At 38.5% G+C, this 288,358-nt stretch overlaps 15 protein-coding genes, 1 long non-coding RNA gene and 1 other non-coding gene across 27 annotated transcripts; 11 read left to right on the plus strand and 6 right to left on the minus strand.

Moving 5' to 3' along the window:
• Positions 1-14,197: 14,197 nt before the first annotated feature.
• Positions 14,198-19,342, minus strand: LOC134823938 (uncharacterized). Its single transcript, XM_063835535.1, has 2 exons — positions 17,443-19,342; positions 14,198-14,304 (listed from the first exon to the last, which is right to left on the minus strand). The coding sequence occupies exons 1-2, from the start codon at positions 19,340-19,342 to the stop codon at positions 14,198-14,200; spliced, it is 2,007 nt and encodes a 668-aa protein (XP_063691605.1).
• A 4,979-nt stretch (positions 19,343-24,321) lies between these two features.
• Positions 24,322-52,496, plus strand: LOC134823939 (WD repeat-containing protein 53-like). The gene is made up of 9 exons (XM_063835536.1): positions 24,322-24,362; positions 24,678-24,745; positions 24,995-25,068; positions 25,289-25,399; positions 26,109-26,167; positions 26,589-26,702; positions 27,063-27,172; positions 51,577-51,694; positions 51,992-52,496. The coding sequence occupies exons 1-9, from the start codon at positions 24,322-24,324 to the stop codon at positions 52,146-52,148; spliced, it is 852 nt and encodes a 283-aa protein (XP_063691606.1). The 3' UTR covers positions 52,149-52,496.
• Positions 52,497-60,844: 8,348 nt separating this feature from the next.
• LOC134824564 (forkhead box protein G1-like) lies at positions 60,845-63,699 on the minus strand. Its single transcript, XM_063836475.1, has 2 exons — positions 63,439-63,699; positions 60,845-61,784 (listed from the first exon to the last, which is right to left on the minus strand). Exons 1-2 carry the CDS (start codon positions 63,697-63,699, stop codon positions 61,041-61,043), a joined length of 1,005 nt encoding a protein of 334 aa, XP_063692545.1. The 3' UTR covers positions 60,845-61,040.
• Positions 63,700-77,404: 13,705 nt separating this feature from the next.
• Positions 77,405-100,228, plus strand: LOC134824378 (phagosome assembly factor 1-like). The gene is made up of 10 exons (XM_063836276.1): positions 77,405-77,419; positions 94,038-94,119; positions 95,936-96,094; positions 96,424-96,580; positions 97,236-97,367; positions 97,510-97,635; positions 98,014-98,177; positions 98,414-98,562; positions 98,950-99,048; positions 99,375-100,228. Exons 2-10 carry the CDS (start codon positions 94,039-94,041, stop codon positions 99,514-99,516), a joined length of 1,209 nt encoding a protein of 402 aa, XP_063692346.1. The 5' UTR covers positions 77,405-77,419; position 94,038; the 3' UTR covers positions 99,517-100,228.
• Positions 100,229-101,383: 1,155 nt separating this feature from the next.
• On the plus strand, positions 101,384-108,413 carry LOC134824380 (uncharacterized). The gene is made up of 4 exons (XR_010161397.1): positions 101,384-101,550; positions 101,955-102,038; positions 102,190-102,236; positions 108,131-108,413. It is a non-coding gene; the product is annotated as an uncharacterized LOC134824380 (long non-coding RNA).
• A 2,265-nt stretch (positions 108,414-110,678) lies between these two features.
• Positions 110,679-197,925, plus strand: LOC134824379 (uncharacterized). Of its 5 annotated transcripts, none has more exons than XR_010161395.1 (10): positions 110,679-110,702; positions 191,778-191,858; positions 192,796-192,866; positions 193,060-193,226; positions 193,556-193,689; positions 194,068-194,186; positions 194,373-194,494; positions 196,350-196,443; positions 196,824-196,946; positions 197,690-197,925. XR_010161395.1 is itself a non-coding variant. In XM_063836277.1 (9 exons), the coding sequence occupies exons 4-8, from the start codon at positions 193,631-193,633 to the stop codon at positions 196,904-196,906; spliced, it is 477 nt and encodes a 158-aa protein (XP_063692347.1). In that variant the 5' UTR covers positions 191,778-191,858; positions 192,796-192,866; positions 193,060-193,226; positions 193,556-193,630; the 3' UTR covers positions 196,907-196,946; positions 197,690-197,925. The 5 variants fall into 5 exon arrangements, 2 of the variants coding, with proteins under 2 accessions (XP_063692347.1, XP_063692349.1); XR_010161394.1 differs by lacking the exon at positions 110,679-110,702 and adding an exon at positions 120,443-120,464; XM_063836277.1 differs by lacking the exon at positions 110,679-110,702.
• On the plus strand, positions 114,864-123,332 carry LOC134824374 (uncharacterized). Of its 2 annotated transcripts, XM_063836272.1 has the most exons (20): positions 114,897-115,007; positions 115,233-115,343; positions 115,922-116,018; positions 116,411-116,519; positions 116,789-116,918; positions 117,057-117,292; positions 117,588-117,714; positions 117,936-118,102; positions 118,255-118,392; positions 118,673-118,909; positions 119,301-119,411; positions 119,810-119,913; positions 120,117-120,200; positions 120,639-120,712; positions 121,069-121,115; positions 121,605-121,715; positions 122,162-122,276; positions 122,570-122,649; positions 122,763-122,890; positions 122,990-123,332. In XM_063836272.1, the coding sequence occupies exons 2-20, from the start codon at positions 115,247-115,249 to the stop codon at positions 123,090-123,092; spliced, it is 2,295 nt and encodes a 764-aa protein (XP_063692342.1). In that variant the 5' UTR covers positions 114,897-115,007; positions 115,233-115,246; the 3' UTR covers positions 123,093-123,332. The 2 variants fall into 2 exon arrangements, with proteins under 2 accessions (XP_063692343.1, XP_063692342.1); XM_063836273.1 differs by lacking the exon at positions 119,301-119,411 and having other exon boundaries at positions 114,864-115,007.
• Positions 120,428-204,817, plus strand: LOC134824377 (uncharacterized). Of its 2 annotated transcripts, XM_063836275.1 has the most exons (5): positions 120,428-120,467; positions 202,172-202,516; positions 202,667-202,678; positions 203,266-204,062; positions 204,399-204,773. In XM_063836275.1, the coding sequence occupies exons 2-5, from the start codon at positions 202,185-202,187 to the stop codon at positions 204,545-204,547; spliced, it is 1,290 nt and encodes a 429-aa protein (XP_063692345.1). In that variant the 5' UTR covers positions 120,428-120,467; positions 202,172-202,184; the 3' UTR covers positions 204,548-204,773. The 2 variants fall into 2 exon arrangements, 1 of the variants encoding a protein (XP_063692345.1); XR_010161393.1 differs by lacking the exons at positions 120,428-120,467; positions 202,667-202,678 and having other exon boundaries at positions 202,174-202,516; positions 203,260-204,062; positions 204,399-204,817.
• LOC134823941 (cystine/glutamate transporter-like) lies at positions 129,057-145,330 on the plus strand. The gene is made up of 15 exons (XM_063835537.1): positions 129,057-129,179; positions 129,332-129,500; positions 129,793-129,887; positions 130,102-130,197; positions 130,600-130,731; positions 132,245-132,355; positions 132,814-132,939; positions 133,525-133,624; positions 135,585-135,629; positions 135,865-135,988; positions 136,247-136,374; positions 136,792-136,900; positions 137,436-137,585; positions 143,248-143,752; positions 144,364-145,330. Exons 2-15 carry the CDS (start codon positions 129,364-129,366, stop codon positions 144,417-144,419), a joined length of 1,914 nt encoding a protein of 637 aa, XP_063691607.1. The 5' UTR covers positions 129,057-129,179; positions 129,332-129,363; the 3' UTR covers positions 144,420-145,330.
• LOC134824424 (uncharacterized) lies at positions 146,507-148,480 on the plus strand. Its single transcript, XM_063836328.1, has 3 exons — positions 146,507-147,586; positions 147,765-148,196; positions 148,439-148,480. The coding sequence occupies exons 1-3, from the start codon at positions 147,254-147,256 to the stop codon at positions 148,472-148,474; spliced, it is 801 nt and encodes a 266-aa protein (XP_063692398.1). The 5' UTR covers positions 146,507-147,253; the 3' UTR covers positions 148,475-148,480.
• LOC134824586 (D-xylose transporter-like) lies at positions 165,697-167,629 on the minus strand. The gene is made up of 3 exons (XM_063836492.1): positions 167,483-167,629; positions 167,264-167,387; positions 165,697-166,956 (listed from the first exon to the last, which is right to left on the minus strand). Exons 1-3 carry the CDS (start codon positions 167,532-167,534, stop codon positions 165,951-165,953), a joined length of 1,182 nt encoding a protein of 393 aa, XP_063692562.1. The 5' UTR covers positions 167,535-167,629; the 3' UTR covers positions 165,697-165,950.
• Positions 199,553-233,830, minus strand: LOC134824375 (uncharacterized). The gene is made up of 11 exons (XM_063836274.1): positions 233,697-233,830; positions 233,257-233,404; positions 211,195-211,363; positions 209,436-209,593; positions 209,204-209,320; positions 207,128-207,282; positions 205,679-205,811; positions 205,399-205,492; positions 204,975-205,132; positions 200,741-200,901; positions 199,553-200,491 (listed from the first exon to the last, which is right to left on the minus strand). Exons 1-11 carry the CDS (start codon positions 233,811-233,813, stop codon positions 200,411-200,413), a joined length of 1,491 nt encoding a protein of 496 aa, XP_063692344.1. The 5' UTR covers positions 233,814-233,830; the 3' UTR covers positions 199,553-200,410.
• LOC134824112 (matrix metalloproteinase-16-like) lies at positions 226,411-228,900 on the plus strand. The gene has a single exon (XM_063835839.1). It carries the CDS (start codon positions 226,412-226,414, stop codon positions 228,377-228,379), a length of 1,968 nt encoding a protein of 655 aa, XP_063691909.1. The 5' UTR covers position 226,411; the 3' UTR covers positions 228,380-228,900.
• A 4,888-nt stretch (positions 233,831-238,718) lies between the features above and the next one.
• On the minus strand, positions 238,719-255,899 carry LOC134824225 (opsin-VA-like). Of its 4 annotated transcripts, XM_063836004.1 has the most exons (13): positions 255,753-255,899; positions 255,372-255,525; positions 255,017-255,142; positions 254,138-254,223; positions 253,571-253,696; positions 253,381-253,458; positions 245,321-245,475; positions 244,934-245,086; positions 242,808-242,948; positions 241,549-241,649; positions 241,259-241,347; positions 240,430-240,593; positions 238,719-238,959 (listed from the first exon to the last, which is right to left on the minus strand). In XM_063836004.1, exons 1-13 carry the CDS (start codon positions 255,892-255,894, stop codon positions 238,933-238,935), a joined length of 1,542 nt encoding a protein of 513 aa, XP_063692074.1. In that variant the 5' UTR covers positions 255,895-255,899; the 3' UTR covers positions 238,719-238,932. The 4 variants fall into 4 exon arrangements, with proteins under 4 accessions (XP_063692074.1, XP_063692073.1, XP_063692072.1 ...); XM_063836003.1 differs by lacking the exon at positions 238,719-238,959 and having other exon boundaries at positions 240,170-240,593; positions 242,832-242,948; XM_063836002.1 differs by lacking the exon at positions 238,719-238,959 and having other exon boundaries at positions 240,170-240,590.
• Positions 246,099-246,170, minus strand: Trnam-cau (transfer RNA methionine (anticodon CAU)). The gene has a single exon. It is a non-coding gene; the product is annotated as a tRNA-Met (tRNA).
• LOC134824223 (uncharacterized) lies at positions 246,626-253,483 on the plus strand. Its single transcript, XM_063836000.1, has 9 exons — positions 246,626-246,919; positions 247,106-247,343; positions 247,916-248,083; positions 248,285-248,592; positions 248,765-248,886; positions 249,085-249,318; positions 250,025-250,151; positions 250,984-252,000; positions 252,204-253,483. The coding sequence occupies exons 3-9, from the start codon at positions 247,949-247,951 to the stop codon at positions 253,012-253,014; spliced, it is 2,754 nt and encodes a 917-aa protein (XP_063692070.1). The 5' UTR covers positions 246,626-246,919; positions 247,106-247,343; positions 247,916-247,948; the 3' UTR covers positions 253,015-253,483.
• Positions 255,900-263,546: 7,647 nt separating the features above from the next.
• LOC134824226 (uncharacterized) lies at positions 263,547-272,517 on the plus strand. Of its 2 annotated transcripts, XM_063836006.1 has the most exons (7): positions 263,547-263,930; positions 264,835-264,970; positions 266,042-266,146; positions 266,559-266,692; positions 269,688-269,839; positions 270,999-271,127; positions 272,233-272,517. In XM_063836006.1, exons 1-7 carry the CDS (start codon positions 263,772-263,774, stop codon positions 272,444-272,446), a joined length of 1,029 nt encoding a protein of 342 aa, XP_063692076.1. In that variant the 5' UTR covers positions 263,547-263,771; the 3' UTR covers positions 272,447-272,517. The 2 variants fall into 2 exon arrangements, with proteins under 2 accessions (XP_063692076.1, XP_063692077.1); XM_063836007.1 differs by lacking the exon at positions 270,999-271,127.
• The last annotated feature ends 15,841 nt before the right edge of the window (positions 272,518-288,358 follow it).

The raw sequence follows: 288,358 nt of genomic DNA on the forward strand, positions 1-288,358 counted from the left end.
GGAACACAAGAAAGTGACTGCACATGGAGTAAGTTGTTGTTTCCTACAAATTGGAGGGACCGAAGTGGTTCATCCTGAAATTTATGTTAATCATAGAAATGCAATAATGTATGCGAATAAATATAGACTGAAATACTGACGTCAACAAGCAAAACGTTCTTAAAACGTTGGTTAAATAAGGTTCCCTTTTTTTACGTTTCGAAACTTTTATGCCTTTACGTTAAATTGAGGTTATTACTTATTTTATATATATAGTCTATATAAAAGTAATAAGCGCCATGAGTTGGCACAGAATAATTGTTTCCTCCGATTTTAATAAATTTGGTACCAAACGTTGTCTAAAAATGTGAATAAAATAATTTTACCGTGTAGCAATTTTCGCTAAAAATGCTGCACGGCGCTTGTTCGATCCAGCGTTCAATTAATGTCCGTTCAAATAAAGTCCGATAAGGTAGCTATAAACGTTGGTTATTGGTTTTCTTTTTAACGTTGCGAAACGTTTATGCTTTAACGTTAATAAATGATTGTAATATTTTTATTGAGGCACATGCCACCCCATCGCGGGTTTACTACTACTACTTAGATCAAGATTACTTTATTCAACGTTGAAAATTAAACTGCGTTTTAACGTTGTATTTAGACTGTAAATAAAACGTTTTGGAACGTTTAATGGTCAACGTTGGTTAAAGGTAACATCTTCAACGTTGGTGATGTAAGGTTTACCTAACTTTAAACAACGTTCAAACCCAACGTTGGAAAGTGTACCTTCCAACCTTTATATTCCAACGTTTATCCAACAAACTTTGCCGAGAATTTTGGGGAGCATTTTAACCCTATGTCATGGGGGGTGATTCGGAATCAGCGTCCGAAAATACATCGATTGAAGTTGGTTTCAACTGTCGGGGGCCCTGTAGAGTGATTTATAGCACGCTCGAACTTTGCCGGCTCATAGGTTACTTTATTCACAACAATTCTTCTTCATTAAGCTGCAGTTAACACAAACCAATCTCAGTGAGCTGCACTGGACTAAAAAATGAGTGGAAAAGTACGATTGAGACCTCAACACAGTTCCCAGTAGTCCCAGGAACTGTGGTGGAAGTGACTTGTTCTCACTCTGGAGCTCTAAATAAAGGGAGCAGTGAAGTGACCTGCATCTCAGAAACAGAATTTAATTTCAAATTTAATGAGCCCAAGTGTATATATCAAGGTATTAAAACAGTAAACAATAACTAAATCACCTCCACGAAAGGATAAACCAAATTCTTCATACACCCAGGGTAAAAGTATCGATCGGGACCAAGGAAAGGGGGCCAGGGGGGTTAAATAATAAAATAATGGGAAGAGTTGGCTACTAAACACTAATTCAATAAAATCCTACAACAGCTCAGATGATTCTGTAATCTATAACGTAGATATTTAAATAATTAAAAATAAGTTCAAATTTCCCTAAATGGAAAGTTACGACAACAGAAACCCAGTCCCCAGAAGTCCAGGAAGAGCAGCGAAGATTACTTTTCTTTGATCTCCACTCAGGGAACAGCATGCAGGAACCTAAATACTGTGGTGCATCTAACAAGGTATTTAACATAAAATATCTAAAATCAATTCAAAGATTTAACAAAGTTTTAATGCCTTGTTATTATGTTATATTATTATTATTCTGTTATTATGTTATACGATTAGTATTACAACACTTTATTACAGACCCTTGCTCAGCTACAAGGATGATAAGAAGCTGCATTCACTCTAACTCTAGGAGGAGTTCAAGTTTAACTTTAATTAAAGTGATGCACTATTAACTACGAACCAAGTTAGTTGAAGATTTAATAGTGTAAATAATCGCATCAAATAACACAAAAAAGATTCTCTTTGTACGACCGCCCACGTGCAAATTATATCAAAAATAAGCAGTTTCAAAGTAACCATGATAACGAGGGTTGTTACACGCACGTGCCCGTGCAAAGATGTACGAGCGACATTTTAATCGGTTTTGTGGTATAACTGTATATATATAAATATATATACAGTTATACGCTGTGTTCAGTGCGAGCTACATTTTAATCGGCTGTATCTTTGGTTGTGGCGGATATTTTTTGATGCAATAAAAACTAATATTATCTTCCTCCCTGTTATCACGGGCTTTAGAAGACCCCGGTTTAAATCTCTTACTTATACAAGCTCCTATAAAATATATGGAATTATATTGATCCCCCGCCGTTCACATAATTACTATTTCTTTCAGTTTATCCTAGCGAGGAAAGCACCGGCCTTGAAATGTACGTCAAATATGATACGGAATCTTCAGTTACAGCTGCAGTTGATGATGGATATAGCCACAGACCTTATAGTATCTATATACAGGATCAATTTTTATTTCCATCCATATTTTCCATTAAAATGATGAAAATGATACAATACACATGCAATGAGAGCTTGATTTGTTTTATTGGTAAGCCGACCGAATACCGCCTAAAAACTTTCAGTAGGGATAGTGTTATAATGTAAGGGTTAAGGGTAACATATATGTAGGACTAAAACGAGGGTGAGGGACGGGTTATAGCGGTATGGAACTAGTCCTCTAGGGATTAGTTCCGCCTGAACATTTTATATTGCAGCTTGATTGATATATCCGAATATTTTCAGTCGACTATACAGCTACTAAAGAGAAGAACTACCTGAGCAATGTTTTCCTCGGAATTTCAGTGGTGGTCTTCTCCTGATTTTCAGCAAATTCGGGGTTATCCGGTATATATCCATCCTCCAAATCCGGGGGTATATATCTACCCCTAAATTCGGGGGTATATATCTACCCCTAAATTCGGGGGTATATATCTACCCCTAAATTCGGGGGTATATATCTACCCCTAAATTCGGGGGTATATATCTACCCCTAAATTCGGGGGTATATATCTACCCCTAAATTCGGGGGTATATATCTACCCCTAAATTCGGGGGTATATATCTACCCCTAAATTCGGGGGTATATATCTACCCCTAAATTCGGGGGTATATATCTACCCCTAAATTCGGGGGTATATATCTACCCCTAAATTCGGGGGTATATATCTACCCCTAAATTCGGGGGTATATATCTACCCCTAAATTCGGGGGTATATATCTACCCCTAAATTCGGGGGTATATATCTACCCCCTAAATTCGGGGGTATATATCTACCCCTAAATTCGGGGGTATATATCTACCCCTAAATTCGGGGGTGTATTATATCTATCCCCTAAATTCGGGGGTATGTATAATTAATAATTATCATCCCCCCTCCTCCGAATTAGCAATAAAAATTAGGAGGATACCCAAAGATCTTGACCCATCCTCCCCATGAATATGATTATGCTCTCATTAAATTTGACCCACAAAAATTGTTTATCCATCCCTTTCTAAAACCTTGCTCCAACCTCGCTGCTAGAATTCGTTTCCCAAAATTCCCGGAATTCGTAGTTTGACCCCTAAAATTTGGCACAACAATTTTTTAACGACTTATCATTTTACATTCCCGGTTTAAAATTCGACTGAAAACAAATTTCCTTTGAGACTATTAAAACCTATTTTAAGCAGCACTGATGAAATCTGAATATGGATTCCCCTGTGAAAGAAAACTCATGGCTACAAAGAAAATAATTAGATACTGCAGAATTACTGAATTATGTGAGATTCTTGGAAATTTTCAAATTATCACAGAACATTGAATAACAAATTTAAATGTTTATCCTAAAATAAACCCCACCCCTTTCCCCAAATGAGCATCACTGAGATCTCGAGTTTCATAGTTCCGGTCCACGAATTCCGATCAACTCGGTATTGTGCTTTTTCTCCGCCCACCAGAATTGGCTTCTTCTATTTCCCGGATCCAGAATGCAAGGACACGTAACACATCCAACAGGTCAGTTTTGGTAATCCTCGTTGCTTTGAGCAAACGGTCATTTTGATTTGGTTACCAGTTATTTTTTAATTGTTGGAAAATCACTGATCACAAGGTCTAATACTTGATTTTTTCGCAGATTGAGTAGTGTATGCCATAAGTTTCGCTGATATTGTTCGGTTGGACGGTTGTCTAGGGAACATAATAAAGTACAACCTCGCAAATTGTGGTATGTTGGCATCTGAATACTGAATACAAATTCATTAAAACTTTTACTTTCCTATTTTGATGACTTAATGTTATTTCGTTAGAACTATTTTTTGTGCTGAACTCATTTATTCCTCGGATTGCTCTTGTTAATGTTTAAAGGAACGAATATTTCAGGAATTCCGCTCCCGCGGATGCCATTCATTGGCTACTTTGTCTTGCCAGGGTGAATTCTTCCTTTTCACTGAACACGGATACCTAGCCGAAACGATGAGTGTTATCCGACCTGAGATTATTCCCTTCTACACGCGCTAAAGTCATCATGGGGACGAAATCTGCGGGAAAAACTGATCTGATCAGGAATCAACAGCGAAATCTGGTGAGTTTGATGCTATATTTTGAATAATATCTAGCTAGTACGAATAGTGCGTTAATTGTTTCAGAGCAAACTCACACTATCTTGCGTCCCAGTGTTCAGCTGCCTCCAATATTATAATCACAGCACAAGCAGGAACCCGTCTAACCCTTGTTTTAAGTGCGAACACTTGTCTTAAGTAGTTTACTTGATTTGACTTTTAGTTTGTAAGACAGCTATATAATATGGACCTTTACCGATATTTGAAAGGCGCAGGTTAGATCTCCGCCGAAAGCGCACTCCCCAAATTGTGCGCATTATATAGCGTCATCTAGCGTCATCTAGCGTCATCTAGCGTCATCTAGCGTCATCTAGCGTCATCTAGCGTCTTCTAGCGTCATCTAGCGTCATCTAGCGTCATCTAGCGTCATCTAGCGTCATCTAGCGTCATCTAGCGTCATCTAGCGTCATCTTGAGTCATCTAGCGTCATCTAGCGTCATCTAGCGTCATCTAGCGTCATCTAGCGTCATCTAGCGTCATCTAGCGTAATCTTGCGTCATCTAGCGTCATCTAGCGTCATCTAGCGTCATTTAGCGTCATCTAGCGTCATCTAGCGTCATCTAGCGTCATCTAGCGTCATCTAGCGTAATCTTGCGTCATCTAGCGTCATCTATAAGCGTCATTTAGCGTCATCTAGTCTAGCGTGAGTGCACAGTGATTACTGTTGCGACGTCCGTTGCTATATCAAAATAAATATGCTAACGATAGCATACTAAACAAAATAACAGTGGTTTTTAATTGATCGTGAATCTACCTAGATCCTTTAAAACTTCGACTGAATAATAATGTATAGATGTATCTTACTTTTTGCTCTTCCCCTTTTTACTTTGAATCTTAACTTTTGGAAGATTCTCTTTCTTTTTGGTAGAGCTCTTAGAAGGTGATACTAGTAAAAAGCCGAACTGCTTTGGTTTAGCTGGCTTTTGACGTAATGACTATGTTGTTTCGTTCCTTTTCTTTGGTTTCGACTCCTCATTCTCCGGTTCACTGAGTGCAACAACACGTGAACTCCCTGCACTACATTATGTATAAGATTGGCTTGAGGAGACCTCAGTTTAAATCTCTTACTTACGAGCTCCTATAAAATATATGGAATTTTATTGATCCCCCACTGTTCACATAATTACTATTTATTTCAGTTTATCCTATATAGCGAGGAAAGCACCCTTAAAATTTACGTAAAACATGATACGGAATCTTCAGTTACAGCTGCAGTTGATGATGGATATAGCCACAGACCTTATATCTGTATACAGGATCAATTTTTATTTTTATCGATATTTTCCATTAAAATGATGAAAATGATACAATACACATGCAATGAGAGCTTGATTTGTTTTATTGGTAAGCCGACCGAATACCGCCTAAAAACTTTCAGTAGGGATAGTGTTATAATGTAAGGGTTAAGGGTAACATATATGTAGGACTAAAACGAGGGTGAGGGACGGGTTATACTTATAGCGGTATGGAACTAGTCCTCTAGGGATTAGTTCCGCCTGAACATTTTATTGCAAGCTTCATTGATATATCCGAATATTTTCAGTCGATTAAACAGCTACTAAAGTACTAAAGAGAAGAAATACCTGAGCAATGTTTTCCTCGGAATTTCAGTGGTGGTCTTCTCCTGATTTTCAGCAAATTCGGAGTTATCCGGTATATATCCATCCTTCAAATCCGGGGGTATATATCTACCCCCTAAATTCGGGGGTATATATCTACCCCTAAATTCGGGGGTATATATCTACCCCCTAAATTCGGGGGTATATATCTACCCCTAAATTCGGGGGTATATATCTACCCCCTAAATTCGGGGTATATATCTACCCCTAAATTCGGGGGTATATATCTACCCCTAAATTCGGGGGTATATATCTACCCCTAAATTCGGGGGTATATATCTACCCCTAAATTCGGGGGTATATATCTACCCCTAAATTCGGGGGTATATATCTACCCCTAAATTCGGGGGTATATATCTACCCCTAAATTCGGGGGTATATATCTACCCCTAAATTCGGGGGTGTATTATATCTATCCCTTAAATTCGGGGGTATGTATTATCATCCCCCCTCCTCCGAATTAGCAATAAAAATTAGGAGGATACCCAAAGATCTTGACCCATCCTCCCCATGAATATGATTATGCTCTCATTAAATTTGACCCACAAAAATTGTTTATCCATCTCTAAATAAAACCTTGCTCCAACCTCGCTGCTAGAATTCGTTTCCCAAAATTCCCGGAATTCGTACTTTGACCCCTAAAATTTGGCACAACAATTTTTTAACGACTTATCATTTTACATTCCCGGTTTAAAATCCGACTCAAAACAAATTTCTGTTGAGACTATTAAAACTTATTTTAAGCAGCACTTTTTGCAAGAGCTGATGAAATCTGAATATGGATTCCCCTGTGAAAGAAAACTCATGGCTACAAAGAAAATAATTAGATACTGCAGAATTACTGAATTATGTGAGATTCTTGGAAATTTTCAAATTATCACAGAACATTGAATAACAAATTTAAATGTTTATCCTAAAATAAACCCCACCCCTTTCCCCCAATGAGCATCATTGAGATCTCGAGTTTCATAGTTTCGGTCCACGAATTCCGATCAACTCGGTATTGTGCTTTTCTCCGCCCTCCAGAATTGGCTTCTTCCATTTTCCTGATCCAGAATGCGAGGACACTTGACACATCAAACAGGTCAGTTCTGGTAATCCTCGTTGCTTTGAGCAAACGGTCATTTTGATTTGGTTACCAGTTCCTTTTTTAGTTGTTGGATAATCACAAAGTCTAATACTTGGTTTTCAGCAGATTGAGTAGTGTATGCCATGAGTTTCGCTGATATTTTTCGGTCGGACCGGGACGGTTGTCGAAGGAGTTCCGATCTCCAAGAACATGATAAAGTACAACCTAGCAAATGGTGGTATGTTGGCATCTGAATACTGAATTCAAGTTCATTAAAACTTTTACGTCTTTTACCACTTAGTACTATATCCAGCTGAATTAAGTAGTCATTACACTGATTTTTATAATAATTTGTAATAATTTTATTTAATATTCTTCAGGTGGAAACACCAACAGGGGCAGGGTTCTAATTAGGCGGTATAATACTGGGGACAGCCTCTTTTAACTACGTTTCCAAGAAAAGGTTGAGTTATAAGCAAAAATATTGATTGAAAAGAAGATAGTAGATATGAACATTTAACTATTTAATAATGTTTTCATGATTGTGATTTGGATGATGTATGTCATATTATTATAACGTCTCAACAACACGTGGTCACCATAATATCACGTGGTAACCATGACATCACGTGGTAAGTGGTAACCATGACATCACGTGGTAACCATGACATCACGTGGTAACCATGACATCACGTGGTTACCATAGTAACCCTATTAACCATACCTTCTTCTCCGCAGCACATACCAATGGGACACGTGTGGACCGCACGCTATAATCCGGGCTATGGGAGGGGAAGTAGTGCACATAGCCACCCCGACACAGCTATCTTCTACAACGACAGCATGGAGCCTAACGAGGGGTTTGTAGCTTACTTAGACAGGCAGGGGCGGAGAAACTGCTGGAGTCGTTCAAATAATGTTTAATCAAGTAGATAATATTCAATTAAACGATGTTTAACTTTATATTAATCGTTGTTTTAACGATTGCTGATTGGCGTACGTTTTGAAATACTATTTCATGTTAAGTTGGTTAGTTGTTAATTGTTAAATGTTACTGGTGGATTGATGTGATATTTGAGCTGTGATGATTCATTGATTCAAGAATTATGAAAATGATATTCCACTGTTTTGTCTAATAAAAAAATATAAATACAGCTTTTATTTGTGTGAGAGGTCGTTCACATATTACGTAATCACTGAGGGGGAATGAGGGGGCTTCTAAATGATTATGCTGGTGTAATTTTAACACAATAGCTATATTTAAAACTTATTGTGGAGGGGGGGGGGGGTTAAAATGGGCCAAAAAGTGATTACATAATATTTGAACGACCCCTTTATTATATGTGTGTCAACACACACGTTATTTTGTAAATGGGGACATCTTGATATTGATCGGAGTTGGGGCTTTTCATTCACGTTTTCGACATATTACGACGATTTTAGTTTTATCAACCGCTTTTAGTTTTAACATGTATATTTATTTAGTTTGTGCTTCAAGAGCCGCACTGTCACGACGCGACTATGTAAATAATTTCATGGCGCTATCTGAAGACCTGCGGATTAATATTTGATTGCCGATTGGGCACACAAAAATATCGTGCAATTTGATTGGATACTACTACTATGTACTAGTTGTCACGTGTTAAATAAAAACCCGCGTGCTGCGAGTGTACTTCGCATATCCTTGGAAATGGATCGAATGGCTCCATTTAGTTATCTATTTGTGCTGATAGATTAATTATTTAAGTGCTATTTGAATTATTTATTGGCAAGTTACAATTAAATCTGTCAATTTTCAATTATGTTATGTAGTTAGATTTTTTAAACAAAACTGACACGTGCTGATGAACAAAATTAAATAATGATTAATGATCTAAAGTCAGTAAAGTAATACATTTGTCAAGCTACGTTGCTGGTAGAATAGCTTATTAAATCACTTCCGGTTCAGCTAATATAGTAAAATATTACGAGTATAAAATCTTTAAAGTAATTATTATTATTTTGTATTCTTGTGGCAATCTCGGTTTTTCCTCACCGAATGATGAATGAATAAGTATAACGAAAGCATTAATGACACGTGACTGAAATTCAAATAACGTTTCTGTTTAAATATATAACTATAATAAGTAAGTGTACATAATATATATCTTGGCTGTTTAAATTTATTCAAATACATTTATACATACATTATAACATTGTAAAGCTGTACAATAAGTCATTCAATTCAATTTTAAAACGTGTATCTCTATTTTTAACCCAATAAATATAAATCAACCGATGCACTACTGCCACTGGGTCGCGCCGCGCATTGAATAATGTTTCTCGCAACCACATCTCAGTAGATCGGCAAAATGCACCAGCACTGGGCCACGTCGAGCTGCGAAGGATTGACATCGTGAATCACAGTATATTTCAACTGGTAGTTTTAGTGGGGCGGCGTAAAAGCAGGAAATGACTGTAACGGATATGTTACTCTAGATGGAGATCTGGTAACGGGTAGACATGTCTGTTGTCATAGTGACATCACGTGGTGTTGTGATGTCATCACGTGGTCCCAGCAAACCCTACCGACTGGTGTATATCTCCAAAAGTAAAATAGATAGAACCTTCCGGTTTTCAACAAAATTTCCGTCTCGTAAATTTAAAATTAAAGTTAGCTCCCCAGGAGCCAAATTTGGGACAACTTAGATTCTGAATTAAACCGAAAAGTTTGATTTTGGGCTAAATAAAAGATCACAGCTTTTAAACTTTGCAAAGTGATGTCGTTGTCATGACTACTAGGCCAAATGCAGCGTGCGAAAGGTAAACTTGACGTTACGCCCGACGACAAACGTGCTGTTGAAAATCTATCACCTCTACATCTAGCGAGCCCAGCGCCCCAGCACTAGCAGGCGGTACGTTTTTCTGCAGCTGTTTACATCGATTTGAGTTAGCATAGGATATCATGATATTATATTATATTTGATACATGTTTCGTATCCCAAATTTAACCGAGCTAGAGAGCTTCGCGCGCGAAAAGTGGCATGCAACGTATGTCAATATTATATATGGCGCGCTTTGTAATATATCTTCACATTTAATTTGACCCATGAAATTTTTCTGGCTGGCCGGCCGTGTTACTAGAGGTGATTATGTTCAATAGCATGATTGTCGTCGCGCGTAACGTAAAGCTGCGCTCGCTGCTTGCACGCGTTTTACAATCTGAATTCAGCCATGCACCATGAAGTCATAACAACCACATTAATTTGCAAAGTTAAAAAGCTGCGACCTTTTATTCGGCCCAAAATCATACTTTTCGAAATAGCTCAAAATCTACAATATCCATAGTTTTCCTCCTGGGGAGGAAACGTTATTTTTATGAGGCGAGCATTTTGCAAAAAACCGAAAGTTTCAATTTTTAAACTTTCGGAGTTGCAGGTCCCCAGCCAGTAAGGTTTTCTGGGGATACGTATACAATATTGAATATGTTTAATTTTGCACTAATTTGATGTTCGCCTACCAAAATTGAACGGAAAATTTTTTTAAAACAATTTTAAGGCACATTGACTGCAAAATTTATTTACGTTATTTTGCTTTTAACGGAGAAATATATAAGACAATAGAATTTTTAATTTGTTATTCTATTCCAACCATATTTTAAATAATTTGTATTAGTGCATACAATGTATGCACATTGATTGTGAAATGTGAATATATTTGATATTATATTTATATTGCAAAAGATTTGAAGTACTCAATTCATGAAGTTTGAAAGTTAAGTTGCATGTTGCAATGCGCGCAATTTGGGGATCGGAGTGCAATTCAAGCGCAAGCTGTACTTTTGGTAGAAGTATATTTAACCTGCTCCTTCATCCTTTTGATATTCAATATTCCCATCAGAATCTCATCCGCGCATTGTCAAGTGTTTTGATGACGCGTATCACGTGACACAGCAGCAGTTAGCAGTTACTGTTAGCAGTAGTTAGCAGCAGTGAGCAGCAGTGAGCAGCAGTTAGCATGCAGTAGTTAGCAGCAGTGAGCAGCAGTGAGCAGTGCAGTTAGCAGCATGGTTTCTTTGCACTTTGCCCTCCTGTGTTCATAATTAAGAGGAAGCCGGCAATTTAAAAAATATTACAGGTCACTAAACAAGTTATAATGTAATTTTCTATTTTGGTACTTTATCAGTCCCTACCGGAGGCGGCAGGATTTTCAAACAAATTCTCTTGTCAGGCTTACACAATACAAATCATTGATTTACTATAGCAAAATACAAAAAACAATGAAAAATCAATTGTTAAAGACTTAAATTTTTGCTTTACGCTTGTTATTTGATTGGTAGCATTTGCTTTTGATAGTTGGTGGAATTTCCAATTAAACTCTGAAGGTGAACTTTCCATAGATTACAAAATCAGTGAAATGAAGCGGTTACTAAAATAGGAAACTTGACATGCCCGATACTTGTGATGCAGGCCATCTTCACTCACAAGTCTGCGTGGGGAAAATATTGAACGTTTTGGTGACATCACATTTGACCATAAAAGAGCGACCTGTGATTCATGAAATAACCAGTTCAGATGATCATCTATCAATACTGGCTAGTTGTTCTCATTACACAAATAAAACATTTGTTGAGGCAATTCAATCTGTTGTGATAAACGGGAGTGTTTCTGTTACTGTGGAATCAATGTTGGAACCTCCTGTTAGCGCAGATAGTAACAAGTTGTTTGTGTCTCGTTATACCACCGAGACGAACTCAGCCACAACTTATCCGCAAGAAAGTGTTCATACCCTTCAGACGATATCAGATGTCTCCATTATAGCTGCCTCAAACAGAATAATTAAGGTAAAGAACATAAAAGATATCATCATTGTGTCTGAACCAGGTCCAGACAGAAAACCATTGAGACCACCCAAAAAGCCAAAACGTGGTTTATTCAGGACTAAAGCTACTGAACCAGAAAGTGGAAGACCATATATTGACGATGAAACTCCTGTTCAGCGTTCACGGAGTTTGACAGTCGTTAAACAACAGCCCAGGTTCCTTAAACGTTCAAAGTCATTTCCATTGTACCCTACTGTTATTAAAGTTTCGTTGATCAATAAAACACATTTGGCTATCAAATAATGTTCCTTGCCAGAATCCTTAGCGACGTTTTCGCGTAATAGTTAATACTTTAATTTAATTTCATCGAAAGTTGAATAATAACGTCTACTAAAGTTGAAAATTCGTCTCGATTCAAAGTCAAGCTCAAATAACTCTTTCAGAGTTTGTGAACAGCAAGCAAGCGCCTCAAGTGGTACAACTTTTACATCCCGAACAGATTCAGAAATCCCGAAATACAAACTTTCAGCTGAAGGAAAACCGCCTAAAACATATCCTAACTCAAAAAAACAGTTAAAACGAACCATTTCTCTAAAATCACCTTCATCTCAATTTAAACCAACGTTAGCATTTTGGGCAAGCAACAGAAAACGTTATCATACCAAGGAGAGACAATCTGCTGTTTCAACTGAAAAATTGTCTAAAATGAAAGAAATTGCATCTCCTCTATTATATTCTTCTTTAATGCGTCCTTCGGAGCTTGCTCAAGATTTTCCAAAAAAGTCGCTCTCGTTACCTCGTAATCTTTCTTTAAAGGCAAAGCAATATTGCTCTCTAAGATCGAACAGTGTTTATTCAAGGCCCTCACTTAAGATTCCGGTGCAGATCAGCTTCAATAACAAAAATAACAGTCAGATGACAAGCACTTCTAAAAGTATGCAACCTGCTATACTTCCTGAATTAGATGTCGTGTACAAATTTTCAGAAAGAGTTAACAAAAATGTCAAATTTGACGTATACGATGAATTTGATCCAGAGACTTCTTTCGTGGATCTGTCTTGTATGCCTGAAAGAAATGCTTTGGTATTCACCAGAGATGATTCTAGATTCTTGGATCCAGCGCTTCGAGATGAACTAAAAGATTTGGAACTATTTCATGATTCAGGGGATGATTTCATGAAAGAGAAACCCATCAATCCCAAGGACTCATTAAGTTTAACAACCTTTAATTTTGCAAACGTTGAAAGAGAAAAGTTGTTTCAAGATAGTCTGACACCCAATACTGACACCTCTTTACATAGTCAAACACCCAATACCTCTTTACATTCTGATGTAACAATTGTTGACAGCGGTTATCGAAAGAAGCAAATTGATCTGCCTCAGTACGTTAGAGCAGATAACTTCCCTAAACTGGACATTGTTTATGATAATAATAAGGATTTAGAATTTGATAAGGATGATGTATGCTTAACGGAGTATGTTCTTCTATCACAAAGTCAAAATGTTCTTCTTCATGAGTGTGAAACACGAGAAAGACTTATTAAAGCTACTAAGGAAAGCAATTCAAACAAGGGTTGTAAATCAAAACCCTTGATTTCTCGCCAAACTTCTATTGTTTCACCGATAAATACTTGTAAGGGCCAGCTGAAAAAGCAATCGAATGCTGTGGATGTATCAGTATCATCATCAAAAGATCTAACGACTAAAGCTTATCGCAAAACAAAATTGATAGTTGGTTCTATAAAGATTCTTAAGTTGTCAAAATTAATCAATCAAAAGAAAAGAGGAAAAAATCCTGTAGGAGAACAGAACGCACAAAGAGGCCTAGAACACACAAATGTTGACCCAAATGTGGAAATGATGAAAGAAGTCTCAACAGAAAGTTTTACCATTGTCAATATGGACGTTAACGATTCAAAAATTATCAGCAAATCATCGGTAAACTCAACTTCAATTGGAGCTAAACTTGAACAAGTACCAATAATAAACAGTAAAACATATAAATCTTCTCATCGATCAGCTGGGTCGTCATCTTCACGTGGATATGTAGCTAAACCTCAACTCCGGGAAATACCGATCAGTATAGCTAGTGGGTCCTCTTGTAGGGTGCACAATCCATACTCCTTAAGCGATACTGTAGCTAAACCTCACCTTGAAGAAATGTCTGTTATTATTAGCAGTAAAATAGAGGAATATTCTAACCGGATAAATTACTCGTCATCTTCAAGTTTAGATGAACTTGCAGAGAGACAGCACACTGTTATCAGTATAATTGAAGAGGAATCTAATCTTTCATCAAGGTTACTCTCCTTGTCATCTGTAAGTTTAGCTGTAAGTGATACTAATGCTCAGCTTGAAGAGAGATCACTTGAAAACATATTCGGAGAACAATCATTTGAAGACTTACTCTTAGTACCTGAGGAACGATCTCTTAGACTTAGAGGCAAATCTCGTGCAGGAAGACCACAGAATCTAGACAATTATGAAGAATTTACCTCAATCGGCAGCAAAAGTTCCAAGAAACTCCGACCTAAAAAGGAGTCAGTGGCATCATTCATCAATACCAAATTCTGTTCAATTGTTGGAGAGCCGGAAAAATCAGTAAAATCAGAAACGACTGTATATCCAGAATCAGAAGTTGATAAGAAAACCAGCGATATTTTTTACTCTCAGCCAGAAAATGAATTACGAGACTCGATGAAACCCGAAAGAAAGTCAAATATCCATCAAAAATCATATACTTCACCAAACGATCCGAATTCCTCAATAAACCAGCAAAACATTTTATTAAAAGGAGACTGGGCTGATGAGCCAAAAAAAGAAGAGAGAAAAAAACAAAAAGAAGAAAGTAAAAAAGAAGAAGAAAAAGAAAAGTATTCGGAGAGTGACAGTTATAAGATATGTTGATGAGTTTGGTAACCATATAACCAGTGAAACTAAAGAGTGCACTGACCAGCTGGCTCCCACCTTGCTAACAGAGGAACCTGCTATCTCAAACCTTACATTACCAATACACACAGAGAAGAATGAACGAGAGGGACGAATAACTTGGCATGTTAATGAACTGGGAGAGAAAATAAAAGGAAAAATATTGGAACCAAAGCACGATTTTCAGCCTTCCGATAAAAAGTCAAAACACTTTGAAACTGTTGGCCCTTGTGACGGAGTATCGAGTAAGTTGACATGTTCAGGTGATAGGAAGTTAGCTGCTCAGAGTAGAAATGTTTTAAACAATTGTTTGGAAAGTTCAGAAAGTTTACACAATGTAGCCAGAAGTTCTAAAAGTAATAAATACTTTATGAGCGATCGAACAAGAATTGCATCTTCCGATGCAGTAGCTTTTGTAGATTGGAAGAATAATTTCCAAAAAACTGAAGTGATGGAGTTTCCGAAATATTCTGGGACGTGGGATTCTGAGTGAAATTATATTAAGTAGTATAATTAAAATGAAATGAAATGAAATGGGAGGGGAATGGATTTCAACCAACAGAATTAATAAGTTGGTCATCCACTGCCTTCAATGTCAGTTGCTTGACTGCCTTCGACACTATATTTAAATCAGATAACCTACTATTGTACATTTCTTTGTTTTCAGCATGATAATTTTATGATTTTGACAATCCTAGACGGACAAAATATCATTAACTAGAGAAATATTGCCTCTTCTCAAAAAGGAATGTTCAAATTTTCTGTTGCCCAAACAAGTCCGAATTTCCTGCCAAAATTTTTGGTACTCAAATTTACTGAGCTGAAAGTTTTGACACAAAAATTGTTTGGAACTTAGGTATACAATAATACAAAATTTGAGCATATACTACATATTTGAGAGCTATAGATTTGCAGCAAGAAGTATCTTTGACAGGTAAAAAATGTTGGCAGAAATACATTTAAAATAAGGCTCTTCGATTTGTCGCGTTTCGAGTTTTAAAACCTTGTTTGCCCACATTTACGGATTATCTACTAATCATACTTATTTAATAAGTATGAGTGGCAAGGAAATTAACGGCTAAAAAGTAATACATATAGAATATAATACGAACGACCCCTTGTTGTATAGTAACAGCATGCAACCCAGCTTTATATTTTTATATGTTTTAATTCAACTGAATTTCGCGATCATTCCGGTTAATTGCCGTATAATTTGACGCCATTGCACTTAATTTACAAGTTTAATTGCAACACTTCCTCTAGATCTAGAGAGCTATTTTCAATTTTGAGCCGTCTTTTTATTTCTGTAATCATGGTAGTTGCACATCTGCTTCTGGGGAAACGCTGCCAAATTGTATCTTATATCACAGTGCTCAGTGCTGGCTAGCACGACCGTCAGCCTTTATACCCACTATTTGTTATTTGTATTTTCATTTAGACTCATTAGAAGTCGTTCACCAGGTTTAATTTTAGTTCAAACTATTCTAATTCAATGTTATTGTTAAAGATGTTACATGTTACATGTTACATGGTAAGGTCTCCTCCTAGTCGTTGGAGTGGCCTGCATCACACACATCGCGTTGGCGGCGTAACATATGTCTCCACTGTACTCAGTTGGTAGCCAAAGCTTCTGTTGTGTCGTTGTCGATGTTTTCAACACCTGTAAACTTAGCAGCATCTTCGAGTACGCAGGACTTCCAGTTCTTACGGGGTCTGCCCCTTGACCTCTTTCCATAATTTGGCTTCCAGTTCAACAGAAACCTCGGTAGTCTAGAGTCTGGCATTCTAACTACATGTCCATACCAACGTAGCCTGGCAGCACTGATGAAAGTCTCAACTGACTTGATGCCAGCCCTCCTAAGAACTTCGTCGTTGGTCACATGAAAGAACCACTTAATCCTAAGTATCCTTCTCAAGGAGGTTTGATGGAAAACCTCGAAGCGTTTCATCTGCTATTTGGTGGTGTTCCAGACTTCAGCTCCATACAACAAGATGGTGAGAACAGCAGCCCTATAGATCCTGATCTTGGTTGGAGTCTTTATAGTTCTGCTATTCCAAATGTTCCAGAGCTGATGAAAGGCGCCATTAGCCTTCTGGATACGGACATCCAGGTCTCTGTTGATTGTCCCATCCCCACTGATAGTTGCACCCAGGTAGACAAAGTTGCTAACCTGCTCGACGGGTTCACCCTCAACCGACAGCTCAATACAATCATCCTTGATGAAAGGTCGCTGGGAGGCGCACTTGCTTACAGCCATGCATTGGGTCTTCTTTGTATTTATTCTGAGCCCAGCGTAGGAGCTGTAATGAACTAATAGATCAGTTGATTCCTGTAGGCCTTCCCCTGAGTTGTCCATAATAGCCATGTCATCAGCATAATCGGTGTCCAGAATGACCTTTTCCTCGACCGTCTTCATCTTTTTCTGCAGCACTGCGCCTTGACTGATGATCTTGTTGGTCTCAGCCAGAAATGCAGAAAAGTTTAGGCAGAAATTAAAGACAGGAGGTGCTTGAATGTCACCCTGACCTGTGCCTGAATTAACATCAAACCAGTCTGTCAGCTCCCCATTAACCCTCACGGCACTCATGGTACCCCCAAAAAATGACTGAAATATTCTGACATATTTTTCAGGCAGCCCATAGTGTCTCATACTGCACCAAATAAAGTCCCTTCTGATAGAATCGAACGCTGCCTTGAAATCCACAAAATTAATGTAAAGAGGAATGTTAAACTCAAGACAGTTATGAATAATAGTTCGGAGAGAATAAATCTGATCAATGCATGAGCGGTTCTGTCTAAATCCGCACTGATTCTCCCTGAGGAGACACTCCATACCAGCATGTAACCGCTTAAGAAGAATCATCTGAAAAAGCTTGGATGCTGTAGACCTTAAGGTGATCCCTCTGTTGTTCCCGCAGACTGAAGTGTCTCCTTTCTTCCCAATAACAATGATCACACCCTTTAACCAATCTTCAGGAACAGTCTCTTCTTCCCACACTTTCTTGAATAGACACTCTAGTTGATCAACTAGAGCACTCGCACCATACTTCAGTTGCTCGTTAGTTATCCCGTCCACTCCTGGGCTTTTGTTGTTCTTAAGCTTTGTCAGGGAATAACTAATCTCGTCTCTGGTGGGTGGTCCATCCGAACAAGAGAGAGAGTTAAAGTGGGGTTGGGGTGGTACTGTATCAAGGTCGGCAAGGTCGACACTTGATAATGGAGGGTTCAGAAGTTCAGTAAAGTGCTCCTTCCACCTATCCCTCTGCTGTTGGGGATCCGTGATCTTCCTACCGTCCTTGTCCCGGACACAAGATGCTTGAGGCTTCTTGTTCTTACCAGAGATCTTCTTGATCTTTGCCCATACCTCACGCTGCTGACCTTTGCTCGCTGCTTCCTCAAAATCAGTAGCTACTCTAACTGCCCAGTTATTGTCGTCTAGCTTGCTGCTTTTCTTGACTAACTTATTAAGTTTAGAATACTCTGACCTGTTAGCGTCTGAGTTTGGGTCTTTACGCTTAAACTGTGCCCGCTGAATCAATAAATCCTTGGTATTCCGTGACAGGTGTTGCTCCTTTGCCTTCCGGGGTCTTTTGCCTAGTACCTCCAGTGAGACATCAGTGACGGTCTGACTGAGATTACGCCACATATCCTCGAGGTTGACCTCATTATCCAGACTTGCAAATCGGTTTTGAAGAGCCACATTGTACTCTGTAACCGTAGTACTATCCCTCAGGCGCTCAATGGCAGGCACATTGGGCCTGTTAGCGTTGATCTTTGTCACTGACTGAAGTTTGATTTTCAGCAGTCCTAGAACCAGATAATGATCGGAGCCGATGTCTGCCCCGCGACATACCCTAACATCAAAAAGTGACTGACGAAACCGCTTTCCAATGCAGATATGATCTATCTGATTGACGGTGAGCCCGTTGGGGGACCGCCATGTTCCCTTGTGAATGTTCTTGTGCTCGAAGAGAGTTCCCCCGATGACAAGCTGGTTCGTCGCACAGAAATCCACAAGTCTTGTCCCGTTGTCATTTGATGAGCTATGGAGTGATTCCCCACCGATGACCGCTTCACTTCCATATCTGCCTGATGTTACTTTTGCATTAAAATCGCCGAGCAGTAACTTGATATCGTGACGAGGTAGCCCATCAAATGTATCTGTGAGTGTCCTATAAAACTTATCTTTCTCACTCTCCTCTGCACCCTCAGTTGGAGCATAGGCCACAACAACAGAGATGTTGATTTGCTTACTATGCAGCCTAGCAGTTAGAACCCGCTCCGATGTGGGAGTGAACGATATCAGGGAGTTTATGATTCGTTTTGAAAGACTGAGACCGACTCCCTGTCTCTTGATCCCGTCGACTCTACCGGAATGGATGAGTAGACTGCCATTGTCCAGTAGAGTGGTGCCAGATCCAGGCATGTGAGTCTCGGTGATCTCGGTGTTAAAGATGACAGGAATAAAAAATAGTCATGTTTAGATTTTTTTGAAATTTATCTCAAGTACTTTTAATAAGAGTCTTATACCGAAATACATATAAATATACGAAATTTTGTAAAAAAACTCCAAAATCGCTATATTCAGATTTCTCAAGAACTGCATGTTAATACTGAAGTAAAGTAAAACTTCAAGCATCAAGAAGTGGGTTTTCTGGAAACCCTGTTGTTGATAATGATGTTAGGTTTATGGATAAATTACACTTTCATCTTAGGGTGTAAATGTCCACGGTCGTGCTTGCCAGCACTGTGGTGTATGTATTTAGAGATAGACGCTTTGCCTCTCGATTGTAGTTTAAACGTCCGAAAATTTGTAATCAAAATTTGTTCGATGACTCAATATTTACAGAGCACACATTCTTTGGAATAAACTCCCTTATTATGAATTAAGGGAAATCTCAAGGCCATCTGTGTTTAAAACTTATAACATCTTCTGACAATTGAACAATTTATGTCGTCCTCGTTTCACTCAGGTAAAACAATATGCATATACGTTACTTCTCTACCAATGACCAGGATTCCTAATACCAACCTAAAACCATGATGCCTTATATCCTAAACTTTCACGATGATCCGACACACAAACTTTGATAACAATAACGAAACAATACTTTACTATCAAGACGAATTATGATTAACCTCGAGCGGTTTTACAATGCTAAACACCTTTGCACAATTTCACTGTCATTTTACTGATTAGGGATCTGTGCGCATTCCTGGCATTAATCTCACGAATTATATATTTTTTATTTGTACTCTACAACCCCGTACAAATGCCACAAATCCTTATTCCTTAATCAGTAATTATAATCTTTTGTTATAGGTCCGTGTAGGCCTTACACTGTGCTTTCAGCAATACTCATAGATAAAGATATTATATATTTTTATAATTGAAAAGTTTTGTTATCTTTAAATTAACTATAATATCTAAATATCAAATTAATAAAATATGTAATTAATAAAATATGTTTTATAAATTGTATTTATAATTATGGTACATTGTTATTATATTTATATTTTAGGCTGTAACCTTATTTATAGTCCATTGGAATAAACATAGCATGCCTTGGTTGCAGCATCGCTTCACTTATAGGTGCATGTAGGGCCCGATGTAATTGCTATGACCAGTTTACTGGTCAACTGGTGTTTTTGTGTCCCTAATTTTGTTTACACTCGGTCACTTGTCAAGGCATGTAAGGTCATTCGGCGAATTTTCTTTGAAATAAAATGATGTATTTGTAAACATTTTGAAAGTTTATTCATTAAAAAAATAGAAAAAAAAAGGATGCGCACGCAACTTTCGCCTAAAGTTCGCACGTGCGAAAGGTGCGAATTTTACTCATTCGTGATTTCGATGAATGTGAAAAGCGAGTGACCGATTTCATTCTCGGCATCACTTTGCATGCAATAGAGAACGGTAATTTAAATTGATATCTGCATTTATTTTTGTTTTGGAAAAAGGATACACTGGTGACGGTCTAATCTACACAGTTTCTGGTTTTAGTTTGAAAAAATTGTACCATCAATAATTTTTAGAACAAACGCATTAATAATTTGCCGTAAAGAAGTTAAAGCAGTTTGTTGAACCCGAAAAAAGGCAAATTCCAGTTTGCTGTAACAGCCAGCTTCCTTACATTTACAACACACCCTTCGATGATTGCCGGAGAAACACTAGCCAAAACAAAAGTTTCTTTACCTGCATATTACCATACAGTTACTGTGACTGACAGTAGACTAACAAAGGTCTAGATGCTTTGTTGGAATGGGTAGAAGGGAAATGTTCCGATATTGTTTACAAAGCCTCAAAAGAGTATAGAGACTATTCTCATACAATTCCAGAAGCCATTATAGATGAAATTTCACAGAAAAATTGTGTGAAGATAAGTGTCTCATTTCAACGAAACGATCTGGAGCCTAGACCAACTCTAAGTTATAATAGGACAGAGTGCCAGCACCTGGTGAAATATCAGACAGGGGAGTGTGGGTCGTTTTAGCAGAGCACTAATGATCATGAAAGTTTATAATGAACAAAATTTAAAATAGATAACTTTCTTTTTGCTTGTTTCTAACTTTTATACGGTGACTTTAAGTTGCATTACGTACGTGATAAATTTGTAAATCTGTCGTTTGTAACTATAAACGTTGTTTGTTGTTATATTATATTAAGTTATTTTAGCTTTTATTTGTAGATAATTGTATGGCTGTGCTTTAAATTTAATAGGTTTTACAATTAAAGGGAACTAATATACTGACGAGGAGGACTAATATATATAAAGATATATTCACGCTCTGAATTAACTATTATGTGTATAAGTTTATTGTATTATAATCATATCGCACTTAAAATACCTGATCTTGACACAAGGTCACATAAATGACCTATAGCTGTGTAAGTGGCTCGGATCCTGCAACAAGCGTTAAGTTCCACGTAGTTACCAGTTTCACTTGAAATCACCCCACCCCACATGGAATAAGTTACAGTGTTCCACCGCAAAGCTGTTTATAATGCATAATGCTAGGTATAATGCTAGGTATAATGCTAGGCATAATGCTAGGTATAATGTGTATAATTACGTGTTCTTACTCATACGTTTAGTTTAATGTCCGCATTATGTTAGCGCGTGAACGGGAAACCTAACTTTGTTGTTCGGATGAGGTCTCCGCCCGGACAAACTACCGGACATTGTGCTGCCTTCCCTGTATGAGAATGGCGATGTCATTGTAGCTGACGTTCCCCCTCTAACTGGCCGATATATCTATCTCGTGATGTTTAAACTTATAACGGTGAGATGTTAACGCGGGTTACAGGATTAAACCCGCTCATTTGCGGTGGAAGCCACGGACAGTTTGTGTGGGGACAAGTGCATGATGCTTTTTGGAATGTGTTGGTAGTTAACACCAGGGAGAAACAAAAGAAGGATACAGAAGAAGAGGAGAGATGGTGTTACGGTGATGATGCGTATTAGATACCTTGGTTGGGGGACTGCTCATTGTTTGGGGTGATCATTTTCCTGATGCATACTTTACAAAATGAACCACGATAATCCTGACTAAAACTACTCTTGATTCCTGATCATAACTTTACAAAATGGGAACCACAATAATCCTGACTAAAACTACTCTTATTCCTGATACATAACTTTTACAAAATGAACCACAATAATCCTGACTAAAACTACTCTTATTCTGATCATACTTTACAAAAATGAACCACAATAATCCAGACTAAAACTCCCATTAATTCTGACGCTGCTATTAAGCTTACCAAAAAGTCTGGATGCAATAAATCAAAAGAATATTGCTGATGTTTTAATGTCACGTATCTGTGTTGGATACTTTTACAGTTTTACGTTATACAATAGTCAGAAAAAATATTAATTTACAGTGAAGCTAAGGCGATTCTTACGGTAACTTTTACATAACTTGACTTTTACCTTAGAGAAATTGGGTCCAGGACCCATATAGAAGTTCTCACGCCCCTAGATAAAGTTCGGACACGAGTCACGACCTCTACTGGCCTAGCTGATTTCTTAGATTTGAAGTTCAGTTATTTTCGTTGCTAGTTTAATTTTCTGTCAATAGTTGTGTGTAAAGTGTGCGTAGCAGAGAGGGGAGGGTCTTAAATAATAAATATGGCAAAAGTAATATTTGAACGGTACTGTTAATAAAATGCGTACACGTAGTATATCAGACCTGGGGTTTACCAACCTAAGACAGAATATGGGAATGTTTTAACATGCAGTTAACAGTGCACAAATTAGGATTACAGTTACACCCACTGGCCAGCACTACACGGTAGTATTGACTCCATAATAATTACAAAATCAGGTACCCGCTATTATACCCGTACGACGCGCGCGCGCGCCGTCGCCCAATTTTCCTTACAATACTGTGTGAGTATTTTGCTCATATTATTTCAATTCGGCGTTCGCGACAGCCGTTTATTTGCGACTGGAGAATGTGGATAATTATAGCTTTCAACAGCTATCGTGTTTGAATACTCAACTATAATTAATCACTGCACTCGAAAGCAAGCCGCAAGGCTACAGAAAACACAGAGAGCAACCACAGAGACAAATGCATCCCCAATTTACTTACCGGCAGAGGAAATATTTTTTAACTAAAACGAAGAGATAATTCCAGAACCACGGCAGTGTAAATGCAACATTGTTGAAATTCAAATGCCTTCAACTACTTTTTTAGCTACGTGGAAGAAAAGATTTATAAAATAAATAGAGGTTCTAAACGTGAATAGTTTAAAAAACAACGGCCCCAAGTCTATCTTTAACCCTGAACCAAATAACTAAATATCAAAACTTTATATGAATTTTCTACCAATATCTCTTATCATAAACTAAATTACGAAGATAAAGATACCAGATAAAAACCTGGAAAACATCCCCCAATTAATTATAAGAATAAAATCAAGTATTGCTCTTGTATTTTAATGATGGTTCTGTTATCTTATTATTTACACTAGATTGCAAGGAAAATGCTATATATAATGTTGTTACTCATTTTTATCAAGCATCGGATAGAAGTAGTTGCCATATACTTGTGTCTCATTCCTGGAAATTAACTGGATCAATTAAAGAATTAAAGATAATCAGCAACTTTGAAATTCACCGCTTACAAGAATGTTTAATTAACTATGTACGTGTTGAATTCTAAGTAATCGCCGCAATAATGCATCTCATGATCAAGTCTGCCGTCCAAATATCCCGAAGAAATCCAAAATAGTATTATGCAAACTATTGTTTGGCCTGAATACCTATCCATTATGCAGACTATTAATAAAAGTTTAACATATCCCGCTATTAAAAAACGGCCGGTATATAAGTATCTTTATAAAAACACCTGTATGTTTATGCATGTCTTTATGAGTTTTATTGTAACACCAGTATAATGGCAATTCTCAGCTCAACAATTGCAATATGCCACAAAAGGTTTAAATAGTTTAACATAACCTCACAAATAATTGTGGTGACAAGAATAATTCGTAATAATATGAATTGTCTGGCAAGTATAACACCGTGGATATTTTGACAAACTTTGGCTTTTTTAAAAACGAATTCATTTAAGATAATGAACTGGCGATTGGACGATATCAAATTTTCGTTGAATGCTGGACAACTAAGATTTTTTAAAGCTAATATTTTTCTCTAATTCAAGTTTAGATCTATAAGTTTAGATCTTTAATCGTAATTATATCGTGTGCAATTTGTAAATTAATTTAAAATTAATTTTCAAAAATGTCCTAGGGAAACTGCTAAATTTTACTGCGTTTTTGGGGAGAAGATCTTTGTTTACGATAAAAGACAACTGAACGGTTTGCCCCTTTTTTGCCCTTCAGTTTATCCATGAAACATATTAGTTGTTATTTAAATGATTTTCGGAGAAGTGGCGTATAATAATCTCTTACATTGTCGTATCTACTAAATTATGAAAATCCCTAAAGTACCACATAATTATTCACATAATAACTACATAATTATTCACATAATTACCACATAATTACCACATAATTACTACATAATTACCACATAATTATCCACATAATTACCACATAATTACCCAGATGTGTGTGACACATATGCGTATCACGAGGAAGAGATTAACCAAGTAGCTGTAGATGAAAAAGGGCAGTACATGGTGAGTTCCACCTTAGTTCCACCGTCCCTTGTAGGAGCCGATCAGATATCCGGCTGAATTCGATCCGGAAATCAAAACCCCAGCCCCAGTCGGTTTCATAGAAACCGACTGGGCTGGGGTTTTGAAACCGGGTTATATTCCACACCAGTCGTTATCATATTGAGTCACTTTTTGTCACTTTTTGTCACATAACACTTGTAACGAGTTATTGTTTGTCCAGGTATCTTGTGACGATGACGGTACAGTGATATGTTTAGACCTCACAAAGTCAGAAGGAAAGAGTGTCAGTAAACACACTTTACACGACAATATATGTGCTTCTGTGCAATGGGTATGTAATGTTTTAGTAAACACACTTTACACGACAATATATGTGCTTCTGTGCAATGGGTATGTAGTGTCAGTAAACACACTTTACACGACAATATATGTGCTTCTGTGCAATGGGTATGTAGTGTCAGTAAACACACTTTACACGACAATATATGTGCTTCTGTGCAATGGGTATGTAGTGTTTTAGTTTAGTAGTTACACGACAATATATGTGCTTCTGTGCAATGGGTATGTAGTGTTTTAGTTTAGTAGTTACACGACAATATATGTGCTTCTGTGCAATGGGTATGTAGTGTTTAGTAGGGAGCATCGTGGCTCTTGACAGACGAAGTGGAACAAGGCTTATAATTATTAATTGGTGAAAACTATATGAAAATAATGGACGTTTTGGCACTCATTGGCCTTTCACTAAGATGCAATGGGTATGATAATATCAGTATATTGTTCCTCTTAGTAGCTGAGAGTTTAATTAGGTGATTCTTTCAAGAAAATTTCTGTTAAAAAAAGAAAGAATCTGAAAGTGAAACTTTAGTTCTACTTTCCTATCATCTCTAGATATTTCATAACATAATATGTTGACATTTTATGTCAAGGTCTCAGTAATGTCACACAGTACCTGAATACTGTTTAAATAGAAACTGAAGTACTCTGTTCAAATAATTAGATAATTAACCACTAATTACTCTCTTGTAATGACAATGTTGCAGGTACCAGGCAGGAGCTCGGAGATAGTGTCAGGTGGTATGGACTGTAAAATACACCACAGGTCAGCAACTAACACGTGTCACTTTCACTTTCACTTTCACTTTCACTTTACTTTATGGACTGTAAAATACACCACAGGTCAGCAACTAACACGTGTCACTTTCACTTTCACTTTCACTTTCACTTTCACTTTCACTTTCACTTTCACTTTCACTTTCACTTTCACTTTCACTTTCACTTTCACTTTACTTTACTTTATGGACTGTAAAATACACCACAGGTCAGCAACTAACACGTTATTCTCACTGCTTAAAACTTGTTTAGACTTATGATTAGACTTATTTTAATTTTATGGTTGCTAATCATTTGACCAGCATGCTCCAATTAATCTAAGTTAGTCATAAAGTATCAAGTTGCTAATAACAAGATAATTAACCACTAATTACCTAATTAGCCTAATTAACCACTAATAACCTGCCTAGAGACGTGTACAAGAGCCGTCCCCTGAAGACCCTGACAGAGAAGACGGAACAGCAGGGGATACACATTATAAACCCACCTTTTGTCAACTGTGTTTCTACTTATTGGGGCTCCAGGTTTGTTTTATATTCAGATTTATTTAAAAACAATGTATTTCTAATTTTAAAAAGGACTTTTTAAGGTGCTGAGTGCACGTACCTCCTTAGATTATTACGTGGGCGTATCACGTGGAGTATCACGTGGGCGTTATCTGACTATGTAGTCGATATGTACCAATACATGATCATTTTTATAGGTTTTATAGTCAGATTACCGCTTGTATTTATTCTGCAAGGTTTTAATTTTATTACTGTCCACTCAAAAGCGAATTCTTCTTTTATCCTTATATGCACTAATAGCTGAAGTCGCTGATTGAAGAGATTTCCTTGTCCTTGATTTTGTGACCCTTAAAAACATAACCTTAACTAATTCATCAGGTATATGGTAGCGGGGTACGGTAGCGGAACTGTTAAAGTCTGGCGACTAGGATCCAAGAAAGTCGGCTACGTTCCTTTTAAATCTTTACCACGTCACAACGCCGGAGCAGGTACGAATTTAATATCTTCACAAAACTTATAAATTTTGAATTTACGATCATTCGTTAAAGGACCAGTTAACTGAAAAATTTGTAGTCTCCAATTTGGCTAAGATTTAAATCAGCTGTGACAAACTGGTAAAGAATCGTATCGCCGAAAGAACCAACTCTCTAGCGTACGTGTAACGCGTGTTATTGTAATAATAAGCTGTGGCCTCGTGACGTCATAAAGTCCCTCAGTGCGCGCTTGCATAGCGTAATTTACATTATAAATGTTTATCATCGTCAATAAAACACGTGTAACTCACTCAAATTTTAGAATTATGACTATTACCCTAGTTCTCCAAAATCCTTATAGTTTTGGCTATCATCCTAACTAAAGGAATAGCTGATTGGATGTACAGTGCTCACGTCATGATTTTAAACAGTGATATAGGTTCTTGAACAGTGGCGGGTGAATGTACGGTTAGAAAGTTTCTGCTATTACAACTTATGTCATATGTGATAATTTTGGATTGTTTTCATTGCTTAATTACACAAGCAGGGAGACTGTACCGATTATTTTTCCCCAGTCCATGAAACTCTAACGAATTTAGAAAGGATACAGATAAGTAGGAGTTTGTTCAATTCCGAGAGCAATTATATTTATAGCATAGCGAAATTTCTAACTTTAATCTGCAAGTGTCTGCCAGTACAGGAGACAAGAAGTCTGGCTACTTTACGGCCGTTCCTCTGGGACCATTAGTAGAAGTAGCTTCTATCAGAACAGTGCCGTGGGAACAGAATTCCCGCCAAAATACCCGGTCTACCAAATAGTAAAATTACTGATTGGAGGTGTGTACGGTGTGAGGTGTGTTTTGAATTAGACTTCCGGCTTACCTATAGTTGTTATCCTAATTGCATTATCATTGGTGCATAACATAAATAAACTACTGGTAAGTTTAAATACCAAGTCCAAACGTGTTCAGTCGATCGACCCACTGAACAACTATAGAAGATCCAAGACCCTATTATTCTCTGGCCATATATTACGGCACGATCGATTGTTAGATGGCTAAATGACCAACGTTAATCTATACAATTCTAAAACTATGAGCTAGCACTTTAATCTAAAAATACCTTTTTTATATTACTCCTGATTTTTACATTTCACGTAGAACATTGTCGCCAGAGGTTGATCATGGACACTAACAGCTTAATTTGAGATAAATGACTTATGAGTTTCTCTAAAGTTAACTCTAAAGTTGTGTAGTCCAGTCATTTATGGACATTTATGGAAATGAACCTGCAAATGTTCTAATACTCACGAAACTTTGCACAGACCTTCCCGAAGTTATGATTAAACGATTTTCGTTTGGAGACATTTTTTTGACCGTGGAGAAAACCCAGGAGGGCCACGCCCATATTGACCCAATAACGTAACCGACCCCTTGCTTCTGAAGGTCGTAGAGACTTCAAAATAGGCTTGAACGAAGCCGCATATGCATGTTTATATAGGAGTTATTGAGCAACACATGGCCTAAAATCCTTACTTTTCGATAAATTCGCCAAAAACCATTTTGGGCGTGGTGCTAAGCCCATTTTCGATATGATCGTGATGGAGTCTTCAGACAGGATGCAAAAGAACCGCAATTAGCATATTAATATATGACTTACGAACAAACATATGCCTTAAAGTGCTTACTTTTTCAGTTATTGGCGAAAAACTGATTTTCGGTTCCAGAAATCATGCAAAACTATGGGTATCTGGTTAATTGGGCTATGAAGGCCCTAAAGGTTTTTGAATGTGTGCAAATTGTGCAGAATGGCCATGTTTATATACAACTTATGAAGCAACATGTACCCTAAATTACTTACTTTTCGAGTTATTCGGGGGAAAAGATTGTATTATGTCCATTTTTTACCTGTAAAATACAGTCTCACGAGCTACTCTGCGCGCAAGAGGGACTTTATGACGTCATCGCCAAAATAATACAAACGCTATTTACACGCGTTAGAGAGCAGTTAGAGATTTAGGAATTTCGACTCGTTGCTTAGTTAGCTATTTGTCACAATCTGTCAAAATATGAGGATAACTTTTTTTTCAGTTAACTGGTCCTTTAAATCCTTTTTCGTTTGATTTAAATTTCCTTCCAGTTTACCAAACAAATCTAGAAAACACACAGAATTTTAGGTTGAACAATACAAGACTCAAGAATTGAACACAAAAGATTATAAAAGACAGTTACACGTTTAAAAATAATTAAATTTATTCTGCTACCATATTAAAGTGGAACGATTTAGAATTGACTGTTGAGATCTCTGATGATAATATTGCAGGGCCTCACTCGAAACGCTAGGACTTTCAACAGACTCTAATAAACTTATCTTTAACCAAAACAACGTGGCACTATAGTAGTTTATTGTTCATCGATAGAGGCCTATTTAGGGTTTAGCTCATGATATTCTACTGGATTACTTGTTATTGTTCATCAATAGAGGCTCTATTTAGGGTTTAGCTCATGATATTCTACTGGATTGCTTGTTATTGTTCATCAATAGAGGCTATTTAGGGTTTAGCTCATGATATTCTACTGGATTGCTTGTTATTGTTCATCAATAGAGGCCTATTTAGGGTTTAGCTCATGATATTCTACTGGATTGCTTGTTATTGTTCATCAATAGAGGCCTATTTAGGGTTTAGCTCATGATATTCTACTGGATTGCTTGTTATTGTTCATCAATAGAGGCCTATTTAGGGTTAGCTCATGATATTCTACTGATTATAGAGTCACAATTAGAGGCCTATTTAGGGTTTAGCTCATGATATTCTACTGGATTACTTGTTATTGTTCATCAATAGAGGCCTATTTAGGGTTTAGCTCATGATATTCTACCTGGATTTGCTTGTTATTGTTCATCAATAGAGGCCTATTTAGGGTTTAGCCTCATGATATTCTACTGGATTACTTGTTATTGTTCATCAATAGAGGCCTATTTAGGGTTTAGCTCATGATATTCTACTGGATTGCTTGTTATTGTTCATCAATAGAGGCCTATTTAGGGTTTAGCTCATGATATTCTACTGGATTGCTTGTTATTGTTCATCAATAGAGGCCTATTTAGGGTTTAGCTCATGATATTCTACTGGATTGCTTGTTATTGTTCATCAATAGAGGCCTATTTAGGGTTTAGCTCATGATATTCTACTGGATTGCTTGTTATTGTTCATCAATAGAGGCCTATTTAGGGTTTAGCTCATGATATTCTACTGGATTGCTTGTTATTGTTCATCAATAGAGGCCTATTTAGGGTTTAGCTCATGATATTCTACTGGATTGCTTGTTATTGTTCATCAATAGAGGCCTATTTAGGGTTTAGCTCATGATATTCTACTGGATTGCTTGTTATTGTTCATCAATAGAGGCCTATTTAGGGTTTAGCTCATGATATTCTACTGGATTGCTTGTTATTGTTCATCAATAGAGGCCTATTTAGGGTTTAGCTCATGATATTCTACTGGATTGCTTGTTATTGTTCATCAATAGAGGCCTATTTAGGGTTTAGCTCATGATATTCTACTGGATTGCTTGTTATTGTTCATCAATAGAGGCCTATTTAGGGTTTAGCTCATGATATTCTACTGGATTGCTTGTTATTGTTCATCAATAGAGGCCTATTTAGGGTTTAGCTCATGATATTCTACTGGATTGCTTGTTATTGTTCATCAATAGAGGCCTATTTAGGGTTTAGCTCATGATATTCTACTGGATTGCTTGTTATTGTTCATCAATAGAGGCCTATTTAGGGTTTAGCTCATGATATTCTACTGGATTGCTTGTTATTGTTCATCAATAGAGGCCTATTTAGGGTTTAGCTCATGATATTCTACTGGATTGCTTGTTATTGTTCATCAATAGAGGCCTATTTAGGGTTTAGCTCATGATATTCTACTGGATTGCTTGTTATTGTTCATCAATAGAGGCCTATTTAGGGTTTAGCTCATGATATTCTACTGGATTGCTTGTTATTGTTCATCAATAGAGGCCTATTTAGGGTTTAGCTCATGATATTCTACTGGATTGCTTGTTATTGTTCATCAATAGAGGCCTATTTAGGGTTTAGCTCATGATATTCTACTGGATTGCTTGTTATTGTTCATCAATAGAGGCCTATTTAGGGTTTAGCTCATGATATTCTACTGGATTGCTTGTTATTGTTCATCAATAGAGGCCTATTTAGGGTTTAGCTCATGATATTCTACTGGATTGCTTGTTATTGTTCATCAATAGAGGCCTATTTAGGGTTTAGCTCATGATATTCTACTGGATTGCTTGTTATTGTTCATCAATAGAGGCCTATTTAGGGTTTAGCTCATGATATTCTACTGGATTGCTTGTTATTGTTCATCAATAGAGGCCTATTTAGGGTTTAGCTCATGATATTCTACTGGATTGCTTGTTATTGTTCATCAATAGAGGCCTATTTAGGGTTTAGCTCATGATATTCTACTGGATTGCTTGTTATTGTTCATCAATAGAGGCCTATTTAGGGTTTAGCTCATGATATTCTACTGGATTGCTTGTTATTGTTCATCAATAGAGGCCTATTTAGGGTTTAGCTCATGATATTCTACTGGATTGCTTGTTATTGTTCATCAATAGAGGCCTATTTAGGGTTTAGCTCATGATATTCTACTGGATTGCTTGTTATTGTTCATCAATAGAGGCCTATTTAGGGTTTAGCTCATGATATTCTACTGGATTGCTTGTTATTGTTCATCAATAGAGGCCTATTTAGGGTTTAGCTCATGATATTCTACTGGATTGCTTGTTATTGTTCATCAATAGAGGCCTATTTAGGGTTTAGCTCATGATATTCTACTGGATTACTTGTTATTGTTCATCAATAGAGGCCTATTTAGGGTTTAGCTCATGATATTCTACTGGATTACTTGTTATTGTTCATCAATAGAGGCCTATTTAGGGTTTAGCTCATGATATTCTACTGGATTGCTTGTTATTGTTCATCAATAGAGGCCTATTTAGGGTTTAGCTCATGATATTCTACTGGATTGCTTGTTATTGTTCATCAATAGAGGCCTATTTAGGGTTTAGCTCATGATATTCTACTGGATTTCTTGTTATTGTTCATCAATAGAGGCCTATTTAGGGTTTAGCTCATGATATTCTACTGGATTACTTGTTATTGTTCATCAATAGAGGCCTATTTAGGGTTTAGCTCATGATATTCTACTGGATTGCTTGTTATTGTTCATCAATAGAGGCCTATTTAGGGTTTAGCTCATGATATTCTACTGGATTGCTTGTTATTGTTCATCAATAGAGGCCTATTTAGGGTTTAGCTCATGATATTCTACTGGATTACTTGTTATTGTTCATCAATAGAGGCCTATTTAGGGTTTAGCTCATGATATTCTACTGGATTGCTTGTTATTGTTCATCAATAGAGGCCTATTTAGGGTTTAGCTCATGATATTCTACTGGATTACTTGTTATTGTTCATCAATAGAGGCCTATTTAGGGTTTAGCTCATGATATTCTACTGGATTGCTTGTTATTGTTCATCAATAGAGGCCTATTTAGGGTTTAGCTCATGATATTCTACTGGATTACTTGTTATTGTTCATCAATAGAGGCCTATTTAGGGTTTAGCTCATGATATTCTACTGGTGTGCTTGTTATTGTTCATCAATAGAGGCTTATTTAGGGTTTAGCTCATGATATTCTACTGGATTGCTTGTTATTGTTCATTAATAGAGGCCTATTTAGGGTTTAGCTCATGATATTCTACTGGATTGCTTGTTATTGTTCATTAATAGAGGCCTATTTAGGGTTTAGCTCATGATATTCTACTGGATTACTTGTTATTGTTCATTAATAGAGGCCTATTTAGGGTTTAGCTCATGATATTCTACTGGATTGCTTGTTATTGTTCATTAATAGAGGCCTATTTAGGGTTTAGCTCATGATATTCTACTGGATTACTTGTTATTGTTCATCAATAGAGGCCTATTTAGGGTTTAGCTCATGATATTCTACTGGATTGCTTTTTATTGTTCATCAATAGAGGCCTATTTAGGGTTTAGCTCATGATATTCTACTGTTCATCAATAGAGGCCTATTTAGGGTTTAGCTCATGATATTCTACTGTATTACTTGTTATTGTCCATCAATAGAGGCCTATTTAGGGTTTAGCTCATGATATTCTACTGTATTGCTTGTTATTGTTCATCAATAGAGGCCTATTTAGGGTTTAGCTCATGATATTCTACTGGATTACTTGTTATTGTTCATCAATAGAGGCCTATTTAGGGTTTAACTGATGATATTCTACTGTATTACTTGTTATTGTTCATCAATAGAGGCCTATTTAGGGTTTAGCTCATGATATTCTACTGTTCATCAATAGAGGCCTATTTAGGGTTTAGCTCATGATATTCTACTGTATTACTTGTTACTGTTCATCAATAGAGGCCTATTTAGGGTTTAGCTCATGATATTCTACTGTATTGCTTGTTATTGTTCATCAATAGAGGCCTATTTAGGGTTTAGCTCATGATATTCTACTGGATTACTTGTTATTGTTCATCAATAGAGGCCTATTTAGGGTTTAGCTCATGATATTCTACTGGATTACTTGTTATTGTTCATCAATAGAGGCCTATTTAGGGTTTAGCTCATTCTACTGGATTGCTTGTTATTGTTCATCAATAGAGGCCTATTTAGGGTTTAGCTCATGATATTCTACTGTTCATCAATAGAGGCCTATTTAGGGTTTAGCTCATGATATTCTACTGTTCATCAATAGAGGCCTATTTAGGGTTTAGCTCATGATATTCTACTGTATTACTTGTTATTGTCCATCAATAGAGGCCTATTTAGGGTTTAGCTCATGATATTCTACTGGATTGCTTGTTATTGTTCATCAATAGAGGCCTATTTAGGGTTTAGCTCATGATATTCTACTGTATTGCTTGTTATTGTTCATCAATAGAGGCCTATTTAGGGTTTAGCTCATGATATTCTACTGTATTACTTGTTATTGTCCATCAATAGAGGCCTATTTAGGGTTTAGCTCATGATATTCTACTGGATTACTTGTTATTGTTCATCAATAGAGGCCTATTTAGGGTTTAGCTCATTCTACTGGATTGCTTGTTATTGTTCATCAATAGAGGCCTATTTAGGGTTTAGCTCATGATATTCTACTGTTCATCAATAGAGGCCTATTTAGGGTTTAGCTCATGATATTCTACTGTATTACTTGTTATTGTCCATCAATAGAGGCCTATTTAGGGTTTAGCTCATGATATTCTACTGGATTGCTTGTTATTGTTCATCAATAGAGGCCTATTTAGGGTTTAGCTCATGATATTCTACTGGATTACTTGTTATTGTTCATCAATAGAGGCCTATTTAGGGTTTAGCTCATGATATTCTACTGGATTACTTGTTATTGTTCATCAATAGAGGCCTATTTAGGGTTTAGCTCATGATATTCTACTGGATTACTTGTTATTGTTCATCAATAGAGGCCTACTTAGGGTTTAGCTCATGATATTCTACTGGATTGCTTGTTATTGTTCATCAATAGAGGCCTATTTAGGGTTTAGCTCATGATATTCTACTGGATTACTTGTTATTGTTCATCAATAGAGGCCTATTTAGGGTTTAGCTCATGATATTCTACTGGATTAGGGGGGGGTCCACGTTAAAAAAGTTAAATTCTAAGATCGAGATTTTGGAATTTAACATTAATTACTTTAACTTTTTTAACTTTTTTAACATAAATTAAAAATCAGATTTTGGCTGACTAATCGGTTCAAATTTTAACATAATTACCCAAATTAAACTCAATTATGAGTGTTGACCTTTAGTACTAGTAGTACCTCGCTCTTGCAATTGTTTTCTGTAGTTGTAACTGATTTGATAACTCTACAAAAAAAAACACCTTGTATCTTCAGTTGCGTGTGGGTAGTCACTTTTGGGCCACCCTGTATATATACACATAATTGTATAATTTAGTATTTACTAATATAATCATTCATATAATACGAAAAAAGAATATGGCTTGGCGGTGTAAGTGCGGAAGGGTTATGGAAAGTCTCACATACGACAGATGTTTACGTTGCAATTTAGCGAAGGCATCAGGAGAGTCGCTCATTCGCTTGAAGGGTTCCTGTAGCTGTAATCCCTGTACCCGAACCATCTACTGAGGACACATCATCAGGTATTGATACTCCGGAGCTTCCTCCAGCTGTAATCCCTGTACCCGAACCATCTACTGAGGACGTATCAGTTGTTGTCAACACTTCAAAAAGGGCTGCTGATTCATCAAAACCTAGAACTCAATATGATTCTGAAGACGAATCATCTGCTGATGTTATCACTACTGCGATAATAACAAGCAACTCATTCAAGAGGAGAGCTGTCCCTACTTTTAGGATTCCAAAGATTAAGAAACCGACGGTGCAAAGCAAATTGACGATTATGGATAAATCTTCATCGACGGGTCTGAAGAAGAAGGAGCAGGCTAACACTGATAATTTAACCACGAGAACTCCCACAGTAGACAATTCTAAATTCACAATTGGACGACCAATTGATGTTGATAAGATAAACAGCAGCAAGAAAGTGTTAAATTCAAAGAAGGAAACAGCACTTAACAAGTTGTCTACACGACTCATTGAAGGTGGAACTGCAATCAAGAATGAGAATCAGCAGGGAAATCGGGACAAATTGAACTCTAGAAATACTCCTCCAACAAGTTCTCTGAGTACAATTAGACTGCCAGTACACGATGGAAAAGGTGATAAGCCTGTGATTGCGAAGAAAGAGACTGTTTTAAACAAACTTTCTACAAGATTCGCCACAGAAGATGGCACTTCCACGCCGAAAAACAAACTTTGTAAGGAGAAATCCGGAAGAAAGGCGCTCGATGCCGAAACGATTAAAGATAGATGCACGGTCAGGACGAATTTTGAAATTGAATTGTGGAAGTGTAACGACATGGTACCTGGCCAGATTATCAAGGCCAAAGCAATTCAACGGGTTTTATTCAGACTTGGGTGTTCTTTAGAGGAAGCTTGCCTACAGAATATATACAATATTTTCGGAGGAAAAAAATCCAGGTGTCCTACGTTATCAATTGTGCGATCCATGGAGCGGGTATTAAGACTAAAATCTAAGAAAAGACGTCGTCGGATGATGAGTATTTTACCTACCCCGGAATGTCAGAATGGAACAAAGAGTACAGATGATGTGGTGCAGAATACTGTGCATCAGCCATGCCCAATAGCTAGAGTGAAACCAATCTTGTCATCGGAAACTATTCAATCTATTCCAAAAATACAAGGAAAGCTGTCTACTAATTATGTCCATGCAAATGTGACAGGGAAGCATTCTTTTGCCTTTATTTCCCACATTGCGGTAATGCTAGAGTTAACTAGATCACTAGGTCCAAGCAATTTGAAAAGTTGTGACGATGAGGAACTTGTGCATAGATCGTTGAATGAAATAAAAAATAATCAGGATTCAAAGAAATATATAAATGTAATTGATAGCGCGGAAGATATTAAAAATGAAGTCCCTGAAGTCTTAAAGCAGGTAAAGAACCTATTGGGGTGTGTGAAAGTGAAACAACCAGATCGAAGTTCTGTTTCAAAACATAGATGCTCTCATAATCTAAAGAGCCATTTAGCCAGTTATATAATATAATAACATCTATAAACAAAAGAGCACCTAAAGAGGCTCAGCAAAGTGCTGGCCTATTTACGCTTACGAAGACTCATTCGTTCAATATGTCTCAATCCTACTCTATCTCTTGCTAAGTTCACTAAGTTGGTAAAATCATCTTCATTTTTTAAATAAATTTGTCTCTTAAATAGGTCCTTTTTCACAATAATATCATACAAATTAGTCCTGTGTCTACCCACTCGTCCCTTTAGTGTTTGACATCCTAGTGTAGCAAATAACAGAGACTGGTAGGCAGGTGTGTCGTTGTCACTGCGTAGAACATGACCTAGCATTGTCCACCGTGCCTTTTCCACTCTCTCGGAAAGGGGCCTGGTCTGGGTACGAGCGTAGAGGGCCTTGTTAGATATTGAGCTAGGCCAATATATGTGTAGGATGCGCTTGAGGTGCTTCCTCTGAAGAACATCTACATACTCTAGAACATGCTGAGGTACGGCCCAGCAGCAGCAGTTGTACAGGAGCACTGATACTACTAGTGAGTCGTAGAGTTTGATCTTTCTCTTCTCAGTTATCTGACTCCTTTCTGATCCCTGGCACCACAGCTTGTCAAATGACCAGAAGGCAGAGTTAGCTTTATTTATTCTATTAGTAACATCCTGCTCTGATCCAAGCTTAGTACCAAGAAGCGTCTCGTTTCTCCACTCCTCTTTTCCTCATAGTTCATTATCCCACTCGTCACAGGCACCAACTTCTTCTAAATACACTCTGGTAAACTTTGTCTTTGTGTCATTGACAAAGAGACTCCATTCACTGAGAATATTCTTGGAGATCTGAAAGATATCCTGTAACTCCTCTATATCTTCACCAATCTCCTCTAAATCGTCTGAATAGCCGGACTCAAGAGGCATGTGGTTATCGGCTATCGGAGGGTTGGGTCTTGAGGGGAGGACTGCTCTTATGTGCACTACAGCTCCAGCTAGATTGAGGGTAAACAATTTACCAGCTGTGCTGTCTCCTTGGGAGGCTCCTATGTTGAAAGAGAACATCTCTGAGTCAGTAGAACACACTCTGACTACTAGAGTGGTGTTAGCCATGAGGTATTGTACAAGCCTCAGGTTGTCTCTGGAGCATCCTGCAGCTTCTAGTAGTCTGATTGTTGTACCTCTGCGGATGGTATTGAAGGCAGCTGACATGTCGATACTCACTTTGTTCCATTCAAACTCCTTCTTCATTACTACAGATATGAGCATGCTCTGTGCCCAAACTAGGTCGGCACAGCTCCTGCCAGCTTTGTAGGCAGCTTGGAACGGTCCGGTGAAGTTGTCCACAGCTCTCTCTATTCTGTTTAGCACTATCAGTGACAGGATCTTTCTAGAAACATTCAGCAGGGTCAATTGCAATGGTCGTATCGACTTAACTGGGCCACGAGTTTTACCAGGCTTAGCCAGTGGTGTGAGGATGCCTGCTCATATTGCTTCAATGTGAATGTTTTTCTCGAAAGACTCGTTGAACACATTAGCCAGCTCTTCATGAAGGAGGGGGTTGTTCAGGGCTTTCATGACCTCGCCAGGAACTTTATCAATACCCACTGCTTTACCAGACTTGAGTTTACTGATGGCTCTCTCTATCTCTGCAACGGTGATGGGACTGTTAAGGCTAGATGAGGGGTCAAGGAAGGCAGGAAGGGTAGGCTCATCAGCGTCGTTGAACTCAGCTTCAAAGTACTCCTTAATAATCCTCGCTTTCTCCTCATTAGTACCTGCGATATTCCCAGCAGGGTTGTGGACGGTTAGAGCTGGTCTAACATATCCTTTGGCGAGTATCTTAGAGGCTCCAAAGTATCTCCGGGCGTCGTCTGTGTTGTTTACCTCTTCGACGAGTGTGTCAGCACTGCGGTTGTTGATATCTCTGAGTCTCTTTGTAATCTTACGTCTCAGCTGGTTGATGTTGGTCTTGACATGCTTCCTGTTGGTCGGGAATTTGTTCTGCATATTCGCAATCATCAGCTGCTTGCGTTCAAGTGACAGTTCAGCGATCTCAGGATCAGTACTGAAGGATTTGTGCTTTTTTTAGCCAGTTGTTTGGCCATAAGAGGTAGCCTCCCTAGTTTTGGGACATCAGGAATGTCCGAGGAAGAGATTATTGAGGAACATCTATTTTCATTACTGAATAATGATGTATGTCGTGATATGAAGATTCCTCAACCGTATGATGTTAATCGTATTACAAGTGAAGTTCTAAAATATATGAACGACGATAAGGACTCGGCTGCACTATAGTGAAAATTATTTTAATGATAGACTTTTATATTCAGGTTAAATGATATAAGTTACTTCAAATAAGAACCTCAAGTTCTTTTATTTACGTTATTACAGTAACACCTGTAAAATTTTTACTTCATTGACACTGTTTTTTAATTTTGTAATATAATATATTGACAAATTGTTTGAGCGATAACTTTTACATTGAAACATCATTAGACGTGACTCTTTTTAACTTTGTAATATAATATCGTGACAAATTGACTCATTGTTTGAGCGATAACTTTTATGAAATATCATTAGACACTATTTTAAATTTTGTAATATAATATCGTGACACAGTGACTCTTTGTTTAAGCGATAACTTTTATGAAACATCATTAGAATTTTATTCAGTTATTAATTCATTACGATTAGTATCACTAGATTTAATGATATAGATTATCATAGCCCTATTTTCAGTGTTGACACTGTGAATGGAATCTGTTGTTTAAAAAAAATTATTTATGAATCAGCTGTTTATATTTCTATGAATTATAATTTATTATTGTAATGATCAAATGTATCAATTATTTATCGGTTGTACCTATGTTATATGACTGTTTTACTCTTGTCATGGGCATTCCTATATTCCTACATGTAATGACTAATGAACAAAAATACCAACGCATGACCTAAAAGTAAACTAGTCTAGAATATTCACTCCATTGCAATTTCAACCCAAATTTGAATTTATGTTAAAAAAGTTAAACTTTCTAAGCCTGAATTTTGAAATTTAACATTAATTAGTTTAACTTTTTTAACTTTTTTTAACGTGGACCCCCCCCTGGATTACTTGTTATTGTTCATCAATAGAGGCCTATTTAGGGTTTAGCTCATGATATTCTACTGGATTACTTGTTATTGTTCATTAATAGAGGCCTATTTAGGGTTTAGCTCATGATATTCTACTGGATTGCTTGTTATTGTTCATCAATAGAGGCCTATTTAGGGTTTAGCTCATGATATTCTACTGGATTACTTGTTATTGTTCATTAATAGAGGCCTATTTAGGGTTTAGCTCGTGATATTCTACTGGTGTGCTTGTTATTGTTCATCAATAGAGGCCTATTTAGGGTTTAGCTCATGATATTCTACTGGATTACTTGTTATTGTTCATTAATAGAGGCCTATTTAGGGTTTAGCTCATGATATTCTACTGGTGTGCTTGTTATTGTTCATCAATAGAGGCTTATTTAGGGTTTAGCTCATGATATTCTACTGGATTGCTTTTTATTGTTCATCAATAGAGGCCTATTTAGGGTTTAGCTCATGATATTCTACTGGTGTGCTTGTTATTGTTCATTAATAGAGGCCTATTTAGGGTTTAGCTCATGATATTCTACTGGTGTGCTTGTTATTGTTCATCAATAGAGGCTTATTTAGGGTTTAGCTCATGATATTCTACTGGATTGCTTTTTATTGTTCATCAATAGAGGCCTATTTAGGGTTTAGCTCATGATATTCTACTGGATTGCTTGTTATTGTTCATTAATAGAGGCCTATTTAGGGTTTAGCTCATGATATTCTACTGGATTACTTGTTATTGTTCATCAATAGAGGCTTATTTAGGGTTTAGCTCATGATATTCTACTGGATTGCTTTTTATTGTTCATCAATAGAGGCCTATTTAGGGTTTAGCTCATGATATTCTACTGGTGTGCTTGTTATTGTTCATTAATAGAGGCCTATTTAGGGTTTAGCTCATGATATTCTACTGGATTGCTTGTTATTGTTCATTAATAGAGGCCTATTTAGGGTTTAGCTCATGATATTCTACTGGTGTGCTTGTTATTGTTCATCAATAGAGGCCTATTTAGGGTTTAGCTCATGATATTCTACTGGTGTGCTTGTTATTGTTCATCAATAGAGGCTTATTTAGGGTTTAGCTCATGATATTCTACTGGATTGCTTGTTATTGTTCATTAATAGAGGCCTATTTAGGGTTTAGCTCATGATATTCTACTGGATTGCTTGTTATTGTTCATTAATAGAGGCCTATTTAGGGTTTAGCTCATGATATTCTACTGGTGTGCTTGTTATTGTTCATCAATAGAGGCCTATTTAGGGTTTAGCTCATGATATTCTACTGGATTACTTGTTATTGTTCATTAATAGAGGCCTATTTAGGGTTTAGCTCATGATATTCTACTGGTGTGCTTGTTATTGTTCATCAATAGAGGCTTATTTAGGGTTTAGCTCATGATATTCTACTGGATTGCTTGTTATTGTTCATTAATAGAGGCCTATTTAGGGTTTAGCTCATGATATTCTACTGGATTGCTTGTTATTGTTCATTAATAGAGGCCTATTTAGGGTTTAGCTCATGATATTCTACTGGATTGCTTGTTATTGTTCATTAATAGAGGCCTATTTAGGGTTTAGCTCATGATATTCTACTGGTGTGCTTGTTATTGTTCATCAATAGAGGCTTATTTAGGGTTTAGCTCACGTTATTCTACTGGATTGCTTGTTATTGTTCATTAATAGAGGCCTATTTAGGGTTTAGCTCATGATATTCTACTGGATTGCTTGTTATTGTTCATTAATAGAGGCCTATTTAGGGTTTAGCTCATGATATTCTACTGGATTACTTGTTATTGTTCATCAATAGAGGCCTATTTAGGGTTTAGCTCATGATATTCTACTGGTGTGCTTGTTATTGTTCATCAATAGAGGCTTATTTAGGGTTTAGCTCATGATATTCTACTGGATTGCTTGTTATTGTTCATTAATAGAGGCCTATTTAGGGTTTAGCTCATGATATTCTACTGGATTGCTTGTTATTGTTCATTAATAGAGGCCTATTTAGGGTTTAGCTCATGATATTCTACTGGATTACTTGTTATTGTTCATTAATAGAGGCCTATTTAGGGTTTAGCTCATGATATTCTACTGGATTGCTTGTTATTGTTCATTAATAGAGGCCTATTTAGGGTTTAGCTCATGATATTCTACTGGATTACTTGTTATTGTTCATCAATAGAGGCCTATTTAGGGTTTAGCTCATGATATTCTACTGGATTGCTTGTTATTGTTCATCAATAGAGGCCTATTTAGGGTTTAGCTCATGATATTCTACTGGATTACTTGTTATTGTTCATTAATAGAGGCCTATTTAGGGTTTAACTGATGATATTCTACTGGATTACTTGTTATTGTTCATTAATAGAGGCCTATTTAGGGTTTAACTCATGATATTCTACTGTTCATCAATAGAGGCCTATTTAGGGTTTAGCTCATGATATTCTACTGGATTACTTGTTATTGTTCATTAATAGAGGCCTATTTAGGGTTTAGCTCATGATATTCTACTGGATTGCTTGTTATTGTTCATTAATAGAGGCCTATTTAGGGTTTAGCTCATGATATTCTACTGGATTACTTGTTATTGTTCATTAATAGAGGCCTATTTAGGGTTTAGCTCATGATATTCTACTGGATTGCTTGTTATTGTTCATTAATAGAGGCCTATTTAGGGTTTAGCTCATGATATTCTACTGGATTACTTGTTATTGTTCATCAATAGAGGCCTATTTAGGGTTTAGCTCATGATATTCTACTGGATTGCTTGTTATTGTTCATCAATAGAGGCCTATTTAGGGTTTAGCTCATGATATTCTACTGGATTACTTGTTATTGTTCATTAATAGAGGCCTATTTAGGGTTTAACTGATGATATTCTACTGGATTACTTGTTATTGTTCATTAATAGAGGCCTATTTAGGGTTTAACTCATGATATTCTACTGTTCATCAATAGAGGCCTATTTAGGGTTTAGCTCATGATATTCTACTGGATTACTTGTTATTGTTCATTAATAGAGGCCTATTTAGGGTTTAGCTCATGTTATTCTACTGGATTGCTTGTTATTGTTCATTAATAGAGGCCTATTTAGGGTTTAGCTCATGATATTCTACTGGATTGCTTGTTATTGTTCATTAATAGAGGCCTATTTAGGGTTTAGCTCATGATATTCTACTGGATTACTTGTTATTGTTCATCAATAGAGGCCTATTTAGGGTTTAGCTCATGATATTCTACTGGTGTGCTTGTTATTGTTCATCAATAGAGGCTTATTTAGGGTTTAGCTCATGATATTCTACTGGATTGCTTGTTATTGTTCATTAATAGAGGCCTATTTAGGGTTTAGCTCATGATATTCTACTGGATTGCTTGTTATTGTTCATTAATAGAGGCCTATTTAGGGTTTAGCTCATGATATTCTACTGGATTACTTGTTATTGTTCATTAATAGAGGCCTATTTAGGGTTTAGCTCATGATATTCTACTGGATTGCTTGTTATTGTTCATTAATAGAGGCCTATTTAGGGTTTAGCTCATGATATTCTACTGGATTACTTGTTATTGTTCATCAATAGAGGCCTATTTGGGGTTTAGCTCATGATATTCTACTGGATTGCTTGTTATTGTTCATCAATAGAGGCCTATTTAGGGTTTAGCTCATGATATTCTACTGGATTACTTGTTATTGTTCATTAATAGAGGCCTATTTAGGGTTTAACTGATGATATTCTACTGGTGTGCTTGTTATTGTTCATCAATAGAGGCCTATTTAGGGTTTAGCTCATGATATTCTACTGGTGTGCTTGTTATTGTTCATCAATAGAGGCCTATTTAGGGTTTAGCTCATGATATTCTACTGGATTACTTGTTATTGTTCATTAATAGAGGCCTATTTAGGGTTTAACTCATGATATTCTACTGTTCATCAATAGAGGCCTATTTAGGGTTTAGCTCATGATATTCTACTGGATTACTTGTTATTGTTCATTAATAGAGGCCTATTTAGGGTTTAGCTCATGATATTCTACTGGATTGCTTGTTATTGTTCATTAATAGAGGCCTATTTAGGGTTTAGCTCATGATATTCTACTGGATTACTTGTTATTGTTCATTAATAGAGGCCTATTTAGGGTTTAGCTCATGATATTCTACTGGATTACTTGTTATTGTTCATTAATAGAGGCCTATTTAGGGTTTAACTGATGATATTCTACTGGATTACTTGTTATTGTTCATTAATAGAGGCCTATTTAGGGTTTAACTCATGATATTCTACTGTTCATCAATAGAGGCCTATTTAGGGTTTAGCTCATGATATTCTACTGGATTACTTGTTATTGTTCATTAATAGAGGCCTATTTAGGGTTTAGCTCATGATATTCTACTGGATTGCTTGTTATTGTTCATTAATAGAGGCCTATTTAGGGTTTAACTGATGATATTCTACTGGATTACTTGTTATTGTTCATTAATAGAGGCCTATTTAGGGTTTAACTCATGATATTCTACTGTTCATCAATAGAGGCCTATTTAGGGTTTAGCTCATGATATTCTACTGGATTACTTGTTATTGTTCATTAATAGAGGCCTATTTAGGGTTTAGCTCATGATATTCTACTGGATTGCTTGTTATTGTTCATTAATAGAGGCCTATTTAGGGTTTAGCTCATGATATTCTACTGGATTACTTGTTATTGTTCATTAATAGAGGCCTATTTAGGGTTTAACTGATGATATTCTACTGGATTACTTGTTATTGTTCATTAATAGAGGCCTATTTAGGGTTTAGCTCATGATATTCTACTGTTCATCAATAGAGGCCTATTTAGGGTTTAGCTCATTCTACTGGATTGCTTGTTATTGTTCATCAATAGAGGCCTATTTAGGGTTAAGCTCATGATATTCTACTGTTCATTAATAGAGGCCTATTTAGGGTTTAGCTCATGATATTCTACTGGATTGCTTGTTATTGTTCATCAATAGAGGCCTATTTAGGGTTTAGCTCATGATATTCTACTGGATTGCTTGTTATTGTTCATTAATAGAGGCCTATTTAGGGTTTAGCTCATGATATTCTACTGGATTACTTGTTATTGTTCATCAATAGAGGCCTATTTAGGGTTTAGCTCATGATATTCTACTGGATTGCTTGTTATTGTTCATCAATAGAGGCCTATTTAGGGTTTAGCTCATGATATTCTACTGTTCATTAATAGAGGCCTATTTAGGGTTTAGCTCATGATATTCTACTGGATTGCTTGTTATTGTTCATCAATAGAGGCCTATTTAGGGTTTAGCTCATGATATTATACTGTATTACTTGTTATTGTTCATCAATAGAGGCCTATTTAGGGTTTAGCTCATGATATTCTACTGGATTACTTGTTATTGTTCATCAATAGAGGCCTATTTAGGGTTTAGCTCATGATATTCTACTGGATTACTTGTTATTGTTCATCAATAGAGGCCTATTTAGGGTTTAGCTCATGATATTCTACTGGATTACTTGTTATTGTTCATCAATAGAGGCCTATTTAGGGTTTAGCTCATGATATTCTACTGTATTGCTTGTTATTGTCCATCAATAGAGGCCTATTTAGGGTTTAGCTCATGATATTCTACTGGATTACTTGTTATTGTTCATCAATAGAGGCCTATTTAGGGTTTAGCTCATGATATTCTACTGGATTACTTGTTATTGTTCATCAATAGAGGCCTATTTAGGGTTTAGCTCATGATATTCTACTGTATTGCTTGTTATTGTCCATCAATAGAGGCCTATTTAGGGTTTAGCTCATGATATTCTACTGGATTACTTGTTATTGTTCATTAATAGAGGCCTATTTAGGGTTTAGCTCATGATATTCTACTGGATTACTTGTTATTGTTCATTAATAGAGGCCTATTTAGGGTTTAGCTCATGATATTCTACTGGATTGCTTGTTATTGTTCATTAATAGAGGCCTATTTAGGGTTTAGCTCATGATATTCTACTGGATTACTTGTTATTGTTCATCAATAGAGGCCTATTTAGGGTTTAGCTCATGATATTCTACTGTATTGCTTGTTATTGTTCATCAATAGAGGCCTATTTAGGGTTTAGCTCATGATATTCTACTGGATTACTTGTTATTGTTCATCAATAGAGGCCTATTTAGGGTTTAGCTCATGATATTCTACTGGATTACTTGTTATTGTTCATCAATAGAGGCCTATTTAGGGTTTAGCTCATGATATTCTACTGTATTGCTTGTTATTGTTCATCAATAGAGGCCTATTTAGGGTTTAGCTCATGATATTCTACTGGATTGCTTGTTATTGTTCATCAATAGAGGCCTATTTAGGGTTTAGCTCATGATATTCTACTGTATTGCTTGTTATTGTTCATCAATAGAGGCCTATTTAGGGTTTAGCTCATGATATTCTACTGGATTACTTGTTATTGTTCATCAATAGAGGCCTATTTAGGGTTTAGCTCATGATATTCTACTGGATTGCTTGTTATTGTTCATCAATAGAGGCCTATTTAGGGTTTAGCTCATGATATTCTACTGTATTGCTTGTTATTGTTCATCAATAGAGGCCTATTTAGGGTTTAGCTCATGATATTCTACTGGATTGCTTGTTATTGTTCATCAATAGAGGCCTATTTAGGGTTTAGCTCATGATATTCTACTGGATTACTTGTTATTGTTCATCAATAGAGGCCTATTTAGGGTTTAGCTCATGATATTCTACTGGATTGCTTGTTATTGTTCATCAATAGATTATAGAGGCCTATTTAGGGTTTAGCTCATGATATTCTACTGGATTGCTTGTTATTGTTCATCAATAGAGGCCTATTTAGGGTTTAGCTCATGATATTCTACTGGATTACTTGTTATTGTTCATCAATAGAGGCCTATTTAGGGTTTAGCTCATGATATTCTACTGGATTGCTTGTTATATTGTTCATCAATAGAGGCCTATTTAGGGTTTAGCTCATGATATTCTACTGGATTGCTTGTTATTGTTCATCAATAGAGGCCTATTTAGGGTTTAGCTCATGATATTCTACTGGATTACTTGTTATTGTTCATCAATAGAGGCCTATTTAGGGTTTAGCTCATGATATTCTACTGGATTGCTTGTTATTGTTCATCAATAGAGGCCTATTTAGGGTTTAGCTCATGATATTCTACTGGATTGCTTGTTATTGTTCATCAATAGAGGCCTATTTAGGGTTTAGCTCATGATATTCTACTGGATTGCTTGTTATTGTTCATCAATAGAGGCCTATTTAGGGTTTAGCTCATGATATTCTACTGGATTACTTGTTATTGTTCATCAATAGAGGCCTATTTAGGGTTTAGCTCATGATATTCTACTGGATTGTTTGATGTAGGTTCGCTTCTCAGTTGATCTTCTTTCTTTAAACTCCGTAGTTCGTTGGCTTGTCTCTGTGCTGCGGCGTGCTTCTTTCTGTTTCTTATCTCCTGAGTGGGGGTAGGTTCAGGTTAGTATTTTCAAGGCAACCATTATCATGTCAAATATTATGATATCGTGTAAGGTCTCCTGATATTTCTTGAATCATTAGCTCATTAGGAAACTGACATGATATTGGGCTGTGAACATGTCCATTGGTCAAGACTGTTCGTTATATGTATGTTAACTCTGTAGCCTAATTAAAATTCAACTTGTTTAAAATGATGAATATTAAAATTGAAAACATCAAGTTGATAAGCTTACGAATCTGCACCTTGTAAAGAAGCAAAGCTCCCCTTCCTTTGGGAACTCTATACCGAAACATAGCCTTTGTAAGAACACACAGAGCTTTTCCGTTGAACCCAAACATATGAGGGTCAACATTAGGGATTCCGTAGGTACTAGAACACCAACGTAGCCATAACATCACCTCCGGTACACTCCAGCTGTACGGGTCTGGGATAACGTGTTTATTTAATTAATTAATTAATTAATTGATTAATTGATTAATTGATTAATTGATTGATTGATTAATTGATTAATTGATTAATTCAATTATTGAATAATTTAATTATTGATTAATTGATTAATTATTTGTTTAATTAATATGTCAGGCGCGGCTGGGTCTGCCATTCTGGCTAACTCAGAGACTTGGGAACTTGTATTGCAAATTCAAGTAGCAAATGTTTTACTGGGTTAGTGGGTTTAAGATGCAAAGTTCTGAGTAAAGAATGTTCCATTTGTTAAGTGAATCGAAAGGCTTTTTTAATCTTTTCTTAAATTTCTATTTAAATTTCTATTCAAATTTCTATTGATTTCTGTCAAGACTAAATTATTAGATCGAGACTCTAGTGCTATAAAGACGAGTACCTATTGGAAGTATAGGAGGGGTGGCTGGAGCGTTGTAAAATATCTGAGCTGCCTCTGTATTTGGTCTCTCCAGGGGAGAAAAGGGTATCATTCCCGACAGGAGCACTGAAATAATACTATCAGTTTTACTTGTATTTATACAAGTACAACTGTAAAACTGTAAAATAATAGTTTATACTAAGTTAAATAATAGTTTATTATTTATAGTTTATTATTTAACTTAGTTACTAGGCGGGAAACAGTATCGGATTTTAAATCATATTATTATATGCCACGAACTGGTAAATACAATGCGGCCTTTTACAGCTAACATGAACATCCATAATTCCTGTTGACAACTTCAAACTTTCTCAAATAATAAACGAGAAACAGAAACAGAAACAGAAACACTTTAAATTAGATAAACTTACGGTCTGCCATGCTCGTTTTATTATCCTGCGAAGGTGACTGTGAAGAGCTGGAAGGCTGATTAACCTGTTCTTTGCACTGATTAACCTGTTCTTTGCACTGATATGGACCAGGTCTCTGGCAGCAGCCGACTGGGGCTAGGTCGTTGGCCGTTATCGAGGATGAACCCCTCGCTCGTCGCCGAGATTTACCAGTACCGGTAATTTTAGTTTCATAGCTGAGGTCAGTATTCACCGCCGGAAATTGAAAGTAACCCTCTCCCTGTGGCGGGAATTCCTGTCGCTGCAACTCCTGGTTGTGAACGGCCACTGGTTTGGGGCCCAGTACACTACCCTGAGGGACACAGTAATCTCTCATCAGGATGTGCGCCTCCTCTATTGTGGTGGGAAGGGTGTGGTTTCTGATTTCATCTTGTAGAGGGGTAGTTGTGTGGTTGTTATCGAGTGCAAGGTCATTCATCTTGCAGCTACTTCTTTGCGGTTCTGCCACCTGCTAAAACGAGCACAATTAAAGTTTGATATCTTTGAGTTCTGAGACCTACATTGCTATAATGTACATTGTACATTGTACATTGTACATGACGTATGATTTGGTAACTCTTGATTGAAATGGTCGTTACCGGAAAATAATATGTATCATTTAAATTAAGATTCAAAAATAAGTTCATACCTGGCGACCAACCAGCTGGTTATAGAAATCAATATTGTAGAGGAAAGGGTTTGTTGCCAGCAGTTGATCCTGACTGATATAAGGGAATTGATCCAAATCTGTAAAGCGACAGGGGTTGTTGAAAGTATCATACGACATATGCGTTAAGCTTATCGCGTCGAAACAAAATCTAATAACAAAAACTAATATCCGAGCAAAGGTAAGGTAAAATTGTTGAAATGAGTTAAGTTTATATAGTGTAGCAGTTTATTTAAAGAGCACGCTAAATGGTTTTATCCTGGTCACCATTTTTAGACAAATTTCTTGACTTCGCCTTGACGATCATGATTAGCTCCTTATTTGGTGCTTTGCGACATCATCCCTTAAATTCAAATCGGTTTGACCACTGTAATGTAATATCGTTTATAATCTTCATTATCCGTTGAATTTTTGCCCTAATATCTGAGATTACTTTGCTCTCCTGGTTGTAATTTGTAATTTGTAATTTAATCTGCATATCCCCCACTCCTTTGGTATCCACTGTCCCCGATGGTTATGTCCTTATGAAATAACTATTACTCTCAATCTCCCAAATGTCGAGACTATATTTTACAAGTCTGCGTCACGTCTTATAATTTGCGGTGCGTCAGTAAAGACGAGTAAAGACTCACTAGATTATGATATGGTGTCCAGTGCTCCAAATCTACTTTATAAGGTCTTGGAAGTTAGCTATATGTTCTGTGAAAGTAGAAACGATGCGGTTGCAACTTTTTCTGTTAGCATGAGACGTGGGGAACTGGGCGTTAATCGAATATTATTCTGAATTTTTAAGTGGCAGTTTAAAAATTTGCAAAGGAATCGTTTACCTTTTACGTAAGTCAGCCTAGGGAAGGGTTTGGAAATGTCATTTCTACTGAACAGCTGTTTGTCAAGTGGCTTTGCGTAGGGTGAGGGAGTGGGTGGGGGCCTTAAATTGCCATAATATTATGGGTCATGTATATCATCCCACAGCTGCAGACATTTACACATTTATTTTGAAAGCTCCTGCTACACAAACTTTTCGTATCACTTATACATCTTTCACCCCCAAAGAAAGCTTTGTTAAACGGAAAATCATCACCTTAACTGCAGTGGTACACAACCAGGTGCCAGCAAAAGGTTGTGGTGTCTGGAGGGTGATTATTTAAAACAAACAGGGTGGCCCATAAGCAACTACCCACACGCAACCCTTTAATAACTCACGTAATTCGTATCAGAATTGCTTAAAAATTTCAGAGAATACAGATATGGGTCAAACTTAGATTTCCTGAAACTTTCGTAAAATTTAATCAATTACAGAGGGTGTGGCACGCCACTTCCTCTTTTTCTCTATTGGCATTGCCACCATAAAGTGAGAACGTTTTGGGTTAGGAACTTCAAAATTTCCAGACACGTTTGGTTTGATAATTGAAGTGCTTTCCTAAAATTTCAACTAAGCCGAGTTGTGACCCTTTTAAGATCTTGCGGATACGTGATCTCGGCACTTAATCAGTGATTTCGTCACCCAGTCAGTGATATTCACTAGTGGGCAACAATGAGACTCATTAGGTGGTACCGAGCATGTTGGGGGATTACGATCTGATCACTTTAATACTGATTGTGACTTTCCTTAAAATCAAAGAAATTTGCGCTTCGGTTACTGTCCTACCGGTAGGACATATTCAAAATTTTCATTGCATCAAAGTTTTTTCTGGAGATTTTGCTTCCAGTACCTTGATGCTGACTTTTGTCACTCTCACCGACCTTACTGATTGAAATTTCGGTCAAGGGGATAGCAGGAAAGCTCCTCTTCAACAATCTTTCAAAACCTCTTTTTATATTCTGATGATTTTCGGTCTATCAAAGCCTTCTTTGTGAATAGAACATTGAGTACCTCAATCGTGTCTTGTGCCAAATTCAGTGACCTTGTAAGATGGTCATTGAAGAAAAATTTAGTCAAATCAGTAAAATTTGGGTCACTCTTTCCGACCTCACTGATTGGTCACTAGTAAAAATTTCAGTCAAAACCGCGACCGCGAAATTTCGGTCAAGGGGACGGCAGGACATAATATTCAAAATTTTTATTGCATCAAAGTTTTCTCCGGATATACTGCTTCTAGCACCTTGACGGTTACTAGTGTCACTCTGTTTTCTGTTTTATAATTTATTTTAAAAGTAAAATGTTATTTACAATTATTGTGTGCAGGTTGTGTGTGTCTGGTAGACGGTACGACTGTTGTATCTGGTGGTAACGATGGTTTTATTCACATATCTGAACTTGAGAGAGGTCACACTAACGGACATTGTAACGGACATTCTGACATGTATGTTTCATATTTCGTTACTTATTATAATAAGTACTATTATATACTATTTTAATATTCTAATATTTCTATCGAGATCTTTGTAACCTTCTAAACACCTCGCTTTGCCCCATGGTGGGGCTACTTCTGTACAAGTACTGCCCCATCTTGTCTTTTTAAGGGTGACTTCAACCAAATTGATTGGAAAATTGTCTTTATCTTTATAAAAATAAATGTGTATCAGCCAGCGCCGTTACTTTAACGTCTTTTTCACGTCTTTTTCACGTCCTTTTATGTTTTAACGTCCTTTTTCCTCAGAGCGAGTGACGATGACGCTGATATAGACGACACGTGCACCTTCAAACTCCTTCACGGCCACAAGATTAACTGGTTATCCGGCTTCAGGGACACTTCGTGTATCATCCTGTACGCATGTGATGAAAGTAACGTGGTTACTAAGTACTCTATCAGGTGACCTGGTCACGTGGGATGAAAGTAACTAGGGAGTTTAGTAACCAAGTCGTTTGGTGACGAGCTTTCGTAGTTACTTACATGAAATTTGTGTAACACGCGTGTCAAGCCGCGTGGTAATTTTTAAATTTGGTTACTCGGTGACTTACATATGTTACTAGGTTAAAAATGCCTTGGTTACTAAGTGCCTTGGTTACTAATTAACATGGTTACTAATTAACATGGTTACTAAGAGGTATTGTTACTAAGCAATATTTTATGCAGCAGAGTGACCATAATCAGTAGCTTAACAAATCACGTGTTAACAATGTTAAACACTGTTAAACACTGTTAAACGTGCTGTTAAACAATGTTAAACGTGTTGTTAAACAATGTTAAACAATGTTTAAAGAACATTACCGTTTATCGCTAATCAGCTAAAATCATTTATTTTCTTATCATCATAAACGTGAGTTGCACAGCATGGTGGGTGCCACAATCTCGCTACAAATATTGGAGTAACTCTGAACAAGTATTTGTGAGGGACGGTACACTTTTATGAAATATTTGTAATTTGCTTTTAAGGGCTGTACATATATATCTGTGGGTTTGCCAAAGTATTTTATCTTAAACGGATGAATTTATTTCATTTATCAATCAACGCTTCTTTAATTGGTAAACTGCAAGATCTTCGTCATGAGACATAATCATGTTAATAATTAAAGTACAGAGTCCAGAAATTTGGATAATCATCCAAAAAGATTTTAAAGTTCACCCCTCACATCACTACTACTGATAATGGCTGACGGACAACTGGGAACCTGTCAATTTTACCTAGTTAACTAATTAACATGTAAGCTTGAGAAATCCAATCAGCTCCAACAACCATGGGAACCAATCATTACATATCCCGGACAACTGATAACCTCTGGAGATACTTCAAATCAGGTGTCCACTGATTTCACAGCAGTGCTGTATATATTTCTGCGCTAATTAAGACAACGATTTTTTTAGTTTAGATGCAGAGTGAACACATGCCGAACCCTACTCAGGTTCTTGGTTGTCCGGCTGTTAGGATGGATATAATATAAATCACATCACAAATGATACGTCACTGATTGGGCCATGGATTAAACAGGATTAAACAGGATTAAACATGAAATTACCAGAGAGAACACTAACGGACTCGTCTTGGCTATACAAGAATGAATAAATGAATAAATGAATAAATGAATAAATGAATAAATGAATAAATGAATAAATGAATAAATGAATAAATGAATAAATGAATAAATGAATAAATGAATAAATGAATAAATGAATAAATGAATAAATAAAATTATCAAAACTGAATCATTTAAAAATAGTAAAATTTAACCGTTTACAATTTCACGAAAATAAAAGAAGATCGTCTATAATAATTTAAGGTAATACAGTAAATAAAGTTCGAGTACTACATCTGTTTGCGAGGGTTAAGGGACGTTTTAGGAGGATTACGTAGATTTGAGGAGTCTGTAAGGTACTTCCCGAACTCTTTTATATGGGGTGAGTTCATTATTGCTCCATATTCTTTTAGCATCAACAGGCTTTTGAGGTTGTCAGAGAGGTTGGACCTGAGTTGATGGTAGTAGGGGCACTCAGTTAGGACGTGGTCTTCGGTTTCTAGAATAGGAGTTTCAAAGAAGGGGAGCTCTTCTAAAAAACGTATGACATCCGTTTCTGAGGAGCAGCAGAAGCGACACGTTTTAAGAGCTGTGTTGAGTTGATCTTTGGTGTAGCGACCTTTTTCTATCCTAAGATCGTGACTGCTAGATCGGAGTTTAGCAATATTGACCCTTTTAAGCCGGCAGGGGAGCTGTAAATAGGGTTCTTCGCCAAACTCGAATTTAACCGCTGTGTAGAAAGACATTTTGGGCTGGTTGAGGAGATCTCTCTTCCAATGGTCAACAAATGTCTCATGTATGTACTCACAAGCGTCTAGGGTGGGTGATAACTGCGGCTTGGAGACTGTACTCATCTTGGCAATAGTTGACCACGCATCATACCAGGTTAGATTCAGTAGCTTTTGCTCTTGAAAGGTGTGGTGAAAAAGAGTGTTCACGTTACCTTCTACCGCCAGGGATGCCCGATGGAAGTAAGCTAAACATTGGGGAATGACGGTAACTGTCCAGGGGGTCCTACCAGTGTCACCATAGCAGAAGTTGTTATTAGCTTTCTTGTGAACGCCTAGTATCCATTTGAGAATCTTCAGATGAGTTGTTTCGAGCGGATCTTTAGCTGCAGATTTAGGCAGGCTCACTTCTTCTTTTTTCGACAGGATAGCCTTTACGATGTTTGTTGATGAGAGCCAGACGGGACATGCATAGGTCGCTACAGGCTTTACTAGACTATCGATGAGTTTAAGCATCGTGCTGGTAGTGAGCGCTTTCGTGTTGATAATTCGCCTCATTGAGAAGAATGAGCGTAGAGCTTTCTTCCTAAGTTCGTCGATAGCTTGCTTAAACGATCCATTCAGAGAGAATTGGATTCCGAGATAGCAGTATCTTTTTACTGGTATAATGTCCAGGCTTCCTAGTTTAAAGCCATAAGAACATTTAAGTGTTCGTGAGCTTGTATTGAAGACCATCACACTGGTTTTGTCGATGTTAACTGATAACTCCCATTTTTCTGCATAGTCGTGCAAGCAATTCAGCAACGATTGTAGGCTGAACGCGTCAAGTGCTAGGAGGACTAAGTCGTCAGCCCATAGGAGGTGGCTTACTTTGATGCCGTTTAAAATTGGGACATTCAACTCTTCGATTTGTTCCAGTCTGATGGAAAGCTCGTGGATATAAACTTTGAAGAGCTCAGGGGACATCGGGTGCCCTTGTTCTGTGCCGATGGTAACGTCGATAGCAGCGGAGAGCTTTTGGATCAGCTTAACTCGGGTTGACGAGTTGTTATACATGTGGCTGATGCAAGTGAAGAAATTGCCTGAGAGACCCATGTTGCCCAGTTTGAACAGAAGTGCATCCCTGCATACACTGTCAAACGCCTTCCGATAATCGACGAAGCAGCCAAATAGTCGCTTCTTCTCTTTTTTGACATATTTCTCTATGATAGTGTTCAGGGTGAGCAAGTGGTCATTACATTGTGCTCCACTCCTGAATCCCAGTTGATACGGTCGGTCGGGACAAGCTATTTCCCTAAATTCTATCAGCCGTTTAAGGAGCAAGTTCGAAAATAGCTTGCCAAGACAGCTGCCAATGGTAATGGCCCGATAGTTATCGGGGTTCTGACGGTCACCCTTTTTATGGAGTGGAGTGGTGATAGAGTTGTTCCAAGGGTAGGTTCCGCACTGAAGACAGGCATTAAAAAGCTTAACTAGAACAAGTTGGAGTTGCTCGTTGGAGTTTTTCAGCATCTCGTTTGATATCAGGTCATCGGACACACTCTTGTTGTTCTTCAGTTTCTTGATCGCATCTTTTGTCTCCTGTAAGGTGAAGTCTCGATTCAAACTGTCGACTAGGTTTTTAGTGTTCTGCAGCTCGTCGGTTGTGGGAGTAGAGACGACGTCATCATCTGCGTGGTGATTCTTACTACACTTACGGTTGTAAAGGTCGTTAAAAAATTTATGAAAGAGGAGAAGATCATAAATGTCAAATGGCTCTTCATCTTTGTGTTGTTCGGACAGTTGCTTGAGCGCCGCCCAGTTAACATTACCACTTTCGTTTATCTTTTGATTCATCTCGAACAGATATTTCCCCTTTTTCGTGCTCTTAATAGCCCGGTACTCCTTTTTTTTGAGAAAGTGCTGATTGCGAAGGAAATTGCTGTGTGGGTTGCGATTTGCATTCCTGTCAGCTCTACTAGCCGCACTTTTCGCACGCCTGCAGTTAAGATCAAACCATTTTTTCTTGTTAGTACGTGTTCCACGTTTGGTTGTAGTAACCGAATTCGCAAGGTTGTGGTATGTTGCGACCAAATCTCTATTGAGCCGTGTTGCTTCGTCTGCTGTGTTCGCTGGTTGGTTAAGGAGGTGTTCTATTTTGTCCTTAAATGTCTGATCATTCTGTGCCGAGCGAAACTGGGTTGCTGAGTCGGCATAGAGATTCTCTGATCTGTTCCATTTGAAGGATTTGGGTGCATCCTGGATGTCTTTAGTGTCATTACTGGTAGAGATCCTCTTTAGGTGATTGGTAGAGATAGTCATAGAGAGTGGCCTGTGATCGGAGTACTGGGATATGCTCTCGATTTTGAGTTGGCGAATTTTATCGTGGAGACTCGTGGATACGCAGATATAGTCAACAGTGCTAACACCGTGGCGTTGAATACAAGTGGGTGCACCAAAAATGTCACCCAGGGTCCTACCATTGAGAATGACTAGACCAGTTGTTTGCAGGAGTTCGATGAAGGGTCGCCCGTTTGTGTTCAGCTTAAGGTCCGAGTTGTTGCGTTTCGTCAGCTGTTTGCAGTAATGGGCGTTAAGTTCGTAGTCTTTCAGGTGTCTATTGTCATCCATTGTGCCAGTTCTAGCGTTATAAAGTCACCGAGAAGAATGACATCCTCGATGAGCGGTATATCTGCCAGGAATTCTTGGAGGTGTTCTAGAGTTGAGTTGCTGACATCAGTTTCTATATCTCTTCTCCGCTTCTTGAAAGAACCATTGGTTGGAGAGTCGTATACATTAACTAAATAGGTGTTCCTCTCAAGATCAAAATAGTTGGCTTTCAGCTTAACTACAACGATGTCCTCCGAGGCGTTCATCTGGACATGAGTTACACCGGCTTGTTGGCTTTTATGGACTCCAATACAGACACCACCAGAATTTGACCCCTTTCGGTTTGAGTTAAAGCAGCAGTAGTTACTAAAGTTAATCTCCCCTTTAGTTTCTTGCAGTGCAAAGATATCGTGGCTTTTGAAGAGATCTTGGATTTCGGGTATGTCGACTTTAGGTCCTTCAGTTTTGTCCCGAGAGTGGTTGATGTTCCAACACAGGAACCTAAGGGAGTGCCGGGACCTCTTTGATGTAGATTTAGTCATCGCTATACCTGTTAGTGCTGCGTCTTGCTTTGTTGCCCTCGTGGTAACTTAATCGGGGGAGGCGTAATGTCTTCCTCAGACCTTCCCTGAGGCGAAGCCAGAGCATGTTTTGGCCTCTCTGACTGAGTTTGAAGCCTGTGCTGGGCGAATAAGTGCTTTGGTCGCCAATCTTCTCATTTGTGAAGGTGAAGATCCTATCTTTGACTTCCGGCTTGTGGTTGTGGAGCCAAGTTATATGGTTTCTGATCTCCTCGTTGATGATACGTAACCTGTCATTGATATAAGAGTCATTAGAGGAGGGTATCAGCGCTGAGAAGCATATCTGTGCTGCTGTGGTGTTAAGCAGATGTGAGTAAAGTTCCTTCACGTGGCCTACAAGACCCGTTTTCTTGTAGAGAAAGTCATTAATCCCCGTGTGTGATGTGATACAGCTGTGGGAGGTCAGAATGAGAGGTTCCCAGTTGTCTACAAAAACTGAAAATGGGACAGAGTATGGGACTGGGGACAGAATGATTTTGACTTCCAGTACCCCAATTTGGTTTCATACCATCATCAGTTACCTGACTAATTGGTTTGTGGGCAAAAATTTCATCCAATCTGTCAAATGTGCGTTCAGAAATTTTCACATCTGAAAATGGGACAGAGTTTTGAAAATACAACTTTTTGTTTTCTTAACATTTCTGCTGTGAGCTTCCTCCGACCCGAATCAAACTTCCAGCACCTCAATCGTGTCATTTGGCATCTATAGTTGACTGACTAATTGGTTGCGGGTCAGAAATTCGGCCAAAACTGTAAAATTTCGGCCCTGGAAGTTTCAGCTTCAAAAACTGAAAATGGGACAGAGTATGGGACAGTATGATTTTCCAATTTTTTCCGAGATTTTGACTTCCAGTACCCCAATTTAGTTTCATACCATCACCAATTAACTGACTAATTGGTTTGTGGGCAAAAATTTCATCCAATCTGTCAAATGTGCGTTCAGAAATTTTCACATCTGAAAATGTGACAGAGTTTTGAAAATACAACTTTTTGTTTTCTTAACATTTCTGCTGTGAGCTTCCTCCGACCCGAATCAAACTTCCAGTACCTCAATCGTGTCATTTGGCATCTATAGTTGACTGACTTATTGGTTGCGGGTCAGAAATTCGGCCAAAACTGTAAAATTTCGGCCCTGGAAGTTTCAGCTTCAAAAACTGAAAATGGGACAGAGTATGGGACAGTATGATTTTCCAATTTTTTCCGAGATTTTGACTTCCAGTACCCCAATTTGGTTTCATACCATCATCAATTAACTGACTAATTGGTTTAACACTTCTTATCATCATAAACGTGAGTTGCACAGCAGGGTGGGTGCCACAATCTCGCTACAAATATTGGAGTAACTCTGAATAAGTATTTGTGAGGGACGGTACACTTTTATGAAATATTTGTAATTTGCTTTTAATTAAGGGCCGTACATATATTTCTGTGGGTTTGCCAAAGTATTTTATCTTGAACGGATGAATTTATTTCATTTATCAATCAACGCTTCTTTAATTGGTAAACTGCAAGATCTTCGTCATGAGACATAATCATGTTGATAATTAAAGTACAGAGTCCTGAAATTTGGATTATCATCCAAAAAGATTTTAAAGTTCACCACTCACATCACCACTACACAGAACACTTTCCAGTCCAGTTATCTCTACCAACACATAGACAGTCTGCTACTGTGGTCACACCTCACATAGAGTGATAGGGAGATAGAGGACTACCACTACTACTACAGGTTCTACTACTACAGGTTCTGCTACTACAGGTTCTACTACTACAGGTTCTACTACTACTACTACTACTACTACTACAGGTTCTACTACTACTACTACTACTACTACTACTACTACTACTACTACTACTACTACTACTACTACTACTACTACTACTACTACTACTACTACTACTACTACTACTACTACTACTACTACTACTACTACTACTACTACTACTACTACTACTACTACTACTACTACTACTACTACTACTACTACTACTACTACTACTACTACTACTACTACTACTACTACTACTACTACTACTACTACTACTACTACTACTACTACTACTACTACTACTACTACTACTACTACTACTACTACTACTACTACTACTACTACTACTACTACTACTACTACTACTACTACTACTACTACTACTACTACTACTACTACTAGTACTACTACTACTACTACTACTACTACTACTACTACTACTACTACTACTACTACTACTACTACTACTACTACTACTACTACTACTACTACTACTACTACTACTACTACTACTACTACTACTACTACTACTACTACTACTACTACTACTACTACTACTACTACTACTACTACTATAGTAGTAGTATACTACTAATACTACTACAGGTTCTGCTACTACTACTACTATTAATCTGAACCAAGTCCTATCTACGCCAGATAACCCCCTCCTTCCCTGTCCCGTCATCAGAGTTTACAGTTCCTCTTATTAGAGTTTGTCCCAACTTCCTTCAGTAACACAGACAAATAGCTTTGTAGTGGACTACCCCCTATTTGTCATCATTTCCTCGTTAAGTCTCCCAACTCACCAACAATAGGGGGACAGTAGTAGCTACATAGAGCCGTCACAGTTATAAAGAGGCGGACACCGTGACAGTAACACTACAATAGTCTGACACGCATACTGCAGTATATTGCTCCCTCATTACCATTACCTAATTAAATAATTAGCCCCCAATGACTGGGACTGGGTCACTGAGACGCTCTGTAATGCTTGTTTACAGTAGGTATAGTCCCCTGTATGTGTTACTATTGTTTAGGTGGGCGCTACCAATTTATCAGAATCAGGCTGCAGCTAGGGTAGGTTCAGGATTTGTGGAGATACTTACCGTATTTCCGGGGGACTTGTCTCGACCCTTCCGTTACCATGTAGCCCTCACGTGTGTGTGTTTTTTAAAAATTTTTAAAAGAGAGGCTGGGTCAAGATAGCCCACGAGAGGATAGCATTGAGATGCTCTGCCTACCTCTTGGGTGTGGCAACCCTGGGGAAGGTTGCCGGTGAAATAAAAGTGAATGGTGGAGGATGGTGTAATAAGTGGTATGAGTCAAAATGATACGCTTAAATGCCAGCTGGGTTTGGAAAAGTAAAACGAGACGAGACAGCATATGAGATAATACTTTAACTCACCACGTGTGTGTGTGAAGGGACTGGAGTGAAACACTCAACTCTGAGTCCGGTAATCCTGAAAAATGGAACGTGTTTTTTTGACACGTGACAGCAATCAACCAATCAGCTTCCCTGTTGACCAGGTGCATCACCAAGTAATTAATAAGGGTGAACCTTTTTTAAAATGTATTTCCGTAAAATTTTTCAGTTGGATGGAGCTACAACGCCACAACCGTTAACATGGCAGTGATTTATACTTGGTTTAAAAAAAGAAATATGACATTTGAATTAAGGTTCTGTAAAATATTGAAAGCAAATTTACAAATATAACGTCTGAAAGATTTTGCCTCAGTCAAATGATTCTGAAATACAAACGTTCAAACCCGTTCAAAACGTTATCTTCAAGAGTAAGGTATGTTTGGGAGGTGAAAATAATTTAGAAATAATGATTTCACGTAGATCTGAACTTAATATTGCTTTGAACAGGGCTTTTTATTTAAAATCAATAAAATTACTAAAATATTAACCACTAAGCTGCCTTTAACAGTATCATAAAACTGATAAATCTACACCCAAAACGAACATAATTCATAAAATTACGTCAAACTAAGGACAAGCTTAGACTTACAGTATACTGGAAATTTTCAAGCTTCAAACAGCAGCTACCAGCATAAAAGCTTATCAAACGCGAATCAATAGAATATTACAAAGATTTTCTTGGAATTGGCTGATAGATAAGTCCTCTTGGCTCAGCGACCGAAAAATGTCCAGATTTTTGCACTTGTTCCCTGATTCTTATCATGTGTTCTAGAAAGTTCTGGGAGCTGTACTCGACGTTGTGTCTCAGGAAAGGTGACATGAGCACATCGGAACTGCTCAGCGGAGGCGAGGGTAAGTTGGTGGAGAGAGATGAGAGGGGAGGGGACGAGAGGTTGTTCTGCAGGGAGGTAGGTGAGGTTAGGAGAGGTAGAGATGATGTGTTGGGAGATCTGTGTGAGGTTAGAAGAGGTAGCGAGGATGAAGGGATCATTGTCTGTCGGGGTGAGGTGATCTGGTTGTTTCCTGTTAACCTCACTGGACTTAGGTTGGGAGACATAGTCTGGATATAACTTTGCGGAGGGAAGGTCAGTGTGTTGGAGGAGCTGTGTGAGGGTAACGTGGTTCTGGTCAGAGAATTAGGGGAACTGGAGGGTGGTGCTGACTGGTAAAACTGGCAGTTTGCCACGGAATTTCCACTGTTAGCGAGGTAAACTATCCTGTCCCGTTTACAAACTGTTTCCGATCTCTGGTAGGGTGATGTCCGGGTTTTTAAGTGCATATAACTTTCCAAACTCCCCCCGTTCTGTCCTGGGCGCCTTCTCAGCTTTCCTCCGATGAAAACTTCGTCCGAGTTGGGGTTGAGCATCCAGTAGTTACCTTTACCAGGGTCGTTATAATGTCTGGGAACCTGGAGAGAAAGTTACTATTAGTGGGGGGATTATCGTGAAGTTATTGTTAGAGCTAAAATTGCTCCTTACTTAAGGGGAGATACACCAAAAACGTTTTTGCTCCGAACATCGATTTTATTTTATATTATGGTTAAATAGACAAAAAGAATAAGATTGCACACCTTTAAAATTTTCTAAAAATATTCCCTCATCGAGAAAAAAATTATTTTTCTTTTTCGAAAATTTTTAAAATTTTGAGAAGTCTGTCACTGTAATACCGATAGTTCGGCCATTTTAAAAGTTTTTTAGCTGATTGTTTTACTAAACATTACTTACAATCCGTACAAGATGTCATTGAAAGGATTATATAATTGAACGATAAATGACGAAGTTACAGACCAAACAAGGTCAGAAAAATAAAAATTGAAATTTTTCCCACTTCTAAAGTTGTACATTTCACCAATCACCCGGGTCAGCAGATATCGCTTCAAAAATTCTTGTGAGTGTAGCTGATGATCATATCAAACTTTTTGGAGTAGGATTTCTCTCAGATTTGAGTTTTAAGCTATGCAATGTGGACTCAAACGACTTAGTAAAATTCATCGTAAAAAAGGGCAAAAAAGGCAGATTTAAGGCTTAAAATGCCTATAACTCAAAAAGAATCAGTTTTTTTGAAATAATTTTTACAGAATCGTAATCAGCTTGGTAAGACGAATCTTTTAGTACCAAATAGGTGCTTTTAGAAGACAAATTGTCTTAAATAATTTTCTAGCTCGAACACAAGTATAAATTTTGTACAAATTGTACACATTTTTTTACAAATTTTGTGTCTTTAAATATTATAAATGTCGTACTAAAAGATTCGTCTTACCAAGCTGATTACGATCCTGTAAAAATTATTTCAAAAAAACTGATTCTTTTTGAGTTATAGGCATTTTAGGCCTTAAATCTGCCTTTTTTGCCCTTTTTTACGATGAATTTTACTAAGTCGTTTGAGGCCACATTGCATAGCTTAAAACTCAAATCTGAGAGAAATCCTACTCCAAAAAGTTTGATATGATCATCAGCTACACTCACAAGAATTTTTGAAGCGATATCTGCTGACCCGGGTGATTGGTGAAATGTACAACTTTAGAAGTGGGAAAAATTTCAATTTTTATTTTTCTGACCTTGTTTGGTCTGTAACTTCGTCATTTATCGTTCAATTATATAATCCTTTCAATGACATCTTGTACGGATTGTAAGTAATGTTTAGTAAAACAATCAGCTAAAAAACTTTTAAAATGGCCGAACTATCGGTATTACAGTGACAGACTTCTCAAAATTTTAAAAATTTTCGAAAAAGAAAAATCATTTTTTTCTCGATGAGGGAATATTTTTAGAAAATTTTAAAGGTGTGCAATCTTATTCTTTTTGTCTATTTAACCATAATATAAAATAAAATCGATGTTCGGAGCAAAAACGTTTTTGGTGTATTTCCCCTTAAATCTAGTAAGCAGCTATGTACTTTTAATCGTAAATTTGTAGGCTAATGAACGATTTAACAAAGCTCGCAAAATAGCACTTAGATAATTTTATCATTATTTTGTTGAGGTGCTCTCATCTTGACCGTCCAGATTTCCTCTCATAAATATAAAGTAAATTGTAGCTAACGAAACAAGAAGCAAGACGAACCTTAACAAAGCACTTGTTGAGACTGAGATTATGTCGGATACTGTTCTGCCATCCCTTCTTATTATCCCTGTAGTACGGGAAAGTCTGTATAATGAACTCGTATATCTCCGATAAGGTCAGCTTCTTCTGGGGGCTTTGTGAGATAGCCATAGCAATAAGAGCGTTGTAGGAGAAGAGGGGTTTCTGGGGTTTGGGAGAGGCTGATTTCAGGATGTTTTCTATCGAGAAAGGGTGAGGTTTTGCCGCGGTGGTGATGACCATGATATCGCTAACTTGGGTAATTGGCTGCAAATAACAAACGATCGGAACAATGGGACGAACTGAATTAATGATGTAACGAAGTGGGCCCGGTTTAAGTAAGGTAGGTACTCGAGTAACGTTAGGGTTGTGGTCACGTGCTTCTCACGTGATATGATGCCGTCACGTGATACCCGATACTGGTCTAGAATGGCGAGTGTTACACAAGAACACGTGATATGAGTCGGGCACGTGACTGCGCCGCGCGCGGTCCTGGTGCTATCTCCCACGGATTGCGTGCTGAAAGTGAGATTTGAGGCAGAGTCCTCCTATTCGGTCAATTAGATGTGAGTATATTTTGAGAAGCAACCTCTGAGGACTTAATTAGGAATGGTGCTTGTTGCGCAAACAAGGCGTGATGAGGAAACAACCTCACATTGTTTTGTTGCTTGTTTTAACTACGAGTGCACCACCAAGGTGATACGGATCCTCAGATAGGTCTGTCTGGAGTTCAAGGTGCTGGTCTGTTGATTGGATGTCAACAGACTGATTGGATGTCAACAGACTGATTGGTAGGTTGAATGGGTTTCCATGCTTGACAGTTCCCTTTTTCCCGGGCATATGCGGGATTAGAGATGGCAGATTATCTAAAATACCCGTTATAATTAATATAATTGTAAAATTGGTTAATGGGCACACAATGTTGAGAATTTCTCCCGTCACAACTTATCAGGAATTACTCGAGATAATCGGTACCACTTGCCCCCCGGAATTTGTGTGCCCAAAACACTGAGGAGTTACAGAGGATCGTCTATATTTACTCCCAGTATTGTTAACACCTTTAAACCTTCTTCAGCATCTCGGGTCAATAAATTCTTTTAGTGTGTTATATATCATATAAAATGTTCAGGAGGACTAATTTTTGTGCTCGTTCACGGTTCCGCAAAGGGCGGGTTTTCAGGTAGCTTGGCCTCTAAGTCTTGAGCGGGCAATCAGAGCCAGGATTAAGTGGCTTTAAATTTGACAAAACATTTTGATGAAATGTAAATTATTCATGGCGGAATTATGTTTAGGATAATGCTTAATATATATAAGTATAAGGTCAATCGAATTATCAATCAAATTATTGTGGTCAATCAAATTATTTTGAGTACTGTACGCGCTTTTGTAGTTGTCATAATATCCTTTCGAATAAACCATGCCTTTTTAAGATACCCACCGATTTTGAATTACTGATGTCTGATTCAGCAGAAAAGGGTGATATTTGGGAACAAAACATGATGTTCCTCACTGCAGCTGCTTTATAACAAAATGTTTAAAACCACAATGTTAAAAATGTACTGTTTACAGTACTGAATATTGGTTATCGTTCTGCAATCTAGACGAGTACTAGACAGCAAGATTCATGACTGTCTGTATTGTTAAGGTGGCCGGGTCTTTATCAAAATTCTCTCGAAATCGATTTTATGAAGACCCCCCGGCCCCTTAATAGGTCAATACTTAATATATGGTGGGTTCTCATTTTAAATGTTTTAACATTATTGAGAAAAGTTTAGTGTGCAGAGTGCACACCACATATAATTTAGTGCAGATATGATCAGTTTGTTCACCAAAAACTATGCAGTTAGAATTGCTCTTGTGTAGGCAACAGGGTTACCACTTACCAGGTGAAGGTTTTTTCAACCCTTCTAGTAACAGCTGGTTATAACAATGGGTGGTTTTTTGAAGTCAATTGTGGATTAAAGATGGGGTTGTAGTGTGTAGAGTTAAATTAATATCAAGATCTTGCCATGATCTTAGATGAACGCTTTACTACAGTTAACATCTGAATTTGAATATCGCCACAAATCTTTCAGCCGAAAGATGACAGCTTTTCAATGTCAGTGATTTAAGCAGGGATGATGAACTGCGAACAATATCGCGTATTGTTGATTTTGTAGACTAAGGTTCTAACTTTGATGTGGTTGTCTACAAGTTGTAGAAACAAAATGCAGAAAGTAGGAAATGTCAACTTCATAATCCGCGACGTTACGTAATTACGTGGGGATCCGCTAATTATTGTTATGGGGAACCGAGCTTCTAAACCTCGATTATAGTCAGTGACTGTGACTATATTGAACTACTGGGAGTCGAGCTTGCTCATTAAACATCGTGTGTTAATGGTAAGTTCACAATACATTCACAGTAGTACTGTCACAGTACGGTCACAGTACGTTCACAGTACATTAACAATACAGTACACAGTACAGTACACTCACAGTACAGTACTTCACAACGATAATCCGCCTCCTACTAGGCACTAGACTGAGACATATAATACATTGTATTGAACTACTGTTCAAATAACTGTTCGAATTAGAGGCACATTAGTAGCACAGTGTTAATGAGAAATCTTTAAATTTGTTGCAGTTTTTGGATGGCTGCAAATTTAGCAGTTCCCTCTGGAATTTCCTGCTTATCACCAGTAAATTGTTTAACTTTAACCCATTTATTCGCACGAGTAATCAATCAGTAATCAGTTTCACCGGAAATTCCAAATATCCAGTCAACCAAAACAAAAACTGCACTTAAATTTGATAAACATTCTCACACCCTCCACAGGCGACATTAAAACTCACAGCTTTCAAACAAATTCTCGTGTTTTAATCCATAACCTACCAAACAATGCACTCTATTAATATTATATTAACCAAACAATGCCCTCTATTATATATAAATATAAGGAGTAATTCGTGGGCTAAACGAAGTGTTTGTGAGCAGAAGCACGTGCTAAATTATTGGTTTACTTATTGAATAATAAGATAATAGATGCTAAGAATGATTAGATTACTGATGGTATCAGATACAAAGCCCCGGTTACTCCTGCTCTCCTGTATGGATAAGATGGTATCAGATACAAAGCCCCGGTTACTCCTGCTCTCCTGTATGGATAAGATGGTATCTTTTTATATCCTTTTATTCTCTAGAACTTGCACCCGTGCCAGTATCTACGCTGGTTTGATCACCACAGGCAGGGCAAACAATTCTTATAACTGAGTTTTGGGGTGCGGATTGTGGGTTGCACAGGCAGGGCAAACAATTCTTATAACTGAGTTTTGGGGTGCGGATTGTGGGTTGATAACGATCAATCCAGGGTAGAATCAGACACTATAAACGTCAACAAGCTATGATCTGTATAACTCCTGATATGATTACTGATCCATGCCAATTCATCAATATGCCGCAATCTATGTCACTTTTCTTGTGGTATCTCCTTTGTCTAGAAGTGCTGGGTTACAAACAATACGCTATACAAGAATTGGTGATCATAGCTGGCATTTGTATCGTGCAAATTGTTGGTGCCGGTATCTTCATTAGGTAATTGTATAATTGATTTAATGGGTCGCCAATAAGCCGAGTTTCGGCACGAGCAAAGTCTTAAGAAGTTCCGGTGTGTATGTGAATTGTGATTGTAAATTTGATTTGATCTGATGAAGCCGTATCCTGTCGGTGTTTGAACTTTAGTTTTGAGTAATGGTCAGGCTGGTACGGGTTATTTTAACAATGACCGTCAAAAACGTTTCTACCTCCCGTCACGCTTGGTTATCTTTAGCTGATCACTGTATTTTAGGTACAAGATAATTCAAGCTTTGTGTAGATAAGGATTTAACCATTAAATAGAATTTTCGTGAAGTATGATGTAAAGGTTTTTATCTTGGATGTGAATTTAATTAAGACTAATTTTTTGTTTCGAATCTGGGTAAAATACTTCAGTTCAGTGAAATTTGGAAAGGCAAAACTTATTTAGTCAGCTGATAGAACTTGCAGTGATAAAAATTTTATTTCATGGTACATGAAATATTAAAACTATTTTTAAAAGTTAGAAAATGGGAGGCGGTATATTAACAAAAATCTAAGCCGAAATTCTTTGTTTTCCCGAATACCCTCCCACATGTATTATTGGTTAATTAAGTTTAATTACGAACGATCTCCTTGGTTAAAGTTAAGGGGGTTCTGTCAAAAGCAGACACGTTAACTTTGCAATAGGGGGAGATACAAATCTTACCTAACTTTGTTGACCTGTTTTATAACTGCAGACCCCCTGTTTTATAACTGACCCCCTGTTTTATAACTGGCCCCCTGTTTTATAACTGACCCCCTGTTTTATAACTGACCCCCTGTTAAGATCCTGTTGACTGACCACGAGAACTCTTGATCACGCTATTTGTCTGCCAGGTGCCTGGGGGCGAGAACATTAGCATCTTCCCCATGCTAAACTAACACATTGTTGTCATTGTCTCACTAATTCTAATAACAATTAACAGTTATAATTCTGAACCAACTTGACAGTTGATCTAGTCTCATGTGTTTTGTGTGTGGTTTGAGCAGGAAGATCCGTCTCAGGACACTGTCTTGAACAAGTTGCTGACAAATTTCACTCCGTTTGGTTCTTTCTGCACGTGTGAGGACGACACGCGCGTGTTGAAGTCCCGGCCATGGCAATATCCTGAGCTCACGCTGGATATTTTAAATCCCGGGTCGATAATTCGACAAAGTAAGAAAAATACCGATTTAAGATTCTTATCGAGTTAGCATTTGTCCTTAGCATTTGGTAATAGAAGGAGCATGACCCGAAGTTTTAGTACACTGGGGCCTTATCAGCGGTGGTGTACTGGTAGTCCGTAAACCATGAGGTCAGCCACAAATAACTGCGGCAAATTCTCCGAATTTATTGGTTCCTCAAGGTCAAAACACTTAATGTAATTTGGTAAATGCTTGTTGATGCTCCCCTGATCTTATCAGAACAAACAAACCATGCGTTTCCGATGAAGTACCGAGTCGAGAAGTTGCAAGGTGACCGTACTATCAGTGTTATTAATAACACAAAATATGTACGACCTACTGGGAGTCAGCAGTACAGAAGTGTTAATGGAAATGCATTATCTGAACGGATCGGCGCAAAGCCGTACCACTTATAATTAAAATGACAATTCAACCACCAGCAACCCTTCAGCATCTGTCAGTCTAGCCCGATTGTGCAGCGCAGTTTCATCAACTTTATCTCATTCTCGCGATTGAAAATTGCAATTACTGAATTATGCACAATTATATCAATTTTGGGAGTATGGGAAATACCGATTTAACAATCACCCGAGTGAATTGACATGTTGTCTGGACTCCAATCCGGCAAGATCGCCCGGTGACTTGTGAAGCTAGCAAATCTTTTAATCTCTATTATGTATGAATACGTTGTAGATTAATTGCTGATTAATGTAATGAGCTATACCACAAAGAATAAACTACTTAACAAATAATTGTTTTTGATTTCAGTTTCCTCTCATCGCAACTTTACTGAAAGTGGAACAATCAGCTTTAATGGTACTCCGTACTAGCTAATTAATAATAAGATCGCAATACTATGAAGATAGAAACAGTTTTAGTCCGTAAATAAATAGTACAATTAGGTACCTACTACTTATTGCAAGTACTACTTACTACTTATAATACGATTCGCTTATAATTATCCTTTGAAATTTTGATTGACCTCCATTGCATTTCTTATAATAGGTTACTTCCCCCTCCCCCCCCCCCCCCCCCCCCCCCGCTACATCAACAAGTGGTTTTTTGGCCGATCAACTTTCATCCTCAAATCCAAATTTTTATTTTCTTGTTGTACCCAATTTCATTGCCAATTGCGGCATCAGCTGTAATTGAAGTTTCCCGGCGCGAGTAGTAACTTCCCTCACCCAGCACTCAACTCTACCGGCCCACACATTTGGACTCTTTCCAACTCTCCTCTTCCCCCATTGGCTACCAACTGTAGATCCTCTGCTGTGATTGGCTACCAACTGTAGATCCTCTGCTGTGATTGGTTAGCGACCCCAGGTTCTCTGCTGTGATTGGCTGTCAGCCTGAAGTCACCTGTCAGCTCGTCTAGTAATGTTTGCACTACATCTCATGCTGTTGTCCCAGTTCGTTTCCTGTCTACAGCTTGCGGGGGGCACGCGTCGAGTAACAGAGCGGGGGCGGGTTACCATGGTAACGTGGTGTTTTTAATGCTGGCACGTGCCAATGTGTCACATTCATTGTGACAGGTCCCTAGTTTGAGTGACTGGTTTGCAGATTATTGATACTTTATTTATTTCGTGGGCTAGGTTAATAAAACACCCCCTTATATACTATTACAGTATTACTAGACAAACAATGGTTACATGTATGACACTGAAGCACTGACAGTGACAGTAGCACAACATCTCTTCAGACAATGATATTGATGGTTATCCTCAAAACCAGGCAATTCTCACACTAAAATTAAGGGGAAATGGCCCTACCTCTAACTTTAGAGTCAGCAGACAGATTCAGGCACAATTTACCACTAAAAGTGTCAAGATTGCGTCATCGGGCGGTTATTTGCGGTGAAATCCTCCAACTACACTCTAACAGTACCTCAATTTACCACTAAAAGTGTTAAGATTGCGTCATCGGGCGGTTATTTGCGGTGAAATCCGCCAACTACACTCTAACAATAAAGTGGAATTAACACATATACAGTAAATTGTCCTGTTTCAAATCTCAAGTCACCCCTGCACGGTTGAGATGCCATCGCGGCGCGAGCTTGACACTAAATATACAATTCCTTAACAACCGGTGACTGGTACAGGTTCAGAAGGCGAAGATACTGCCCCATTAGCGATATTAACCGGTTAAACAATGAGTTATCACCTATAGAATCACGTGACCATCTATTGAGTTATCACCTATTTGGAGACCTGAGTTAATCTTTTCAGCATCTACTAAAAGTGTGCTCAAAAGGTCGAAGTACACCTCTCGTTATAGCTGATTTAGGGAAAGTCTTTTTGAAAGCTTCGACTGTTTACTGTATACTTATAGTTCTAGTGACTGGGAGAGAAGTTTTAAAGTTTGAACAATTAACAACTAGTTGAATCTCACCAAAGTAACCTTTACCAAAGTAACCGTTACCAAGGCTGAACTTGTAGACGTCACCAAAGTAACCGTTTCCAAAGTAACCGTTACAAAGATTATACTTATAGTCACAAATGTAGCATTTATAAGTTTAACTTAGTAATAATCACTCTAAGTCTAACCAGGGTAACCAGGGTAACCAGGGTAACCAGGGTAACCAGGGTAACCAGGGTAACCAGGGTAACCAGGGTAACCAGGGTAACCAGGGTAACCAGGGTAACCAGGGTAACCAGGGTAACAGCTATAATAAAGTACCTGGGTTTTAATCCACCATAGAGTTTTTATTTATGGAAACTGTCTATTATCATGGAACTGTAAATTTAAGTAGAATATAATGAAATAACGCATTACCGAAATAAACACTTCAGCATATTCTCATCTTCTTATTACCAAACATATGATATCGTAATAACGATAAAAATTAAAACGTGTGGCCCATTTTTAGTTACCATGATACCTTTTCTGCCGTTATAACGTCATGATTAAACGCCCAACATGCAGCAATGACCTGCTTTACGTTGATCTAATGTTTGACGACAATGATTAATATTTAATAACCAATTTTAAATAAGCATTGAGATTACAATAATGACTTAATGAAGGGAGGTTATTTGTTTAGACAAATTGTGGGATATAAGAGAAGGCCGGCCCAATTCGAGGACTTAATGGTGTCTGCAGACACAGCTAGAGCCCTTTTCCTGATTATCGATTGGCGTAAATTGGCACAAATTTGCAGCTATAATCGAGGAAAAATTGGGAAATTGACCCACTTTTAATTCGATTTGCCTGATAAAATATATTGAGGATAAATATTACGAATCTAAAGTATTGTCCTTAATCTCCGAAGATTATCTTGACGAGGAGCGGGCCGCTCGGTAATGGTATTGTTCATTGTTTACCGTGCGTATTATCAAATACTACCCCCACGGTGCCCCGTTCTATTTTGGAGTGTTACAGTTCTTAGTAGCGGGGGAGGGTGTGATTGGTTGGTATTGTACCACGTGGGCTGGGGAGAGGGTCGGGGTTGGGTGGTGTGGTTGGTTTGAGTGCGGCAATACTAAAATCAGTACTAATCGAATCATTTCTTATCTAGACAAATTTCAAATAATTCAGACAAAACTCGGCAATTTGTCTAATATTTAAATTTCATTTGGGTTATTTGTTGCTGATAAAGCATTCAAACAGGTCAATTTTGCTCGATTTGTGTGGGTGCAACACATGAAAAGCCACGACACTGGATTCACAATTTCATTACAGTGACCTCCTAGGAAGGGGCAATGCAGAACTGCACGTCATCGCGATCAGGAGACATCGTGCCGACATAGGCCCACGTGCAGCGTCAGTATAATCACGTGACCAGGTTTGGTCCCATGAGCCGAGTGGAGAGGGGTGGTACTGATCTTAATTTGGCAGGAAAACATCAACCCACTATCAATTATTGATCCTTCAATAATATGTTATCAACCGATTGGTGATTAAAATTACTCAAGTCGCAATAATTTATAAAGACTTATGTTCAATTGCCTGCTAATTAATTATCACAGGTAATTAATTATCAGCAGCGAAAAGTCGAATGTCATGGCACAAATGGTTTCACGGGCTGTTAGAGTAGCTCCTTAGTCTGATGTCTAAACTTCTTCTTCCGGCCCTTCCACCATTGTCAATTATCATAAGCAATAGAATTCTGATTTATAATTGGTTTCCTATTGTTCACAAACACACCTTCTGTATTTCACATTGCACATGGACTCAGAATTTCAAGGCCACGTTGGACAAATGTGACATCTGGCATCTTCTCAGTATATTATAAAATTCTACTTCTTAGCTGGACGAAATCTGTTTTGTATTTTGAAGTTGAAATTGGACAAATAAAGTTTATCGGGCAATATAGCTAATGATATGTTAATGATATGCTAATGATATGGAGTAGGATATGTAAATTGAAAATATATCTTTTAATTTTATTCCATAGGCATAATGATCTATTCTTGATCTTGTAATATGTAACACTAACAGTAATACGATTTTTATAATAAATTGAATTTTAATCTAGGAGCAAATAAATAAAGAGGCCAATTCACTTTTGAATTTACACGCACAGTGCACAGTAATGAGTAAGGATACAAGGATACAACAAGGATACAAAAGTGATAATTACTTTATTGAGTACACAATAGTTGTAATAATTCTGAAATAATTTATGCTATAGCATTATGCACTTGCCAGTATTTGAGTGGGAGTCTGGGCTCTTATAATAGGATGTATATTGTTCGTTCACAGAGAGAATTGAATGGATTGCTCTTGCAGTGGCAGTGAGTATGGTAGGATTTAGAGTTTTGTTGGAGAGCAAACCGGCTAAGAGTAAGTCAGTAATGTTTTGGGGATGGAAATTGAATTTTTCCTTAACTGAGGAGTAGAGCAAACAGTCAATCAATACGTGACTTTCGTCCTCAATAGGCTTGAGCCATTTGCAGAAAAAGCAGTAGGTGCACCAACGTTCTTCTCTTGGTACAAGGGGGGTTTCGTATCTGCCCCTTTCGATGTAGAGGTTGTGGCAGCTGATACGAAATCTTGTCAGACTTTTTCGAACATCAGGTATTTTGATAATTCGTAGATATGCCTTTGGTTCGAAATCATGTTTAATTAAGTTATAGAATTCTAGTTTTGGCGAGGCGGCCTTGGCAGCTTTCCAGGTATTCACGAATGCTTCCCTCGTGTTATGACTGATTTGGGTGGATCGAGAGCTTAGACTTTGAGGAAGATGAGGGGGTGAAGTTGTATTTGGTGAGAAGCTTTGAGATGTTGGTATACCAAGGAAGTCCCAACATGATTTGTTCTTGAAATGCAGCACAGAGTAGTTCGTCTTCATGCAGTGTTTATGTTTTTAAGGCGACTATAGTAATCTATTGCAAGTTTGCAGGCTTCAAAGAATAGGGGGTGGCGCCTGCTTTCGCCCCAGCAACCTATATTTGATGCTTTTGAGTAATGAAAATAAGTATGATTCGGTTCGGTTTTGATGAATTACGCTTTTTTACTTAAAGCTATGGCAATTGGCAGTTCCAGAAAAAATGAAAGATATTGTACTAACGAGTAACGTCTGCGTTTAGATTGATCAAAGATCTTATTTGTGGGTTTGGACATTGGAGGAATGTTAAAAATCCTAACCCTCTGATCTGATCGCAGCCGCGCGGTATAGTAGCCCTAACCACTTATATTGTATATATAGTTTAAGATAATGGTTGTAGCGCGATGCACTACTGGGTCGCGCGCGCATCAAATAATGCTTCTCGCAACCAGATCGGCGAGATGCGAAGGATTGACATCGTCAATCAAAGATAATGGGTGACACTCGTCTTGTAGTAGAGGCTCTTACGGGCAAATAATGCACTTGTCTGCTGGAGCCCCTAGGCTCCTTGGATGATTGTTTTATGGACTAGTAATTAGTGCCGCATCGATAGCCGATCTCAGATGCCACTATGAAGGCTGTATGGCCATGTGCTGACGGTTATTTGCTTTTTCCCGCGCACCTCGCTAAATCACAAAATAAACGCTCGAATTTGATTTCAAAATATACACACAACTTCTTGATACCTACTTGATAATATTACGTAGCCAGATTTACCTCTGTTGCCTATCTTTTGGTGTTATGACCATTCAAAGTTTCAGATTATCACGTGACACATTATGTTGGTACTGGTAGGTTATAAAACTACAAATACTGCGTACGACGCGACGCGCTTGTTTCGGCGGTCGCGCGCTACTAGACTGCACGCGAGAGGGCTCTGGTTAGAGAAACTGCAAACCACTTAGCAAATTTGCTAAAACCATTACACATTACAATACCCATGACGAAAGATTTGACCTACTTCCTTCATACGTATGAGTATGACCATTGCTCTATCCAGAGCCCTTGTGCTTGTGAAACAAGCGCGCCCGCATTGGCGCGAAAGCACATGGTTAGGTGAAGTATGACCATGTCACGTGATCCGAGATAGACATAACAGTTTTTCGCCGATAAACTGGCATGGTTACCTAGCTTGCTAATTTATTGCTTTTCCCTCTTATCTGCTCAAGTCCAATGCGAGAAACTAAAAGCTCGAAAAGAGCCCCGCGCATTGTATTGGGGCTGGCGTGCCAGGTAAATATAATAAGGGGTTACCTGGGGACCTCAGGCTATCATGTTCATAAACAGAATAGAGATTAGGCGGAATGACAGGCTGAGCGCGGCCCAGTAAAATAAGGGGTCGTTCATATAGTATGTTGCTACACGTTGTATACCTCTCGTGCACGCCGGCCGGCCGGCGCGCGCTCAAAGGGGTTACAGCGTGTGTCAAATAGTACCATGTAATCACTTTTTGGACAATTACTGTTAACAATTACACATTAACCGTACCCCCTCTCCGTAATCAGTTTTACACATACTTATACGCTATAATGTGTTAAAATTACATTTACACTCAACAGTAAGTTACACTAGCGTAATCATTTGGAAACCCCCTCGGCCCGGCTGATTACGTAATATGTGAACGCGACCTGTCGACCCTTAATAACTGGTCAAGTTAACATTTTATTTTAACTCTTTCATCAATATCCTCATCATGTATGTAGGGCCGGACGTATGACGTAGGTTACTGGTTGTATCACGTTGCGGCGCGACCCCCACGGTCGTTTCACTATGACGATACATGAGGAGAGCCGCGCACTCGTGCGCGGCGGGTCATACAACGTATAACAAAATTACTGGTAGGCGCTCAGCCTGTCATTCCGCCGAATCTATTCATATGTTTGTAGCGCGATGCGTTACTGTGCCGCGCCGCGCACTCAATAAGGCTTCTCACAGCTAGATCGGCGAGATGCGCTACTGTGCCGCGCCGAGCTGCCATGAATTGACATCGTCAATTAATTCATATGTTTATGAACACAATAGCATGGGTTCCCAGGTATAATACGTTGTGTGTTTCTTTTTGTGTTTCGTGTCCGAAAGCATTATAATAAATTTCTTAATTGAATTACAGAGAGAGAGAGATCAGAAAACTACAAAGAAAAAAAAACATTTTTGTTTAATTATTAATTTAATCACAGTTGTCTAAAATAAATTAATCAAATTAATGCATAATTGATAATGGATTTCAAAAACTACTGAAAAATTTAGTTTTAATTATATTCGATTTATTGCATACTGAAGGTAAATTGGTTAATTGAATCCCAAATTAAATGACACGCAAATTAATTAAATTTTACTTTAAATAAATCCACAAATGGAAAAATAATTGAACGGTCGAATTATGACATGAAATTGGTAATTTTTTTCATTACATTACCTTGATTGACGATGTCAATCCTTCGCATCTCGCAACTGTGGTTGTAGGTAGTGCGCCATCGACAATAAGACGCGCGCGCTGACCATTGAATGGTTTTTTAGCTCTTATTTCGGCCAGCACATTATTTAGGAAACAATCGAAAAGTTATAATATTTCCCATATAACAATTTTGTTGAAATTTGGTCAGCTTACGTAAACATTTATGTTCTACTGAACCTAATTTAGTTTGAGCAATTTCGATGCTCAGAATTTGAGTTATCAACGAATTTATACCTATTTTGTCATTTTTAGACCTCTTAATCAAGGCTAATCTCTCCCAACTAAATTAGGTTCGGTAGATAAGTATGATTGGAAGGTTCTGACAAATTTTCAGCATGATTCATGTTCAGGAACCGAAAATATGACAGAATAATACGACAAAAATCAACGAATTTCGTCAAATTACGCGACTTTTACACCTAATTTTGCTCCAAAAGCCGCGCACCATCAAATATGGCACCTAGACGAAACTCACTGATCATTCCAAAAAGGTATAATAAATTTGGTACTGTGAAAATTCTCACAGTCTCTAGAAAACGATGGTAAAAAAATTTTGAAAATCCGAGCAAGTTTATTTTTATCGTGCACCGCCTAGTGGTTGCGAGAAGCATTATTTGATGCGCGCGCGACCCAGTAGTGCATCGCGCTACAATACATTACCTTACCTGGGGGCCGATCAGGCTATCATGTTCAAAAACATTTAACATATATAGAATAGAGATTAGGCGGAATGATCACATGCTGAGCGCGGCACAGTAATACATTACCTGGCACATTGCATGCACTTCGGCGGTCGCGCGATACTGCAAGCGAGATGGCTCTGGTTAGAGCAACGTTGTATGACCCGCCGCGCATGAGTGCGCGGCTCCCCATGTATCCCCAGGAACCCTGACCGGATGGGGCTTAACTTTGAAAGTAAAAGAGTTGGAGACTTCCGGTTTTTTGTAACATGTTACTTTTTTAAAAGTAACGTTACCTCTCCAGGAGGAAAATTCAAGACAACGTAATCAGTAATTGTTGAGTTATCTCAAAATCTCCAGAAAAGTCCCCTTTCGGGCCGATCAAAAATTTGCAACTTTAACTTTGCGGATTCCTGTACTCTGGTTGGCTGAATTGTGTCACGTGGTAGCTGCTTGAATGTTGAACATTGGACTGCGCCACGCGTGCAAATCATGCTTGTTGTCGCGCGCGAGGTCGAGCCGTTTGTTTAAATTAAACCAACTCTAGTACCACCACCAGCCGGTAACTTTTCCTGGGTACGAAGTAACCAATTAGGGCTACTAAATGCCGAACACAAGGATATTTCGTATTCGGATCATATGCCTGCAGGCTGTCTGTCGCTTAAGACCATGGTCGCTCTTAACTGAGCGATAAGTGACGTTTTAATACTTTCGGCGCTGCTATATAACAAATAATTTGAGGTATGTGTAATGTTAAACGATAATGTCAAACGATAACTGATACTGTTAAACGATAACTGACACAGCACAGACCCGAGAAGTCCTGCTTCTCCTTCCACTCTACACAAATCTATAAAGGGAGTCAGACCCAAAAGTCTGAACATTTCCGGTTGGTGATTAAGTTTTTTAGAAGATACAAACTCCTTTTTTCCTTTTGTGAATGTCTGGTAATAGTAGTATACCAAGAAGTGGGAGAGGAGGTTCCATGGATACACTCAGTCCTCACCTCAACAAGAGGAATAAAGCTAAGTCAGAAAGCGATACTAGCTCGCCCTTAATTAAGGTGAGCAGAGTAGCTGAAAGTGCTGCCAAGACGAAACACTGGGACCTTGATAAGTGCCCGTGTAACGGCTCGTCTGGCGGCAAAGTCTATTTGATCGACTGTTCGCGTTGTAAACAGCAGTGGCATGTTGATTGTCTTAGTATGCGGGGGATCTCAAGGCAGGCCATCAACGCCATGGTTGACTACCTATGTCCCTTTTGCTATGTTGCCCCAGTAAGCACTGCCAGGAATAAGAGATCAGACACATGCTTCTCCTGCAGAAACACAACAGTCTTACGACAGGCTAACAGTGAATTTGAAGCCTCAGCTGCTGCAGACAATCTTAATAACATAGGCCTAATCTCAGCATCGCTTGCCTCGGTAGACAGTGAGAAACTCTGCGAGCAAATAGCCAGTCTCAACAGCAACATGGAACGTCTTCAGACTTTTGATCTCCATCTACAACATCTCCTGATTAAAGAAGACGGGTTGAAGTCCCATCAGGCTCAAATGAAAAAGTTAGAAGCAGCACTGTCCTCATCATCCAGCTCTGCCACAGACCCTCTAGCCAACAGCATCGAGCAGCTGAACCAGCAACTTGCACAGCTTCAATCACATCAAACTGCAGCATCTGAAACACCTGCTTGCACTGCCACTCATGAGCTACTTGAGAGAGTCTCACTAGAACTGAGTGAGCATTCCACCCAACTTAACAACTTAAGCAGTCAAATACAGGATTCTAAAGCATCTCCTCAATCTAAAGCACCACCTGTAGCCCAGTACCCCTCTCCTCCAGTGCAGGCTCCCCTACAACCTGAACAACCTACCCCTCACTTACCACATGATCAGGTGCCAGTAACTGAAACCAGGCCAGATTTCATTCTGGCTACTGAATCTGAGAAAATTATTGCCTTTCTTCAGTCATGTTCTTTCAAACAAGAGAACGGTCACTCCGTCACTTCATTTGGCACCCCCTACCACTACATGGGATCTAAATCTTCAGAAAATGTGCCACCAATTCCTGAGGAACTCAAACCATTATTTGATGAAATGAATAAAGTACAAACTGAACTTTTTAACAAGAGCTACCCGGATCAGCCCCACCTGACGGCCCCGGTTATCAATTCATGTCTCATCAACAGATATGATGGCTCTGATAGTCACCTGCCTAACCATTCAGACCGTGAAGTGACCATCCATCCAGAATCATCAATACTTACCTTGTCTCTCGGCCAGATCTGCAACATCAAGTTCACTGAATGTGACTCTAGAACTGAATCCTCTCTTGAATGTCATGATCGCTCCCTGTACATAATGAGCCGTAGATCACAAGAAGTTTACAGCCATATGATTGAGCGTGGCTCAATATCAGATGGTATTAGGTATTCGCTGACCTTTCGTGCTGTTAGCTGGACAAATAAAAATTGCACAAGCTTACATGGTGATTCAAACACAGGCTTCTTGCGTTTTGGGTCTGACAAGAGGGGTACCTTTGGCGAACTCATGCCAGGTCAAAAGTTCTGGGCTCCCAGAATTGAAGATATCAACCCTGTGTCCTGCATGGGTTACGCCAATGTGGTGCTCCACTGTGGGATCAATGACGTGAGACAGCCTGATATTAGTTGTGAGAATGATGTTGCTGATTGTTATAATAAACTCAAGCTGAAAATTAAACAAATTAAGAATCTTAGCCCCAGCACTAGAGCTGTTTTTGTTTGTAAACTGCTGCCTACTAAGGACTTAGAGCTGAATGTAAAAGTTAATGCATTTAATAGACTGATTCATTTCGACCTGCTCCCTACATGTAAGGATGTCGTATGTGTTAAGGGTTTCGAAAAGTTTGCCTGCAACTATGGTCTTGCGGACGAACTGTCGAAACAATTCGACAGACATGGTCGACTTGATACACTTCATCTCAACAAGTTAGGGGCAAGAGTCCTTGCTGGACTCATTAAACAATCTGTATTTATTAGGTTAAATGGCGGAGAAGACAGAAGAAAACACATCGGCAAAGTCAATGGACGGCTATACAGCAACGTGGCTAGTGACCCGCCTGCACCGCAGCGGAGGGGACGGAACGGTTAACAGGTATGGTTAATCGTGTTCAAAAGGAAATTTGTAGTCACTGTCTGAAGAATATTGGATTAGGGCTTCCCCACTTTGAATGTTTTAACTGCAATAGTATTCTCCATGCCAAATGTTTTAATCCTTCCAAAGCGCAAGTTATCAATGAAAACTTTTACTGCAACGAGTGTAAACATTCCATATCTAAAAAATACAATCCTTTTAAAGTAATGACCGATCCTGAAGTTAATGACTGTGACCCATGTATCCAAAAGATGTCCGATGCTTTGGAAAACTGTAGATCCTATACAATTAAGGACTTTAACACACATATCAAACCTTGTTTTGCAAGCAACTGCTCCATGATTTTCCAGAACATAGATGGCAATAAAACAAATTTTGATGCCTTTAGCATGGAACTAAACCGATTAGCCGAAAAATTTAAAATTATTGGACTTGCTGAAACCAATATTGGAATAGAGGAAAGCACTGTTTACCATCTTGAGGGGTACAATTGTTTCTATCAGGATAAACATATCAATAAAGCGAAGGGAAGTGGAGTAGCATTGTACTTAAAGGACGAACTTAATGGAGTTGTAAACGAAGAATTATCATGGGTAACCAAAAATCTTGAAACCCTATTTATTACTATTCAACATGATGAACCTGTACATGTAGGAGTACTGTACCGTCCTCCTAGTGGGGACTCCTCAGAGGCACTAAATGAACTTAGAAAAATTATTGAATCATGCCCAAAAAAGAATGCTTACATACTAGGTGACTTTAACATTAATCTCCATGATGAAAACAGTAAACTTGTTCAAGACTTTGAAAACCTTATTCTAGGTCTAGGTTTATCACCACTTATTTCTACTTCCACGCATCATAAACCAGGATGTAACGAATCGTGTATTGACAACATACTCACCAACAACATAGAAAACTCTATCTGCTCTGGAACAATTAGTACCTGCATCAGTCACCATCATGCTGTATTCCATATATTCAACTCACCCCTAGTCAGTACTGAGGTTCATGAACAAAACTATTTCCAGTACTATGACTACTGTGCAAAAAATGTGGACAAATTTGTGGAAGTACTAGACAATGAATTAACTAGTGATCCACCAGAAGACTTCAGTAATTTTTTCACTGTATTTAATCATCAACTAGACAGTGCATGTAAACTAAGCCAGCCTAAGTGTTCTAAACGTACTGCTAAGAATAATCCATGGATTACATCTGGCCTGATTGCCTCTATAAATAGAAAACATGAGCTTTATGACCTGTGGAAAAAGGCAGTTAAGAAGAAATGCCTCAACGCCTCTTCAACCAACCATGCAGACTGTCTTACCCTTTGTTTTAATTGTACAAATAAAGTAACACGTCATGAAGAATTTAAGGCACACCGGAAGTTATTAAACCACCTTATTAATTCTGCAAAACGTAAGTATCATGGTGTTAAGATTACAGAATGCGCTGGAGATAGTAAGAAAACTTGGCAGATAATTAATGAACTGCGTGGTAAGAAGAGACGTGAGATTAAACCTAACTTTGTGATAAATAACGAGCGTGTGAATAATCGGCGTGTAATTGCAAATGAGTTCAATAAATACTTTGCCTCTATTGCAGCTAACTTGAACGAAGCATACTCTGGTGACTTCTTAAGAATAAATTCCCTGCCGTCATTTACTGATTACCTGCCCACATCAGTTACGTCCAGTATTTTTCTTTGTGATTGTGACTGTATTGAGATTAAAGAGATCATAAACGAACTAAAAAACGGGAAATCTAGTGACATACCTATTCATGTGATCAAGAAGTCGTGTCAAATTACTGCACCGTACTTAGCTAGATACTTTAATAAATGCATGCAAGAAGGCCACTTTCCCGATGAATTAAAAACTGGGAGAATCAGCCCCATTTACAAAAAAGAAGATGAACAGCTTTTAGAAAACTATAGACCAGTATCAACTCTACCTGTATTCGGGAAAATTCTAGAAAAGTTAATATATAAGCGGCTCTATAGTTTCCTTACTTCCAAGGGTATAATACATGAAAACCAGTTCGGCTTTAGAAAAGGACACTCCACCAGCCATGCACTGAACTACTCTGTAGAACATATAGAATCGTTAATTAGTAAAAAGCAACATGTCCTAGGGGTCTTTATCGATCTCTCAAAAGCCTTTGACACTCTAGACCACTGTAAACTAACTACAAAATTAAACAACTATGGCATAAGAGGAAATGCTCTGAATCTTATCTCTAGTTATTTGTCTAATAGGAAACAATTTGTAAACGTTTTGGATACCAAATCTGATGAATTACCGGTTGAATTCGGGGTCCCTCAGGGTAGTGTATTAGGACCTCTACTTTTCCTACTGTACATCAATGACATATGCAATATAACTAAAAAGGGTAAATTTGTCTTATTTGCAGACGATACTAATATATTTGTCGCTGCCGATTCGAGAAATAAAGCATATGAATTGGCTAATGAAGTACTACAGGCCGTAAACAAGTATATGGGAGTTAACCTACTGCACATTAATGTAAAGAAGTGTTGTTACATGTATTTTTCTCCCTCTAAACGTAATAATAACGAATTAGATGCCGATATAGATAGCCAAAACTTGTCCATTAATAACAAAATAATTAAACGTGTAAGTCAGACAAAGTTTCTCGGAGTAATCATGGATGATAAATTGAGCTGGAAACCACATATATCATCCCTCAACAAGAAACTAAGAAGTGCTTGTGGACGTATCTACCGTATTAAGAAATGCTTACCAGAATCACTATATAAACAAATATATCATTCTCTCTTTGAATCACACCTAGGTTATGCTATTTCTGTCTGGGGAGGTATTCCCAATAATCAGTTAAAACCACTATTTATTACTCAAAAGAAGTGTATCAGGATTCTATTTGGAGACTATGAAGCTTATGTAGACAAATTCAAGACATGTGCTAGAGCAAGACCAATTAATTCTCAACGTCTAGGATCTGAATTCTATGTTAAAGAGTCCACTAAGCCTCTATTCACAAAACATGAATTACTTGTTACTGAGAACCTGTACCGATACCGTTGTTTAATGGAACTTTTTAAGATCATTAAGTCACGAGTACCAATTTCGTTATACTACTTATTCAACATATCAAATAGGAAAGATAATCTGTTCATTACACCCTCTCCAACTAATCAATTTATTTATAAATCTGCATGGCTGTGGAACGAATTCCGTAAAGTTGGCCCGTTAAATTTCACCTCCACATGCGGATCTGTCAAGAATTTACTTAAACAGTCACTTCTAAGAGCTCAAAACCGGTATGGAACTGAGTGGTGTGACAGAAATTTCACTGAATTCTGATTATGAAGTGATATTCATTTGCCTGTTATTCCCACTTAAGCACTTACTGACTGACAAGCTTATCTATGAATACCATGCTTGAATTTAGGTAAACAACATACAACTCATTTCCAAGTTACGCTGAGCGCAACCGCCGAATGACTCAGCAATATTGAAACGCGCGCGCATAGCATTGCGCGCCGATGCTATGCGCGCGCGTTGTCGGCCGAAACTTGGGAAGTTCCCGCTCTAATATTCAGACGACAGTGATGACTCATTAAGAGCACTAATTTCGACCACTTTCCCGGTCGAACCATACCAAATCAAACTAATTGACCCACGTGTATAGCCAATGTCCTGGCGGTGCTGAGCCGATGTAAAACTCTTCTGTAAACTCTTTTGTCTCTTGTAACTTGTTTATATTTCATATTTTAGTTATACTGTGTACTGTGTACAATAGTTATAGCGTATAGTGTGTGTAGTGTGTAGTGGTTATTTTGTTGTGACGTGTCACTTTATACTTTGCTACCAACGTCAGCCTTGACTTACCATTTATTGTAATTGGTACAGCATATATCAAAACTAAAACACTGTTTTCGATCTGACGGGTGATGGGCTCTCTCTGATGGGACACAGTTCTAGGGGGTACCCGGGGTACGAGTTAACGAATAGTGTTCGTGTCCTTCCACAATCCCCTCTCATTGTGTTTTTGACGGAGGAGAAGCCTAGTTCATCCGTCTGCATCGCTTAATCGAGTTGAAAATTTAGCCAATAACAAACTAAATTACATGTTAGACTGATAGCAGGTGTAGAGTTTATAACATACAAATTCTAAATTTTTGACGGCTGACGATGGTAAGTCGCTACGTTTAATTCGGGACTTTTATAGTCTTAAGTCTTGGAGCTCAAAATGTCTCGTGCTGTGGGCCGTATAAACGGCGCACACCACCGCCCCGCCTTGACATACGTTGCATGCCACTTTTCGCGCGCCTTACTTCACGGTTGCGGGGCGGAGCTGGTGCCGTTTGTCTCGGCCTCAAGTGGCGAGTGCTTGCCCATCGAATACACGATTGAAACACTAATTATTTATTGGAATTCTACAGTTTCCAAAACGAAGTACGAAGATATATTAACTTTGAGCTTTGTTTTGGCGACTGCTTCATCGATGGGCGAGTAGGTATTTGTTGTTTAGCAGTGTTGAATATTGGAGCAATTATATAATGTATATCTCCATCATAATATAGGCTAGTGTAAAGATATATAATCAAGAATACAAACAAACGCGAACGGTATTAGTAACTCGCTAGATTATAGATGTTATTTAAACACATATGTTTACGTCAATTATTATTAAAATTAATATTCTTTTTGCTTTAATATAATTACATTGTACATGTCACATGGATTAATGGATTAGTTGAATGAAACGTGTGCTACAAATGTCTACGCCTCACGCAGAACTGCGTACCGCTCAGTACTAATTCATGCTTGAGCGGTACTGCTGTTCACAGTGGCGCGCACTCAATTTAGTCACAATAAATAACGAGCGCGCGGTTTTTTGGAATCTCTCCATTATTATATTAATTAGATCGCAGTGCTCACGGCCTGTACTGAGTAAACGACAGAAATATCTTTTAAATTATTTTGCTTCTGAAATTTTGGCTCTAGTAATTAAGAAATGTGACATGTAATTGTAAGTTAACAATTAAATAGATCCTGTGCGCGGCGCCTACAGCTGACCTACGAATTTCTGAACAATTTTAAATTTTGGCTGTGTGCGCGGCGTACTGTATATGGGTTTGAAATTGAAATTTGAATTTATTTATGAATATAACATTATGTATTGATTATTTGTGGTAAATAAAAATTTTTCTTTCCTAAAAAAAAATTTTTCTTTCCTAAGTGAGACCGTGAGCACCACTTCTTGCCAATTTGCTTTTGAATTACGGCCCAATCATAAAGTGAAACAGTACAAGTTGTGTTTTAACGGCAAAATACAGCGAATTCTAGCCCTTGAAAGTTGTAGGTTTGGTAGATCAATACGGCTGCTTTAATTCTTAAAAGTCTTAAGTTAGAACGGCCAAAACACCCTACTCGGCATCAGCCAGCTGCACCCAGGAACCCTGACAGGATGGGGCTTAACTTTGAAAGTAAAAGAGTTGGAGACTTCCGGTTTTTTGTAACATGTTCCTCTTTTAAAAGTAACGTTACCTCTCCAGGAGGAAAATTCAAGACAACGTAATTGTTGAGTTATCTCAAAATCTCCAGAAAAGTCCCCTTTCGGGCCGATCAAAAGTTTGCAACTTTAACTTTGCGGATTCCTGTACTCTGGTTGGCTGAATTGTGTCACGTGGTAGCTGCTTGAACATTGGACTGCGCCACGCGTGCAAATCATGCTTGTTGTCGCGCGCGAGGTCGAGCCGTCTGTTTAAATTAAACCAATTCTAGTACCACCACCAGCCGGTAACTTTTCCTGGGTCGTAAGAACGATTAAGTGAAACAATAAAGTGAAACGAATGTGGGGGTCACGACCAACGACGTAATACAATGCATTTAATTATGTAATTCAAATTAAAAAACCAGCCCGTGATTTACCGTGTAGTTTTGGAAAAAACATTTTTTCATTTGCAGTAAATCAAAGTTTGTAATAACTTCCGATATATTGTTATTCGTTTACTTAAACTTTACCAGGCGCGCGTCTATATATTATGCAAATCACAAATGCAAAGGATTGGGGTTCATTTTGATTTTAGTTGTGAAATTTGATTTTGAGATAGCAATTGACCAGCAAACTAGGCCAGGGCATGTAACCAAACTTATTAGGAAGTTCCAAACTTTGGGTGCCCGGTGCCCATGGGTGCCCATGGGCGCCCACGTACTTTTCCATTGTCAATGGAATAGCCCTGCGGGCACTATATACTTCATACTTCGTAGCACTTGCTTTCGAGAAAAAAGCGGCGCGCGCTAATATACTTCGAAGAAATTTAGATGAGTAACATCCGTCAACAGTCAACTACCTCAAGCCACGTACGTACCGGTGCCCGCAGGACAGCAACCCCCATATTTGATCCAAATTATGCAAAATCACCTTAACATATTTAAAAAAACATACTTTAGGTGCTTCAATTCACTTCAGTAGCTATTAATCTTTTACTGGGCCGCACTCAGGCTGTCATTCCGCCTAATCTCTATTGTTTATGAACATGATAGCCTGAGGTCCCCAGGTAATTAATCTTTTGATCACAGTTGTAAAGTTTTATTAAAATTGGATACAAATTGCATTGACTGAGTTATAAGCAAAAAACTTTATGACCTTATTTGGGCATGTGCACTAATTTTTATATAATAGTTGAGTGTGCTTAATCATTTTAAATGCGAACCTCGAAATTTAAAAAAAAGTTGAACCTTACCTCAATCATTGAATTTTTGAGTATATCCCTGCCCTCAAATCGAAAAGACCCTACATTTTAGTATACTTTAATATACCCAGAATTAGTCGAGCTATATTCTTCGTTTAGATTTGCAAGATCCGGCAATACAAGCCTTTTTTAGTCCCCAGAACTCATACACGAATTAACATATATTTTGGACAAAAAATGGCCGTGTTATGAGCCCAAAACCCAGTTACTCTACCCTACCTAGTATAGTGCTAGAAAACAAGATTCACACTTTAAAATATTCAATAAAAACATTTTGTATCACTAATATGTTTCGAACAACCCCCTTCCATAAAGTTGCTTGGAGCATTAGCATATATAATGTTATGATACTCCCCAAGCATTTATTGAAATATTAAGGTGACAATTGGATGTCTTTTCCAAACCATAATATATTGTTTAAATGTAACCAAACAGTATGAACTAATCATAATGTAACCATATACTTTAGGAACGGATGTGACTAGGAAAGTAGATGTTGGCACACTTGTTCTTCCAGATAACACTAGTTACACTGTATGTAGTTAATGGTTCCTGGCAACCTAGTAAACCTACACCAGGATACCCCGATTCAGACTATCTGGCCCACACAGCTTTACAGAGAGTTCCGGTCGAACACCTGGGTGAAGATGTTCAGTTGAGGTGTACTAAAATAATTGAGATGTCACAATCTGACTATATTGAGACTTCCCGTCAATGTAGCCCATCCTGGCAGGACAGCTGTTTCCACATGTGGTTGAAAGATGGTGAAAAGATTGATACAGAAAATTGGAAATATGATACAAAGTCTATCATCACGTACGACTACTGTGAAAACTTTGAATGGACAACAGATTTAATAAAAGGATTCGGCCCCATCGTTGACATAAACTCAGGCAAAAAAAATTACTATGCTAGCAGAGAAATGGCTTGTTATGCATCATCCCTAACCATCAAAAGTGTGGTAGCAGCTGACTTTGGGAAATACACATGTAACTTTTCACATCATACAGTAGACGAGGATGACTACTACAACAATGGAGGCAGTTCACTGCAAAACATAACCCTTTACAATGTAAACGACACAAGCATCCAACAGAACACAAAAGTAGAGTACTTTGAGAAGTTTTACACGAAAGGGCTGAAAGATAAGATGTTGTTGCAGTGTGTTGCTACCGGTGGGGAGCTACAGTGGTATGTTAATCCCTTTGAAAACGACACGTGTTCTGGTACTTACTGTGAGAGTGGTTCTGGTGTGCCCTTGGCGGAGTTGAACTCTCAAGATTTTTGGCGATGTTTCAACTATTCGGAGAATCGGCACTCTCCACATAAGGGAATCACAGAGTCCTTTGTATATGTTGACCATATATGTGCATTGGATTATGGTCGAATATCGTGCATTGTTGGTGGCACCGGACTTGGAAAAGTGAAAGGAAATGTAGCTTACATACGCGAGAAGTCCGATTATTATTTTGATGATTATTATCGGTATAGCTGGGAACGTGAAACATTTATGGCAATTGCTGGTTTTACAGTTGTCCCAGTGGTTGTTGCTCTACTTATCGCATCTCTCATATTTGCCGCGGTAAGAGCCAAGTTATGTGAGTGTTGCAGCCGTAACTCTGTTAACCCAAGAATGGTACAGTTTCAGCCACAAGTTCCTTACCCTGCTCAACCAAACCATGTTTACCCAGCACAACCGGTTCAAGCTCAGGTGCCTTACCCAGCACAACTGGTTCAAGCTCAGGTACCTTACCCAGCACAACAAGTTCAACTCTAGGTTCCTTACTCTGTTAGTTTATGATGGACACGGTTGTGTATTTGATGGTTTTAAAGCCCTGTTTACCTGCGACTCACAGTTTATGTATAACAGGCTACAAAGTGGGCCAAAATTAACGCAATGTTAACAAGTATCATTAGGAACGCTCTGTATCGTACTCAATGGTTTCTACTCTCGTGTCCAGTACTCTGATTTCAAAAGCTAATTATTTGCCCACATTAAGTGAACCAAGATAATAAGCTGTTACTTTATTATCTTATTGAATATATCAGATAGAGTAGTTTCTACTTAGTTTAAATCTTCTTATTATTGTAAATATTGTTTTGTTGATAATCTTCAGCTAGTTTAGAAATTATGGAATTGAATTTGTTCTGCTACGACTCCAGATTTTCTACTGTTATGATGGGGGATGCTCGAGAAAAATTATGGTATTATATACATGTTACAGTTCTGAGGTTATTTCAAATTCAGCTGTTTTTTTAGTTTGCTGTTTAAGTTTTAAAGTCAATGATTTTATATTCAAATTTGTTCATATTTTCAGTGGTATTGTATTTGCATTATATTGATAAAATAGAAGTTCTCATTTTCATTCTTGCTGATAAATTTGCGTTTTACTGTTAATTAATATTATGATCAAAATCCTTGTAATTGTCCAAGTGCAGTTACTATAGTTAACTACAATTAAATAAATTTATTGACGTGGATCCCTTGTGATGATCATCAATTAACATACCCATATAATGGAGCATGCTTAATCATAGCATTTATAATTAACTTAGTAATATTTTAAACCAGCATCAACCTTTCCATATCCCAGTTCTTACTTGTACTTGATTAGGTCTCCTCAATCATTCGAGTGGCCTGCACCAATGAACTCCCGTTTGTGACGTATCATCTCCCTCCAAAGTTTGCGGTCACTAGCCATCTCGCTCGCTCCTTCTAGGTCTATGTCAGTGTTTCCTGTAAACGATGCAGCATCTTCCAGCAAACATTTCCTCCAGTTCTTTCTTGGACGGCCCCTAGATCTTCTCCCATGGGCAGGGGTCCAGTTAAGCAGGTACTTAGGAAGCCTTGTGTCTGGCATTCTGGTGACATGGCCAAACCAACGCAGGCGGTTTGCTCCTATGTACGTCTCTACTGGATTTATCTTTGCACGCTCAAGCACTTCAGTGTTTCTAACCCGATCGAGCCATCTTATCCTAAGTATTCTCCTCAAGCAACGCTGATGGAACACCTCAAAGCGATGTAGCTGCTTTTTGGTTGTGTTCCAAACCTCACTACCATATAACAATATTGTCAAAACCGCTGCCTTATAAATCCTGATCTTTGTATAAGACTGTATGTTGCGGTTTTTCCATATATTACTCAGTTGATTGAAGGCTCCGGAAGCTTTCTGAATCCTAGCTGACAGCTCACGGTCGATAGTACCGTCGCTGGAAATAATTGTACCTAAGTACGTAAAGTCACTAACTTGCTGCACTGGCGTGTCTTCAACAGTGATGTTCACTGTGGCTTCTTTCGTGTATGGCCGTTGAGAGGTTGCTTTACCAATGACCATAGCCTCAGTCTTTTTACCATTGATTCTAAGACCTCCCTGGGCACCATACATACACAAAAGGTCAGTAGTTTCTTGAAGACCTTCCTCGCTGTTATCCAGTACAGCCATGTCATCTGCATAATCTGTATCTAACACAGTGATATCATCAACAAGCGGACTGATAGATCTTTGAAGAACCGCTCCGTGGGACACCACTTTGTTGCTTTCTGTTCTCTCAGCAGCCACATTGAGGCAGACATTAAAAAGTGGGGGACCCTGAATGTCTCCTTGGCCACTGCCTGAACTTACTTCAAACCATTCTGATAGTTCACCATATCCCAGTACATTAAAGTATTTCCCTGCCCTCAAATCGAAAAAAAACCCTACATTTCAATATACATACTTTTATATAATACACATAATTTAAGAATTAGTCGAGCTATATTCTTCGTTTAGATTTCCAAGGTCAGCCTTTTTTTAGTCCCCTGAACTCATACACGAATTTACATCCAGTTTTGAGAAAAAATGGCCGTGTTATGAGCCAAAAACCCAGTTACTCTCCCCTACCTAGTATAGAAAACAAGATTCACACTTTAAAATATTCAATAAAAACATTTTGTATCACTAATATGTTTTAAACAACCCCCTTCCATAAAGTTGCTTGGAGCATTAGAATATATATAATGTTATGATACTCCCCAAGCATGTATTGAAATATTAAGGTGACAATTGGATGTCCTTTCCAAACCATAATATATTGTTTAAATGTAACCAAACAGTATGAACTAATCATAATGTAACCTATATTTTAGGAACGGATGTGACTAGGAAAGTAGATGTTGGCACACTTGTTCTTCCAGATAATACTAGTTACACTGTATGTAGTTAATGGTTCCTGGCAACCTAGTACCTACCCCGATTCAGACGATCTGGCCCACACAGCTTTACAGAGAGTTCCGGTCGAACACCCGGGTGAAGATGTTCAGTTGAGATGTACAAAAATATTTGAGAGGTCAGAATCTGACATGGAAATGATTTCCCGTCAATGTAACCCATTCTGGAGTGACGGCTGTTTCCACATGTGGTTGAAAGATGGTGAAAAGATTGATACAAGAAATTGGAAATATGATACAAAGTCTATCATCACGTACGACTACTGTGAAAACTTTGAATGGACAACAGATTTAATAAAAGGATTCGGCCCCATAGTTGACATGAACTCAGGCGACAAAAATTACTATGCTAGCAGAGAAATGGCTTGTTATGCATCATCCCTAACAATCAAAAGTGTGGTAGCAGCTGATTTTGGGAAATACACATGTAACTTTTCACATCACACAGTAGCCGAGGACGGCTACTACAACAATGGAGGCAGTTCACTGCAATACATAACCCTTTACAATGTAAACGACACAAGCATCAAACAGGACACAAAAATAGAGTACTTTCAGAAGTTTTACACGAAAGGGCTGAAAGATAAGATGTTGTTGCAGTGTGTTGCTACCGGTGGGGAGCTACAGTGGTCTACTGGTATTTACCCTGAGAGTGGTTCTGGTGTGCCCTTGGCGGAGTTGAATTCTCAAGATTTTTGGCGATGTTTCAACTATTCGGAGAATCGGCACTCTCCACACAAGGGAATCACAGAGTCCTTTGTATATGTTGACCGTATATGTGCTTTGGATTCTGGTCGAACAATATCGTGCATTGTTGGTGGCAACGGACTTGGACAGGTGAAAGGAAATGTAGCTTACATACGCAAAAAGTCCGGTTATGATGATTTTTATTATGAATATCCCTACTGGGTACGTGAATCATCTATGGCACATGCTGGTGTTACAGTTGTCCCAGTGGTTGTTGCTCTACTGATCGCATCTCTCATATTTGCTGCGGTAAGAGCCAAGTTATGTGAGTGTTGCAGCCGTAGCTCTGTTAACCCAAGAATGGTACAGTTTCAGCCACAAGTTCCTTACCCTGCTCAACCAAACCAACCAGCACAACCGGTTCAACCTCAGGTACCTTACCCAGCACAACCGGTTCAAGCTCAGGTACCTTACCCAGCACAACCGGTTCAAGCTCAGGTACCTTACCCAGCACAACCGGTTCAAGCTCAGGTACCTTACCCAGCACAACCGGTTCAACTCTAGGCTACTTACTCTGTTAATTTATAATGGACACAGTTGTGTCTTTGATGGTTTTAAAGCCCTGTTTACCAGGCGACTCACAGTTTATGTATAACAGGCTACAAAGTGGGCCAAAATTAACGCAATATTAACTTATCATTACGAACGCTCTGTACCGTACTCAATGGTTTCTACTCTCGTGTCCAGTACTCTGATATTAAAAGCTAATTATTGCACACATTAAGTGTACCAAGATAATAAGCTTGCAGCCTTGTATGGGGTTTTGCTGCCAAGTCTCATATTGAATCACTTTTTGTAAAACAGAAAATGGGCCTTCGAGCAGTATTACCTGGTTTCGTCAATTACTGGTACAAGGACGGTATCCCCCCAGCAAGTACCAAGTCTTGCTTTTATTCACATAAAATATTGACAGTACACAGTATCATTGTAAAGAACGCACTCATTTTAATGCATACACTGAAAAACTTTCCTAATCTAGTACCATTGTCTCTCAAGAAAACAATTAACAATTCCCAAAAGCGCACTATTATTTAATACTAACCCGGATTCTATTCTCACTACACAATGGTCAGAAAAGTATGGTCAACACCCTTACAACAACTCAGTATTTTTTAAAGGTCCATTATTAGCAATAACCGATATAATGTTGCAGCAACTTCCCCGCCTAGTCTATTTAACCTGAACATTTACAAAACTTGTATAAAAACTATGCTCATCGATCAGCAAAATGAAAACATCGAAGACAAATGGCCTAATTTCATGTTATTTTGTATAACAGGACTAAGAAAATCAAAGCGTAACATAAACCAAAATGCCGATAATAACCTTGTCTCTACATCTTAGATTATATGCACACACTTATGCATCACTCAATAAACATCGCATATCTCATCAATTACACTGCCAACATAGGACATTCTTTTTTTATCGCCGCGTATTTCAAATCAAGTTACAAATTCTACAAATTTTGAAGTGCTCAGTCTTGTTTTACTTTTCTTATCTTTACCTATTAATCATTGGAAAATAAAACTTTAAGTTATAAACCTTTATTGCATACTTTACCAGTAGAGTCTAAATTGAATAGTTTGAGATTTCCTTTACATTTTATATTTATGCATGTGCCCCACGGGGATGAATTTCTTATTACCATTGATATTATATATATTTTTTGAGTAAACATTGGCTGGTACCACGGGCCAGTCCCCAACAAAAAGCTGTTACTTTATTATCTTATTGAATATATCAGATAGAGTAGTTTCTACTTAGTTTAAATCTTCTTATTATTGTATTTATATTGTTTTGTTGATAATCTTCAGCTAGTTTAGGAATTATGGAATTGAATTTGTTCTGCTACGACTTCAGATTTTCTACTTTATGATGGGGGATGCTCGATAAAAATTATGGTATATATACATGTTACAGTTCTGAGGTTATTTTAAATTCAGCTGTTTTTTTAGTTTGCTGTTTAAGTTTTAAAGTCAATGATTTTATATTCAAATTTGTTCATTTTTTCAGTGGTATTGTACACATTATATTGATAAAATAGAAGTTCTCATTTTCATTCTTGCTGATAAATTTGCGTTTTACTGTTAATTAATATTATGATAAAAATCCTTGTAATTGTCAAAGTGCAGTAACAATAGTTAACTACAATTAAACAAATTTATTGACGTGGATCCCTTGTGATGGCCGTAAAAAGCCGTAAAAAGCCTAGTCTAGTCGATTCACAGGCAGGTTGTCTCGAGATACGTCGTTTTCGTTTCTTCATGATGATTAATTAACATACCCAAATAATGGAGAATGCTTAATCATAGCATTTATAATTAACTTAGTAATATTTTAAACTAGCATTTACCTCTCCATAACCTATTTAAAAGTTTAAATATTATGTGGAAATAGAGAAGAGAAACATAACTCAACATTTTAACAAAATTGTTTATATTTTGTTGTTTTTATTTGTTTATTACTCTACATACGGAAATAGAAAAGATAAATGCTAACATTCCTCTAACATTCCTGTACATTGTAGGATGTTAGATCTAGAGGTTGTACCAGAACGCAATTTGGGAAATGAACAGTGGGAACTTGTTTTAGGAATGCCTATCTCCCAGGTATGTAGTGTTATTAATCTCTTCTTTAATGTTACTGTTAATGAATGGCAAGAAATGGGGGAGGGGGGGGTGGGAGTGGGGGGGGGGGGGGAGGGGGGGGAGGGGGAAGGGGGGAGGGGGAGGGGGGGGGGCCGGGGGGCAACCCCATGCCCATTTACTCCTCAGATTTTGGTCAAATGGGCATTGTTGTTATAACTTTATAACATTTGGCGATTCACTGCAAGGCACATCCTCATCTACCCGAAGATGTATTATTGCTATGTATATGTAACGAATTTGTATTATTGCTATGTATATGTAACGAATTTGTATTATTGCTATGTATATGCAACGAATTTGTATTATTGCTATGTAATTGTACTTTATACCTTTTATGAATAAGTTTATATTCCTCTGAATTTGGGGTCAAAATTTTCGTGTTGTGTCAGACGGCAGACCTGTAGTCTCGACACATTCCAATTGAGAACTTGAGAAATTAATAATCATCCTCGTAAAATTTCTCAATATAGTTGATTTCTCTGAACGTTATTAATGGCAACAGATAACACGTAAGACTTGAGAGGATTACCATTTACCGATCATACTAGGTAGGGAAAATTATAGAAAAGGTTCCATACTTGTTCATTATAGCCCTTGACTATTGCATGAGACAAGCCTTAAGCAAGCACCCTGAAATAGGATTTACCATTAAGCCTTATAGGAGTAGGAGAGTTAAGGCGGAGAAGATATCAGACACTGGTTTTGCAGATGACATTGCTCTGATAGCAGATACTGTAAAGGAGGCAGAGACGCTGATGCTAGAGAGTAGAGGTAGAAAGGGTTGCTGCTACAGTTGGACTTAGAATGGATGAAGGGAAAACCAAATTCATTACTCAGAACATCGAGAAACCTGATACCATCAAGTCCCTGGGTAACATGAACAGTACAATAGAGCATGTGGAAGACTTTACCTATCTTGGTTCTAGAATCAGAGACAGTGAGAGTGATATCAGGGTTAGGAAAGGAAGAGCATGGGGAGCATGCCACACACTCAAAAAACTTTGGAATTCTAAGCTTAGAAAGTCTATCAAGATCAGAGTGTTTACAGCACTAGTGGAGTCTGTGCTACTGTACGGTTCTGAGACCTGGACTATGACGAAAAGGCTAGAGAAGATGGTTGATGGTTGCTATACGCGAATGTTAAGAATGGCCCTTAACATCAATCAATATCGAGACCATGTCAGCAACCACAGCCTGTACGGTGATCTTCCCAAAGTCAGCTCCAAGATAACCCAACGAAGGCTCAGACTTGCAGGTCATGCTCACCGACATCTGAAGCTGACACTGAACAAACTGATCCTCTGGAAGCCGAGTCATGGGCATACTAACAGGGGGCGACCTCACTTAACACTACTAGATAACCTAAAAGCAGATACTGGGCTGAAGTCAGTAGATGAGATAGCTAGACTGATGGAGGACAGAAAGCTGTGGAGAACTGTTGTCAATGGATCTCGGGAATACCACCCGCCTTAAAGCGAAAGCGAAAGCGAAGAAGGTTCAGACATGTTCGCGCCTTCCGTACAAGTCAGCTTTAGTACTAGCAAAATTTAACATTTTTGCGTAGAAAGCGTTTTCTGTTACTTATGACAATAACATAGCCGCGCGCGGTCGTCAGGCGCGGCGCACATTTCACTCACGTCCAAAAACCAAATTATAGTCTTCAGCGATCTACTGCAGCTTATTTACAATAACACTGATACACTGCTACATAAACATTTAACATACTCAACATATCAAAGATGATTCCCGAAAATCAATAACAGTTGATTATTTCCAGGCTATATCAATACTCCGAGGTCAGTGTCGGGAGATTAAAGATATTCATCTTTGTTACTGTGACTATGATCCCTTGGCAATGGACGTTATCTTGAACATGACTGAAGATGGAATACGTCTTGTATTCGATCCTATATCTCAGAGGCTGAAAATCATCGAGGTTATTAAAATCCATTAACAACGTTTATATTTTTACTATTTCGCACGTCCTGGGCGCAGTGGCGTAACGTTGCCTGTTGACGCCCCCCCCCCCCCCCCCCCCGAAAAGGCGCCCCTCCCCTTTTGGTGCCTCTCCTTAGAATTAAAAAAAAAATCTCTAAAAAAGTGTGTTTCTAGAGCAATTAATTTTATCAAGATGCGTATACTTGATATCAAATAACTAACAAAAAACTAAATATTGATAAGATATGACTAAAATATTGTTTTTTAGTCATATCTTATAAATATTCAGTTCTTACCCCAAGTTCTTATCGCATTGTTCTCTCACAGGTTTATAACATGGAGAGGGTAAAGCTGAAGTACTGCGGAGTACACTTCAACTCCCCCACCGTCTCCCCCACAAATGATCAGATAGAGATGAGCTTCGGGGCCACTCACCCGGGGGTGTTCGATCCGGCTAATCAACAGTTCATTCTTAACTTCAGAGGTTTGTTATTAATTATTGTTTATTTAATCAGCAGTTCATTCTTAACTTCAGAGGTTTGTTATTAATTATTGTTTATTTAATCAGCAGTTCATTCTTAACTTCAGAGGTTTGTTATTAATTATTGTTTATTTAATCAGCAGTTCATTCTTAACTTCAGAGGTTTGTTATTAATTATTGTTTATTTAATCAGCAGTTCATTCTTAACTTCAGAGGTTTGTTATTAATTATTGTTTATTTAATCAGCAGTTCATTCTTAACTTCAGAGGTTTGTTATTAATTATTGTTTATTTAATCAGCAGTTCATTCTTAACTTCAGAGGTTTGTTATTAATTATTGTTTATTTAATCAGCAGTTCATTCTTAACTTCAGAGGTTTGTTATTAATTATTGTTTATTTAATCAGCAGTCCATTCTTAACTTCAGAGGTTTGTTATTAATTATTGTTTATTTAATCAGCAGTTCATTCTTAACTTCAGAGGTTTGTTATTAATTATTGTTTATTTAATCAGCAGTTCATTCTTAACTTCAGAGGTTTGTTATTAATTATTGTTTAATTATGTTGAAGAATTTACCTCTTTACTCACGGTTACATTTTTTTCTGATTTTGCGTACACCATCTTCGTTGTATCACTGGTTCCTATCAGATCTTTTTTCAGGGTTGTCGTTTTTCTTCCCGAGTAACGACAAGTTAGAACACAACTATTCCCACGGACTGGGAAGTCTGCAGTTCAGTAATGGCCCTCCTGTGGTTAGCAAGCTTTGTATCTACATGGGAAATACTTTATCCGGTTAGTTTTACCGCTTTTTTGACCAATTTTCTATTTTATCTCTAATCTCATTACATTTTTAAGTTATAACATTTAAAAGTTATAACAGTGTCTATCTTCTCGTCTGATTATATGTTTCTAGCAATTTCTAAAATATCATCAGAAACCAAGGCACCATCCCTGCCTATATCTTGTTACCAGTCCAAATGTTATTGCGAAAAAGTGGAACTTGTTAAAGATGACAGCGGCCAAATCAGTGGTGTTAAAGTTGAGCTCTACGGCGAATCAGGTGCCAATTAATTAATTAATTAATTGATGAATTGATAATTAATTTTTACCAGGACAGTGCCCACTCCCCTACTTTGTAAGTCCGCCCCCCCCCCCCTACTTTGTAAGTTCCGCCCCCCCCCCCCCCCCTACTTTGTAAGTTCCCCTGCCTCGCTCTAACCGATAACTAATTGCTTGTAAGGTAGCCCGAACAAACAGAACGATGTCAGACAAGGCTCGCTCTAACCGATAACTAATTGCTTGTAAGGTAGCCCGAACAAACAGAACGATGTCAGACAAGGCTCGCTCTAACCGATAACTAATTGCTTGTAAGGTAGCCCGAACAAGCAGAACGATGTCAGACAAGGCTCGCTCTAACCGATAACTAATTGCTTGTAAGGTAGCCCGAACAAGCAGAACGATGTCAGACAAGGCTCGCTGGTCCAGGAGATCAAGTTTGGTGAGAGTTGTCAGGATGTTATGAGCAGTTTGGGAGCTCCCTGTAAGATATACTACAAGGACGAGGATAAGATGAAGATACACTCGAAATCTCCTGAAAAGCAGGTTAATTTACAAATTATTAGTTAATTAGTTAATTAGTTTATAGCTTAGTTAGGATTTAAATCGTCACTCATTCAATCAACGTGATATTGAGAAGAAATTAAACTAGCAGGGTTGCTAAACCCCAGAGGCAGGCAGAGCATCCTCGTGCTATCGTGGACCATTCAGGACCAGCCTCTATTTAAAAAAAAAGTCTTCCATTTTCGACAACTGCGGCTATTTCAACGACAACTTTTCAGCTGGAGAAAGAAGAGTCGGACTATTTTTACAACTATTTCACCCTTGGAATAGACATTCTGTTTGATGGTAAAACACACACCGTTACAAAGCTTGTTTTACACAACAACTACCCGGGACACTACGACTTCAACATCTACTACAGAGCTTAGTGAGTTATTAATATTACCACCACGTGGTTTTTCAAGATCACGTGGTTTTTCAAGATCACGTGGTTTTTCAAGATCACGTGGTTTTTTAAGATCACGTGGTTTTTCAAGATCACGTGGTTTTTCAAGATCACGTGGTTTTTCAAGATCACGTGGTTTTTTAAGATCACGTGGTTTTTCAAGATCATGTGTTTTTTCAAGATCACGTGGTATAATGACCTGATTTTTTCTTAATTTCTAAAAGTAAAAGTTGACTTTCTTAGTTTTTTTTCGCAGCCTCAATTCTCATCTCTAATTTATTTTACAACTCTATAATTTTAATTAATTAATTTTACAACCCTATAACAAATGCTGTATTATTTTGACATACTATTATCTTATTCTTGTAGTTTTGAGTTGGAGTTGGAGCTAGATGCTAATACGAAATGCTGCGTCACCTCTACTACCAAATGGGACAAAGTGGAAGAAATAATTGGAGAACATTACAGGTTGGTTATGATTTTATTATCGGCAATTCGGTGGAAACATAGCGCACGAGTAACGCACGTCGCGGTTATTATATACCGTGACAATTCGTTAATTCGGTAGAAACATAGCGCACGAGTAACGCAAGTCACGGTTATTATTTACCGTGACAATTCGTTAATTCGGTAGAAACATAGCGCACAAGTAACGCACGTCACGGTTATTATTTACTGCGGACAATAGACCATTGTTCAATATGGTTTTACCCTGGCCATTCACAAAATGTCTATCCTGCAACTTTCACCAACAACTCAACGGATAATTTCCAAACACAACTAAATATTTTCAGTAAACCTGTAGTACTAAACCGGAGGAGTTCTACCAATGCTACAAACCCTTTTGGTCCTACTTTCTGCTACGGTTTCAACAGTGTGATAGTTGAAGTGATGCCCAACAATAATTACATCGCCTCAGTAACGATTTACAAATAAACGTGACATCATCATCATGTCACGTGATTTCATCATCATGTCACGTGAACCAATTAAACTCAATGGAACGCAGTTGAGAGTATTGTGATAGAAGTGGTGTCGTTTCAAGGGTGTGAATTATCAGAAAGTTAACGAAGGTAAAGCAAAAAAAGAAATAGACTCAAAGTTGATTACTTTATCGGACCTTATTTGGGCGGCGTTGCGCAGACAGACACAATTTTGGGCGGACATTGTGGACAATTATGGGGACAATTATTTCTCTGCTCGTACAAGACAGTCGGACTCCAATTAAAGTGAACATTACGTGGACGCTGACCTACTAAATAATGTCCGAAAAGATAAATTAGTTGATATTTGTTGTACAATTTCGGGGTTTGAGATTTATTGTTGGTAATTTTTGCATTTCATACTAACAAAATATTTGATAAGTTAAATGAAATTTCAATGGTAGATAATGACGAACAATTAGTTTTTACGTTCTCCAAACCTTCATTGTGTAGCTTTAGATACGGTAACCACAAAGTTTGTAATTGTAGTTTTGCTTGCACGGATTTTTACATTGATAGAGCCATTTCTGTGAATTGTAACACATTTATATACGTTAAAGTTAAACAAAAGAAATGATATTTAGAATTACATTTTAAAACTTTGGTTATTTGTATGCATTGAGAATTGAACGTTGAAGAGATGTCTAGATTATTGTGCAAGACTGTTATTAAAAACGAGCATTTTCATTTGTCGCAAAACGGAATTATTAGCAATTTTGAATCAGCATCATCAATTTCATTAATCATATCCATCCATCCATCCATCCATCCATCCATCCATCCATCCATCCATCCATCCATCCATCCATCCATCCATCCATCCATCCATCCATCCATCCATCCATCCATCCATCCATCCATCCATCCATCCATCCATCCATCCATCCATCCATCCATCCATCCATCCATCCATCCATCCATCCATCCATCCATCCATCCATCACTTGTCGCAAAACAGAATTATTAGCAATTTTGAATCAGCATCATCAATTTCATTAATCATATCCCTCCATCCATCCATCCATCCATCCATCCATCCATCCATCCATCCATCCATCCATCCCTCCCTCCCTCCCTCCCTCCCTCCCTCCCTCCCTCCCTCCCTCCCTCCCTCCCTCTCTCCCTCTCTCCCTCCCTCCCTCCCTCCCTCCCTCCCTCCCTCCCTCCCTCCCTCCCTCCCTCCCTCCCTCCCCCTCCCTCCCTCCCTCCCTCCCTCCCTCCCTCCCTCCCTCCCTCCCTCCCTCCCTCCCTCCCTCCCTCCCTCCCTCCCTCCCTCCCTCCCTCCCTCCCTCCCTCCCTCCCTCCCTCCCTCCCTCCCTCTCTCCCTCCCTCCCTCCCTCCCTCCCTCCCTCCCTCCCTCCCTCCCTCCCTCCCTCCCTCCCTCCCTCCCTCCCTCCCTCCCTCCCTCCCTCCCTCCCTCCCTCCCTCCCTCCCTCCCTCCCTCCCTCCTTCCTACCCTCCCTCCCTCCTTCCTACCCTCCCTCCCTCCCTCCCTCCCTCCCTCCCTCCCTCCCTCCCTCCCTCCCTCCCTCCCTCCCTCCCTCCCTCCCTCCCTCCCACCCTGCCTCCCTCCCTCACTCCCTCCTTCCAGCTCCCTCCCCCCCTTCCTCTCTCCCTCCCTCCCTCCCTTCCTCTCTCCCTCCCTTCTTCCCTCTTTCCTTTCTCCCCGAAAGTATCTCAGTATCATTACCAGCTATTAGTATAATCTCACACATTGTTAGAAAATAGCGAAATTAATAACTCAATATGTAATAACAGCACGAAAAGATGTCGCTGATAGGCAATAGCCACGTCTCGCGACTAACACCTCCCTCGCTCCCTCTCTAACTCGCTTGGATTAGTAAGTTGCAATACACTGAGTATCAATCAGTACGTTGCTTTTCGTTTCTTGTATCTTAGCTTTGTATTCTAATTTAACACCACTAAATGATGTTGCGTCTGGCTTGTCTAGCTTTTTTTGTCCTTTTTCTAGCTATTGTGACAGCAGGTTGGTTTTGTGTATAACACGTTGAACGATTTTAAAAGGCTAAATGTCAGAAAATTAAAAAAAATGTGACCTAAAAGTTTTGCAATTTACGATTTCCATTCAACGATGTGATCCTATGCTAAGGACCCGGACTGTAGCCTTTTTAGATCAGATCTCTTTAGCTTTCATGGGTCTCGAGATCAGAGAACCCAAAACTCTAAATCAAATTTCCAACCAATACAATTTTTGAAATTTCCGACTGATATTCGACCATCGCCTTCCAAATCGAACCGGATTCAGCCGGCTGTATCCGGCTAGTCGGGTATTACTGTATTAGTGATTAGGTCGGCTCCTAACTAAGACTTTACTTATTACTTTGTAATTATCACTATTCATTTCATACTAATCATAATATGATATTGCAGAAGTTGAAGAAGTTGAGGATACATATAGCCAAGAATTAAATGAACTTGCCGAAAGGGAGTTAGCTGAAATTGTAAAACGACAAGGTAATTATCACATAACTTCCACATTGGTGAATAAATTTGGCGTAACATAAATTGTACTTTCAATGCAATATGAATATAATAGTAGTGACATTTCCATATTATAACAATGCAATATTCTTATTGCATTGTGCAAATAAATGTAAACTGACAGGATGGAATAGAAAGCATAGAAAAAGTAAGAAAGACAAAGGCAGCAAGGTAATAAAATTAAATAACATAACTATGTACTAGTTTGTAGTTGGTTTGATGAATGAAAGTATTTAATCTAGATATCTTTATTCGTTATACAATAACAAACTAACATCTCGCAGTTGCATCTTAAAGATATACATAAGGGGCAAGTTTCCATAAACGATATTTTATGATCGGCGCCGATAATCGCTTATTGAGCGCTTTCTCGGCGCTTTTTTTAAAAAAAACCGTTTATAATCGATTTTTTTACGATTATAAACGGTTCAAAAAAAATCGCTTATAATCGACTATAATTGATGTCATAATTCAAAAAAGCGCTTTTTTGAATTTAAAAGCGCTTATAAGCGCTTTTAAGCGCTTACTAGCGTCGCTGAGCGATTTGAAAGCGGTTTTTCAGTAGGATTGGCGCCAAAAACGGGTGGATAAGCGGTTGGCCGGATAAGCGATTCGTAGGCGCTTTTTTGAACCATTTATAAGCGATTATAAGCGCTTATAAGTGGGGTGCAATTTAGCTGTTTGTAAAGCGCAAATAAAGCGCTTATAAGCGCTTTTAAAATTGAGTCAGGAAAACGCTATATTACATCTTATAACCGCTTATAATCGATTATAATCGCTTTTTTAGAAATCGCTTATAACGGCTAATTCATCGCTATTTTACCGCTTTTACCACTTTTCCTATCATCCATGGCCAGGTGAGCAGGAATTAAAAAGCGCTTATAAGCGCTTTTTCGATGCTGCCCCTAACCTGGTCGGAACGGGGTAGTGCCCGGAATTTAAAAGCGCTTATAATCGCTTTTTCAATGCTGCCCCTAACCTGGTCGGAACGGGGGAGGGCCCGGAATTTAAAAACCCTTATAAGCGCTTTTCGATGCTGCCCCTAACCTGGTCGGAACGGGGGAGTGCCCGGAATTAAAAAGCGCTTATAAGCGATTTCTCAATTCCCCTTAACCTGGTCGGAACTGGAGAGTGCCTGGAATTAATAAGCGCTTATAAGCAATTTCTCAATTCCCCTTAACCTGGTCGGAACTGGAAATCAGGGTGCCCGCTTATATGTTATAAGTGCTTTTCTGTGCAACCTGGGGTGCACCGGCAGAGTCAGGATTTAAAAGCGCTTATAGGCGCTTATGATTGCTTTTCTACCGCTTTCCTATCGCCCATGGCCTGGTTGGCAGGAATTAGAAAGCGCTTATAAGCGCTTTTTCAATGCTGCCACTAACCTGGTCGGAACGGGGTAGTGCCCGGAATTAAAAAGCGCTTATAAGCACTTTTTCAATGCTGCCCCTAACCTGGTCGGAACGGGGGAGTGCCCGGAATTAAAAAGCGCTTATAAGCGATTTCTCAATTCCCCTCAACCTGGTCGGAACTGGAGAGTGCCCATTCGTATGTGCTTTTCTGAGCAACCTGGGGTGCACCGGCAGAGTCAGGATTTAAAAGCGCTTATAGGCGCTTATGATCGCTTATCTACCGCTTTTCCCATCACCCATGGGCTGGTTGGCAGGAATTAGAAAGCGCTTATAAGCGCTTATTCAATGCTGCACCTAACCTGGTCGGAACGGGGGAGTACCCGAAATTAGAAAGCGCTTATAAGGGAGAGCGCCAGGAATTAGAAAGCGCTTATAAGCTTAACGGGCGATACTCGTAAAATATTTGTTTCAAATATTACGTTGAGTCCAACTCGGCGTGCGTCCTGGTAAGTTATAAACTTACAATTATAAGCACAAATCTGAACATCCGTTCACCTGGAGTGCACGAAATTTAAATGCACTTATAAGCGCTTTTCTCGATGCCCCTAAACCTGTCATGCACAGGCGGGAGTCAGGATTTGAAAAGCGGTTAAGCGATTACAATCACTTTTTATTACTGGTTTTTACCGCTTTATCTATCATTTATCAACATGGATTTAAACATAGTTGTTTGACTGGCGATCTAGAAGCCAAGCAAGAAGGCTAAGTGCACGGCGCGGCAAAGTTCTCCGACAATAATTGTCAGAAATTGTAAAGCGCTTGCAAGCGTTTATTTATATGTTGTTAATGGTGACGGTTGTCCTGGTGGCGGTCGATGCCCGCTGCGTCATCAGTCATACACACTTCACATCCAGAACTTGCAAAAGAAAAGTATAGTATATGAAATTAAATTATTGCGCTGGGCCACGCTCAGTCTGTCAACGAGTATGACAGGCCTGTTCATGTTATTCCAAAGAATCTCTAGTCGGGCTGAGCGAATCACGACGTCTGAAAAAGTGCGGTGACGTCATTGAAAGTTAGTGTATGCGTGACCAGCATTTACGTACTTGTTCATAATCAATCGCAAATCGTGGACATAAAAAACACGTGCACGCTGATTGACCATTGTTAGGGGGTGCACGATAAAAATAAACTTGCTCGGATTTTCAAAATTTTTGTACCATTGTTTTCTAGAGACTGTGAGAATTTTCACAGTACCAAATTTGTCATATTTTTTTGGGATGATCAGTGAGTTTTGCCTAGGTGCCATATTTGATGGTGCGCGGCTTTTGGAGCAAAATTAGGTGTAAAACTTGCGTAATTTGACCAAATTCGTTGATTTTTGTCGTATTATTTTATCATATCTTCGGTTCCTGAACATGAATCATGCTGAAAATTTGTCAGAACCTTCCAATCATACTTAACTACCGAACCTAATTTAGTTGTGAGAGATTGGCCTTGATTAAGAGGTCTAAAACTGACAAAATAGGTATAAATTCGTTGATAACTCAAATTCTGACCATCGAAATTGCTCAAACTAATTTAGGTTCAGTAGAACATAAGTGTTTACGTACGCTGACCAAATTTCAACAAAATTGTTATATGAGAAGTATTATAACTTTTTGATTGTTTCCGAAATAATGTGCTGGCCGAAATACGAGCTAAAAAACCATTCAATGGTCAGCGCGCGCGTCTTACGGTCGATGGCGCACTGCCTACCATTGTTAATGGTCTGGCCCGAAGCGCGCTACTTCGTAGCAATTGCCATCGGGCATTGCGGGCAAGTGATATTTCGAGAAGAAAGTTGATACATGTTTCGTATCCCTACTTCGAAGAAATTTAGACGAGTAACATCCGTCAAGCACGCTGAGTACCAATAGGAAAAAAAGTAATGTATACGCTAGAAAAGCCGCGCGCGTGCTGAGATAGCTTGTAAAATTTGGTTATTAGATAGTAAAACTGCAACAAATAAACCGCGCCAGCTTGCGCGTTTGATTCGCTCCTACGAAATCGCTCGCCCAAATTTTAAGAAAATTCTTGTGAAAACAGAAAAGGCCTTTGGGTATGAATGATATTGATCTGAATCGGTGTATTTTTTGGACGCTGATCCCGAATCACCCGCCATGAAGTAGGGTAAAAAACCGTTTTAGTCACGTGACAGGCTAGTAAAACATGATTTCGATTGTTTAGGGCTCATGTTAGGGTTAGGGTTGTGGTACGCGGGTTATGGATAGCTTCGGGGTTATGGTTATGGTTAGGTTAGGGTTGGGATTAGGGTTTATGTAAAACTGTTTTGTACGGCTGCAAAACCATAAAAACCAAGGTCACGTGAAATTTTTGGGCGAGCGAATTAGCAAGATCCGGTTTTTATATAAAAATAAGCGTACACATGATATACAATGCAATAAACCTAAGAGTTTCTGCATGTTCGATTATTTTGCACCTAACCATGTGCCTTCGTGCTGCCGTTGCTTTATCCAGATATGTATTGATTCACAATGTCAATCCTTCGCAGCTCGGTGAGGCACAGTGGTGCATCTCGCCGATCTACCGGTTGCGAGGAGCATTATTTGATGCGCGCGCGACCCAGTAGTGCATCGCGCTACAAGATATGTAGTGCGCCATCGACAGTGAGCCGCGCGTGCCGACTGTATAGTAGTATGGTTTTTTAGCGCTAATTTCGGCCAGCACAATTTTCTTCAAACAAATAGATATTGAGTATCCTTCCCGACCTCCGATTGCAACAAAAATTGGTGAGCTTACTCATAGACTTACAAGAAAAGTGTCCGAAATAATACGACAAAAATCAACGAATTTGGTCAAATTACGCGACTTTAACCAGGTTAAGGGGCATTGAGAAAGCGCTTATAAGCGCTCTTTAATTCCGGGCACTCCCCCGTTCCGACCAGGCTAGGGCCTAGGGGCAGCATTGAAAAAGTGCTTATAAGCGCTTTCTAATTCCTGCCAACCAGCCCATGGGTGATGGGAAAAGCGGTAGAAAAGAGATCATAAGCGCCTATAAGCGCTTTTAAATCCTGACTCTGCCGGTGACCCCAGCTTGCACAGAAAAGCAATTATAAGCAATAAGCGGGCACTCTGATTTCCAGTTCCGACCAGGTTAAGGGTAATTGAGAAATCGCTTATAAGCGCTTTTTAATTCCGGGCACTCCCCCGTTCCGACCGGGTTAGGTGCAGCATTGAAAAAGTGCTTATAAGCGCTTTCTAATTCCTGCCAACCAGGCCATGGGTGATAGGAAAAGCGGTAGAAAAGCGATCATAAGTGCCTATAAGCGCCTTTAACTCCCCCGTTCCGACCAGGTTAGGGCCTAGGGGCAGCATTGAAAAAGTGCTTATAAGCGCTTTCTAATTCCTGCCAACCAGGCCATGGGCGATAGGAAAAGCGGTAGAAAAGACTAAGAGATCATAAGCGCCTATAAGCGCTTTTAAATCCTGACTCTGCCGGTGCACCCCAGATTGCACAGAAAAGCACTTATAAGCGGGCACTCTGATTTCCAGTTCCGACCAGGTTAAGGGTAATTGAGAAATCGCTTATAAGCGCTTTTTAATTCCGGGCACTCCCCCGTTCCGACCGGGTTAGGTGCAGCATTGAAAAAGTGCTTATAAGCGCTTTCTAATTCCTGCCAACCAGGCCATGGGTGATAGGAAAAGCGGTAGAAAAGCGATCATAAGCGCTTTTAAATCCTGACGCTGCCGGTGCACCCCAGGTTGCACAGAAAAGCACTTATAAGCGGGCACTCTGATTTCCAGTTCCGACCAGGTTAAGGGTAATTGAGAAATCGCTTATAAGCGCTTTTTAATTCCGGGCACTCCCCTGTTCCGACCAGGTAAGGGGCAGCATTGAAAAAGCGCTTACAAGCGCTTTTAAATTCCGGGCACTACCCCGTTCCGACCAGGTTAGGTGCAGCATCGAAAAAGCGCTTATAAGCACTTTTTAATTCCTGCTCACCTGGCCATGGATGATAGGAAAAGTGGTAAAAGCGGTAAAATAGCGATGAATTAGCCGTTATAAGCGATTTCTAAAAAAGCGATTATAATCGATTATAAGCGGTTATAAGATGTAATATAGCGTTTTCCTGACTCAATTTTAAAAGCGCTTATAAGCGCTTTATTTGCGCTTTACAAACAGCTAAATTGCACCCCACTTATAAGCGCTTATAATCGCTTATAAATGGTTCAAAAAAGCGCCTACGAATCGCTTATCCGGCCAACCGCTTATCCACCCGTTTTTGGCGCTAATCCTACTGAAAAACCGCTTTCAAATCGCTCAGCGACGCTAGTAAGCGCTTAAAAGCGCTTATAAGCGCTTTTAAATTCAAAAAAGCGCTTTTTTGAATTATGACATCAATTATAGTCGATTATAAGCGATTTTTTTTGAACCGTTTATAATCGTAAAAAAATCGATTATAAACGGTTTTTAAAAAAAAAAGCGCCGAGAAAGCGCTCAATAAGCGATTATCGGCGCCGATCATAAAATATCGTTTATGGAAACTTGCCCAAAATACAACTTTTTGTATAGCTCCAGTTCCAATTCAAAGTTTAACTTTGAGAATCATTACCCTTTCATCATGAGTCAGAGTATGAACTTATTACTAATAAAGTTGATTAATATTGATTGCTTAGTTACAGTGAAACTTTTACTTACTGTCGCTGCTCCAGGTAATCGTGGAGTTAAAAGATCGTCAATGAATTGAAGACAGCAGATTCGAGCAGCTCATGTTATGCTGCATGGAATGTTATAACATTTAAATAAAACGAATAAAATTCTCAAATTAATTTTTGTCACATAATTGCATTATAGCATTATACATTAACGTGTAATCCCTTTGGTTGCATAAGAAAATCAGGTAAAACTATCGTTCAGATCATTTTTATTCTTCAAATCAGTATATGGATAATATTTTAGATTATTTCGTGGACCAACATTTATTTATATTTATAAATATAATCATGTTCCATGTTTTATTTCGACGGTATAAAATATAATTATAAGCTTGTTTATATCATATCTTGAAATCGCATAACAATTTTTTCGTGACTGGTGACTACTATTCGCCGTTTTCTTACAATATCTTAAGGCCAGAGGGGGGGGTAAATGGCACTTTTCTAGTTTTCACATATTTGATAATAGCTGCTGGAGACGAACAAGAAGAAAAAAACCGGATCAAAATCTGACCTTGCGTTCCTGAGATATCGCGCGCTAAATTTTGAGGTTTACCTGTAATCACATGTTAAACTGGATATTTAAACGGCTGTAACTTTTTTGACCTTTCGATTCCTTAGTTGAGAAAACTGGCCACTCCCTGATCTTGAGGTTTGGTACAGTGGTTCCTTGGACAATTATCCTCATTTATGATGCAGCGATTTTTTTTATTTGACTCGGTTCTTGAATTATGAGGTTAACCATGTCAAAAATTCGACAAATTTAGCTGGTTAACCTCATAATTCGAGAAACGAGTCGAATAAAAAAAATCGCTGCATCTAATGTCTAGATACTTGTCCAAGGAACCACTGTACCAAATCTCAATATCAGAGGGTGGTTGGTTTTCTCAACTAAGGAACTGGAAGTCACAGAATGTGTTTTGAGATAGATGCAATTTAGTGTTTTCAAAATTTTGAATATTCACTGGAACGTATCACAGTTCGTTAGTTAGGACTTTTTATACACTTAATAACGTTTGCTTGATCAGACCTGGCCGTCCCCTGAATGATTTTAGCCACTTTCAGTAGTTAATGTCCTTGTATTGTAAAAAATGAGGTTAACCAAGACTTCCTGTAAACACTAACTGCTTAAAATTTGGTTGTTAACCTCGCTTTAGACCATATAACACTGGGATTGGTTTATCAATATGTTATTATATATGTAGTAAAACATTTGCACAGTATAACGATTAAGTTTTTGAGGTTAACATGTAATTGACTGGTCAGATATTCAAAAAATGAGAGGTTAACCTCATTTTTAAGCCATTTACGGGCAAAATCTTCTACTAAAATATGGTCAGTTCAAATCACCTTTGTCACGTGATTATAGTTGTAGGCATTGTGATACCAATAGATACCTCACTTCGATATTGTGGTACATTACAAAAGTAAGAATCGTATGTATATTCCCTACGGTACCAAAATGTGATGGTTAACCTCATTTTTTTCATTTTCCAAGATAAAAGAAAGTCATTCAACACGTCATCTATTTGGAAATGTGTATACCGTAAACTTACGATGAAAATAATAACTCTATCATGTGATCTATTCTCGCTATATCTAAAAGAAGAGGTTAACCTCATTTAATCACGTTTGGATATTAATTTTTCTGATAATTATGAACCTAAAGTTTAGAGTTTACATTTGCTGACCGAAATAACAAAAAATTATGGCGTGTAATAAAATTTTAACCTCAATTTTATTAACCTCAATGTTGTATAGTCAATTTTGTGAAAATCGGTTAACCTCAATTATAAAATAAAGTTAATCAGCTACAAATATGTGAATAGCAGCAATGTTTTTGTCATCCAAAATTAAATCGATTTAGAAAATAATATTTTGGTAGAAATTTTTGACCCCTTACCCCCCCCTCTGGCCTTAAATGATATAGTAAAATTTGATCAAATTGTTAGACTTAGAGTTAACCATTTCTATTTTTCCGAATAGTGTTGGCCGCAGAACAATTTACTCTAAGGGCGCACCAAAAGTCAACCTTAGACAGGACCCTTAACCATGAACCAGAGCCCTCAATTGTGCCAAACGTATTATATTTATATGGTATAATAGTTTACCTGGGGACCTCAGGCTATCATGTTCATTAACATAGAGATTTGGCAGAATGACAGACTGAGCGCGGCCCAGTAAATAATAGTACGCGTAGGCTCATGGTATTGGTTAGGTGAACAGAATAATTACAAATACTAATACTAATAGAACGAAAACTTAAAGTCCAACTCCGGCCAAGCTGCGATTCAAAATACATATTTTTTCCTTGTATTGCAGCTTGCCCATTTATTTGAATATAGTAATTAATATTTATTGAGTTTTTCCATATAATTTCAACAAAGCTGTGCGGAATTGTAAAATGCTGTTGAAGTTTTGTTCGCTCAGAACAGAATCTCATTAAAAAATTTAATATTTAGAATTATATCTATCAAAGATTCTCGCTCCTCTGGCCTCAGCAAGTTTATATATAATATATATATAGTTTAAATACTTTAATAAACACTACTATATAACAAATAATTTGAGGATGACTGTAAGTGTAAAGGTATATTTTACCGACATTTGAAGTCAACGCGTACCGAGTTGTTTTACTGACAGTTGTGGCTGACTAACAATATACATATATATAATAAATTAAAATAGTTGTTGCTTGGTTTCCCTAAGAGAGTGCTCGACTGCAGTTAAGCAGGAGATCTAGAAGAGCTGAGACTGAAAAGAAGAACTAGAAGAGAGCTGAGAGCTATACAGAACCTGAAAAAGTTCATGCAATTAAGAACAATATATTATGATATAATTATGGTCAGCCCTTTTTATTTATATTTAGAAAATGTAAACCGACTCAAGGAATTAGCTTATTAGGTAGCAAAAATTGAGATTGTTGTGTCACAACTCACATATAATTTCATATTTGATCTATGACTATATTTAAAAGGACCGTGTTTTTGCAGCACGGCATTCAGTAAAATTTTACGTTTTTTGGTAAACCACTTTACTTTAGAAACGAAAGCAAATCTTAGTAGTGCAGTGCTTTAATAATCTAATAATGATTGTTTTACTATAATAACTCGCAATGAGCAACCTCTCGAGCCTTTTGAGGGTCTACCACGTGCTCTCAATGTCCCTTTTACTGGAGTTGAAATACATGCAGCCACCTCTAGCTTGAAAAATGGGAGGGCAAATGGTCCCGATGGAATACCCAACGAGCTAATTAAGTACTCTAATAGTACAGTCCATGAACATTATGCTGGAATCATCAACAGTTGTTTCGAGACACATACTTTCCCCATTTCCATTGGAGAGGCTACTATAACACCCTTACAGAAGCCAAAAAAACCTATTGGTCCTCTGAAGAATTTACGTCCACTCACCTTGTCCAATGCAGCCAGAAAAATTCTGTCTATGGCTACTCTTAAAAGGATAGAAGAAAAAGTGAACGCCTTCACTGGTCCATGGCAGTGTGCATATAAACGCGCTTGTTCTTGTGCTGATATTGTTTGGTGTCAGCGAGTTCTACTGTCAGTTGTCCAAAGGAAGAAATGGGAGTATCAATATCATCGCATGGGCATTGATATGTCTAGTGCGTTTGACACGATCAAACGCACTACGATTCTTGAACTCCTGAAACTGTGTGGCTGTACTCAGTACTGAGGATGAGCTGAGGATTGTCCGGTTGTTGTTGTCCAACACAAAGCTACGGGTGAAGGTAAATGGAGTTCTTTCAGCTGAGTTTTTAAGTCTCCTTGGAGCTTTCCAAGGTGACTGTCTATCCGGCTGTCTGTTCACCCTTGTCTTGGCTGGTGCTTTGAATGAACTTAGATGGACTATAACAATCAGTTTAGATAGGCCGATCCCCCGATTACTATTGCTGGCCTTCCACTTGACACTGAATATGCTGATGATGTTGACTTCAATGATGAAGAGGAAGACAACTTGAGAGCTATTTTGCCCCAGGCAACAGCTATACTCGAGAAATGGAACCTCTTTGTCAATGAAGACAAAACGGACTTCACTCATGTTTATTTAGCTAGTACGGGTGAAGTCGACAGTGATGGAAAATTAGTGTCGGGGAATGAAGCATGGAGGAAAAGTATCACTCTAGGGTCCGTCTTGTGTAGCAAAGCTGATATTCAGCGTCGCATAAACCTGGGATATGCTGCCTTTAACAATTACAAGAAGGCCTGGAGTGATAAACTGCCCCTAAACAAACGTCTAATACTGTATAATACTTTAGTCGTATCGGTTCTTATGTACAACTCATCCTGTTGGGCCGTCCCCAAAATATTCCTTGAAAAACTAGATGTTGTTTTTATTTGAATAATATCTTTGACCTGCATTATCTCCGTAATTTGAGTTACCTTACTCGGGAATATTATAACTGGGATAAAGTGGTGGGTTTTGGAAGATTTCGCCATATTTTTCCCGGTCAAAAATTTTACCAGTCATAAAAAAACCCGCCGACTCAGATTATGGGGTTCCAAGGGGGTGGTGATCATCATATTTTACCTGAAGTCTCATATGTGCTAGAGAAGACTTTTGAAGCAGTGGATGGAGGGCTGTAACTTTATTTATATTAATTCAAATTGGCTGTTGCTACCATAATTTCGTTATAAAAATCACAATTTGGTTATAGAAATCAAATTTCAGGGTGGACCTTGATTCTCATTTCTCTTGCCCATGAATCAGTGAATCGTAGAGAAGAAAACAATTTATATGTGTAGACTAAAGAAAGAGGGAGTTTTTCCCGTTAAAGTAACTTGTGGCCACATCCCGTTAGAAGTGAGTAAACTGTGCCACTATTTCATGGTCCACGGTGGATTGATTACTGGAGCAGTTGAAGATGCAAAGCCAAGATGTTCCCCAATACCAAGCGGTGGGCAGGAAATTAAGCTCCGGCTGACCTTCAGAGCAGTAGCCCCATTAGCGGACAAATGAAAGTGTTGTTAAGACAACAATACAACTTCGAATTTGACGGTCAGCAGCAGGGGTATATCAATAATGATAATGGAGGGGACATTAGCGATAATGAGAATGAGAATACGCTTTAATGAAGATTTGACTTATTATTGCTTAGATTTATTTTCCTTTAAATAGACGTGTCTTTTTTTCTATTTCTGAGTAATATCAATAACTGTAAATTGAAATAACTTCTTTAACAAGCAACAAAAACAGAAATTTCGGTTGAAAATTTGTTGACCTCTGAAAAAAAACTTGAAAGGTCGGCCACCGGTAAATACATGACCGGGATAATTTGGCGGGTTTTGGGAAAATCCGCCATATTTTTCCCGGTCATTAATTTTCCCAGTCATAAATTAACCCGCTATAATATTCCCGAGTAAGGTATGACAAGAGATATTGGCGGAAATTGCAATGAAGTTTTTAATTTTTAGTTTTTGTTTTAGGGAAAGATTAGACTTGGGCGTTGTTTTTTAACTATCCCTTGTTTAGAACTTTGAATTAATAATTACTATAATATGAAAGATATCATGACGGAAGATTCGCGTTCGACAAACTTGTAACAGAACATTTACCCACTAAATTTCTACATGCCATTGATGCCTTACATTGAATTAAGTTTTATACTATAGTGGAAAGATATATATTAGATTAGTGGTAGAGATTTCTGATGATAATAAAAGAGGGTCTCAAAGTGTTTCCATTGGAAACACTAGGAACTCAGAACTAAAGTATACTAATTCTAAACGTATGTTGACGGTTGCGTTAGTCCGGTAATGATTTTATTGATTTTCATTAAATATAGTATTTTTATGACTATGAGTATTTTGATTGTGACCTTACTGACAAATTCTAAAAACCCCAAAATTCTAAATCGATTACTTTTAAAAGTCACAGTCGTGTCAAATGGAGTATGTAGTCATGTGTAGCCAGTCCACACTCTGATTCCATAATTATATGATCATGAAGGACTTAACCAAAAAGCTCGAATAAGTTCGGTTGATTTCCCCACCTAAAGATTACAAATACAATCATGAACACCACAGCTACCAGCAGCGTATTAGTTTTAATATTAACACTTTGTCTTATTGCGAAACACGAGATTTCCGTTTTCTAGCCAACTCCTTTGTACGTCTAATTGCAGGTTCTTTCTCAACAAGGGCTTATACTGTGACATGAGCCGTTCTTAGCTTGTTTTGATTGGGTTATGAATAAACTTAAACGTGTTGTTTAATTCATGGAACTAAAGCTGGCCAAAAATAGATGTATATCTATTGTTTTTATATTTTCTTTGAGTTTAAACCAATTACTTTCCTTTTGTATGCATTGTATCAATTAAATTGGTGATCTTTTATACGCAAATCTATTCATTATCTCCTTTACGAACACGGTTCATTTCGCAAGAATTCCCTCCCTTAGCTTGTGGTCTTAGAACTGCTATTTCAATTCTATTGTAGCGCAAGCTGAGCACAATAGATTGCAAATCAAAACAGGTATAATTGTATATCTTGTGCGGTTTCGTCCTGACATCTTAGTTATTGGCAACATAATGAGCGAACAAAGCGTCAGATTAAACCATTAATTCAATCTTCTCAACTTCACAAAGCAAAGATTAAACGCCCTGTCAGCCACGTGACAGGCGCTTGGCTCAGGACCAATCACGGAGAGCCGGGACCTGTCACGTGGTATACCTCTTGTGACCATGGTTATATTGAACTCTGCGTTGAGGTGTGCACGTGCTAGACGCAACGAGATTAGAAACTCGGCTGAGGGAATTATTTAAGAACTGATCGTGAGGAGGGCTTCAGCTCATTTCTGGTTTAACTCTTTTCATACGCCCCTTGACTCACAGAACCCTTTTCAGTGAAGAACTTTGGTGAGTTGTTATAGTTCTTAGAATTGATTCTTAGTTGTTACAATTCTTAGAATTTATTCAATACGTTATCCTGATCCATTCGATAGCTCATATGAAATTAAATTATAAGCAGATTCATGACCATATAGTACCCCATATATTGGATTTATTCGAGCTTCATAACTAATATTAAGTTTAACAGCTTAACAACTTTAGAAAAGTGGGTTTTAACGCCATGTATTTCAGGAAGAGTAGCCTATATGAAGGTTTTAATCCCAATATTTGCCTTGTTGGCCGTGTGCATCGCACGAGAAGGAACAAGCGACGATGAAGCCGACATCAAAGTTTTATTTGACAGTAAGTAACGATAAAAGTTTGTTTTTTTAGTAACTTATTTTTAGCTACAAAGTATAACACATGCTTTAATGTTAAACTTTTTTTTCCGACTTCAATAGCCCTCTTAAGGTTTTATTTTGATCGAGTAAAATTTCCCTACTAGTACTATGCTTATAATAACTATAGTAACAATAGTAACTAAACTTATAGCAACTAAAGTAACTATAGCAACTAAAGTAACTATAGCAACTAAAGTAACTATAGCAACTAAAGTAACTATAGCAACTAAAGTAACTATAGCAACTAAAGTAACTATATAGTAACTATAGTAACTAAAGTAACTATAGCAACTATGGCAACTAAAGTAACTAAAGTAACTATAGCAACTATAGAACTATAGTAACTAAAGTAACTAAAGTAAATAAAGTAACTATAGCAACTAAAGTAACTAAAGTAACTAAAGTAACTAAAGTAACTAAAGTAACTAAAGTAACTATAGTAACTATAGTAACTAAAGTAACTATAGCAACTAAAGTAACTATAGCAACTAAAGTAACTATAGCAACTAAAGTAACTTTAGTAACCCACTCCAACTACAGATGCGCTGGCTGAGGATGACGTCACGTTAACCCCTGATGATTATGAAGAGAGGCTCGCTATATTCGTTCTTAACTTCCTTTCTGGAGACGATGACGAGTAAGTTATTTCTTTAAAATTTTAATTTTTGATATTTTTAAAGCCACTTAAACATTTGCTGTATAGATTTTTTTCGTTCATCATGTACAATGCAAACAAAATAGTAAACAGTTGCTTCCGCCAAAATTAAAACAAATGTCCGTTTGTCATGTCGAATACAGTTATTTCAAAAGATAGCTGTGTCCAAGCACAAGGATTTATATTTTTTTGTGAGGCAACATTTTGCCCCTTGATCGCTAAACTTGTGAACGTACAAACAAATATTCTTATATTAGTACCCTTCACATATTTGACATTACTATTAGTATCATACCTTCACACATCAGCTATTAGTATTATTCTCTCATACCTTCACAATATTAGTCTATATAGTTTCATTATTATAATTTCAGTGATATCGATTTGGACTTGATGTTCACCGCAGAGGAACTTACAGCTATGAACGGAGCAAAATTGGTACCCGGACTCAAATCAAAACTTCAAGAGGAACTTGCGAAAAGGGTAATTAAGATCATTGTACTCGTAACATATTTAAGCATTTAAAACTACTCAACGATTTAATAAATCTGCACAGTTGAGATATCTTCAAATATCAAAGTACTGATTACCAGAGTCAATGATTAATTAGTTGTTCAATTTTTTCTCAGTCTTTGATCGATCATAGAATAATTTTTGGATTTTAAAATTAATAGCACTATAATATATTTGCACATCATACAATTTCCAAATTCAGATATAGCTTTACAAATCTCACCAAACAAATCCCCCAGGGAATTGACCCTTTTGAGGAGCTCAACAAGAGGTCGGTAGCTTATTACGACGGACGAAGAAGTGGAGGAAGAACTATTGTCAACACAGCCGTCCATCAGGGAGTCTGTGGAAACTGTTATCTTCACACTTGTAAGTTCAAATAAAGTCCGATAAGGCAGTTAAATCAAATACCGATAATAAATGCCTTCGAGCGTTCAAAATCATGTCCGTTCAAAATTGTGTGTAAAACAAATTCCGATAAGGTAATACTTATTGTGCACTCCTCAGTTATTGCCGCTTTGGAAATCGCCTACGCTAAAGCAACCGGACAGGTCATCAAATTCAGTGAACAGGAAATGACAGATTGCTACAACAATGGTTGCGAGGGTGGAGATTACAAGATGGTTACTATTACTATGGGTTATTTGGACAAGCTGAGCTCAAAAGTTGGATATGGAGATTATCTGTCTAAACAGCTAACTTGCAGAATGGACACTACTCCCGATGCTCTCAAGGCTATCAAAGTAAATTTCACTTTCACTTTCAAATTCACTTTCTCTTTAACTTTCACTTTCTCGCCATCAAGGTCACACACTTGTTCGTTATATTTTATTTTATTTTCACTTTATGGTTCAATTTGATGTGCAATAGAGATATACCAATATTTCATTATTGACATGGGAAATTAGAGGTTTCTGAAAGTAAACTTACACGAGAATTATCCTCTTGTCAGGTTGTAGATTTCGTGAAACGTTGTAAATAATTTGTAAATAACTTGTAAATAACTTGAAATAATTTGTAACTCCAGCTTCTGGTCAGGTTGTAGATTTCGTAGATGTGACCCCTGCCAACGTTGAAGTTGCCATCAGGAAGTACGGAAGTGTTATGACGTGCATGAAGTGGGGTGGACCTGGACAAGCTTGTGACATGTCCAACTACCGCAGGGGTTAGTCAATTAGTCGATTAGTTAATTACAAGGAAATTATAAGTCTGTTACAAGTCAATAAAAAGTCAATAAAAAGTCAATTACAAGTCAAGAACCAGAAGCTATAATTAAAGGTGGTTAAATAATAAATTTCGCCATATACGGTATTATTCACGAGCAGGATGATTACAAGACTAACACATTTATCTAATCCCCATTACTAACGCATTTATCTGCCCCAGGAGCTGTTGTAAACTACCCTGCATACCCCAAGGGCTGTGACCACGCTGTCCTGATTGTTGGATACACCCCTCATTATTACCTGATCAGGAACTCTCACGGTGCCAACTGGGGAGACCGGGGATACTTCAAGATCCGACGAGGAACCAACTCGTGTGGTGTTGAACAGGTTTGTTTGTTGTCAAAATCAATTTTAAATCTCAAATACTTTCAGTCTTGCAAGGAAAATAAAATGTTTTTCAGCTGAGTGATTCTAACATTACAGTAACCGAGTTCTGCAGTAAATGTAAACAAAATCATTTCTCATAAACAAAAATACAGGACATGGCAGCTGTGGTAACGGAGGTGCGAGGTAACAAGGGTGGTATCACTTCAAGTGGATGTCCTGCTGATAAGCCTTATCTTTGCGCAAAGATCAACACTTGCTCCGCTGTCCGATCTTGTACTTCTGCTATCTCCGTGAGTTTATATTAATTATTGAACTAATTAATTAATTGAACTAATCAAATTTTTTTGGATATTATATAAATTTGTAATGTCAAATGTGAAAGTTAAGATTGTCCAGAATTTTGATCAGTCTAAGATATACAATTCAACAAATTTACAAACGTTTGATATTAAATGATTGCTTTAGAGATTATTGTTATTGTATAGTATAAGAGTATAGTAGGTATACTTAGGTATAGTATCCAGAATCATATAATTACTTGTTTAAATTCTCTAATACATTAACAAACAGGAAAGAGAGGAGGAAGTAATCGTCGCCGAAGAAGAGGTTATCGAACAGATGCTTGCTGAAGAAGTTGAAGAAGAGGTTATGGCCGAAGAAGAAGAAGTTGTTGAGGTTGAGGTTGAAGAAAGAGAAGCTAGCGATGAGGAGGAGGTTCAGCTTGAAAAGAGAGAAGTCAGAATTCCTGGAGAAAAGAAGAAGAGAGAAGTTAGAGTACCTGGAAAACTGCAGAGAATACTAAAAAAGGTAACCGAAAGTTGATTAATCTGAAATAGTTAAATGAAAGGAATCCCGAAATAAAATTAGTGGGGGGGGGGGGGGGGGGAAAGGGGCATGTTAATGTTGTATTATCTTTTAGTTCATATTTCAAATTTAATGTCTAAACTTTTTATACGACCGAAGTTTTTGTTTGCATCACAAATAATTGTTAACGGCCGTTTTAAAATTTTGGACTTAGCCTTTTGGTCGAAGACTTTGCAGCCGATAATGCTTCCAGCTGAAAAAACTGTTCACATCAGGCCGAAAGGGTTAACTTTGATTTAACGCTGCCAAAATTAAAATGGGTGCAAAGTTTGCCGGATTTTCAGACTGTTTCGTAGGCCAATCCTAAGTACTAAAGTATGGCCACTGAGAGTAGGAAGAGCTCAATGCTGAAGAAGAAAACTTTGAGGAGAGAGAGGACGGAAAAAGGAAGAAGAACAAAAATAGTGTCCGAATACCCGGAAAATTGCAAAGAATGCTCAAAAAGGTACCTTGTCGCCCCAGGTTGTTTTAAAGGCCAGAAACGCTACAGAAGCTGGATAAACTTTTGTTCCAGACATTTTGTTGCTACTCTAAAAGTCTGAAAAATGATGGTTGACCCTATTATGGCATTATGCATGCTAAAAGATGTTTTGAAAGCCTGATCTTTGCCGGCCTAAAGTCAACCGAAAAATCGAAGAATTGACCGGACCTTTGTTCACCGACTAAAGGACATCTAAAATTTATGTCGCTGAACCTTGTCCCGAATCGAATGCAAAAACCAAATTCTATTGTTGGTAATTGGTATATTTAAAAAAGTAAACATAAAAGTAAAAAAACATCTGTTTCAAATGCTCAGAATTTGCAAGGTTGTTTTTGCTATAAGTTAATTTGAAAACTTTTCAGAGAGGAGCATCCGAGGAGGCTCTTGCTGAATACTTTGCTGAAAGAGAGGCTGACGAAGAGTTGGCCGAGGAACTGGAAAAGAGATGTGCTGATCGATCCAGCGTGTAAGTCATGCTATTTTTACTTTACTTTGTTATATTCCTGTTACACTTTTCATCAAACAATTGGGGTTAGCAGATTATTTTTATTTGCTGCTTACAATTCATCAGCGGATACTTGCACAATTAAGTAACACATTGATCGTAATAAAAAGAAATCAATTTTAAATAAATAAATAAATCAATTAATAGATATTCTAAAATTTCAGATGTGCGAGAATGAAGGCTTCTGGTCAACTCAAATGTGCTGGTAGATATTTGGCTTTCTGTTCTAAAACATGTGGAGCCTGCGGGTATGGTTAATTATCTTATTTATGCTAAAAATATGTTAAACATTCCTTATTTATGCTAAAAATATGTTAAACATTCCTACCAAATGTAATGAGTGGTACGTAGCCAGTATCAACAGGCAAAACTGCCTGGTTTATACTCGGTACTTACAGCCACAGTTAATCAAACAATCCTCATATATGAGATTTTAGAGAGGTTCGCTGTTTATCAGTCTCATGATAAGATAATTTTAATACTTTCAACGCTACTATATAACAAATAATTTGAGCCTGATGAAAGTGTAGCACACTAAAAGCTCGCGTTTTCTCCTAAACAGTAGTTTCAGTTGTCCTATCCAGTCTCTACTACCGGATATTATCCCTAAAATCATAATCCTCATATATAGTCATTAGTCATTTATTCCATTTTTGTTCTCAGAAATCACATTTTTAAATTTTCAGTTCGGCCCCCGCTCCTAAGGTTAAACCTACTGGAGAAAAGCAAGGAAAATGTATCAAACCAACTATTGCCAACGGTAAGTTATTAATACTCCTGCAACTAATTAACTTAAAATAACTTAAAATAACTTAGAATAACTTAAAATAACTTAAAATAACTTAAAATAACTTAAAATAACTTAAAATAACTTAAAATAACTTAAAATAACTTAAAATAACTTAAAATAACTTAAAATAACTTAAAATAACTTAAAATAACTTAAAATAACTTAAAATAACTTAAAATAACTTAAAATAACTTAAAATAACTTAAAATAACTTAAAATAACTTAAAATAACTTAAAATAACTTAAAATAACTTAAAATAACTTAAAATAACTTAAATAAAATCAACTTTAAAATAAATTAAAACTGACACTAATGTTTTGTTCAGGTCGTGTAGGTAACGGCAATATCATGCAGCCCGGTGAAGCCTTAAACGTAAGTATTTAACTTAAATTTAACTTCAACTTTAATATATACTACTACTACTACTACTATGTCGGAGCTAAGTCCGATCTACGCCAGAAAACCCCCTCCATATATCCCTGTCCCGCATCAGGGTTCGCAGTTCCTCTTTAGAGTTTGTCCCAACTTCCTTCAGTAACATAGACAAGTAGCTTTGTCTTGGTCGGCCTTGCTGTGCTCTACCGTGCGTAGGTTCCCATAAGACTAAATCACTGGCAAGTAGCTCAGGATATATGTACTTTTCTTTAAGCATGGAAATGTATCACTATTAAAATCAATAATGAAATTAATAGCTTATCATCACTCTGCACATTTGAATGAAATAAATTTCTTGACCTCCATTTTGCCATGGAATACAAGTTTCTGTAATACTTACAGTTTACATGATATTAAGCTTCTGTAATTCAGATCTAATTCGGATATGATTCTTATAAAATTCTGATCTAATTGTGATCTGTTCAGATAAGATGTAACCCCGGTTACACTTTGGTTGGAGGCAAAGCCACTTGTCTGATCCAGAACATTTTTACTAACGCAGAAAAAGATGGCCGTCTTCACCCTGAGTGTGTCAAGGTACGTGTTTTATAATGACTACTCACATATTCACATATTCACATATTCACATATTCACATATTCACATATTGTGTCAAGGTACGTGTTTTATAATGACTACTCACATATTCACATATTCACATAGTGTGTCAAGGTACGTGTTTTATAATGACTACTCACATATTCACATATTCACATATTCACATAGTGTGTCAAGGTACGTGTTCTATAATGACTACTCACATATTCACATATTCACATATTCACATAGTGTGTCAAGGTAGGTGTTTTATAATGACTACTCACATACTCACATATTCACATATTTGTATTTTATTTATCATATTCTGATTCAAGGTCCTTCAGATCTTAGTCCTTGGTGAAATGATGATAAATTAATAATTAATTAATGATAATGTATGACTAATTATCTCTAATTATCACTAAACAATCGCAAATTCCACAGTTGGGAGGAAATAGTTTGTCTGGTAACGGTGCCAGCTACACTGGAAACCAGAACACTTACACTGTCGGACCCATGACTTACGAGTGTGACAGCTGGAACAAAGACGTTTTGAGAGGTTAGTTCTTGTTGTTATAGTAACTATGGGGTTTTGAGAGGTTAGTTCTTGTTGTTATGGAGTTATGGTAACTAGGGGGTTTTGAGAGGTTAGTTCTTGTTGTTATAGTAACTAGGGGGTTTTGAGAGGTTAGTTCTTATTGTTATGAGGTTATGGTAACTAGGGGGGTTTGAGAGGTTAGTTCTTGTTGTTATAGTAACACTAACTATGGGGTATTGAGAGGTAAGTTCTTGTTATCATATTTATAGTAAATCGTAAACAATTTATATATTTTTAATACTCCCTTGTTTCAGGAATTTTGATGAACGAGAAACACGCCATGGCCCTCGCCATCGGAAATCACAATTACTGCAGAAACCCCGGTGGTGTTGAGGTATTTAAAAAACTTAATTAACTTAATTTGGTTAAAATAATTTATAAATAAAGAAACTTCTGGAAATAATCTTATTTAAATCTAAATTTAGTGCTTATTTCACTCCTTTTCAGCCAGTACCATTCTGTTTGGGAGCCGCTACCGGAATTGGTAAAATAAATTATTGTTTCGGACACCCCGGATGTGATACTTGCGCTGGAGCTGCTGACAAATACGGAGCTGATTATTGTGGTGACGCAAGGTAAAACTTAATGGAAACAAACTATTATTACTTACTTAGGGTTCAGATTCGTTACTCTTAACGAACGTGCTTTAACAACTAAAACTAAAACTCTTTCAGAAACCTGAGGTTCTGCCTGTACACTGACAAGGCTTCAGCCAACAGAGTTGCAGCTATCCAAGGGAACTGTGCTGCTACTTGCTGTGCTATTGCTGGGTGTTAAACAACGATGATGTCACCACGCAGTGACGTCATCACGCGATGACGTCGTCGTGTTATGACGTGGTCTCGTAAGAACAGCTGAGAGTATTGCTATGCAATATTGGCTGATTAACGGAAATGGACATGAATTTATCACGGACAATGGACATTTTCAATTGATTTCATATTTTCATAAAATTTGTACTTTGAATATAATGAAATTTTGTTAATAAGTGTGATGAATATAACGAATTGCAATGAATTTCGGTATTTTATTTCTACTAAACAGTAAAATTGCGCCCACTCCCTGGACGGAAAAAATAAGCTTATTCATTAAATTATAATATGCATTATGCCTCACTGCTCCAGCCTCCAATTGTAAAAGTAAAATATATTGCCGCCACGGGTGCTACACTACACTACTAGCACAGGTGCTACACTACACTACTAGCACGGGTGCTACACTACACTACTAGCACGGGTGCTACACTACACTACTAGCACAGTAGCACGGGTGCTATGACCACTTTAATTAGTTCAGGTGGTCAAAAATCGCATTATTAACTGTAATTAGGCTATCCATTATCGGTATGAAATCTTTTATCTAGATAAACAGATAACGATTTAGGTTTTATCTAGATAAAACCGATAAATTTTCTGCTGAAGTTAAAAGCCAAAATTTCACTAGATCTAATTGGCGACTGTTATCATTGTTTACCAGTAAACTTGGTACAGCACCATTTCCTTTCTTTTGAAAATATCAGAGCACCAGTTTCCTTCTCCTGACAATAGGGGTGCACATTCTCCAGAATCCAGATAACAGTAAAGCATCAGATTTCTTCTCCTGAGAACAGTAGATTATCGGTGAATCGTTTTCTTCTCCTATGGAAGATTTGGACCAACAGATCCGTCTCCTAGGGAAAATGTATTGCCCCAGAACACTTCTAGAATTTAATTGAGTGCTATGCCGGTATTCCTGACTCCTGTTAACAGTAACATTCTGGTGCCTGATTCCATAATGATTGTAAGCTAAAATGCCAACACACTCGTTAAGAGAACAATGTCAATAGCATTAAGCTCACAACCAAGTAAACTGCCTCTCTTATCAGTTATCATACTAGAAGACGTTTGGGGCTGTTTCTTGGATAACTTGGGAAAAAGGAAAACCAAACCACTCAAATTTCCTTGAAAAGTCACTAAGATATTTTTTAAATTTAACTGTATTGCGGCAGTATTTTCGGTAATTTGAAGTAAATTTTTATACCGATAAAAATACATTTTATCTAGATGAACAGATAACTTTTATTGGCGAATTATCAGAGATAATTGTCGGTTACGATTATCGGAGTGTAATGGTACACCTTAAGCTTTTAAGCCTCCAATTTTTCATTCACCAATGGTAGTGGTACCAGCTGTATAGTACAACTACAGTAGCGTGTAGTCATTGGGAAGTGTTGTTGAGTTATTTGTGAATTGTGACTCTATACTCACTGATGTCATCAGTAATGATGAAGTGGATTCTTATTTCATCTTTACTTGCAGTAGGTACATGAAAGACATGAATAACTATATAATATGTCCGACAGTCATGGACAAAATGAAATAGTACGTGATAAAATAGACCTGAAGTGTAAACCATAAAGACCGCTATCTTCACTCTACGGTAATCCTAACAAATAACAACATGAGCTGGACATCTCACCTCATCTTCTTCATAGGAAGCGTTACTTCCCGCGTGTGAAACCCCATTAAAATTCATAATGTGATAACTTTAAGATCACGTATTTACTAGACTAGATGAATTTAACTCTCGTGTTATACGTTGTGAAGGTTGTTGTTTCGGATGTTGGGTACTTTAACCTTGATGGGTGTTAGAACATTGTTGTTGTTGTTGTTAGAATGTCTCTATATTTTGTAAATATTGTTATAATTATAATGAACTCCGAGGTTTTTTTAGTGTGCACAACATTATGAGCATATTACTGTATTACTGTGTTCTTCGCATGTATAATGAAAACGTACGCGGTGTCCCTTGTTAGTGAGATGTCTCCATGACGATTAACCAACACTAGAGCTATCATGGAGACCGGCCACAGTTCAGTCCGGCCACAGTTCAGTAACGAGACGTCCTGTGCTGTGATAAATATTTAAATAGCATTCCCCAAAAACTGTAAACGTAAAGCGAGTACTGGGTTTTAGCGACATGGTGGAACAATTATCGGGGGTTTCTAGAATTTTTGCTAATAAAGTAGAATTAAACACTGGAACATATATAATTGTTTCGAAAATTCTCCTGATTTTTGTCTAATTATCACAATACTTCGAATAAATTTTTTTTCCAGAAAAGAACGTTTTGAACAATCGTTCCTTTTGTAGCAGAACATGGTATTACAAAGGTTTTCATTATCAGGAAATAATTATCTATAAAAATAATAAAATTTAAATCTTGTTAAAAACAAAACGTTTGAAGCTTTGCATAAGACAATCACCAAACAATTTACCAACGCTAAGAACCCTACATTTAGCAGAACAGAAAATACCGGTTTTCACTGATAGCCGTAATTAATAATTATATCAAATTAATTCCTGATTACAAAAACCTTTGTAATATACCTACGGCCTTTGTTCTCAAACGCTCCATTACTCTGCAAAAACATTTTGCTCGTATTACAATTTATAATTTAAGTCAATCGTCTCTGCACACTTATAAGATAAGAAAATATTGAAGGTCTGAAATTAAAACGTTATCTAAAATCACTTATTCTCCGATATCTGAACCATTCACTGGTGAATGGCCACAACAAATACAGGGTGGGCCAAAAGTCAGTACCCATACGTTGGCCTTAATAGCTCCGCCGTGTTTTATATTTGAGAGCTGTTGCTTTGCAGATGGCATACTGTACTTACTGGTTCGAGGATTCCGTCGTCAAAATTTGAAAATTCGAATATTTTAGACCACGCCCATTCAATATTAAAACACCTATATTGTTTTCTCTGAACATGCTGAACGCCTAATTTTTTCAGAGACGGTAGATTATTAAATGTTGCATATGATCTAAAAACATGAGGCAAAACGGATTAGAAATGACGAAGTTATCAAGCATTTTCTGTAACTCGTTAACAAAATTGACTGGGTGATTATGTGACACCGTGACACGACACCATAATTGGGCACCCTTAACAATTCCCATAAAGTTTAACGGGGTAGTTAACGGGGGCACCTTATCACATGATTAGGTAAACCAATCACCTGATCACACGTAATGAATAAACTCGTTATGCTTCATATCTCGGTCATCTGAGAAGCTACAGTTCTAATTCTTTCAGGACAAACGTAATTCGAATAGCCAAACACAATTCAATAACATTTAGTTTGATCCGACTATCCAAACTATCAAATAAATGTGAAAATGAACCTCCATTTGAAAAAAATGAACGCGAATATTTTTCGAGTTGACAAATTCCTCGAACCAGTGGTGGTACTAAGTCATACCAGAAAGAAGTATTTAAATTGGGCACTCAGTGACTGAGCTATAAAGGCCAACGTATGGGTACTGACTTTTGGCCCACCCTGTATAATTATTGTTTAATTAAAGTAATTATTCACAGATCAGGGACGGTCGAGCCTACAACTTTATTATCATTCACAGTAAAATACCGAGACTGGGTAATGGGTCGGTACCGCGCTTTTTTGACCGGGACCGGTACGGCGGTACCGGGACTGGAAGTGTTGGTACCATGCATGAAGCCTTATCGGTACTTTTGATATTCAGAATCAATTATTTGATTTACTTACAATTACGGTGAAAATAATTGATTAAAAAACAAAACGTACCTAAATAATTCTTGAAACCTCTGAAGTATCATTGAAACGCGGATCAAAGAAATAACACTCACTTTACACAGTCCATATAAACAGAGGTAGTCTACACAATGGTATTGTTCACACAATGGTCACACAGAGGTCACACAGTGGTCACACAGTGGTCACACAGAGGTCACACAGAGGTCACACAGTGGTCACACAGTGGTCACACAGTGGTCACACAGTGGTCACACAGTGGTCACACAGTGGTCACACAGAGGTCACACAGTGGTCACACAGAGGTCACACAGTGGTCACACAGTGGTCACACAGTGGTCACACAGTGGTCACACAGTGGTCACACAGTGGTCACACAGAGGTCACACAGTGGTCACACAGTGGTCACACAGTGGTCACACAGTGGTCACACAGTGGTCACACAGAGGTCACACAGTGGTCACACAGAGGTCACACAGAGGTCACACAGTGGTCACACAGAGGTCACACAGTGGTCACACAGTGGTCACACAGTGGTCACACAGAGGTCACACAGAGGTCACACAGTGGTCACACAGAGGTCACACAGTGGTCACACAGTGGTCACACAGTGGTCACACAGAGGTCACACAGAGGTCACACAGAGGTCAATAAGTGGTCACACAGTGGTCACACAGAGGTCACACAGAGGTCAATAAGTGGTCACACAGTGCTCACACAGAGGTCACACAGGGGTCACACAGGGGTCACACAGTGGTCACACAGTGGTCACACAGTGGTCACACAGAGGTCACACAGTGGTCACACAGAGGTCACACAGTGGTCACACAGAGGTCACACAGTGGTCACACAGTGGTCACACAGTGGTCACACAGAGGTCACACAGAGGTCACACAGAGGTCAATAAGTGGTCACACAGTGGTCACACAGAGGTCACACAGAGGTCAATAAGTGGTCACACAGTGCTCACACAGAGGTCACACAGGGGTCACACAGGGGTCACACAGTGGTCACACAGTGGTCACACAGTGGTCACACAGAGGTCACACAGTGGTCACACAGAGGTCACACAGTGGTCACACAGAGGTCACACAGTGGTCACACAGTGGTCACACAGTGGTCACACAGAGGTCACACAGAGGTCACACAGAGGTCAATAAGTGGTCACACAGTGGTCACACAGAGGTCACACAGAGGTCAATAAGTGGTCACACAGTGGTCAAACAGAGGTCACACAGAGGTCACACAGTGGTCTATAACACGGCCTCAATCCTCATCTGTCCTTGTTCATGTTTAAAAACTGGTCGGTTTGCGTTATCAGTTACTCATTCAGCTCCTGAAATTCTGTAATCCAAATCTAAATTAGCTGATAATTTGATATATTTGTGCCGATACAAAACGTGCTCCCGGAGTCTGAATCTGATGACTGGCCGATGTGTGCACGTGACCTTATATGGGCATCACGTGGTACACGTGACCTTATATGGGCATCACGTGGTACAATGTGACATTTCTTTGTTATCTGGCGCGTCACTGCAATTATCATCATTTATTAGGGTGGTATTTTCGAGTATAAACTTATTAATATTATTATTTTATTTTCATTCGAAGGAATGGAACGTTTTTTGGGCTGATTTAAGAGTTGTGATGACATTAAGATTCGTTCTTATGTATATATCACAAAATTGGACTGTAAGTTACCAGTTGCGAGATTGACTGATGAATTGAGCACTTATTTCGAAGAGACTTATTTCAAGTGTTTCACTGCCCGACCATGCGTGGTCAAGTGGGCGGGCTTTGATTACTTTACTTTCGCGGCCTCTCATTATTTTTCATAGCTTTATCTTACAAAGTGAGGCCAGTTAAAAATGATAAGGTGTGTGCACATATTAAATTACACCGTACTTCATTTTATCTAGAATGGAAGTGATCGAACATCCAAAAATATACCGCTGTCCAATCAACTTTGCCACTTTAACTGTAGGAATGATAACGGTTTTAGAATTCAGATTTCAGTTCCCATACATTTTCTTTCTTGTAATTGTGCTTTTTTGTTCGGTTGCCCGATTTGTGTTTAAATCAATTTTTGGTTGATTATCTAATTTCTATTAGAACAACTGTGGCACAATTTTAAATATTCTTTCAGTAAAACGTTTAGTTAAACTTAACACAGAATCTATTTTAGGACGCAGTTTTTGACTGCCGTAGCGCCAGTCATTCAGAACAATAACCCGACTACAGAAAATCTCTCACAAAAATTGATTTCGCCTTGAACAAGGCGCTCACTCCACTCGCTAACATTCAGATGTGAGTATTGTGAAACACAAGGAAATGTTTTTAAAGGAATTAAGAAAATATTTGATACCCCTTTGAAAATACCATTTCCATAATTTGGCAAACACAAAAAATCAGTTCGTTGAAACATCATTTGAATAACAAAATTTACGATTCATTTTCAGTTTAAAACAATCTGTAAACATCAATCGACGAAATGACAAAACCAACAATAATTGAACCAATCGCAAATCCTGCTGTCGTGGCAAATTTTAACGGTTTGGAGAGACAAGGGAGCTACGGATCTATTAAAACTGACTTTGAGGGAAATGGGGTCAAGTCGTTTGCTTTAGAGTAAGTTAAGTGTAGTTGTTGTATTATTGAGCTATTGATTAATCAAATAATTATAATTCAATTTTGACCATCTTCTATGTCTTAAGGACTGATAAAATTGTTTAAAATGAAAAGGAGCCATAAAAATGAGTTCAAAAGAAAGATATCAAACACGGTATTTACTGCATGATCCCCGGTCAGTCATTCCTAACTGTGTGCAACAATCTCGAAATGATGAATTTAAAAATATTATAACTGATTAGTGATAAAAATGGTTGTTAAAAGTAAAAATCTATTGCATTGACAACTTCAGGACCTCCCATGTGGAAATAGCTGTGCCGGACCTTGAAAGAACACTGACTCTGTTTCATACTGTCTCTATCGCTGTCGGACAAATCATCGGGTCAGGTAAGATTGTAAATGTAAATGTTCCCTTGTGTTTTACTTCTGTCATAGGATGACTATAGTGAGCAGCAGTGAGCAGCAGTTAGCAGCAGTGAGCAGCAGTGAGCAGCAGTTTCTTTGCACTATAGTCCTCCTGTGCTGTGCATTTTACAAATATATTATTAACGAAAACTTATGATTTATTACTAATCGGTATCAAGCATAGCATCTTCTTCAGGTATCTTTATCTCTCCAAATGTTATCCTTAAAGGGGTCGGATCTATGGGGCTATCGTTAATCATCTGGACTCTTGGCGGGCTACTTTCACTCTGCGGTAATACAATTTCTAAGATATGTGTGCCTGTAAATTCCTCGCAATACTATAACTACTTAACTGTAATTACCATATGTTTTAGTCACCTAGTGGTTAGCAATTTGATTTGCTTAGTTAAAAAAATGCAAATGCATGAGATTTTATCAAATCATCGAACGTGTACTTCTTTTTTCATCATCTCTGTGAGTTGCGTAAAGACATGGTATAGATACAATTAAAAATCAAAAATTGTATCTATACCATTTTAAAATGTAGTAGTAGTAGTAGTAGTAAACCCGCGATGGGGTGGCATGTGCCTCAATAAAAATATTACAATCATTTATTATTATATCAATTTATCATTAAATATTTCAACAATAAAGAAAATAAATGAATGTGATTATAAAACCGTTGTGCGCGCAGGAGCACTGTGTTTCGGAGAACTGGGAGCTATTTGTCCTAAAGCCGGTGGGGAGTATCAGTACATTAAGATGACTTACGGGAGAATGGCTTCTTTTGCTAACCTCTGGGTTTTGCTTATTGTGAACTCCATGGGTAGGTGCCTGTGTTATTCAATCATTAATTATCATTAATTATCATTATGGGTAGGTGCCTGTGTTATTCAATCATTAATTATCATTAATTATCATTATGGGTAGGTGCCTGTGTTATTCAATCATTAATTATCATTATAGGTAGGTGACTGTGTTATTCAATCATTAATTATCATTATAGGTAGGTGACTGTGTTATTCAATCATTAATTATCATTAATTATCATTATGGGTAGGTGCCTGTGTTATTCAATCATTAATTATCATTATAGGTAGGTGACTGTGTTATTCAATCATTAATTATCATTATAGGTAGGTGACTGTGTTATTCAATCATTAATTATCATTAATTATCATTATGGGTAGGTGCCTGTGTTATTCAATCATTAATTATCATTAATTATCATTATGGGTAGGTGCCTGTGTTATTCAATCATTAATTATCATTAATTATCACTATGGGTAGGTGCCTGTGTTATTCAATCATTAATTATCATTAATTATCATTATGGGTAGGTGCCTGTGTTATTCAATCATTATCATTAATTATCATTAATTATCATTAATTATCACTATGGGTAGGTGCCTGTGTTATTCAATCATTATCATTAATTATCATTAATTATCATTAATTATCATTAATTATCATTAATTATCACTATGGGTAGGTGCCTGTGTTATTCAATCATTATCATTAATTATCATTAATTATCATTAATTATCATTAATTATCACTATGGGTAGGTGCCTGTGTTATTCAATCATTATCATTAATTATCATTAATTATCATTAATTATCACTATGGGTAGGTGCCTGTGTTATTCAATCATTATCATTAATTATCATTAATTATCATTAATTATCACTATGGGTAGGTGCCTGTGATATTCAATCAATAATTATCATTAATTATCACTATGGGTAGGTGCAGCTGTGTTATTCAATCATTAATTATCATTAATTATCATTATGGGTAGGTGCAGCTGTGTTATTCAATCATTAATTATCATTAATTATCATTATGGGTAGGTGCAGCTGTGTTATTCAATCATTAATTATCATTAATTATCATTATGGGTAGGTGCAGCTGTGTTATTCAATCATTAATTATCATTAATTATCATTATGGGTAGGTGCAGCTGTGTTATTCAATCATTAATTATCATTAATTATCATTATAGGTAGGTGCAGCTGTGTTATTCAATCATTAATTATCATTAATTATCATTATGGGTAGGTGCCTGTGTTATTCAATCATTAATTATCATTAATTATCATTATGGGTAGGTGCCTGTGTTATTCAATTAATTATCATTAATTATGTGCATTATTTCCTTCCAATAATAAAACTATGATATTGTAACTTTGTAAGGAGTCTTAGGATTAGAAATTATTGCTATGGCATCTTATGCACCATTTGCTAATTATTTGTTAATAAATCGTTAATTGCAGCAGTTATTTTCTAATTAATCTTTAATTGCAGCAGTTATTTTATAATTAACTGTTAATTGCAGCAGTGGCAGTGATTTCTCTCACTTTCTCAACCTACTTCCTATCCCTATTCATGGACCCGGGCTATGCTCACTTTGAATTCATCAAGAAAGTCGTCTCTGCACTAGCCATATGTGAGTGTCTAACTTTCAAGGTCTGAAGTTGAAGTGAAGTTCAAGTTTGAAGTTCAAGTTTTTATTAGATTACAAAAATCAATAACGATCCACCACCAAGATAACATTGGACGATAAACAGATGGCATTTTGGATAATCTTCTGTAATTAATTATAATCACGCCCTGCTGCAGACCTTAAACATGAACAGTCTCATATTTCATACTTCAAACACGCTTCTTATTCAAACGGTACTCCTAAGGTATTCCTAAGGTATTCCTAAGGTATTCCTAAGGTATTCCTAATGTATTCCTAATGTATTCCTAAGGTATTCCTAAGGTATTCCTAAGGTATTCCTAAGGTATTCCTAAGGTATTCCTAAGGTATTCCTAAGGTATTCCTAAGGTATTCCTAAGGTATTCCTAAGGTATTCCTAAGGTATTCCTGAAGTATTCCTGAAGTGACCCTTATTTTTTCAGTGACAGTGGTTTCTATCTGTATGTACGGGACCAAGGCTGGTGTATGGGTACAGAATGGGTTCACGATAACGAAGTTTGTGGCCCTTATTTTCCTGGTTTTTCTGGCCATCGCCTATCTGTGCCAAGGTCAGTCGTGTTTACCTTATATGGACATTGAGCATCACGTGTTTACCTTATATGGGCATTACGTGGTACAGCGTGCATGTGGCGTTTACTGTTACCTGGTAGTTAATTTAGTCTTGCAATTATCCAAAACTAGCGAGTGGTGGATTCTGGATGATAATTTGTATAATTACAATCGGGAAACGTTTATGTTTGTGTTAGGAAGGTTACTGATTAGTTCAATTTGAAGTAAATTAGTAGAATTTGTAAACTAATGAATTCTAAAAAGGATGAATTATTATCATTATCTCAGTAATACGACTGAAACTAAATATCAACTTGCAGATACTTCTGTAAGTCTACATAAAACTTCAATTTCATAAGTAGTCATCAAATCCAAAATTTACGACCAATTTCGCTAACATCTTTTGTTAATAAATATTAGATTCCACTTGAAACATATTTCAGTTAATCTTAAACCGTTGATTTGATGTATCTGCACGTAAATCAAAAAAGGAGAAATACAAATTCAGTAAATAAGGAACATTTACAGACTATAAAAATAATATTTTTAATTTTATATTTTATAAATTTAAACATCTCTCCCAGGACACACCGAGAATATTACGGCAGGATTTAAAGGTTCTAATTTGAATGTTAGCGAATGGAGTGGAGCGTTACTGACCTCGCTGTGGGCTTATAACGGCTGGTAGGTACCACTTGTAACGGCTGGTAGGTACCACTTGTAACGGCTGGTAGGTACCACTTGTAACGGCTGGTAGGTACCACTTGTAACGGCTGGTAGGTACCACTTGTAACGGCTGGTAAGTACCACTTGTAACGGCTGGTAGGTACCACTTGTAACGGCTGGTAGGTACCACTTGTAACGGCTGGTAGGTACCACTTGTAACGGCTGGTAGGTACCACTTGTAACGGCTGGTAGGTACCACTTGTAACGGCTGGTAGGTACCACTTGTAACGGCTGGTAGGTACCACTTGTAACGGCTGGTAGGTACCACTTGTAACGGCTGGTAGGTACCACTTGTAACGGCTGGTAGGTACCACTTGTAACGGCTGGTAGGTACCACTTGTAACGGCTGGTAGGTACCACTTGTAACGGCTGGTAGGTACCACTTGTAACGGCTGGTAGGTACCACTTGTAACGGCTGGTAGGTACCACTTATAACGGCTGGTAGGTACCACTTATAACGGCTGGTAGGTACCACTTGTAACTGCTGGTAGGTACCACTTATAACGGCTGGTAGGTACCACTTATAACGGCTGGTAGGTACCACTTGTAACGGCTGGTAAGTACCACTTGTAACGGCTGGTAGGTACCACTTATAACGGCTGGTAGGTACCACTTGTAACGGCTGGTAGGTACCACTTGTAACGGCTGGTAGCTACCACTTGTAACGGCTGGTAGGTACCACTTGTAACGGCTGGTAGGTACCACTTGTAACGGCTGGTAGGTACCACTTGTAACGGCCGGTAGGTACCACTTGTAACGGCTGGTAGGTACCACTTGTAACGGCTGGTAGGTTCCAATGAAGGTACGGTTCCCAGTTGGAACCAGCCGAGTCTTATTCTAAAACTAAAAAATAAAAAGGACCCATGCGAGGACAATCTCTTCCTCTTCCACACCCTGAACCAGCTGCCACTTAAGGGGAGATACACCAAAAACGTTTTTGCTCCGAACATCGATTTTATTTTATATTATGGTTAAATAGACAAAAAGAATAAGATTACACACCTTCAAAATTTTCAAAAAATATTCCCTCATCGAGAAAAAAAATATTTTTCTTTTTCGAAAATTTTTAAAATTTGGAGAAGTCTGTCACTGTAATACCGATAGTTCGGCCATTTTTAAAGTTTTTTGGCTGATTTTTTTACTGAACATTACTTACAATCCGTACAAGAAGCCTTCAAAAGAATTATATAATTGAACGATAAATGACGAAGTTACAGACCAAACAAGGTCGAAAAAATAAAAATTGAAATTTTTCCCACTTCTAAAGTTGTACATTTCACCAATCACCCGGGTCAGCAGATATCGCTTCAAAAATTCTTGTGAGTGTAGCTGATGATCATATCGAATTTTTCTCAGATTTGAGTTTTAAACTATGCAATGTGGCCTCAAACGACTTAGTAAAATTCATCGTAAAAAAGGGCAAAAAAAGGCAGATTTAAGGCTTAAAATGCCTATAACTCAAAAAGTATCAGTTTTTTTGAAATAATTTTTACAGAATCGTAATCAGCTTGGTAAAACGAAAATATATTTTTTTCTCGATGAGGGAATATTTTTAGAAAATTGTGAAGGTGTGTAATCTTATTCTTTTTGTCTATTTAACCATAATATAAAATAAAATCGATGTTCGGAGCAAAAACGTTTTTGGTGTATCTCCCCTTAAGCGTTCATACACGACACATCTTACAACACTTACCATCATCCGACATTACACATTCTGATTCCTCCGGCATCCTCCCACAGGAGTCAGGACTCAAGGACTGCCATACCCCAGAGGTAGACAAAGCATCCACATGCCACCAGGCCCATACCAGCCTCTCTTATAAAAAAATAAAAAAAGGAAAAGCTCTTATCAATCAAGTAATTTATTTTTTCATTTGTTTCTTGGTTGCTCGATAATGATACCGTAATTTTATTACAGGAACCATATCAGTATTGTCGCAAGCGAAGTAAAGAATCCTGAAAAGTAAGTTTAAGCATGTTAATGATTCATCTAAGTTTAAATTGTCATAACCAATGTATTTACCGTCACGTGCACGTCATTATAATTTAAGTCAAATTTTAGCACCAACCTCAAGAATGAAACATCTGACTTTAGTATAGTAAACTCATTACGATATTTAAAATATATTTTCTTTCTATCTTTAGGAATGTACCACGAGCTTTACGATATTTAAAATATATTTTCTTTCTACCTCTAGAAATGTACCGCGGGCTCTGGTGACGTCCATGGTGTTGGTAACAATCACCTACATTATCATTAACCTGGCTTACCACACGCTCCTCTCACCTGCAGATCTCATCAGGTCCGAGTCAATCGCCGTGGTGAGCAAACTTACTATTTACCACTTTTCTATTTACCACTTTTCTATATTTACCAGTTTAATTTAAAACTTTATTTTACCAGCTTTATTTTGCCAGTTTTAATCCACCATTTTACTTCATTTTGCCACTTTGCTATTTATCAATTTACTATCAACCATGAACCATTTCGTTGGAAATTAAAAAATGTTGTGTAAGTTTGACAAACAACATAATACATATAAATACAATAAATATACTTAAAATAATAAAACTCATCAGTACGCCGGTGAAAAGTTTTTCGCTGAGTACAGTGAGGGATGGCTGACATTTGCTCGGTACTTTTTCGGCGCTAGTGTGGCTATTTCTACTTTTGGAGCTCTTCTCTCCATCACTCTCTCCTCATCAAGGTAATATTTTTATTCAAGATTTGATTGATTTATGTTTTGTAATTACAATTATGTAATAAATATTCTATATACCTATTATATATTTATTATTCACGAGTAAACATTGGCTGGTTACAATAATCCAGAACCAAATCAATCACGCTTGCCAGGTAGCCTTTTTCATTATCGCAGAGCTATATAATTCTATTATTGATTATAAAATGAGATTTTGTACGATCTATTGGTTTGAATTCTACAAATCTGTTGTTGAGAGCAGAGTTATGGCTCCGTGAAGATTCTTGGTTTTGCGCTGTTCGTATTGTCGCGACCAGAAGTGACGAATATATATGTCCACACACTGCATGATACGGACAGGATCCTGTCAGGAAGTGATAAATAAATGTAATTAATTTAGTTAATTAATTAATTAATCTGCAGGCTCCCGTACGCTGGGGCAGTGGAGGGAATGATGCCTACCTTGTTCGGTCTAGTATCAAAACGTAGCAAGACCCCAGTTACCAGTCTGGCCTTCCTCGTAAGTTTTATCGTAAGTATTCATAAAAAGAGAAGGGAAAAGAAGTTGGTTGTAAATGAATAACACAGGTATATTCATAAAAAGAAGGGGACGAAGAAGTCTTTAATAAATGAATAACACAAGTATTCATACAAAGAGAGGGAACAAGAAATTTTTTCGTGAATATTTAATTACTGACTTAATGAATTAATAACGCAAGTATGAATAATATTTGGTTGTTGAATGTTTTATCGTAATTATTCATAAACAAAAGGGGAAAATTAAGTTTTTTTGTATAAAAATATTTAATAACTGATTTAACAAATTTATTTAATAAATTAATAAAGCAAGTAGCTTGATGTAATGGAAGTATTCTTATACATGGTCATTCGCCAGATTAGGTTAAAATATTATCATTCATTAAAATGATATAACATTCTTACCCATAGTTATGAATTCATTGACTTAAAAAATTACCAGAATTTGTTTAATTGTTGCTTGACGTCAACAAGATCTTGAACTAAATTAACTAATATATCAATAATTTAATTAAAAAATATCTCACCAGGGAAGCTGCTCATTTGTGTGTGTCTGGCCTAGCAACATTGGGGATCTTATCCAGTACGTGGGTTTCATGTCCTGGACATTCTGGGGTCTGTGCTTTGTGGCTGTTATTGTGCTGCGCTATAAGTTACCTGACATACCCCGTCCCTTCAAGGTATGTTAACAAGTTATCTGACATACCCCGCCCCTTCAATGTATGTTAACAAGTTACCTGACATACCCCGCCCCTTCAAGGTATGTAAACAAGTTACCTGACATACCCCGCCCCTTCAAGGTATGTTAACAAGTTACCTGACATACCCCGCCCCTTCAAGGTATGTTAACAAGTTACCTGACATACCCCGCCCCTTCAATGTATGTTAACAAGTTACCTGACATACCCCGCCCCTTCAAGGTATGTAAACAAGTTACCTGACATACCCCGCCCCTTCAAGGTATGTTAACAAGTTACCTGACATACCCCGCCCCTTCAAGGTATGTTAACAAGTTACCTGACATACCCCACCCCTTCAAGGTATGTTAACAAGTTACCTGACATACCCCGCCCCTTCAAGGTATGTTAACAAGTTACCTGACATACCCCGCCCCTTCAATGTATGTTAACAAGTTACCTGACATACCCCGCCCCTTCAATGTATGTTAACAAGTTACCTGACATACCCCGCCCCTTCAAGGTATGTAAACAAGTTACCTGACATATCCCGCCCCTTCAAGGTATGTTAACAAGTTACCTGACATACCCCGCCCCTTCAAGGTATGTTAACAAGTTACCTGACATACCCCGCCCCTTCAAGGTATGTTAACAAGTTACCTGACATACCCCGCCTCTTCAAGGTATGTTAACAAGTTACCTGACATACCCCGCCCCTTCAATGTATGTTAACAAGTTACCTGACATACCCCGCCCCTTCAAGGTATGTTAACAAGTTACCTGACATACCCCGCCCCTTCAAGGTATGTTAACAAGTTACCTGACATACCCCGTCCCTTCAAGGTATGTTAACAAGTTACCTGACATACCCCGCTCCTTCAAGGTATTTTAACAAGTTACCTGACATACCCCGCCCCTTCAAGGTATGTTAACAAGTTACCTTACATACCCCGCCCCTTCAAGGTATGTTAACAAGTTACCTGACATACCCCGCCCCTTCAAGGTACGTAAACAAGTTACCTGACATACCCCACCCCTTCAAGGTACGTTAACAAGTTACCTGACATACCCCGCCCCTTCAAGGTATTTTAACAAGTTACCTGACATACCCCGCCCCTTCAAGGTATGTTAACAAGTTACCTGACATACCCCGCCCCTTCAAGGTATGTTAACAAGTTACCTGACATACCCCGCCCCTTCAAGGTATGTTAACAAGTTACCTGACATACCCCGCCCCTTCAAGGTATGTTAACAAGTTATCTGACATACCCCACCCCTTCAAGGTATTTTAACAAGTTACCTGACATACCCCGCCCCTTCAAGGTATGTTAACAAGTTACCTGACATACCCCGCCCCTTCAAGGTACGTCAACAAGTTACCTGACATACCCCACCCCTTCAAGGTATGTTAACAAGTTACCTGACATACCCCACCCCTTCAAGGTATGTTAACAAGTTACCTGACATACCCCACCCCTTCAAGGTATGTTAACTAAAAACGTCTCTTAAAACACTCTAAAACACTCTAAACACTCTAAAACACTCTAAACATTCTAAAACACTCTAAAACACTCTAAACATTAACCAATTTATTGGAATTCCGCACGTTACAATTTACAAAGTGCCCTCCCAGATCCCCCTGATTATACCGGTAGTAGCGAGCCTGACCTCCCTCTACCTGGTTGTAGGCTCCCTCTACGCTAACCCTCCTCCCCAGATCCCCCTGATAATACCGGTAGTAGCGAGCCTGACCTCCCTCTACCTGGTTGTAGGCTCCCTCTACGCTAACCCTCCTCCCCAGATCCCCCTGATAATACCGGTAGTAGCGAGCCTGACCTCCCTCTACCTGGTTGTAGGCTCCCTCTACGCTAACCCTCCTCCCCAGATCCCCCTGATAATACCGGTAGTAGCGAGCCTGACCTCCCTCTACCTGGTTGTAGGCTCCCTCTACGCTAACCCTCCTCCCCAGATCCCCCTGATAATACCGGTAGTAGCGAGCCTGACCTCCCTCTACCTGGTTGTAGGCTCCCTCTACGCTAACCCTCCTCCCCAGATCCCCCTGATAATACCGGTAGTAGCGAGCCTGACCTCCCTCTACCTGGTTGTAGGCTCCCTCTACGCTAACCCTCCTCCCCAGATCCCCCTGATAATACCGGTAGTAGCGAGCCTGACCTCCCTCTACCTGGTTGTAGGCTCCCTCTACGCTAACCCTCCTCCCCAGATCCCCCTGATAATACCGGTAGTAGCGAGCCTGACCTCCCTCTACCTGGTTGTAGGCTCCCTCTACGCTAACCCTCCTCCCCAGATCCCCCTGATAATACCGGTAGTAGCGAGCCTGACCTCCCTCTACCTGGTTGTAGGCTCCCTCTACGCTAACCCTCCTCCCCAGATCCCCCTGATAATACCGGTAGTAGCGAGCCTGACCTCCCTCTACCTGGTTGTAGGCTCCCTCTACGCTAACCCTCCTCCCCAGATCCCCCTGATAATACCGGTAGTAGCGAGCCTGACCTCCCTCTACCTGGTTGTAGGCTCCCTCTACGCTAACCCTCCTCCCCAGATCCCCCTGATAATACCGGTAGTAGCGAGCCTGACCTCCCTCTACCTGGTTGTAGGCTCCCTCTACGCTAACCCTCCTCCCCAGATCCCCCTGATAATACCGGTAGTAGCGAGCCTGACCTCCCTCTACCTGGTTGTAGGCTCCCTCTACGCTAACCCTCCTCCCCAGATCCCCCTGATAATACCGGTAGTAGCGAGCCTGACCTCCCTCTACCTGGTTGTAGGCTCCCTCTACGCTAACCCTCCTCCCCAGATCCCCCTGATAATACCGGTAGTAGCGAGCCTGACCTCCCTCTACCTGGTTGTAGGCTCCCTCTACGCTAACCCTCCTCCCCAGATCCCCCTGATAATACCGGTAGTAGCGAGCCTGACCTCCCTCTACCTGGTTGTAGGCTCCCTCTACGCTAACCCTCCTCCCCAGATCCCCCTGATAATACCGGTAGTAGCGAGCCTGACCTCCCTCTACCTGGTTGTAGGCTCCCTCTACGCTAACCCTCCTCCCCAGATCCCCCTGATAATACCGGTAGTAGCGAGCCTGACCTCCCTCTACCTGGTTGTAGGCTCCCTCTACGCTAACCCTCCTCCCCAGATCCCCCTGATAATACCGGTAGTAGCGAGCCTGACCTCCCTCTACCTGGTTGTAGGCTCCCTCTACGCTAACCCTCCTCCCCAGATCCCCCTGATAATACCGGTAGTAGCGAGCCTGACCTCCCTCTACCTGGTTGTAGGCTCCCTCTACGCTAACCCTCCTCCCCAGATCCCCCTGATAATACCGGTAGTAGCGAGCCTGACCTCCCTCTACCTGGTTGTAGGCTCCCTCTACGCTAACCCTCCTCCCCAGATCCCCCTGATAATACCGGTAGTAGCGAGCCTGACCTCCCTCTACCTGGTTGTAGGCTCCCTCTACGCTAACCCTCCTCCCCAGATCCCCCTGATAATACCGGTAGTAGCGAGCCTGACCTCCCTCTACCTGGTTGTAGGCTCCCTCTACGCTAACCCTCCTCCCCAGATCCCCCTGATAATACCGGTAGTAGCGAGCCTGACCTCCCTCTACCTGGTTGTAGGCTCCCTCTACGCTAACCCTCCTCCCCAGATCCCCCTGATAATACCGGTAGTAGCGAGCCTGACCTCCCTCTACCTGGTTGTAGGCTCCCTCTACGCTAACCCTCCTCCCCAGATCCCCCTGATAATACCGGTAGTAGCGAGCCTGACCTCCCTCTACCTGGTTGTAGGCTCCCTCTACGCTAACCCTCCTCCCCAGATCCCCCTGATAATACCGGTAGTAGCGAGCCTGACCTCCCTCTACCTGGTTGTAGGCTCCCTCTACGCTAACCCTCCTCCCCAGATCCCCCTGATAATACCGGTAGTAGCGAGCCTGACCTCCCTCTACCTGGTTGTAGGCTCCCTCTACGCTAACCCTCCTCCCCAGATCCCCCTGATAATACCGGTAGTAGCGAGCCTGACCTCCCTCTACCTGGTTGTAGGCTCCCTCTACGCTAACCCTCCTCCCCAGATCCCCCTGATAATACCGGTAGTAGCGAGCCTGACCTCCCTCTACCTGGTTGTAGGCTCCCTCTACGCTAACCCTCCTCCCCAGATCCCCCTGATAATACCGGTAGTAGCGAGCCTGACCTCCCTCTACCTGGTTGTAGGCTCCCTCTACGCTAACCCTCCTCCCCAGATCCCCCTGATAATACCGGTAGTAGCGAGCCTGACCTCCCTCTACCTGGTTGTAGGCTCCCTCTACGCTAACCCTCCTCCCCAGATCCCCCTGATAATACCGGTAGTAGCGAGCCTGACCTCCCTCTACCTGGTTGTAGGCTCCCTCTACGCTAACCCTCCTCCCCAGATCCCCCTGATAATACCGGTAGTAGCGAGCCTGACCTCCCTCTACCTGGTTGTAGGCTCCCTCTACGCTAACCCTCCTCCCCAGATCCCCCTGATAATACCGGTAGTAGCGAGCCTGACCTCCCTCTACCTGGTTGTAGGCTCCCTCTACGCTAACCCTCCTCCCCAGATCCCCCTGATAATACCGGTAGTAGCGAGCCTGACCTCCCTCTACCTGGTTGTAGGCTCCCTCTACGCTAACCCTCCTCCCCAGATCCCCCTGATAATACCGGTAGTAGCGAGCCTGACCTCCCTCTACCTGGTTGTAGGCTCCCTCTACGCTAACCCTCCTCCCCAGATCCCCCTGATAATACCGGTAGTAGCGAGCCTGACCTCCCTCTACCTGGTTGTAGGCTCCCTCTACGCTAACCCTCCTCCCCAGATCCCCCTGATAATACCGGTAGTAGCGAGCCTGACCTCCCTCTACCTGGTTGTAGGCTCCCTCTACGCTAACCCTCCTCCCCAGATCCCCCTGATAATACCGGTAGTAGCGAGCCTGACCTCCCTCTACCTGGTTGTAGGCTCCCTCTACGCTAACCCTCCTCCCCAGATCCCCCTGATAATACCGGTAGTAGCGAGCCTGACCTCCCTCTACCTGGTTGTAGGCTCCCTCTACGCTAACCCTCCTCCCCAGATCCCCCTGATAATACCGGTAGTAGCGAGCCTGACCTCCCTCTACCTGGTTGTAGGCTCCCTCTACGCTAACCCTCCTCCCCAGATCCCCCTGATAATACCGGTAGTAGCGAGCCTGACCTCCCTCTACCTGGTTGTAGGCTCCCTCTACGCTAACCCTCCTCCCCAGATCCCCCTGATAATACCGGTAGTAGCGAGCCTGACCTCCCTCTACCTGGTTGTAGGCTCCCTCTACGCTAACCCTCCTCCCCAGATCCCCCTGATAATACCGGTAGTAGCGAGCCTGACCTCCCTCTACCTGGTTGTAGGCTCCCTCTACGCTAACCCTCCTCCCCAGATCCCCCTGATAATACCGGTAGTAGCGAGCCTGACCTCCCTCTACCTGGTTGTAGGCTCCCTCTACGCTAACCCTCCTCCCCAGATCCCCCTGATAATACCGGTAGTAGCGAGCCTGACCTCCCTCTACCTGGTTGTAGGCTCCCTCTACGCTAACCCTCCTCCCCAGATCCCCCTGATAATACCGGTAGTAGCGAGCCTGACCTCCCTCTACCTGGTTGTAGGCTCCCTCTACGCTAACCCTCCTCCCCAGATCCCCCTGATAATACCGGTAGTAGCGAGCCTGACTTCCCTCTACCTGGTTGTAGGCTCCCTCTACGCTAACCCTCCTCCCCAGATCCCCCTGATAATACCGGTAGTAGCGAGCCTGACCTCCCTCTACCTGGTTGTAGGCTCCCTCTACGCTAACCCTCCTCCCCAGATCCCCCTGATAATACCGGTAGTAGCGAGCCTGACCTCCCTCTACCTGGTTGTAGGCCCCCTCTACGCTAACCCTCCTCCCCAGATCCCCCTGATAATACCGGTAGTAGCGAGCCTGACTTCCCTCTACCTGGTTGTAGGCTCCCTCTACGCTAACCCTCCTCCCCAGATCCCCCTGATAATACCGGTAGTAGCGAGCCTGACTTCTCTCTACCTGGTTGTAGGCTCCCTCTACGCGAACCCTCTCCCAAGTCTTATCTGGATCGTGGCTTGCCTGGTGGCTGTTCCTGTGTACTACGGATACGTGGACAACGAGAAGATGTGTCATCTTTGGATGGGTGGGTGGTTTTTAATACTCTGTATTTTAGTCACCAGCCTTGCTACACTCTTTATTCTTTTATTATAGTTGTGGTTTAACTTCACTTTATGTTTTACCACACTCTTTATTTTGTTTTAGTCTATAAAACTCTTTAAGTCTTCTAGATTATCGTTTGAACGAACGCTTAAGAACTTATTCAGGCACATTCGTTTTGTTCCTTAATTTTTGTGTACATGTGTCAGAAGGAATCTCCCTCAAATATTGCTAATCATTAAACAGTGGTTTATTATTTTATTGTATTTTGAGCTTAATTAATACAACCCTCACGTGATTGCATGACGCGTATTGTACTCCTTTATAATATTGTACTCCTTGATGATAAGGGTTAATAAGCAGCCCTGATCTGAACTTCAGACCACAGTTATAATGAGTAATTATGTAGGGCCCTCAATTGAGTTACAAAATCTGGTATAACTTATTATTATCAGCAGCTGGGGAACACGTCTTCTTTTTCTTGTAGATAAGAGAATTATGTTGAGATATTCCTACAAACATTCCGGGACACTTTCCCTCATACGTACAATTAGTGAATCTATAAATAGAAGATCGAGTAATTGTGTTTTATTTCAGATAAGCTGACCAACAAACTTTTGCACTACCTGGACGCTGGAGACGTCAAACAGTAGATATTGTCGGCGGTATATCTGCGGCGTCTGATGGTATTTGGCGGCGTCTGGCGGCGTCTGATGGTATCTGGCGGCGATGGTTTCTGTGGCGCCTGGCATTGATCCTGGTGGTGGCTTTGTTGGGTTATTACCACTATAACATGAGAGAGGGCTTCAATTACTCAATAAGTGGAACAATAAGCCACAGTAATTATACTTAACAGGTTAACGATACTTTACGATATGTTATACAGTAATTATACTTAACAGGTTAACGATACTTTACGATATGGCTGAAAATTATTATTTTTATATTGCATGTATGATGCTGATTCTCCATTTTGCTGAGGATCAGGAATAATTAACGTCAATAGGGTTTATAATTCTGACTTGTTTTAAAGATTTCATTCTCAGACTTCAGTGCTTTTCTATGCTAAGTTTAGTGATACTGGTATGTTCTTTTGAAATAAAACATGGGGCGAATGGGGTGAATTAAAAACTTTTTATGATGACATGGCTAAATTTTTAATCTAATCTTTAAATTTAATTTCTATTGTTATTGTTGCAATTAATTTTGGGCTGTTCCACAAAAATTGGAACAATATTAATTTGCGAGTCAGGCTTATTGGATGTTGCCAGCATTCTAGCATATTGAATTTATTTACCGGGCCTCTATTTACCGGGTCCTGTGTTTAACCGGGATATATTTTAATATTTAGTCTACCCCGAGAGGCCCTCTTTTATAGAAGTTGATTTGATTTTGTAAGCAGAATTATAAAAGTAAAATATTTGCCAACGCATTTGGGGCACATGTTTAAGTTCATTCCATGTTGCATGTGCTGTCATGGGTACTTGTATAACTATAAGAAAATTTGAAAGTTTGAAACAGTTTAAATGTTAAAACAAATTCTTATTGAAAAATCGTTATCATATTGCTTTGTACGAATTATTTTGAATCACTATTACGATTTAAAGTTTACTTCTATATATTACTCAATCTAGTAAACATTTGTCAAACAATAAAAAGTTAATTTTGACATTCACTGAAAATAAAAAATAAAGTTTTGAAATATTATAGATTCTTTATTCTCTAAAATTCTGAATTATATCCGAAACTCTGAAAGCAGCGATTTGACGCAACAAAACTCGACGAATAACATAAATAAATTAAATGTAATGGAAGTGCTATCCATAATAATATAATTTGGCACCAAAATTTATGAAGATGACCTTCTTTAAGGAGTATCACTGGTTTAAGCTTTAATCATAACAGTTAATTTTGGCTTTTGTTAACGATAATTATATTTCCCTTATTCAAGATATCCAACTGCCATGGTCCCTGGGGCCAGGACAAATCTTGTTTGTGTTTGTTTGTTTGTTTATAGAACCCGTCCCCAATCTCGTATAGGGAAATGACTAAACTAAGGTCTGAGTGTGAATACGGGTGGTACCTGCAAGAGTGTTCATTAAGCATTTAGAGTTCTGTGAAACTGCAGTTACAATTGTGCTAGAGTATTTTTAGTATATACGATTGGTATCAGATATATATCCCTTAATCCCTACATGCTTCCAAAATTTGTAAAGCCGTAGTACATACATATCACATTACACCGGAGCCTACAAAGTGCAATCTCCTCTAGTCGCGTCGATCTGCGCGTTGTATATTTATAAGTTTATATAAGCGCGCGGCCCAGATTGGAGGAAACCACACTCTGCAAGTTCGATCCAGTGCAATGCTACATGTACGTACTACGGCTTTATCTCCAACTTTCTGCACAATGTACTCAGTACTGGAATGTTTTGAAGGAAAAAAAAAAACTAAAATCAGCTTCTTTAAAAAAAAAATAATAAAGTATGTAACGTCGATACCAAACCGATTATTGAGCGATGGTAACTGAGTAGTGGATTCCTGGGTTGCAGAGTCATTCAGATGTTTCAGTCTTCGAATGTGGTTCTTGTTCAGTTTTGTCCATGTTTCCTCGTGTTATGTTCAAAGTTTTAGGTGTCATGTTGTCCTTGACCAGAAGTGTCTAATGAAGTAAGTCAGTCAAGCAAACTCTTCCTTAAATGCTGATATGTGTTGTCTCCATCCCAGAAAATATGAAGATGACCCAGTGAAAAAATGCAGAAATCGGCCGAAAATAACAAATACTAGTGACAGTTAAAAAGTTAAAAAGTGACAGAATTCAAACACAAGGAAAATTTATAACATAGTAATAAATCGTAATAGGAAATATCTCCAAACGGAGTTTTCTAAGAGGGTGAGATGTTCTTTAATAAGTCCTCATGATTAAATGAGAAGTTACCTAGAGGTACTTATAAATTAACCGGACTGCTAGCGAGGATTTCTAAGAGGGTGAGATGTTCTTTAATAAGTCCTCATGATTAAATGAGAAGTAACCTAAAGGTACTAAATTAACCGGACTGCTAGCGAGGATTTCTAAGAGGGTGAGATGTTCTTTAATAAGTCCTCATGATTAAATGAGAAGTTACATAGAGGTACTAAATTAACCGGACTGCTAGCGAGGATTGACCAGCAAACCAATTTGACGCTCGTAATAATTGACTCAAACTCTTTTCTACAGCATATATATTCTGAAGTCCACATTTTTTGGCAGCTATTTGACCTTAGGAATAACAGATAAGCCGGAGATAGCAATTATTTGACAATATTTTATTGCTATGAACCTTCCGACTCTAGACCAAGTCGCGCGATGGGCAGTGTTTCGAGTTTGGCGTGTGCACGTGGACGCCGCGGTTACCATGGGGATGTTGGCTGCAATGTATGCGCGGTACGCGTGCACGCTCATTTATTTATCTTTCACTTCCAATTGCTCTTTAACTTATAAAAAACAATGGTCGACTTAAATACAAGTGCAGCAGTGCTCACAGGAAATGAGATCAATCAGTTATCTGCAGCTGTGATTCTTCTAGGAGTATTGGTATTGGCTCTAGGATTCCTCGTCATCGGACTTCACATTCGTACAGTGAACAAAATTTCGAAGGTCTTCGACGAAATTGACTTGGAAGGGGGACTACAAGTTCCTAAAGAAAAGCCACCACAACAAGGCCCCTTACAACAGGGATTGCCAGACTCAAGGTTTCCTGCTTCAAGGACTCTCGACAGCACTAGCAGGTCAAAAATATGGAAGACGAGAACGGAAAGGGATAGATCAGCGCGTTCAAAGGTAAAATTTTAGAATGATTCAGCTTCGTTTTCAATTTTATTTCACAACACTTCAAATTGATTCAAGGTTTCATCACTTTTTTGATGCAATTTAATCTCTTCATGAACACTATTTGGAACTTAAATATTGTTAGTTGTTATATGCCTAATATAAATTGTAAAACAGTAATTTCTTTTAGGTAGGTTTGGGTGCCCGCAAACACAAATACGTGTCTTCGAGTATCTTCCCAGATGAACTCGTTTTCATCTCCGAGAGTGAAGATTCCATACGGGTGAAGAAATTCATAATGGTGGGTAGAGAAGTCGTCAAAAAAGAAGTGCCTCCAAAAGGGGAGGATGGAATAAACTCCTGTGGAAACAATGAAGTTGAGAAGAAAACTGACAAAGGGGATCAAAGTGTCTCTGAATATTTAACATCAAATGAATCAGAAAGCGAACTAAACACCTACCCAAATGGAGCAGGGACAGTGACATTTGCTTCAAATAACACAACAGAGGAGTTACCGAGAAATCGTAAATCTATCTCAGAAAATAATCTGCTAATCAGAGACAATACATCTCGCGGAGCTGGCCAGTTCCCGAAACAGCTTGTAACGAGATCTCGTGACCAGGTAAATGGATAGTTAAACAAATGAACTTTTCATAAGTCATTTGGTACACGAATTAAGTTTGTTGAATCTTGTAACACCTTCGCATTTGTGATACAGTCACTTATAGTTTTTCCTTGAAAGCTAATCAACTGATCTGAAAATATGTAACTGCAATCTATAAAAATCAATTGAAGCAACACTGATCTTATTGCAAAGGGGGGGATCGGATCTTAGCCTAATTTAATCTCATTTTATCTCTGCAGAATCAGGGGGATCAGGATAATTGCCTTACTGTTTGAAAAGTCGCCCGGAAACACGCTCTGACACACGCTCTGACATACGCTCTGACATACGCCCGGACACACGCTCTGACATACGCTCTGACACACGCTCTGACACATGGTCTGACACACGCTCTGATATACGCTCTGACACACGCTCTGACATACGCCCGGACACACGCTCTGACATACGCTTTGACACACGCTTTGACACACGCTCTGACATACGTTCGGGCACACGCTCAGACACACGCTCTGAAATACGCTCTGACACACGCTCGGACAATCGGCCAGACATACGCTCTGACACACGCTCTGAAATACGCTCTGACACACGCTCGCTTACTCGGACATAACACTCGGACACACGGTCTGACATACGCTCTGACACACGCTCGGACATAACGCTCGGACACACGGTCGCGGTCTGACACACACTGACATACTGCATACGCTCTGACACATGCTATGAAATACGCTCGGACACACGCTCGGACACACGCTCGGACACACGCTCTGACACATGCTATGAAATACGCTCGGACACACGGTCGGGCACACGGTCTGACACACACACACTGACATACGCTCTGAAATATGCTCTGACACACGCTTGGGCACACGGTATGACACACACACATACACACTGACATACGCTCTGACACGCTCTGCAGCAGCAACTGCAGACACCACAGTCATGGGATAGGATTCATTAATCGTTGCTTGTTATTATTCATAAACCAGAAAAAAACCAAAAAAAATGTTAAAAGAGGCAAAAACAAAGAAAAAACAAAAAAAAACCAAAATCCAAAAAAATTACTTTATAATGCGGTTGTTCCTTTTTACAACAGCATTCATTAATTCGATATCATTTTTTCCGATATCAAAAAGCCCAATGAGCTTGTTTCACTTGTATAAAATTTATGTGTTTCTTAGAACTTCACGAATTATTTTATAAAATAAAATAATATTATCTTTTAAAATACATATTTACCTGTTGGACTTCTTCCTCGTCTTCCTCAGCTTCTTCTCCGAACGACAAAAGTTTGAAATTTTTTGTAGCCTTCATCTGTCTTTTCTTCTTCTTTTCTTTCTTCTTCTCTTCGCCAGTTTTATGCTTGATATGCAGGACAAATCTTAGTTAGAATACAATTATCTTGTTCTAGAAACACCTGCCGCGCCCTAACAGCAGTTTTTCAGTTTTACACCTCAGTGCTATGATTTTGTATCCTTCTTATAGTTATACAATATATCTTGGTATACGTTATTCGCCATATCAAATTCAATAGAAGCAACATAGTAATATACAGAATTGAGGGCTGTAACTGTTTAACGGAGCTAACAGCTGTGCAGTGGTCCATAATATTCTAATTAAGCTCAGGAGCTCCTTCTTTTTGTGGTCATTTTCTGTTTTTATATACTTTAGCTTTCTCCTCTAAATATAAAAATTCGAATTTTAATTAACTAATTGTCATTTCAAGGCTCACTAGTTTTACAAATAGCACTAATTTCATCAGTATACTTATTAATTTCTGCATTTGAATTTCGTGAAGAAGATTGTGCCAACTAAACAGCTTTTATATTATTTACCGGACCATTACTTTTAAGCATTAAGGACCAAAAGTCGGGTTTAAAAAGGGCCAACGCTTCTAGTATTATCCTACACACAGAAGGACTATAGTGCAAAAAAACTGCTGCTAACTGCTACTCACTGCTGCTCACTGCTGCTTACTGTTGCTAACTGCTGCATGTTATAATCTGACTACACACACTGCAGTACTCCAGTATAGCTGCAGGGAGGAGTTGAGTGTCAGTGTGCACTTCGCTGTATAGAGATTTTTGCTACTGGATAGGGTTGAATAGGTCATTGGTAACTCAAATCCCCGAGGGCCGCATGTTGTGTCGCTAGTCCCAACCCTATGGAGCCACGCACACGCCCATATTTCATATCAGGTGCGTATATGGGAAATTTGTATCAAAGCTTCTGAAGGTCTTAGAGACTCAAACTAGAGTTTAAAATGACCGCAATGCACATGTTTATATTGCAGCACTGTGATGGTCACGAAAGCCCAAAATGCTTATTTTTGGAAAAAATTAGAAAAACTGATTTTCACTTGGGTGCGAGTAAAACATCTACTCTAGAAATTAAGTGAAATTAAGTATGAAGTTCAGTGTCTACAACGTTTATATAAACACGGGGTCAGTCTACCATCTAATCTCAACCGGCCTACCTGGATTACCATCTACCTCTTCTTTTCCTCAATAATTAGACCGAGTTGTGCAAGAAATGTGATTTATCATTTTAATGACGGATTTGTCTGTACTAGTAACCAGTAAAATAGAAAATCAGAGAATAATGAGTGATTAGGTATGGCCACCATATTGCTGTGTTGAAGCCACCATATGGCTTCTGAAAGGCCACCATACATTTGACCTCAAAGTTCTTTGTAAGTAGTGATTATCGATTTATTTCGCAACGAAACAGAGCCTTTAAATTATAACGTTCTACTTTCGATACGGTAGTGCTCGAACTTTTTGCTTTAATTAAAGATTTAAATAGTACAACGATGCGCCAAAAACTGATTTAAACTGTTCGAGTAGGATAATCTATTTCTTAGGCTGATAATTGTCGAGACCATTAAATATTTATATAGTTTATCCGCAGTGCGCAGCTGGTAAATTTTATTTTGAAATTGACTACTTTATGAAGGAAAATAAGGCTTTTTGGTAAAATCGAAAATATTAACAATCCGGTTGCGATCATTCATCTATTACTTTATTATAGACAAAATCTGCCATTGTTAAGCAGGTCATAGTCCGGCATTACTGTGCAGACGTTTGTGTTTGTGGATTACTTGTGGAATATAGTATCTAAAATAATAGCTTGACGATTAGAAAATGACTCATCCTGCATCTGCAGCAATGTCTTGGATCGGCACAGTCAGAATTGAGCACAAGGTTTTTTTGTTGTTGTTTAGTACTGCAATATTATTAATAATATATTTTTTATTTTGACCCGTGATGTTCAAACCAATTTTCGAAATTATTTATTGGGTTTACTTGAAGTACTGAAACACTCTTAGGACTTAGGAAAGGACCGTTTTGCGTTTTGCTCTTGTGTTTTGTTCTATACTATTACTGTGATCATATTATTATTAACAAGGGCTACTCACGTCTCACAACGTGAGCCTCCCACATTCTGGGATGATAATTATGTCCAATCATAATTTTTTCCTAAAAATATTTATGCCTACACAATATTATATAATATACTCTCATATCATTGCCTCACTTGTATCGTTTTGCCTGTATAAGTATTGTATATTCCATGGCTGAAAAAACTGATAACGATTTACGGCCACAAGGAGGGCCACTGGGCCAGAAAAAGTATGGAAAAAATGTTAAGTCAGCGATTTTCAATGACGTCTTATGAAATTGATGCCTGAAGTACAACCCGTAAAAAATATCCATTCACATTTAAGAATATAATCATGATCAAATAGGCTCTTTAATAACTTGAGTTCAGGTCTTTTGCACGATTGAAGGTACAGACTCAGAGAGGTTTTATTTATTACATATTATGCGATTATCGTAGTACAGCAGGCTATCGGTTCGATCTTAAATGTGCCTTTGGTGCAGTTTCTGTGAAAATCGAAATGAGGTCAAAAGTGGTAAAGTGGCCTTAAGACACGTGGAAAAGTTTGGAAAGCCGTAAAGGGCACCTAATGGAACTCAAAAACGTCAAAAATCCTTAGAAAGCTTCTTGTGTCGGCAGATCGATTTTTTCAGACAGATTTGTCTGTACTATACTTCGGCTACCACTAAAGTTCCTCCAACTTCTGCTATTTCTAGCAACCTTAGCTTAGGCTAGTGGGCTACTTCTTGTCCTGTCTAGCAACCATCAGCAACATTTTATTCTGGCGTTTAGAGGTTGCTAGAAACAGCAAGTTTACTTTTCCTTAATGAGCTAGAAATCGTTGGATGCAGCCGGGAGGTAGCAGTAGCACTCATTGTTGGCATGGAGTTAGCAGAAGGTAGCCAGAAGTAGATTCTGCTACATGAGGTTGGATTCGAGTTGATTAGCCATAATAGCCAAGCAGTACTGGATAGAGCCCCGAGAGGGAGCTGAAGGCAGCCTAAGATAGCTGGAAGGAGCTTCTGACACTGAGTATTTTCGCAGTTATACCAAAATTGAAGTTAGGTGGTATGTGCTGCTCCATGAATGTTATCCGAATGTGTTCATGTTGAACGTTTTACTGTGCTGCAAAAGTCTCTAAATATTTTTTAGCCCGAGATACCATAATTAAGTACGTCATGTTTGATGTTATTATTTGTTACATTTTGTTTTCTGACAACTTAAAAGCTCAAAAATCTATCATGCGATATTGCGGAATCCTTATTAGAGGCCATTCTATTTCTACTGTGTGGATTTGACTATTAAGTTTTTATAAAGGAGGTGATTGGCAGAACCACTTGTATTTGATTGCTATTGTTAGAGTAGTATTCTACCAGCTACCTTCACAAACTTTATAATGTCATTTTATTTAAATATCACTATGATTTTAGCTAATCTACAAGCACTTACCTGGGGACCCCAGGCTAAGATTCGGCGGAATGGCAGGCTGAGCGCGGCCCAGTGAACAAGCACCTGCTCAAATTGCCTTTTGAATTCGATCATATTAAATCGATTCAATGATTTCTCTCCCAACAGCAGAATAGGCATTAGTGCCATAATATATTTGATTTTGTTGCCATCACAAATATACATATACTAATACAGTAACAAGTAGTTTATTTCGTGAACTCTCACATAATTAAAGGTCTATGTAGCATATTATTTGCAGCTGACAAACCTGGTAATGAACACACCTAACTCAGATTTGTAATCTTTGACAATAAAAAGAGTAATTTTTCTTTGCCAATTATACATAGTGTACATGGTAAGCCAGTTAAGTTTCTGTGCAATTCGAAATTGCATCAATTAATATTTTATTTTTGTTATTTTTTATTTAGGGGTCGTTCACATATTATTACGTAATCAGCGGAGGGGGGAGGGGGTTTAGTTCCCAAGTTTAGTCCTTTTGGCGGCCAAATTCTGAAAAATGCCCGGCAAATTTCAGAATTTGGTCGCCAAATTTAAAGGCCTAACTCAAAATGTCACTTAAGGTCATCAGGCAATTCTACGTTGATTCTGAAAATTTCATGAACAAATATTGATTACGGAGGGGGGGGGGGGGGGGAGGAGGGGTAAAAATATTGATTACGTAATATGTGAACGACCCCTAACTTAGTTAGTTTGAACTCAAAGAAAGCTGAGATAGAAAAGTTATATACTTGCGCATGGGAGTAATTTAGAAGTTTTGCACCCTTGGGTTGAAACTACTAGTAGAATTTGCGTGCTTTATCAATTCTGATGCAGAATGACCCTACAAAGGATCCTGTGCATTTATATAAACGCTGTAGACACTGAAATTCATATTTTAATTCACTTAATTTCTAGAGTAGATGTTTAATCGCACCCAAGTGGAAATCAGTTTTTCTGAATTTTTTCCAAAAATAAGCATTTTGGGCTTTCATGACTATCACAGTGCCAATATAAACATGTGCATTGCGATCATTTTAAACTCAAGTTTGAGTTACCACTTACCAATGACCTATTTAACCATATCCAGTAGCAAAAAACTCTATACAGCGAAGTGCATACTCAACTCCTCTATGCTAATGGTAACTGGAGTACTGGTTTCAAACTCTGAATCCTTCAACAATTAACAAAACTAATAGACACTAAACAGCTATGTCAAACGAACGAGAACATGCACAAGTAGTGGGAATAGTTATAGTGATAGTGTCCCTTATCTCCTTCGTTCAGACATCAGTTATTCTATCCGTTATCTGCTCCAACAAAGACATGTTCAGGAGTTCGTATCATGTTCTTATTGGTAAGATAAAACATTAAACATTACTTTATTTAATAAAAACTGGAGTAGAAAAATAAATATGTGAATCATGTTTAACATCCCTCAGGGAACCTAATGATAGCAGACTTGATAGTCATCATGTTTAACATCCCTCAGGGAACCTAATGATAGCAGACTTGATAGTCATCATGTTTAACATCCCTCAGGGAACCTAATGATAGCAGACTTGATAGTCATCATGTTTAACATCCCTCAGGGAACCTAATGATAGCAGACTTGATAGTCATCGTGTTTAACATCCCTCAGGGAACCTAATGATAGCAGACTTGATAGTCATCATGTTTAACATCCCTCAGGGAACCTAGTGATAGCAGACTTGATAGTCATCATGTTTAACATCCCTCAGGGAACCTAATGATAGCAGACTTGATAGTCATCATGTTTAACATCCCTCAGGGAACTTAATGATAGCAGACTTGATAGTCATCATGATTAACATCCCTCAGGGAACCTAATGATAGCTGACTTGATAGTCATCATGTTTAACATCCCTCAGGGAACCTTATGATAGCAGACTTGATAGTCATCATGTTTAACATCCCTCAGGGAACCTAATGATAGCAGACTTGATAATCATCATGTTTAACATCCCTCAGGGAACCTAATGATAGCAGACTTGATAGTCATCATGTTTAACATCCCTCAGGGAACCTAGTGATAGCAGACTTGATAGTCATCATGTTTAACATCCCTCAGGGAACCTAATGATAGCAGACTTGATAGTCATCATGTTTAACATCCCTCAGGGAACCTAATGATAGCAGACTTGATAGTCATCATGTTTAACATCCCTCAGGGAACCTAATGATAGCAGACTTGATAGTCATCATGTTTAACATCCCTCAGGGAACCTAATGATAGCAGACTTGATAGTCATCATGTTTAACATCCCTCAGGGAACCTAATGATAGCAGACTTGATAGTCATCATGTTTAACATCCCTCAGGGAACCTAATGATAGCAGACTTGATAGTCATCATGTTTAACATCCCTCAGGGAACCTAATGATAGCAGACTTGATAATCATCATGTTTAACATCCCTCAGGGAACCTAATGATAGCAGACTTGATAGTCATCATGTTTAACATCCCTCAGGGAACCTAATGATAGCAGACTTTATAGTAATCATGTTTAACATCCCTCAGGGAACCTAATGATAGCAGACTTGATACTCATCATGTTTAACATCCCTCAGGGAACCTAATAATAGCAGACTTGATAGTCATCATGTTTAACATCCCTCAGGGAACCTAATGATAGCAGACTTGATAGTCATCATGTTTAACATCCCTCAGGGAACCTAATGATAGCAGACTTGATAGTCATCATGTTTAACATCCCTCAGGGAACCTAATGATAGCAGACTTGATAGTCATCATGTTTAACATCCCTCAGGGAACCTAATGATAGCAGACCTGATAGTCATCATGTTTAACATCCCTCAGGGAACCTAGTGATAGCAGACTTGATAGTCATCATGTTTAACATCCCTCAGGAAACCTAATGATAGCAGACTTGATAGTCATCATGTTTAACATCCCTCAGGGAACCTAATGATAGCAGACTTGATAGTCATCATGTTTAACATCCCTCAGGGAACCTAATGATAGCAGACTTGATAGTCATCATGTTTAACATCCCTCAGGGAACCTAATGATAGCAGACTTGATAGTCATCATGTTTAACATCCCTCAGGGAACCTAATGATAGCAGACTTGATAGTCATCATGTTTAACATCCCTCAGGGAACCTAATGATAGCAGACCTTGATAGTCATCATGTTTAACATCCCTCAGGGAACCTAATGATAGCAGACTTGATAGTCATCATGTTTAACATCCCTCAGGGAACCTAATGATAGCAGACTTGATAGTCATCATGTTTAACATCCCTCAGGGAACCTAATGATAGCAGACTTGATAGTCATCATGTTTAACATCCCTCAGGGAACCTAATGATAGCAGACTTGATAGTCATCATGTTTAACATCCCTCAGGGAACCTAATGATAGCAGACTTGATAGTCATCATGTTTAACATCCCTCAGGGAACCTAATGATAGCAGACTTGATAGTCATCATGTTTAACATCCCTCAGGGAACCTAATGATAGCAGACTTGATAGTCATCATGTTTAACATCCCTCAGGGAACCTAATGATAGCAGACTTGATAGTCATCATGTTTAACATCCCTCAGGGAACCTAATGATAGCAGACTTGATAGTCATCATGTTTAACATCCCTCAGGGAACCTAATGATAGCAGACTTGATAGTCATCATGTTTAACATCCCTCAGGGAACCTAATGATAGCAGACTTGATAGTCATCATGTTTAACATCCCTCAGGGAACCTAATGATAGCAGACCTGATAGTCATCATGTTTAACATCCCTCAGGGAACCTAATGATAGCAGACTTGATAGTCATCATGTTTAACATCCCTCAGGGAACCTAATGATAGCAGACTTGATAGTCATCATGTTTAACATCCCTCAGGGAACCTAATGATAGCAGACTTGATAGTCATCATGTTTAACATCCCTCAGGGAACCTAATGATAGCAGACTTGATAGTCATCATGTTTAACATCCCTCAGGGAACCTAATGATAGCAGACTTGATAGTCATCATGTTTAACATCCCTCAGGGAACCTAATGATAGCAGACTTGATAGTCATCATGTTTAACATCCCTCAGGGAACCTAATGATAGCAGACTTGATAGTCATCATGTTTAACATCCCTCAGGGAACCTAATGATAGCAGACTTGATAGTCATCATGTTTAACATCCCTCAGGGAACCTAATGATAGCAGACTTGATAGTCATCATGTTTAACATCCCTCAGGGAACCTAATGATAGCAGACTTGATAGTCATCATGTTTAACATCCCTCAGGGAACTAATGATAGCAGACTTGATAGTCATCATGTTTAACATCCCTCAGGGAACCTAATGATAGCAGACTTGATAGTCATCATGTTTAACATCCCTCAGGGAACCTAATGATAGCAGACTTGATAGTCATCATGTTTAACATCCCTCAGGGAACCTAATGATAGCAGACTTGATAGTCATCATGTTTAACATCCCTCAGGGAACCTAATGATAGCAGACTTGATAGTCATCATGTTTAACATCCCTCAGGGAACTTAATGATAGCAGACTTGATAGTCATCATGTTTAACATCCCTCAGGGAATCCTAATGATAGCAGACTTGATAGTCATCATGTTTAACATCCCTCAGGGAACCTAATGATAGCAGACTTGATAGTCATCATGTTTAACATCCCTCAGGGAACCTAATGATAGCAGACTTGATAGTCATCATGTTTAACATCCCTCAGGGAACCTAATGATAGCAGACTTGATAGTCATCATGTTTAACATCCCTCAGGGAACCTAGTGATAGCAGACTTGATAGTCATCATGTTTAACATCCCTCAGGGAACCTAATGATAGCAGACTTGATAGTCATCATGTTTAACATCCCTCAGGGAACCTAATGATAGCAGACTTGATAGTCATCATGTTTAACATCCCTCAGGGAACCTAATGATAGCAGACTTGATAGTCATCATGTTTAACATCCCTCAGGGAACCTAATGATAGCAGACTTGATAGTCATCATGTTTAACATCCCTCAGGGAACCTAATGATAGCAGACTTGGTAGTCATCATGTTTAACATCCTCAGGGAACCTAATGATAGCAGACTTGATAGTCATCATGTTTAACATCCCTCAGGGAACCTAATGATAGCAGACTTGATAGTCATCATGTTTAACATCCCTCAGGGAACCTAATGATAGCAGACTTGATAGTCATCATGTTTAACATCCCTCAGGGAACCTAATGATAGCAGACTTGATAGTCATCATGTTTAACATCTCTCAGGGAACCTAATGATAGCAGACTTGATAGTCATCATGTTTAACATCCCTCAGGGAACCTTATGATAGCAGACTTGATAGTCATCATGTTTAACATCCCTCAGGGAACCTTATGATAGCAGACTTGATAGTCATCATGTTTAACATCCCTCAGGGAACCTAATGATAGCAGACTTGATAGTCATCATGTTTAACATCCCTCAGGGAACCTAATGATAGCAGACTTGATAGTCATCATGTTTAACATCCCTCAGGGAACCTAATGATAGCAGACCTGATAGTCATCATGTTTAACATCCCTCAGGGAACCTAATGATAGCACACTTGATAGTCATTATGTTTAACATCCCTCAGGGAACCTAATGATAGCAGACTTGATAGTCATCATGTTTAACATCCCTCAGGGAACCTAATGATAGCAGACTTGATAGTCATCATGTTTAACATCCCTCAGGGAACCTAATGATAGCAGACTTGATAGTCATCATGTTTAACATCCCTCAGGGAACCTAATGATAGCAGACTTGATAGTCATCATGTTTAACATCCCTCAGGGAACCTAATGATAGCAGACTTGATAGTCATCACGTTTAACATCCCTCAGGGAACCTAATGATAGCAGACTTGATAGTCATCATGTTTAACATCCCTCAGGGAACCTAATGATAGCAGACTTGATAGTCATCATGTTTAACATCCCTCAGGGAACCTAATGATAGCAGACTTGATAGTCATCATGTTTAACATCCCTCAGGGAACTTAATGATAGCAGACTTGATAGTCATCATGTTTAACATCCCTCAGGGAACCTAATGATAGCAGACTTGATAGTCATCATGTTGAACGGCCAGGTAGCGTAGTTGGTTAATCATCGGATTTGTAATCGTGAGATTGCGAGTTCGAAACCCACTGCCTGCCTAGTCGTGGGGTGAGTGTCGTCGACATTCAGCTAAAGATCCTGAGTGGTCTATGCAGTCCCCGGTCTACTCAGCCGAATATTCGAGAAATCGTGTGTGAGGGTTAAATGAGGAGCTGTCCATTGCAGCGAAGTCTCGGGCGAAGAAAGTATGGTACACACTACCTTAACCGTCACTGGCCTAATTAAATCCTTCGGCTTCCTGTAATTGGCTAGTTACACTTGTGTAACATTGTGGCTGTTGGAATACTCCGAAGTAAAATAAGTGTGAGATTAAAAAAATAGCAGACTTGATAGTCATCATGTTTAACATCCCTCAGGGAACCTAATGATAGCAGACTTGATAGTCATCATGTTTAACATTCCTCAGGGAACCTAATGATAGCAGACTTGATAGTCATCATGTTTAACATCCCCCAGGGAACCTAATGATAGCAGACTTGATAGTCATCATGTTTAACATCCCTCAGGGAACCTAATGATAGCAGACTTGATAGTCATCATGTTTAACATCCCTCAGGGAACCTAATGATAGCAGACTTGATAGTCATCATGTTTAACATCCCTCAGGGAACCTAATGATAGCAGACTTGATAGTCATCATGTTTAACATCCCTCAGGGAACCTAATGATAGCAGACTTGATAGTCATCATGTTTAATATCCCTCAGGGAACCTAATGATAGCAGACTTGATAGTCATCATGTTTAACATCCCTCAGGGAACCTAATGATAGCAGACTTGATAGTCATCATGTTTAACATCCCTCAGGGAACCTAATGATAGCAGACTTGATAGTCATCATGTTTAACATCCCTCAGGGAACCTAATGATAGCAGACTTGATAGTCATCATGTTTAACATCCCTCAGGGAACCTAATGATAGCAGACTTGATAGTCATCATGTTTAACATCCCTCAGGGAACCTAATGATAGCAGACTTGATAGTCATCATGTTTAACATCCCTCAGGGAACCTAATGATAGCAGACTTGATAGTCATCATGTTTAACATCCCTCAGGGAACCTAATGATAGCAGACTTGATAGTCATCACGTTTAACATCCCTCAGGGAACCTAATGATAGCAGACTTGATAGTCATCATGTTTAACATCCCTCAGGGAACCTAATGATAGCAGACTTGATAGTCATCATGTTTAACATCCCTCAGGGAACCTAATGATAGCAGACTTGATAGTCATCATGTTTAACATCCCTCAGGGAACCTAATGATAGCAGACTTGATAGTCATCATGTTTAACATCCCTCAGGGAACCTAATGATAGCAGACTTGATAGTCATCATGTTTAACATCCCTCAGGGAACCTAATGATAGCAGACTTGATAGTCATCATGTTTAACATCCCTCAGGGAACCTAATGATAGCAGACTTGATAGTCATCATGTTTAACATCCCTCAGGGAACCTAATGATAGCAGACTTGATAGTCATCATGTTTAACATCCCTCAGGGAACCTAATGATAGCAGACTTGATAGTCATCATGTTTAACATCCCTCAGGGAACCTAATGATAGCAGACTTGATAGTCATCATGTTTAACATCCCTCAGGGAACCTAATGATAGCAGACTTGATAGTCATCATGTTTAACATCCCTCAGGGAACCTAATGATAACAGACTTGATAGTCATCATGTTTAACATCCCTCAAGGAACCTAATGATAGCAGACTTGATAGTCATCATGTTTAACATCCCTCAGGGAACCTAATGATAGCAGACTTGATAGTCATCATGTTTAACATCCCTCAGGGAACCTAATGATAGCAGACTTGATAGTCATCATGTTTAACATCCCTCAGGGAACCTAATGATAGCAGACTTGATAGTCATCATGTTTAACATCCCTCAGGGAACCTAATGATAGCAGACTTGATAGTCATCATGTTTAACATCCCTCAGGGAACCTAATGATAGCAGACTTGATAGTCATCATGTTTAACATCCCTCAGGGAACCTAATGATAGCAGACTTGATAGTCATCATGTTCAACATCCCTCAGGGAACCTAATGATAGCAGACTTGATAGTCATCATGTTTAACATCCCTCAGGGAACCTAATGATAGCAGACTTGATAGTCATCATGTTTCAACATCCCTCAGGGAACCTAATGATAGCAGACTTGATAGTCATCATGTTTAACATCCCTCAGGGAACCTAATGATAGCAGACTTGATAGTCATCATGTTTAACATCCCTCAGGGAACCTAATGATAGCAGACTTGATAGTCATCATGTTTAACATCCCTCAGGGAACCTAATGATAGCAGACTTGATAGTCATCATGTTTAACATCCCTCAGGGAACCTAATGATAGCAGACTTGATAGTCATCATGTTTAACATCCCTCAGGGAACCTAATGATAGCAGACTTGATAGTCATCATGTTTAACATCCCTCAGGGAACCTAATGATAGCAGACTTGATAGTCATCATGTTTAACATCCCTCAGGGAACCTAATGATAGCAGACTTGATAGTCATCATGTTTAACATCCCTCAGGGAACCTAATGATAGCAGACTTGATAGTCATCATGTTTAACATCCCTCAGGGAACCTAATGATAGCAGACTTGATAGTCATCATGTTTAACATCCCTCAGGGAACCTAATGATAGCAGACTTGATAGTCATCATGTTTAACATCCCTCAGGGAACCTAATGATAGCAGACTTGATAGTCATCATGTTTAACATCCCTCAGGGAACCTAATGATAGCAGACTTGATAGTCATCATGTTTAACATCCCTCAGGGAACCTAATGATAGCAGACTTGATAGTCATCATGTTTAACATCCCTCAGGGAACCTAATGATAGCAGACTTGATAGTCATCATGTTTAACATCCTCAGGGAACCTAATGATAGCAGACTTGATAGTCATCATGTTTAACATCCCTCAGGGAACCTAATGATAGCAGACTTGATAGTCATCATGTTTAACATCCCTCAGGGAACCTAATGATAGCAGACTTGATAGTCATCATGTTTAACATCCCTCAGGGAACCTAATGATAGCAGACTTGATAGTCATCATGTTTAACATCCCTCAGGGAACCTAATGATAGCAGACTTGATAGTCATCATGTTTAACATCCCTCAGGGAACCTAATGATAGCAGACTTGATAGTCATCATGTTTAACATCCCTCAGGGAACCTAATGATAGCAGACTTGATAGTCATCATGTTTAACATCCCTCAGGGAACCTAATGATAGCAGACTTGATAGTCATCATGTTTAACATCCCTCAGGGAACCTAATGATAGCAGACTTGATAGTCATCATGTTTAACATCCCTCAGGGAACCTAATGATAGCAGACTTGATAGTCATCATGTTTAACATCCCTCAGGGAACCTAATGATAGCAGACTTGATAGTCATCATGTTTAACATCCCTCAGGGAACCTAATGATAGCAGACTTGATAGTCATCATGTTTAACATCCCTCAGGGAACCTAATGATAGCAGACTTGATAGTCATCATGTTTAACATCCCTCAGGGAACCTAATGATAGCAGACTTGATAGTCATCATGTTTAACATCCCTCAGGGAACCTAATGATAGCAGACTTGATAGTCATCACGTTTAACATCCCTCAGGGAACCTAATGATAGCAGACTTGATAGTCATCATGTTTAACATCCCTCAGGGAACCTAATGATAGCAGACTTGATAGTCATCACGTTTAACATCCCTCAGGGAACCTAATGATAGCAGACTTGATAGTCATCATGTTTAACATCCCTCAGGGAACCTAATGATAGCAGACTTGATAGTCATCATGTTTAACATCCCTCAGGGAACCTAATGATAGCAGACTTGATATTTATCATGTTTAACATCCCTCAGGGAACCTAATGATAGCTGGTTACTATGGTTACTATGGTTACTATGGTTACTATGGTTACTAATGATAGCAGACTTGATAGTTTCGATAATGGGACTCTTCTTCAGAGGACCGGGTCTGATAGTAGAAAGCTATGCTAAGGGTTCCTTCCTGTCCAGCTTGTGTGATATTGTTCCTTTTGTTACATGGAGCGCACTTTACTGTGCCTCTCTCGCAGGTATTATACCTCACTTTACCTCCCTTTGCCTCTCTCGCAGGTATTTAATTAATTAACCTTAATACGATTATTATTTAAGGAGTTTAATTACTTACAGTTTTATAGTATAGTTGCTTTATATTGTTTGATGTCAACCTTTTCCACTGCAACTGATCATGATTATTAACAATTGAGGACAGCTGCACTGTAATTCGGACCTTTAGGCTTTTAGGGTCTGCCCACACTACGCCTCTATTCCCCGAATGTCTGCCCACACTATGCCATGTTTTGACGGGCCACATGGCGTGGGTCAAAAAAACCGGATTCACACAACGAGGCGCGTAGTGTGGGCAGAGCTCCCGCCAGTTGGTGTGGAAACTCTCGGGGAATTCTGGTACGGATTTTAAAAATCCTTGCCTCTATGTGTGAATCCGGTTTTTTGACCCACGCCATGTGGCCCGTCAAAACATGGCGTAGTGTGGGCAGACATTCGGGGAATAGAGGCGTAGTGTGGGCAGACCCTTACCGATAGTTGAAATTCGACATTTAGCGTCATCTAGCGCTATCTGGCGACATTGGAAAGGTGCCACGCAATTAGCGGCATTGTCGCTAATTGGCGCTATCTAGCGTCATCTAGCGTCATCTATCATCATTTGGCGTCATTTCACGCCAGATGACGCTAGATGACGCTAAATTTCGAATTTCAACTATCGGTAAAGGCAAAGGTCCTCATTTGTTAAGAATTCTGCTATGGAGGTTCTTAACAAGATACATACGATAGTAAGTTAATTAGCTGATTAATTAAATTGTATAAATTAATAGAAATGTTTATAAAATGTTAAATAATTACTGCTCAGTGCTGTGTATTACTTACAACAGAATGTTGGCACTAACGAACCCGCTGCAGTACAAAGTCAATGTTACGATAACTAACTCTATGAAATTGGTAAATATGTTTTATCGTTTTAAACGCTGGTAACTAGATCTCCTAGGCAAATTAAATAACTAGGCTGTTACGAGGATTATCTGCTCGATACACACTTTGGAATCATAAAACCCATCTTTATAGATGTATTTTTGACCGTTGAAGCGATTAAAAGTTGTCTCATGTAATTTGTAGTCAATTTTCACGGTCAAACCGCTAAAATTGGTTTCATTTTGATGTTTTTTGACATTTTAACATAAAAATTTGACCAAACCCATAATCATGGGTAGAGTGGACCGCTGCCAGTGTCTCTCTTTTCCAAACAAAATGAAATGATATTAATTTGAATAACCGTCCGCAAATGCAAATTGATACCGAGATTGAAATCGGTCGCTCGCTTTTCCCATTCATTTACAATTGTAATAGATTAAGAAGAACTACCCGAAGGCAGCTGTACTCGGCAATAAAGATTGGGAAAAGAGAGACACTGGCAGCGGTCTACTCTACCCATGATTATGGGTTTTGATTAAATAGTATAGTATAGAATGTATAATTAAGAGGCACGGTCATGCTTGCCAGCACTGTGATAGACGCTTTGGTAGTCAATTATTGCCTACATTCAAGTGTCCGTAGAATCAGAAGCTTTAAAGATACAGCCATTTCAGACCACAGGTCTTAAAGATAATTGTTAAGACTTTAGTTTACATTATATCAAAAAAATAATTTAACGTCATCATCACCACTTGATGACGTCATCAAATTAACCGTTTTTAAAACTTGATTTTTGACAAAGTAATAATACCTTTTCAAATCGATTTTACATCATTAAGGAGCAATTTTATTCAAAATTTGAGGGGAAATTGAAGTTAGATAATTGTTCAAGCATTCTGAAAATCTACCGTAAAGTTTTCCTACCTTGCTCCTTTATAAAGATATTCGCTATTGAAGTGCTTTTCTAAAGAATAATTTCACAAAAATACAAAAGTTATGATTTAGTATTCTCTGGTGTTGGGCCATGCCTTGTCGAGTTGTGGACTGTGGAGCTCAGTTCTGCTTCCTATAGGTCTAAATTGTGCATTAGGCTGGTTTAAAAGTTGAAAATAGAAAAGGACACGCCCAAATTGATATAAAATCGCTAAAATCACTGAAAATTGCTATTTTCACCATTTGTCATCTTTGGAGTCCCGTTGTAATCCAAGTTCTTTTTGAAATCTTTTGAAACTTTGCATGCTTATCAATCAATTTATAAAACACCAATATGCAAAACTTTACGGTGATTCAATATTGAATGCGCACGCAACGTCCGCTCAAAGTTTGCACGTGCGAAAGGTGAGAATTCTGCTCATTCGTGAATTCGAACAAATTCTGCTTTCCCACGACAGTTAAATGGCATTATATATGAATTTAATGTTAACTTGAATGAGTATATAGTGGCATATTCAGTCAGATATGCTTACCTAAACACAAGTCTAAATAGATCTGGAATTCGCCGTTTCCGTTCATACTGTATAAACTACAATTTAGGTTCTTTACGCAGTATTCTAACTTTGACTTAACTCGTAAAATTATTACTTGTTTCCATTTTTTTCTAAATTAAATCTGAAGCTTTAAAAAACACATAAACTTGATGAAACACGTAAATTAAATGAAAAACTTAAATTTGAAAGGTTCTGATCACTTTAAAGTTTGTGCGCCCTTTTCCATCTCCTCTTCTTGCACCTACCCCATCTCACCTTCTTGCACCTCTGTCATAGAGAAAAGTACCAGTATCTGAACAGCAGAGAGCACCAAAGCAGTGCTTATAACAGACGACGTGGGAGCAAAAGCGACCATTGCCGACCCGGTCATCCCTCCTATCATACCTAATGAGGAGGCGGTGCTACTCCCTAGAGCAAAGTCTTTTGTTCCAAAGTAGTTCACGTCGTAGAGTACGTAACATATGTTCAAGGCAGTGATCCCGTACACAAACTTAGCTACGAAGTTGGTTAAAATCGCTATAACGAGGCTTTCTTGTGAGAGCATAAGTGCAAAATTTCCTATGTATATCAAGGCAATTACACCCTGTAGTTTACGAAATCCTATCTTTCCTTTAATACAGTAGGTGAGCAGTGTAGAGGGTATGGCTGCGAAGTTAACGAGTCCCAGTAACAAGAGTTCCGGCCCTCGAGTCATGGTCACAGAGCAATCACTACTAGATCCTGCTTCCTTGATATTGAACATTTTGATCAGGGCTGGAACGAGGAGGGTGGTAAGCCAGCCATTGAAAGTTATACAAGCAAAGAGCAACCCTAGTTTGGTGGTTCGGCCAACAAAGTTAGGGACGGTCACTGTTTCTTTCTCATCACTGTATTCTATCTGTGGGCCTACTCTCTCTGTGAAACAGCAGTGAAGCATGAAGATTGGTGGAATGAGTATGGGTAATGACGCACAAAGAAAGAACATTCTCCATCCAATCAGGTCGAGAAGGAGGAACCCCAACACCGACGACCACATTTCCCCCGCATAGTACACTATGGACTGTACCATTAATATCTTAGCTAGAATCTGTTGACTGGAAACCATCTCAGCGACCCAAACATAAAGCAGGGTGTGTCTCAGTCCAAGACAAAAGCCAAGGAGTATTCGGGAAAGAAGGAGAGTGTTAAAGTCTGCAACTATAGCACAGACTATTGTACTCATTGCACTCAGGTAGAGCGAGATTATAATCAACTTCCGTCTTCCAAACCTGAGATAAAACTTTATAACCTACACATTTTGAATTTCTGTACCTATTAGCAGATAAACAGTTACAATCATAATCATCGGGCTATTAGTATTATAGTATAGCCTAGTATAGTATAGCCTAGTATAGTATAGCCTAGTATAGCCTATTTATAGTATTATAGTATAGTATAGCCTAGTATAACCTAGTATAGTATAGCCTAGTATAGCCTATTTATAGTATTATAGTATAGCCTAGTATAGTATAGCCTAGTATAGCCTATTTATAGTATTATAGTATTAGCCTATAAACAGCAATTTGCGACGCTTACCTTATTGACAGTGGTCCGGCAATGAAAGTTGAAATTACTAATGCGATATATAAACTACATTTCAGTAATCCTTCCTTCCAGGGAGACAGTTCAATGTCACACGAAACTTGTTGTGTCAGCATTCCTGAGGAGACGACGGATGTTTATCAGGCTTCTACTGTCTACACTTATTCACTAGTTGCCTCAATTATAAGTTAAAACTTTAAACGTTGTACAAACCAGGTAGGTCAATTTCTGTTCCATCTGCAAAATCGCACAGGGCACAAAACATCAACAAGAGCTTATCGATTCTCGTCCAAGATCTAAGATGTCCTCCTGTATCGTTCAATATATCATCTTCACCAAGTATGACTTCATAATCATTGTTCATCTTGTTTAAGGACGTATATGTTACCGAGTGAAATATAGCAAATATCAAATGAAACACAATGATATACTGTCTGTTCAATCCACACTACTTTTGAATGAAATTAATATGTTTTGTGGCCAGCTGATGAAGTAAAAGTTTAAAGTAAAGATTTGTAAAACTATTTTTTTGCTATAAAGTCCGTCTATAACAGTAACTAAAATTACAGACAAATTATCTAACTAACTTAATGCCTCTGATAACAAATTTAATCACTCCTTAATGGTATAGAAAACCGAGTTTCTGGGGTTTAGTGTATGCTAGTCAAGCTCTAGTCACGTAACACGAACGGCAGGGCGTATACCGTATGATAGAAATGAAACGAGTAAATGAAAGGGAGAAACTATAAAATAGAAAAGTAATACAAAGTGAACGTCAACAGATAAAAACTCCTTAGTTCGCTCCAAACGATTGAAGTGAATATAAATCACTTGACGTGTCTAATCACAGAGGATATAGTGCTCAGTCAAACTGGCTATCGACAATCGGATCCCTTAAAATGATTAAGGGGCAACTAGAGGTTATACTCTCAAAAGCTGTCACGCCATAATGCGTGACGGCACAACGCATCTGCTTGCACCACGTGACTCACAGTTTCGCCAATGAGCACTCCACTAGCAGTCACCCTGTGGCCGCGAGGACCAACCACAGGCCTGGCTGTAAGTCAGGTGCAAAAGTGAGCGGACGGCTCATTTCTGACAGTTGGTCTGCCAGTCAACCAATCTTACACTCAAAATGTGTAACTCCCGAATACGAACATATAAAAGCATTGGTTATCTATATACCCGGAAACACATACTAAATTCTACGTCCTTTAAACGTTATACTAAAACTAAGATATCCTAAAAGATATCTCAAAATACCATTATATTACAACAACGGTGTAAAATTGATTTGAAAAGTTATTACTTTGTCAAAAATCAATTTTTAAACGGTTAACTTGATGACGTCATGAAGTGGTGATGATGACGTTAAATTATTTTTTCATATAACGTAAACTAAAGTCTATAACGTAAACTAACGTAAACGATTATTTTCATAACTTGTGGTCCAAGACGGCTGTATCTTTAAATCTTTTGAATCTACGGATGCACTTGAATGCAACCTATAATTGACTGCCAAAGCGTCTATCTATCTATGTATCAGTATATATTATCTTATATTATATACTTCACGACAATCTGTTGTAAAACAGGGGTTCCAAAAAACCCACTTCCTGCGAAGTGGGCCCGATACTCCTGAAACTTGATTTTTTGCAGTCGATTTGGTCAACGTCTAGACGCCCTGCAAAATGTCAGATCTCTGACTCAATTTCAACATGGTTTTTAAGGCACCTGAATATGGCGATTTTGTGTTTTTTAACGAATTTTGTATAACAGTGTTGGCGCGTATTTTGCGCAAATTACTTAAATTTAACCTCCACATAACTATTTCTTATTCCTGTCATCTTTGACATCGAATTAGAATGTTTATGTTTTTCAACTAAAAATAAACCTGCTGATAACCTACGATAGTGTTAATATACATGTAATGTATATATAATGTATATAATGTATATAATGTATATAATGTATATAATGTATATAATGTATATAATGTATATAATATATATAATGTATATAATGTATATAATGTATATAATGTATATAATGTATATAATGTATATAATGTATATAATGTATATAATGTATATAATGTATATAATGTATATAATGTATATAATGTATATAATGTATATAATGTATATAATGTATATAATGTATATAATGTATATAATGTATATAATGTATATAATGTATATAATGTATATAATGTATATAATGTATATAATGTATATAATGTATATAATGTATATAATGTATATAATGTATATAATGTATATAATGTATATAATGTATATAATGTATATAATGTATATAATGTATATAATGTATATAATGTATATAATGTATATAATGTATATAATGTATATAATGTATATAATGTATATAATGTATATAATGTATATAATGTATATAATGTATATAATGTATACAATGTATATAATGTATATAATGTATACAATGTATATAATGTATAATATAATGTATATAATGTATATAATCTATATAATGTATATAATGTATATAATGTATATAATGTATATAATGTATATAATGCATATAATGTATACAATGTATATAATGTATATAATGTATATAATGTATATAATGTATATAATGTATATAATGTATATAATGTATATAATGTATAATATAATGTATATAATGTATATAATGTATATAATGTATATAATGTATATAATGTATGTAATGTATATAATGTATATAATGTATATAATGTATATAATGTATATAATGTATATAATGTATATAATGTATATAATGTATATAATGTATATACATGTGTCCCAGGTGGTGATGACATGGCTATCAGTGATACTCTACTTTGTGATATCTGTTGTTACTTTTCACATAGGTTTCCAACATGTCACCTTTATGGACCGGTCAGTCTTTACTCTTCGAATTTTCGTAAATTATCAATATAATAACTGTTAAATTTGGATCAATAATCAATACTATTAGTATTAAGGGCTGCAGTAAAAAGAGCATAACAATACGTCATAAAATTAGCCTAAAACTTCACTTCACTGTTTATTGGTTAATAATTACCATAATTACCATAATTACCATAATTACCATAATCACCATAATTACCATAATTACCATAATTACCATAATTACCATAATTACCATAATTACCATAATTACCATAATTACCATAATTACCATAATTACCATAATTACCATAATTACCATAATTACCATAATTACCATAATTACCATAATTACCATAATTACCATAATTACCATAATTACCATAATCACCATAATCACCATAATTACCATAATTACATTAATTACCATAATTACCATAATTACCAACACCATACTTTTCAGCTGTTTTTTTGACTCTGGCTCACACGGAAAGATATTCATCATTGCTTGTGACACTGTCTTCTTCCTTCTCCCCCTCACAGTGAGATATCTCTTTAAAATATTGTAATTACTTTGCACAATACCACCATACTGTAATACTGTGTTGTATTCGTAACATTACCGTAGCTGTAAATAAAATCCGGATTGGAATATTATTTATGAGTCGCATAGTTGAAATTTTTTCTTGGGTAAATTCCTATTGATTCCGTTCAATGCGACAAAGAAAAGGCTCTTATCAGGAAAGAAATTGTTCAACGTTTCAATGTGACAACATCGTAACCATCATAAAAATACTAGTCACATAACAGATATACCACGTGGTCACTACACGTGGTCACTACACGTGGTCACTACACGTGGTCACTACACGTGGTCACTACACGTGGTCACTACACGTGGTTTGTGACGTCACATAACAGATATACCACGTGGTCACTACACGTGGTTTGTGACGTCACATAACAGATATACCACGTGGTCACTACACGTGGTTTGTGACGTCACATAACAGATATACCACGTGGTCACTACACGTGGTTTGTGACGTCACATAACAGATATACCACGTGGTCACTACACGTGGTTTGTGACGTCACATAACAGATATACCACGTGGTCACTACACGTGGTTTGTGACGTCACATAACAGATATACCACGTGGTCACTACACGTGGTTTGTGACGTCACATAACAGATATACCACGTGGTCACTACACGTGGTTTGTGACGTCACATAACAGATATACCACGTGGTCACTACACGTTGTTTGTGACGTCACATAACAGATATACCACGTGGTCCCCAAGATACGACTATTTTCACCTCTAATCCTGCCTACCTGCCTAGCTAGGTCACCACCTTTAATAACTTTATCTTACACTTGAAGCTACAACCTCAGGGAACATGTAATACCGTGAGTGTGGTTTGTGACGTCATTACACGTGGTTTGTGACGTCATTACACGTGGTTTGTGATGTCATTACACGTGGTTTGTGTCGTCACTACACGTGGTTTGTGACGTCATTACACGTGGTTTGTGACGTCATTACACGTGGTTTGTGATGTCATTACACGTGGTTTGTGTCGTCACTACACGTGGTTTGTGACGTCATTACACGTGGTTTGTGACGTCATGACACGTGGTTTGTGATGTCACTACACGTGGTTTGTGATGTCACTACACGTGGTTTGTGACGTCATTACACGTGGTTTGTGATGTCATTACACGTGGTTTGTGACGTCATTACACGTGGTTTGTGACGTCATTACACGTGGTTTGTGATGTCATTACACGTGGTTTGTGACGTCATTACACGTGGTTTGTGACGTCATTACACGTGGTTTGTGATGTCACTACACGTGGTATGTGATGTCACTTCACTATCAATTACTCTGCAGGGGATACTATACATGTACTACCGCATAGTAAGAGTGGTGAGAAGAGAGCGGGTGGCAAATAAAAACAGAGCAGCCATTGATAGAATCAGGGAGGCGGTATTCAAGAACATTTCTTTTCTTCTCTTCTTTTTCACGCTCTCTTGGTTCCCCAACTACGCCATTGAGGTCAAAGTTTTATTTTCCCCTGGTAAGCTTATATTAATTGATCATTTAGATTTTATGATTCACTTTTAAGACATGAAAATTTCAAAGTGGGAATATCGTCGACTTTCATATGAATAGAATGCTGAATGAAATGTTTGCTGAATGATATGTTTGCCGAATGACATGTTTGCTGAATGACATGTTTAATGTTTATCAACGAAACAAGGTCCAGCAAGAAACTTTACTGTGGAAGACATTGTGGTCATCATGTTCTATTCCAACCTAGTCCTTGATCCGTTAGTTTACGGTGTAGGGTCCCGAGACTTCCGAGGTAAAATAGGTAAACCTAATTTACATATTGAAATGGTTTACATACTGATTTATTGAAATGGTTTACATACTGATTTATTGAAATGGTTACATATTGATTTATTGAAATGGTTTACATATTGAAATGGTTCACGCATTAACAGTAACAAAATATGGTTTATTCGAGCTTTTCATTCAGAATTAAAACAAGTCCTTCACAATTAATATGGAGCCATATTTTTTCTTTTAAAAAATCATTTGCGTTGTTTCCTCAACGTTTAATGTATATCATCAATGACCATTTTCTTGCACTCTAATCCTTGATGATATAAATTCTTTCTTAGCCCTCTTAATAATCTGCCTCCCTGTTTCAGGTCGTGTGTTCCATAAGCTGGGACTCAGGCTGAAGTTATGGAGGTGTAGTGAAGAAGTACCAGGCAGGAAAACGAGAAAAGTGGGTATACAAGTTGGGAAAACTCCATTGTTTTTTCATGACAATAAATCGTGGAGATTTTCGTTTCCGACTATATTGTAATCTTTAAAAGCTTAAAGATATGATTTTTCTAATTCCAAGTTGGTGATCACACCAGCAGGATAATAAAGTATAGCAAGAATTGTGCCGCAGTTACTATGGTTACTATGGTTACTATGGTTACTATGGTTACTATGGTTACTATGGTTACTATGGTTACTATGGTTACTATGGTTACCATGGTTACTATGGTTACTATGGTTACTATGGTTACTATGGTTACTATGGTTTCTATGGTTACTATGGTTACTATGGTTACTATGGTTACTATTGTTACTATGGTTACTATGGTTACTATGGTTACTATGGTTTCTATGGTTACTATGGTTACTATGGTTACTATGGTTACTATTGTTACTATGGTTACTATGGTTACTATGGTTACTATGGTTACTATGGTTACTATGGTTTCTATGGTTACTATGGTTACTATGGTTACTATGGTTACTATGGTTACTATGGTTACTATGGTTACTATGGTTACTATGGTTACTATGGTTACTATGGTTACTATGGTTACTATGGTTACTATGGTTACTATGGTTACTATATACACCAGGCACCATCATAACTCATTACAATGTAGTTGTAGGGAGTTATTATTATAAGTGGAAAGTATTAATGTATACTTGCGTCCTAAAGTATTCATTCACTACTAAAATTCAAAATGTTGATGCTTACTCGATACTCGTACGATATAAAATTTTTTATGTTGCAATCATACTTGCGAAACACAAAACCAGATGTCGTGTTCGTGCATACAGGTTTTCAAGATCTATTCTGGCTCAAACTTTCTGCTGACGATCTTTTCGGTAAATATAAACAGATGGTCTACAACATCCTCGAATCGACAACGGCTAAACTCTGCCTATCAGCGATCATCCCAATCCCTGGCTACCCTCATCTGACCGAGGAGATTGAATCCTTTAATGGCTTGCTGTCAACTTTTGTGAGCAACCTCAGATCAGGACAAAAATACCGAAACCGTGTCTTTACATCGTGTAATCGTAATCTCGGTGGATTCATAAACAAAGGGACAGGAAAAAATGGCGTAGAACTGTTCCTCTCAGAAAGAGGCCAACGGAAAACCTGGCTGATGTTTCGTGATTCTCTTTATAGAACTGTAGACATGGAGACCAGTCACGGGAATTACGAGGACGAAACTGGATACAAACCGAAAAGGAAGCGCAATGATTAATTCTATACCTGATAGGACTACGAGCCACCAACAAGACCTTATGAGGATCTTGTCGTGGAACATTCATGACGCAATGTCCTTCAAAGAGGGCCCCAAGGCCGATGATGAGGACTTCGTCAAACTTCTCATTGGGTGTAACATATTCTGCCTGCAGGAAACGAAGGCTGAGTTCCACCTTCCAAACTTCAAATGCTACAATAGCCTTAGAACCGGCTCGCGCTCCGGTGGGCTATGTGTGGGGGTCCATCGATCCCTGTCAGGAGACTTCAAGCCTGTAAAAAGCTCCCATCCAGATATTCAAGCGGTGACTTTTTGCCCCGCCACTGATGATACTCTTAAGTTCACAATAATCAACGTATACGACTCCCCAGAGCAGTCATCCTACAAAAAGAGACTGAAAAACAGCAATGGTGGACCAACCCAGTCAACACTCGAATCCATTATTGACTTTGTTGCTGAAAACACAGATCTCGGCGAGAAACTGGTTCTAGGAGACTTCAATGCAAGAACAGGGGACCTCAACTTTAACTTTGATGATGAACCTCCAGCTGACATCGAGGCTTTCTCAACAATCGCAAGCTTTCCAGAAAAGTCAACAAGATCAAGCAAAGACTCTGTGGTAAACCCAAGGGGAAAACTTTTTCTGGACTTCATATCCAGTCTGAACCTTAGCATTCTTAATGGTGATACACTAGGAGATATCTTTGGGGAACCCACCTCAATTAATTACAATGGACACAGCGTTGTAGACTACGTAACAGCATCCCCCATGCTAAGGGAATCGGTGCAAAGTCTTAAGGTCTTAGATCTTACGAAATTCTCAGACCACCGCCCATGCTTATGCACACTGAAACTGAGTCATAATTATATAATTGATCCGGACGAAATTCTATCCTCACTCCAGCCAGCCCCAATGAAACACAAATGGGACGAGAATGCTTCAGAGAATAAACAGCAGTTCCTAGATGTCCAAAAAGAACCCCAGTTTGCAAGCAGAATCGCGGAACTGGTTGAAGCTGTTTGCGTTAAAAAGGAGGATGTCATTAAGCTCAATGAAAACATCGTCGGCATTTATCGTGATATGGCTGATCAGGCCCTACCAAGACCTAGAAAACATAAACAAAAACCCCTCAATAGGAAAACTCGGGGATACAAAAGGGCAAAACCGAAGTCTCCATGGTTTGATATTACCTGCATCATCGAAAAACGTGAACTAAATCGATTAGCTAAAACATACGGTAAAAGTCCTCTTGATAAAGAACTGAGAGACAGCTACTACAACAAACGCCGCGAATATCGAAAGCTCGTGAGACAGAAGAAGGCCAAGTTCGTGGAATCTCTTTGTCGTGATGTTGACGAGGGGCGCGACATAAACTGGAGTCGCTTTAAGAAACTTAAAAGCTTCTCCTCAAATGGCACAAAGCTGGACGTTTTCGATATGATGAACTTCTGTAAATTCTTCAAAGAGCTGTACTCAAAACCTTCCCCCCCGAATGAAGAAACTGCTGACTTCACGGAACGCAGAAAGACTGAACTTCGTGTTCATGAACTCGTGGAAGTTCTGGACAAAGATATCGAAATAGAGGAACTTCGGACCGCCATCAAAGGCCTTAAGAAAGGGAAAGCCATCGCCGAAGATAAAATCCTGAATGAGTTCCTCATTTCGTCAGATGAACCAATGCTGTCAGCTGTTCTTAACCTGTTCAACCACTGTTTGAAACTCGGGGAGTATCCATGGACGACCTCTCTAGTTACCCCCTTGCACAAAAAGGGGAGTGTATACGATCCGAACAACTACCGGGCGATAGCCGTGGCGAGCAATGTTGGGAAGCTGTTTTCAACTATCTTATTACAGCGCCTACTCACATTCCGGTCACTGAACTGTCCAGACACCATAAACCAGCTAGGGTTCTGTAAAAAAGCACAGACGAGTGACCACATACTAACACTCTCAACTTGCATCCAAAAGTATGTAACGCAACGGAAAAAGAGGCTATATGGATGCTTCGTCGACTACGCGAAGGCGTTCGACTCTGTGTGCCGAGATGCCATGCTCTATAAACTCTGGGAGCTAGGAGTAAGAGGTCGATACTTTCAATGTATCGAGCAGATGTATTCACATTCCTCAGCAAAAATCAAACTGTTGAACAGATTGTCAGAGACAATCGACATTCACTGTGGGACTGAGCAAGGTCACCCGATGTCTCCTGAGCTGTTCAAGTGTTTCATCCACCAACTCTCCCTAGATCTGGATAACGCTGAGGAAGTCAACGTCCCTGAACTGAATAATGTTAATATCACTCATCTCCTCTGGGCTGATGATCTTATACTTCTTGCCCTTGATCATACTGGACTACAGAAACTTCTAAACGTTTTACACAGTTACTGTATCGAATGGGGACTAACCGTTAACATCGGAAAAACGGCAGTGATGGTGTTCAACCGTTCCGGGAGGCTCCTTAAAGAGAGCCTGACATTCCAACTCGGCGAAACCAACATCACATCAGTTCGAGAATATTGCTACCTCGGGATAACCTTTACCCTCAACGGTTCTTCAGCAGTAGCACAGAACAAACTGAAGCAAAAAGGTCTCAGAAGCTACTTCGCGCTAAAAAGCAGTATTGACTTAAGACACTTCAGGCGAACAATCGTATTCAAGCTATTCGACGCGCTTGTGGTACCGATTGTGACATACGGATGTCAGGTGTGGCTCCCAGAGACTCTCTTTGTCAGAAACTATCAAGATAATATCAACACCAAATCTCTCCTGAAGGAGACTGCAAGAGATCCTCTCGAAAAGCTTCATCTCTCATTCCTCAAGTGGACCTTAGGAGTGGGCAGAAAAACCTCAAATGCGAGTGTATGGGGTGATACAGGCCGCTGCCCCCTAGTGATAAAGGCATCAAAGCAAGTATTTGGGTATTTCAACCGACTTGAGCAAATGGACAGAGCTGGTTGCACAAGTCTAGCCAGACAGGCGTTCATAGAACAACGCACACTCAATCTGCCATGGTACAAAGGTATAGAAGATCTCCGACAAAGCCTTCAGTCAGTATCATCTCGCAGGTTGACCTACCCCAACCAATTCAAAACAGCACTACGTAGTACTTTTATTAACAGTTGGAACGAGGAGCGGCAAAACAACCGGAAGCTCAGTTTCTACAACACTATCAAAAGTGAATTTACAGCTGAAGCGTACCTGAACCTGCAGCTCAGTGAAGAAGAGGTGAAGCGGCTGGCGCAGTTCAGAATGAGTGCTCATAAGTTCAACATCGAGACCGGTAGATACGCCATCAACCGTGAAAATCCGCTCAGTCGCATTTGTAAGCACTGTTCTTCATCAGACCTTGAAGTTGTCGGTATACTGGCCGAACTACCAATGTTTGAGCCGATCATTGAAGATGAGAAACACGTTCTCACGGATTGTTCGCTTTACGACGACCTGAGGCGAAACATAGGTCAGCAGGCGAGAACCATGATCACCTCTGGAGCGGAGACCTTTGCCGACCTCTTCAAGGATATCCTATTGATCAGAGAAACTGCCAGATTCTTGAGTAAAGTGAACAAGCGGAGGTTCCCCCCGAGTGACAGAAAAGAAAAGGAAGGACTAACAACATGACTCACGGACTCAACATGCGTGGATCCGACAGTGTGTTATTTTTCGTGTGCGTTTCACACTTTTGATTTAGTGTGGAATTTATGTGTGGATCTTAGGCATGGACACAAAGGACTGGTTGTTCGCGTCATGAACATTCCTTTTTAGAATAGCTCGGTTTTTAAACTCTTTAGACTATAACCGTCAACCGTGCATTTTTCAGGACAGGTTTCGGTTTTTTCGTTTTTGACTTTCATTTTATCTTTATTTTTTAAAATTTAGATCCGACACAATGTTTATTGTAATGATCATTTTATTTTGAAATCCTTTGAAATCCTTTGAATACTTGCAGATTTGCTTCCTGAATTTAAATGCTAAGTAAGATCCGTTTTCAACCATATATTCGCTTTTTACCATTCTGCACTGCAGAATCTGCAGTGCCGAACTGAAATAATCAGCCATAAGTTTATCAGCTAATATTATAATGGAATTTGTTTTGATACATCTGAACTTGAACACCGGATAATTCATCAGGCTTGTTTCACTAAAATAACACGTGCATTGACGATTCCGTTCAAATACCTGATACTCTATATTCCTGAATTCGAGTGAAATATAAGTCCGACTACTTATTCCTTAAAACCTTTTTGCCTTTGGCAATGGTTGGGAAAATTAATTGAAATTTGAAGGTACAAATTTGAGCTGCCATTAATCATACAAATTGTGAACCATGATACCCATAATATTCGTTCTCATTAATATTACTTCAGATTAGAGCACAGGTGCAAAGTGGGAGCATGCAGGCCACCATCTCTCTCGACATTTCCAAAACTACAGTATAAATACTGTACACTACGATGCAGTTCCCTGAGTAATATTGTATACTACGATGCAGTTCCCTGAGTAATATTGTATACTACGATGCAGTTCCCTGAGTAATATTGTATACTACGATGCAGTTCCCGGAGTAATATTGTATACTACGACATGCAGTTCCCGGAGTAATATTGTATACTACGATGCAGTTCCCGGAGTAATATTGTATACTACGATGCAGTTCCCTGAGTAATATTGTATACTACGATGCAGTTCCCTGAGTAATATTGTATACTACGATGCAGTTCCCTGAGTAATATTGTATACTACGATGCAGTTCCCTGAGTAATATTGTATACTACGACATGCAGTTCCCGGAGTAATATTGTATACTACGATGCAGTTCCCGGAGTAATATTGTATACTACGATGCAGTTCCCGGAGTAATATTGTATACTACGATGCAGTTCCCTGAGTAATATTGTATACTACGATGCAGTTCCCTGAGTAATATTGTATACTACGATGCAGTTCCCTGAGTAATATTGTATACTACGATGCAGTTCCCTGAGTAATATTGTATACTACGATGCAGTTCCCGGAGTAATATTGTATACTACGATGCAGTTCCCTGAGTAATATTGTATACTACGATGCAGTTCCCGGAGTAATATTGTATACTACGACATGCAGTTCGCGTTCCAATCTTACAAGTATCTTACAAGTATCATGAGATACAGAAACTCATTCTATAGACATTACTCGGTTTGATTAACATTTTTACTCACAAACAGTTATCAATTTTCAGGATAAATCAGATTCCTAAAATTTGTATTAAAGATTAATATTTTGATGAACTGTTGTCTTTCTTGTCTCCTACTAAATCAAAGATACTAAAGACAAAGTAAAGTGCACAACAAAAGTTAAACCGTGTAGATGTAAGATTGTCCACAAGGACGAACCTGGGAAAACAACTAAACACTGGGCAGTGCCTTTAAGACAATGAAGACCTAAAGATGTGGATACTGGCGGGGAGGTGAAACACATTTGTTTACGTTTTAACTTTTAAGTGGCGCCTTTATTCAGCAGGTTGAAGAGGTGAAACACATTTGTTTACGTTTTAAGAGTTTAAGTGGCGCCTCTATTCAGCAGGTTGAAGAGGTATTATAGAAGGCTTGTAACACTTGTAACTCCTTCTTGTTACCCCCCTTTGAAGGAAATAATTCGGGACCTTCAAAGGGGGGTAACAAGAAGGAGTTAGAAGGAGCGTTACAAGCCTTCTATAATACCTCTTCAACCTGCTGAATAGAGGCGCCACTACGTAAACAAATGTGTTTCACCTCCCCGCCAGTATCCACATCTATAAAGTTAAGAATAAATAATACTGCTTCAACATAAGATACACTACAAAGCGTTTGTTCATTGATAATGTCAGAGTGAACAGTAATTTGGATATTCTATTAGTATTATCAGATGCCGAACATTGGGTCCTAGTATTAATCAAACTATTCGGTGGCGCCCACTCTTCCTCCATGTCCATAGAGGCCACATCAAATGGTCATGGTGAAGTCTACTGAAGTCTCTAAAGTTTCCCCCGGTGGCCGGTTGCGGTGTAGGACACAAGTGTCAAGTAAGTCACCTTACTATCCGAGATAGTATCTAGCCTTACCTTATACTGTTATAGTCAGTGTAATAAGCGCCAAGCGCGAGCACAGAACTTTTTTTCTCCGATTTCGATAAATTTGGTACCAAAAGTTGTCTAAAAATGTGAATAAAATAAATCCGCCGTGTAGCAATTTTCGCTAAAAATGCTACACGGCGCTTGTTCGCCGCGCGTGCTTTTTTCGCGCAAATTTTTAGTTTTTGGCCTATAACTTTCACATTTTCAGTTATTATCACATAATTATTATGGCATCGTAATCAGCTCATCGAGACAAAACTTTTAGTACTAATATTTTAAGATTTAAAGGAAAATTATTTTCAAAAATTTTTAATCTGAACACAAGGGTGTGAAATTTTGAACAAATTTTTGAAAATTTTTGTGCCTTACATATTATAATCTTGGTACTAAAAGTTGCGTCTGACTAAGCTCATTACGATCCTGTCTGAATTATTTCAAAATATTTAACATTATAGGAGTTATAGGCATTTTAAGCAATAAATTACCCATTTTTCGTCCTTTGTACACTCTTGCGATGCACAAAAGGCCCACATACAGCTCGACGTTATCGTGCTACACGGTGAATTTTCATTATTCACACTTAGATGCAACTTTTGGTACCAAATTTATCAAAATCAGACCCAAAAAATTCTGTGCCAGCTCATGGCGCTTATTACATAGACTATTAGGACTAAGCCTGTTGAGGGTGATCCTATTAATAGGAGAAAATACCACATGCTGACAAAGACACGGCTGTCGGGGGATACATTTGGAGCTGTTTGACACGTGAGACGCCTTGATTAAAAGAATTCTATCAATCAATTGGCATTGTGTCTATAAAATTATTATTAAGAAACTGTTTACACCATTAAAATATTCAAAACCCCTAAAAGAAATCAAGTCATCCTAAAATGGTGATCAGTACAGATCAAGACAGCTAGAGTTAAAATTTGTTTCTCCAAGCAACTCTATCATCGGCTAATATCTTAAGCTTATTAAGATCATTCAAAGAGTTAAGTTTTAAACCTATACGGGTCAAATCATTCACAATAATCTTGAACAAATTCTTACGATGCGCACCGACGCGCCCTTTACAGTTTGTTGTGACAGCAAACTTTAACGCTAATGCAGCGGGGGAGTCATCAGCACTACGCAAGATATGACCTATAAGGAGCTTCCACCTTGCTTTAGGGACACGATCTGATAGCTTTACTGAGTTACATCTTAGGTATAAGTTTGCATTGGATATTGTTCCATGAGGCCAATAAATGTTTAGTAATGATCTAAGGTGTTTTCTATGAAATAACATTTCAAATTGTACTTAAAAGAAGTACGTATCAAAAAGTGTAGATAAGAGCGACGAGGGGGAGGAAGAGGAAGGCAGTGATGGTAGTGGCAGAGTTACATCCATCTCCTTTACGCTCATGACATGTGCTGTTAGCTGCACAGGGGCCACATCCAGCGTTGGGGCTGGTGTAGGTGGGCATGGCAATGTCGTCCGGACTGAAATTGTTAATGGAAATTTAAATAAAATTGCTATTCATGATAGACGTTGCTTCGGCGATATCTATCATACAAATATTGATAAAATTCAGTCTCATCGTAAACAATGACAGACTGTGAAAATACTTTTATACTAGACTGAAGAGTTCATTTTGATCCACCCTGATTTTAGTTTAATTTAGATTAGATCTCAAAACAAGCTAAAATTCAATCGTTATAAACTAACGTGTTGCACTTGCAAACAGGATAATCGTCTATTTGGCAAGTTGTGGGGATGACTGCTTGGACGAACTCCCTCGTTTTTGGGTCAAATGAGAAATCGTAGCACATGAAGCTCTTGCTGGCTGCTTGAGGAACATTGCAAGGTAGATTAGTTGGAATTGTAGATAATAATTGAGATTAAGTTCAGACGAGTAAATAACAAAATAAGTGATATTACTATTTCAAATTCAATTAGCAAGTTTTATTGATAATAATATGTTGTATAAACTGAAAAAATAATGCACATATAGTTAGTTACCTTGGGTGAGACTAATCAGAACCGTGAGGGATAGCGCAAACATCATAGATCTCATTTTGGATTGGGTTGAACTGTTCATGTTGAAGCTGTTGCTAGAATCATATTTATATTATATTATATTTAAAACTTTAGCTTAAAACTCCGTTACAAATTAAACTGGGATTTGGTAATACTACACCTTAGATCAATAAAATATGATAAAGTAATGTATGGTAATAAAGTAATGTTTGGTCATGCTTGTACAGGAGTTGCATCTGCACTCGATATCTGTGTTTTGGTGACCCACAAGTCATTTTATTACATAAATTTTAAGTATTTTGCATAGTTAACTAGCTTGCAAATCTCCACTTTCTCTCAAGGTGTATTTTGTAGTTTATTCCATTGTATACTTTGTATGTATAAATTGATTGATATAAAGGATTTCAATAAAAATAAATAAAACGAGGCATAACACACACATTCACTAGATCACTAGCATACGAGCTGACCTGCCCAACTGGTCCAGTGAGCGGGAAACGGAGAAAAAGCTCTGGTGACGTCATAATCACGTGACCTTAGACCCAATAAACTGGGTTCTGGCCTGGTAAGCTCCCTGTTAACTGATCGTGAGGTGACATCTTGTTAACCCAATCAATGTCTGGAAGGCTGCAAATTTTCACATGCCAAGCTCTTAAGATTTTTAAGGAGTTGTGCGAGATGACGATACATAGAGGCCGCAGAATTATGAGGAATACCAGATCCTGGTAGAACCTAAGCGATCCATGATATCACAACAGGCCCTAAACACACAGCAACACTAACAAGATCGAGCGAAGTGAGCTCATCCAGGAAATGGCGCGGAACTGAAATAATCAGCCATGAGTTTATCAGCTAATGTTATAATGGAATTTGTTTTGATATAGCTGAACTTGAGCACAGGATAATTCATCAGGCTTTTTTCACAAAAATAACACGTGCAATGACGATTCCGTTCAAATACCTAATAAGCTATATTCCTGAATTCGAGAAAAATGTAAGTCCGACTACTTATTCCTTAAAACCTTTTTGCCTTGGTTGGGAAAAATTGAAAGTTGAAGGTACAAATTTGAGCTGCCATTATAATCATACATTTTAAACTATGATACCCATAATATTTGTTCTTATTAATATTACTTCAGATTAGAGCACAGGTGTAGTAGGAGCAGGGAGGCCAACATCTCTCTCAACATTTCCAAAACTGGAAATCCGGACGTTCGGGGGAGGGGGTGGTTTTGAAAATTCGGACACACCCGGAGTCCGGACAGGGGGAGGGGGGTGGTATGAAAATCTGTGATTTTTTGGCGGACGTCCTAAGTTATATAGACTCGACGAGAACAAACTTGAACATCAACTTTACAACCCATTGTTATGTCAGGAAAGGGCACATAACCGATTTATCAATCTATGGGAAACAGAAAGACAAAGCAATAAGAAGCTTACGTTCTATAATAAAGTTAAAGGTGCTTTCGAGCAGGAGCCGTACCTCACGCTACCGTCGAGAACTGGAAGCAACTTAGTGGCTAGGATCCGAATGAGCGGACATAAGCTAAACGTAGAAACTGGAAGATATGGGAGCAGAACTGGAAGTCAACATCACAGAATTTGTGAATTCTGCAGCGAAAAGTCCATGATGGAGCTCTTTGTTAATCTTCCTTGTGTTGATCCGATAATAGAAGATGAAGAACACTTCCTTAGAACATGTCCCAGGTACCATTCCAGTAGGACTAACATGAAGGAGCCCACAAAGTCATTACTATTTCATGACATGAAGAGCCTCTTTCTACCGGAGCACATAGTGGAATTCACCAAGTTCGTCGCTCAGCTATGCAGAACACGATTCCCTATAAAGAAGAAACACGAACATTAGTGTCTCAGTACGGGATATCACATTTTCTCCACAGCCCCTTCATTTTCACTTTTTCTTTACACTCATCAAACACCTTAATGGTAACGGATTTTCTATTTGGATTTCGGACTTTGACCTTTAGCTATGCTGATCTGACATTATCTCACTGTAATATAGATCTATTTTTTGTAAACCTTGTAAACCTTGTAAACCTTGTAGACTAGCAGGAACCCGTCTAACCCTAAAGCGGTGTCAAGACTCGAGAGACTAAAATAATTATTACCTATTTAATTCGCGTTTTTGACACCACTTGAGAGTCCAAATTTTGGGCACTAAAATTATTATTCCTTGGCCAATTTTTTATTTTTTCATGCTGATTTGAAGGCCATTAAAGCATTTGACCCAGTCAAAAAAGTTTCAGTTGTATATGTTTTACGGTTTTTGCGGAAAGTCGCGTTAAAGTTGATGCCGTGGTGTCAGTAAAATGGCACGGATATATACACATTATATATATATATATCGTCTCGCTTTATATATAGTAAGATGGCCCCTTATTTGACTCAATGATGAACGTCTGATATCATACAACTTTAACATCTACAGGATGTAAAATATTGTATAAATATAATAATTGTATAATATAAGCAAGTTTTTGACCTCGATGAATTCAAGAATGCTGTACAATATTATTTTCACAGCAGCTAAATATACCTTCCTTTTGTGTGTGCCACCTTCGTTCTAGCGACACATTTGTTGACAACAAGGAAAAATATTTCCATTTTATAGGTGTCAGGATTTTAACGGTTGAATATTCATTATTTACATTGTTAACGTATTATGTGTAGCATAATGTATATTTTATGCTTTGTAGAGTTTTGTTTGGCCTTCAATATTAACCTTGTTATTTAGATAGTTTACTTTATTTTGTTCGTCAGCTGTATTCGATGTGAATTTTGGTTGGGAGGGGATGCATATTTTTAACCAATCAGCACTCACTAATGACCAATCATACTCTAGAATCACATCACGTGTCTAATTTATATGTTTCACCTCCCCAACATAACAATTGTTATTGAAGTAAAAGTGCTGGCAAGCATTTATCTCAGGAAGCGTACAATTTGTTCATTTATAATGTCAGAGTGAAATATCTGAAATTCTTAAATTAAAATCAGGAGAAGTCTTAATTTCCCTAGTCGAGGTTTGAGGTTTGAGGTTTGAGGTTTCAGGGTTCAGGTTTGAGGTTTGAGGGTGCAATTGCCCTTAAAGATTTTATATTTTCTGCTGAAACCCTGAAAACACAGAACCTTATCAGCGGGAATCAAGTTACCAGTATTACCGTAATATAAATATCTCCGGGATTTCGACGCGGGATCATATTATCACTCAGCCCGGCCCGCTGTTAGATAAACATCTCAAGGTGATATCATCCCGCCCCGGAAATTTGTATAAACCCGGCCCGCTTTTTAGTCGTAACTGATGTTTATCATTCAATTCTCCGACTTACAATAATCAATGATACTGCTGATTAGAACTCGATAATAGTAGAACAGTTAGACGCGCGATCACGTGGGCGCGTCACGTGCGTACCACGTGCCACCAATAGCATACGCCGAGTCTATACCACGTGACACGAAAGCGCACCACGTGATATGAAACATCGTAACCGTCCACTTCTTTTACACGCAAATTCCTGGGAACGTTGCCAAAGCAGCTAATTCTTGGAATTTCTCCAACGCGTGGCGTGAGAAGTTGGCGATTAGCCAGCTACCCTTGTCCGTGCCCTAAAAATAGTATTGTTTTGCTTGCTCTCCTTCCAGCTCTTGTTCCTGCTAACGTTCAAGCTATTGCTCCACTATGACAGATCGGTTTGACATTCAGATTGATGAACTGCTTTCCAATCGTGTTCCGAAATCCCTTGTCGAAATCGCCGGAGATAATTATAATCCATAAACACTTCACGCTCAGGGCTAAATAAATGTAATCCCTCAGCTGGCGCTTCGGGATTACATATTAACACAAAACTCGTGCGCTGCGCGCACTCGTATGTGTTTATCAGATCATCCCGCTAGCGCGGGATGATCTGTTATATAAACCCTTTGCGTGGCGGGTTTATGTTATTATGGCTACTCTGAGAACCAACCAACCGTTACCTAGCAGCAGAGATAATAGTGTGCCAGATGTAACGAATGGGAGGGCTCTACAGAGTGACGCAAGAGCAATGACTTAACTTTAGGCCTTACTCCGTCTACAGTTATAGAGCTCAAATTTCACATTTCATTATATGTCAGGACCATGATCACAACGGTTTGTGTGTTATACTGTGATGCTGTCGTTTGGAAAATTTCAGTTTCGTTCTGGTAAATTAAATAAACACCTTCTAGGTTTACTAGCTGGTGTTTTACTGATTTAACTTGTTCTCGTTAATTCTTTAAGTCAAGTCAGGGACATTTTCTTCGAAAAAAGTGCACATTTAGAGGTACATTTAGAGGTACATTTAGAGGTACATTTAGAGGTACATTTAGAGGTACATTTAGAGGTACATTTAGAGGTATATTTAGAGGTATATCTAGAGGTATATTTAGAGGTATATTTAGAGGTACATTTAGAGGTACATTTAGAGGTACATTTAGAGGTACATTTAGAGGTAAATTTCAATGTACACAGTCAGTCCCTTTGTAAACTTATTAATATTAATGGCTAGAGTGATTGATAACAATAACATGTACATTGTACATTATAGTTGAAGGTTGTACCTATGAAATTATTCTGTTTGTTGGAGTATTGAGAGCAACTATACCATGAGGCCTATAAGAGTATAAGCCAGGAGTATACATGAGATGAGCTGTTTAGAGTCTTGTTGCTTTATAAGGTATAGTTTTACACTATGTGTAGTGTTCATTCCTTCAGTCGTTATGATCAAACTAAAGAATCGATTCTCTCATTCAATACCACCTAAACTAGACCGAAACCTCTAACTAGTGCGATGTTTATACCCCCTTCTGACACCATAATCGCTATACTTACTGTCCGATGAGCAGGGGCTTTTAGGAAGTTCAATTGCTATACTTGATAATCACGTTAATTAAGTTTGACTTTAGTTCCTAACCATATTAAAGTACACACTTCCGATACAACCAAATTGTAGAGGCACACTTCTCTCCTTTACATATTTATTGTTGAAGTAAAGTAAGGCACACTCCTTACTGTTGTATCAGACACGCTTCTGATACAACCAAATTGCACTTCTCTCCTTTTTTTGTTCTTGATATCGGGGCACACTTTCCGATCGTTTGATACTAGTGAGTGTAGACTGTCATAGATAGGAACGCCCACTTTCTCGCCACGTAGACCACGTAAAGTTATACTAGTTAGTTTACTAAGACCAGTTTACAACAATGTTGAGTTCTTAACTGAAAGCGTTCTCATTTTATGACAACAATAGCGAAAGAAGGAGTGGCGTGCCACACCCACTGTTATCTATGAAATTTTAGGCACTATCCGTCGCGGAGTCGAGTCCGCGGCGGAGCCGCCGGACTCCGAGCGGACTCCGGCGGAGCCGCCGGACTCCGAGCGGACTCCGGCGGTGCTCCGCCAAAATGTATTTACAGTGGACTTGAGTACATTTTGGCGGACTCCGAGCGGAGCCGAGCGGACTCCGAGCGGACTTTAAAGTCCGCCGCGGACTCCGAGCGGCTCCGCGGCGGCTCGGCGGAGTGTCCGCCGCGGACTAAGCCACTAGGCGGACTCCGGTCCGCCGCGGACTCCGGCGGAGTGCTTGGCGGACTCCGCCGGACCTCTCCGCCAGACTTGAATCCGGCGGAGCTTGGCGGAGTCCGCCAGCTCGGCGGACTCCGCTCGGAGTCCGCCGGACTCCAACAGAGTCCACTGACTTCCGACCTCCGTCTTCCGACCCTCGGCTAAATTTGTCACGTGACATACAACATAGCATTTTGCAATATTGTGGTCAGATGAAAAGGTCGCTAGTGATAAACCTTAACCATTACCCTCACAATGTCAATAGTGTACAACTCTAGTCCTAACTTTGACCCTATAATGTATAAACGTTGACCCTAACCCTCCACCAAACCGTCCGCAGCGAAATATCAATGTCATTGACTGGTCACGTGACCAAAACAATTTTTGTCATATTATCTCATATGGGGAAGCGTTTTTAGTTTTACCCTACACGTTGCATGTGGCGTCATTCGGCCGGATCCCAGCAAGCAAAAATACGTCGACCATCACAGGACGACGCCAGCCAGCACTCTCTACGCTCTTCGAGCTCCGATCGTCCTGTGACGAAGTAAGGACGAAGCCTGAGGTCCTCAGGTAACATCGACCACCGATTGAAAATTCAAAGATTTTTTGACATAAAGGTCAAATGTAAAACTAAAATCTTGATGCTGATTGATTGACGACGTCAATTTTTGAGCACAGCGCGAGCGCATGCGGAAAAGGACCGCGTAGCTAGTCAAGATGTTGATAAATATTTGGCTTGTGGCGCGATGTGTTGCTCTAACTATAGCCCTTTCGCTTGCAGTAGCGCGCGACCAAATTATCTTTTGGTGCATCAAAAATTAGTGCCTCAGACGATTGCATCAGATACATTGGTTTTTGATGTAGTGCCTCAAGGGCCCCAGACGAGTGCCCCAAGTTCCCCAAACAAGTGCCCCAAACGAGTGCCCCAGTCTTGATCTTGATATGATTCAATTTTTAAAAATTTCTCAGTTATTAAGTCAATAATTGCCACATGTTATGTGTCCCTCACTGCGCGCGCAGTGAGGTATATCTGATATCAGCTCATAAACTTTATTGTTTATGATAAATAAATTATATTATCAAACTACGCCAAGTTGGTACGGTGGAGTTTAGTTTATACTAGACTCTAGTGGGCGTTATAGAAGAAACCTTACAGTTACTTAGCCAGCTAATCTCAAGGTCGTTTCTCTCACCAGAGGCGCGGCAAAATTCACCGAGCATTAAGGAACGCGCGCTGGGTAAGAAGTAGGTAGTGCGCCATCGACAGTGAGCCGCGCGTGCCGACTGAAGGATGGTTTTTTAGCGCTAATTTCGGCCAGCACAATTTTCTTCAAACAAATAGATATAGAGTATCCTTCCCGACCTCCAATTGCAACAAAAATTGGTAAGCTTACTCATAAACTTACAAGGAAAGTGTCCGAAAAATTTAAAGCATATCCAACCATCACACATTATGTTACAGCTAAAAGCAGCGTATTTTGCCCCATTTTTATTACTATATCAACTCCGATATCCACCAAATTTTTCGGACAGTTGTGAAAGCCCAATTGGAAGGTCGTCGCCAATTTCCAGAATGATCTCATTTAAGGAACTGAAGATAAATCCGAATAATACGACAAAAATGGTCAAATTTGGACGAATTTGGTCAAATTACGCGACTTTTACAGCTACTTTTGCTCCAAAAGCCGCGCACCATCAAATATGGCACCTAGGCGAAACTCACTGATCTTTCCAAAAAGGTATAACAAATTTGGTATTGTGAAAATTCTCACAGTCTCTAGAAAACAGTGGTACAAAAATTTTTTAAATCCAAGCAACTTTATTTTTATCGTGCACCCCCTATAAGAAGAAACCTAGCCAGAGTGGAAGTCGGCGCCCTCATTAAATTTTTGGAGAAAATCGCTCGCGCTCGCCAAAATTTGGACCAGGACGATGTCCTAGCCTGGCAGCTCATTGCGCGTCGCAACGAGCTTTGTTGTTCGTCGACGTGCGACGAGCAACGAGAAAAATTGCGTGGCGCGTCGGGTGGCACATCTTAACGGGTGATACGCGTATAAATTTCGATCGCTGACGTACTACAGCGAACATCACAGCTGCGAGTGGCGTCAGCTAGTAGGATTTCATCCTACAATGCAAGGCACATCGCGTTCATTTAGCTAACCAGGTGCTTTCGCGCCGCTGCGGGCGCGCTTGTTCCACAAGTCATTTCCGGCGGTCGCGCGCTACTGCAAGCGAGAGGGCTATAGTTAGAGCAACACATCGCGCCACAAGCCAAATATTTATCAACATCTTGACTAGCTACGCGGTCCTTTTCCGCATGCGCTCGCGCTGTGCTCAAAAATTGACGTCGTCAATCAATCAGCATCAAGATTTTAGTTTTACATTTGACCTTTATGTCAAAAAATCTTTGAATTTTCAATCGGTGGTCGATGTTACCTGAGGACCTCAGGCTTCGTCCTTACTTCGTCACAGGACGATCGGAGCTCGAAGAGCGTAGAGAGTGCTGGCTGGCGTCGTCCTGTGATGGTCGACGTATTTTTGCTTGCTGGGATCCGGCCGAATGACGCCACATGCAACGTGTAGGGTAAAAATTGTTTTGGTCACGTGACCAGTCAATGACATTGATATTTCGCTGCGGACGGTTTGGTGGAGGGTTAGGGTCAACGTTTATACATTATAGGGTCAAAGTTAGGACTAGAGTTGTACACTATTGACATTGTGAGGGTAATGGTTAAGGTTTATCACTAGCGACCTTTTCATCTGACCACAATATTGCAAAATGCTATGTTGTATGTCACGTGACAAATTTAGCCGAGGGTCGGAAGACGGAGGTCGGAAGTCAGTGGACTCTGTTGGAGTCCGGCGGACTCCGAGCGGAGTCCGCCGAGCTGGCGGACTCCGCCAAGCTCCGCCGGACTCCGCCGGATTCAAGTCTGGCGGAGAGGTCCGGCGGAGTCCGCCAAGCACTCCGCCGGAGTCCGCGGCGGACCGGAGTCCGCCTAGTGGCTTAGTCCACTAGTCCACATTTTGGCGGAGCACCGCCGGAGTCCGCTCGGAATCCGGCGGCTCCGCCGGAGTCCGCTCGGAGTCCGCTCGGAGTCCGGCGGCTCCGCCGCGGACTCGACTCCGCGACGGATAGTGCCAAATTTTACGCAACTTTTAGAAAATCTAAGTTTACGGTAATTTTTAGCATCTGGGTACCAGAAATTTCACCCATTTTAACTTAAATCCCTGACACGTTTGGGTTGGCCATAGACTATAAAGTTTAAAATGAAGTTGGGGTAAAGTTAGGGTTAGATGTGTTCGTAAAGTCACATGCTCAGGTTGGAATGTGGTGTAGATTATAGTTGTAGTTGTACATTAGCAGCTGAGCATTAGTTATTAGCTTGAACATTGCCAACCTCCAGTGACTTTAGAAATATTTTGGTTGAAGTTACCGAGCTTGCAGTAGCAGAGAATTATTCCATATTCATACAGTGAACTAAAAAATATTGCGTTAAATCATCTCGTAATCAGTAATAACATTATGTAAAATATTTCATCTCCGTCAGACAAACCAGATAATGTTCACTTTTCTCGACTTGTTAACGGTACATTCTGTTACGCTAATGTTTGCTGGTGGCCCAGTAATATTACTGATTTTGTAAATTTAACTTTGTATCAATTAAAAGTAATAAAACCATGGAGCCTTGTTAAAGTGGCGGCTTTTATCAATAGCTAGAATAGGACAGGGTCACAGTTTAACTCTTACTTTCTAGAGTATTCTGTATTTAAAGTTAAAATTATTATGATATTGATATTGTTCATACAGGTACCTGTAAAATGGATCGTGACAGCTCTGGTTTAAGGTTCTCGGAAGGTTGTGATGGGGTTCTGGACCACGCTTTCAGGTAACCAACACTCTCGTGGTTACCCGGTAACCATGAACACTCTCGTAGTTACCCGGTAACCAACACTCTCGTAGTTACCCGGTAACCAACACTCTCGTGGTTACCCGGTAACCAACACTCTCCTGGTTACCCGGTAACCATGAACACTCTCGTAGTTACCCGGTAACCAACACTCTCGTGGTTACCCGGTAACCAACACTCTCGTGGTTACCCGGTAACCATGAACACTCTCGTAGTTACCCGGTAACCAACACTCTCGTGGTTACCCGGTAACCAACACTCTCGTGGTTACCCGGTAACCAACACTCTCCTGGTTACCCGGTAACCAACACTCTCCTGGTTACCCGGTAACCAACACTCTCGTGGTTACCCGGTAACCAACACTCTCGTGGTTACCCGGTAACCAACACTCTCGTGGTTACCCGGTAACCAACACTCTCGTGGTTACCCGGTAACCAACACTCTCCTGGTTACCCGGTAACAAACACTCTCGTGGTTACCCGGTAACCAACACTCTCGTGGTTACCCGGTAACCAACACTCTTGTGGTTACCCGGTAACCAACACTCTCGTGGTTACCCGGTAACCATGAACACTTTCGTGGTTACCAGGTAACCAACACTATCGTGGTTAACCGGTAACCATGAACACTCTCGTGGTTACCCGGTAACCAACACTCTCGTTTTTTACCCGGTAACCAACACTCTTCTGGTTACCCGGTAACCAACACTCTCGTGGTTACCCGGTAACCAACACTCTTCTGGTTACCCGGTAACAAACACTCTCGTGGTTACCCGGTAACCAACACTCTCGTGTTTACCCGGTAACCAACACTCTCGTGGTTAATTAATCATATTTTGAACCATTCTAGCTTTTTGCCATTGCTTAATTGAATGAGTACTTTATAACTTGTTATAACTTGATAATTATAACTACAGGTTAGGTCATCAGTACGATAGTGGAGACTACTACTGTGTGCTAGCCCGCTCTGATAACGGCCTCATACCAGGTGAAGTGTTTATCCTACATGTTCTTTACTCTTCTAATTACATTTCTGTGTATACTTTTACAAGAACGAGAAATAGTGTTAATTCAACTTAAAGATAACTTCGTAATATGAGCAGATATTTGAAGATATTTTAAAAGAAAAAACCACAATTTTTATTTTTACTCTAGAGAGTAACCAGCACTATGATACCCAGGCAAAGCTAAGCCTAACGGAGAAAGTTGCTGGTACCCGTACGGGGGTGAGGAGCATGAGTGTGAAGATTTCGAGTGGATCAGTTCTAATGGTCACGGAGTGATGATCAGACCTACCCTGGGGGAAGAAGAGGAAGCACCGGAGGGAGCCCTCAAACTTGGATCACAAGTAGCTAGTTTTACTTATCTAAACTGAGAATATAAACTTATCTATCTTTGGGCCATTCTCAGAAACCTACTATACCTCTTAGACTCATTCTAGATTGATATTACTAGGGTATTACCAGGCTGATAATCAGCCTATTTACTATTACCATGGGCTGGTTCTTATTCGTTGTAGCTGTGTCCAGCCTAGTATTGTATGAAACATTACTAGGGTGGTTATACCAACCTTACTAGCACCTAATATTACTAGCCTAGATCTAGTCTAGTAATACTAGTCTAGAACTAGAACTAGCATTACTAGTCTAGAATGGGTATAACAGTGTGAATTACCAGGATGATGACGAGTATTACGTAGTAGTAGCACATACGGAGGGAGGGTGATGTTCCGGGCAAGTCTAAGAACGGAAAATGTTGGTACTCATTCGGGGGAGAGGAAAAGAACGCCGACCACTTTTCTTATGTCGTCGGTTTGTTCCTTATACGTCATTTATAAGGACCAATAAACTAACAAACAATAAATGTAGTATTATTGGATTGAATTTGGTTTGATTAATCGTGAGTGTTATAAATATCTTCGTGTTGATATTTCATAGTCAGCCGCTTACACAGTAGTTACTGTATTCTACTGATTAACTTTTCGCTGCTTCATTTTCTGTAGAAAGCAAAGAAGCAGTGCTCAATTTAAATTTACCCGATTGATTCCCGTTAAAATTAGAAAATACTCACAAAATTATTGCTTAGTGCGTTTTGGAAATACTCACAACATTATTGCTTAGTGCGTTTTGGAAATACTCACAACATTATTGCTTAGTACGTTTTGAAATACTCACAACATTATTGCTTAGTGCGTTTTGGAATTGGGGGAACTGTCCTTTGTATGACGGAGCAAGGATTCACTTGGAGAGCCAACATGAACATGGTGGTACGGTTAGAGTTAACGAAGATGATGAGGTTGATGGAGAAGGTATGTGCTGCTTTTTATCAAAATCAAAAGGTCAACTAAAAGCTTTCACAATTTCTATCTGATTGTAAAGCTGCTTTGTGAAAAAATTCAAATATAAACTTATCTATGTAAGTGATGATTAAGAATATTTATGTTGAAGATCACCACTGAGAATTGAAATAATAATAAAACGTGTGCACGGATCAGGAGGTCACGGGAGTTGGGCAACCTATATAGTACAGAGAAACGAACACGATGGCACTGTCCGACTTCAGAATGATAACAAACCTCACCGCTTCCTGGCCATCAAGAAAACCGGTCTCACCACTGTAAGAATAAGTTAGAATGTTAGAATTTGCAGTATTTGAACGGTGTTATTACTAAAATCCAAACACACAGTGTCAGCAGGGCAAGTTCAGGATAAATGGAAACTAGATGATCTGTATTAAATGTTGATATTATGCTTATAATTGATGTATTTATAAACTTTAGTCTTTGGTTCACTTAAGCACCATGCAGCACACCCCAGCACCATGCAGCACACCCCATGTAAATTTCAAAACTTCGAGTACCCACCTAATTTTCAACGGATTATCATCAGTATATATGAGGGCAATATTATAAACACGCCCAAAACGGGTTATCACATATATTCTGCTAAGTGATTTCTTTTCGAGGGTCCAGGAACCCTTATTTCGGCTGAAAATATTTTTATTCAAAAAAGGTTTTTTCCTCGAAAAACCTCATTTTTGAAATTTGTGCAGTTTTCAGGCCAAAAGTCAATAATTATAAAGATAACATTCAATGACAATTAAAATATTAGGCGGTGTTAATTGGCCCAACAAACGATTATGTTTTAAATGAAATTATCGAAATAGGGCCGGAAGTTAAAAAGTACCTATAGTAGAGGCTCTTACGGGCAAAAAGACGTGTTTTCTGCTACGAGTTTAGAGACCTAACCGCTAATTGGACACAATAGTATGATGTCTAAGGATCGATAATATGTTAAGAAGTATAAATTTGGCCTTATTAGTCACGTGCTATACCAATGCGCGTTTTAAACTTTGACAGTCTATTACTCTAAGGCAAATAAAGTAATTATATCCATATTTTGTCAGCAATAAGATCACATTATTTTCTATTTAGTGTGAAAATATGAGCTAGAACGGACATAATCTCGCTGAGTTATAGCTGTTTGAAATTTATGATGAACGCGCGGGTGCCAATTGATAACAACTAAATGCTTTTGCGCGTAGTGCGCGTCGAAAATTTGGCAAAAACGCTTGCGGAGTGACAATATTCAAACTTCGATTAAGTATATGAAGTGGGTACTTCTCGGAAAGGAAAAATTTAGGCAAACACGATGTGACTATTTTTGGGTTGATTTAATACAACTGCAAAAAATTATTCAAACTTAAAGCAAAAAAGTCAAAATTTTTACCACTTTTTTGGATTTTTACCTCAGAACAAATAGAGGGATTTGTTTTATTTTTATACAATCTTGTGCGGCTGTCTTTTAGCTATCTTTATGCAAGTTTTGCCGACATGCCAACAAAATTAACTTGCTCAAAATATCAAAAAACATGGTTTTTTGGCCTATTTTTGGCCCAAAAATCGGTTTTTTGCGATTTTACCCCAGAACAATCAGTCCAATCATCTTGAAACCACTTTCAATCGATTCTACGGTCAAAAATACGTCTAGTAAGGTGTATCTGGGGTCCCTAACGTATCGAGCAGACAATGCCCGTAAGAGCCTCTACTACTAGAGTAATTCTATTACTAAAAACATCCTTCAGATACTTCTCCGAATACATTACTCAAAAGGCCTTTTATTGGTCTAACTTTGATAATGTCATTTGATGCCTAAGCGTCTGTTAGCCAAATTATAACTTCCTAAAATTGTCACTTGACTTGGAGGACTTCGCCGCTTCGACGCGCCGCGCAAACTATCATTCTTGCTTCGCGATTCTTGCTTCGACGATCGTTGCTCTGCTTCGCAGAGCAACGATCTCGACGGATTGACATCGTCAATCAATCACTTGACCAACAAATTTCAAAAATTGCATAAATTTGGCATTCGAAGTTTTGGAATTTACAAATCCCTATTTAATTATGGGAATCCCTTAAATGGTAAGATTATGTGTTATTATGTTATTATGACTAACAATAACATTTAACCACCAGGGTGCTGGGGGACGGAACTGCGTGTTTAGACCCAACTTCCACAAGAACGGAACTGTTTCCTTCATGTCTGTTAACTTTCCTGGTCGACATATCGGTTAGTGTTAGAAGCAAGTACTATTTTGGTGCAAAATCGCATAATTTGACAATTTGTATAGTAGTTTTGAAATACTAAATACAAATAGTTGCATAATTTGTCAAAATTTGCTCCGTACAATTAGTGTTGTTAATTGGTCGATGAGAGTTGAGATTATTAAGAAGTCGTTAAAAGGATCATTTTGAATTTTTCACTATTTAATTTAATTACAATTAAATGTTCAAGGAAAAAAATGGAGCTTTGTGAAAAAGTTTTTTGACAACCACGAACTAATATAAAATATAACGTGTTTTGTGTATTGAAATACTTCACTTGGGTTTTGTTGGACTAATTTATACGTTTTAATGTTACATTTGCAACTCTGATGTTTATTCCCGCAGGAATAAACGATGATCAAACTGCGCGTAATCCAAAAAACACTGGGACTGGTTTAAACGCTAGATTCAACATTCTCGAGGCTTAATAATTAATGACGTCACGAATGAAGAGCTCGCAGTGGGAAGGTACTTGCTTATATTATTATATATCATACATAACTTATAACTTATAACTTATAACTTATACATTATACATAACTTTCATATAACTATAAGTGTATTCAGCTTGATATTTTCATTTTACGATAAATTATTTGACTGAGCGATAGCTTTTTTTTATCAATAAACTTTCAAATTGTTACACAAATACATCATTTTATTTCAAAGAAAATATCGCCGAATGACCTTACATGCCTTGACAAGTGACCGAGTGTAAACAAAATTAGGGACACCGAAACACCAGTTGACCAGTATGCAGTAAACTGATCAGTTCAATCAGGGATTGAAGGATAATTTGTGTTTGATAAATAACATAATATAATAAATAAACAACATAATAAATAATATAATGTTACTAATGCAAGCTTTTGCGATAAAAATCTCCGATCCTGATTTATGACTATGAGTATTTAAAACTTGACTGAGCGATAGCTTGGGATTGAAGGATGATTTGTGTTTGATAAATAACATAATATGATAAGTAAATAACATAATAAATAATGTACCTTACCTTTAGGTAAGGTACATTAAGGTAAGGTACATTATTTATTTATCTTAAGTTTAGAAATCTTGGCAGCGCACCAAATGAGTAATATTCCCTTTATAGAAAGTTATAAATAGAATTAGCAATAATACAATTTAGTGTAGTAATTTATAGTATGACTTGTGCCTTTTAAAGCGTAATTAACTTCGAATTTCTGTATTTTCAGGGAAAGACATTGATGCAGTTAAACTCTTGGAAGTTTCCCCCAAAGAATTTGATTATAAAGGTTAAGAAGTCCGGTTAATTAATTTTGTTAATTCTGAATTTTGAAAATATGTGTTTTTTGACCAATTTGTTGATGAAAGAATAACGGTTGACTATTTTGTTTTGGTCTTCAGTTTACGTTTTGCATCGTTAATGTTATGTATTTTAGAATTTGTCGTAATAACTGTGAATGGCGAATATTGAATTTAATTTGTCTAACAGTGCACATTATTATAATTTAAGTTCACTGCTTACATTTCTTATCCGAATATGAGGAACAACCATGATTACATGTCCGTCATTTAACTGTCCATGTCAATGTACAAACTGCAAAACGAGGTCATTGTTTTATAGCTTTTTAGGACAACGGGATTACAGCATCTAAGAAATAAAACAGATCAGTGATCAGGTTATTTAAGCTCTGATATTGATAAACGAGTTGTGCTCAAAACGACATCGGTAAAATTAACTTATGAAATCTAAAAGTGAAATTGAGCGTGCTAAATCATTTTACACGTTTTAATTACACGTATTTAATTGGGACTTGGACATTTTAACATCAGTTGAATGTTGAAACCAGCTTACATTACATGCACGGAGACCCTTCACCCCAGATTGTAATGTTCATAAACATTTGACTCACGCTTGACGCTGCAACCCCTTTTGATCGCGCGCGCGATCAAAAGGGGTTGTCCTAAAATTAAAAAGCTAAAACAATTGGACAATATTTTAATTGAAATTTTACTCAATTTCATTCTGATAGTGATAAAATTTTGAAATTGATCGGATGATATTTGACTATAGTAGGTATAGTTTGATTGGAGGATTTTGCCGCTTTGACACGCCGCGCAAATTAGTATTCTTGCTTCGCATCGAAGCAAGACTATATCGTTGCTTTATTACAAAGCAACGATCTGGAAGGGTTGACATCGTCAATCAAATAGTTTGAAAGGTGCTTACTTGGCAGTTGGCCGGATATCATAACAATAATATCGGCTCATCATGAATTTCACATAGCCATGTGTCTACGCGTACTGCGTGACGAGCTTGTTTTACGAAAGGGCTCTGGTTAGAGCAAGCATGAAACGTTTAAAAAAATGATTTCTAGGGAAAAATTCAAAGGGGGGGGGGGGCCCGGGCCATGATTAATTACGTAATATTGCTGTCAGTATCAGGGGGAGGGGGGGAGTTGACTCTTGACTCTTGATTACGGTTGATTACGCCTAGTCCTACCGCGGAGGGCCGGGGGGGGGGGGTAAATTGCTAAAATAATGATTAGGGACCAATGGCATTTACTTATATGTTATACTTATATAGGACGTCCGCCAAAATTGCAAATTTTCAAACCGATCCCGGCCCTGTCCGGTTGTGTCCGATTTTTCAAAACCGCCCCCTCCCCCGGACGTCAGGATTTCCAGCTACTTTTAAGAGTAAAAATAAAACCAACTAAGATTTATTGTTTATAAAATTCAAAGAGCTGAAACGTTCGTTAAAATTTGTTTCGATCTGGTATTTTATAAAATTAAAGAGATATATTTGGAGATCGGCGATTCAAAAATGTGATTTTTTCAGAAGTAATAGTACTCATAGTTACCCAACTCAGGGATCGAACTCACGCTGTGTTTGGAGTATGGTGGAGTGAAAACTTAAGAGTCAGGATTCAATTTGGATAATAACACAAATCTAGTAAATACGTGTACAGACACATTTTTTTCTTTCGCACCAATAACGTATTTTTTCAAAATCGCATAATAATCTTAGACGACTAAGAAATAACAAACATTATAAATATAACATTAATTAGATAATTAAAATTAAAACACCGTTTGGTTTGTAAACTTTTTCTTTATCGGTTACAATTTGTATGTTCATAATTTTCACGCAAACAACTAAACTGGAACGTGAATTTTTTTCTCGTTCTTAAATTTCTAACATTTTAAAAGTTCAATTAAATACCAGCTACCAGTTGATTCTGGTGAATGTAGCTTCATGTTAAGTAGTAAATATTATAAAAATTGTATTTATTTAACCGTTGGACACGATTACTCATAAAAGTATCGATTCCTATGAATCTTTCAAAATAAATACAAATATCGTAGATTAGTTCACAATCTAGATAAAAATAACGACATTAGATTAAGCGCTTAGCTAGAATTCAGGCGATGGCAAAAATGAAATCTTCTGCGACTTCAACTTCACGATAATCACCAAAAGATGCTAGCAGAGGACTGAAGGTTCCCATTGATTACCTTCCATTGAATGAGTCATTGGCGGTTCATGACTCCAATGAAAGTGCTAACATTCACTTGCACCGATGATAACGGCAATTGGTCATCACCTTTATAGTGAGTGCGATCAGCTACACAAAATCAGATTATTCAGCCGTGTGTACAATTATTTGATAAATATCAAGAGTCCTATATATTTCTAATAGATTTTGACCTCAAACCATCCAAATGAATTTTCTGAACAATTTATACTGATGCAGGGTGCTGTCACGCTTGAAACAAAATATATAAGCGGAAGCTTGGCTCAGACCCGTGGATTATCCCCCACGTTACCCTGTCCAACTAGTCCCAATCTTTGGATCGCATTCTCGGAAGGAACAGGTTGTATGAACACAACGTTTGATCTCTTGAAGCGTGGATTGGTAATCAGTTTCAGACTGACTTGTTCAGTTGTTTCAGGTGGCTACAGATAAGAGAAAGGTGAACAGTGCTGCTACCAGATATGTTCCATGCAGACTATCAGCTCCATTTCTGATCTGAAAGTTTGGGGTGAGTACGTTAACTTAATAAGCATACAATTAACGGTGAGTACGTTAACTTAATAAGCATACAATTAACGGAACTTTTTTGGACATAAAAACATAAAAAGTCAGTACGTCCAAGTTTCATAGAGTTTATTTTAGATTCAATTAGACATGTAATTTTGTGACGATTTCAATGCGGGTTGATTAAACATGTCAAAGAATAAATGAATTCAGATTTTGCAGCTTCAATAGGTAATTTACCGAATCTTCAATAGCGTTGTTTGTGTTGTTAACGTCCACCACATTCTCCTGATCCTCCACATCATTAATGACCCGGTAACTTGGGAAGGTAGTTTTGTCAGCAGACCGCCACGGAGGAGACGTGGAGAAAACAACTATCGGCCCTGATATCATCGTCTGACCTGATCACATATCATCTATAAGTTCAAAACACAAGAATTTAGAATATATTTTCCCCTTTAACTTCTCCCGCGGTTCTAATTGGGGTATGGAAGAGAACTAATCTCTTCCGTTACCTGTGTTAACAAAACTCTCTCGCTATTGTCATGTGAATGTAGCATTGAACTATTATTGGCTTGCTATGAACATATTATCATCGTCTGAGAAACTGCTTTTTTGAAAATTTACTTAGCTGGCGATCTGAGAATAATGCACATTTTGAGTTTATAGTGTGGTCCATGCTCTTCTAGCCAGCTTTTGTTTATCATTTCAATATTTGTAATTTTATCAGTTGACGTGGCTAGACAGAGAATGAGAATATTAAATAAAAGTTGTTCTTGCACAACGTCGTGCTAAGGGAACCTCGCCTCATCAAATTGGAACCTTTTTGTTTTCTGCGAGCTATTGAAATTAACCCCAAATGTATCTTTCTTTTTGGCTTTCTACACCAGCTCGTATACTTTCTACACACAGAACTATGCACCAGCATATTCTGTTAATTTATTATTTAATGTCCCTTGCTAATTAATAATTGCCCGACTTATGACTAGTAGGTATGTTGATACGTGTCAGAGCCTAGATCGAATATCGGGACCTTTAACTATTTAACTATTTCTAGGTGTATGATCCACAAAGAGAGTGGAGTTCAGTTAGGTAAGATAATTACTATTTAACAATTGGGGCGCCTAACTTTGGTGAGGGACGTCATTATAATGTTGATGGCTACACTGCAGTGCCTTCAGTTACTTCATCTCATCGAACCTTTTACTTAGTCTCAAGTAAAAGTTTACTCAGTTTCTGAATAAACGTCTTCCATTCGAATTCTAGATTCCATCAACTCCTATTTTGAGAGGCTTTTTTATTGATAACCATTTATGTTGTTGTTTTCTTTGAGCTTAAATTTGGATGTCTAAAATTATGATTGTTCCAAACAATTGCATGTGCAGTATAATACCATAAGGGATTCCTCAGATAACCATTTCAAATTAAATGTGTGCATCGCCGCATTAAACCTTGGGAAACCCATCTAAAATGTGTTGTGCGCATCGAATAGACTGCCAGTACAATTTGTACATAATCTTCACCACGTCATTGCAAATTAGTTACACGTCCCAATTCAACATCACGTAACTGTCCAAACTGCAACAACTGTACATTCCAAGTATAGTCATTAGTCATATAGTCTTATATTCGCGTTGCCGATCTAAAGATTTGAACTAAATTCTTCCCAGCTAGAGACTATGCGATGAAATCACGGCTGTTTATCCTGAATTTGATTACATCCATAATTTTAGTCTCGTTTAATATCGCAGAAACAGTCGTCGTTCAAAGAAGCCAAAACTGCATCAAGAAAACAAAGATTTCGAACCAAAACTTTAATGACGATGTCGAGGAAGCTAGAGATATCCTTCAGCTACAATCGAGGTCAGTTGGGGCAAAGCGATGGAGGGGAAAAAAAGTTCTTTACAAGATTGAAAACATGCCTGAATGCAGCGATGGATTAACGGTAGCAGATGTGAGCAAGATAGTTGATGCAGCAGCAGGAGAATGGAACAGCATCCCTCGAGCCAACGTGTTGTGAGTCATACAGCATAATACATGTTAATACCTTCCAGCACTGAATTTTACATCATAAAAACTTTTTAAAGAAAAATGCTATTTTACTGGGAACTTTATTCTAGTGAACTTACAAATTATACTAAAATTATTTCGTCCACCTATTTTCAGGCTAATTAATGTGGATGCAATTTAAATAATTATTGTATCGATAAAAATGGATTTTAAGGCATAAGGAAGCATTGTTGAGTTCTGAAACCAAGTTTAATCGATTTCTCGTGCAATTTTAGGTCAGGAGTGGTCATCAAAATAAATTTTGAATAAAGTCGATATTTTGGTAAATTTCTAGCTTTCTGTCAGAAAATAAATCTTCGTTATATTAGGGGTAATTGGATGTAACTACAGTACAGCTGTACTTACGTCTTACACCCACTTTCACAAGCATGCAAGCTCACCTGGTCCGAAGAGCGGGAAACGGAGAACGAGCTCTGGTGACGTCATAGTCACGTGACCTCAGGCTCATAATCACGTGACCTCAGACCCAATCAATTGGGTTCTGGCCTGTTCAGCCCCCTGTCACCCGATCTTGAGGTGACGTACGACAACTTGTTAACCCAATCGATGTCTGGAGGGCTGCAAATTTTCACATGCCAAACTCACAACGGTTTTTCGGAGTTGTGCGAGATGACGACACATAGAGGCCGCAGAATTATGAGGACTACCAGATCCTGGTGGAACCTAAGCGATCCATGATATCACGACAGGCCCTAGGATGCACTGTCAGAGGAAGAAAAGAAATCAGACCCAACTATTAACATACGTGTTAGTTTCCTGCCATGTGAACATAAGGACCCAACCCTGAAACTCGACCTGGACTTCATTCCGTGTGGGGGTCAGTTTGGCCATGCAATCCACTTCGGGGACATCCATCTGAACTCCTTCATGACATGGACTGATAAAAATAATCTACAGGAAAAGTATATCACAGAAAGTGAGTTTGTGATGCCTAATCTTTATGCGATTGTGTTGCATGAGTTTGGGCATTCTCTGGGATTGTCACACTCACAGTTTCCAGAACAAGTAATGTTCGCACATTATGGAGGGGACAGAAAGCATACAATTCAGAAACTTGGTACCGAGGATATGCAGAAAATGCAGGAGCTCTACCAACCACAACAGTCATGCAGGGACAAGTCTGTTTTCTGTCGGAGTAGAGGTACAAGCGTGTGTAAAGGAGCAGAACAGCGCGCGGCGTGTCCCAACACGTGCGGGGACTGCAAGTGTGACCCAAACACTCCCGATGAGTACCTCAAGTGCACTCCTGCTATATGCTCTGGGTCCTCTGACTTGAAGCTGCTCTGCAAGAACACGTGCAAGTTGTGCGAGAAAACATGCTCCAGTCTGCCGGTAATCAGGAAGATAACATCCTCGGCAGTGTTTCCGGTTAGTGCCGGTACATTGATCACAGTCGGTTGTCAGAGAGGAAGCGTTCTGACGGGTGATACTGCTGTAACTTGTGTCAGTGAAAATGAGTACTCATACGAAACAGAACCACGATGTGTTGAAGGTATGTTTTTAGGGTCATTTCGATACAACTCTTGAAATCAATGAAACAATAAGTTTCCAATGAAGCAATAAGTTGTATTTTACATTCCTTTAATCATGACAAGTAGTTGATTTTAGTGAGACAGAGCAGGGGGCAAAAATCGTAGAGTTATTCAAATTTAGCACGCGCTTTGGCCCCCCCCCCTCTTCCTACATCCCTAACACAAAGTTAGTTTCTTAATGTTAATGATCTTAGAAAAATGTCTACTTTACAGCAAATGCTTAAATTTCTTTGACAACTATCTGACAAGGAGAAGATGACTCCACTGTTTACTTGATTAACTATAAATATTTTCAGAGGAAGAAGAAGAACCGGAGGAGCTAGCAAAGTGTAAAAACAAATCTAAAAAGTGTGCAAAGAAACTAAAGAATGGCAAAAAATGTAAAAGCAAATGGATGAAGGCAAATTGCCAAAAAACGTGTAATCAGTGTCCAGCAACATTATAGGCACAATCCTGCCTTGGAATGTATACTAAAGCTTTTTGAAGGATACCTTGAATGTCTTTATTAAAAGTGACGTTATTTGGACGATTGAAATTAGTTAAATTGTATATCTCCTCAGTCTTCTTTTTTTTCATATTCTCTCTTTGTTAAAAAATTTCACTCATCTCTCGTATAAATTCATGTTACTTTTTATATATGACTTGATAATCAAATTTAACGCATAAGCAGAAATGGAAACAGTGTGTTTCTTTACCATCATCTGTTCCGTCGATCATCAAATTTAATAGAAAAGTATTATGAATAGAATGATAAAAAGTAATACATAGTATACTATAAATGACAAAAAGTAATAGTATACTAGAAACGACTTACTGATAGATTTAAACTTTGTCTGGAAGGTAATACTGAATGTATACTAGAAATGACTTACTGATAGATTTAAACTTTGTCTGGAAGGTAATACTGAATGTGAGTCTACTGGACGTCTTCGGGAAATGAAGTGAGCTGCACTGAGTTCGGTTATCAAACGTTGTGGCTGTTATTTGGTACGATCTGGCGGTCTCTTTAACTGTCTTTCCGTGTCGCTGCCTGAGGGGTTATTGAAAATATATATATATATTTCATATATATATACTATATATATATATATAATATTGCTAATATTACCAATAATAATGTGGGTATAAACGTATTAAGTATAAACGCGGATACTCGTGAAGAACGGAGTGTTTACTGGTTATAAATTCATACTCTATTCTTGATGTGATGGAAGAAAGCTGCTGGGGTTCACAACATTCCAACACACCATCTCTTCTATTTAGTTACTTACCAAAACAGTTACCATAGTTACTTACCAAAATATCTTAGTAGGCTCATATTTTCCAGTATAACAGCACTTCATAGAGGCAGTCATTGAGGTCTCCCCTGCTAGCCCATCACACACAACACCTGGGAATACATTTTTATCAGTTTAACAAGACCACCAAACATTAACAAGTTCTGAGCTGAAATTGTGAAGAATGCAGATGGTCCTCTGAAAACAACTTGAATTTATTAAAATTATCACTGTCTTAATTCCTTACTGCATGTTAAAATAAATAACCCATTAGTTCAAATAGTCGAATAAAAACGTACTGGGTGTATCGACCTCAGAAACCGCCGAGAAGTTGTTCCTGTCCACAATGAACATGCAGGTCCAGGACCCGGGTCCGTCCACTCTATCTACTGTTAGGATGGACAGCATGGAGTTGTTCGTGAATACTCCTGTCTAAATATTAGTATTGTTAAAATATAGGGGGGGGGGGGTAGTGTTGTAGTGGGGGGGGGGGGGGGGGGGGGGGGGGGGGTAGTGTTGTGGGGGGGGGGGGGTAGTGTTTATCCCTCCACTCTATCTACTGTTAGGATGGACAGCATGGAGTTGTTCGTGAATACTCCTGTCTAAATATTAGTATTGTTAAAATATAGGGGGGGGGGGTAGTGTTGTAGTGGGGGGGGGGGGGGGGGGGGGGGGTAGTGTTGTGGGGGGGGGGGGGGTAGTGTTTATCCCTCCACTCTATCTACTGTTAGGATGGACAGCATGGAGTTGTTCGTGAATACTCCTGTCTAAATATTAGTATTGTTAAAATATAGGGGGGGGGGGGGGTAGTGTTGTGAGGGGGGGGGGGGGGGGGGGGGGGGGGTAGTGTTGTGAGGGGGGGGGGGGGTAGTGTTGTGGGGGGGGGTAGTGTTTATCCCTCCACTCTATCTACTGTTAGGATGGACAGCATGGAGTTGTTCGTGAATACTCCTGTCTAAATATTAGTATTGTTAAAATATAGGGGGGGGTAGTGTTGTAGTGGGGGGGGGGGGGGGGGGGGGGGGGGGGTAGTGTTGTGGGGGGGGGGGGGGTAGTGTTTATCCCTCCACTCTATCTACTGTTAGGATGGACAGCATGGAGTTGTTCGTGAATACTCCTGTCTAAATATTAGTATTGTTAAAATATAGGGGGGGGGGGGTAGTGTTGTGAGGGGGGGGGGGGGGGGGGGGGGGGGGGGGTAGTGTTGTGAGGGGGGGGGGGGGGGTAGTGTTGTGGGGGGGGGTAGTGTTTATCCCTCCACTCTATCTACTGTTAGGATGGACAGCATGGAGTTGTTCGTGAATACTCCTGTCTAAATATTAGTATTGTTAAAATATAGGGGGGGGGGGGGGGGGGTAGTGTTGTAGTGGGGGGGGGGGGTAGTGTTGTGGGGGGGGGGGGGGTAGTGTTTATCCCTCCACTCTATCTACTGTTAGGATGGACAGCATGGAGTTGTTCGTGAATACTCCTGTCTAAATATTAGTATTGTTAAAATATAGGGGGGGGGGGGGGGGTAGTGTTGTAGTGGGGGGGGGGGGGGGGGGGTAGTGTTGTGGGGGGGGGGGGGGGGGTAGTGTTTATCCCTCCACTCTATCTACTGTTAGGATGGACAGCATGGAGTTGTTCGTGAATACTCCTGTCTAAATATTAAAATATTAGTATTGTTAAAATATGGATAAATTTGTTTATTCTTGACCAATCCATATCCAGCCCAGGATGTATAAAACATGTGATAAGAATTAACTTACAGATATTCCATATCCAGCCCGGGAAGTAAACTCCTCTATTTGAACCCTTCCATTAGTCCACATTACGTAATCTGGTGCTTTGGGTGTGTTTTGTAGCTGACATGACAGTTTAGCAGCATCCCCCTGACTCACAACTGCATCTGTTATACTAATACCTGTAATTAAACTTGTTATAATACCTGTTATAATACCTGTTATAATACCTGTTATAATACCTGTTATAATACCTGTTATAATACCTGTTATAATACCTGTTATAATACCTGTTATTATACCTGTTATAATACCTGTTATAATACCTGTTATAATATCTGTTATAATACCTGTTATAATACCTGTTATAATACCTGTTATAATACCTGTTATAATACCTGTTATAATACCTGTTATAATACCTGTTATAATACCTGTTATAATACCTGTTATAATACCTGTTATAATACCTGTTATAATACCTGTTATAATACCTGTTATAATACCTGTTATAATACCTGTTATAATACCTGTTATAATACCTGTTATAATACCTGTTATAAAGTAGTGGATGACCTTGCTGTACGGCAAGTTAAACAAGGATCTGAAACTACTAGGTTCCGTACAGACTCAACTCTGCACCCGTGTCAATATGTTCATTATATGCAAGCCTCTTGATTTATAATCACCGAGTCTAGTAATTGTTTAAGAGAGTTCTCTGGCAGTTACGAAACTCGAGAGACTGTGGGATACTGAAGGGAAAAGAAGCAGTTCTAACGAGCTCTTCTCAAACACAAGGATATAACTTGTGAACTCGGCTAGTATATATGAAACATTTGTCATGGAGTTGTAGAGGGAGTTATGTGCCTCGCCGGGCTACAGTAGTGGATGACCTTGCTGTACGGCAAGTTAAACAAGGATCTGAAACTACTAGGTTCCGTACAGACTCAACTCTGCACCCGTGTCAATATGTTCATTATATGCAAGCCTCTTGATTTATAATACCTGTTATAATACCTGTTATAATACCTGTTATAATACCTGTTATAATACCTGTTATAATACCTGTTATAATACCTGTTATAATACCTGTTATAATACCTGTTATAATACCTGTTATAATACCTGTTATGATACCTGTTATAATACCTGTTATGATACCTGTTATAATACCTGTTATAATACCTGTTATAATACCTGTTATAATACCTGTTATAATACTTGTTATAATACCTGTTATAATACCTGTTATAATACCTGTAATTAAACCTGTTATAATACCTGTAATTAAACCTGTTATAATACCTGTTATAATACCTGTTATAATACCTGTTATAATACCTGTTATAATGCCTGTTATAATGCCTGTTATAATACCTGTTATAATACCTGTTATAATACCTGTTATAATACCTGTAATTAAACCTGTTATAATACCTGTAATTAAACCTGTTATAATACCTGTTATAATACCTGTTATAATACCTGTTATAATACCTGTAATTAAACCTGTTATAATACCTGTAATTAAACCTGTTATAATACCTGTTATAATACCTGTTATAATACCTGTTATAATACCTGTTATAATACCTATTATAATACCTGTTATAATACCTGTTATAATACCTGTTATAATACCTGTTATAATACCTGTTATAATACCTGTTATAATACCTGTTATAGTACCTGTTATAGTACCTGTTATAATACCTGTTATAATACCTGTAATAATACCTGTTATAATACCTGTTATAATACCTGTTATAATACCTATTATAATACCTGTTATAATACCTGTTATAATACCTGTTATAATACCTGTAATAATACCTGTTATAATACCTATTATAATACCTGTTATAATACCTATTATAATATCTGTTATAATACCTGTTATAATACCTGTTATAATACCTGTTATAATACCTGTAATAATACCTGTTATAATACCTGTTATAATACCTGTTATAATACCTGTAATAATACCTGTTATAATACCTGTTATAATATCTATTAAAGGAAGATCAGAACTTTAACATAAATGTAAATATTTAGGGACTATAAGCTAGAAACTTTATTATTTTAGTGGTGTTAACGCACGGATCTGAGTGTAGGAAACTTCAAACTGCAGGTATTGGTCGGATATTCTCCCAAAATCGTCGAAGTGAGGTTCACATACCCCCAGTTGAACCGCCTCGGTACGTCTCACTGCATATCCTGGTAGGTTGAGAAATGGGAATTATATGGTTGCAGGCATTTTCAATGGTACTTTGTTTAAAATTAAAGAATGAAAGCGGTAAAGTTAGGTTGCCTACCATTACAGTAAACCTACCGTTTACATCTAAGCACTGCTGTAGAGAGGAGCTCTGTATTGTAAAATCGTTGAGAGACTGAGATAATGCTACCCACTTCTGGGCCTCACTCTCAGTACATTTGTCCAGAAACAGCTTTGGGTCACGCCCGTCCAGGTTCACTGGGGTCAGACACAGCCTGAATATATTGCTCATTCAATTAGAGAGGGGGGGGTCAAACACAGCCTGAATATATTGCTCATTCAATTAGGGAGGGGGGGTCAAACACAGCCTATTAGTCTTTGTAGTGACATTTAGAGCTAAAATCTGAAGAGCTTTGTTTTGGGAACTTTTAACCCCTTTGAAGCTATTTAATGGGTAATACTTTTACTATAAAATATTGGTATATCAATACCCAGCCATTAAAATGAGGTATTTAATGAATTATTTTCATCCTAATTTTGTTAATACATAAGTTGTGATCCAGTGAAAGGTAATTTTAATTTCCATTAGTATTACTATTTAGATCGTTTAAAGTTACGCTTATTTTGAGCATCAACCAAGAATTACACTAATTTGTATCACATTTCTTCAACGATCTTATAATCTTATAATCTGATTATTCTCGCTGAAATCCATTTTAGACTTAACTGCCATCTATTAAAACTCTCGAGAAAGTTTAACGATCAGAGAAATCGTTTTACTTTGGATTTTTTATCGAAAAATAAAATTAATCAGGGATGAGATCATAAATGATGATTTCTTAAATTGTTTGTGAATTGAGAGTAAAGCTATATTTAAAGTGGATTATTATTATTACCAGGTTGATGAGACCACCAGACATCTTATACTTTATAATAAAACAATGAGTGAGGTAATGGGGGGGGGGGGTAGAGTTGTGGGGGGGGGGGGGTAGAGTTGTGGGGGGGGGGGGGGGGTAGTTTTGGGGGGGGGGGTAGAGTTGTGGGGGGGGGGTAGTGTTGTGGGGGGGGGGGGTAGTGTTGGGGGGTAGTGTTGTGGGGGGGTAGTGTTGTGGGGGGTAGTGTTGTGGGGGGGAGGGGTAGTGTTGTGGGGGGGGGGGGGGGGGTAGTGTTGGGGGGTAGTGTTGTGGGGGGGGGGGGGTAGTGTTGTGGGGGGGGGTAGTGTTGTGGGGGGGGGGGTAGAGTTGTGGGGGGGGGGGGGGGGGGTAGTGTTGTGGGGGGGGGGGTAGTGTTGGGGGGGTAGAGTTGTGGGGGGTTGTGTTGTGGGGGGGTGGGGGGGTAGAGTTGTGGGGGGGGGGTAGTGTTGTGGGGGGGGGGGGTAGTGTTGGGGGGGTAGAGTTGTGGGGGTAGTGTTGTGGGGGGGGGGGGGGGGTAGTGTTGTGGGGGGGGGGGTAGTGTTGGGGGGTAGTGTTGTGGGGGGGGGGGGGGTAGTGTTGTGGGGGGGGGGGGGGGGGGTAGTGTTGTGGGGGGGGGGTAGTGTTGTGGGGGGGGGGTAGTGTTGGGGGGGTAGTGTTGTGGGGGGGGGGGTAGTGTTGTGGGGGGGTAGTGTTGTGGGGGGGGGGTAGTGTTGTGGGGGGGGGGTAGTGTTGGGGGGTAGTGTTGTGGGGGGGGGGGTAGTGTTGTGGGGGGGGGGGGGGGTAGTGTTGTGGGGGGGTAGTGTTGTAGGGGGGGGGGGGGTAGAGTTGTAGCACCTCTCTCAGACGTTTGTAGGTTTATAACCTACCAAGACGCGCGCCGAGTTGGACTCGTCGACGGTCAGCTCTAATATTTGAAACAAATATTTTATGAGTATTACCCGTTAATCAGAAGTAAAACTCACCCGAAGTGGAAGTTGACGATCTGTTTCCTGTCATTGAGTCTCCACACCTGCCTCAGGTCGGTCTGGTTACAGACAGTGCTCACAATTACGCTTTCATTTGTAGCCTCGTAGCAGTTCTGCACCTCCCTCACAAAGATCCGGCCCCAGTTACCCCGCAGGAATTGGCTATCTGAGGGAAAATGGACTGGTAAAACCCTTTAAGGCTAAAGGAAATGATTGTCAGGGATGAAGGAAATGATTGTCAGGGATGAAGGAAATGATTGTCAGGGATGAAGGAAATGATTGTCAGGGATGAAGGAAATGATTGTCAGGGATGAAAATGACCCTAATTATAAATATTGATTAAGTCCTTGTGTCATTACAATTACCACGTTACATGACGTGATACTTGTAGTTTGCTGTAGTTTACTGTAGTTTGCAGACAACTTACAACTCTGTTCAGTGTTAATGGCAGAGATATCTCTCCAACCTAGCACCGGGCAAACAACCACCAGGAAGCACAAGCACAGCACACTAGCCAGGATTGTATTCAGATAGGGAGGGAGGGAGAGCACGTAGCTGGGTATACTGTTCCTTCTTTATAGCTTTAGAAATGGGTGTTTTACTTTTACAGACCCTCTTGTAAACATTATTAAACAATCATTATTTAGTTTTAACTTACAGTTACAACCGGTGGATATTTTAAATTAGAGTTTTGACGGTTAAAATATTTTTAACGCGGCTATGGTTTGTTTTTCAAAATGATAAAATATGATTGGGTTACGATGAAAGAAAAATAATAAAAAGTACAAGTTATTATGTACTTTGTAAGCTGATATCCGTTTGATGGTTAAAAAACAAATCAAATAAAAGAATATTTCTAAATTCAACCTGATTTTAGCTATTTACAAGAATGCTTATCAATCGAAGGTAGGTAAAGAGGTAAAAAGTGAACTGAATATTTGGGTGTGGATGGAGCAACTTTTAAACAACTAAAGAACGTTCCGTGTATCCGATACAAAAATGATAAATACTCCTTATTGTTTGACAAAACGTGTTTATTAAAACATAATCGAATTTCAATTATTGGAAAACGAATTTAGGGTCGATGTAATGATGTGATTTGACAATTAGATAATGATATAATTGATTGCAGTTACAATGGCACTAAATTTATAATAGAAATTTAATTGATTGACTTGGCAGAAAAGAATGAAGCTAAAAAATATTTGATGGACTTTGTTGTGTGTAAGAATAAATCGTGAAAACCACACATCACAAAGGTTATAGAACCATTCCTAGATAACACAAAGTTAAGACCGTAAAGAAAGTGCTGAACATAAAATATTCAACTAATGTAATCAATTGCAATAGAATATATGTTGAAATTTGTTTAAAATAAGATTAAGATATTCGAATACCACACATATAATACCACGTGAAATTCCACATATAACTTCGTACCATACTCTCACAATATCCAGATCATGAACTTTATCCATGAAATGTTGAAGAGGATGATCAAATGTAGACAGTAGAGGAGCAATGAAATTACCCATTCAGTGATAAACGAAGATACACTTAATGATTTATTTGTTATCGCCGATATGAGTCATGAATATTTATGGTAATTGGAATAATTATCCGGTTTCTGACAACTATTTGAAGATATCTGAAAATCAATGAAATCAATAGCGAAGGGTAGGAAATTTTATAAACTCATTCATGCCTGCATATATTTCTAAACACGCGGAATGCAGTTTACGCACAGTAAAATGGATTAACTAGAGTCACCTTCAAAAGCAAAAGCCAGAGATTCAAGGAAAATGGGCTCAAAGTTTGGCAAGAATGTTACAAAATTACGGGCATATAATATATGTAGGTATGTATAATTGATAACAAATTTTGAAGCTTGATTCTCGATCTTTCGGAAGGTGAACTTAATACTGGGGCAGGACGTAAGAGGACCACAACGTTTGTTTATTGGATCTCAATCTAAAATCTAATCAATGGTGTAAAGTCAAAATAAGATTCTATGTGATTAATACTTTAATATATATCGTAGAAGATCAAAGAAACCAATATGACAAAATGAGTCAGCTGAATATCACTATAACTGGCTGTATAACAGCGACCTGCGCCACGTTGTCATAGCAACCTACACTGGGCCACATTGTCAAGCGTGCCGGAAGTAGTACTGCCAGTAGTAAACTTAATGGAACAGGGAGGAGAAGCAGGGAGTACCTCCTCACAATGAGTAGGATTACTGGCTAATGGTGGGATATTATCATTATAACAATGTGACCTGCATCTGGTCTGTCAAGAGCATCCTTCAAACTACTTCCTCCATATGCACATCCCCTGATCAGCTATTTTAAATAAGCTATCATTAAGGATGGTAACCATGCTTATATGAATAAACCACCAGTGCCCGAGTAATAGCTATACTTGGTGCAGCTGCTATTATCCCCCTCCATTGTTTCAAACCTTATAAACAATGGAGGGTGGAATATCTCACTGGAGCACTACAGGTGAGTGTGGGAAGCATCTCGTAAACAGCAAGTTCGTGTGAATTTAGCAGAGCTCAATTGTATACAATGATAATTATATCTAAACTAACCCTCCGAAAATAGCAAGTAGTAATAAGGCTCCGTGGTTGAGTAGCCAATAAGCTTGCACTCAAAAAGGTAAGGTACAAGAATTCCACATGAATATGTGGAATAATGGAGAACAGAGTCTCCAGAGAGAACACCTGCTCCACATTTGAGATGTTCAGTCAGGAGTCAATCATCAGATTAAATAGGTGTTACTTAACGTACCGGATAATGCTGGGTCGTGTGTATTTTCTATACATAAACAAAATTTAATAAAGATATTGCATTGTGAAATGACTGCTGTTGAGTTGAGGTATTGAATAATTACGTAGCTACTGCAGATGGGTTTACATAGGACCGTTCAGGTAATAAAAATTCGATCAAGGTTATTTTTAGATATATTCCATTCGAAACATTACCGTTAATAAATAAACCAAGATTATATTCCCAATCAACTCCCCCACCCCCTATTGTAATATATATCGTATGGCGAAGTACGAGTTACTACTACGAGGAGTGCTATCTCACAGGCTGTTTTCTCAGATGATTCTTAACCCTAACCAAGTTTAAAATGATAAACCTAACCCAGTTTGCAATGATAAACCTAACCAAGTTTACAATGACAAACCTAACCCAGTTTGCAATGATAAACCTAACCAAGTTTACAGTGTAAACCTAACCCAGCCTTGTCACGCCCCAGAAAATGGTGCAACTGCGGAATTGTGGAGTTCAACCTTCAAGACGCGGCAATGCTGAAGACAAGATAAATTATAGTTTAATGTAGTTCCTGGAATAGCTGAGTCTGGTTATATAATCTATAAAATGTATCTCAACAGATAACAGTAAACAATCGATCATCATCACGACTGATCAAATGCAAACAACTCATATCAAAGAATTTAGAATGTAAATTAAATCAAAGTACAAGGACACTGACTCATCTAGAAAATGAAAATTCTAACCTATAACCGATTAAGCAATTAAAAGTGATATAATGAATAGTTACAGTATGCGACGAGTAGAATAAATGAAAAGTAACGAACTCCTCTACACCAGGTGTTACTACCCGCACAGAGCCTACTCCGTATAATGTTACAGGTTACGGAGTACATAAGGAGCGCGCTGCACAACGCTAGATAACGACTAGTTTAACGACCAGTAAATTGTGTGAGCTATTTATAACACTCCCTCAGGACATGGTAATGGTATTAATGACAATGAACTGTCTAATAAAGGACAAGTACCCCTCAGTACCCAAACGAGCGTGCACCAAGTTATAGGTACTTAGAGAGTGTTGCCTATCCACCTATTGTTCAATTAATCAAATACACGATTAGTTCAAGGCTAGAACCCATGCTCGGATTACTTCAAATCCTATGATTTTATAATCGGGGGCACATTCCATTTAGGTACTTAACAGTGCTACTCCGCAAAACCTGACTGACATCTGTTTAATGTAAATTGCATCTAAAAATATACAGTATATGACTTAATATAAACAGTATGAACTGTATGATCTAATATAAACAGTTATTAAGTTGTATTTTGGGTGGTGATACTAATTGTTAGAAAGCCGCGCAAAGAATTTCAATTTTTAAACAGAAAAATTTGAATCAGTGTTATGTCTTTTTCAAAGTGGCTTTAGTATATTAATATTGTGCATGTGGTCAATTCTGCTGTTTACCGTGAATATAATGATGAAAACGATACCCCTCTACCTCGAATAAATTGGAAATCTGAACTCTAGGAGTCCTGTTATAAAAGTTATGGAAATGCAATCAGACATGATTCAGGACGATACGAGAATCTTTTAAACTGGCGAATACTAATATTATTTGTAACTTGAATTGGTAAATCTTTCAAGCCTCTTTAAATTAAAAAAATCCATGGATTTCACGAATACTAGGAATATTTAAAGCCAAAGGTTACACATGAAAGTAGGAACTTTCAGATTTTTGTTTATTTGAGCGTAAGGGCGAATCAACCAATGACCATATAATGCCGAAGATAGTAATTTCTTGAAAATTCAATGGTAGGATTGACTAATTACACTATCTATCTTTAGCACTGAAGGATCTTGAGTATCGAATGACCGTATATCCGGAAAATACCTAAATCACCTCTAAGATGAGACACCAGGGGTCGGTTCCCTGAAGAGAAGCAGCATAGAAACAACACTACAAAAATTCAACGGATTTTAATTTGGACGGACCTTAAACGGACGGAAATTATTTGAACGGACATTAAAAATAACATGAACGCTAGGGCCTCCAGCGTTCAAATAAGGTCCGATAAGGTATATACAACAGGAACACACACTACAAAGGGATATAATTCAGTACTGTGCCCTAGTTGAGTGTGTACCACAACCTAGCACCCTGCCTAAACGTTCGGAGCTCCCAGACCTATGTAATATGTGGCAAAAAGGGGGAAAAAACGCTTACCCAGGATAAATGTTGAACTGACTAATTTAAATAATATTCTTTAATATATAATAATGCTTCTGATACTCAGGAACGGATTACAACTTTACAGGGCTCGGATAGTTCCGAATGACAAATTGTTATCCGGATAAAATGAACAAATGTTCACTGACTCAGTGCGTGCTGATCTGATGATCTGTTACCCGATTATGCTTTCAAATAAAGCTGTTTAAATGGCGGTATACAAATTATGCGAAAAAGAAGGAAGGAATGTAACAACTAACAGACCAAATTTGAGTCAAAGGAATTACTATAAATCAGGTGAGGTCCGGCCATTTGGAATATCTTCAAATATTTCAAAGATTTTACAAGTGCTGAAGGAATAATATGAATATTTTGACCTTCAAGTTTACGCAAGGACATCGAGCTGAGTGAAGCATTTTATACTCAAGTTGTATGGGAAAATTAAAAAACTTGGTGAGTAATCGAAATGAGCTGTATCTTTTTATTAGGCTGAGATGAAAATATTCTCAAATTGTATCACTCTTTTAATTCTCATTATCTTGTGATCCATATTAATTCACTGAACTAGTGGATACCAGAGGTAGTTATACTAATTATACTAATTATACTAATTATACTAATTATACTAATTATATTTATAGTTATACTATTTATAGTCTATACTACCTCGGGTATACTCATAACTAACATGATAAGACTACTCAGTATATCAGTGAATGTTACGGTCACATGGTAACTATAGAAGTAGCCAGAAAACACTGCAGGTATAATTTATAACTATTATTATATCAGCAAACGACCGTGATGAGAATTTTAAAATGGCCGGGACCAGTATTTTAACCGTATTTGGACACCAAATTTAGCAGAATCAACTATTAGTGCGGAAGTGATCCATGTTTAAGATGGCGATTTGTTTAAGATACAAAATTTGTTGAGTTTCATATTATGAATGATATGATTTATATTTTCTAATAGAAATTTTTTCCCGTCACGCTGCAAATTTTGTCTAAAATCTCGATAGAAGTTGTATCTAAAATCCGGTAAAATTGGTATTTTGGCCAGGACCGGGATTTGATAAAAAGTCCAATCCCGGCTACGGGATCACGGTCGATCTCTAGCTGTATTATATATAACTGCAATAACTAATAAGACAGTGTTCCCGCTCTACTGTAAACTATGAATGCAGGATCTGTACTCCCTTGCAGTTAGTTCCTCCTTGTAGTTACACGCACGTGTCTTGTAAATAATCTAATTCTGTATTCCATTGTTCGAGCTCTTCTTGAGGAACAAAGATCAAAGTGAAAAGTAGATTTCTTCAAGACGCGTATACAGGTATAGTAGTACTAGTGGTGTAGTACAGGTAGTACTAGTGGTGTAGTAAGCTATTACCCTTGTCTATTACCCTGTCTATGGTGAGACCGACAGACCTATAAAGCTAAAAGAGAGCTAGAGACCTAGAGTACCGTAATACTGTATGTTAAAACGGTTCCCAATAAGAGTTGTGCGGGTCTAGGAACACATGATAAGAGTTGTGCGGGTCTAGGAACACATGATAAGAGTTGTGCGGGTCTAGGAACACATGATAATAATTGTGCGGGTCTAGGAACACATGATAAGAATTGTGCGGGTCTAGGAACACATGATAAGAATTGTGCGGGTCTAGGAACACATGATAAGAGTGGTGCGGGTCTAGGAACACATGATAAGAATTGTGCGGGTCTAGGAACACATGATAATAATTGTGCGGGTCTAGGAACACATGATAAGAATTGTGCGGGTCTAGGAACACATGATAAGAATTGTGCGGGTCTAGGAACACATGATAAGAATTGTGCGGGTCTAGGAACACATGATAAGAATTGTGCGGGTCTAGGAACACATGATAATAATTGTGCGGGTCTAGGAACACATGATAAGAATTGTGCGGGTCTAGGAACACATGATAAGAGTTGTGCGGGTCTAGGAACACATGATAAGAGTTGTGCGGGTCTAGGAACACATGATAAGAGTTGTGCGGGTCTAGGAACACATGATAAGAGTTGTGCGGGTCTAGGAACACATAATAAGAGTTGTGCGGGTCTAGGAACACATGATAAGAGTTGTGCGGGTCTAGGAACACATGATAAGAGTTGTGTGGGTCTAGGAACACGTGATAAGAGTTGTGCGGGTCTAGGAACACATGATAAGAATTGTGCGGGTCTAGGAACACATGATAAGAATTGTGCGGGTCTAGGAACACACGATAAGAATTGTGCGGGTCTAGGAACACGTGCATTTTGCAATTTCTGGGCCCGAAGGAAAAAAAGTATAAAGAGCATCGCACAGTAAACAGAGAAACGATTTGAAGAGGTTCAAGTGTAGAGGGTATCTGGTAAAATGGAAGGACTCAGTAAATATATACTAGACGGAGATTTGATCGGAGCAGCATTCTTAAATAATAATAGAGTGATAATCGCTTCAAGAACTGCTGGTTTGAAACATGAACAATATTGTGACAAAAAAGTGCAAATAAAAGTTACGATTACTAGAATATGCCTAAAAAGTAGAACATACATTGGAATCTTGGTAAGCTAAAGTTTCAACGCATCAATAATTATAACACCCTGCAGTAGGAATTGTTCCCAGTCGGGATATCTTGGGTACGGTGGACGGAGAATGATTAGTATTTGAGTAGAATTATCACCGAATTCTTCATGGTCTCAATGACTTCTAATGACTTTCAGGGTTCACGTGATGAAGTTAGCTTTGTATTTTATCAGGAGTAGCTTAATGTAATCTGCATGCCTGTCATGTACCGCTGCAACGTCCACATTCCTCATTACTTTGTTAAATTTCACTGCAACAAAGGTAGTTCATAATCCAAATAATTTGGACCTAAGTGTACCTACTAGCAATAAATTAGGAAAAAAGATTATCATCACTCAATTAGTTCAACAGCCACAAACTGAAACAACATGGGACAGAATACTGCAAATTAAATGATATATGCACTTGTAAATCAGTGGGGCATAACGTGATATAATATACTGACGCATGTCTAATAAAACTGGTGCAGGTGATCAAGGTTGTTGAATAGTGAATTTGCCCAGAAATAAGTGATAATGTGTAACTGGTAAAGATAACGATCAGAAACTGCACCTCCTTTATCTTGGCAACACACCACTAATGATAAAACTCGGCAATATAATTTATTCTCAAATATACCGACTAATTGCTTAATACAAAGCTTTGATAACCGTATATTTCAGAGTAAGATAATTGAGGTGAACCCGCCACTAGACTCCATGCACAGTAGAGAACCTACGTCAGATGAACGTTTAGAATCTTGAAGAATCTTTCGGTTCTCGGCCGAATATATCATACCCATTAAGTAAATTATGCTGGGAAGTAATAGCTACTACTAAAGAAATAGATTTGAGGCATGAACAGATTCCCCCAGCGCCATAAGAAATACAGACAAATATAAAATTAAAATCTACCGTCGAAGTTACCAAAGTGGTATGACCGTATGAATGCAATACCAACTTGAATGAGTATAAGGTGGCGTATTCAGTCAGTGATCGACAGATATGCTGACTCAAATACAAGGAAATGTTTTAAAAGGTAAAATTTTGAAATCGTAAAAAATTACCTCCTTATATAAATGAAGTTCTCAGTTTAACATTTCGATTTTGTAAAGGACCCTGACATTACCCAAAAAGAGATTATGTTTTACCAAAACCCATAATTGGATAGAGTGGACCTTTGCCAGTGTCTCCCTTTCCTAACAGAAGGAAATGATATAAATTTGAATTACCGTTCTCAAATGCAAAATGATACCGGAAATGGTACTTCGGGCCGGTCCCCAACAAAAAAACTAGTATTACTATTAAAATACTGGCGTCACTGTCAGTATCTGATTTAGGCACCACCCAACCAACAGACCACCCGATAAGTCAGCCAGGTTGTCATGACATTTGCAATCATGCTCAATTAGCAGGGGATCAATCGAAAACGTACAAATAATTATCCGGATAAGATAAGAATAAAGAAGGGAGTTCCTGTCGGGACCTCATACAATGTGACGTTAAAACAATGCATCTGATAATTAGATTAGTTTACCAAGGTTACTGGGCAGTCTTCACGCGCCTTTAATCAGACGTATTTATAGGCAAGAAGGTGGGCACTGATAAGGGTCTTATCAAAGTAATATGAAGATAGTAAGGTATTAAGTGACTTACGCGATGAATTGATGCCTTCATGTTTTACAAATTATGAAATTTCTTTATGGACAAGAACTCGTTTGTATTTTATGACCAGGTTATAAACCTTATTATACCTTCAAATAAGCAGTGCGTGAATTGTTAGAGTCAAAAAAGTAAAAACAGATCAGCGTTCAGTGATCAGGTAAACATTAAACTAGTATAACTATAAGATGCCTGCATAAATAATAAAGAAATCCTGTAATATATTCGTATCATCAGCGTTAATTGGAAAAGTTATGAAATGGATAACTGTAAATCAGTATCACACGTTTTAGACGAACAAACAACACATATAATATAGGTTGTAGAAACATTCTCTGAAAACATCAAATATTTGGCCAGTATTAAAGTAGCTACTCTTATACACGGCGCCTAGAAGTCCCAACACGAAAAATAATTACGGAAAAACGTCTGAAATCAAAATGAAGAGCGAAGATACAAATATTTTTGCATGCAAACAATTTAATAATTACTGAACTTGAATAATCAGTGAACATTCTGTACGTGTTGCATAATAAGTAGTTTAAGGGCTTTTTCCCCCTAACAAGAAATGCGGCCGCTTTTCTTTCGTGGATGGCCGCTCAATTTCCCGATCAGTGATTATTTATTATGTTCCATACAACCTGGGTCCCCAGTCTTTACAGTCTAAAGTATTAACTGTAATTGAGCTAAGATGGTAATTTGATTTTTGTCGTTAGCACGGGACATTGGTACTAGTAGGCTCAAGGTGTTGGCCTATTTAGTACTTTCGCAAGGTAATTTTCATCACGTTAAACTTAATTTTACAATCAGAATAAATTCAATCACCCCTGGTGAGAGGCCTTTTTGATTTTGTGGAGGTATGTGTATTTAACAATGTATACCCATCTCCCGTTATTGTTGTATTCGTCCTAGCCCCCGTCCTAGCCCCGTCCTAGCCCCCGTTCTAAACCCATCCTAGCCCCCGTTCTAAACCCGTCCTAGCCCCCGTTCTAAACCCGTCCTAGCCCCCGTTCTAAACCTGTCCTAGCCCCCGTTCTAAACCTGTCCTAGCCCCCGTTCTAAACCTGTCCTTTAGCCCCCGTTCTAAACCCGTCCTAGCCCCCGTTCTAAACCTGTCCTTTAGCCCCCGTTCTAAACCCGTCCTAGCCCCCGTTCTAAACCTGTCCTAGCCCCCGTTCTAAACCCGTCCTAGCCCCCGTTCTAAACCTGTCCTTTAGCCCCCGTTCTAAACCCGTCCTAGCCCCCGTTCTAAACCTGTCCTTTAGCCCTCGTTCTAAACCCGTCCTAGCCCCCGTTCTAGCCCCCGTCCTAGCCCCCATCCTAGCCCCTGTTCTAAACCCGTCCTAGCCCCCGTTCTAAACCCATCCTAGCCCCCGTTCTAAACCCATCCTAGCCCCCGTTCTAAACCCATCCTATCCCCCGTTCTAAACCCGTCCTAGCCCTCGTTCTAAACCCATCCTAGCCCCCGTCCTAGCCCCGTTCTAGCCCCCGTCCTAGCCCCCATCCTAGCCCCTGTTCTAAACCCGTCCTAGCCCCCGTTCTAAACCCATCCTAGCCCCCGTTCTAAACCCATCCTAGCCCCCGTTCTAAACCCGTCCTAGCCCTCGTTCTAAACCCGTCCTAGCCCCCGTTCTAAACCCGTCCTAGCCCCCGTTCTAAACCTGTCCTAGCCCTCGTTCTAAACCCGTCCTAGCCCCCGTTCTAAACCCGTCCTAGCCCTCGTTCTAAACCCATCCTAGCCCCCGTCCTAGCCCCCGTCCTATAGTTAAGACTATTAGCTTATTAGAGACGGGTAAACTCCAACAGTGAAACTATAAGTTTAAAGGTGGACTCTAGAGTCTAGAGTCTAGAGCATTAACTACAGTACGTGATGAATCTCGCATGTAATAAATGGATAAAACTAGCGACAGCAGCCTCGCAAACAGCAACAAGAAGAATCGTAACTAAACAACACTGGTAGGAAAAGATCTTTAAATGATTCTGGATTCAGCCTAACTTCACGGAACTACTTCCTATCAATAGCTAGATCATTGGTAATGTGTCTAGAAGTAGACACAATATTCTCCGTGCAGGGAGTAATCTCCACTATCCATAAGTAAACATGTTGGTATAAACTACAGTTACTTGCTGGTCTTTCAAACATGAAATGGCAAACTTTAAAATTGCTTGTTGTAATGAACCTCTTATACTTCATAACTTCATCATAATGCAACCAACCCGGCCAAACTCAATTACAGCCTCCAACTGTAGAGTAGTGTGTAGTCATGCTCAAATCTTTCTAGAAAAGTAGAAAACAAGTGTTTTGAGAATGGTCCAATCATGTTTGATGCTGGCAATAAAACATCCAAATCTATAAAAATTATCGGAATCAGACGCAATAGGTATAAAAATAACTGTAACCAACAACCGTGGATACTTATCAAATATGTTAATGAAATGAAGTCTGACAGGAAATATCATGTTATCATGTGCTATGTGATCAGTGAACTGTCCTGTCCGATCTTCACATCGCGCAAATGAAAAATAACCGGCAGGCGGCATATGTAAGTTATACGTAAAAGAAATATCCAACATATAATATTAATACACATAATTACATATGTGAAGTTATACAGAATGAGGGACGTGAAATATATCAAAACCGTAACAATAACAATATAGTAAGGTTGAGTGTAAGGGTTTTAACAAGTAGGAAGCATCAGGGCTCTCTACAGACGGAGCGAAACAAGCATAACGACTGGTGAGAACTAATTGAAAATAATCAACGTTTTGACAAGCTCATTGGCCTTTCACTTAGATTACATTTACTGAATTATAAATTACAAAGGTTAGGTCTAACTTAAGTAAGCGAGCCTAATTAGGAACTAAAACAAGCATGTAAGGTGTAGGACCCCGACTTGGCTAAACAGGCACTGTAGTTTAGAATAATATTATTATATTTCAGAGCGGCGTACCATAACCACTACAATGTCAAAAACGTAACCAATGATAATAATATGACCATCATGGGTATGATATGTTGTAACCACGTAATAAATAAAATGCTGTCTAATTTCAGCTTATCAGTGCTGACTGTCGCGGGATGTGACGTAACCTGGGACTGTGAGACTCACACAGCTACACACCTTAGTAGACACATGATTAGATTTACTGTGGATTAGATTGTGTCTTTATCAGCGGTCCGGGTACCTTGCTAATGGTAATGATTACGTAGAATAAGTAACATGTTTCCTTTTGGCTCTGTAACAAATAACCGGCAGTATAACCGGCAAGTAATTCCTGCCCCTAGTGAGTCACGGGTGTCTGGGTGATGGGTCACTGGGTCACTGGGTCACTAGGGTGACTGGGTGATGGGTCACTGGGTCACTATAATAAGGGAGTATAACACGTTGTAGTGAGCATGTTATACTCCTTCGCCGAGAGTTTGTGCTGGGGTTCATCCGAAAACCCGCGATCCTGACGGACTAGGTACTCCAAAATTGTGAACCTAATTAAGTAATTACCACATCATTTCCAACAACAGCTTACAGCAGAGAGATACACCTTGTGGTTGTGGTAATATTAATTCCCTTGTTCCCTTGTTGCCTCTCAGTGGCAGTCATTACTGTGCTTTAATAATATAATAATATGATATTAAACCAACTGGTCTATCCAAATTTAATTTTAAATCTCTCTTCGTTTATTAATTTAATAAACGATATATTTGTCAAATAAAAGACCATGACAATTTTATAATTAAAAAACATAATATACAATATATAGTAGACCCTATTCCCCTACTCTCTTACATGGGTCCTCAAATAACATCAGCTGTAAGGGGGGAGGTTAAAATTCCCTTCTCCCAATAAATCAAGAATAGGTATACTATGATTACTATTAGCTTATTATAATACTATGTTAGCGGAAAACGTACGTATATTGTATTGTCGTTTAGCGGGTAATTCAAAAAGATCAATTGAAATGTCAGATTTGAATAAACTACAGCGACACACAGGGAGCGAGAAAGAACAATTCAGTGACATTAAAAGAACTGGAGATTCTGCACAAAATTAATTTGTATCTGATGCGGATTGAAACGGAGACTTTAGTGCTCACAAGCTAACAACCTCAGATAGACAATTGATTAGATTTATGTGATTAGATTTTGTCTTATCACGTCGGACCTGTTATGTAATGATACGTAGAATAAGTAACAAGTTTCCTTTTGTCTGTAACATCAATACGCATATATGGGAGGTTAACATGTTGAGTAAGTAGTAACCCCAAGTAATTCCTAGTGAGTCACTAGGGTGACTGGGTGATGGGTCACTGGGTCACTATAAGAGAGTAGGATAATTTGTTGTAGTGAGCATGTTATAGGTACTCCTTCGCCGAGAGTTTGTGCTGGGGTTCATCCCAAAACCCGCGATCCTGGCGGACTACTCCAAAATTGTAAACCTAATTACCACATCACTTCCAACAACAGCAGAGAGATACACCGCGTCTTGTGGTTGTGTAATATTAATTCCCCTGTTGTCTCTCAGCGGCAGTTATTACTGTGCTTTAATTATATACTTATATAATAATATGATGGTTTCATCTTCCTTGTGTGGAAACCAACTGGTCCATCTAAATTGATTTTTAAATCTCTCTTCGTTTATTAGTTTAATAAACGAAATATTTGTCAAAGGCAATGACAATTTTATAATTAAAAACATAGTCTACAATATATAATATAGTGGACCTACAATATATTATATAGTAGACCCTATTCTTCATGTAATGTACTTACAAAGTTACAAGATAATACACATTAATTCTATTTTAGAGCACAGTTATACAATTTAAATTATAGTCTAATGAAGTCATTAGGAAATGCCCCATAGCCAATTTGCAGCTCATTCTTCGCCATCAAAACAATCTTCCCGTTCCACAAAGTTATTGAAGTATAAAGAAGGCGGCTTCTTTAAAGTGTACATTAGAGCAGACAGAAGGGACCGAAAATTAAATTCAGACAAATTGAAATGAAAAGTTTCACTGAAACATACCTACCAAATTTCAATTAAACTGGACATGATTTGGAATTAGATACTTTTTTCAAATTAGGACCAGTAGTTGAAACAACACTGGAGTCCTCAAATAACCATCATGACTTAACGGGGGGCAGGAGGTTAAATATTTGTCCCCTCTCCCAATAAAATCAAAAAGAATGAGGTTATAACATTGATTTACTATTAGCTTATTAGTAAATACTAATTGTTGCTGGAACACGTACGGTATTATTGTCGTTTTGCGGGTAATTCAATAAGATCAGATTTGAAATGTCAGATTTGAACTAACGCTAACAGAAGGACACGCGGGAGCGAGAAAGCACAATTCAGTGACATTAAAAGAACTGGAGATTCTGCACAAAATTAAATTTTGTATCGATGCGGATTGAAACGAAGATTTTAGTGCCTAAATGTAAACAGACCTCGCGAAACAATTTCGAAATAGTTTTTGAAACATGATTGGACGATAATTGGTTCACCCACGAGCAGATTGTTTTAAAACAAACTTATTATCACGCGTTTCAGGAAGCAGTCATTATTTTTATCTTGAGTTATATTATTGTTGTAAGTGGTGATGTAACTAACTACTTGTCAGTACGTGACTTCTTTTTGATAGACACAATATGTTATAGAATTTTATGATTTTATTGTAAATAAAGTTAACGTTTTGTTTGATTGGATATACATTGTTTCGAAACATAATCTGAACACAATCTCCAGGAAAAATGCGTGGGCAAAAAATGTGCAATGTGTTTGGCATATGTAAAGATGACTGTTTTAGTAAAGTCACTGAAATTGTTGACAGCTTCCGCTTACAAGAATAGTGGCGTGAGTCTGGTGACTGCATCAAGAGTAGATATTTGATATCGACACTAATCTCTGCTATATCATATAAATGAAGCTGACCAGCTGCAAAGTCAGTATTGCGTTTTGAATTTGGAATGATGTTGCTGAACTTTTACTTGCTATTTTTCCTTATCTTCTCGGTGGCACCTCATACAATGTCACAATTAGATGTTATAGGCACTGCACAACAACACTTAGCTAAACTGGGATTTTTGTCCAACTATGTGGAAGATTTCTCCCTTGAGCCTGCGTATCCAGATGATTTATCTATGGATGGAACATTAAATTCCAAAGAAGTTGTGCTAATTCCGAAGAGTTTGATAGATTCGAACAGCAGAACTATTCTCAACTATTTACATGATTTTGGATATTTGGACAGTTACACGAGACTGAAATCAGATGGATCTGAGGAGACAGCTATGATGAGTACTGACGACCTTGAAGGAGCCTTGGCATTGTTCCAGTTCACTAACTATCTACATCCAACAGGTAGTGTTGACAAGGAAGTCAAAGCGCAGATGAAAATACCTAGATGTGCTCTACCGGACATTGATCCTGATGATCCAGGTAACATTGCTTCCCTTATGGGAATGGGGACCATAAAAGATGTCAATGACTTAAAAGATAGGATGAGAAACAGTATGTACAATTTGAGAACTAATAGTAATCAGGACATGCCTCTGGATGGAAGAACCAGCATAGTAACCCTGGAAAAGAAGTATGACATTGCAGATGAGAAATGGCCGAGGAATAGATTAGCTTACCACATAGGAAGTTTAAGTGACACTCTCGGTAAACGCACAATGAGTGAACTAGTGCGCGCGTTCCAAGTGTGGACAGAGAGTGTTGAGATATACCTGTACCAAGTGGAGAGAGAGGAGTTAGCGGATATCAGGATCAAGTTCATGACTGGAGACCATGGGGACAAGTACCCATTTGACGGTCCTATGGGAGTACTAGCACACGCCTTCTACCCTCGTAGCGGAGAGGTACACTTTGACAATGAAGAGGAGTTCACTCAATACTCCAGCAGAGGAGTAAATCTGCGATACACTGCCGGTCATGAGTTTGGACACACTTTAGGCTTAAAGCACTCCTTGGAGAAGGGCACTCTAATGTCACCCTATCATCCCGGCTACTCTAAGAAAATATTTCTTAAAGAAGATGACTTAGTAGGGATTTCCAAGCTATTCAAGCTCGGAAAAGGGGCTGTCTACACTGCTGACACGGTAGAGGCACGAGAATATCAGAAATATTTACAAAACAAATTTGAGAATTCGCAGGATAGTAAACCCCACGTTGAAAACTCAGCCTGTATTGAAGACATAGATGCGGTGATTCACCATCCTCACACGCAAACACTCTTCTTCTTCACCAAACACCTTTACTACAAGGTAGAACGGGACAAGGTGGGTGAGATGGGTGTTATGGAAGGTTATCCTAAACAGTTATCTGAGGGCTGGGATGGTTTGGAGGATAACATTGACGCAGCTTATGTTAACACATCCATTTCAGCAGCTTTCTTCTTCAAGGGTGACAAGTACTGGAAATACAACTTTCTTACAGAGAAAATGTATGTTGGTTTCCCCAAAGTAATTACCACTCCTAACATTCCCAGTAATCTGACAGCCACTATGATGTCAGGAAATGTGGCATATTTCTTCTCACAAGATAAGATAGTTAAACACAGAGTTGCGAGCAACTCTTACCATCAAATAACGGATAAGAAGGTGGATGTTGAGGCTACCTTCCCTCTCTTCGTGAAGGGCTACTTTGGTATGACGCACGGGTGCACTTACTCCATCTACAAAGTAAAGACAATGGAAGCGGTTGAAGTGTACGATGGTCGCCCACTCTCATGGGACTACGGGTTACCAATGTGTGTTGACTCCTTGTCAATCAGTAGGGACATTAATCCCAAGATGAAGCCTTTCTGTGAAGCGTATGCCTATCTTGCCTTTGGAGATGCTGACTTGGAGATTCCTAAAGAGTGTTACAGCCTTGTAAGACCATTCCCTGCTTACCCACTTGAAGATATTATAGACTTGCAATATGAGTTGTAGTCCTACCATTCCCTGCTTACCCACTTGAAGATATTATAGACTTGCAATATGAGTTGTAGTCCTACCATTCCCTGCTTACCCACTTGAAGATATTATAGACTTGCAATATGAGTTGTAGTCCTATGGATGGTGTCTGATAAACTTAACCGCATAATCTTCTGCAGCTACTGTAACCAAGCCGTCCACTTTTACTTGAACTGTATATAGTCTGCTCCAGTTTGTACAATAATTTATAAATTAGTTATATAATTATAGTGATTATATAAACTTATAAGTCAGTTTATAGAGGGTTCCAGTGGCTACTACACTGTCGTTTCATGTAGTAGTTATGAACTAAAAAGCCGAACGTTCTAAATAAGTCTTCTGTGAACATACTAACGTCGATATTACTGTGGGCTTGATAATGACGAGATATTTAAATGTTAATTTATTAATTATAATAAATTTCATGTTATATTTGGCTTATAACGGAATTGATTTATGAGAACGATTTACAGATTTAGATATGCTGTGGACGAATGATAAATGTAAATATGCGATACGTTTTTTCGTCGAAAGCTAATTGTTTTTCAGTTTTTATTTGTCACTTTTTAATTAAATAGAAACGTAATGGTTCAAATGAAAAGGTACTTACGACACTGGAACTGCGGAGTTGGATAGTAAGTTCCGACGTTATGAAGTCCTCTACTTGACACTAGTAGTACTGTTAACACTACTGTTAACCACAATGGGAGTCCTCGAGCAGCCAGGGCCGGTCCGACAATTAACAAGATCTGATAACTTCTTCAACCCGTTATATAGTATAACACTTTCGAGCTAAATTAATTTCTTAGTTAGACGCGACATTTCCTTTTTTACTATTACACTGAGTCCGAAAAAGTTAAAATTGAAGGAATGAACAGATACAAATCACAAAGTACAAATCGGAAAACTAAAACTCAAACTAAAGCTAAAACTAAAACTGAAACTGAAACTGAAACTGAAACTGAAACTGAAGCTGAAACTGAAACTGAAACTGAAACTAAAACTAAAACTAAAACTAAAACTAAAACTAAAACTAAAACTAAAACTAAAACTAAAACTAAAACTAAAACTAAAACTAAAACTAAAACTAAAACTAAAACTAAAACTAAAACTAAAACTAAAACTAAAACTATAAAACTATAAAACTAAAATTAAAACTTAAGCTAAAACTTAAACTAAAACTTAAACTAAAACTATATATATCGAGGATGGATGATTTAGGGTGATTTGTCCAACTGTCCAAGGTATTTGGGTATTATGATATAAAATCTTATAACTGAAATCGAATAAAACTTACGGGGTAGCCCCTATATAAACATTCCAAATAACAGAGCGGGTAGGAATGTTGAGGTTAACTTCGACTAGGATACAGATTTTTGTATTTCACTTGACTGATGGCCCATTCGCTCATTCAGACATCTCGATGAATTATTGGGCAACTTTGGGCATTGAGATTATTCGTTTCTTTTACGATAGTATAAACGCGATAGCTAGATTATTCTAATCTAAAAAGTTCCTATGTTACTTGTAAATTGTAATGTGCACAATGATATGCATGTCGTACGTGTCCAAATAAACTTTATATATAATTGATAATCAGTTTAGATTTAATATAGCAGTTCAGATCATATCTCTAATTGGAAATGTGTCGTATTCGGATAATACAAATGTAAGCACTAAGCAGGTAGGTATTCAGAAGAAGATATAAATGTAAGCAGGTAGGTATTCAGAAGATAACACAAATGTAAGCAGGTAGGTATTCAGAAGAAGAGATAACACAAATGTAAGCAGGTAGGTATTCAGAAGAAGAGATAACACAAATGTAAGCAGGTAGGTATTCAGAAGAAGAGATAATACAAATGTAAGCAGGTAGGTATTCAGAAGAAGAGATAACACAAATGTAAGCAGGTAGGTATTCAGAAGAAGAGATAATACAAATGTAAGCAGGTAGGTATTCAGAAGAAGAGATAATACAAATGTAAGCAGGTAGGTATTCAGAAGAAGAGATAATACAAATGTAAGCAGGTAGGTATTCAGAAGAAGAGATAATACAAATGTAAGCAGGTAGGTATTCAGAAGAAGAGATAACACAAATGTAAGCAGGTAGGTATTCAGAAGAAGAGATAAATGTAAGCAGGTAGGTATTCAGAAGAAGAGATAAATGTAAGCAGGTAGGTATTCAGAAGAAGAGATAAATGTAAGCAGGTAGGTATTCAGAAGAAGATATAAATGTAAGCAGGTAGGTATTCAGAAGAAGATATAAATGTAAGCAGGTAGGTATTCAGAAGAAGAGATAAATGTAAGCAGGTAGGTATTCAGAAGAAGAAATAAATGTAAGCAGGTAGGTAAAAGCACAGTTATAACTAATATACATGACACAGGTATGAACATTGTTATAGACCTATGACCTATAGCTACTGAACATATACACTACTGGTAAGTTCTCACGCCCTTAGCTGGTAGCATGCCTATACGTTCTAGCTAAACACCAAACTTAAGGAAACAAATCGACCGAATATAGCGGATAAAACAAGAAATGGCCCGAATAGCGGATAAAACAAATTATGGCCCAAATAGCGGATAAAACAAGAAAAGGCCCGAATAGCGGATAAAACAAATTATGGCCCAAATAGCGGATAAAACAAGAAAAGGCCCGAATAGCGGCGCCGGGTAGAACAAGAAATGTGCAGTGAGGCTAACAGGCTGGCCCGACTAGCGGATAGAACAAGAAATGTGCAGTGAGGGCGAGGCTAACAAGCTGGCCCGAATAGAGGATATAACAAGTGCCCCAAGGAAGATTTGGCTTATGGTAGTACAATTAACAATTAGCGGTAAGCGCTGTCGGAGACTGAAAGACCACTCTGATTATTAATTATTATACTGCTTGCTCCTTGCTCCTTGTTAGAAACAATGTTACCTTACAGGCATTGTACAGATATAAAATACCTCGGACTTCACCTTGGTCCTACTGCTACTCACCTTCATTCAGTTTACTCGGAAATAGTTGTCTAAGTAAGACCGTTTTTCTTATTGCTAATTAAGTAAACTGAACACATTGTACACTTTGAGCTGTCTATTGAAGCAGTATAATTTGTTAATACGTCTAGTATAGCTATATTTATATAGCTAGCTACTACTCTAGCTAATAGCAATATCACCATTAACAATACACGCTCGTCTAGATGAGTACACGGAATCTGGCACACATTCTCTTATTAACTAATTGTCATGCATAATAATGAGTTAATTGGTTAATAACATAATTGGATGTACCAAAATCTTTGCGAGCATCTTCATTTGGTTTTAGGACGAAACAATTTCGGGCCGGGTTATAAAATATTTATCCAAAATTTTGAATTTATAGGTTATATAAAGTGTTCAGTTGCATGGGTAGAACCAGCAACACTATCCGCTTGTACGTGATCATAGTGGTGCAGGTATTTCAAGGTTAGAAACTAGTAAGTACAGTTAATTAAGCTAATTTCAAGGTTAGAAACTAGTAAGTACAGTTAATTAAGCTAATTTCAAGGTTAGAAACTAGTATGTACAGTTAATTAAGGTATTTCAAGGTTAGAAACTAGTATGTACAGTTAATTAAGGACCGCCATACCTCCGCAAACAAAGGCTAGCCAGAGCAACGTGACACTAAAGGGATACCGCTACAATGTGCACCGTTATAATGTTTATATAATATAATAGTATATAATAATATAATGTTTCTCTAAATCACCATGTGAAAATTCAAATATTCTTTTTAAACTACTTAATATTCCCATCAGGGCATCAGTTGTAAGCTTATAGTGCTGACAGCTTTTCTACTTCTAGCCCTAGAAAAGGGTGTTAATACCTACGACATAATATCTTTGCATGGCTTTTATTAAGTCACGAGATTTGCTCCAAATTAACTGATACGTGGATATTTCACAAATTTTAACAGAGAGGAAAACGGAAAATTCAACGTTATCTACTGTATTTAAAAATGAGAAATTGACTTCAAAAGAATTTGGAACCAATAAGAATAATAAATGAACCGCACTTAATTGCCAATAAACCACTGAGAACGTTATAAATACGGAAACAATGCGGCTAGTGAGGTATTCAGAGAACAAGTAACCAGCACACGTGATGACGTGACTACATATCTGCTAATTAGATAATCAACTATAATTAGGAGATCCTCAGACCGAGCATAGACATTAGACAGCTGGAAAATAAGAAAGTGAAGTAAGGGTAGAGTGAATAGAATGTAGCACTTCGACAAGGAATACTGGCGTTTTTACTGGAGAAGCAAAGCTCGCTAATTGGCTGTAATCTTGGACAGGATTAATTAATTAGAGTTTATTAGATTAATTAGGAAAGCAGCGGTTATTTTTAACGCAATCCTCCTCCTGTCATGTGCAGTGAGACATGGCTAGTTAGTAGGTGGTATTGTAGAATGTTACATGTGCACATATGTAATGTGTAATGTGCAGAATGTGTTACTGTTATGGTTCTTAGTGTCAGCTTCACCAACCAAGACCTATTAGAGTATTAGTTTTTAGTTAAAAAGATAGAAAGATGAGTGTTATAACTTAGCAGTGCTGTAACGTTGCCTGTTGGTGCCTCCCCCCCCCCCCCCCCCCCCCCCCCCCGCATATATATTCAGGACCCATATCTGACGTTTAACCCACATCTGTCAGCTGGTGGCTCGTGACATGGTTGAGCAATTTCAACGAGCAGGCAGATTAACCATCTGATCCACTGGGCCGTTCTGTATTAACTATTGTATTAACTGTAATATATATGATTTGCAAATAACAGCAGTCAATATGAAAAGACAGTAATACTGCAATAAAATAGACGGTACAACTTACTAGGGCTTTCATCTAAGACATTTTCCTTGGTTGCCACAGTAGATTCCGGCTCAGCTGTACTAGAGGTTAAATTGGTGTCGACAGTATCAGAATCATCCGTCGCTAATATTTTACCGTTTTCTACCTTTGGTTCTTCTTGTACTGTTATCTGAACACGATGGATACGAATTACAATTACTGAATATTTCGATAAGGTAGTCACAAGTCATTGTTGATTGTATGACAAAAGCTTCGCTTCGTGCAAATATGAAATAAGGGCAGAAATATGCCCGACAACGTGAACTGACGCGCGCAATTCACAATTCAACTTGATCTACGCAGCAAGCTATCAAACTATTAAACAGAGCTGAGTTGTTATTACTTCATTAATGAGATGGTGCGCGAGTAACGGTTACTATAGTAACGGTTACTATAGTAACAGTTACTGTTACCAAACTAACCTGTTTGATCTGAGTTGCAGTAGCCACGTTACTTTCTCCAACAGGTGAAGTAGCAGATATTAACACTATCGTCAGCAACATGGTGAGCGGCACCACTTTTACTTGGGACCAAATCATTGCACGTCAAACCAGCTATGGAGAATAGTGCATACAAGCTTAACCTTTATAAAGATTAATATAAGGGGTATTCTTCTTTTCAATGTGCGAATAGTTATAAAATAACAAAAGTAGTGTAAGGTATGCTGGATACTTAAATAACAAAAGTTATCTGTAAGGTATACTGGATAAAAGAGCTGCGTTTAAAACACCAGGATGTTCTATTTATAGACACAGTGTGACACTACAGGGTGTTACTGTTCCTACTGGATAACTGCAGAACATACTGGATCAATATAAGTGGTGATATCAATGGGTGGAAGGTAGGGCAACAATCGCCATTAGATCAGGTAATAAGAGCTCTCAGATTTTAAATGGCTGAAAGATGCACGTGCAATACACTTTATTACTGTAGCTGCCAGTACAGCTGCAGTAGAGGATGATAATAAACACATGAATGTACACCTACTAAACGACAAGATAGCTGTTAGAACCAGTAGTTTTGGTATGGGGGATTAGAAGCTCTTAACAATAACCTGGAACAGGGGGAGTGCAGTATACAAGTTATACCTATCTGAGATTAGGATCAAACATAATGACCAGTGACCACCTTTGTCTACAAGTGTACTAGTTTACAAGTGTTATACTAGTCTACTAGTCTAATGGATTAGGCCCCATAGCTCAATGTTTTGTCACGGTGTTGTTTAGGGTTGGGTTGACTGAGGAGTTGTAGCGGCTCTGTAAGGGTCTTACCGACAGATCTATTGAAATTGATAAGTGAGGGAGTCTAGTCGGCCACCCGTCTTTGTACTAGAAGTTGTGCGATAAAGATTAAATAGTTTGTTATTCAATATGCGCATAGCTAGATAAAATTATGGAAGACAAATGTTTCAGATTCAATTTCAATTTGCTACAAATTTGCTTTGTTTCACGTTCAGCCCACTTAAGCTACAGCTATTTCATCAATACGCCTACCCTGACGAAAACAAACCAGAAAAGAACAAAAAATTACCTACGTCAAACTGAATTCGTATTATACAACCAGAAAGTCCGTAACCATTGGCTGAACAAATATTTACAAATAACGATTTATGAGCCATAGGCCGTGCTACCATGGTTCAAAAACTACTTTTGCTCGAACACCCTTTTCATAGTTTTCAACTTTGGAACTAAGTTACAGAAGCAATTCTGGACAGAGCTTCACGATTCTAACACTACAAAATAATTTAAAGTATGAGCCCAGAGCCACCACCCTTGCTCGAACACCCTTTTCAACTTTGTAACTAAGTTACAGAAGCAATTCTGGACAGAGCTTCACGATTCTAACACGCCACATAATGGTACTAAGTACACGCACAGCCACCACACGTGCTGCTGTCTTTTAACGTTTTGTTTCGTACTATAGACCGACATTTTATACCCAAAAATGGTTATAATTAGCAATGATGCTCCAATAATCAACATGCTGGCATCAAAAACACGAAACAGTGTGCCAGCTACTTTTATATTAATATGGAGTGTAATTTAATTAAAATATAAACTGTGAAGCAATCCGTGCATAGATTTACCTTTTTGAGCAGTTGCTTAAAATTGAGCAGTGCGGAAATGAGAAACGAAGGTCCTAACACATGAAGTACACTACAATATGTCAATCTAACAGTCATATCCATTTACCCCGAGTATAATAGCTAATGACAAGTATTGACTGAGGACCTGGACTCGTTGTGAGGGGTCTGCCCACGCTGCGCCTCTAGGTTAACCCTTCTGAAGACGATCAGACTGACCGCTGACGCTATCAGATAAGCTATTAGAGACATGCTGCTCAAATACATGCTGCTGCTCGACAGTCACTTTCTGGCTATACGATCATATTAAAGTTAGGATAACAAGACAACTTAGGACAGATACTGAGCTATAGTGTTCATTTTTCTTGCTTTTTTCAAAGAGGAACAAGAAAAGGCTAAATCATTTCAAGACATTATCAAAAGCGACTTTTTCAACTATACAAAATTCAAATTGATGAAGGAGCCTCCCTTGAGCAGCTGATAGCATACATCTGGTCCAACAAAGTGAAACCAAGAGACAGGGAGTCGACTGCGATTAAGGCTTTTTTGCCGGTTTATTCAGATCCTCTGTCTAAAAGAAAACACAGATCACTGATTATACCTGCAGGACGCTTAGCTTTTTAAAGGTTTGTGGGTTTACCATCAGATCACTGTCGCGGCCTGGCCAGCCTCTCAAAATTGAAAGATCCTTCGGCTCCTGTAAATTTTAGTTAGTCACATGCTATTATATCGTAGGACTCCTACTAGGAGAGACAAAGCAAATGATAAAATTAGCATCCTCTTAGAACTACTCTAGTTTAATAATCTTTTATTATAATCAACTGCTTAGCAGTACAGCAAGTATTTAGTTGTTCATTATAATATGTGGGACCACGCCTTTACAATTACAAACTTTACAATCCTTAATGGAATTGTTGGTACTTATTATCATTACCACAGACGTTCATTAGGTAAACTAAGTAAGATCAGATTCTCATTTGTTGAAAATAAAGATCATCTACCAATCAACCTTCGTTCTTGGTAAGGTGAGTGCATTTCTGTAGAGCTGTAGGATCTAGTAATTACCTTTTCAAGGTGCTTCTAGAAAGAAAACAAAGTTGTGTTGAAACCCACAAGAGAGACACGTATACAATAATAAAGTATTGGGATCTAACTTACCTGTACCTCAGGCTATCATAATCATGTTCATAAACATAGAGATTATGCGGAATGACAGGCTGAGCGCCGCCCAGTAACTGTAAGGATCTAACTACAGTAAAACCCCGATTTACCACCAACCCCGATTCACCGCGGCCATTTCCTTTCCCCCAAATAGGGCTGAGCATGCATAATGTAAACAAACAAAACCCCTATTTACCGCGAACCCCGATTTACCGCGGATGTTTCCTTTCCCCCAAACTCCGCAGTAAATCGGGGTGTTACTGTTACTGATTACATATGCATAATCACGTGATATGGCTGATGAGGGATGATCATGAACAGAAACTGTTAAAATACATTTATAACCGCGCGTACAAAAGGGACCGGGGACAAATATGGACGGCAAAATAATGTACATTGAAATTTTAAAGTTCGCTGCTGCAATATTCACATTTTGCTTCATAACGTTTGCAGTGATAAGTCACTCAACAAGTTACTGAAGGTTATAAATACTCCAGCTGTATATACAGGTCTCACTGAGGGAACTAACCAGCTGGGACTCAGCCGGAGTGGTTAGTTTCCTTTGTCTATTACTTAATTGTGTAAACTGTGATAGTGAAACTTTAAGGCAGTGAAACTTTAAGGCACAGTAACTATGAAACTACTACAAGCTATTACTTTATTACAAGCTAAGGATTTGGTGTGCATTTTAAATAGGTATATAATATGTTGCTCGCTACCAATTTAATAGCTGCGTATACTGCAAATTAACAACATCAGATTGCTTGGATCGAAATCGAAGCAAAGAAAAAAGTAAAAATTGGAGCAATTTGACGAGGTTGATAAACTGATAAATTATCAAAAAAACACTATTCGACTCACAACAAACCATTTTACTCGCACGAGTGAATTAGGATATCAAGTACAATACAGTACGGATAAAATTCAATATAAAGGTATAAACTAATTTTACGGTCGTATTTTTTGAAAATCATTCAGTCTCAACCTTATGTATAGACAAGTTTAGTGACAGCCTTAAATCGATAATAACTGTCATTTCGTTGAAATATGATCACAATATTCTACGGACAATAAGAGTTTCTTTTTTAAAGTGATCCCAACAAGTATAGAAACGAAGCATACTTATTGCATACTTATAGTACAAGTTCCGTAACACCTGCGCACTGCTGCTCGGACAGCAAGCAATCATCATGTTGGTCGAAAACATGATCATTAGAAAAGTTTATTGAGCGGGAAATACAGGCTGTACTTCTCACTATAGCACCTTATAGTAACACGGCAGACATTTACAGTTAAATAGTGAAATATAAGTGAAATATAAGTGAAATATAAGTGAAATATATGTGAAATATATTATGTGAAATGTAAGTGAAATAGTGATTTTAAAATATCACTATAAATATGATTTACTGTCTCGTGTGTTTGATCGCACTAATGGTCGACATATTTGTTAAGTTCTAATGATCTTAACTAACTATGTATAATACCACACTCCAGATTCCTGAATCTCGTAGGGTGATGAAACTAAGGTATTACAGTAAAGTATCAGTTGTAAAGGATTATAATTAGCAAGATCACAAACATATATCATCGTGCCTTATGAAATATTTCATAATTCGAGATCTCTTCTGTTCTATTTAATTCAGGAAAAGCTTATTAATATTAATCGACGATCGTAATTCGTAGCTCATAATGAAAAGTAATATATTCGGGAATGTTAAATCCTTTCCAGGCTATATTTGATTCGGCCTGGGCTGCCACATAACATTTTCACTGTGGAGGGGTAAGATACATAGTCACTAGTTTAGATACACGTACAGTATAACTCACACTTGTTGTCTCAATAGTTGTGGTACATTAGCCCGACAACACTCCCCTTACTGACACGTGTGGGGAGCTGGTGTTGTTACTAACACGTGTGGGGCTAGGTGCAGTTGTTAGTTTACTCAGTGCTACTATTAAAAGTAATACAATGTGGTTATCAAGACTATAATACTCACAATACCAATACATAAACAATACTACCACACTGTAATCCTGAATATGAAGTAAGATAAAATACAAGATTATAGAATAGTATGACTGTATGCGCAGATCAGCTGATTATTAGGAATTCCTTTAGTTTTCAAAATTGCTTCAAATTTGGACATTTCTCGTGGTCCTTACGTAAGCAGTAAGCCAGCGCTTTTTTCAAGGCGGCACAAAGTAACGTTACGCCACTGTTTTCGAGGCTAAATTTCCAATTATTAGCTCAGGATTTTACTCCTTAAAGTGATCAGGAATGCATCTTCAAAGAAATTAATCGTCATTTATTAACAATTTCCAGCCTGCCAAGTTTACTGAGTTTCTCGGTTAACAAGTTATAGTAGAGTCATTATTCTCCTCAAGCCCCTGACTCTCTGCGTAATGAACTATCAAGCTCTTTTTCTGATGACTGTTCCCTGCGGTAATGCCCGTTACCATGGTGATTACCGTGGTAATACCCGTTACCATGGTAATTACAATAGTAATGCCCGTTACCATGGTAATTACCGTAGTAATGCCCGTTACCATTTAATTTAATACACTCAGAGTTCATAGTTAATAGGGTCTTCCAGACAATGAGACAAGGTTATCACTATATTCCAAATATTCCAAGTCAGTCTCCCAGAAGAATAACCCATCATCAGAACTACAATGTCAGTCTCCCAGAAGAATAACCCATCATCACAACTACAATGTCAGTCTCCCAGAAGAATAACCCATCATCACAACTACAATGTCAGTCTCCCAGAAGAATAACCCATCATCACTACTACAATGTCAGTCTCCCAGAAGAATAACCCATCATCACAACTACAATGTCAGTCTCCCAGAAGAATAACCCATCATCATAACTACAATGTCACTATATTCCAAATATTCCAAGTCAGTCTCCCAGAAGAATAACCCATCATCACAACTACAATGTCAGTCTCCCAGAAGAATAACCCATCATCATAACTACAATGTCAGTCTCCCAGAAGAATAACCCATCATCACAACTACAATGTCAGTCTCCCAGAAGAATAACCCATCATCATAACTACAATGTCAGTCTCCCAGAAGAATAACCCATCATCACAACTACAATGTCAGTCTCCCAGAAGAATAACCCATCATCATAACTACAATGTCAGTCTCCCAGAAGAATAACCCATCATCATAACTACAATGTCAGTCTCCCAGAAGAATAACCCATCATCATAACTACAATGTCAGTCTCCCAGAAGAATAACCCATCATCATAACTACAATGTCAGTCTCCCAGAAGAATAACCCATCATCATAACTACAATGTCAGTCTCCCAGAAGAATAACCCATCATCATAACTACAATGTCAGTCTCCCAGAAGAATAACCCATCATCATAACTACAATGTCAGTCTCCCAGAAGAATAACCCATCATCACAACTACAATGTCAGTCTCCCAGAAGAATAACCCATCATCACAACTACAATGTCAGTCTCCCAGAAGAATAACCCATCATCACAACTACAATGTCAGTCTCCCAGAAGAATAACCCATCATCACAACTACAATGTCAGTCTCCCAGAAGAATAACCCATCATCACAACTACAATGTCAGTCTCCCAGAAGAATAACCCATCATCACAACTACAATGTCAGTCTCCCAGAAGAATAACCCATCATCACTACTACAATGTCTCATACTGAAGACACCGTGTTTCCATTGCTCGGATCACTCGTAAAATCCACAATCCTCTGAAACTCTCTCTTCGGACTACGAGCTAATTTATAAGATTTAGCCTCCTCTGTTGGGCATTTTTTAAGAAAGTTATCCAGAGATCGACTAACACGTGACCCGTTCTTTCTTCTAACTGATCCCGAATGAATTGAGCCGACTGATGATGATCTCCGAAGGCTAACCTGAACTTTCTCCGTATTTGAAGCCGGCATATCAGCTGTACTATTATCTGATCCTCGTTCAGAATATGAAACATCACTGTCTGCCACTGAAATACTATCATCGCATTCTACGCATTCCGGTCCTTGAAGGTTGGGAATCTTTATCTGTCCAGTTGTTACACCTGCTGGGGGTGAACTTTATAGTAACTACTCTCATCACATGTTACCTTTCAAAATATTATTTTCAGTTGAAGTACAGAGATAATAACAACAATCTATCACTCATTCCACTAATACTCGAATACTCGAATACTCTAATACTCTAATACTCTAATACTCTAATACTCTAATACTCTAATACTCTAATACTCTAATACTCTAATACTCTAATATAAATACTCTAATATAAATACTCTAATACTCTAATACTCTAATACTCTAATACTCTAATACTCTAATACTCTAATACTCTAATACTCTAATACTCTAATACTCTAATATAAATACTCTAATATAAATACTCTAATACTCTAATACACTAATACTCTAATACTCTAATACTCTAATACTCTAATACTCTAATACTCTAATACTCTAATACTCTAATACTCTAATACTCTAATACTCTAATATAAATACTCTAATATAAATACTCTAATACTCTAATACACTAATACTCTAATACTCTAATACTCTAATACTCTAATACTCTAATACTCTAATACTCTAATACTCTAATACTCTAATACTCTAATACTCTAATACTCTAATACTCTAATACTCTAATACTCTAATACTCTAATACTCTAATATAATAAAGATTAAAATAACAACACTATTCAGCACATACGTTGGGGGTTGGTTTGCGGGCTTGAGGATTTTGGCGTTGTAGCATCTGACTGTGATCTCCTGAATCCTCGGTCAGCTCTTAAAAATCCACTGAAAAAAAAGTACATTTCCCGGTCATTTTTACCATTAGCATCCATTTTGCGGATAAGCATTAGTCGAGACCATTTACAACTACATTTCCAGTTTTTAAAGGAAGAGTAACCAAGATACACTATTTAACAAAGTTTTTATGCACATTGCATGTACAGAAAATAATAATATTTATAACTGACTTATTCATTGAACTTTTACCTTGAGGAGACGAATTTGGGACCATTTTGGTTGTATTCGACAGCACAGGTGGAGTTTCTGATAACTTTATTATCTGTCACCGCTGACGGGTTCCGGAAAGTCTGGTAGAGGTATTGGTTTTAACCGGACATTGTAGCAACAACATTGTAGCAACAACATTGTAGCAACAATATTGTAGCAACAACATTGTAGCAACAATATTGTAGCAACAACATTGTAGCAACAATATTGTAGCAACAATATTGTAGCAACAATATTGTAGCAACAACATTGTAGCAACAATATTGTAGCAACAATATTATAATTAATGGTAATACGGCTATTAGAGGTAGCAAAAATATAGATTATGTACAAGATACAATTACAAAATTAACAGAAGTAAGTATATTTTATTTTCTTAACAGATCCTTTTTCAAAAAAGTGCTCACAAGTTAAAAGAATGTATTACTTAGTCAAAATAATTTCTAATCGATAATGAGGTAATAAACATTAAACAATTGTTAAAAGTTCATGTATAGCTAGAAATTTTGAAGGTAGAGTAGTCGGCAAAGAGAGATTTGATAAGAATTACTTTATTTTGGTAGTATTACCCAGACAAAGGATATTAACTTTAACCCTTTTATAAAGAACATGCAGTTATACTAAAGGAAACAAAGGTTATAGTTAGTAGATCCCACCAACGAGCACGAGTTATTAGTATTTGTGTGCTGTAAGAATAAGAACTACTCTTTACCCAGCTACTGCTAGTTAACTGAGGAGCTCCAGTCTCGAGAGTATTATCTGTATTCCACCTAATAGCACACTTAACAGTAACATAATTGAGTTTTCAGTGATACGAAGAAAGTTAATCGATAGCATCTCATTAAGATAATAAAATACTGGTTGCGCCATCCTGAATAGTCCCCATATCCTTACCCCAAATACTTGCAGGCTAGTCCCCATATCTTTACCCCGAATACTTGCAGGCTAGTCCCCAGATTCTGGTTCTTACACCAACGCTAACCCAAACATGAGTAACCCAAACATGACTAACCCAAACATGAGTAACCCAAACATGAGTAACCCAAACACGACTAACATAAACCCATACCTACAACATATTCACAAGATTTCAGGCAGGAAGACAGTGACAGTCATAAAAATAGAAACATGCACACTTAGCTAGAAAGTTAGAAAGTTAGAAAGTTAGAATCAGATGATGGAGCATATATTATAGAGGGTGATGCAAAGATAGTGTCAGGACATTAGTTCGTATAAACCTGCATGACAGTGATATTACTCACTGGTGTTGGTTTATCGCCAACACTATTTGACTTTGTCAAGCCAGTTTTTTGGCAGCTGACGCCCTGTGGAGCTTGACGATTTGTGGCGCTGATGGTTGATAATCTACTATAATGACACTGAAAAGCATTCTAGGTTACAAATTACGATACATTTCTTTTCTTATATTAGAACGCACTATACATTGACATTATTATATTACAACAAGGGTCAGGGTCTGCAAAATTTAAAAACGCAAAAAAAATATGAACAAATTTGGATTTTTTATGGTTTTGTAGGTTTATAACATACATTTACAATCCAGTACCAATTGACGCGCGCCGAGTTAGACTGTACTCGTCGACGGTCTTAATATTTGGAACATGCGAACAAATATTTTACGAGTATCACCCGTTAATTATGGTTTTGAATGCATTCGAGCGTTCATTTTAATGTCCGTTCATAATTATGTCCGTTCATTTAATGTCCGGTCAAATAAGGTCCGATAAGGTAGCTTAAATGTCACTGTATGCGTTTATATGGAGAAGATATGTTAGGAATAGATGGTCAAGAGATAAAGCTTTGCGTTTCACAGCTTCAACATGGCTCTAGCTCCATATTGTAGCAAGAATATCCTTTGCAGTTGGTAGCTGAGTAGTGAATATCTGCACAGCATGGTACATCTCATTCAGTAGACCCTCTTACTTTAGGGGTTAGACTAACGAACCCATCATGTGTGGGCAATGACAGGCATTTATCCGATATTCCTCGTGACGTATTACACCTAGCTGTACACTGGTTTACGTCCTGGCAAACATTAATTTTTATCTGTAATAATTACGATCGGACCTAAGATGGCAAGTACGTACGGTACAGGGCTTTAAGTACGTACGGTACAGCTACTTTTAAAGGTACGTACCGTACAGGCACTGTAAGGTACAATTTTTTTCAAATTTTCAGAATTAACTTCAGTGAATTACTTGCAATTTTTGATTAGTATTATCATCATAATTTTTGAGATAGAAGTCGAAAAGAAACACAGTGGTTAAAACAATAAAAGATTTAAGAGGAAAATTTGTGTACCAGATCGCTCTTAACCGGTACTACACTACTACTACTTGTAATTATCGTTAAACTCGAAGCTTCATCCTTTTGTTGCAGTATGCGAACACCAGCTTTTCAGCTAGCTCAGGTCGCAACCTTAATCTACGCTTGTCCATTATATACTCGTAGTCCCTAAAATTGGTCTCACAAATTGACGAAGAACTTAAAACACTGAAATCCATTGCTAGCAACTGGATTTGTACCTTTCAGCCTACTTTATTAAGTACGTACCGTACAGCTAATTTAAAGGTACGTACCGTACGTACTTGCCATCTTAGGATCGGACACTTTCATAATGTGTACCTGTTCCACATTTTGTGTAACTCATGATATATTTGGTTAAAGAAAAAAAAACAATTCGTGAAATATATCACTTTGTAATTTATAAATCATTATAATCAATGAAGCCCATCTCAGAAACTCACAGCTGATAAGATAAAGTGGCTACTGGGTGGAACTCACAGCTGTTAAAGTGGCTATTGGGTGGCACTGAAGGTGATATCAAATTCCTTCCTAATGCGAAAATATTCTACGATTGTGGAAATAATTCGCTCCCCTATCAGTTTTACATTTATGAAGACAGCATTTCCAAACGGGATTAATGTTTTTATTCTTTTTTCTGGGAACACTAAGTGCTCGTTCACAAAATCATTTTATCACTCAGCAGGCGATAATTTGGCCATTTTAGACCCAAACTTGGCTCACATTACACAAAGCTGTTGTGTAGTATATTGTATGAAAACGATCTCTAATGATCTGATTGTAGCAATTAATACATTAACTTATAAGCGTACTGTATATTATACCGAATAACCGTACAGCTCAGACTTTCACACAAGGAGCCTACATTTAGAGCAACAAAACAGACTTCACGGCTTAATGTGAATCTGATATTTTAGCGCAGGGTAACTGATTTTATCGGAGTCTTATACTTTTGAGAAGATTTAATGTTGTTCATTCATTATGTAAATTTATATGTAATTGATTGATTTCAAAGATTTCAAAATAAAAAAAACAATACCTGAGAGACGATTACAGCAGTGGATGAACTGTTCATGGGAGTGTCCCTACACTTGAGCAGGTTCACTACAAACTTCTTAAAGGTCTTGTTAGTGTTCATGTAAATTATAGGGTTTATTATAGCTGACATTGAACTGCAGCACGCCCCGAACACCTGTAATATCACAATGTTATCGCGGTGTTTATAATCTGTTACAATTTATAATAATGGTATCACGGATATCGTCATTCTTCAACGATGCTAATATAACGCCAATATTATAGAACTTTTTAAAAACCATACATTTTAGGAGAAGCAAATGTGCTAAATATAAATATAACCACTATAGCACTATAGAAGTAGGGTGATAAAACAGCTGTTTCAGTTGCAGGTTAATAGTGATCGTACCTGAAGTTTCGCCGGTACGATATCTTTATTGATAGATGACAACCCAACGAATATTACAAAAGGCAGGAAACATAGCAAAAATCCACCGATCTGTACGAAAACTGTCCCGAAAGCCCGGCGATGTGCCATGGTCATGCCCCTGCGCGGCGTCTCTTCTGAAGTAATGTTCAGTAATATTCACGGATGTTCACGGATATTCACTTTCAGGGATATTCAGTAATACATCACTAATCAGATACAGGTTAACAAATTCAATTGAAGGTTTAGGTACCAAACTTAAATTTAATATTTTATTCCACTTTTAATAGCTTGGAATGTATTAAAAGTTTACATAACATGGCTTATCAGACATTATTTCACAAACCGAACATTCTTACTTACATATTAATATTCATATTTAAATCTTTAAATATTATGTGATGTTAAAGTCTGTGATAATCATATCGAATAATGTGAGACGTCATTATCTTCTGTGTTCATGTTGTGATCTTGAATATCGCACTTTAAGTTTACATAATGTCTGATATGATAATTTGTTGCAACCACATTACATTTACTAGTGATCTGACGCATCATATTCATTATTCACCCACCATCCCATCTGCACACCGCCAGTATATACGTCTCTAATAAATAATGAATTAACATTACACGGTTTATTTGGCTCTCATTTGGCAGGTAATATCCAGTACATTAATTACTGACTAATGACTAGTGACTAATGTAAGTTAAATAATACGAAATGTCATGTTTGAGAATGGAGGTGCAAAATATTGTGTAGCAGGAAGTGGTTTCGATCCACCGACCTCTGGGTTATGGGCCCAGCACGCTTCCACTGCGCCACCCTGCTTTCTACTGACGAGAGAAACTAGTGCTTTATATATATAAAATTAAATATCATTATCAATTATGTATTTTGCAGTTGCGATAAAAACATTACTGACAGCTGTTTTATAAAATTGAATGTAAGTGGCCCATAACACGTTCAGACGTTTTATTTAATCATTGAATGAACACGTTTGGGAGCCATTTTTTCGAGCCATGATTTTGAATAAATTCGAATAAATTCGAACGATCATGTTGAAATCTACGGGACCACTAATATGCGCGGCCCCAAATATACGCAAATTCGGCCATTAACTATTTAATCCCGATTCTGATTGTTTTGCATAAAATTAGACTCTTTTTAAATTATGGAACGATGGTTATGAAAGTACAATAGTTAAAATGATGAGCTACTCTATAGTGCACTATAATTCACGTGCATTATCTTAACAAGCAGAGTGTACAACAAATGTATTAACTACTCTATGCTTGTCTTGTATCTTTAGTATCCACCGTTTATTCGTTTGAAATTGAAACTGATAGAGCTGATATTTTACTACAAAAGGCTCCAAACAACAACCCGAGGAGTTTGTTAATCAATTTAAAATCTCCATTGATTAATGTTGGTGAGAAATGATGCTGACAAGCTTTATAGTGGTTCTCTCCTTACTAAGAATTACCAGTCCTTATATATGCCAGCACCAGTCTCCTTCTGCTGATACCTTACAGACAGGTTTCTCCTCTGGACCTCAAACATCCGCTGCTCCCTTTCAGGTAGGCTCCCCACAAATATCCGCTGTTCCCTTTCAGGTAGGCTCCCCACAAATAGTGAATTACTTGGTAAAATATTTGATTAACGTTAAGCCACGAGGGTTATAATTTCCTGTTTCAGACTTTATAAACTGTTGATACCTGAACTATAGACAGCTTATGGAATACCTACTCCGACTATCCCTTCAGGTAACGTGGCACACCACAGAGAATATAGTTGCTGGTGAGATCCTAACGAATATATCTGATTTCATGTCGAGCAACATCTTGGTAAAACAAGCAATCGCCTCCATACACTTGTCTAGGAACTGTCCTCTAAGCCAGACAAACGAACAGACAAACGTACAAACAAACTCTCAGACGAATACTCACTATTGTACGGAGGAATGTGCAGCAGTAACTCAATGCGGCCCGGCCATTGTTCCAGGTAATACATTAGATTTGAATATGTGCAGAAGTAACGCAATGCGGCCCGGCCATTGTTCCAGGTAATACATTAGATTTGAAAATACGTGCAGAAGTAACGCAATGCGGCCCGGCCATTGTTCCAGGTATTACATTAGATTTGAAAATACGTGCAGAAGTAACGCAATGCGGCCCGGCCATTGTTCCAGGTATTACATTAGATTTGAAAATTTGCAGAAGTTGTGTTTATATTTTGAGGTACTGGCAAATACGAAATTTATACCCCTGACCTCATTTTCCTTCTTTTTTTTTCATTTAGTCGTTCAGCAGGTTTATTTTTAGTTCAAACTGTTTTAATTCAATGTTAAAGATAGGAATCAAAAATAGCCTGGTTATAAATATTTTATCTCTTAAGCTATATATCCTAAGTAATAATCGTGATAGCAATGTAACTGGTAATCCTAAGTAATAATTGTGATAGCAATGTAAAAAATGAGTGGTAACTATGGTAACTATAGCAATGTAACTGGTAATCTAATATATCCTAAGTAATAATTGTGATAGCAATGTAACTGTTAATCTAACACTGATCAGATGAACATCTGGGAAGGTGCTACGTTTGTGTAGATGATAGCAAGAGGTGTGGCTTCAAGGTCGGGAGCACTCTGGGACAAGGGATCACAGGGACACTTGGTGGTGTACTTGTCAGCCAAACTAACTAAAGACTGTCAAGATGATCCTATCCAAGCAGCCGCTTGTCAGGTTGGTATTTGGAACAATTTCCTAGCTTTTTTCATTGCCAATTCTTGTAAGTCAAACTTGAACATTTTCTCGTTTAGACGCGAACCTATCTGTGTTTACTTCTGTCAGCATGCATGATGCCACAAACTGTGCAAACATTTGTAAGGGATAATTAAAGGGTTCTGAATATCTAATTGGGTAAGTGATTACAGTGTCCCTCAGGTGTCGCCAGTCCACAAGAGGCCCATAGCCAGTTACATGAACATCTGTCCAGACCACAGTATCCCAGAAGAGGACATGTCTAACGTCTTGCTCCACCACCTCCTACATGTAATGGGAATATCACAGAGCCTGTTTGATCTGGGAGCCGCTAAATTAGAGGACTTTGGAACAAGATGGGGGCTGATACGTGAAGATTCTTACACTGTCCTAGATAAACAGTTCGTGGGTACTAAGAGCAAAGAGTTTGTTAGCAAACACTTTGGGTGTGAGAAAGGCTACGGCGTGCTTATGGAAAATCAGGACTCACGGTAGCAAATTTAAAAAACATTCTAAGTATTCTTTTAAATAAAATTTTGATTGATTTTGTACAATGTATATACATTTTTTAAAAAGAAATAATCCCGATAACACTCGACCTCTGAATGTATATAAATGCGGGAACTGCTATGATACCATCATATGATTAATGCAACTCTGCAGGAAGTGTCATGTAGAAGAGAGGCTATACAGAGGGGAGATCCTAACAGTTAATGTGACTAAAAGTAGCCAGTTTACAGACCTTACCTTCTCTATACTGGAGGACACTGGTTGGTATATTGCAGGTACGTATATAGCAGGTACTGGTTGGTATATAGCAGGTACTGGTTGGTATATAGCAGGTACATTTAGGAACATAGGACACGTTTAACATGCATTACTAATGTTCCCAACTAATGTGAAAGTGGAACTACTACTATCAAATAAGTCAGAACAAACTGCGAACCAGAAAATTTGGTGTATTAATATTTTGTTCACCTCAGGAAAATCAAAACAGCCTCCTTTCCCCGGTAAGTTGGGTTGTGATGTACTGGACAGAAGTTGTAACTTGTGGGTATCAGAGCAGAACAGTAACCATGACAACATCTACCCCTTCTGTGGTATCAGCAGTCAGAGTTACACGTGTAATACAGAGCACACTACTGTCTCGCAGTGTCAGACTAAGGAGCACAGTGTCGGAGTAGTTCCTGCTAAGTTCCAGTACCACGGACTGGCAGGTTTAACCTGATTATTTTGTAGAATCTACTTCAAATCAACTACTTAAGGTTTATCCTGATTATTTTGTAGAATCTACTTCGAATCAACTACTTACCACGGACTGGCAGGCTTAACCTGATTATTTTGTAGAATCTACTTCGAATCAACTACTTAAGGTTTATCCTGATTATTTTGTAGAATCTACTTCGAATCAACTACTTAAGGTTTATCCTGATTATTTTGTAGAATCTACTTCGAATCAACTACTTAAGGTTTATCCTGATTATTTTGTAGAATCTACTTCGAATCAACTACTTAAGGTTTATCCTGATTATTTTGTAGAATCTACTTCGAATCAACTACTTACCACGGACTGGCAGGTTTAACCTGATTATTTTGTAGAATCTACTTCGAATCAACTACTTAAGGTTTATCCTGATTATTTTGTAGAATCTACTTCGAATCAACTACTTAAGGTTTATCCTGATTATTTTGTAGAATCTACTTCGAATCAACTACTTAAGGTTTATCCTGATTATTTTGTAGAATCTACTTCGAATCAACTACTTAAGGTTTATCCTGATTATTTTGTAGAATCTACTTCGAATCAACTACTTAAGGTTTATCCTGATTATTTTGTAGAATCTACTTCGAATCAACTACTTAAGTACTTAACAAACGTTCAGATTTATAAATGTGTTGATGAAATAACTAATTAACTGACAGGTAATGGGTACAGAGCAGGACCCTACAAGTACAGTGACTACTGCATGCTGTTCAGTGAACATGAAGACAGCTATTCCTGCACCGACACCCCACAACCTAGCGGTGGAAGAAACTTCTTCCTTGAGAAGTAAGTAAGGGGCCGACACCCCACAACCTAGCGGTGGAAGAAACTTCTTCCTTGAAAAGTAAGTAACCGACACCGCACAACCTAGCGGTGGGAGAAACTTCTTCCTTGAGAAGTAAGTAACCGACACCGCACAACCTAGCGGTGGAAGAAACTTCTTCCTTGAAAAGTAAGTAAGGGACCGACACCGCACAACCTAGCGGTGGAAGAAACTTCTTCCTTGAAAAGTAAGTAAGGGGCCGACACCGCACAACCTAGCGGTGGAAGAAACTTCTTCCTTGAAAAGTAAGTAACCGACACCGCACAACCTAGCGGTGGAAGAAACTTCTTCCTTGAAAAGTAAGTAACCGACACCCCACAACCTAGCGGTGGAAGAAACTTCTTCCTTGAAAAGTAAGTAACCGACACCGCACAACCTAGCGGTGGGAGAAACTTCTTCCTTGAAAAGTAAGTGCACCGACACCGCACAACCTAGCGGCGGAAGAAACTTCTTCCTTGAAAAGTAAGTGCACCGACACCGCACAACCTAGCGGCGGAAGAAACTTCTTCCTTGAAAAGTAAGTAAGGGGCCGACACCGCACAACCTAGCGGTGGGAGAAACTTCTTCCTTGAAAAGTAAGTAAGGGACCGACACCGCACAACCTAGCGGTGGAAGAAACTTCTTCCTTGAAAAGTAAGTAAGGGGCCGACACCGCACAACCTAGCGGTGGAAGAAACTTCTTCCTTGAAAAGTAAGTAAGGGGCTGCACGTTGCTTCACAATTCTAGCTACCTTATAATAAGTAAGTGCAGGAATCATCTGCGAATTGAATCCTTAATAAAAAACCACTTCTCAGGCACGGTCCAAGCTCTGTATGTGTAATACACGATGGAGAGTGGGATATAAACGGATCTGACAGATCCAAGGGAGCCGGCTGTTACTCCATCTGCTGTAGAGACACTAACTTTGACGTGATAGATGTTTACAACGAGCCCCACAGCTGTTACCAACCTAAACAAACCATTCATGTGTCATCCTCCAACAACAATATCCGTGGTTCTTTGCAGTGCCCCAGCTGGGAGACTGCTTGCGGAGGGAGTGGTCGGACTAAGTGCCAGTCAGCAGGGAAGTGCATGACTCCCTCACTTAGCAACGGACAGGTATACAGCAGCCAGGGCATGTACCAGATCACCATAGGTACAACTCTGTCTTATGTGTGTTTTGATGGCTTCGTCATGCGAGGCTTCCCTTCTTCAGTTTGTCTTGGCAACAACCTATTTGCTAATCCTGTACCTGATTGTAAGCTTCCATGTGAAGACCCTTTCATTGAGTTCGGTACGGTTCTAAACTCAGCAGGGACTCAAAGACTAGTGGGTGACACAGTGACCTTCACCTGTAATACAGACTACAAACTAGAAGGGAGCAGTATCCTCACTTGTAGGATCAGCAGCTCAGGGTCCGAGAGAGCAGGTACATGGTACCCTGAGCGCCCTACCTGCAGGAAGGAGTATCTAGAGTGGTCAGGTTGGGGACCCTGCTCTGTTACTTGTGGAGATAACCCAGGAGAGAGGATACGGACCCGGGGCTGCTCTACTTGTGAAGATTTCGAGTATGAGAAGGAAGTGTGTTTTGTAAACTCCACTTGTGATGATAACAGTGGAGCTACTGTTCCTGACAGCCCGGCTGGAGCTAACAACACTGTTATCTTGGTAGCTGTGTTCGCTGTCTTCTTCGTCTTCACTATCTTCATTATTGTGTTTATTGTCTGGTTCTTCGACAAGTCTCAGACTCAGCAGCGATCTCAGTCTCAGCTCTTTAACGAAAGTTATTATTGGTCTCAGCAGAATGTCTCGGGATTCAAGCGGAGAGAACGGTATGGTATATTACTAATATGCATTATATGTAAGGTTATTGTGTTGTTCATCTAATGATTATGCAAAGTTAGGGTGTTACTTGTAATATGTTATGATAACCTAACATAGGTATATCAATAATCAATATTACATACTAAGTTATTTAAGTATTTAGTTCATTAGTTTAAGATCCATCAATACTTTATCACTTCACCGTTTTCAGCTCGATGGATTTGTCGTCAGAGTACAGTGCTGCAAGTGGAAGTGTAAAACAACTCTTCACCTCCCCTCCCTCCACCCCTTACACCACCGACACTCAACTATCCTCTAAAGGTTCTGAAGAGAGTCTCTTTGGAAGCGGAAAGAGTTTCCACATCCCGAGGATCCATTACAAAAACCGTGCACGGGTTTTTCCAAAGAAACCTGTAGTTCATATCCCAACTCCTCCCTCGTATCAGGAATCATTGGAGATGCCAACCTTCAGCCCCGATCAGAATACTGGAATAGCACCGGATACTATAACTAATGCTACTACTAATACTATTACTAATTCTGGAATAGCCACGGATACTATTACTAATGAACCACCGGACCTTGCAAAGTTGAGAGCCAGTATACAGGCAGCCAGGGTAAGAGTCAGAAATCATCCGTCAGTGAAAAGGTTGTTTGTGCCAAACCCTGTTACGGGAGGCTCTTACAATCCCAATCAAATACCCTTCGAGATTTCAGAAAAAGAAGAGGAAAACTATTTGGAGGATTCTTGGGATTTTAGACAAAGACAAACTGGGTTCAAGAGGCATTTTGGGTTTGCACCAAGTTCAGATTTAAAGGTCGAAGAAGAAGAAGATAACAAAATTGATGAAGTTGCAAGTCAAATAGAGACAGAGACAGTTGCAAGTCAAATAGAGACAGAGACAGATGCAAGTCAAATAGAGACAGAGACAGTTGCAAGTCAACTAGAGACATATCTGAAAGTAGAAGAAGAAGACGGTGGGGGCATAGACAAAAATATGAACGAGAAAAGTGAAAATTGAAGAGTGTGCAGAGAAATTGATTTTAAATTCTTAGACTTAAAGCTCTTGAAGAAATAATACGAAACTATAGTGCACCGATTGATCCGAACAGACTGTAAACGTAATGATAAAGTATGAAAAATAAAACTGTGATTTTTTTTATTATATCATGACGTATATATAATATCTAAAATAATATCTAAAATATTTGACCTTATCGTTATGATATAATATGTTTTAAATAGTTGTATTTATAGGCAGGTATAATTGTTTTATTTATAGGCAAACAGTACACTGACCATAAGAGCATAAGGCAGTATAAGCAAGTATGTATAATGTATATACATGTACTATATATAATGTATAATGTATATACAATGTACTGACCATTGTTGTTAAGTGCAGTTAGACCTCTTGTTCTTCGTACTGCGTTGATAGCAATGTATAAAAGCAATGTGTATACACCTGAAAATGGAGATTAACAGATCTGTAAATCAGAAATTGTTGACGCGAGTCATAAAAATGCACCAGTACGACAAGTAACATAACTACTGCAGATAGTTGATATATAGCTGACCTATAATGGTGCCCATAGGAACCACAATAAACACAAGAGCGTACACCATAACAGGGAGCATGTTGTCACTTATCATGGAGGCTAGACACACTGCTCTATCAGCATCGTAGTGCATCGGGGATATTCCTGGGAGGGAAACAAGTTAATAATAGGACAGTAGTGCATCGGGGATATTCCTGGGAGGGAAACAAGTTAATAATAGGACAGGTTTATGTGCATCGGGGAGATCCCTGGGAGAGAAACAAGTTAATAATAGTTGTGCATCGGGGATATCCCTGGGTGGGAAACAAGTTAATAGTAGTAGTGCATCGGGGATATTCCTGGGGGGGAAACAAGTTAATAATAGGACAGGTTTATATTATATATATATATAATATATCATCATGATATTTTATCATGATATTTTATATATTTGATATATCATCATATTTGATATATCATCATGATATTTTATAAAAATGCGGTAAGGTTTTACATGTAAATAAATCCATTGATATCGAAGTATATTTATGTATTATATCATTTGTATATTCATAAATAGGGGTGATCTAAACAAATGTTGGTCACCTAAGTAGCAGGTAAGTTGAGGAACAGTTGCCACTGTCCAGACACAGATTGATATCAGCCGGGCTGTTCTTCTCGTTATCTTTTTCCTGGGATTGTAATCGTGTTTTACCAGTGTTAAACTGTAATCTACTAACCTTGTATAACTTTCTTACAACTATATTCCTTTTATTTCCCATTGAAATTCAAGACACAAAATAGAAATAGAATAGAAACAAAAACAAGGTATATTTGATAACGATTAACTGTTCTACTAACGAGAAGGGGTATTTGATAACGATTAACTGTTCTACTAACGAGAAGGGGTATTTGATAACGATTAACTGTTCTACTAACGAGAAGGGGTATTTGATAACGATTAACTGTTCTACTAACGAGAAGGGGTATTTGATAACGATTAACTGTTCTACTAACGAGAAGGGGTATTTGATAAGGATTAACTGTTCTACTAACGAGAAGGGGTATTTGATAACGATTAACTGTTCTACTAACGAGAAGGGGTATTTGATAACGATTAACTGTTCTACTAACGAGAAGGGGTATTTGATAAAGATTAACTGTTCTACTAACGAGAAGGGGTATTTGATAACGATTAACTGTTCTACTAACGAGAAGGGGTATTTGATAACGATTAACTGTTCTACTAACGAGAAGGGGTATTTGATAACGATTAACTGTTCTACTAACGAGAAGGGGTATTTGATAACGATTAACTGTTCTACTAACGAGAAGGGGTATTTGATAACGATTAACTGTTCTACTAACGAGAAGGGGTATTTGATAACGATTAACTGTTCTACTAACGAGAAGGTATATTTGATAACGATTAACTGTTCTACTAACGAGAAGGGGTATTTGATAACGATTAACTGTTCTACTAACGAGAAGGGGTATTTGATAACAAACGCCCTGTGTACTCCAATCCACATCATGAAGAGAATGGAGACAATTCGGAGATAAGACACAGCAAATCCCACTATCCAGCACATGTTGATACCCATCACCCACCTGGGGGCAGCGGAGTGTTAGAAATGAGGAGGTGAGATTTAAATTAATAAATTCTGTTTTCCTAACTATATTTATTCAGGACGTTACAGAAGGAATTAATTTAATGTAGTCTGAGGAGTCCTCACTATCCTCACGCCCAAAAATGGAGTTTCTCTTGTCGCTAATATGATGATAAACTTGAGATATGTAGGAAAATTAAGTTATATTATTGATAAAGTAAATTAGTCACGTGTTGAAAGCAGCTGAAATAGCGGTAGAAGGAAAGGTGATGAGGCAGAGGAGGAAGTCAGAGAGGGAGAGGTTAGTGAGGAAGCACATCATGGCCCTCTCCAGCCCGCTCCACCGTCGTATTTTAATTATAGAAACCAGCACCAGGGCATTTCCTGAGGATAAGACAGCGTCATGTACACGTGCATACACAATTAGACTGAACTTATAGAAACATTATACTGATATAATACTAGATGCAAATTATTTGTTAACTGCGACAATAAGAGCAAAGAGCAGAGAACCATTACTGAATTTAATGATATAACATAATATATAATAAATACATTCGGTCAATAAGTTCATGGTCCTATGAATTTAGAACAAGTTTGTTTCTGCTTACCAAAAATGCCCACAATTGTGTAGCACGTAAAAACCAGGGAGAGGACTATTTGTTCTGCTTTAACCCTATTACTAATGTCGTCCAGAGACCTGTTCATGAACTCCCATATACTGACAGTCTCGTTGTTCTCCAGTGTTATCATACTGCTATGCTGGGGTAGAAAAAGTAGCATTTATTTCTACAAAATACCAATAGAGCGACAGAGACCAAATAAATATAAAGTTTCACAATCACTAAAGTTTGACGAGCCCTAACGTTCGACTATGTTGAACTAGAGTAGGAATCTAGTTCGACAATTGACATGTACTAAAGTTTGACAACTGAGAGCCACGATTAAGGTGCAACTATGAGCAGGTCACTGAATTATTCAGGTTTCTCAAATTACCTACCTCAATGGGTCTATAACACCCACCTGTGAGCACATGAGGCCCTAATCAGTTAATGGTCGTTTGTCCAATGTCCGCTATATAATATATACTGTATATAAAGATTGACTCTTCTAACAATAGTCCTGCAACTTATGTATATTCAGCGCGGCTTGTACAGTAGCGGTATAATGACAGTGCCATCTAGGTAACTGTCATTATAACTAAACACATTTTATTTAACAATTATCTTAACAAATGTTAATCATACTATTTATTCAATAATTCAATTCGACATTATTAACTTTGCAAAGCAATTAACTCATTGGATTAAGTGCTATTGTTGATGTAATGCTTGGCAGCACATGAAATGACATATGAAGGCGATTGCCTATATCGGACGTTATATGACCGGACATTGCAGCGTAAACAGAAAGATTTTGAACGGACATTAAAATGAACGCTCGAAGGTATTCAAAACCATTTAAAATCCTAATTTTTAATCTTCGTAGCAGATAATATTTCAATCGATTTTTAATACAGTAAGCAAGAAAAGCGGTTGTTAAGTAGTAAGAATGTTGGTATAATTTAGTCCGATGATAGAAATTTGAATTTACTGAGATTAAAAAGCGGTCAAATCCTGGGGCTGGACAATAAGTTCGTAGTGGAATACTTTTGAGTTGGACGGACATTAAACGGACAAACTTTATTTGAACGGATATCAAAATAAATGCTAGGGACTCCAGCGTCCAATTAATGTCCGTTCAAATAAGGTCCGATAAGGAAGCTACAATAATTGAGAATAGGATGATTCATTTGACCAAAACCCATAATCATGGGTACTGGGTAGAGTGGACCGCTGCCAGTGTCTCTCTTTCCCAAACAAAAGGAAATGATATTAATTTGATTGACCGTTCTCAAATGCAAAATGATACCGAGAATGAAATCGGTCGCTCGCTTTTCCCATTCATTCACGGCTTACGAATTGTAATAAGTTTCGATTGATTAGGTACATCAATCAGATGCTGTAAAAATCTCTTTGGGTTGCGTTCGGGTCGATACCTAGTATTTCGGGGTAAGGGTAGTAGTTATTACTTATTGAGTTAGCTGAAGTTTATTGAATCTTTATTGCCGAGTACAGCTGCCTTTGGGTAGTTCTTCTTAATCTATTACAATTGTAAATGAATGGGAAAAGCGAGCGACCGATTTCATTCTCGGTATCATTTTGCATTTGAGAACGGTCAATCAAATTAATATCATTTCCTTTTGTTTGGGAAAGAGAGACACTGACAGCGGTCCACTCTACCCATGATTATGGGTTTTGGTAAAATATCATCTCTTTTTGATTATAATGTCAGGGTACTTTATAAAGTCGAATTATAAACTGATATCTTCATTAATAAGGAGGAAGTTTCAACGATTTCGAAATCTATCCTTTAAAAACATTTCCTTGTGTTTAGGGAAGCATATCGGTCGATCACTGACTGAATATGCCACTTAATACTCATTCAAGTTGGCATTAAATTCATATATAATGACATTAAACTGTCGTGGCAAAGCAGAATTTGTTGGAAATCACGAATGAGCAAAATTCTCACCTTTCGCACGTGCAAACTTGGAGCAGACGTTGCGTGCGCATCCAATATTGAATCGCCGTAAATTTTTGCATGTAATTGTTTTATATATAGCTTGATAAGCATGCAAAGTTTCAAAGTATTTTAAGAAGAACTGTAATCACAACGGCACTCTAAAGTTGACAGAAAATGACGAAAACAGCAATTTTCAGTGATTTTAGCGATTTTCTATCAATTTGGGCGTGTCCCAACGTGTGCAACTTTTCGATTTTCAACTTTAAAACTAGCCTATAACACAATTTATACCTATAGGAAGCAGAACTGAGCTCCACAACCCAAGGCATGGCCCAACACCAGAGAATACTAAATCGCAAAATTGACGTTTTTATAAAATAATTCTTCAAAAAAGCACAAACTTCAATGACGAATATCTTTATGAAGGAGCAAGCTAGAAAAACTTTCCGGTAGATTTTCAGAATGCTTGAACAATTATCTAAGGTAAAAATTTCCTCAGATTTTGAATAAAATTACTTCTTAATGGTTTAAAATTAATTTTAAAAGTTATTACTTTGTCAAAAATCAAGTTTTAAAAACGGTTAACTTGATGACGTCATCAAGGGGTGTTTATGACGTCATATAATTTTTTTATACAATGTAAACTAAAGTATAAACAATTATTTGCAAGACCTGTGGTCGGAAATGGCTGTATCTTTTATACTTTTGAATCTATGGACAATTAAATACAGGCTACAATTGACTGGCAAAGCGTCTATCCCTGAATATATGTATATATCACGACAATCTATCGTAAAACAGGGGTTCTAGAAAACCCACTTCCCGATGCTCCTGAAACCTGAAACTTTTTTTGCAGTCGATTTGGTCAACGTCTAGACGCCCTGAAAAATTTCAGATCTCTAACTCAATTTTAACATGGTTTTTAAGGCACCTGAATATGGCGATTTTGGGTTTTTTACCGAATTTCGTATAACAGTGCTGGCGAGTATTTTTACTATTTTATGCAAATTTCTTAAAAATCTCAACATAACTATTTTTATTCCTGTCATCTTTGACATCAAATTAGAATGTTTTGAACTAAAAATAAATCTGCTGAACGACTTCCGATGAGTCTTAATGCCTGAAAAACTCCTGCCGGAGGCGGCGGCCTTCGGCCGCCGCCTCCGGCCGGAGTGCACGCTTCGCGTGCACGAAAGAGGCTTCCGACGAGTACCAAAGGGGTTATAATAGTAAAGGGGGTATAATAGTAAAGGGGGTACAATAGTAAAGGGGGTACATAGTATACCCCCAATAAAGACACCGCTCGTGCTTGCCAGCACTGTGATATCACGACAATCTGTCGTAAAACAGGGGTTCTAGAAAACCCACTTCCCGATGTTTCTGAAACCTGAAACTTTTTTTGCAGTCGATTTGGTCAACGTCTAGACGCCCTTCAAAGTTTCAGATCTCTAACTCAATTTTAACATGGTTTTTAAGGCACCTGAATATGGCGATTTTGGGTTTTTTACCGAATTTCGTATAACAGTGCTGGCGAGTATTTTTACTATTTTATGCAAATTTCTTAAAAATCTCAACATAACTATTTTTATTCCTGTCATCTTTGACATCAAATTAGAATGTTTTGAACTAAAAATAAATCTGCTGAACGACTTCCGATGAGTCTTAATGCCTGAAAAACTCCTGCCGGAGGCGGCGGCCTTCGGCCGCCGCCTCCGGCCGCCGCCTCCGGCCGGAGTGCACGCTTCGCGTGCACGAAAGAGGCTTCCGACGAGTACCAAAGGGGTTATAATAGTAAAGGGGGTATAATAGTAAAGGGGGTACAATAGTAAAGGGGGTACATAGTATACCCCCAATAAAGACACCGCTCGTGCTTGCCAGCACTGTGATATCACGACAATCTGTCGTAAAACAGGGGTTCTAGAAAACCCACTTCCCGATGTTTCTGAAACCTGAAACTTTTTTTGCAGTCGATTTGGTCAACGTCTAGACGCCCTTCAAAGTTTCAGATCTCTAACTCAATTTTAACATGGTTTTTAAGGCACCTGAATATGGCGATTTTGGGTTTTTTACCGAATTTCGTATAATAGTGCTGGCGAGTATTTTATGCAAATTTCTTAAAAATCTCAACATAACTATTTTTTATTCCTGTCATCTTTGACATCAAATTAGAATGTTTTGAACTAAAAATAAATCTGCTGAACGACTTCCGATGAGTCTTAATGCCTGAAAAACTCCTGCCGGAGGCGGCGGCCTTCGGCCGCCGCCTCCGGCCGGAGTGCACGCTTCGCGTGCACGAAAGAGGCTTGTAACGTGTACCAAAGGGGGTATAATAGTAAAGGGGGTATAATAGTAAAGGGCGTACATAGTATACCCACAATAAATGCACCGGTCGTGCTTGCTAATACATCATATTATCAACCAACCAATTATCATCTGGAGTCTAATTCTATGAAGTACTTTTATACTCCAAAACTTCTATTTTAAATTCCATTACATTTTGTTAGTAAATACAGCGGATTGATGGGAACTAAAATAACACCAGTCTTTAAAACGACTCACTAAATAATTTCCTCGTAACATGTGAATTGTTGGACAATTATATCCTCTGAACAGGTGTATTTAGGAGATGGTGGACAATACAAGAACCAGCACTTCCTCCCCACACGGTCCCTATATATCTTATATACAGGTTTACAGGGTGTAAGGTTAGGATTCACATGGTCTCCTGTTTCTGCGTGTAATGGGTTACTGGGTAGAACATTCTTTCTGTTTAATTTTAGATACCTTGTGAGCTGTCTGGCTTTTTGAGCGGTTTATTTAACATAGAAACAAGGATTAGATTCTGTTGCTAGGGATGGTAACTATAAGATTGTATCCGGTTCTGGTGACGACGATAATTATAGTAATTATAGTAATAGTTTGATATCATTACGCAGATAAAGATAGTTCTAACTTTTAAATTCTTGATCGAAATAAATATTCTGCCGATTAAGAAATTAAGGATAAACTTCAAAGTAAAAAAAACAATATCAAACGTTTGAAAGAAACACTGATATTCTGTCAAAGAAGTTTGTTTGCATTTTTCCACCAAAATGTAAAGGTCAAACTTAACGTCGACTTTGACAGATATTTTAATAAACATTTTCATCAAGCGTTTTAAATCTATTATTGTTGGTATACTGTCCATAATTTAATATTGTTGATTGACTTGGGTATCATGATTCAAAAAATCGCACAGGGGTCGAAGGGAAGCAACTAAATACAAACTGATTCGCATTCAACACTGCGAGATACCATTAGCCACAGAATCTCATCCGTATCATTAGCAAGATTAATAAACACTACTACTACACTACTACTACGCTAGATTAATAAACACTACTACACTACTACTATGCTACTACTACACTACTACTACGCTACTACTAGGATAGCTAATTTATTTGATAGTTCACTCAATTCGGCTTTGTGTGTAATGGTAGCCCGCAGTAGGGATTAATATCGTTAATCCAAGATTGAGGCCGTTCAAGCACCTATAAACTGCTTCATTTTTATTGTTTAATTAGGATCATCTCGTTAGTTCTCTTAGACGCACATGTATCTACATCATTATAAGTATAACTGTATTGAGGTACCTAGTGAGCACTGAACAGTTTTATCATATAACGGATTGAACCAACTCCATATTTAGATATTTCAAGGAGTCCATGGCAGAGTTTTTTACACAATTATTTGTACATTCAATTTGAAATAGTGCATAAATATTCCCTTTTGAATTCTAACGACTTGGAAATGATGCTTTACTTAGATAATATGAACTGCATGATTTAACTCTACATATTCCTCATTCCCTCCTTCTCCTCCTTCTCCTCCTTCTCCTCCTTCTCCTCCTATAACTATCAACTATAAGGAAGAGTTGTAACAATTGTATCATACTTCCTCAGTCATGGGAAAGTCATCATTCTATTGAAGAAACTTAAAGTTGCAGGGTTTATCGTTATTTTCTTTTGCTCAAGTTTGTGATATGGAAGCTAAAATATAATACTAGAAACCCGTACTCTCAGCAGACCTTATTTATGTTGAAGAATTGAGTCCACTGTTGGTTGAGAGCACTGTTGGTTGAGAGCACTGTTGGTTGAGAGCTAGAGAGCACTGTTAGTTGAGGACACTGTTGGCGAGAGCACTGTTGGTTGAGAGCACTGTTGGTTGAGAGCACTGTTGGTTGAGAGCTAGAGAACAGTGCACTGTTGGTTGAGAGCACTGTTGGTTGAGAGCACTGTTGGTTGAGAGCACTGTTGGTAGAGAGCTAGAGAGCACTGTTGGTTGAGAGCGCTGTTGGTTGAGAGCTAGAGAGCACTGTTAGTTGAGAGCACTGTTGGTTGAGAGCACTGTTGGTTGAGAGCACTGTTGGTTGAGAGCTAGAGAGCACTGTTAGTTGAGAGCACTGTTGGTTGAGAGCACTGTTGGTTGAGAGCACTGTTGGTAGAGAGCTAGAGAGCACTGTTGGTTGAGAGCGCTGTTGGTTGAGAGCACTGTTGGTTGAGAGCACTGTTGGTTGAGAGCACTGTTGGTAGAGAGCTAGAGAGCACTGTTGGTTGAGAGCGCTGTTGGTTGAGAGCACTGTTGGTTGAGAGCACTGTTGGTAGAGAGCTAGAGAGCACTGTTGGTTGAGAGCGCTGTTGGTTGAGAGCTAGAGAGCACTGTTAGTTGAGAGCACTGTTGGTTGAGAGCACTGTTGGTTGAGAGCACTGTTGGTAGAGAGCTAGAGAGCACTGTTGGTTGAGAGCGCTGTTGGTTGAGAGCTAGAGAGCACTGTTAGTTGAGAGCACTGTTGGTTGAGAGCACTGTTGGTTGAGAGCACTGTTGGTTGAGAGCTAGAGAGCACTGTTAGTTGAGAGCACTGTTGGTTGAGAGCACTGTTGGTTGAGAGCACTGTTGGTAGAGAGCTAGAGAGCACTGTTGGTTGAGAGCGCTGTTGGTTGAGAGCACTGTTGGTTGAGAGCACTGTTGGTTGAGAGCACTGTTGGTAGAGAGCTAGAGAGCACTGTTGGTTGAGAGCGCTGTTGGTTGAGAGCACTGTTGGTTGAGAGCACTGTTGGTAGAGAGCTAGAGAGCACTGTTGGTTGAGAGCGCTGTTGGTTGAGAGCTAGAGAGCACTGTTAGTTGAGAGCACTGTTGGTTGAGAGCACTGTTGGTTGAGAGCACTGTTGGTTGAGAGCTAGAGAGCACTGTTAGTTGAGAGCGCTGTTGGTTGAGAGCACTGTTGGTTGAGAGCACTGTTGGTTGAGAGCGCTGTTGGTTGAGAGCACTGTTGGTTGAGAGCACTGTTGGTTGAGAGCACTGTTGGTAGAGAGCTAGAGAGCACTGTTAGTTGAGAGCACTGTTGGTTGAGAGCACTGTTGGTTGAGAGCACTGTTGGTAGAGAGCTAGAGAGCACTGTTGGTTGAGAGCGCTGTTGGTTGAGAGCTAGAGAGCACTGTTAGTTGAGAGCACTGTTGGTTGAGAGCACTGTTGGTTGAGAGCACTGTTGGTTGAGAGCTAGAGAGCACTGTTAGTTGAGAGCACTGTTGGTTGAGAGCACTGTTGGTTGAGAGCACTGTTGGTAGAGAGCTAGAGAGCACTGTTGGTTGAGAGCGCTGTTGGTTGAGAGCACTGTTGGTAGAGAGCTAGAGAACAGTGCGCTGTTGGTTGAGAGCTAGAGAACAGTGCTGTAATTAGCCTTCAGCTCAAAGAAGTAGTGTGCTAACCTTATATTTGTGTGCTATTATGCAGTTAACATCCATGTTTAGAGAACACACTGTTCTGCTTGCTGTTCGTTTGCTGCTTGTTCTAAAGATATCCATACAATTTATTATTTTCTAAATGTTTGAGTAGAATTTGTGACCTATAATGAAAGAAAGCGTTATTAAATCTTAGTCAAAGCCATTGTTATACGTGGATACTTTTATAACTTTTTAAAAAATTTCTTCCCTGTCTCTTTATCATTTAATATTGTATAGTAATGGAAATAACAAGAATGAATATCTTACCAGCAAATATGAGATAATATAAAAGGTAGCTGTTAAATGAATGGGCTGATCCTTCATTACCTTCTTCCCTGGTTTCTATTGGAGCAGGTAACTAGTGAAGCTAGTGGTGATGAATTCAGAAAAGAACTAGGAGAACGGAAGCTTAAGTATGACGAGACACTTAATCATTACGTCATCCAAATAGAGAAAAATCAGGTTTGTATTATGAATGTATTGGTATCTGAATGATGTTTAATACTGGTTAGTGCCGGTTTCTTAACAAGAGGAAACTTTTTATATGTAAACATCAGAGGTTAGCATAGAGGCTATTTTACATTTTAATTAAATACTGTTCTCAAATGCTAAATGATAAAATCAATATTTATAAATTATAAGTTAGTATCGTGTTATAAAAACCGGCTTCATTACTATGAGAAAGAAACAAAATAAACGGGCCTATATATAGGAGCACTCCTCGTCTTGTAGGTTTATAACCTACCAAAGTACCAAGACGCGCGCCGAGTTGAAACAAATATTTTACCAGTATCACCCGTTAATCCTCGTCACATAATTAACATGACTGCGTGACTTATATAATAATATGTATAGAGGGAGGTATAAACCATAGTTCGGTGTACAATTATTTCTTTATTCTCCACCGCTCCTCGGAATCTTTGACGTTTCAAAGATGCCGAGGATTCAAAAGTAATTAGGAAAACGGATAGAGCATGAAAAAGTCCTTAACATGTTTTGATAAAATGAGTTAGCTGATATTCATATTGATATTTTGTTCAGCAGGTTGGGTAACGTCAACACTAGGTCCAAATAACAATTTCATGCCTTATGCTAAGATGAGAAGTACTTTCCGGCGACATAAGTTTAGGTGCCCGTAGCGCCATTTCAAGTGTTCCAGTCATTATTTTGTCACGAAAGTCGGACTTCCATCGGAAACCCATTTATCGTACTTTATAACCAGTTTTATTAGTACGTACGGTACAGTCATTTTTAAAAGTACTGAGTTCGTACCGTACGAACTTCTCATCATATGCCTTATATAACGTTTAACAAGAGCTCCCCCCCCCCCCCCCCCCCCCCCCCTTAACAAGAGCTCCTTGTTCAGACAGCTATTCTTGAGTGCACGTCCCCAGAGTCAGCTACCACGCTGACTAAAGAGGAGAACAGATCAGAGCCCTGCATACCTGAGAGGGATGTCATATACGAGAGGGACGTCGGGGACATCACCATCTCTTGTCTAAGTCAGTAACATAATTACAATAATTAACATAATTAACATAATTAATTAACATAATTAACTGTTTATGTATTTAGAGAGAGGTGCACAATAAACTACCTTTTCCGACCTTATCTGACCGGAAGTTGCGTGAACGGACATAATTTTAAGCAGACATTAAAATTAACGCTAGGGCCACCGTACCAGTGTCCAATTAATGTCCGTTCAAATAAAGTTCGATAAGGTATTTTTCATTTTTTGATGCGCTTTTTGGGCAAGAAATGTTTTTTACATCGAGGAAACCCTATAAAAAACTAAAATCCATTTTAATTATCATTTTTAGTTTGTCAATCATCGGTCTTGATAAATGGGAGACACTAATCCTACTCGATTTCGATTATTTTATAGACTAATTAAACATTTTCTTCGACAACAAAGGAGTCAAGCACAATAAACAGTGTTTGTAAGATTGTTGAATATAAGTTAGTTAGTTCAAGAAATAATGTAACATTTCACGCAACCACAATTCCACATGGAAATTGATCTTCTTAAGGGGCCGCTAATTAACGTTCTCATAACTAACTACTTTACACCAGTAATAATTATTAGCTATTAAGGTAAAACCTAAGGTATTAGGTTGAGTCAATTGGTGTTTTTATAAAATCAATAATATTATATGATAAATACCAATTCCAGTAAAAGAAGTGTAAGTGTAAAAACTATAGTTGCAATATTCAGCCCATTCTAAACCCCCTTCCCCCCCCCCCCCCCGGGGCGCCCCCTAATTATTCGTATTTCCATGAGACACGCTACTGAATACCCAACAATAAAGATTGTAGTCGTGGCTAAAGCTACCATCAATATTAGCATTTAACGCTATGTGTAATATAACAAAGGATAAACTTCCTTTATACAATATACGAGTGACGATGGCGAACACAATATCAGCTCTATTTGAAGTTCTACTTGAGATCAACAAGCCTCATAGTAAATTAAGTTCGGATTTTCGGAGAAGTTTTATCTCGCATTTGCCTCAGCCGTTATTTTAAATGATAAAATTGTGAAACAACCGCAATATTCAAAATTCTCATTTCAGTGGAAGCTCACTACAGTCATACTGTACAATGGTTCAGCTGTTACTTGAAGGCCTTTCCTAACTCTAAGACTGTTATCATTATAGCTGTTGTCCCTGCAATAGAAGGTAAGTTTAAATCATTTTAACATGTTAACATGTTTATTGTTTAAGGGGGCGCATTCTCGTACACAAATGTTAACTACCAACCTTGCTGATAAATGTTGCTGCATGATAACGCTTGGCTTAGGATCCAACCTTGCAGTTTTTTTTTCAAACGTTTCTGCCTGGATGAGGCGAAACTGAAACCAAAATATTTATCTGCTCAAGTTTTAAAAACAAAAAAATTTGCCAAATCAGGTCTTTAAAATCAGGTTTCTGTTATCCGGCATGCCATCCTCTGAGCAGAACGGTTTGCAGTCTGCAGTCTTAACTGCTACTAGAATACCTCTCATGCTTAATCAAATTGTCAGCCTTCTAACACATTTAAGCAAAAGTAACCATGAATATTACTAGTTCCTGTAAAACTGAACTCTGACAGATAACTCAAAAGAAGTGAGGCCGATATTTGGCAGTAACTTAACCCTCATGTCGGATGAAGACCTCTCTTGGTGGTGCCTCTCAGAACACACTCCCATTTATAAACCCTCCGCGGGCCATCTTCTCTATTTCAAGGTTTGCCTATTTATAAACCCTCCGCGGGCCATTTTCTCTATTTCAAAGTTTGCTTATTTATAAACCCTCCGCGGGCCATCTTCTCTATTTCAAGGTTTCCTTATTTATAAACCCTCCGCGGGCCATCTTCTCTATTTCAAGGTTTGCTTATTTATAAACCCTCCGCGGGCCATCTTCTCTATTTCAAGGTTTGCTTATTTATAAACCCTCCGCGGGCCATCTTCTCTATTTCAAGTTTTGCTTATTTATAAACCCTCCGCGGGCCATCTTCTCTATTTCAAGGTTTGCTTATTTATAAACCCTCCGCGGGCCATCTTCTCTATTTCAAGGTTTGCTTATTTATAAACCATCCGCGGACCATCTTCTCTATTTCAAGGTTTGCTTATTTATAAACCCTCCGCGGGCCATCTTCTCTATTTTAAGGTTTGCTTATTTATAAACCCTCCGCGGACCATCTTCTCTATTTCAAGGTTTGCTTATTTATAAACCCTCCGCGGGCCATCTTCTTTATCTCAAGGTTTGCTTATTTATAAACCCTCCGCAGGACATCTTCTCTATTTCAAGGTTTGCTTATTTATAAACCCTCCGCGGGCCATCTTCTCTATTTCAAGGTTTGCTTATTTATAAACCCTCCGCGGGCCATCTTCTCTATTTCAAGGTTTGCTTATTTATAAACCCTCCGCGGGCCATCTTCTCTATTTCAAGGTTTGCTTATTTATAAACCCTCCGCAGTTCATCTTCTCTATTTCAAGTTTTGCTTATTTATAAACCCTCCGCGGGCCATCTTCTCTATTTCAAGGTTTGCTTATTTATAAACCCTCCGCGGGCCATCTTCTCTATTTCAAGGTTTGCTTATTTATAAACCCTCCGCGGGCCATCTTCTCTATTTCAAGGTTTGCTTATTTATAATACCTTCCGGGAATTATATCCACTAAAAGTCTCGGACACTGAGAGCTGATAATTTGCCGATATATCCCGCGAGGGAAGCCAAGGTATTATCAGTATAGACCTCAGACTGGCTGGCGGCAAGTTGTAAAACAAATAACACTGGCGTTCTATATATTAGACACTATATTGTATCATGCGCACGTATCGGATTACACCCCTTCCAATTCGGAACCGGAAAATATTATAATACATAATACCTCCGGTTCTTCGGGCCGCAAATTCCCTCCAGCAAGCTGTCGGGAATTATCAAGGTTTGCTTATTTATAAACCCTCCGCCGGCCATCTTCTCTATTTCAAGGTTTGCTTATTTATAAACCCTCCGCGGGCCATCTTCTCTATTTGAAGGTTTGCTCATTTATAAACCCTCCGCGGGCCATCTTCTCTATTTCAAGGTTTGCTTATTTATAAACCCTCCGCGGGCCATCTTCTCTATTTCAAGGTTTGCTTATTTATAAACCCTCCGCAGTTCATCTTCTCTATTTCAAGTTTTGCTTATTTATAAACCCTCCGCGGGCCATCTTCTCTATTTCAAGGTTTGCTTATTTATAAACCCTCCGCGGGCCATCTTCTCTATTTCAAGGTTTGCTCATTTATAAACCCTCCGCGGGCCATCTTCTCTATTTCAAGGTTTGCTTATTTATAAACCCTCCGCGGGCCATCTTCTCTATTTTAAGGTTTGCTTATTTATAAACCCTCCGCGGGCCATCTTCTCTAATTCAAGGTTTGCTTATTTATAAACCCTCCGCGGGACATCTTCTCTATTTCAAGGTAATTGCTTATTTATAAACCCTCCGCGGGCCATCTTCTCTATTTCAAGGTTTGCTTATTTATAAACCCTCCGCGGGAGTTCTTCTCTATTTTAAGGTTTGCTTATTTAATATTTATAAACCCTCCTCGGGCCATCTTCTCTATTTCAAGGTTTGCTTATTTATAAACCCTCTGCGGGACATCTTCACTATTTCAAGGTTTGCTTATTTATAAACCCTCCGCAGGCCATCTTCTCTATTTCAAGGTTTGCTTATTTATAAACCCTCCGCGGGCCATCTTCTCTATTTCAAGGTTTGCTTATTTATAAACCCTCCGCAGGCCATCTTCTCTATTTCAAGGTTTGCTTATTTATAAACCCTCCGCGGGCCATCTTCTCTATTTCAAGGTTTGCTTATTTATAAACCCTCCGCGGGCCATCTTCTCTATTTCAAGGTTTGCTTATTTATAAACCCTCCGCGGGCCATCTTCTCTATTTCAAGGTTTGCTTATTTATAAACCCTCCGCAGGACATCTTCTCTATTTCAAGGTTTGCTTACTTATAAACCCTCCTCGGGCCATCTTCTCTATTTCAAGGTTTGCTTATTTATAAACCCTCCTCGGGCCATCGTCTCTATTTCAAGGTTTGCTTATTTATAAACCCTCCTCGGGCCATCTTCTCTATTTCAAGGTTTGCTTATTTATAAACCCTCCGCAGGCCATCTTCTCTATTTCAAGGTTTGCTTATTTATAAACCCTCCGCGGGCCATCTTCTCTATTTCAAAGTTTGCTTTTTTATAAACCCTCCGCGGGCCATCTTCTCTATTTCAAGGTTTGCTTATTTATAAACCCTCCGCGGGCCATCTTCTCTATTTCAAGGTTTGCTTATTTATAAACCCTCCGCGGGCCATCTTCTCTATTTCAAGGTTTGCTTATTTATAAACCCTCCGCGGGCCATCTTCTCTATTTCAAAGTTTGCTTATTTATAAACCCTCCGCGGGCCATCTTCTCTATTTCAAGGTTTGCTTATTTTCTGATATTTTCTCAATCATTTTTGATCTAAGTTTTTATGCTAATATTTTAGATGCTATAATTTCCTGGCTGAAACGCAAATCAGTGGCCCTGTAGATTTGGTGCTACTTTTCTATTGAACCCTGAATTTAATTGGCTTCCCTAGACCAAGATGGAAGTTAACTACTCGTGATATTAAATAGTTCATAGCCAACTAGGTACTTAGGTACAGAACCTTTAATACTCTCCAATAGTATTAGTAGAGTTACTGATTGAGGCGTATTATTTTCAGTGGTTCCACACAGAGAGCGAGCGTCGTGGTAACCATAACTCAAGGCCGATGACAAAAGTTAAAAAGCTTGAGTTGTGGAAAATGGAAATAAACACAACTTTCAGCTGCAATGGTTCCGAATACATGGTAGATGCAGAGTTTCATTGCTTTGGGTAAAACAAAATACTATATTTGTTCATTAATTTTGACTCTGGTCACCATTATCATTATTCGTTATCAAAAAGTCATCTCCAAGGTCACGTCCACAATCAAATATAAATTAATTAACGTACTATTATACAATAACTATAAGGAAAAATGAAGGAGATGTCTAATAAAGTTGTTGTCTCGGAGAATGAACAACTAAGCTCCATAACAATACGAAAACAGAAAATAAAACGACTGCTAAACATCTTAGGAATCTAGTGCAAGAGCTGATATAAGTGAAATATGTGTAGCAAAAGCTAATAATATTGATTATTCACTTTGAGGCTTCACTTTGATAATTCACCAATCGTGACGTGAAGACGTAAAAATGCAGCCTTCGTGAACTACTAAGCTGACAAAGGAATATAACTTCAAATATGTTGAAAATGAAATTACACCGCAATTCATTTTTAAATAACTAATTTGATGAAAGGATTACATATAGAACAGGTCTGACTGAATACCGCAAAAGAGGTTGAAACATTTAACTTGAGATTCACCAATAATAGCATTGTTACAGAAACAGAAGCCTTTCCAAAGTCAGTAAACTGCCGCCACTAGTGACATGGTGTGACAGCTGTACGCCTCCAAGATCCACCTTTAACTTTACTTTGTCGCCAAAACTGACATAGTAATGCTACTGCAAGGGCCTGAATGACGGTACGCTTTTAACTAGAAACCCCTTGTATACAGTATACACAAGCACACTTATTCATGTCATCACATATTACATAACTAGAGCATTATTTACCTATCCTGACCTCCATTTGGCGGAACAAGTATAGAATGATGATGTGTGAAGTGTGAACTCACTGTTTGTTAAGTTGTTGATTTCATTAAATAATTTTAGACATATATACCACGTGATGCGCGCTGCAGTCCACCAGATATACTGCAAAATAACTAACTTTTAAACTCCATAAAGTAATAGTTTTAACTTTGCCAGTCCTTTGGGTCCATTTAGTTCTTTTAGCAAACCATGTCTCAGTAAGTTAATAAGTTATGTCGTTATTGTCGCCAGGAGTTGAGTTGAGTTTTATCAGCCAAAATAGCAATTTTAACAGATCTAAATACGTTTCCCTGAATGTGTAACAAATAAACAAATAAACAAATAACAAACTACAGGAAGCTCCCTACTGGACTCCCTTCCATCCAGCACTGCCACGACTGGGGCAAAGCAATGGTTATACTTTTAGAGGTGCTGTTATATGTCTGTCTCTATGCTACCTTGGTCATTTTCTATAAATCAGTCGGGTAAGCAACATTACAATCTACGCTACTGAGTTACGCTACTGAGTTACACTATTGAGTTACGTTACTGAGTTACGTTACTCAGTTATACGTTACTGAGTTACGCTACTGAGTTACACTATTGAGTTACGCTACTGAGCTATACGTTACTGAGTTACGTTACTCAGTTACGCTACTGAGATACGCTACTGAGTTAGGTTACTGAGTTACGCTACTGAGTTACGCTACTGAGTTACGCTACTGAGTTACGATACTGAGTTACGCTACTGAGTTACGCTACTGAGTTACGCTACTGAGTTAGGTTACTGAGTTACGTTACTGAGTTACGTTACTGAGTTACGCTACTGAGTTAGGTTACTGAGTTACGCTACTGAGTTACCCCAAACAAGCTTAATCGCTCTAATTTTGAAAATTGTATTTTGAATTTGATTGTTATTTTAAACAACATGAGCAGGAATAAAAAATAAAAATCATTACGGAGTATTGTTGTGAAGCTTGATTTGAGACAGTCATGGGTGACTATAGCCTGTGACTATAGCCTGTGACTTTAGCCTGTGACTATAGCCTGTGAGTATAGCTCCTGTGACTATAGCTCCTGTTACTATAGCCTGTGACTATAGCCTGTGACTATGATAGCCTGTGGCTATGATAGCCTGTGACTATAGCATGTGACTATGATAGCCTGTGACTATAGCTCCTCTGACTATAGCCTGTGACTATAGCCTGTGACTATAGCCTGTGACTATGATAGCCTGTGACTATAGCTCCTGTGACTATAGCCTGTGACTATAGCCTGTGACTATAGCCTGTGAGGGATCGCAGACTCATCTAAGCATCTAAATATTTCCAAATGTAAGTGTTATGATGCAGATTCTATAAGTGGGGAGGCATATACTTTTTGACACGTGACAGTGATTCTGGGGATTGATCGGTTAATCGCTGTCACATGCCTCACATCCTCACCAAATCCTATGAGATTGCCTACTTACAGTCACTAACTCCTAACAGTGGCTCCTGTACACCTTGAAGTGCTCCACTGGGAACTGACTGTAGTAATAATAAGAAATGTAAGTATTATATATATAATGTAATGTAATATTTCTCACAGGACATTAAGGCGGGTTATGAGGCGTATCAGGAGAACAGCTCGCGACGCGGATTACACTAAAAACCGCCTTTTAATCCTACCTCGATGTAAAGGAAGGCCCTACACAGGGATTGACAATCTAGGAAAACTGATTATTAAGCTAGAACAGCCTGCAGAACCAGCAAAATGTGATCATAGTGCAGGTCGGTTCAAGGACCTAATATCTGCTGTTTAGCAGTTAATACATTGTCACATTTACAGCAGCTGGTGACCGCTACAAGGAAGACAACTTATCCACCCTCAAACCTTATCACTTGTTTTAAATGTTTGCTAATGTTTACTGATGACGCAGCCATGGGGTTATTATAGTATTTATAACTAGCCTGAATCTGAACCTGAAAACAGAAAATCGTACAAAGAATAACGTCCTGAAAAGTGTTTTATTTATAATTCTACGGGGCTAACCTATTTAAGGGACTTCCAAGTTATTGCTGTGAAATTGTCTTGACGTTTTTAAATATTCAATTTTATTTTTAATTCTAATGATTTAATTTCATTGATATTACTATTAAAAAACTTGTATATTATTTTGGCGCGCATTCTATGAAACAAAAGAAAATAGTTTCGATACTATTTATTTTTAAATCAGAAGGACTGGCAACCTAATTTGTTCAATTTTAGGGAGGGCACCAAATGTTACGCCACTGCTCACCCTACGTTGGAAATTGCTTATATAATTATAACACATAACAATACCTAGTTAAGTGATTAGGGTCCGTTAGATTAAGTGATTAGTTAATTAAGTTATTAATTAAGTGATTAGTCTAAAATAGAAGAATTGAAGATGAAAGTAGCCGCACTAACAAAGTATGAGTGTTTACAAGAAGCGCCATTTGAAACACAGTACCTTACAGAACAATAGAGTACACAATGTGATACAAGTTAAGAGACCTAGTATAGTAACAAAAGGAGTAGGTTAGCTCCAATGCAGGTGGTCACGTGAACACATGGTCACGGTTACAGAGTCTGTAACCATGGTCACGTGATCACGTGTCACGTTTACAGGCCTGTGCAAACAATGAAACTAAACGGCACCGTGTTATAATCACACGATTATAATGTGTAAGAGTACACACTAACATAATGCGGACATTAAACTAAACGTATGAGTAAGAACACGTAATTATACACATTATACCTAGCATTATACCTAGCATTATACCTAGCATTATGCCTAGCATTATAAACAGCTTTGCGGTGGAACACTGTAACTTATTCCATGTGGGGTGGGGTGATTTCAAGAGAAACTGGTAGCAACGTGGAACTTAACGCTTGTTACAGGATCCGAGCCACTCTTACACATTTAGGTAATTTATGTGACCTTGTGTCAAGATCAGGTATTTTAAGTGCGATATGATCATATTATATAGGATAATATTAATACAATAAACTTATACATATAATAGCTAATACAGAGCGTCAATATATCTTTATATATATTATTATTAGTCCTCCTCTTCAGTATATTGGTTCCCTTTAATTGTGAAACCTATTAAATTTAAAACACAGCCATACAATTATCTACAAATAAAAGCTTAAATAACTTATCAACAAACAACGTTTATAGTTACAAACGACAAATTTACAAATTAATCACATACGTAATGCAACTTAAAGTCACCGTAAAGTTATCTACAAGCAAAAAGAAAGTTATCTATTTTACATTTTGTTCATTATAAACTTTATAAACTTTTATGATCATTAGTGCTCAGCCAACACAACCCACCCCCCCTGTCTGATATTACACTAGGTGCTGGCGTCCTATTATAACTTTGAGTTGGTCTCCTTCCAGATCGTTTGGTTGAAATGAGACACTTATCTTCACACAATTTTTCTGTGAAATTTCATCTATAATGGCTTCTGGAACTGTATGAGAATAGTCACTGTACACTTTTGAGGCTTTGTAAACAATATCGGAACATTTCCCTTCCACCTATTCCAACAAAGCACCTAGACCTTTGTTAGTCTACTGTAGTACTGTCGGTCACTGTAGCTGTATGGTATTGGTAATATGCAGGTAAAGAAACTTTCTATGTTTTGGCTAGTGTTTATCCAGCACAGACGTGGGCGCCGCCGCCGGTGCGCCGCCGCCGCCGATAAATTCGACACGCCGCCGCCGGCGGTAAATTTCGATCGGCGCGCCGAATGTCAAATTTTTGCCTCAGTTGTGCCGTTATCGTAGCCAAATATCTGCTTGTTGCTGAACAGAGTATAAATACTAATAGTTGCTCTTTCAAATCGTCATTCAATTTTGAAATGAGCCTTAGCATACAAAGTGTACATTAGCTTATAAGATGTCAGTCAGTGGTACAATGACTATGTTGCCAAAAATTGGTTCCAGCCGCCGATACGCCGCCGCCGCCGAGTGAAATACGGCCTCACGCCGCCGCTGCAGCATTTTCGGCGGCGCCCACGTCTGATCCAGCAATCATCAAAGGGGCCGGTGCTGTAAATGTAAGGAAGCTGGCTGTTACAGTGCAAACTGGAATTTTCCTTTTCTCGGGTTCAACAAACTGCTTTAACTTCTTTACGGCAAATTGAGAATGCATTTGTTTTACAAATTATTGATGGTACAATTTTTTAACTAAAACCAGAAACTGGGTAGATCAGACCGTCACCAGTGTATCCTTTTTCCAAAACAAAAATAAATGCAGATATCAATTTAAATTACCGTTCTCAATTGCATGCAAAGTGATGCCGAGAATGAAAACGGTCGCTCGCTTTTCCCATTCATCGAAATCACGAATGAGTAAAATTCGCACCTTTCGCACGTGCGAACTTTAAGCGAAAGTTGCGTGCGCATCCTTTTTTTATCTTTTTTTTATCAATAAACTTTCAAAATGTTTACAAATACATCATTTTATTTCAAAGAAAATTCGCCGAATGACCTTACATGCTCACCCCAACCGCAGGTTCCTTGCGGGTAAAGGAACATTCAACCGCAGGTTCCTTGCGGGTAAAGGAACAAACAAAAACAAAAATGGCAGACTCCTTGCCGGTAAAGGAGAATTCTACAACAAGTTCCTTGCCAGTAAAGGAACGTTGAACAAGTATCGAATCAGTATGGCTATTCCCAGCTTCAGATAGGGACAGCGTGACAGTTTTATCCTTCAGGGACAGCGGAAGCTATGCCAAAATTTTCAGCCGATCCCTTTCATGTGCAAGTTTAACCATCCACAGTTTCTATTACTGATTTTGAGACACCTCTGGAGACTTAATCATACATGGTTCTTGAGTCAAAGTATAGCAAATTGCCGGAAGAGAGTTAATATATATGTAATTTCAATTATTTATGATACCGATACAAGCATTCAAATTCCAGACATTTTCAACCAGAATAGTGAGCTGAGACAGGCTTTCTGAGAGTCTTTTGATGTCTTAGCTCAATATCATACCAAATGGCTCTCATGAGGAATAAGGTCAGTTGGCTGCTTGCATATCTGGCCATTTCTCGGGACGATCATGTCATAATGATTCTGCTCTGTTGCTTTGACGTCAGTGGCAGACATATTGTCCCACAGGTCGCTGTGAAGTCCTTATGTGCACAGCCAGTACAGAAAGGACGATACTTAAGGATCCGCGAGGGCTTGAACTTTGAAGGCTTATCCAGATAGCCCATTATTCGCACCTATCTCCGTGGATTCCCTTAGAAGGGAGGCCGAACGGTGAACCTCTACCAGTAAAATTTGAGGTTCTACTCCGGAGGAGAAACCCGGTTACGGATTAAAGCCGTCCGGGACTAAACAGTAACAGTAACAGACCTTACATGCTTTGACAAGTGACCGAGTGTAAACAAAATTAGGGACACCAAAACACCAGTTGACCAGTAAACTGGTCATATAAGCAATTACATCGGGCCCTATGGCCTATATGCACCTATAAGTGAAGCGATACTGCAACCAAGGCATGCTAGGTTTATTCCAATGGACTATAAATAAGGTTACAGCCTAAAATATAAATATAATAACAATGTACCATAATTATAAACACAATTTATAAAACATATTTTATTAATTACATATTTTATTAATTTGATATTTAGATATTATAGTTAATTTAAAGTTAACAAAAACTTTCAATTATCGAAATATATAATATCTTTATCTATAACAAGAGATTATAATTACTGATTAAGGAATAAGGATTTGTGGCATTTGTACGGCGTTGTAGAGTACAAATAAAAAATATATAATTCGTGAGATTAATGCCAGGAATGCGCACAGATCTTTAATCAGTAGAATGACAGTGAAATTGTGCAAAGGTGTTTAGCATTGTAAAACCGCTCGAGGTTAATCATAATTCGTCTTGATAGTAAAGTAATGTTTCGTTATTGTTATTAAAGTTTGTGTGTCAGATCATCGTGAAAGTTTAGGCAGATATAAGGCATCATGGTTTTAGGTTGGTATTAGGAATCCTGGGTATTGGTAAAGAAGTAATGTATATGTATGTAATTTGTTTAATCTGAGTAAAACGAGGACGATATAAATTGTTCAATTGTCAGAAGATTTTATAAGGTCGTTTAGAACTGTCCAGAGGTGCACTGAATTAAATAAGTTTCAAACACAGATGGCCTTGAGATTTCCCTTAATTCATAAGGGAGTTTATTCCAAATGAATACGAGACTTAATGCTGACACTATATCTTCTTCGCAAGTTTCCTCGCCTCACAACGAAACATCGGAATCTTTCAAGCAGAACCAGGAGAAGTTAAATCTTAATGATCTCAACTCAAAACTGGATAAAGTTGTCAGAGAACGGGTGTGTGAGAAGTATAAGCGAGGAAAATGTCCGCATGGTTTAAGGGGGAAGAAAGAACATGAAGGACGTGTCTGTGAGTTCGAACACCCTAGATACTGTGATAAGTACTGCCGCTTTGGTACTCAGCGTAACTTCGGGTGCAATAAGGGTTCCAGCTGCAAGTTCTTTCACCCCGTGCTCTGTAAGTTCTCTGTCAAGAACAAGCTGTGTACTAACTCAGAGTGCACATTTATCCACCTGAAAGGGACCCGGAGAAAGGAGAATGGTGATGCTCCTCGGCCCAAGAAAGGTGATAAAGCTGCCCCCGCCCCTACAGCTACCCAGGATTCTACCTCAGTTGCTGATTTTGGGGCTTCTTTTTTAGAGTTAGCGAGACTGATGGACAGGATGCAAACCTGCTTCACTCGGGAAATCTCGGAAATCCGTGCCAGTCTCCGCCCCAACCCTCAATACCAGTTTCCCCCACCACACCTTCAGTCAGGATTGGCGTACCCACAGCACCAACACACCATGTGTTGTAGTGGCTTATCGACCCCCAAATGCCCCCCTCAGCAGTTTCAACTCACTTTTGGAGTTTATCTCCACGTGTATTCACCGTGTTAATGATGAAAGCTACGATATTATGCTCACAGGTGACTACAACTTACCCTCAATAGACTGGCAGACTGTATCCGTGTCGTCAGGAGGTTCCAGTGAGACTCAGCTATCAGCTCACTCCCTTCTCAACTTCATGGCCAAGCATCTGCTGAGTCAATACGTCCTTTGTCCAACCAGGGGTAACAATGTTCTAGACTTGTTCATCACGAATAACAGCAGACTTGTTACTAATGTTCAGGCACAAGCTACCTCACTGTCTGACCATCATCTGGTGGATGTTATGTTCGCTACCAATCCGCTATCCCGAAAGGAGGCTACCATCCCTAAGTTTGACGAAAGTAGCTTCAGGTCTCTTGACTTTTTTAAGGCGGATTTTGATGCACTAAAGGAGGAGTTACAGGAAGTTAACTGGTCTCAGCTTCGTGACTCATGCTCCTTTGAGGAGTTTCCTGCTCTTTTCACGGAGACCCTGTTCCAGATTTGCTGTTCGTGTGTTCCTCAGAAATCGGTGCCCTCTGGACGTCCTAAGCACAGCAACGCGTTGAGACGGAAATGCAACCGGCAAAAAGCACGACTCCAAGCATTAATTGACAAGAATGCTTCAGAAGACCAGATCAAGGCAGTCAGGAATAAAGTTGCACTCTTACAGAACGACATCATGACTGCACATACCAAGAAACTGGATGAGAAGGAGAACAGAGCCATCGAGAAGATTAAAAGTAATCCGAAGTTCTTCTATAGTTATGCCCGATCCCTCTCAACTATCAAATCCAGTATTAACATGCTATTTGATGCAAACCAGGAGATCACTACTGACACAAAGCAGATGGCAGACTTACTTCAGGAGCAGTTTAGCTCCGTGTTCAGTGATCCAAGCTCTCCTGATATCAAGGACCCAGATTTCCCGTTACCTATGATCGAACATCCGCAAACTCTTGAAGATTTTTGCATCATGGATGACGATATCATATCTGCAATTGGGAATATTCCTCCTAACTCTGCTAGCGGACCTGATGGAATACCTGCTATCCTCTTAAAGAGCTGTGCAAAAGAGATGTGCGAGCCGATACGGCTCATCTGGAGCGAATCCTTTGAGCGTGGTGAAGTACCTAAGTTCTACAAAGATACCTACATCACTCCTCTATACAAAAAGGGTGATCGGGCGAGAGCTGTCAACTACCGGCCGGTGGCGCTCACATCTCACGTTATAAAAGTGTACGAACGCATACTGCGTGGCAAGATGGTTAGCTTCATAGAGAAGAACGGATTACTCTGTGATAATCAACATGGCTTTCGATCTGGGCGGAGCTGTCTCACCCAACTGCTCAGTCACGTTGATGACATTGTTCAAGGATTGGTGAAAAACGCTGATACTGACGCCATATACCTTGACTTTGCGAAAGCATTTGATAAAGTGGATCACCGACTGCTTATTAAGAAACTTAGAAGAATGGGAATTCACGAAAAGGTGGTGTCGTGGATCGAATCCTTCTTAAGTGACCGCACACAGTGTGTTGTGTTGGACGGGATGTCATCACTTGCTGCAGCAATCATAAGCGGAGTGCCACAGGGTACGGTTTTGGGCCCGCTGCTTTTCATTTTGTTCATTAATGACATGAAGCTGTGCATCACAGGATGTGTCATTAGATTCTTTGCTGACGATACACGGATTTTGAGGCACATCTATACACTTGAAGATGCAAGTATACTGCAAAATGATCTCAACTCTGTCATCGACTGGGCAAGATGCAATAACATGTCATTGCATGAGGATAAATTTGAGATACTCGTGCACAAACACTGTCCCCGAAACAGCTTGCAAGACCTCCCGTTTGCCATCCTGACGCAAACTTATCAAGTTTCGCATGGTAACATAATGTACCCTACGGATGCAGTCAAAGACCTGGGGGTTTTGATCTCGGCGGACTTGTCTTGGAGCTCACATGTTACTATGATAGCAGATCGTGCCCGTAAAGTTGCCTCTTGGGTTCTGAGCGCTTTTAGATCGAGAAACAAGATCACTATGCTGACCCTCTACAAGTCATTAGTCAGAAGCCATCTCGAGTACTGTTGTCCCCTCTGGAATTCAACTAAGCAAGCTGATATCGCTGAGCTAGAGGGAGTACAACGTACATTTACGTCCAAAATACATGGTGTGCAACATCTGAACTATTGGCAGAGACTGAAGGCCTTAAAATTGATGTCACTTCAACGGAGGAGAGAACGTTACACTATCATTCATATGTGGAAGATCCTACACAAGAAGTGTCCTAATGATGTCAACGTTCAGTTTACAGATACACTCCGTTATGGCCAGAAAGCAGTAGTCCCTAGCTTGTCAACGTCCAGTAGCCAAAGGAATCAATCGATCTTTGACAGCTCATTTGTAGTGATGGGGCCTCGATTGTGGAACATCATTCCCGCAAACCTGCACCTTATCGAGGACCCCCTACGTTTCAAGTCATTGTTGACGGAGTTTGTTACATCTATTCCGGACGAACCTCCTGTTACTGGATATTGTTGCCAGAACGGGAATTCGTTATTGAACTGGAGCGCAGAAAAGACAGCAACTTCGCTGCACGGGTGGTCAGCCGTTCTGATGACCCGATAGAGGATCTATGAAGCAACCCCAAGTAACCCAAGTAAGTAAAGAATGTGTGCTCTGTAAATATTGAATCATCGAACAAATTTTGATTACAAATTTACGGACGTTTGAACATAGGCTACAATCGAGAGGCAAAGCGTCTATCTCTAAATACATATATAACAGTGCTGGCAAGCACGACCGTGGACATTTACACCCTAAGATCAGAGTGTAATTAACCCATAAACCTAAAATCATTATCAACAACAGGGTTTCCAGAAAACCCCCTTCTTGATCCTTGAAGTTTTACTTCAATTCAGTATTAACATGCAGTTCTGAGGCATCTGAATATTGCGATTTTGGGTTTTTTTACAAAATTTCCTATAAGAAACATGACTTTTTTTTATTTCTGTCATCTTTAACATTGAATTAGAATAGTTTGAACTAAAATTAAACCTGTAGAACGACTTCTGATGAGTCTAAATGAAAATACAAATAACAAATAGTGGGTATAAAGGCTGACGGTCGTGCTAGCCAGCACTGTGATATAAGCTACAATTTGGCAGCGTTTGCCCAGAAGCAGATGTGCAACTACCATGATTACAGAAATAAAAAGTCGGCTCAAAATTGAAAATAGCTCTCTAGATCTAGAGGAAGTGTTGCAATTAAACTTGTAAATTAAGTGCAATGGCGTCAAATTATACGGCAATTAACCGGAATGATCGCGAAATTCAGTTGAATTAAAACATATAACAATATAAAGCTGGTTTGCATGCTGTTGTAAGGTTGTATACAGCAAGGGGTCGTTCATATTATATTCTGTATAAATTACTTTTTAGCCGTTAATTTCCTTGACACTCATACTTATTAAATAAGTATGATTAGTCATTATAGATAATCCGTAAATGTGGGCAAACAATATTTTAAAACTCGAAACGCGACAAATCGAAGAGCCTTATTTCAAATGTATTTCTCTCCAAATTTTTTGCCTGTCAAAGAAACTTTTTGCTGCAAATTTATAGCGTTCAAATATGTAGTATATGCTCAAATTTTGTATTATTGTGTGCCAAATAACGTTCGGCTCAATAAATTGTACCAAAAATTTGGACAGGAAATTCGGACTTGTTTGGGCAACAGAAGATTGTGACATTCCTTTTTAGAGACGAGGTAATTTTTCTCTAATTAATAATATTTTATCCGTCTTGGATTGTCAAAATCATAAAAGTATCATGCTGAAAACAAAGAAATAGACAATAGTAGGTTATCTCATTTAAATATAGTGTCGAAGGCAGTCAAGCAACTGACATTAAAGGCAGTGGATGACCAACTTATTAATTCTAGGCATAAAAACTGGAGGTTGAAATCCATTCCCCTCCCGTTTCATTTCATTCAATTTCAATTATACTACTTAATATAATTTCACTCAGAATCCCACGTTCCAGAATATCTCGGAAACTCCATCACTTCAGTTTTTTGGAAATTATTCTTCCAATCTACAAAAGCCTCTGCATCGGATGATGCAATTCTTGTTCGATCGCTCATAAAGTATTTATTACTTTTAGAACTTCTGGCTACATTGTGTAAACTTTCTGAACTTTCCAAACAATTGTTTAAAACATTTCTACTCTGAGCAGCTAACTTCCTATCACCTGAACACGTCAACTTACTCAACGATACTCCGTCACAAGGGCCAACAGTTTCAAAGTGTTTTGATTTTTTATCGGAAGGCTGAAAATCGTGGTTTGGTTCCAATATTTTTCCTTTAATTTTCTCTCCCAGCTCATTAACATGCCGTCCCTCTCGTTCATTCGTCTCTGTGTGTATTGGTAATGTAAGGTTTGAGATAGCAGGTTCCTTTGTTAGCAAGTTTAGAGCCAGCCGCTCAGTGTACTCTTTAGTTTCACTGGTTATATGGTTACCAAACTCATCAACATATCTTATAACTGTCACTCTCCGAATACTTTTCTTTTTCTTCTTCTTTTTTACTTTCTTCTTTTTGTTTTTGCTCTCTTCTTTTTTTGGCTCTTCAGCCCAGTCTCCTTTTAATAAAATGTTTCGCTGGTTTATTGAGGAATTCGGATCGTTTGGTGAAGTATATGGTTTTTGATGGAAATTTGACTTTGTTTCGGGTTTCATCGAGTCTCGTAATTCATTTTCTGGCCGACAGTAAAACATTTCGCTGGTTTTCTTATCAACTTCTGATTCTGGATATACAGTCGTTTCTGATTTTACTGATTTTTCTGGCTCTCCGACAATTGAATAGAATTTGGTATTGATGAATGGGGCCACTGACTCCTTTTTAGGTCGGAGTTTATAGGAACTTTTGCTGCCGATTGAGGTAAATTCTTCAAAATTGTCTAGATTCTGTGGTCTTCCTGCACGAGATTTGTCTCTAAGAGATAGTTCCTCAGGTACTAAGTCTTCAAATGATTGTTCTCCGAATATTTTTTCAAGTGATTTTTCTTCAAGCTGAGCCTTAGTATCACTTACAGGTAAACTTAAAGATGACAAGGAGAGTGATGAAAGATTAGATTCATCTTCAATTATACTGGTAACAGTGTGCTGTCTCTCTGAAAGTTCATTTAAACTTGAAGATGACGAGTAATTTATCCGGTTAGAATATTCCTCTATTTTACTGCTAATAATAACAGATATTTCTTTAAGGTGAGGTTCAGCTACAGTATCGCTTAAGGAGTATGGATTGTGCACCCTACAAGAGGACCCACTAGCTGCTATACTGATCGGTATTTCCCGGAGTTTAGGTTCAGCTACATATCCACGTGAAGATGACGACACAGCTGATCGATGAGAAGATTTATAAGTTTTACTGTTTATTATTGGTACTTGTTCAAGTTTAGCCCCAATAGAAGTTGAGCTTACCGATGATTTGCTTACCGATGATTTGCTGTTAATTTTTGAATCGTTAATGTCCATATTTTCAATTGTAAAACTTTCTGTTGAGACTTCTTTCATCATTTCCACATTTGGGTCAACATTTGTATGTTCTAGGCCTCTCTGTGCGTTCTGTTCTCCTAGTCCTACAGCATTTTTTTTCTTCTCTTTTGATTGATTAATTTTTGACAACTCAAGAATCTTTATAGAACCAACTATCAATTTTGTTTTGCGATAAGCTATAGTCATAAGATCTTTTGATGATGATACTGATACATCCACTGCATTCGATTGCTTTTTCAGCTGGCCCTTACAAGTATGTATCGGTGAAACAATAGAAGTTTGGCGAGAAATCAAGGGTTTTGATTTACAACCCTTGTTTGAATTGCTTTCTTTATTAGCTTTAATAAGTCTCTCTCGTGTTTCACACTCATGAAGAAGAACATTTTGACTCTGTGATAGAAGAACATACTCCGTTAAGCATTTATCATCCTTATCAAATTCTAAATCCCCCCTATCATAAACAATGTCCAGTTTAGGGAAGTTATCTGCTCTAACGCACTGAGGGAGGTCACTTTGCTTCTTTCGATAACCGCTGTCAACAATTGTTACATCAGAATCTACAGAGGTATCAGTATTGGGTGTCAAACTATGTTGAAACAAATTTTCTCTTTCAACGTTTGCAAAATTATAGGATGTTAAACTTAATGAGTCCTTGGGATTGATGGGTTTCTCTTTCATAAAATCATCCCCTGAATCATGAAATAGTTCCAAATCTTTTAGTTCATCTCGAAGCGCTGGGTCCAAGAATCTAGAATCATCTCTGGTGAATACCAAAGCATTTCTTTCAGGCATACAAGACAGATCCACGAAAGAAGTCTCTGGATCAAATTCATCGTATACGTCAAATTTGACATTTTTGTTAACTCTTTCTGAAAATTTGTACACGACATCTAATTCAGGAAGTATAGCAGGTTGCGTACTTTTAGAAGTGCTTGTCATCTGACTGTTATTTTTGTTATTGAAGCTGATCTGCACCGGAATCTTAAGTGAGGGCCTAAAATAAACACTGTTCGATCTTAGAGAGAAATATTGCTTTGCTTTTAGAGAAAGGTTGCGAGGTAACGAGAGCGAATTTTTTGGAAAATCTTGAGCAAGCTTCGAAGGACGCATCAAAGAAGAATATAATAGAGGAGATGCAATTTCTTTCATTTTAGAAATTTTTTTCCCTGCTCTTGCCGAAGGCAAAAAGATCGTAGGGAATAAGTAATCGGGTTTGGATATATGAGGTGGCCCGACGGTCCTACGTTGACGACAAAAGTCTGCTCCTTCGCAATATAGACCACTCCCCTATAATTATATGAGTATAGGAAGCGTCTGTTATGCTGCGCGCGACGCTCGGCATGTGTTAGTTAATTGCAGTATCCAACGCGAATTTCAATTGTCAAACGATGCCGTTCAAATTAAATTAGCCCAAAGTTTGTGCGCGGCGTACTAAATATTCGATTATCCTGCACGCGCGCAATGACAAATTACGATGAAAATATTGCAACTTTTTAACAACAAAATAATCCAATATCTAATTTTTATTAATCGATAAAATTATCTTTTCGTTTAGTTGCAAATGTTAACGGTTTAAGCAGGGAAAATTAATCGTGCGTGGTGTAACCGCGGCGAAATTCTTGTTTCGGTTGAAACAGCAGATTGTCTCTCCTTGATATGATAACGTTTTCTGTTGCTTGCCCAAAATGCTAACGTTGGTTTAAATTGAGATGTAGTTGATTTTAGAGAAATGGTTCGTTTCAACTGTTTTTTTGAGTTATGATATGTTTTAGGCGGTTTTCTTTCAGCTGAAAGTTTGTATTTCGGGATTTCTGAATCTGTTCGGGATATGAAATTTGTACCACTTGAGGCGCTTGCTTGCTCTTCACAAACTCTGAAAGAGTTATTTGAGCTTAATAAAATGGTAGATAGAGACAAATTTTCAACTTTAGTAGACGTAATTGAGATAGATTTTGATGAAATTAAATTAAAGTATTAACTATTACGCGTAAACGTCGGTAAGGATTCTGGCAAGGAACATTTTTTGATAGCCAAATGTGTTTTATTGATCAACGAAACTTTAATAACAGTAGGGTACAATGGAAATGACTTTGAACTTTTAAGGAACCTGGGCTGTTGTTTAACGACTGTCAAACTCCGTGAACGCTGAACAGGAGTTTCATCGTCAATACAATTATATGGTCTTCCACTTTCTGGTTCAGTAGCTTTAGTCCTGAATAAACCACGTTTTGGCTTTTTGGGTGGGCTCAATGGTTTTCTGTCTGGACCTGGTTCAGACACAATGATGATATCTTTTATGTTCTTTACCTTAATTATTCTGTTTGAGCCAGCTATAATGGAAACATCTGATATCGTCTGAAGGGAATGAACACTTTCTTGCGGATAAATTGTGGCTGAGTTCGTCTCGGTGGTATAACGAGACACAAACAATTTGTTTCTGTTACTGTCCGCGTTAACACGAGGTTCCAATATTGATTCCACAGTAACAGCAACACTTCCGTTTATCACAACAGATTGAATTGCCTCAACAAATGTTTTATTAGTGTAATTATGAGAACAACTAGCCAGTATTGATAGATGATCACCTGAACTGGTTATTTCATGAACCACAGGTCGCTCTTTTGTTGTAAAATGTGATGTCACCAAAACGTTCAATATTTTCCCCACGCAGACTTGTGAGTGAAGATGGCCTGCATCACAAGTATCGGGCATGTCAAGTTTCCTATTTCAGTAACCGCTTCATTTCACTGATTTTGTAATCTATAGAACATTCACCTTCAGAGTTTAATTGGATTCCACAAACTCTCAAAAGCAAATGCTATCAATCAAATAACAAGCGTAATCTAATTTTAAAGCAAAACGTTAAGTCTTTAACAATTGATTTTTCATTGTTTTTTGTATTTTGCTATAGTAAATCAATGATTTGTATTTAATTGTGTAAGCCTGACAAGAGAATTTGTTTGAAATCCTGCCGCCTGCGGTAGGGACTGATAAAGTACCAAAATAGAAAATTACATTATAACTTGTTTAGTGTCCTGTAATATTTTTTAAGTTGCCGGCTTCCTCTTAATTATGAACACAGGAGGGCCAAAGTGCAAAGAAACTGCTGCTAACTGCTGCTCACTGCTGCTAACTGCTGCTCACTGCTGCTCACTGCTGCTCACTGCTGCTAACTACTGCATGCTCACTGCTGCTAACTGCTACTGTGTCACGTGATACGCGTCATCAAAACACGTGACAATGCGCGGATGAGATTCTGATGGGAATATTGAATATCAAAAGGATGAAGGAGCAGGTTAAATATACTTCTACCAAAAGTACATCTTGCGCTTGAATTGCACTCCGATCCCCCAAACCCAGGAAAAGTTACCGGCTGGTGGTGGTACTAGAGTTGGTTTAATTTAAACAGACAGCTCGACCTCGCGCGCGACAACAAGCATGATTTGCACGCGTGGCGCATTCCAATGTTCAAGCAGCTACCACGTGACACAATTTAGCCAACCGGAGTACAGGAATCCGCAAAGTTAAAGATGCAAACTTTTGATCGCCCCGAAATGGGACTTTTCTGGAGATTTTGAGACAACTCAACAATTACGTTGTCTTGAATTTTCCTCCTGGGGAGGTAACGTTACTTTTAAAAGAGGAACATGTTACAAAAAACCGAAAGTCTCCAACTCTTTTACTTTCAAAGTTAAGCCCCATCTGGTCAGGGTTTCTGGGAAATGCGCGCATTTCAACATGCAACTTAACTTTTAAACTTCACGAATTGAGTACTTCAAATCTTTTGCAATATAAATAATAATATAATCAATAATATCAAATATATTCACATTTCACAATCAATGTATGCACTAATACAAATTATTTAAAATATGGTTGGAAGAGAATAACAAATTAAAAATTCTATTGTCTTATTTTTCCGTGAAAAGCAAAATAACGTAAATAAATTTTGCAGTTAATGTGCCTTAAAATTGTTTTTCGTTCAATTTTGGTAGGCGAACATCAAATTAGTTATAGTGCAAAATTAAACATATTGTATACGTATCCCCAGAAAACCTTATTGGCTGGGGACCTGCAACTCCGAAAGTTTAAAAATTAGAACTTAACTTTCGGTTTTTTGCAAAATGCTCGCCTCATAAAAATAACGTTTCCTCCCGCCCCAGGAGGAAAACTAAGAATATAATATTGTAGATTTTGAGTTATTTCGAAAAGCATGATTTTGGGCCGAATAAAAGGTCGCAGCTTTATAACTTGGCAAATTAATGTGGTTGTTATGACTTCATGGTGCATGGCTGAATTGAGATTGTAAAACGCGTGCAAGCAGCGAGCTTTATGTTACGCGCGACGACAATCATGCTATACACAGGGGGAGCTGAAACCAAGTTTTCGATCAAACGCTGCCATGTGTAGTCAAACGTCGCCAAAAGTTGCTTTCGTCCAATAAAATCGCTGCATTATGTAAGCCAAGCTCCGCATATGAATATTTATAATTCAATTAAGCATACTGACTTGCAAAATGCAGCGATTTCATTGGACGAGAGCAACTGTTGGCGACGTTTGACTACAAATGGCAGCATTTGATCGAAAACCTGGTTTCAGCCCCCCTGTGGCTATTGAAAATAACCACCTTTAGTATAACACGGCCGACCAGCCAGTAAAATTTCATGGGTCAAATTAAATGTGAAGATATATTACAAAGCGCGCCATATATACTTGACCATTGTTAATGATCTGGCCCGGCGCGCGCTACTTCGTAGCACTTGCCATAACATTTCGAGAAGAAAGCGGCGCGCGCTACTTCGAAGAAATTTAGACGAGTAATCAGTAACATCCGTCAACATATATATATATATATAATATAATATCATGATATCCTATGCTAACTCAAATTGATGTAAAACATATTTAATTACTTAGTTTCTTGTTTTTTTTTTAATTTGAAAATTCAATTAATTATTATATATACAAATCAAGCGTTACATTTCAGCCATGCAAAATTACAATGACATATTTTAATATTCTAATTGAAAAATGGTGCTGCAATATAAGTTGCTTAATGTTTGGCCGGATGACAACTAACTAAAAGAAAAAAATAAACTTGATTACATAATAATTAATTCGGCTGAACCAACACATAGCAAAAGCCACATTAACATTGTAGCACGATGCACTACTGGGTCGCGGCGAAATGCGA

Source organism: Bolinopsis microptera, chromosome 12 (assembly GCF_026151205.1).
Source record: "Bolinopsis microptera isolate Bmic1 chromosome 12, MBARI_Bmic_1.0, whole genome shotgun sequence".
Taxonomy (NCBI): Eukaryota; Metazoa; Ctenophora; class Tentaculata; order Lobata; family Bolinopsidae; genus Bolinopsis; species Bolinopsis microptera.

Bases quoted from the DNA above. Each gene is read 5' to 3' on its own strand.
- LOC134824586 (XM_063836492.1), bottom strand. From the start codon at position 167,534: ATGTTTTGTGCCCTGTGCGATTTTGCAGATGGAACAGAAATTGACCTA. The intron at 167,388-167,482 runs GTTTGTACAACG...TCGTCTCCTCAG, and splicing joins AACAGAAATTGACCTACCTG to GAATGCTGACACAACAAGTT. The intron at 166,957-167,263 runs GTAAGCGTCGCA...GTTTTATCTCAG, and splicing joins GCCGGACCACTGTCAATAAG to GTTTGGAAGACGGAAGTTGA.
- LOC134824375 (XM_063836274.1), bottom strand. From the start codon at position 233,813: ATGATTTGGTCCCAAGTAAAAGTGGTGCCGCTCACCATGTTGCTGACG. The intron at 209,594-211,194 runs GTGAGTTTTACT...CAATATATTCAG, and splicing joins ATCGTCAACTTCCACTTCGG to GCTGTGTCTGACCCCAGTGA. The intron at 209,321-209,435 runs GTAGGTTTACTG...TCAACCTACCAG, and splicing joins GCAGTGCTTAGATGTAAACG to GATATGCAGTGAGACGTACC.
- LOC134824223 (XM_063836000.1), top strand. From the start codon at position 247,949: ATGATAGCAAGAGGTGTGGCTTCAAGGTCGGGAGCACTCTGGGACAAG. The intron at 249,319-250,024 runs GTTTAACCTGAT...ATTAACTGACAG, and splicing joins CCAGTACCACGGACTGGCAG to GTAATGGGTACAGAGCAGGA. The intron at 252,001-252,203 runs GTATGGTATATT...CACCGTTTTCAG, and splicing joins GGATTCAAGCGGAGAGAACG to CTCGATGGATTTGTCGTCAG.
- LOC134824564 (XM_063836475.1), bottom strand. From the start codon at position 63,699: ATGGTCATCACCACCGCGGCAAAACCTCACCCTTTCTCGATAGAAAAC. The intron at 61,785-63,438 runs GTTCGTCTTGCT...CTTTCTCTCCAG, and splicing joins TCAACAAGTGCTTTGTTAAG to GTTCCCAGACATTATAACGA.
- LOC134824112 (XM_063835839.1), top strand. From the start codon at position 226,412: ATGATGTTGCTGAACTTTTACTTGCTATTTTTCCTTATCTTCTCGGTG.
- LOC134824424 (XM_063836328.1), top strand. From the start codon at position 147,254: ATGGTCGACTTAAATACAAGTGCAGCAGTGCTCACAGGAAATGAGATC. The intron at 147,587-147,764 runs GTAAAATTTTAG...AATTTCTTTTAG, and splicing joins ATAGATCAGCGCGTTCAAAG to GTAGGTTTGGGTGCCCGCAA. The intron at 148,197-148,438 runs GTAAATGGATAG...TTATCTCTGCAG, and splicing joins TAACGAGATCTCGTGACCAG to AATCAGGGGGATCAGGATAA.
- LOC134823939 (XM_063835536.1), top strand. From the start codon at position 24,322: ATGGCAATTCTCAGCTCAACAATTGCAATATGCCACAAAAG. The intron at 24,363-24,677 runs GTTTAAATAGTT...AAAATGTCCTAG, and splicing joins ATTGCAATATGCCACAAAAG to GGAAACTGCTAAATTTTACT. The intron at 25,069-25,288 runs GTGAGTTCCACC...TTGTTTGTCCAG, and splicing joins ATGAAAAAGGGCAGTACATG to GTATCTTGTGACGATGACGG.
- LOC134824379 (XM_063836277.1), top strand. From the start codon at position 193,631: ATGTTGGTACTCATTCGGGGGAGAGGAAAAGAACGCCGACCACTTTTC. The intron at 194,495-196,349 runs GTAAGAATAAGT...TTTAACCACCAG, and splicing joins AGAAAACCGGTCTCACCACT to GGTGCTGGGGGACGGAACTG. The intron at 196,444-196,823 runs GTTAGTGTTAGA...TTATTCCCGCAG, and splicing joins CTTTCCTGGTCGACATATCG to GAATAAACGATGATCAAACT.
- LOC134823938 (XM_063835535.1), bottom strand. From the start codon at position 19,342: ATGCCTGGATCTGGCACCACTCTACTGGACAATGGCAGTCTACTCATC. The intron at 14,305-17,442 runs GTCAGGGTGACA...CTAAACTTACAG, and splicing joins TGATGTTAATTCAGGCACAG to ATGACAAGGAGAGTAACCTT.
- LOC134824374 (XM_063836272.1), top strand. From the start codon at position 115,247: ATGAAGGTTTTAATCCCAATATTTGCCTTGTTGGCCGTGTGCATCGCA. The intron at 117,293-117,587 runs GTAAATTTCACT...GCTTCTGGTCAG, and splicing joins ATGCTCTCAAGGCTATCAAA to GTTGTAGATTTCGTAGATGT. The intron at 118,910-119,300 runs GTAACCGAAAGT...CACTGAGAGTAG, and splicing joins TGCAGAGAATACTAAAAAAG to GAAGAGCTCAATGCTGAAGA.
- LOC134823941 (XM_063835537.1), top strand. From the start codon at position 129,364: ATGACAAAACCAACAATAATTGAACCAATCGCAAATCCTGCTGTCGTG. The intron at 136,375-136,791 runs GTAATATTTTTA...ATTAATCTGCAG, and splicing joins ATCACTCTCTCCTCATCAAG to GCTCCCGTACGCTGGGGCAG. The intron at 137,586-143,247 runs GTATGTTAACAA...CCTCCTCCCCAG, and splicing joins ACATACCCCGTCCCTTCAAG to ATCCCCCTGATAATACCGGT.
- LOC134824226 (XM_063836006.1), top strand. From the start codon at position 263,772: ATGAATGGGCTGATCCTTCATTACCTTCTTCCCTGGTTTCTATTGGAG. The intron at 263,931-264,834 runs GTTTGTATTATG...CTCCTTGTTCAG, and splicing joins TCCAAATAGAGAAAAATCAG to ACAGCTATTCTTGAGTGCAC. The intron at 269,840-270,998 runs GTAAAACAAAAT...AACAAACTACAG, and splicing joins GCAGAGTTTCATTGCTTTGG to GAAGCTCCCTACTGGACTCC.
- LOC134824378 (XM_063836276.1), top strand. From the start codon at position 94,039: ATGTTAGATCTAGAGGTTGTACCAGAACGCAATTTGGGAAATGAACAG. The intron at 97,368-97,509 runs GTTAGTTTTACC...AAATATCATCAG, and splicing joins CATGGGAAATACTTTATCCG to AAACCAAGGCACCATCCCTG. The intron at 99,049-99,374 runs GTTGGTTATGAT...AAATATTTTCAG, and splicing joins ATAATTGGAGAACATTACAG to TAAACCTGTAGTACTAAACC.
- LOC134824377 (XM_063836275.1), top strand. From the start codon at position 202,185: ATGAAATCACGGCTGTTTATCCTGAATTTGATTACATCCATAATTTTA. The intron at 204,063-204,398 runs GTATGTTTTTAG...AAATATTTTCAG, and splicing joins AGAACCACGATGTGTTGAAG to AGGAAGAAGAAGAACCGGAG.
- LOC134824225 (XM_063836001.1), bottom strand. From the start codon at position 255,894: ATGATAACACTGGAGAACAACGAGACTGTCAGTATATGGGAGTTCATG. The intron at 253,697-254,137 runs GTGACCAACATT...TTTCCCTCCCAG, and splicing joins TCAACTTACCTGCTACTTAG to GAATATCCCCGATGCACTAC. The intron at 242,949-244,933 runs GTATTGTTTTTT...AATGCTTTTCAG, and splicing joins CTGCTGTAATCGTCTCTCAG to TGTCATTATAGTAGATTATC.